General features: G+C 40.3%; 5 protein-coding genes across 11 annotated transcripts; 2 read left to right on the plus strand and 3 right to left on the minus strand.

The window, feature by feature from the left end:
* Positions 1 to 56,799: 56,799 nt before the first annotated feature.
* On the minus strand, positions 56,800 to 58,816 carry ADRA2A (adrenoceptor alpha 2A). Its single transcript, XM_081235144.1, has one exon. The coding sequence runs from the start codon at positions 58,695 to 58,697 to the stop codon at positions 57,303 to 57,305; it is 1,395 nt and encodes a 464-aa protein (XP_081091270.1). The 5' UTR covers positions 58,698 to 58,816; the 3' UTR covers positions 56,800 to 57,302.
* A 26,355-nt stretch (positions 58,817 to 85,171) lies between these two features.
* Positions 85,172 to 189,070, minus strand: SHOC2 (SHOC2 leucine rich repeat scaffold protein). Of its 7 annotated transcripts, none has more exons than XM_081234220.1 (10): positions 188,986 to 189,041; positions 154,490 to 154,561; positions 132,314 to 133,244; positions 117,100 to 117,237; positions 103,342 to 103,472; positions 98,432 to 98,620; positions 91,557 to 91,679; positions 89,465 to 89,602; positions 89,026 to 89,143; positions 85,172 to 87,266 (listed from the first exon to the last, which is right to left on the minus strand). In XM_081234220.1, exons 3-10 carry the CDS (start codon positions 133,014 to 133,016, stop codon positions 87,058 to 87,060), a joined length of 1,749 nt encoding a protein of 582 aa, XP_081090346.1. In that variant the 5' UTR covers positions 133,017 to 133,244; positions 154,490 to 154,561; positions 188,986 to 189,041; the 3' UTR covers positions 85,172 to 87,057. The 7 variants fall into 7 exon arrangements, with proteins under 7 accessions (XP_081090346.1, XP_081090344.1, XP_081090343.1 ...); XM_081234218.1 differs by lacking the exon at positions 154,490 to 154,561 and adding an exon at positions 165,837 to 165,969 and having other exon boundaries at positions 188,986 to 189,009; XM_081234217.1 differs by lacking the exon at positions 154,490 to 154,561 and having other exon boundaries at positions 188,986 to 189,070.
* A 1,403-nt stretch (positions 189,071 to 190,473) lies between these two features.
* Positions 190,474 to 209,128, plus strand: BBIP1 (BBSome interacting protein 1). Its single transcript, XM_081228399.1, has 3 exons — positions 190,474 to 190,571; positions 204,327 to 204,397; positions 208,796 to 209,128. The coding sequence occupies exons 1-3, from the start codon at positions 190,531 to 190,533 to the stop codon at positions 208,960 to 208,962; spliced, it is 279 nt and encodes a 92-aa protein (XP_081084525.1). The 5' UTR covers positions 190,474 to 190,530; the 3' UTR covers positions 208,963 to 209,128.
* Positions 190,484 to 197,872, plus strand: LOC308614175 (protein FAM50A-like). The gene is made up of 2 exons (XM_081228382.1): positions 190,484 to 190,571; positions 195,919 to 197,872. The coding sequence occupies exon 2, from the start codon at positions 196,055 to 196,057 to the stop codon at positions 197,072 to 197,074; it is 1,020 nt and encodes a 339-aa protein (XP_081084508.1). The 5' UTR covers positions 190,484 to 190,571; positions 195,919 to 196,054; the 3' UTR covers positions 197,075 to 197,872.
* A 1,339-nt stretch (positions 209,129 to 210,467) lies between the features above and the next one.
* On the minus strand, positions 210,468 to 239,291 carry PDCD4 (programmed cell death 4). Its single transcript, XM_081228367.1, has 12 exons — positions 239,205 to 239,291; positions 233,885 to 233,991; positions 228,993 to 229,295; positions 227,312 to 227,406; positions 226,122 to 226,235; positions 223,764 to 223,985; positions 222,119 to 222,216; positions 221,068 to 221,182; positions 218,398 to 218,505; positions 216,887 to 216,997; positions 216,051 to 216,190; positions 210,468 to 211,207 (listed from the first exon to the last, which is right to left on the minus strand). The coding sequence occupies exons 2-12, from the start codon at positions 233,925 to 233,927 to the stop codon at positions 211,147 to 211,149; spliced, it is 1,410 nt and encodes a 469-aa protein (XP_081084493.1). The 5' UTR covers positions 233,928 to 233,991; positions 239,205 to 239,291; the 3' UTR covers positions 210,468 to 211,146.
* Between the last annotated feature and the right edge of the window lie 22,914 nt (positions 239,292 to 262,205).

A 262,205-nucleotide genomic window follows, 5' to 3' on the forward strand; every position in this document is an offset into this window, starting at 1 on the left:
GACAAAGTCTTGGGGAGATGCTGATCAGAAAGACTGATAGAGAACAGGGGATGGAATACACTTCTCACCATGTGCTCTCTGGAATTTAATGCTCCAGCTGTGTATATCCCATCTGAATCCTCTCCTGTGCAACCAGAAGTTCCCATCCAACACTTGCAGAATCAACACTGCAGATTGTGGAAGGGTGGTCTGGGAGCCCACAGATCTCCTTCCTGGTAATCGCTCAGTGTCCGGAGCAAGTGGTCCTGGTTCAACTGCAGGGAGTTGCCAACCCCAACCGCGAGGACAGCAGAATCAGCCCACCTGCCTCATGTTTCCTATGCACCCGAGAACAGAGCCCAGCAGAAGGCTCCCTAGTGACATATTAGGGTGGCAATTTCATGCACCTTCCCTGCTTCCCAAGGAACTCGCTCTGTGCCTGTCCGCTCTGCCAAGGTTCTTTGCGGGCAGATTCATCATGTACAGTAATCAGATTCACAGCACACAGCAGAGCTTTTTTCTAATCTTCTACCTGTGTAACTGGATTACTTCTTGTTTGACAACTGGCTCTAATTGCTCACCACTAACCTGAAGGAAGCCAGGCCCGCAGAAAGACGCAAGAGGTGCTCCTGAGTCAAGGACTGTAGTATATTTGGTCAGGCCCAAAATAGGCCAAATAATGGAAGGAAGATGGACTGAGGGTTCAAATTCCAGTTCCAGCACTTCCCAGTGGGGAGATCTTAAATTGCACAAATTCTCTGACCCTCAGTCTCTTCATCTATGAAATGGACCCAATAATAGAACTGTGGTGGATGCCTGATATTTTGTCTTCTTTGGATTAAAGGGCCCCAGTTTGGGAATACCATCCCTTCCCAGTCTCACTCCATATGCTATGGATGGGGTGGACCTTACTCCTCCCCTCAAAGGACCCGGTATAAGCACGTGACCCAGCTCTGGCCACTCAATCTAGTCTACCTCTCTGGTTCAGGTTTGAAGACTACCTTTGGAGCGTGCAACCAAATATAGTACACTCAGAGTGACTGCTGGAGCCACTGAGCAAAAGCACTTTCTTTCTACTTGGGTCTCTACACTGGGAGGATATAAGTCAGAGCCACTGGTGGCCATCTACCTCACAGAGAGTTTCTGCTGAGAACAAAGTCAATATAAAGGAAGGCAAAGCAGTATGAGGAAAGAGAGCTCTGATCATATCATTTGAGCACCTGGATACAGCCAGGCCTAAAGCTATCCAGATTTATCCCAAAGACTTTTTTTGTTTTCAGTTTCATCGTCCAATAAAACTAGCTTGGAAATTGAAGAGAGCTGAGTCAAGTTACTCTCACTTGCATCCTCACTAGGTAATTACACTTCCTAGGAAGATATGAAGGTCAAATGAGATGCTATAAAATCACTGAGCACAACTTGATGCACAGTAAGCACTCGATAAATACTAGCTGTGGTTTTGGAGGGTCTCAGTGGAAATAAGGCACCTAAAGTACTTCTCCAGTTGCTCACACAGGGTGAGCTTATTCAATAATGGCGGTAGTAACTTCTCCATAGTAACCCCCTTAAGCACCGTTTCATTCATCCAGCAGCCCAACCAGCCAGTAGGCTCACATGAGCATATTGCTGAAGCTCCATATTTCAGGCTCCAGACATAAAAAGTTAATAAACCAAAAAACTATTTTTTGTAAGTGGCAAAGCTCACTGTAGTCACCACCCAGCTCTGTGTGGTTTGGTGGACCTCGGCAGAGCTGTTCAAAATGGGTAAGTCATTTTGCTACCGATTAAATCAAGACAAGCTCTGAAAAGTAACCATGAGGTTCCTGCAGAAGCTGAACTTTTTTAAAAGGAAAAAAAGGGCGAAGGAAAAAATTCATCTTGTTTCTAAAATCCAGATTTAGACACTGCCAAGAGGTATGCATGACACACCACCCCACTACATCTTGATGACAAGACAGATTTAATAATTACTTTTTTTTTGAAGGTTGATATACTTAACCATTCTTCCAAAAATACCAACGAAGGGGGGGAGAGGAAGGAGCAGATGGAAAGTGACAAAATGTGTCAATTGCCCACATCATTTCACAACACCAGCAGTCAGAAGAAGTCAGTTTCCAAGTGATGGAACTGCCATCTTTGGATCCAGCTACCATTGGCAGATTTCACCTGTACCTGCTTCAGACGAGCCCCCTGCTTTAAAAGACAAAAAAAAAAAAAAAAAAAATCTGTTAAGGGAAAACATTACGGAATGAGTGTTGCTAGATAAACTCTTTTAAAAATAATCTTTTGAAGGCTTCTGAATTCTTCCAAGGTCTATGTCATGGGCAGGCAACTTATGACCTTGGCTTTATCTTGTTAGGGTAAGGACAGGAGGGAGGTAAGAAATGAATATCTATTGAGTAGCTACCATATAAGTTCTCTCCTTTAATCCTCACCCCCACCCCATAAGATAGGTAGATAGTAACCCCCTTGTTAAGATCTTGAGTTCTAAATAGCTAAGCAATTAAGGTCACACTAGAGATGACAAGGACAGTCTTTGTCAGACTCCAAAACTTGTATGCCCAACACCACTGCCCACCCTATGAATCTCTTTTCTCTCCCATTCTCCCAATTATGTTCTTTCCTTTTATTCCTTTTCTATAAGAACTGGAGCTCAGTGAGAACATGAAACAAGTCTGTTCTGTCCAGAAAATATTTAAGGAAGGACACAGGAAAGGAAGAAGGAAAGTTGGTCTAGCCAAGCCATTGGTCCTCAAAAGTAGCCCCAAACCTGGGTAGATGTGATGATCAGCACTATTTGAATGGCTTTCCTGTGTTTTCGTCTTTCAACCCTTTGAAGTCCATGAGGAGCCTATGTCGATTAGAACTTTCCAATCAAGCAAAATCTAAAACACAGGAGAATGAGCCTGAAGTTAAAATAACAGTTGTTGTCTTTTGACCTAGGTGCTTACCATCTACCTAGCACTTTTTTTTAACCATTTCATTTATATTAACTCAGAGAATCTCCATAGCAATATTGTGATGTAGGTACTACTATCTCCACTTTACAGATGAGTAACAAGGCCCAAAGAGGTGAAGCCATGTGACTGGGATCACCCAGCTAATAAATGGTACAAACCAAAGCAGCTGGCTTTGGAGCCCATTTGGAAATCCATCATGTGAGTCCTCAGTGGGTAAGCGTGTCCGATAAACTATGTTCATCCTAGACTTCAGGCACATCAGGGCAAGAAGACTTGGCCTGAAGAAACAAGGAGTCCAGGAAAGGAGAAGAGCTGCAGAGTTGCCCACATCCTCTCCAAACGGAATAAACCAGTGTCAGGATGGGAAGGGGCTTCCCGTACAGCTGCCCATCAAATCATCCCCCTGCCCAATCCCCAAAGATTCACGTGAATCTTGGCCACGGAAGGTAAAATTACAGAGCCATTAAAATGGAAACTGCTGGAACCCTGGGCAGACTCAGGTGCTACCGAAGGCAGCCCCTGGATGCAGACATCATCCTCTGCCTCCTGGTGTTGGTCAGCTGGGCACAGACGGCTCAGGAGGACAGGAGGCAGAGCCGCCACTCTTGGCACCCCTGAGATGGGTAAACCAGAATGGCAGAGACGGCAGGTGCCTTGGGTTACCAGGAGGCGAGCAGACGTGTTCTTGAGTCCTTTAAGGGATGCTGGCGTCTCCACAGAACACATGAGGTAGAGACAGAAATTCTTATTTGTCACTATCATCAAGACCCTACTTTTACCCTGGGCTGGTATAATCTAGAATGTACAGTACCTTTATTGAGAAAAAATATAACAATAAATCAAGCATCAGACAGGTACATATGCACATGTACACACACACGGGTTTTGTATGCAGGTGTGTGTATAGACATTATGTGTACTCATGTTTCACTTATCATTTTAAAAAGTATGTACATTTTCTTCTCCCCCAAGTCACTGAGTTGTTTGAAAAAGTAGAAAAGAAATTCTTACCTCTTGTGATTTCTTCAGTTTTCGGAACAGAGAGCTTCTTAGAAGAGTCATTCAGGAGAGAACCACTTGGAGCAAACCTCTGGACACAAATCATAAAATGCATCTTGGCTGTTTTCAAGACCCTGCAGCAGCATCCCCCCCACCCCTTCTTTCCTACAGCCCTCTTCCTTGATGGTGCACGTGCTTTTCCTTCAGTCCTCACGGGTACCTGCTTCACCCGCCCAATCTGCTTGTAAATCCCTTTGCCTAAGGACTGGCTCGCCTACTTATTTCACTCCCATCTTAGTGACCAACAAACAGAGATGAACCTTCAAATCTTTACTCAACATGTGGAGGTTGAAATTTGAAAAGGAAACCCCCTGGAATTAGCTCTCTCCGTGTCATCCCATCCTCTTGTCTGCTTCACACCTGAGAGGCACAATCTCCAATTCTGGAAGGATCTGTGGAGATGGTGTGAGCTAGAAACCAAACCAAGTCAGAGAAGCAGCGTTGAAAGGCGCCACGAAGCTCTCTCGTACCTTCGTTCTTTCAGCAAATGTTAATTGAGCACTTAGAGAATGCCAGGCAATTCTTAAAACCCGGTAGAAGGTCAAGCTATGACATTAGCTTATTTCTGCAGTTGTCAATCTCTTCTCTTTTTGTCCGCTTTTAAATCATTAGAAATTTCACTCACATAGTGAATCAAAATCTTCCTCCTGATAATTTAAATCCTTTGATTTGGATATTAGCTTAAACTGCATTGTAATTAAATTATGAGGATTTAAGTGTAAAAACAAAACCTAAAAGGTATTGGGAAAAATATATAGGTGAACATATAATCTTAGGATAGGAGAGATTTTTCTAGATATGACACAAAAGAAAAATTGAATAAAATTTTTGATGGATTAAAAAATAAAAATTTTATGGATTTGACAATATAAAAATTTGAAATATGCATACACTAACTCAAAGGCAAGAAGCAAACTGAAAAGAAATATTTGCAACCTGGATGGCAGATAGAGAGCTAATAGCCTTAACGTTAAAAATGTTTAAAGTCAGTAAACAAAAGATAATACCAACAGAAAAAAAATGGGCAAAAGACACAAATAGGCATTTGTGAACATAGATTAAATATGCCAAATATGAAAGAAAAAATAGTTAACCTCACTAATAATCCAAAACAAACAAATTAAAATAAGATACCACATTTCACTTATCAATCTGGCAAGTTATTTTAAACTCATAATACCCAGTACTAGGGAGAATGTGGGGAAACACAGGTACATTCGTGGCACAGCTAGGGAACAGTTTGGTCATACGCATCAAAAACAACAAAATAAAACCCTTTAAAATGTTCATAATCCTTTAAATCCTAGAACTTCCACTTCTAGGACTTTATTTTAAAGAAATACTCAAGAGTGTGCACAAAAATTTATGTCCAAGGCTGTTCATTCCAGCATTCAATGTATTAGAGAAAAATTGAGAGGAAAAATGTACAAAATAAAATTTTGTAAATAAATTTTGGTAAATCCTTAGAATGCTTGCAATACCTGAAAATGGTGTTGCAACTATTATAGATAGGATGGATAAACAACAAGGTCCTACTGTATAGCACAGGGGACTATATTCAATATCCTCTGATAAACCATAATGGAAAAGAATATGAAAAAGAACGTATACATATGTATAACTGAATCACTTTGCTGTACAGCAGAAATTAACACAACATTGTAAATCAACTACACTTTAAAATAAATTTTTTTAAATGAAAATGGTGTTGCAGAAAAATATATAACTGTGAAAGTTGTTTATAATAGTGAGCTATTAAGCCAGTTTTCTAAGCTATATTCTTTCAAAAACTATATATTTATATATACACGTGTGTTTGTGTGTATTTGTCTAGGGGAAAAAAAATAGGTTATAACCCAATGGGTTAACAAATAATTGTGAGAGCTAGAATTAAGGGTAATTATGCACCACTACCATCTCTCTCTCTGTCCTCTGTAATTTTCTAATTTTGGGGGGGAACGAATACAAGTTTCTTTTTTAATCGTAAAATTTTGTATTTAACCTAAGTGTTTTAAGAAGCTCTACCACACAATTAGTCCATGTTAAGTCTTTCACAAAAAATAAAGCCCAGGGAATTTTCCCCTGATCTTATATAGTTGACTTTTGGGAACTAAATGCCATCTTTTGCATTTATCCCGGCAGAATTTCATTCATTTCTGACTTCCAGCCTGTTAGGGTCCTTTCGACCCCATGCTGCCATGGACACCTTAGCTTTCTGTCTCTGTACCTTTGGGAAATTTGATAAGCACGCTTTCTCTTCCCTCCTCCCCTCCCCACGGACACAGAATTGAGGACAGCCCACTGTGGGGTCATTTCCCCTCTCTAATCCTGCCTGGGCAGTGGGTCTGGAAGGATGAGAGACACAGCAATTTACCATGTCAACCCTCAAGACTGACAGGGAGCAGAATGGCAGAGGAGGGGAGATGGAATCAAAACAGAGGGATTATATGGAGGAGCCACAGAAAAACATTCTGCCTCAAATCTGATTACAAAGCCAAAGAAATAAAACCTCTGAGGCCAGCTCTCCTGGCTGCCTGCTTCCTCCACAGACCCAGGCACTGTGGGCGACCCATTCTGCATCAGTCACTTAAATGACAACGACATCTGACAGACAGAACACCGAGCCGTGGCCGCGTGTGTCCCTAACGTGGTTAGAGTTGGAGAAATTATTCATCAGAGAATATACTAAAGCACTTAGGATCCCCTGGATGCATTAGGGGCAGGTTCTGTCAGCCTCCGTGAAGCACCTCTGTGTGTTTATCCTGAAAACCCCTGAGCTGGCTCCACACTGATGCCCTCATTACTCATCTCCATGACTCAGCCATGTGGCCTCATCACAGCCCCTTGTCTCTCTTCATTGCCCTCCAGGACTCTTCGGGGCCACCTGCTTCCCTCTCCCGAGGTGCCACAGTCTCCAGTGAAGATACAAAGGGCACCCACTTGCTGTCCTCCCCCAATCCTCCCACGCCCCCTGCCTGCCCAACCAGTCTCTGCTCCCCAGCATCTCCACCTGTCCTTCCTGTCCTTCCGGGTCTGGCTAAAGCCCCTCCTCTTGATGTCTCCCCAGCTTTCATTAGTGGAAAATATGCCCACTCTCAAGTGCTTACCCAGCATTTTCTTTTTCTTTTATTGAATTATAGTTGATGTACAATATTACACAAGTTACAGTTGTACAATAGAGTGATTCACCATTTTTAAAGGTTATAGTTTTTATAAAATATTGACTATATTTCCTGTGTTGTACAATATATCCTTGTAGCTTATTTTATACCTAATAGTTTGTACCTCTCACTCCCCCACCTCTGTGTTGTCCCTCCCCCATCCCTCCCTCCCCACCAGAGCACCGATAACCACTGATCTGTTCTCTATATCTGTTAGTCTGCATCTTTTTTATTATATTTACTAGTTTGTTGTATTTTTTAGATCCCACATATAAGTGATAACATACAGTATTTGTCTTTCTCTGTGTGACTTATTTCACCTAGCATAAGACCCTCCAAGTCCATCCATGTTGCTGCAAATGGCAAGATATTATTCTTTGTTATGGCTGATAGTAATCCATTGTATACATATATCACATCTTCTTTAGCCATTCATCTGTTGATGGACACTTAGGCTGCTCCCATATCTTGGCAATTGTAAATAATGCTGCTATGAATTTTGGGGTGCATGTGTATTTTCAAATAGTGTTTTGGTGTTTTTCAGTTATATGCCCAGGACTGGAATTGCTGGGTCACATGGTAGTTCTATTTTTAGTTTTCTGAGAAATCTCCATACTGTTTTGCACTGTGGCTGAACCAGTCTACATTCCCACCACAGAGCACTTTCTTTTCTTTCTCTCCCACACTTCTGAAACAAACATGTAAGGGTAGTAGAGGGGTGGGTGGGGGGACAACTGTTGTGAGGGAGATTATCAGCTCATACAGAGAGGAAAGACCACCACCTCCTGCTCCTTTATGCTTTGCATACAGCATAAAACCAAGTACATGGCCTTGGTGTGCCTTGGCTTGGGTTTCCTGTGCTCTGATTCCCTGTGAAATAGAATGGTTTAACCAACATTTCCAACAACCATTATTAAACACTTACCTACCTAATATTCTGAAGTCTGAGGTTAGGAAAAGATCTCTATGAAAGAAACTCATTATAACTCATTATAATTGCATTATTGTCATCATTAGTAGTAGTAATCGCCTTCATGTACTATGCATCTTCTAAGAACCAGGTCCATTCTGTGTATTCTATGTATACTGTCTCTAATAATTACAATAATACCTCAAGGTAAGTCCTAACTTCATGTTAGAAATGGAAAAATTAAGGCAAAGAGAAGTATAGTGACTTGCCAAAGGTCTAATTACTCAAAATTTGTGACGTCAGGATTTAAACCTGTGATCTAACTCCATATTCCTTTTCTCTCCACTATTCAGTGTTTTCTGGTAAACTTTAAGACTCTTCCTGCAGATTGTGAATTACTGAGCTGTACTTAGGGATTTTTACTGGGGGAAGAATGGTGTCATGGTTAAGAACAGGATCCTGCAGTCTGGCATACTGGGTTTAAATCCTGGCTCCAGATGACAAGCTGTGAGACCTTGTTCAGGGCATTCATCATCCTCATGGCTGAGTTTCCTCATCTGTGAAATTGCAAGTTAGCTCAATGAAATCCCAGCTATCGCAGTCCTGTGTGCCAAGCACATTATGGCAATGAGCTCATTAATCCCTAAAAACAGCCTGACGAGAAAGGCATAATCCACTTGGCAGGGAGACTTTTGAGGTGAAGGGCTGGAAAGAGTTTTGAAACGACCAAACTTGAAAGATCCCTCAGAAATTTTTTTTAAAAATCCAAAAGTAGCTTGTAGGTAATTTGGAAATCATTTTGTGGTTTATAGAATGCTTACGATGCACACATGTTCAGAGACATTGGGTTTACCAGTTGTCCTGGCAAACTGGGAAAGATTTGTTAGAGCATGAGAGGCGGAAGGGAGCCCTGTGCTTTTAGTAGCTCATTTAAAATCCTTCCTTCAATAAGTCCTTAATGCCAATAGGTAAAAGTCCAATGCCTGAGCGTGCCCTACATGAATCCTATCAAGTTGCCTCAGGCCAAATTACCAGTCTTATCACCTCACACACTAACCTTCCATTCCTGCATATCGCAAGCCTCTACTCATACCCAACTCTAATGTCCCCTGCTTAGTAGAGCCTTCAATGATTTCTGTGGAGAGAGGTCATTGTTACTGCAGCCCTGTAACCACGGTCCTTTTGAATACCTCTCTACTGCAGCACTTCTTACATCGTGTGTTAATTAAAGGTTTATTTGTCTGTCTCCACTGTTAGTCATGGATAGTGAACTGCTCAAGGTTGGGGTCATGTCCTGGTCATCTTCCATCTTTGTATCCCTAGTACCTGCCCATGTCAAGTACCGAGTAAATAAATCAGTAAATAACTTTCAATGTTAGTGAAAAATATCACTCCATCAAACCAGAATTTTATTTGGTCTTAATAAATAGTAGCTCCCTCATCCTTGTCGTCATCATCCTCAAGCTCATTAAGATCCCAGCAACACAGCCTGTGTAACTGAGAAAACTTAGGACCCTCGATGGAGGATTTTCTTGCATTGTTCTCATAAATAACCAGTGTCAATCAAAAGGCTTTCTTAGAGGTCTCAGATATAACTACCTTCCTCATACAGCCAATCTACTATGAGATGGCAAAAGCACAAGGACCATTCAAAGGTTGATTTATTGCTCTTGCAGGCACATGGAAGCCTGTGTTCACAGGGGCAGCATATGCAGTAGGCACCCTGGTAAATACTTGCATTATGATGAGTATTTATGGAGTAAAGCAGCTCTCCCATAGTGCCAGCTTGGAAGTCAACTGTCCACACACCTCTGGTTCAACCACCTCAGTTATGAAGGAAGAGGTGGTGTTGCAAGGAAGAAAAGCATTCAGTCAGAAGACCCAGGTTTAAGTTTTAGCTCTGCCACTTAGCAGTTGGGTGACTTTGGACAAATCACTTGCCTCTCTGGGAAACAGTGTTCTCATCTGTAAAATAGGGATGATTTCCCTTGCCTTGTGTGGGGATGCCACAAAATCAATACATCAGAAGGTATCTAGCATAGGCCTGATGGGGTGGTCCATGGACATCTGTAGGGTATGAACTTGGCTCTGTGGCTTTGCTCAACTTCTTTCATGACCCTCAACTTCAGGACCCAGAATTGTATCCCTATCCATCTACCAGCGTCCAATACAAGAGGATGAAGGAAGAGTAGAAAACAGAACGGAAAGACTGAGTCCTTGGAAGAAAAGGTACTTTATCCAATTGGACTAGAGGTGGGACTAAGAGAAAGCATCAGGGAAAACCATCACATACACACACACTCCAGACACTGAGTGTGATACTGGGGACAAATTCAGAGAAACACCCAGTTTATTCTGGCTCTATAAAATCTGACAAAGTACTCCCCTTATGGAAAGCACTTATCATTTGTGCCCAGTTTTATGTCGTGCACATTATTAAATTATATGTTGGCTTCACTTGGCTATATGTCAGTATGCATGCTGCATCTCATAGTGTGTTGCTTATTTGTTGGAGTCAAACAGTTACTATTTTTAAAAATCAAAGGGTATGTTGGCTCTTCTTCAGATTTGTGACCAAAGCAAGAACAACTTAAAAAATATTTGGATGCACCCATTCATATGGCAATTAATCAACAAAAAATTGTAAAATAACAAGTGTTGGTGAGTATATGGAAAAATTGGAATCCTTGTACACTGCTAGTGGGACTTTAGAATGGTACGGCCACTGTGGAAAACACCATGACAGTTCCTCAAAAAGTTAAAACATAGAAGTACCGTATAATCCAGCAACTCCACTTCTGGATGCAATACACCCAAAAGGATTAAAACCAGGAACTTAGATACTTATACACCAATGTTCATAGCAGCATCATTCACAGTAGCCAAAAGGTGGATACAACCCAAATGTCCAACAAAAGATGAATGGTTGGGCTTCCCTGGTGGCGCAGTGGTTGAGAATCTGCCTGCTAATGCAGGGGACACAGGTTGGAGCCCTGGTCTGGGAGGGTCCCACATGCCGTGGAGCAACTAGGCCCATGAGCCACAACTACTGAGCCTGCGCATCTGGAGCCTGTGCTACTCAACAAGAGAGGCTGCGATAGTGAGAGGCCCGCACACCGCGATGAAGAGTGGCCCCCACTTGCCACAACTGGAGAAAGCCCTCGCACAGAAACGAAGACCCAACACAGCAAAAATAAATTAATTAATTAATAAACTCCTACCCCCAACATCTTAAAAAAAAAAAAGATGAATGGTTAAACAATATGTGGTATATGCATACAATGGAATATTACTCAGCCTTAAAAAGGAAGGAAATTCTGATACAGTGCTACAACATGGATGAACCTTGAAGACGTTATGCTAAGTGAAATAAGCCAGACATAAAAGGACAAATTCTGTATGGTTCTACTTATATGAGGCAACTAGAATAGCCAAATTCATACAGACAGAAAGTAGAATGGTGGCTACGAGGGGTAAGGAGGAAGAGGCAATGGGGGACTTTTGTTTAATGGGTACAGAATTTCTGATTGGGATGATGAAAAGTTCTGGAGCTAGACAGTGATGATGGCTGTACAACCTTGTGAATGTACTTGGTACCACTGAATTCTACACTTAAATGTGGTTAAAACAGTAAATTTTATGCTGTGTCTATTTTATCACACTTTTTAAAAACTTTAAAATATATATGGAATACATTTCTGTGACGCAGTGATTGGGATGGTTCTCAATTTCTCCTTAATTGTTTCAGTACAATAGCTGGCAAACTGGCAACGGGGGAAACGTCCCAACGTCAGTGCCTTTCTGGAGACCTGCATTTGGAAGGATCCTGAAGGGACAGTCTTTTCAATTCCTCCTCATGAATGTCCAAAACCCTGCCAACGGGGTTGGCAAAATGTTGAAGGAGCCCATTCCTTCTGGAGCCTGACACTCCCTGGGAGGTCCTTAACCGAAAACAAACCCACCCTATCATCCTATTCTGAGCTTCTATATCCGGTCACCAAATGGCCAGCTGGGGCCCCTCAGAATCCAGTTAGGTAGCCAGAACTAATTCAACAAACTGGTGATATAGACTTAATAGCTTAACAGGCTACCTTTCCCAGAAATCCTATTTACATTTTCATTGGGTTTTCTGGAGACAATAGTTTAAATTGAAAGAGCAAATAAAAATCTGCTCTCTCAACAAATATTTGTTGCTATGGGACACACAGTAACACAGCAACAGAACACTTTTCCTTTCAAGGCTGCGCAGGTCACATGCTACAGGTAGCTGCAGTTAAGGCATGATGAGTTCACTGGCCCCAAAGGAAAGAACAGAACGCTGGACACTGCAGAGAACCAAGGGCACCTTTCTGTTTTGTGCCACTCTCAGCCTATGATAGTGATGCTAGAGATGCCAGGAGGCACTCTCCTGGGCCCAGGTTCCCCTTTCAGAACCCATGTTGTGGCTGGACCACCACTGTGGTGCTTATTATGACTGCAAGACGCTCTCAGCAATAACCATCAGGAAACTTTGAAAGAGATGGTTCATTACTCACAAGTCCTAGAAGGTACGCAGCACACCAGGGGCCACACAGCCAGGTCTCGTGGATGGTGAGGTCAGGGAGCCTGGGGTTCTGCTTTTACTGGGGTTGAGGGTGGGGTTCACTCTTTATTGGTGAATTTAAAACATAAGAGTTGGGGGCTTCCCTGGTGGCGCAGTGGTTGAGAGTCTGCCTGCTGATGCAGGGGACACGGGTTCGTGCCCCGGTTTGGGAAGATCCCACATGCCACGGAGCGGCTGGGCCCATGAGCCATGGCCGCTGAGCCTGCGCGTCCGGAGCCTGTGCTCCGCAACGGGAGAGGCCACAACAGTGAGAGGCCCGCGAACCGCAATAAACAAACAAACAAAAAAACACATATAAGAGTGGGAATTAAAGCTCAGAAAGAAAAGAAAAAAAGAAGTGGGCAACTGGTCAGTTATCTAAACCAACCAAAGATCTCTGAAACAAAGGAACTTGTCAGAGGTGGGGGAATGTGGCCTGGGTCTAGTCCTGTGGCTGGCAGTGTGTTTATTCAACATGTTTATTCAAGAAGTGAATCTTTGCCATCTTTGGAGTGGATGCCTGAACAATCCAAGCTTAAATCAGGCACTCAACTTACAGAAAGAAAAGCCAACTGGGAAGGCTTAACACTACCCTCTCTAAGCCTCTAAGCATGGGTCCCCTCACTTGTAAAGGAGACTCTTGGACTGCTTTCTCTCTGGGGCCTTTTCAGACCTAAATTGCACTGATTATGCTCTGCTATGATATTCGACAGCTAAGCTCCAGCCATACAAGCCTCTCAAGTTTCTCACCTGAGCTACATGCCAAACAGAGGGCTTGGTGAGTAAATAACACCGTCTTCCCACCCAGTTAATTCCATAGGTTTCCTGAACAAGCACAAGGCCAGTGCAGCTTTCATCCTCCGTGTTTGTGGTTATTGGATTACCCCCCCCCAGGTTCCAGCTAAATTCCATTAACTGAAAGCTGGACTTTTGAAACAGACTGAAATTTATTCCCAAATGAGCTGGGGCAGAGCCTTAGAGGCACCTTGTTTTTGCTGGCCAAAAGCAGGCAGGATGAGCATCCCAGAATGGCTTTGGTCCAGGAGGGTAAGGGGTTGATCCTTGAAGGAGGCAGGAAAGAAGTCGGGGTGGGGGGGGGCGGAGATGGGGGTGCATGGATTCCACAAGGAGGAGGAGCCATGGTGAGCTGTCCCCCCTCTCCCAGCCCTCCTGGGCAGCTCAGGCCACGCCCTCCCAGACAAGCAATTCTAGTACAAACGGGTAAAGATTCTCAGGCAGAAGAACAGAAGAAAGGACTGAAGGGAAATCTTGGGCTCAGGGCAAGTTGCCCACCACCCACTCAGCTGACTGAATAACCCCGTCTAAGAGCATCAGAGCAGCTGCCTGCCCTCAAGCACTTGCAGCAGGTCCAGCATGTGCTCTACACTGGGCAGACATTATCTCATTTAATTTTCAAGCGAAATAGGAACTATTATCTCTTCTTTGTAAGTGATGGGACTGAGACACAAAGATGTAGGCTGACCATGCAAGAAGGCAAATTTGTAGCTCCTCTCAGCTACCCTCATAAACGACATTTTTTAAAGGCTCAATTCATGGCGTGCCTTTCACCCACCATCCACGAAGCCTTCCTCGTTTTCCTAATTAGAGGTGGGTGCCTCTCTAAAGTCCCCCGACCTAGGACAGAACTTTCCCCTGCCTCCATCCTTAGAAGAGATGGGCGTACATTTGAGGCCCCTCTGGACTGCACTTGGGTGCCAGGCTCGTGTGCCTTGTCCATCTTGGATCCCAAGTGAGCTGGGCCCAGGGATGGAGCCCACAAGGCCACGTGGGTAACACAGGAGGAAACCATCAGAATACAGGATGTTTTGCCAGGGGTTCTTTCCCAGGGCTGCAGACACTGAAAGGACCACCAGACACCCTGGGGGAGAGCAGGGCTGACTCTTGCCTACTGCCTGTAACAAACACCAAGGCCAGACCTTGTAGTGTATGAGCCCTGGGTATTTTCTCGGTCTTATGGAGTCAGTTGCCTTGAAAATATCCAACAGCTGTGCATTCCACAGTCAACTGTACATTAATCATGCATCACAGGATCTGCTTGATTCTCTCATCACACTTTCTTTTCTTTCCCACAATCCTATCAGGTCCTCCTGCTATTGCTATTACCTGGTCAGGATCCCAAAGTCCGGAAATAAAAATGACTCACCAGAGAGGCCAGGCCAGCTCAGGACAGAGCGGGGCGGGGGGGGGGGGGGGGCAGGACGGGGCGGAGGGGCTAGGGCTGTCAGAGTGGGAGGAGCCTGTGAGGAAGCTTATGCAGAAGGAAACCATTGTGAAACGTTTAATTGTCGCACTTGGGGGTAATTTATTATCAGGAAAATTAAGTGATTCCATTAGCCTCCTGTCGCTTTCCAAAATAAATCTGTCAGAGTGGGATGAGGGGGGGAAAAGGAGATGAGAGCTGCTCTGTTTTAATTTGGTTTTCTGCTGATTGCCATACGGAGGTCCAGGCTCCATTTATCTATGGGAAGGGAGTTGGCGATGGTCCTGCGTGCGCCTCCCTGCTACATTCAGCCCCCTGCAGCCACATTTCCATAACAGAACAAAAACGAGCCCAGCTTGGGAAAATGGGACAAGTGCCCAGTCAATGCGGAAAGAGACCAGAGGCCTGGGAGGTGGAGGCAACTCTGCCACCAACTGGCTCTGGGGCCCTGGGCGACTCATTCCCAGCTCATACATGAGATCCTCAAATGGTCAGTGCCCTCCCCACCAACATCCCCTAAGCACCGACTGATTCAAACTTCCAATAATCCTTGTGCCTAAGTCCAGCACTTGGCTTATAAGAAGAGCTCAATCAATGGCAATGGTCTCCTTCCCTCCCCACCGCCAGGTATATTGCTCTCTGCGTCTAACAGATGTGGTCCTGAGGGAGCCCATGGTGGAGCCAGAACAGGAACCCACATCTAAGTCCTCAGCCAGCACTCTAAGCCCCTGCCCTGCACTGTCGTCTCCTACCATGTGGGCCCAGGGAATGCTCTGCAGGCTCCTCAGTCCTCTACATCACAGCAAAGTGAAGTCCTGTCTCCGCCCTTTTGCTTTCTTCTTTATATCTGAACTAGTCCAGAGCCTAACCAAATGCAAAAGTGCTTTTTTGTATTCCCAGTGCTGGACACTCAACAGGTAACCCAATGTATATTTGTGGAATTAATTGATCTCTCTGTAATATGTATATGTATATGTAATTCTCACTTAGCTGAATGGATAACCAGATCATAACCAAGGGACAGGGAACTGTGCCTTTTTCACGGAAAATCTAAATATCTGGAGGAGAACTGATGACGATCTCATAATTCCAGTAAAGAGACGCCAAAGTATGCTCCTCTACCCAAGAGCTCCGATTTCCTCAGCAACTCCATCGTGGCTCCAAAGAGATGAATGCCACCAACCGATAAGGGTGCCAGAGGCCATGGGCCACAGAAATCTGCCTTTCCCAGATGCCCAGCCCTGGCCACGGACCCAGGGAGCAGCAATCTTTCTCCTGGCACAGTTCCCTGGTCGCTTCCTCATCTATAATGTGATAACAGAGCAGCAAGGCTCAGCCCCTGTAGGCAGAGCCCGGACCCAGGCACTGTGTGAGATCTTCTGGAGGGTTCAGTGCCAGGGAGTCAGGGCACTTCATGGTCCAGACAGGCACCAAGCTCAAAGCCAAGGAGGCCCAACTCGGCCACATGCAGAGGCCCAAGACACGTGGCTGCCTTTATCGAGGAATTATCCTGGGTCTCCAGTCACATTCCATGTGCTGGGAGTGAGACTTCCCCACCATGGACAATGTGTCTGACCCCACTCCCAGCCCACCATCCGCATTCACTCAGTAATCCACATCTGGAAGGAACATACGCCCTAGACACAGTCTGGGTGGTTTTGTAAATCAGTAAATAGCTCTGTTTAGCATAAACCGCTCAAACTATTTGAAGATGTGCCTGCCAGGGAGCTAATGAACACCATCTGGGAGCGAGATCCAGGTGCCCGACCCAAGTTTTGCACATCCTGGTCCCCACTCTCCTAACGTGGGTGTGGAGGGTAGAGCCATCCCCATCTCTTGAACGATGGCTGCCTGGATCCCTTATCTATATCTGCCATGAGCTAGCTAGACAATGTCAAGCAAGTCCCCCAAATCAGTGTGTCTCAAATTTTAATGTGCACACAAATCACCTAGTGAGCTATTGTTAAAACATAGATTTTGATATTTTGATATAGGACTGGGGAGGGACCTGAAATTCTGCATTTCTAACAAGCTCTACTACTGGTTAGAAATGTAGATGCTACTGGTCTGCAGACCATTTGAGTAGCAATGCCCTAAACTCTCTGAGCCTCAGTTTCATCTATAAAATGGGGCTCACACTAGCTACCTCACAAGGTTGTTGGAGATTAAACACCATGACACATGAGAAGCACTCAGCAAAGTGTCTGGCACATAATGGGGCATGTAATAAACATGAGCTTTCCTGCCCTTCCACACCTTTCTAGCTGACCCCCGAGCCAGTGATTCTTGACCTTGTTTGGCTAAGAGACCCCTCAGAGAACCTAATGAAAACTAAAGGCTCTTTAGCAGTCAGGATGGGCAAGGCTGTGCTGTGGTAACAACCAAGTCCAGAATCTTCGTGGCTTAACACAACCAAAGTTTACTTCCTGTTCCTGCTACACGTCCAGCATGGGTCAGCAGGGCTTTTCTTATTATGGTCATTCAGAGACTCAGTCTGATGGAGGATCCATCTCAACATACAAGTAAAAGACCATGACCGTCCTGGTGGAGGAAAGGCACACAGTGGCTCACATGTTGTCACTTACAGCGTCTGCTCAGAAGTGACCTATGTCACTTCCATTCACATTTCAAAGGACAAAACAAGTCCCAGGGCAATGCCTCATTTCAAAGAAGCCAAAGAAGTGCAGTCCTACCCTGTACCCAGAAGAGAGAGAGTCAGAAGTATTTGGTAAAGAACACTAAGGATCACCACAAACCTACTTCCCAGGAAAAAGAATGCAATATAGAAGCTTGCCCATAATTCCAGGAGGTCCATAGCTCCCCACCCCCCTCCAAAGCCTGGTCCACCCTTTACACTTTCTTACCATGGTCAAAGCAGATTGGGGAGAAGTAGTGCTCATTCATCAATTCGATAAATGTCAATTGAGTATCTACTATGTCAGGCATATTCTGGGTGGGAGGTCTATGCCCTCACAGATCTTATAGAGGGGATAAACAGACAATAACTGAGGAAGTTACAGCAGGTAGTAAGTCCTGTCAAGGTAGCAAACAACAGTGTGATGTCACAGAGTAACTGGGAGGTGGAGAGAGACCTACTTTAGACGGAGTGCTCAGGGAAGGCCACTCTGAGAGGAGACACCTGAAATAAGAAGTGAAGGGTCACCAGACCTGCGCCAAACTAAAAGAAGAACATTCCAGGCAGAGGGAACAGCATGTGCAAAGGCCATGTGGCAGGAAGAGATCCGTGTGCTGGACGGATGGACAGAAGGCCAGTGTGGTGAAGGCTTACTGAGTCAAGTGGGCAGTGGCAGGAGGTGTGATGGGAAGTGGATTCAGAGACGTCAGCATGGGCCTGATTGTGCAGGCTCTGGGTGTGTGTTCATGCTACCTGACCCAGATCCTGGGTGTCCTTCCCCACCGCAAGGGGAGCCAGAGATATCCTGAAGACCGTGGTAAGGAATCAACTGTAATCTTAGGACAACACAGCCCGTAGCAGAAGCCAAGACTGTGAGGGCAGATGACACTAGTGCTGAGCCCAGTAGCCTTGGGAAGAAGATCCTCCATTAACATCTGCTTTCCCGATCTCCTCTCTCCCCTCTACAGGACCCACTTGAGGACTTCCTTCTATAACTCAACACATCTCTCTTTTCTCTTGTATGAAGACCCATAGTGCCTTCTTCTTCTCCCCTTGGCTGCACCAGACTGGCCTCTGTGTCTCCAGAACAAGTTTTCTGCTTTCTTACCACCAAGGTTATGATGTTCCTCCTTAAAATTCTGTTCCATGTCCTTCCTAACTGAACATGGACTATTCTTCCTGCAGAAAACAGCTTAAATCCCACCTCCTTTCTGACAACTCTAGGGATCCGCCCTCTCCCAACCGCAGCTGGAGCCAGCTGACCTCTTCTTGAAATTTTCCATCTTCCCCAGCAGCACTGACTTGGCCTAATGGCATTGGTTACTGTTTCACACACACTTCTTATCTCTGTGAGGAGGCGGTAAGCTCCTGGAGGGCAGGAGTGATGAAGATGAGCAGGTGCCCCTTGGGTACCCACCAGAGTGCCTAGCACAGAGTTGGTACTCAGAAAATGGTTTGACTTGTTAAGACAGAGGCAGCAAACTGGGAAATGTATCAACATTGCCATCTGTGCCCAGGCCCCCTGGACAACAGGGTTGGGCTCATCTCTGTAATCCCAGTCCCCTAACACAGGGCCTGGAGCTGGCCAGGACTCCATGAATGTTTGTGAAATAAACCTCCAGACTCATCTTAGGTTGGTGATGTGGGATAAGTGACTTGACATCTCTGAGCCTCAGTTTCCTTATCTCTAAACCAGAGATGATGAGTTCCTCTCACATAAGGTTATTCTGAAGACCATATAAAACATGAAAGGATTTTGGTAACTGTGGAGTTCTCACATACTATGAATGGCTGAATGGATATCTTGTCATTTCACAGTGGACACCACACCCAGCTGAGTAGGATGTGAACCAGAGAGTCGACTGGAGTACATTCTGCTTCCTACCAGAACAGGTCAGACCAAAAGCAAAGAATAACAGTGTTGTGCTTCAGAGAAGAGTGTCTGTGCTTTGACGGATGAGTGCCTTCTCACCCACCATGTCTGCTATCAACACTGCTTGCCCTCTGATTCTTTTTCTTGCCCTAGTGGGGAGAGAGGAGGGAAGCTTGGGCAGTCAGGTCTCATGCTGTTCTCAGTCCCCACCCTCCTTCCATCTTGTTTACATTTCAGGGGGCTTATTTGAGTTGGGTTGCTCTGCAGAGATCTGCTCTGGATTCCCGCACATTCTGTACATCAGAGGAGAGCCTGAGTGGCAGTGATAAAGGTCAACGAGTCCATCATATGTGCAGACAAGAGGTTTAGATCCTACAGGGCAGTGAATGATGCAGAACTGGAAGCCAGCACCTTTCAGCACCTACACGCCCAGGTGACATTCCCCCGGCAGACAGGGCTGAGGGACATTCTGGCTGTGCCGCGTAGGAACTGTGTGATCTTGGGCAAGTCCCTTAGTCCTGTAAAGCTTCAGTTTCCTCCTGGACCTACTTCCTAAGGTTGAATAAGGTACAAATGCATCCAGAGAATGCCTGGAGAGCACTTAGCATAGTGCCTGGCACGTGGAAGAGCTCAATCAATTTTAGCTATTTTCATTATTATACCATCAAGGCACAGGTTTAAGGTTTGAAAAGTATCCATTTGGAGGGCTGGAAGCTAGGACCCCGATGTCCACTCACACCTCCCCAAAGGAAAAGAGCCACAACCCCACAATGCATGTCCCTAAGACACTCCCCCATGCCCACTCCACACACTCTCAGAGACAAAGGTGTCCGAGCCCTGTGAGCTTCTGCTGTACAACATATACGGAACAAACTGGAAAGTCTCTACACTGGCAGGTTCCCAGTCCCTGGTTGCTCACGTAATGAATGGCCACATGGCAGAACACCCCTTTTGAATAGGAAGCGAGGGAGGTGGCACGGACAAAAGGCAGAGCTCTCAAACGTTCCTATCCCAAAGCCAAGCTAGCCCAGGCACAATTCAGGACCACCATGGAAGTCTCACCTCATCAGCTGATGAACCAAGACATGTCTGCCTTCCCCCCTACCCCGTGCAGCACCCATGTGCTGGTCACCCATCCGCCTCACTCATCAGACTCAGAAACCCTCAAAGGCAGAGACAAGTCTGCTCATCTTTAGGGACCCAACACCTGATGGACAATAGGCACACAACAAATGTTTGCTTAATTCAACTGAGTTGAGAGAATCCTATTTCTCTCCCCAAAGTGCAGAGAACAACAAGCTCTACCTAGTGGGGCAGCTCCCAGAGAACTCCACCAGCTTTCCTGGGGCAGATGCACACCCAGACCAGTGACCAATCTTCTCTGCCCCATACTGGCATTTCGGTCTTGAGCTGTTAGTTACCTGTTCACATCTGCCCCCTATCTGGATGGATGAACTTCTGAAGAGTAGAGACACTCCATCTTCTGGAGCGGAGGGGGCAGGATGAGGCTCACCCATCTTATTGAGGCCAATCTGCTTTACTCAGAGTCTGTTGATTTAAGTGGTAATCTCATCTAAAAAAAAAAAAAACATAGAAACATCTAGAATAATGTTAGATCAAATATCTGGGTCCCAAGGCCTAGCAAATTTGTCACATAAAATTAACTGTCATATCTTCTTTCTAACAAATCGTGCTTCCTGAGGGAAGGGCCTAAGCAGGACAAAGGTGAGCCTGAGGGCAAGGTCAACTAGGGTAGAGGGGCTGTGACGACCGACTCCAATGTGGTCTCAGGCAGCATCAGTAGAAGTCAAGGGACCTGTTTGCTTTCAGGGAGGCTAGACCAGAGCTGTCCTGATTCGAATGTGCATGTGAATTACCGGGGATCCCGGGTGGGGGCCTGAGATTCAGCATTTCTCACAAGGCCCCAGGGACTGCCTGCTGCCAGTCTGAAGGCCACACTTTGAGGAACAGGGTGGAGTGGTTAAGAGCACAGGCCCTGGGATTAGGTTCCCAGGTCCAGGCCCAGCTCTACCCCCTTACTTGCTATATAACTCTGAGTAAGAGTGGTACTTACCCTGCATGAATCTCAGTATCCTCCTCTATAAAGTGGAGGCTAATGATAGTATCGACTTTAAAAGGTCATTGTGAAATTAAAGAGGAAATGAACAGTGGCACAGAGTTCAAGCCCAGTAAAAGCTGTTGGCTACGACCATTAATATACTATGTGTACCAGATTTTTAAAGAGTCCATGTCAAGTAAGATATAAATAAATCCCATATCCATTGATGAGCATGGTAAAGGGACCTAGACATAAAACCACAGGAAGAACAATTAATAAAACTGAGAACATTCTCCCTGGAGAAAAATAGATGTAAGAAGGAGGCAGAGGGGGAGTGAAGGCAGAAAAGGAAATGATCGAGGGCTCCCTGAACACACTTGAAATAGAGTGTTCGTGGAAATGAAGTGAGAATTATCCGGCAAGGCTCCAGAAGGTTAAACAAAGACCAAGAGATGGAGCTTCCTGGGAAGTCAAGATGGGATCAATAAGAGGACTTGAGAGTAATCGAAGCTGCCCAAAAGTAAAGCATGCTGCGTGGACTGAGAAATCCATCCGCCTCCAGAGCCGGGCCAGCAAACTGCACCACCACCCCTTAGTCCCAGGCCACGAGGCTGGTGTCACAAGTCCACGGGACAATTCGTCAAACCCTCCAAGCACTTCTCGAACTTGGAGCAGCTGACATCAGTGGCTGTCCCTGAGAATGGTCTCCAATGCGCAATCCTGGCACTCCAGCCCTGCTATCCAAGGGCCTCTCCCGGGGGACACTTGGCACACTGCAAGCTTAGTCATGACGCCTCAGACAATTCATTCAGATTTCTTCAATTCCATTACCAGGCCCTTTAGGAGGAAAATAGGAAAAAGAATCAGTACATGTGCCGGCCAGAGAAGCCGTGTGTCCAAATAGCCCATCCCCCGCCCCCCATGAAACCACGGGCCTGTTCTCCCGCAGCCTCCCAGACCAGGGCTGCCATGTTGCCAGGATGCTCCGGCAGCCACACTGCTTAGTCAGATGTTGGAACGCCTTGTCTATACCAGTCAAGACAGTTCCCTCAGTACCCTCTGCCCCAGCCCTTACCCTAGGACCCCCGGACGCCCACAGTCTAGCAACCAAAGGGTTAATGTCTGGCACACTGGGGGTCTGGTCTGCCCAATAGCCAGTGACCAGCTGTGGAATATTTTGCTCGTCATTCTGTACTTTCTGGATGTGCCCCCAGGACTCACCGGCCACGTGCTGCTCGCCTCATGCACGTGGCTGATAATTCCCTCCATGCTGAGCAAAGCCTCCTGAGAGAGAAACCACTGCTTCCCCAAACACATGTGGCTCCATGCAGCCTTATATCCTCATCTCCTGCCCCCCCAACCCTCCCGGTACAAGAGAAGAAAGCCTGGGAGAGAAATAGGATGAAAAGGGCAGAACCACAGCAGGGAGGGGTGGATACCTGGGCCCAGCTGCAGGGTTGGGTGTTGGACCATCTGGGGAGACTCTTTGCCCCAACATGGGAAGGAACAGCCTTCCCTGTCCTCCTACCCCTCGGGGATGGGGGCTCATTTATTCTTCCTGCGGGAACAGTGAGTCACTCAAGGCCAAGGACAGATCTGGTGGTCAGGCAGATAGTCCTAACTTCAAATCCTGGCCCTACTGCTTACTACCTGTGTACTTGTGAGGTAACTAAACCTCTCAGAACCTCAGTTTCTTCATCTGTAAAATGGGAATGAGAATAAGAATAATACCTGCCTCCCAGGGATGTCATGAGATTAAAAAAAGATTAAAGCACATAAAACACTTAGCCCAACCCTTGGCATTCCATACTGAATCAATGTGGGAGTCACACCTCATTGGAGATACCCTGGCCCCCAAGCCTGGCACAGAGCGGCCTCTGACTAAATGCCCATCAAACTGAATCAAGCTAGGTTCTGTCAGGAATACTCACCAGCTCCCAGGTCTGTCCTAAAGTGGATTCCAGGGGTGGAGGCAGCTGTGTCCTGGCACCCCCTCTCCTGTGTCAGCAGGAGCCAAGGCCAGGGAGATGGGGACCTCCCCATCTGAGCTCTCACAGGGAAGACAAGAGCTCTGCCGAGTTCAGGGAGCCCACGGCTCATGCAGCTGAAGCCGCTTCAAAGTCACAGTTCCTTCATCCCAGGGGCCGGGGAGGGAGACCTCCCAGTAGGCCTCGCTCCTATGTCCATCAGGCCCAAGCAGCTTTAGCCTGAATATTCCAACGTCTCTCTGCCTGATGCCCTCCCTGTCCTCAATTAAAGGGCCTCCTCTGCAGGGGCTTCTTGCAGTGAGTCCAGAAGGGAGTTGGACCCACACCTGTCACAACTGGCCCCATCAGTCTCCACTGACTACTTGACCAACCCATTGAGAAAGGCCTACAGGCGACTGTGGTCCTGGGCACTAACCCCCAGCTGGCCTGGGCTCCTGGCACTGGGCCTATTCAGACAACTCTGTTAACCGTCAGGCACCTGTTGTATGCCAGGCTCTGTGCCCCTTACCGGGGAGAACAGGGCACTCAGTCTGCAGAGGGAGGGCGGGAGTAGGATGACTGCACCAATGCCCATCATCTGAGGCTGCGGTGGAAAGGGCCACAGGGACCTCTCACAGATGCAACAACGATCTGCAGGGTTCCCGGGGATGCTCCAGAGGGGACACAGAACTAGCACCCCATCCGTCAGAGAGGTGCTTACAGACCCGTGGAGAAGTGCTCCCAGGGGATAGGATAGAGACGACAAGAGAATATGGGTCATTCCTGGTGAGGTGGGGTCACAGGAAAGGCAGGGATGAGCATCTGAAGCACAGGGACACTAAGTCCATGCACCTGGGATCCAGGGGTGCTCAGAGAAACACTGACTTGGAGAGAAAGACACCCACATGCAGGGATCAGGGGAAGCGGCCAGAGGAGGGAGCCCTGGAAGCTGCTCTCACACATGCTGTCCCCCTCCCATGGAGCAGGGTGTGACCTCAGACCCTGGAGAACCCCAAGTACTAGTGCAGGTACCCACCCTCTCCTCTGTGAGAGGCTCCTGAAGAGACCACGCCCTAAGAGGTGAGTCTGATTGCTTTCAGCCAGTCATGGTGGTCCTTTGGGCTTGGACATGTGATTCTGGCCAATGAGATGTAAGCCTGCTGGAGGGCCACTGGGCAAGGTCTCCTCCTTGCAGGTGGGTGATGGCCACCAGATGGCAACAACATGGATATGTCACCTGGAGATACTGCATCCATCCAGTGACCCTGAGGGGCACCATCCTGGAGGCAGAGCCGAGAGAAGCTCAGAGCAGGTGCAGCTGGAGCTCAGGGGGCAGGGGGGATACCTCCCTGCCTCTGGACTCCTTATTATGAGCAGGAATAAATGTCTGTATGCCCAAGTCCATCCACTTAGAGTTTTGTTACCGGCAGCTGCAGGCCTTCTAAGAGATTTAGGGATCCCATCTCCCCTCCTGTCCCCACATCCAGCTTGAGAAACATCCAGAGCCTATCCAAACTAGGGTTAGCAAATAAAAATACATGATGCCCAGTTAAATTTAGACTTTGGGTAAACAAGGAATAATTTTTCTAGGATAAGTATGTCCTGTACTATATTGGGGACATATTTATCCTAAAAAATTATCCATTTGTTTATCTGAAATTCAAATGTAACGGGGCGTCTTATATTTTCCCTGCAACTCTAGTCCAAATCCTTCATCTTCTCTTACCTAGTAGTGGACTGTGCTCCTGGGGGGCTTCCGGGGGTGCACCAATACACCCCCTGGGGCAGCCTAGGATGTGCTCACAGAGCCCCACAGACCACCTTATGCCCCCCCCAGTGCTATGGGGTTAGGGCTGGAGGGGGCCCAATACATGGTCCCTCTTCCCTACCCGAGCCTAACAAAAGACCAAGAGACAGGAGTGGGCAGGAGAGGAGACCAAAATATCACCTTGATGGCTGAGAAAGCCAATTTGGGGGAAACATGGCTGAGAGCTGCAAGCACCTGGGCCTCCTAATACTGAACCCCAGAATTAGACAAATCACCTACCCAGCCCCAGGCAGCCCTGGACCCTCCAGCCCTACTGTGGGCGGAGTGGGGGAGGGGAACTGCCATCTCCCTAACCCTTAGCAGGACCAAGAACAATGGAGACTTTCTCCCTCTGACTTGCTTCACTTAGTATGATAATCACTAGTTGCTGCAAATGGCATAGAATGGATAAACAACAAGGTCCTACTGTATAGCCCAGAGAGCTATATTCAATATCCTATGATAAGCCATAATGGAAAAGAATTTTTAAAAAAGAATGCATATATATGTATAACTGAATCACTTTACTGTACAGCAGTAATTGACACAACCTTGTAAATCAACTATTCTTGAATTTTAAAAAATCCTTCTTTAAAACAAAAACAACAACAACAACGATGACAACAATGGAGACTGAGGCAAGAGGAAATGATGAAGGTTCTCATGACCTGTTTCTTCTCCCAAGCTCACTCATCAGCTAAATCCTGTCTGCTTTCCTCCCACCCACTCCCTTGGGAGAAGAGAGGTCTGGAGTATTGTTCTAACAGGTGGGCGTCCACATGGAAGGATCACCCGTGGGGCTTGATCCCGCCCCTTCAGCAGCTCCAGGGAGCCCCGCTGCCCCCACCAGCAGCAGGCCACTCACACGAGTGCCCTTGGATGCCGAGGCCTGGCCCATGGAGTTCCTAGTCAAAATGAGCCCTGGTCAACAAACAGAGCTCACGGCCAACCTGTCTTGACTCAATTTTCTCATCTGTGAAATGGGGAGAAGAGCCCTTACCTCAGAGGGCTTGTTCACAGATAAGCCCACAGCCCATCAACCAACACAGAGAGCATTCGGCATGGGCTGTGGCTGCTTCCATCCCTGGCCCCATCCCACCAGGTGGGGAAGTGGGGGTGACTAGGCAAGAATGAGGCTCTTGAGGGAGGAGAGAAAAGAGGAAGAAAGGGGGGGCTAAGCTGACTTAGTGTGAGATCTGAACCTGGAAACCAGCACGGGGTTGGGCGGTTTTGAGGAGGAGGAGGGATGAACTGATGAATGGGGGCTGGTCTGGCCTCCAGGGTGAGCTCAGGGAGGAAACAATGCCCTGCAGGCAGCATGAGATGGAGGTCCCTCTGTCCCCCATCACACCCTCAGAACCACATGGTCTCAGAGTTCTGACAACCTTGGCGTCTCAGAATTCTGACAAGCATAGTGCAGGCTATGACTCAGGGCGTGGCTCCAGGCCCAGCCTGGGAGGTTCATGGGACCCGAACAGAAGCCACAGGAAACCAACAGCAGAGACAATGAAAGAAGTAAAGGGCAGCTGGATAGACCCGTGGATACCTGAGTTCATGCCAGATTCCAGATCAGGCATTCATTCCCTTGCTTCTTTACATATATGTTCATTCATTCATTCCACAAAATTAATTATCTCATCTGCCCTGGGCCCTGTGCTAAGCACTGGGGATATAAGGGTGAACATGACAACTATGGCCCCTGCCTCCATGGAAGAGCTTTCTTATACTGGGAGAGTTGGACCCAAACAAATGCATGAAATAACTGCACATCATGGACAGTTCTGTGAGGGAAACATGAGAGCTGAGATAAAGAATTATAGAGTCCAGCTTTAAAAAGGTGATCAAGGAAGTCCTCATCAAAGTGGTAACATATTCACACGGATCTAACGGATGTGAAAGAGCCAGCTCTGGGAAGAGATTTTCAGGTAGATGGTGCAGCAAGTGCAAAGGCCCTGAGGTGGAAAAAGGCAAGAGGATTTAGGGCTGCAAGATCAATGTCCAGCCCTGTTCTCCATGTGGAGGCCACAGTGCTACCCTCCACACACCACCCTGGTTAGGAATGACTCAGCCCATGACTGGGATGACACCTGCCGAGTGAAGGACCAGGAGTGCAGTCAGGGGACACGCTCAGGGTGAGGGCTCCTGCACACCCTCTCGTTTAGTGGGGAGTCAGTCACCACAAGGCAGTTAGAAAGCACGCATATTCCTGGATGCCCATTTGTGAGGCCACAGTGTAGGGAGGCTCCCATCTGTGATGGCTGGAAGCCTCTGGAAGGCTTCCTGGAGAAACCCACAGAGGGCCCATTTGGACAGGCTGGGGGTGTCCAAAATGAGAACAACACAGGACAGGAGTGAGTCCTGGCCATCTGTGGGGCAGAGAAGAAATTCTGGTGCCCAGGTCCACCACAGGGCAGCAATGATGTCATGGGGGGTGGGCAGTTTTCTTCATACTTGCTGGGGTGGAGGAAAAGGGAAAAAAGAAAACCATTAAGAGTGCTTGTTGGCTGCCCACTCATCTCCCAGCCCTCTTTTCCTCTTCCCAACCAAACCCAGATTGACACTGGGATAGCCACCCTTTACACACACACACCACGTGCTTTGCAGGAATTGAAACCTACAGCTCAAGGGGTAGGCCCCAAATGGGCTAAGCCAATCAGTACATTCTATCTCCTGGTCAGAGTCATTGGTCTGAGGGAGCATGTGTGACCAAAGCCCATCCAGTCAGAAGGATCCCTGAGACTCTGTCCTGGCCTATAAGCCCAGCTATGAAGCCTGAGGCAGCCGGCAGTCACTGAGCATCAGACAGAGAGATGGAAAGAAGCTGAGTCCCTGGTGACATCATGGAAGCCCTGGATCAACCAATCCTGCAACTTACCCACCTCCAGGCTTTCTGGTTACATGAACCAAACATCACCTTTCACAATTAAACCAGTTCAAGCTGGGAGTTCTATTCCTTACAATGACTGCAAAAGTTGTTCCACATCTAGTAAGTACTGGTCCCTGAATTAAGCTCTTCATACACACGGTGTGATGTTGGAATTATCACTCAAACTGCACAGAAGGGAAACCTGAGGCTCAGGGAAATGCAGTAATCTGCCCAAGGTCACGCAGCTGGAAGTGGCAGAGCTGATTCCAGGGCCTGGGCCCTGGCCCCTTCCCACCAGTTCCTTTAGGCCCTGGAACCGAGGGTCTAAAGCCACCCTAAGCCAGAGCCCTCACCCAGACTTTATGGAGGCCATTCCAGATGGAGGATCCCAAGGGCTCTGAGTCTTGTTCAGGAAACCTGGATAGGGCAGAGGACTAGACTTTGGGCTGGTGGAGCCCTGGGTTCTAATCCTGGCACCCCAGTCAGTGGCTATGTGACCTTGGGCAAGTTGCTTCTACTTCCTGAGGCTTAGTTTCCCCCATGCGTGAAGTCAGGGTTAAAATAAGTCCCTATTATGTCATCTATTACTTACTTTAAAATACTTATGTATAAACAATGTGAAGTAAATGTATATGCGTATATAAGTTTACTTTCATCTTCACTCTGAGGCAATTAGTCAATAATTGCTGTTCCCTGTCAGGAATCCACACTCTAAGAAGGTGCTACCGGGCTTCCCTGGTGGCGCAGTGATTGAGAGTCCGCCTGCCAATGCAGGGGACACGGGTTCGTGCCCCGGTCCGGGAAGATCCCACATGCCGTGCAGCGGCTGGGCCCGTGAGCCATGGCCACTGGGCCTGCACATCTGGAGCCTGTGCTCCGCAACGGGAGAGGCCACAACAGTGAGAGGCCCATGTACCGCAAAAAAAAAAAAAAGGTGCTACTGAGGGCTTCAAATATCCTTTTCTAAATTTGAACCATAGGGTCTGTAGCCTGACCTAAAGGAGATCAGATATACTTGCCATGGGTGAAATGATAGGGGTTCAAGGAACGGCGCTGCTGGATAGACTGTCTTTGCATAAACAGGATTCAAGAATTCAGAAACCCAGCCACCTAGCAGAGGACTAGTGTTCCCTCTGGTCTTGTATGCCCCACTCCCTACCTAATGGAGGGGTCTGTTACCTAATTTGCCTAGAAGGGTGGCAGGTCCTGCCATCCAAACACTGTTTCGTCCACCTGGAGTGGTTTAATGCATGGCGCTGTCCCAGCACCAAGGACAGAGCAAGGAGCTCTCCGAGCTCAGAGGAACAGGAGTGATGCTTTCATACACTTGCCTGCAGCAATTCACGTGGCAGAATCTGGTCATCTCCAAGTAGCAAGAAAAAGATGCAGAACTTTGGCCCACCAGTAATTGTTGGAAGATGCTTTTTTTTTTTTTTTTTTTTGCAGTACGTGGGCCTCTCACTGTTGCGGCCTCTCCCCTTGCGGAGCACAGGTTCCGGACGCGCAGGCCCAGCGGCCATGGCTCACGGGCCCTGCCACTCCACGGCATGTGGGATCTTCCCGGACCGGGGCACGAACCCGTGTCCCCTGCATTGGCAGGCGGACTCTCAACCACTGCGCCACCAGGGAAGCCCTGGAAGATGCATATTGATGGAAAAAAAAAAAACCCTGACAAATATGGAATGGCCAAGAGGATTTAGGTGCCTTCCCAGCTTCTGCTTCCAGGTTGTTGGGGGGATTCATGGTAAGAGACGTCTGGCAAACATTGTAATTATCATCGTTCTTGTTATTATTCAGGCTGCTCTCTCTGCACTGGAGGGAGGAGCTGAGAAAGGGGGGGAGGAGCAAAGAGTGGAGTTGTTTGCTAACTCTTAATGTCCAGCCAACAACACTCCCAGCCCCCAGAAACTGCAATACATTAAATATCAGGGCACAGGAGTTTTGAAGAACCCCTGGTAAGAGCCTACCCAAGGCCCTCCACCCTCATCACCCCAATCTCACAGCCACACAGGAGCTGCTAGAGCCCGCTTTCTCTGTCACCCACAAGCGGCACATGACATCGAGATATGGCTACTTTGATGTGGACACACTTTGTCATGGAGCTATTTTGATGATGATTATAAGAATAACATCAGAAATAATCATTATATCATCCCTGGTACACAGTAAATGAAGTGCATTAGCTGTGTTCTTTACGTGAGGGTTCTCATGATATGATACAGTTTCTTATGAAATATACAGTGGGGAAAGTGAGGCTTTAAAAAATTAAGAAATGTGCCCAAACTCACAGAGTAAGTGGCAACAGGGATTTGAACACGGGCAGTCTCACTCCAGAACCTGTACGCCTAACCACTGGTTTATAAAACACCAACAGAATTTGTGGAGGAAGCTGCAGAAGTAGACAATGAGACGCTAACGTTCAAGGAGAAAAATAAACAAACCAAAATATCCACAGAAAGTCGGAAAAAGAAGAGCTATGAGAAAAGAACATGCCATATATTCCCCATAATTAAATCAGTGTGTCACAGCATATACCCAGACAAATATCCCAATAGAACAGAATAAAAATGTGAGAAATAGACCCAGCTATGTATGGAATTGAGTATGTGATAAATGTGACAGATCAGTGAGAGAAATATGGATGAATCAATAAAACAGTATGGGGCCAACTGGGTGGCCATCTGGAGAAAAATCCATACCCCACACCATACGCTTGGAGAAACTCCAAATGGATCAAAGATTGAAAACTAAAAATATATGAAACCATAAAATGATTGGAAGAAAACAGCAGAATTTCTATACAGCCATGGGTAGACATTTCTAACCAAGACTCAAATTCCAGAAGTCATATAAGAAAAGACTAATCAATTAGACTAAAAAAAAAGTTAAAACTTCTGCAGGGGAAAATGATAAGCAATGAAAATTTGGGAGGAAATATCTATAACCCATATCACAGATGGAAGGCTAATCTCTCTAAAATGTATAAACTCTTACAGACTGCTAATAAAAGGACAATAAGACAATGGATGTGAGTAGACAGTTCACAGAAAAGGAAACACAAATGACCCTTAATTATAAGAAACGATGCTCGACTTCATTCATAATAAGGAAAATACAAATGGAAAGTACCCTGAGATAATATTGTTTATCTAGGAAGTTGGCCAAAAGCCAAAATTTAACTATCTGCTCTGTTGGAGAAAGAAGCTGTCTCATACACTACTACTTGCAGGAGAACCCCCATGGAGGGCAATTTGGCAACATCTATCAAAATTACAAATGCATGTACCCCTTAACCCAGTAACCCCACATCTAGGAACTCATCCTACACACAGACTTGCAAACATGTGAAGTGACATATTTATAAGATTATTCACTGCCACATAATTTATTATAGCAGAAGAAGATGGGGAACAGCCAAATGTTCATCACTAGGGACTCACTAAGTAAACTATGGCATTCTGTACGTCCACCCAATGAAGTATAGTGCAGCTGTTCGGAAAAAAAGAAGAATGAGGAAGCTTTTTATGTACTGACACAGAAAGAACTCCAAGTTATATAACGATAAGGAGAAAAATGAAGAAGAGTGTTTATAATATGCTACCTTGGGTGTAAAAAACTGGGGAGAGGGTTTTTTTTTTCAGTTTACTTGAATTTTCAACAGAAACTAAAACTTACAAGGGAAACATATAAAAGTGGTTGCCTATTAAGAGGGGGCATGAACTGCACAGAACAGGGACTGAGGTGGGAGGGAGAGTTTTCACTGTCAACCTTTACTTTTAACCACGTGACTACCTTACCTATGCAAAAAATCCAATTAAAAAATTATCCGAGTCTAGAAGGCATGGTCTGCCTTGAAAAGAACTGTGAGTGTGGCTTTTGACACATGGAGTTGATTGGAATCCAATACCCAGAAAACTCACAAAGTTTTTGAGAGAAATGTATTGGCAAAAGCCCTGCCAGCCTCTAATAAAACAGACTGAGGCTGCTGTGGATGCAGAATGACCTCTAGATCCCCAACTTTCTCCAGACAAGAAACAACAGAAAAATCTAGGGTCAACTTTGGAGTGCCCTCTTCACAAATGACAAGGAAAAGAATTGCGTGCTATAGTGGGAAAGCCCAGCAAATGGCGAAATGCCCCACGGAAGGCCCTGCGCCTCACTGTCGGCCTTTCTCCTTAGAGTGGCAAAGGGGTCAGGAGAACTGGCTTCCGAGCTGAGGCCAGCACTCACCACTGTGCCCTTGGACAGGCTGCCCAGACTCTCTGGGCCTCACTTTCCTCACCTGTCAATAAGGAATAATTCCTACAGCTCAGGCTTTTTGTGGCACAGCATGTAGCTGCTCAACAGAAGTCATCCGGAACTAGAGAACCAGATCCCAGGACCAAACCGGCTGACAGAGTGGTGCCGGGACGTGGGAGGTTCGGGCTCTCCTTCAGGAAGCATCCCGGTGCCCCTGGCATCTTTGCTCCAGTGGCTTGTTGCCCATGGAGGTGTTGGGAGTTCTATAGAGCCAGAGGGCAGGGACCAGGAGACAAGGGTTAGCAGGAGCCACTACCAAGGTAGACACAGGAGCCAAGTTTAAGGGAAGCTGCTTCCAAAGCCAAACCCAAAGGGCGTGAGGCAGTGGTCCACACAGACACATGGAAGAGCAGTGGAACCAGAGGTGAGGTGCTCAGAGTACAGGGCCCACAGGGAACAGGGGACACCTGGAGTGGACCCCACGGCTGGTGCCTACCATGTCACCCCCTCTTTCCTGTCCAGGGTCTGAGTCTCTTTCAGGCTCAGCACCCCGAGCACACCTTAGATAGACCAATAATAATCCAATGAGTGACTTTCAGGCTCAGCACCCCGAGCACACCTTAGATAGACCAATAATAATCCAATGAATGACTTTCAGGCTCAGCACCCCAAGCACACCTTAGATAGACCAATAATAATCCAATGAATGAACAGGTACTGAAAGCTTTCTGAGCCCAGGGCTGTTCTAAGGCCTTTGTGTGTATTACCTCCAGGTACTGTGATCATCTTCATTTGTCAGATGAGGAAACTGAGACACAGAGGCTAAATGACTTGCTTAAGCCTTTGAGACTCTGCCATCCAATACGAAAGCCGCTAATGACACACAGCTACTGAGCACCGGAATGCGACCAGTTTGAACCAGGATGCGCTGTGAGTGCAAAATACACTGCGAAGTATGAGAAAAAGGATGTAAAATATCTCATTAACAATTTTTGTATTGATTACATATTAAAATGATAATATTTTGGATATGTTGAATTAAAAGAAACATATTATTAAAATTAATTTCACCTGTTTCTGTTTACTTTTTAGCGTGGCTACTAGAAAAATTTAAATTACATACGTGGCTCACATTGTATTTCTATTGGACAGCGCCGCTTTGAGGCATAAGTTGGGGGAACAGGGCATGGCAAACATTTGACTCAGGCCAAGCACAATTTATGACTGAAACTCATTTTGTATAACTTCCTGAGGGTGTATCTGCTTCCCAGACCGTCGGATCGTTTCCAAACTGTGCATTAGTTGACTCTCCCTGTTGGTGCCATCTCTTACTGGGGCCCTGAGCACTCGGAGGGCAGGCCCTCGGGGTAAAAGCCAGAGCGTGGTGCCAGGTGCCCAGCATGGCTTCCGTCGGGGTCAGTGGAGGATGATGACAATGACATAAATGCAATAGTCACTGTGCCTCCTCGGGGGAGGGGCCATGAGGGCCAGACCAGGACCTGTGAGGCGTCAGCCAGCCCTGTCATATGCGGGCAGATGAAGGAAAGGTCCCAGAATCACTCACAGTGCCTGAGCTGTTTCTCTTCTCTACTCGGGCTCAGCTCCAAGATGCCGGTGGACCTCCTACCCTCCCTGGCTGCAGCCCTCCAAGTCTGCCTGCCGTGTTCTAAGGTGGGATAGGAGATGGGCTAGGACTGCGGCTTTGGGACGAGTCACCCTCCCTCCCTGCCCTTCTAGTAAGTCAGAGAAGCCAGGTGTGAGGATGACACGGGGCCACAGCCCACTCACCTCCAAAAGATGCCACATGCTGCACAGACACACACACATTAAGTCAAAAGGCCCCCCAAGAAAGGAAAAACAGTGCATCAATGAACATTCCACGCTGCTTCCTCCACAGTGGCCAAGACCTGTGCTGAGCACAGGATGGGGCTCTGCCTTGCAGAGCTGGGGTCTGGCTGAGGAGGGATGCAGCGGAGCGCGGAGCCCGCGGTACGGCGGCCTTTGGCGCATTCGGCCCCAGCCCCTGCACACGCAGTTCCTCACCTGGAAGGGCATCCCCACCTGACAAACCTCCCCGCTCTTCCGCAGGCCTCAGTCGGGCCGCCCCTCCCCTGTGCTGCCAGCCCTGCCACCCCCCGCCCCCCAGCGGCATCGGCCCCTCCCACCTCTGTCCCACGGCCGCACCTGCTACTGCCCTCCATCACAGCACCCGGCTCGGTGCCACCTTCCCAGCCCCGGGCTCCCCAGGAGAGGACTAGAGGCACAGCCCTGCCTGGCAGGCCAGCTCAGCTGAGACGTGAGCACCGGAAACAAGCACTTTTATCTCAGCCTTCCCTCTTAATTCCAAACACGAAATAGAGAAGTCTTATCAAGCACATTTAATCACCGCTCTTGCCCTCTTCTCTCATGACGTCGAAGGTGATTTAAGCCACGTCCTTGGCAGGCTGGAACAAATGGCACTAGAAATTCAAGTCACTTTACAGCACAGCCTGGAGTGCCTTCATCTTCACGTCAGAATTCACTCCGTAAACCTTCACCCAGACCTTTCCGTGAGCCAGGGACAGGGCCACATGGCAACGTCTCAGAACAGTCCCCGCCCTGTGGAGCCTGATGGGCTAATAAGGTAACAGCTTGTGTGTCCTGAGTGGTCTGCTTATATGTGTGCTTCTGCAATAGGGAACTGAACACAAGGCTGTGGGCAAACAGATGATGGAGGGGCTGAATCTGTCTGGAGGAATCAGAGGAAGTGACACGTTAGCTGGCTCTCAAAGGCTGAGAAGAAAGGGGGACATGTTCCAGGCAGAGGGAACAGCATGTGCAACGCAAGGACGTATGACAGGGCGCGTGCTGAGGAGACTAGGGAGCCAGGTTGGGTCCAGAATTGGAAGGGCCACTGGTCAGCTTTCCTGTGGCCTTTGACAAGCAAATGGGATGAGCTTGATCCTCCCTTCTCTGCCCTTGGTCCTTGCCCAGGGTCTGCCTCTCCTTCTCATGTCTCCTCAGCCCCACCCCAAGAAGCAGAAGGAAAGTGATACTGGCCCCTGGAGTCCCAAACCCCTGAATCCGCAGCTTTAGAACAGCCTGCAAAGTGCTGTAAGAAGGCGTCTCGCCCCACCCCGCTGGGCATGCACTCTCTTGCCTTGCTGGGCACCCAAATAACCAGCTATTGGCTTCCCCATCACCTCGATGTACAAAGCCTGGGCTGGTCCCTATCAGGCTGAGAACCCGTCACCTGGCTGGGCTTAGGAACCTAGCCCTCCACACCTAAAAGCAGCCAGCATCTCTGAGTCCTGCATTCCCTGGCCCACGGAGGAATGGACCACTGCAAAGCCCACCAGGACCCACAGGCGGGGCTGGGCTGCAGAATAGAAACCTCATTTGTTGTAGCCATTAGAGCTGCAGGATGCCTATGGGCAGCTCCTTCCAGACCAGGGCAGAGTCCCTGGCCAACTCGGGGCTGCATCCTTAACCTGGGCCTCAGTTTCCTCCTCTGTAAAATGGGGGCTCTAACACTGACTTTGCAGGCTGGTGGGGAGGATTAAAGAATATAGACAATAGGAGCCACCTAATAGGGTACATGGCACACAGCAGGGTCTCAGCACACACTAGCTGTTGCCCGGGCCTCAGCTCACCATCTCCAGGGAGTGCCAGGTGAGAGGAGTTGACATCCAGCTGGATCGCTCTCCTAGCCCGTGGGGAGAGCAAGACGCTTGGAGCCATCACTTGCTCTTACCGGGTGGCAGGGAGCTTTCACCATGAAGTAAAGTATGATGCTTTGTCACGTGGAGGAGCAGTGCTGGGCCAACACTTCAGCCCATGGTCACCCCACAGGCCCATGAAATGATGAGCAGATCCTGTAGCACTGGGACTGGGCAGAACTGGGTCAGTCTCCCTCCAGCCTTGGCCCCTGGGTCAATGACCTTCATGACACACGCTCACTGCCGAGCACCCCACCTCCTGGGCCACCTGAATTCCTAATGGGGTCTCTCTCCTCTCAGTGGGACTGGATCAGACCCAGCAGTTGGGCACCCGGTTGGAAAGTTCCCGCAACATCTGCCTAATACTGACATCTGCCTGATACAGGCTGGGGTTGGACACGCTCCTGAAAGCAGGAGAATTGCATGCCTGATACCTCCCACTTTCTTCTCTTTCCAGCTTTCCTGCTTCTTCCCAGACCCATGACAGAGAGACCCCTGTACTCCATGGAAAGGGGGTTCCTAGGTTTCCATGGAGGGCCCTCCATGGTGCCCACAACAGCTGTTGCGTCCCTTGAAGCCCAAGGCCTGTGCTGCCCTGTCAGTTGCCAAGCAGAGCTGACCAAAGGATGTTGCTGCCCCAGGCTGGCAAATTATGAGGTACCCCTTAAAAACTAATTCCTCCTGAATTCGGAGGCGATCAGAGAAAACCTGAGATGGTGGTCCTCAGCCTCTCCTCCAATGCCCCAAACCATTCAGTTCTGGCCCCAGACATACTCAGCAAACTGAAAGCTCATCAGAGAGGTGTCTCCACCCTGTGCAGGGACCATCTTGTGTTCTCAGCACACAGCAGTGAGAGGCCATCCGCTATCCCAAACAACTTATCCAAAAATCTTCCAACATCATAGGACTTGCCCTGAAAGCAACTCCATTCAATGTTCTTCAACACATTAAATTTCCAGTGGGATTTTTATGTCCCCTACAGATGGGGCTCCAGGCAGCTTCCTGGCTGGTCACAGATTAATACTGCTCAGGTCCCAAGAGGATTCCCTTAGAAACCACATATCCACAAATGACAAAAATTATCTAGATGACACCAGGTCAGACCCTGGACCATTGCAGCTGCCTTTCCTCACTCCGCTTCACTGTTGAAAGGATCAAAGATGTCTCTTGGCCCATCTAGAACAAACCAGAGACATCTAAAGCAGGTCTATGTCTGTCTGTGCCATGACTAAAGGATTAGCAGTTCCCACCCAGCTTCCTTGGCAGCCTGTTGAAAGATAGAAAAGATAGGGACCCTGTGGTGAGAGGAGGGGGAGAAGATTGGGCAAGACATATAGAGATGGTATATTAGCCGTGAGAAATAATAGTATTATTCGTATTACTAATAGTTACCATTTACTGAGCACTTAATACCTACCTGGCTCTGAACTCACACATAACATTTCTGAATCTCTTTCCAGCCAACCTGTGAAGGGATATAACAATCCCCATATTACAGCTGAGGAAACTGAGGCTCAGGGAAGATAAGTGACAGAGCAGACATTCAAAGGATAAATGGAAAAACCTGGACACATACCTATGTTTGTCTGAACCTCAAGCTCGCCACATCTGTCACTACTCCCTCTGGTTGTAGACCCTAGTCCTGTTGCTTCTTAACTTGTCAGGGTCCTGGGCCCACATTTCCATCCCTATCTGTTTCCTCAATTGTAGGATGAGGATGATGCTGTGGTTGATTAGCAATGCCTGCCATGGACAGGGACATGGAAGAGACGAGAGGTGGCCCTTGTGCGATCCCCTATTTGGGGGATTAAGTTAAATCTCCCCACCCTGGTCTGTCCAGTCTGTAGCCATATGACCTTTAAAATAAAAGGTCAGTCGTCTCACACTGGGTTCCAACATGCTGTGCCCAGCACAGCCCCCTACACACTCCAGAATGGTCTAGTCTCTACTCAGCTTCCAGAGTGAACGTCCTACAAAATAGACACTGACAGCTCCCCGCTGCCTCCAGCAAAACCTGTGGCCCTTCCAATTCTGGACCCAACCTGGCTCCGTAGTCTCCTCGGCACGCACCCTTTCATACCTCCTTGCGTTGCACATGCTGTTTCCTCTGCCTGGAACATGTCCCCTTTCTTCTCAGCCTTTGAGAGCCAGCTAACATGTCACTTCCTCTGTGAAGTCTTCCCTGAACCCTCCAGACAGACTCAGCCTCTCCATCATCTGTTTGCCCACAGCCTTGTGTTCAGTTCCCTATTGCAGAAGCACACATATAAGCAGGCAACTCAAGAAAAGCATTTTGTGAACTGCAGAGGACTGACGGCTGAGCGTCCCCTGGTTCCTGATGAATTAAAGTGAACCCCTCCAGTGGAGAAAATCACCCCTCTTTGTCCCTCACAGCCTAGAAGGCACTGGTTCCTCCTCTTCGCCTTGGAAATGCTTTCTGAAATAAACAAGCTCTGTGTCAAGCCCTAGTTGTACCAACTGCAGGCACCTTGAACCCTAAATCCTGATGTTCCTTCATTCATGTCTGCCCCCCTATGTGATTCAAAACAATCACATGCCTACTTGAGAAAGCAGGTTACATGGGGCCCCGGTGTGGGGAAATGGTTGGATTTTTCCCATGTGAACGAGTGACACAAGATATGAAAATAGAAATGGACAGAGGAACTCCACCCCACGGCTGATTTTTCTCCCTGAGCTAAAAAGGAGAACGAGGTTTTAAGACCCAGGCACGATCAACAATGAATTGGCTTGTGGGGAGGAAAAGAGATGGCATATTCTTGAGCTAAAAGGATTAAAAATAGTGTGAGGTTTTCCAAGAGGCTGTAGTGGTACTTCAGGATGTGGCTATGAAGCCTTTATTTCAACAGCTAGTGGCGAGCTCAAAGCCAAGGCCACTCACCGTGATGGCTGTGGCGACGGAGACAGACTGGTCACCCAGCTCCCGTGGGCCAGCAGAGCTGCACCTTGCTCCCATCTCCACGTCTTTCTCATGCTGAGCTCTCCCAAGAATGGCCTCCCCTCTCCCCCACACTGAGTCACGCCGCCCCAAGCCCTGAGTTCCAGCCATTCCTCTGAGTAGCGCTTCTCAAATTTTTTCCACCAAAGCACCCCGAAGGGCAGAGGAGAAATTGCAGTGGAAGGTTGGAGCAGGGAGGAGAGCGATATCTGAGAATTGCCTGTCAAGGGCTCTGCAAGTATGAAGTCCCCTCCAAATCTCAGCTTTATCCTAAGAATTCACAACAATATCTCACTCTATTTCAAAAACATAGTCCAAGTTTGTCTTAGTGTTTAAAAATCAGTTTGTTCTCTAATCTCACAGTTATAGTGTCACCCCAGACAGGACAGCTGTGTTTATCCTGTGACATCAAGAGCCCAGTGGCTCAACGTTGTGTGAGGTGCTCCACGGGGACAAAACAAAAGCTTTCACTGAGGACCTCAGCCTCAGAGCTCCTTCAGCCATTGAAGTAAATCATCTATCCATCCATCCATCCATCCATCCATCCATCCATCCATCCATCCAACAGGTATTTACTAAGCTCTTTTTAAATGCCTAGAACTAGTGATGAAGCAAGGAGGATGCCAGCCCTCCAGGAACTGTCTCATGGAAGAAACAGATGAGACTAGGCGTTTCATGGCTCTGTGACCAGTGTCCCAACGGGGAAGAACCAGAGGGCTTTGGGAGCAGGGAAGTGGGGATTGGGAAAGCCTTCCTTCTAGGAAAAGCACAAGCCAGGCTGCACCCCAACCTAACAGTTAAGATCCATGTGTCCTTGGGCAAGCCAGTTAACCAGTCAGTTTCCTCACCTGTGAACTGGGTATAATAGCTTCATACCATATTCACTGAGTAAGTTATTCAGTGCAAAGTGCTTCATACTAAGTGTTCAATAAATATGATATATTAAGCTGAGGCCAGAAGAATGGATGGAATTGGGCTGCAGGGATGGGGCAGAGATAAAGGAGGAGGGAGAGGAAGAGCGTGTTCCAGACAGAGGGAACAACAGGTTTGAGAACAAATACTCAATAAATATTTGTTGAACTAGTAAGTTCTTTAAGGGAAGTGAGAGTGATACAATCTCCATAAGTCGCATCTTTTATCTATTGACGCCTGGTATGTGCGTGCATGCACGTGTGTGTGTGTGTGTGTGTGGTAGGGTGGGAGGCACAGAGTGGCACCTCAGCCAGGCAGCCACAGGCCATCCTGCTGCCTTCTTCTGACCAGAGTGTCAGATTCTTAAGAGCAGAGATTAAGTTCTTCCCGTCTTTAAGTCTCATAGCCCTGAGCCTTTAATCCCCCGAGGGTGACCAATTCCCCACTCTATGCCCTCTTTCTGCTCTATCACCACCACTTCCATCCCTTTACTTGCAAGCAGAGGGCCTGGATTCAACTCCTTGCTCTCCCGGTTGGCAGCCCTGTGACCCTGGGTGGGTCGCCTGGGACTCCAGTGAGCATGCTGGACCCCCACAATGAGCTGGTTTAGGGGTGCGGGGGGTAATGCAGTAGGGTGACCAACGATCCTGGCTTTCACGGGACTGAGAGATTTCCTGGGATTCAGGACTTTCAGTGCCAAGACCAGGAAAGTCTCAGGCAAAGAGGAATGAGCTGATCACTCACAGTCTTGGTCCTCCCTCTCATGTTCTGCCAACTCCTCTTCCCAGACCTGAGTCACAAGTCAGCACAGAGAAGCATCTGAGCCCTTTGGCTTCGCGGCTGACCCATGGGACCGCATCTATGTAGAAGGAGGGAGACAGAGGATGAGCAAGGCTTTGGTGTTGCTGCCATGTTTCCACACTGAAGGTTGGCATCAACCCATTGTTTGAGATGGGAGGGTTGGGCCAGAGTCTCTCAGAGGTCGATGGAGGGCCAAGACCAGGCTAGCCAGAGGTCCACAGGGCTGGGGCAGGGCAGGCTGGTCCGCGCCGCTCTCCAAAGGGTTGGAGGGATGGAATTTATGACGGCCCTGTGGCACGGGCACACTGATCCTCCCCACAAGAGCTAATTGGGCCAGTCAACCTGATGCTGAGCCATCTGCCAAAGAGGGGGCAAGAGGCTGCAGGGTGGTTTCAGCCGGGTCCTCACCCCACCACACTGGGAAATCCAGGAGAGCCCCCGGGGGCCACTGCTCAGACCCCCACAGTGTGCCCTGTTGTGGAGATCACAGCAGGCTCCCTGCCACCCCATCGGAGAGACATCTTGTGCTTTCAATTACCAGTCCCCATTTCTGCCCTGGTTTGGGCTCGAATGCCAGGCTGTATTAGGTCATGCCGAGCCAGCCCTGCTGTGCTTTCTCATTAGCCATTATCACATCGTATTTTTAGGGGCAGCCAAGACTGAGACAATGCCAGAGGGCTGCTTTTCTTCCTGAGTCCCCAAACACAACCTCCATTAAAAGATTACACTTGAAGGTCCAAGGGCCCCTGTGGTTGCTGCTGCAGTCGGCAAAAGCATCAGCTCCGAGAACAGGGGCAAATGACCGGATAAATTGGAGGCAAGGAGGGAAGTGGTCCCTCTGCCTGTTTTTCCGTCCACTTCAGCCACCTACACTCACCACCCCAAAACCACACTGAGCTCCTGGTTTCTCGTGCCCCAGCACAAAATGACAAAGATCTGAGACGCTTGTGGGGACCAAACTGCCTTCCTCGGAGCAGGCTCTCCTGTCCCTCCTGTCCCTCTGCAGACCCACAGCACAGCAATGCGGGGCTCCTGTGCTCTGGCGTCTGCCCTGCCCATCATCACTACAGCAGGAACATTACAGTTTGCAAAGCACTGCCTCATCCATGGTCTCATTTGACTTACCTATGGAGGTGGTGGTAGGATACCTATTTTACAGATGGGGAAGTCAAGGCAGTGTAAAGGAAGATGATGTATCCAAGCCACAGAGACAGTAAGTGGGAGGATCGGCCTTCACATGGCCCCAGGGCCTTGGCTCAGAAGCCAGGCCCAGAAGCCCATTCTTGTCCACACACTGGGTAACCAAGGAGAGGCCGCTGTTCATGTGTTTCCTCTCCCTGAAGCACACTGCCCACTGCGGGAAGTGAGGGGTCCTGCAAGCGCCTGGGCCTCAAGCCATGAATCCAGGCTGACTCTACTGAGGCTCAGTGCAGCTATGAAGCACCTGAACACAGATTGGACAACAGAGCAGGCATTTAGCCTCCACCTTTCACTGGCCACTTCCTCCCTCTTCTGTCTACTCCACCTGTACCTCCCCTCCTCTACCCAACTTCTGCCCTCAGGCTCTTCCCTCACACTCACTGGCCACTACCCACACCCCTGACAGCAAAGGCCTGGGGGCAAAAGGCCATGCCAAACACCCTCTATATGCAGAGCCCTGCGATAGATGCTGGGGATTGAGGGAGAAGGAGAGGTGGATTTGTGGAGAAGTAAAGCACAGTCTTGACCTACCCAGCAGTTTCAGGCTAGCTTGAGAGAAAGGAAAGGCTCACATTGACCAACCCCCGCCACACTCCAAAAAAAAAAAAAGACATCAAATCATATGGCAAGACAAATATCCAGAATTCATCCCTATACATGGTGGAAGCAACAAAGAAAGATCCTAAGTGAGAAAAAAACCTGAAGGATTTGGAGAGTTGGTGACACCCCAGCTTATCTTGGAAAGATGAGAGAAATGTGGTCCCCAGACATTCCTCTTTTTCTGGATCACATAGCTTGTAAGGAACACAAGTCTGCAGACCCAGTGTACACATTCTTGACCACAGGGCTCCCTCATTTTTCACTGGACCCACATTCACACAGAGTTGATTTGCAGATATTATTGGCACTTATAAGATTCGTGCCCAATCACCATTGCACAGTTCTGAAGGCTGAACATCTATAAAAATGTGAAAAGAGGCAGAATGTAAATGCACAAAAAGCTGGAAGCCCAAATGGCGCATGCTCTCAGCTCATTTGGTTTCATTTTGCCAACTAGATCAAAGAAGAATATCCCCAAAACTCAACACAAAAAAACATACATGCATTCCAACAACCTCTAAATCCATTTCCTGGAAGGCTTAGCCATGAAATAAATCACCGGGTGGCAATAGCTCCTATTCAGGGACAGTCAGGATTTGGGTCATGAGCTCGGTTGCCTTTGGTGCTGACGGCCATGTTGCAGTATTTGCTCAGCCAGGAAACTGTTGTGAGAACAACTGCTCTGTCCTCTTTAGAAACACATGAAGGATAAGTTGGATCCTGGGAGTGGAAACCCAGATGACCAGGAATCTTTCACCTCCTATCCACAGCAGAAAAGAATTCCAGTTGCAAGTTCCTCTCCACTCATCCAAGGAGTTGCACCAACTAATCCTATACATTCAATATGTTGGCTCCCATAGTACAAGTGAGTTATGGGTTTCTAACTTTCAGACAAGTTCAGACAAGTTCAAAGAACAGTCTGAGGCTGTTGAAAACCAAAAGCAGTGTCATTAGATAGCTAATCATAACACAAGGACCAAGTGACACCTAACTAAAGAAGTGAAACAACTAAACTCACTTCAAAATCATGCAGCCTTTGAGAATATTGACGAGATGACTTTGACCCAAAGGTCACAGGGCTGTATCCATTAGGATTCTCTTGGTTGCAAATGACAGAAAACCCAATTGAGATTGGCTTAAATAAAAGCAAGGGAATTTATTTGCTCATGAAAAACTTTTTTTAGGTCTAGAGGCAGAGCTTACTTCACATACATCTGGACTGAGGGCTAAATTGATGTCACCAACACTCCATCCCTTCAGACTCTGCCATCTACCATGGTGAACCCAGGCAATAGATAAACTCAGCAGGTCCAGTGGGAAAGTACACCTGCCTCTCTCTCAACAAAGCCAACAAAAGTCTTCTGGCTCTGATGGATTCAGGGATGGGACCATGACTGCTGTGGTCTGAATGTTTACATTCACTCAAAATTTGTACGTTTAAATCCTAACCCCCAATATCATGGTATTAGGGGGTGGGGCATTTGGGAGGTGCTTAGGGCATGAGGGCTGAGCCTTCATGAATGAGATTAGTGTTCTTATAAAAAGGACCCTGAAGAGTTCTCTTGCCCCTTCTGCCACGTGAGGATACAACTCTTCAACCCAGAAGAGGGTCCTCACCCAACCATGCTGGCACCCTGATCTTGGACTTTCCAGCCTCCAGAACTGTGAGCAACAAATTTCTGTTGTTTATAAACCACTCCGTCTGTGATACATAGTCTGTGTTACAGCAGACTGAAGAGACTAGGACGACGACCCAATCACTGCGGTCAGGGAGGGAGTTACACTGGCGGGTTACTGGCCTGGGTTTAGCTCAGATGGTCACCTTGGGGCCCACCCCAGCTACATGGACTGAGAGGAAAGCATCCAAAGGCAGATTGGAGGGGTGGTTAGGCCTCTCCAACTGGAGAGGGAATGGAGGCTGGGGGAGGTGGGTGGGGGCAAAGCACAATGCTCACCACAGGACCTACAGCAACTGGATCACCTTTCACTCGTGGATTCCATCATACATGTGACCTTGATGAGCTACAGGCAGAAACCATCACCTCTGTTCCCTCTGCCTGGTGCAGGGGAGAGTCCTGGGGGTGCAGGGGAGAGTTCTAGGGGTGCTGCCGTAAAGCTGGTATATGCAGAAGGTCAAATAAAGTATCTGACCCCATGAAGATCTTGGAGGTGGAGCCTAGAAAAAGCACCCTACATCTACTGCCCCCCTCCACTTTGCCCCCATGGTCCACCCCCGCCCCCCACCAGAGGAACTGTCTAGCCTCATCTGCAAAGGTGAGCACAGCAGAGTATAAGTCATCCCTGTCACCCTCCTGGTAAGGCCCCAGGGATTGGGTCAGGGAGGCATGCCCAAGACATTCTCCTTGTGTTGCTGGGACAGAGAGCAGACATCACTATTACTGAGCGAGTATCATCATCACCATCATCATCATCATCATCATCATCATTATCACCTAGAGGAACCAAGACCCAGAAGACAAGAGCACGTGCCCAAACCAAAACCCAACAAACCACGAGAGTCAGTGACCACGTTGGCCACCAGGACAGCCAGGAGTCAGACACGATGGCGTAGGCAAGTGAGTTGCAATGAGTGGTTCAGGACCAATACTATGAACAGTGAGTACAGCCAGAGCTGCCTGAAGGTTGAGCAAGCATGAGGATAAGGAGGCCCAGATCCTGCCAGGTCCAGGCCACACGACACAGAACCCAGAGAGGCTACTAATGCAGTCCCAGCATGACCTTGACTTTGAGGCTCTCCTCTCGCAGTCTCCAAGGAGAGTGGCAGGGAGCAGTTGAGTCACCCAGGGAGCAAAATAAAGGCTGGTGTCTTTGCTGCACCCACAGAGGATAATTAGGACTGTGAAGCACTGAGTCACGTGAGGTGATTAGTTCTGAGCCCCTTCTGGTCCTTCCCTGCTGAGTCAGGGCCAGTCTTAATGAGCTGAGACTACCTTTTGTGTTTGGGTTAAAAGCTGGGACAGGAAAACCTGCCCCAGCCAACTCCAATGTCCTGGGTACAGACAAACTCCTAGATCAGGGCTCTGTTTTAAACCTATCTATGACAGTTAATTTTATACATTTGTATATACATATTTGTATTTGAAGAATGAAATGGCTAGGCCACAGTACCCAGATATTTGATTAAACGTTATTCAAGATGTTTCTGAGTAGGTGGTTTTTATTTAGATGAGATTAACTTTTAAATAGGTAGACTTTAAGAAGGCAGATTGACCTCCATAATGTGGGTGCACCTCATCCTTTCTGCTGGGGGCCTTACTGGAAAAAGACTGACACCGCCCCCCAAGCAAGAGGGGATTCTGCCAGCAGACCACCTTTGGACTCAAACTGCAGCTCTTCACTGGCCCTCCAGCCTGCCAGCCTACCCTATAGAGGTTGAACTTGCCAGCATCCACAAATGTGTGAGTCAATTCTCTAAAATTAATCTACATAGATAGGTAGGTAGGTAGATAATAGATAGATAGGTAGGTTGATAGATAGATAGATACACACACATACTCCTGTATACCCTCAAGGCCCTGCACAGAAGTATTCTCTCTGGGGATCCCTCCATGACCCTCCAGCCTGTGCTCATTTCAGGCCCCTTGGGACCTCTACAGCCTTTAAGTCTATCCACATACCCTGGAACACCTGCCTTCATTCTCTAGTCATTTCAGGCACCAAAGCACAGCAGAACCGCAGTTCTTGGAGGTCAGAAGACCTGCGAATTCAGTTGATTCAACCCGAGCCCAGAGAAGAAACATTTGACGAAATCAACCCCTACTTAAATACCTTTAGGACATGGAACTTCATCTACCTGGAGACAGGTTCTTCTCTGCTGGACAGCACACCCCCTGTTCTGTCCTACCCAGGGGGCAGGTACATGTGGGGAGCATCACATAGTATATGCACCCGCTTTAGGCTTTCCTTTTCCCAGTTGACACCATGCCTTCACTTTTGCACTCACCATTCTGTATTTTAACCTGGTTCTCAATGGTCATGTCTACGGCCCTGGGTGTACTCCATCACACTAAGCATCATTCACTCATTACCTAACAAACGCTTACTGGGTACCTACTATGGGTTGTAGATGCCTGAGATTCAGCAGGTAACAAAGTCCCTCCCCTTGTGGAACTTAAACTCTCATGGATAAAACATGATGAACATGTGGATATGACATGATAACCATGCAGCCATGACACCGTGGAAAAAGGTAATACTTTACCTATTTTTCAGAGAAGGACTTTGAGGTTCTGGAAAATGAAACAACTTGTCCAAGGTCATATAGACACAGCCAGAGACGGAGCCACGGTGTGACCCTACTTCTAACACCAAACTCCAAGCTCCTCTTACCCAGGTGCTGGAGAGCTTGGGAGAACTTGTAGGCTAAGGGTAGCTGAAAGTGGAGAGAACTTTTCAAAAGCAAAGTATCCACATTTCTCATGTTTTCCTCTTGGTTTATGTCTGAAACTCTTCTGACAAAAGTTCCCCCATGGGGCTTCCCTGGTGGCGCAGTGGTTGAGAATCTGCCTGCTAATGCAGGGGACGTGGGTTCAAGCCCTGGTCTGGGAAGATCTCACATGCCGCAGAGCAACTAGGCCCATGAGCCACAACTACTGAGCCTGCGCATCTGGAGCCTGTGCTCCGCAACAAGAGAGGCCACAATAGTGAGTGGCCCCCACTTGCCACAACTAGAGAAAGCCCTCACACAGAAACGAAGACCCAACACAGCAAAAATAAATAAGTAAATTAATAAACTCCTATCCCCAACATCTTCTAAAAAAAAAAAAGTTCCCCCATGAAGTGGGTACAGTAGAGTTGGTGAAGACAGCAGTCCTCAGCCTCAAGCCATTTGAGCAAGAAGAAGGAGTGGTGGGCTTCCCTGGTGGCGTAGTGGTTGAGAGTCCGCCTGCCGATGCAAGGGACATGGGTTCATGCCCCAGTCTGGGAAGATCCCACATGCCGCAGAGCAGCTGGGCCCGTGAGCCATGGCCGCTGAGCCTGTGCATCCGGAGCCTGTGCTCCACGACGGGAGAGGCCACAACAGTGAGAGGCCCGTGTACCGCAAAAAAAAAAAAGAAGGAGTGGTGAAAAGACGTTCCCTCAGAGCCTTGGAGGATGGGCTTGGGCAGGGGGCAAGCCCAGGAGCAGCCCCTCTGAGTAGAAGCGTCATACCCCTCCCCACGCACCCCCATTTGCCACCTTCAGGGACAGGGAGGGAAGGTGACAGGGAGTCAGACCCAAGGTTTAAGTCCTGGAATAATTGATGCCAGATCCCAGGTTCTTCCCACTATTAACATTCAAGAGTGTTGTGGCGCAGCTTGGCTTTAAAGTTCGGGTATGATTTTTCTAGGCAGCCGGGGAAGAGTGGTGTGGCATTCCCTGTGTAGGAGAAGCAGAATTATGGAAGAACAAGAGTGTGATCATCAGGACACAGTAAAAACAGCCTGGGGTGCAGCAAGGCAGGGAAGAGCACCAACCTGGCCACCAGGAGGCCTCTGATTCAAGGTTGCTTCAAGAGAAACCATCGTGGTCACCATGGGTCTGGTCTGGGTCTTGGAGTTCATCCAGTCCCACCCTCCGGCTCTAATAAAGAACACAAGGTCTTCCTTTCATCCGGTTGGAAAGAGAGAAAGCTAACAGCCTAACGGTTCAAATTGCCATCACAAATCTCCCGAAAACAGCGGTTCTAAGGGCATGATACTGGCACCACCCAAACTGGCCAGCCCAGCCTGACTCAGCCCAGAGCAGCTTCCTGAGCAAAAAGAAGCCCCCAGCTTCCAAACTGAAGCAGAAAAGATGAACAGTACTGGTCTTTGCCCTATACGAGCACCGCCCTGGGCAACTCACTGAAACGCTAGGAACCATTACCTCCAAGTTACCGGTGGGGAAAATGAGGCTTGGTCATCTGTTCAAGGTTAAAATCAAAGCGGTGTGATAGAACCAGGATTGCAATCAGGTCTTCTGACTCCCAAGTCTTAACTTTAAAATGTCCTTCTCAGAAGTGCAAGCCATTCCTTCCAAGACCGGGACACGTTCTCTGGGAACTCCTGGGAGAGAGCTCGCTGGCAAATAAGCACTTGTTGAAAGCCTAGGGATTGGGTTTTAAGCAAACAAGCAGGTGTAGAGAGTCAGAGGAAGAGGCGCGCAGGAGCCACGGGTCTGCAGCTGAGCGCGCTTGGCAGCAGGCAGAACAGACAGGTGTGCCACGTTACGGGTTTCCTGAACTCCTTGCAAACGGGGGCCTTTTCTCCTGGAGGGTCCTGGTTAAGCCGGGTGCAGGAGTAAGCGAGGCGAGTCCCCAATTTGTGGGTTATCAGATTTTCTGATCCCAAGCAGAATCCATGGGCTGCTGAGGGCCTCCAACTCTCATGCTCTTGCATTGCCAACGAGGCTTTGGGGGGCTCAGTAGAGCACACAGCCTGTTGTTCTCACGGTCTCCTCTAATCTTCCCTGACCGTCGTAAAGACAAGGCAGCTGAGGTTCAAAATGGGCAGTGAGTCAGACCAGGTCGCACGACAAGTTAGGTCCACAGACCACCAAGACGACGGAGTTAACGCTTCAAGATGTTTTCATGTCAACGGGAACAGGAAGCTCTGAGCCCGGAACCACCCTCTAGAGATGGAAATTCACAGAGGGTAGGGGCGGTGGTGTACAGTACTTTGCAAGCAAGGGCACCTCTGAAATCCCAATATCTCGGTCTGCACGGAGACTGGCCCTGCCTTTGAGCGACCTTGGGGAAGGCAGGGGCCCTAGACTTTCCAGGCCCCTGTCATCTCCAGGTTCTTGCTCCGACACAGCCCCGCCCATCAGTCTCCACCCAGCAGCCAGAATATTGTTCAAAACAAAAAAAATTGGATCATGTCCATCCTCTGCTTAAACTCCCTCCAGGGGCTCCCCATCGCCCTCAAGATAAACCTTTCCAGGTGGCTGCATGATCTGGCCCCAACCTCCTCCAGCCTCCCCACCCTCCTTTCGGCCTCTCACGACATATGCTCCAACCAAAGTGGACTTTGCTTAGTTGCTTGAACATCTGTTTCTCCCCCTCTCATCCGCAGTCCCTTCGCCAGACCTATTCCTGCCCAGCCTTCAGGTCTCATCCGGCGGTCACTTCTCCAGGCGCCTCCCCTGACACCTTAGCCCAGGCCAGTTACCCGCACAGTGAGTCCCTGTCATCCACTGTCTCATCCTCGTCAACATGCTTACCACTTCTCGGTGCCCACTTAATGTCTGACTGCCCCACAGAAGAAGAAGCTCCACAGGGTAAAGATCCTAATTACCGTGTTCACCACTCTACCTCCCTCACCAAACACGAATAGAGTGCTGTCAGTGATATGAGTTTGGGGACAGCTCTAAAAAATAGTTGTTGAGGGAATGAATGAATGAATGAATGAAGAAAGGAATCTATCCTGCATTAAAACTCTCAGTGCCTCCACTGGGGCCAACGCATGAAAAAGAATCCTAAAGGTGCGTATATGCTGGGAAGGAAGGCTAAGGGGTGTCCACGGGGGCCGAGTAAGGAGCAGCTGAATCCCTAGTGTACCCAGGGGACAGATGGGGTCACTGAGCTGGGCCAGTCCCACCACTCCTCACCCAGGCCCAGCATCCTGGGTCATCACTTCCGGGCAGCTCAGCATCTGCTTCTTGGCCCCCGAAGCTAGGCCTGAGCCACAGACGTGAAGACAGTCTAGAGAACTTTGGCCAAGAGCCAGCCACAGGGTGTCTGGGGCTCTCTCTCGCCTGACGCACCAGCTGGCAGGTGTGTGCATCTGTGCCTGTGTGTCTGTGCATGTCTGTATATCTGTGTGTGTGCACAGTCTGGCCATGTTCATAACGGCCCCAATACACGCCCTCCCATCCACGAAGTCCAGGAGGAAGGAGGGCCTGAGTTTTTCTTCGACACCTGCCCAGTGGCCCGCACAGCTGGCCATGGACAAACTGAAGGAACTAGGTAGGTACTGACCTCCCTCCAGCCCATCCTGAAAAGCAGCGACATCACTCAGCCTTTCTCAGGTGGTGGGTCCTGCGCTGGGTAGTGCCCCCCTGCCCCTGCTGTTGCCTACCTGCTCCAAGCCCTGGAAGGCGGCCCCCAGGAGCTGCTGCCTTCCTCTTTGTCTCTGCCATGCTCTCGGGTCCTGGCTGCGGGCACACACCAGCAGGTGCAGACGCAGGGGTGACGTGGCCGCGGAGGAGGTGTTGACCCCCGGGGCTCTCTCCCTGCCCGTGGGCTACAATGACCCTCGACCAACAGCACCTTCCAGCCATCCTCCCTCCAAACTGCAGTTCTAACGGTTTGAGTTACAGCTCCCTCCCTCCCCTCCCCTCACCCCTGACAGCTCCCACCAGGGCGCTTTACCTCCCCTTGTCAGATTTAACCCAGCTGCACCTTGTAAATAGTTCCTTTTTTTTTTTTTTAACATCTTTACTGGAGTATAATTGCTTTACAATGGTGTGTTGGTTTCTGCTTTATAACAAAGTGAATCAGTTATACATATACATCTGTTCCCATATCTCTTCCCTCTTGCGTCTCCCTCCCTCCCACCCTCCCTATCCCACCCCTCTAGGTGGTCACAAAGCACCTAGCTGATCTCCCTGTGCTATGCGGCTGCTTCCCACTAGCTATCTACCTTACGTTTGGTAGTGTATATATGTCCATGCCACTCTCTCACTTCGTCCCAGCTTACCCTTCCCCCTCCCCATATCCTCAAGTCCATTCTCTAGTAGGTCTGTGTCTTTATTCCCGTCTTACCCCTAGGTTCTTCATGACATTTTTTTTCTTAGATTCCATCTATATGTGTTAGCATACGGTATTTGTCTTTCTCTTTCTGACTTACTTCACTCTGTATGCCAGGCTCTAGGTCCATCCACCTCACTACAAATAACTCAATTTCATTCCTTTTTATGGCTGAGTAATATTCCATTGTATATATGTGCCACATCTCCTTTATCCACCCCTTCTCAGTGCACCATCTTATTCTTCTCAGATGCAGATTCCAAAGAGGCCCCAAGTTCCTGCCCTTGAGCAGACTGGAAAGAGCCTTAAAGGCCACCCCGACCTGGGCTCCCACACCCTCCTGAGCTCCCTGGGGTCAGACTCCCCCCTCCACGGAGAACAGGACAGCCCGGCTGCTAAGTAAACTGCTACAGAACCCATGTCGGCTTCTCCAAAATGGCCGACCCCGTCCTCCCAGCCTCCTCCTTCTGACTCAGCTCCACTGCCTGACAGGGGAGTGGGATTGCAGTGCGGGGGGTGGGGGGGGAGCACCTCACAAGCTGGAGGGGCTTTTATAAGTAGGATTGACGGCACAACCCTGCTCTGCCCTCCATACCCCTTGTGACCTCTTCATCCGGTACACACACATCTACCCTCAACCCCCCTGCTGCTTCCTCCCCAGATCCTGGTGAGCAAAATATCCATTTAACACAGGTTGTACCTGTTCACACACACACATCCATTCACAGACACAGACACATTCACATCCACTTTTCACACATGTACACACACACACACTTATTCACATGTTTACACACACACACACACGCAAAGGCACAGCCCACATTTGAAAAACACACCAAACTCGCTTTTACCCCGAGCATCAGTAAAGCCAATGACTCTTAGAGCTGGCTGTCCCCAAGAAGCACATTCCTTCCCGAGCCAGTGGGCCTCACCTAAAGCAGGGACAGGAGAGAGCAGAGCCGGCAGTTCATAGAAGCTCAAAACCCATCAACAGAAAAGCCTGGTGAGATCCCTTGGCCCAGCAAGATCCAGCAAGTGTTCCAGCAAACACAATTCACTGAGATGCTCTGTGAAAAATGAAATTCTGCAGTCCAGGCAGTTTGGGAACCATAGCACACCATATCATCCCCTTCTGAGAATCACAATCCACCCTGGCATAGCCAAGGTTCTGAGAGGTCCTAAAGAAAAGATACTTGTTAAAGGTCACTTAACACAGCATTTCATCAGCTAAATGAAGTAGATGGATAGACAGACAGACAGATAGAGAGGCAGATGATAGATGGGAGAGAGAAAGAGAGAGACTGAGATTGATTTTATAGTTACATAAATTCAACAGAACAGACTTTTAAATAACATGGATCCAGACCAACGATTTTCATTTTATAATGAAGATATGGGGGCTCAGAAAGGGCTTTGCCCAAGGTCACACCGCTGGTAAAAGGCAAAGCTGGCACTAGAGCCCAGGCCTCTTAATGCTCTTTCCAATAGGCCCTGTTTCCTTTTCTGTTTAACTCTAACCCCCAGGACTTCTGGTGATGAAAGAGATGGATGCTATTTCCAAAACAGACCCTGGTGCTTGTGACTGCACTCAGTGAATTCACAGGGCTTCCCCCTCAAGTGTGCTCTCTGCTGGGGAAGGCGCTCTTTCCTGCATCCCAGACTCTAGGCCCACCATGGCGGGGTGGCAGGGCCCAGGGCAGAGGCCTGCAGGTGAGGGTGATGTTGAGCCCTGCTACTCTGCTGGCGCTGGGGAGGCGGGCTTCCTGATGTGTGTCCCCAAATGGGAACAGACACTTGCCAGGCTGTCCCCAGGGATGGGGTTGGAGAAAGGAAATCTGGGGCCTGACCTAGGCCTTGGGGCACCGCCTAGGCCTGGCACTGCTTCATGGGGCTCAGCTGTTAAAACCAGATCTGCCTTCCTGCCCCCGCTCCCTGGGTATCTCTGAGCTCCTGCAGCCACAGCGACCTCTACCCCACCACATGCTCACGGTCCAGAAAGAGGCATGTTACCCTCAGTGGACACTCAATGTCCACTACTGCCCCCAACTATCGCTGTTACACGGCGGCTACTTAATGCCTCACACAGACACATCCTGTCTCTCTACAGCGCCTCAGGATTGCTGGGTGCAGGGCAGGCCCTAATCTCTGTTAGCTTCCCAGGGACGAGGGCTGGGCTCTGCAGGGCACACACATGGATGGAAGAGTTCCTGGCAGGGTGTTTGCGGTTTGTAGCAACTCACCATGTCCAACAGCAAGATGAATTCCCGTTGGATATCTGTGGCATCAGGCAGAGAGTCATGGGGAGGGACAGGCTCGAGGGACCCCAGGAAGCCATAGAACCAGCCTGCTTTTCAGGGTCTCAGTCCCCCCCACCACACAACATGGGAGTTGAGGATGTAGGTGTACACTTTTAGCTCTAAAACTCTGATGCAATTCTATTATATAATCATAGAGAGGGGAAAGCCTAAGCCACTTTGTTGTCATTCTCTTCTCCAGCCCTTTAGCACAGAAGAAATTGAACAAAGACTTGCAGGGAGGATGTAGCACTGGTGCCCAGCTGCCCCTCCCCCAACTCCAGGCACCCTGTGGGAGTGTATCTGACAAGACACACTTCAGTCCCCAAAGCCAGTGGTTTTTGATGCCCCAACCGAAGTCACATAAAATAGAAGACTCTACCGCAGTGACAGGCCCAGATAATCAGGATCAGGTACGGACAGGAAGCTGTAGGGTGACCGTCTCATCTCCTGGTTTTTAGGCTGAGAGCCCGAGTGAGCCATTTACCTTCCTCAAATCCCCTCCCCACCCGAGACCTTTTAGACTGTGGCTTGAGCTCTCTGCAGTGAACAAACAGGGATGCCCCCAGCATCCTAGCCTGGGCTCCAGCCCTCTCTCCCCCACTTTCCCCAGACCCCATCCATCTCTGAGGCTTCTCTGCAGCTGGAATGGAGGAAGGGGGGGGGGCGGTATATGACACCAGAGGCCTGCCCCCTGCGGCACCAATGCCCACACTTCCCCCTTTCCCAGGGAGCAGGGCCACTTTCCTGAAGACAGAGCAGAACACAGAGTTAGTAGCAAGCAGTGTTGGTATCTGCCCCGTGTCTGGGACACACAGCCCAGTTCCTGGGGGCCTGCCAGGGTGACCTACTATCTGGCACTGTTTGCCTTTGGGGAAATGGTTGCCTTGAGCGGGGAGGGACAAGGAGGCTGCAGTGGAGGTGGGGAGCAGGGCACAGCCCGAGACCAGGCAGCCTTGGTGCCAAAGGCCATGGCTTCTGAAGCTCCAGGCAAGGGTCGCTGGAGCCAAGGGCCTGCCCACCGTCCTCTCTTCAGGATCAGAGGACCCTGATGACGGTGGAAACTCCTTCCCACCTCTAACACAACCCCTCAGAACCATGGTCTTTCTTCTCCCAGGCCCCTCAGAGCCCAGATAACTTCTCAGGGTTCTGCACCCTCCCACCCCTGCACACCCACCCTCCTTAATAAGATAAGGAGATGCTGCAGGTGCTGCCCAGAGGGAACACCTGGAGGAGAGCTGAAGCCCTGCTTCCGGGGGCGTCCAGAGCTGGGCTGCACCTGTGTTGTAGGCGGCTGGCCTTACAAACCCATCTTCCCCCAAACCGTGACCTGTCACTTCTGACTGCCCCTCAAACCCAGCTCCTGGGGCAGCGTCTCTCCTTCACCAGCACAGTGTCTGATTATACACATCCAAGAACTATTCCACTCTTGGGCAGCTGCTTCTAACTGAATGACACCCAGAGCTGTGGGACCCTAAGCAGTCACTTCCTCTGGGAAGATGAGGGGCTGGATTCCTGGATCTCTAAGGACACTTCCAGCTTCAAAGTGCCATACCCATAACCACAGGGCAGGGGTCTTAAGCCCTCCTGGACATCAGGACAGAACTTGATATTACAGGAGTGCAATAGGAAGGACCCCAACCTTCTGCCAGAGACAATTCAAGCCACCAACTAATTCGTGGTTCCCTTTAGGTGTTTATACCACACTTGGTGCATATATCATACTATGGGCTATATACCACATGTTGTATATCATCACACTGTAAGGTGTGGTACACATTTTGGTGTATATGGCACACTTTGTTCATGTACCATACTTGGGGGATATATACACTTTGAGGTATAACACACTTTAGGGCATAAAGACACTTTATAGCACGTACACACTTTGTGTATATCTCCACACTTGGGATATATACCACGCTCTGTGGATACAGCACACCTTGTGTAGAGACCTCACTTCTGGGAGCATTCTGCAAAGTGTTAGTGATGTAACTCCGGCAAGGCCCCAGGGTGAGGAGTACAGACCCTAGAACCTGATCATGCTGCATGCAGTGCACTCCCACCACTGTGGTTAACCTTGAGCAAATCACTTGTCCTCTGAGACTCAGTTTCCTCACCTGTTAAATGGGGATCATAATAGTACCTACCTCATGGGGTTTGGGGGACGATTAAATGAAACGGAGCTTATAACAGACTTACCATCGTGTCTAGCACAGGAGAAACACATGGTAAATGGCAGCTTTGTTATTGCTTGTACTTTTAAAGGTGTTTTATAATGCATAAGTATCTTTGAATTTCAAATATACATAAATTCAGACATTCCCAGAGTCTTAATGCTTTTGAAAACTCAGATAACAGACAGACCATTTAATTCATATTTATTTCACATTTGATCTGTAAACTTTTTATTTAAAAAAAATTCCACTGTCATTAGCAACATGTGCTGACATTAGTTTTTCTTTAGTGAAATAAGAGCACAGGCCTTAAAGAGTCTCTGTCTAAAACATGGGGAAACTTGGATGTAAACAAGGTCTCCACCCTCCTCCCTTGACTTTGGGAGTTCATTAATGACTTGATCTCAACCAGAAAAAACAGGGAGGAAAAAATGGACAACACTTTGATACCTAGGAGCTCTTGGGGCAGGAACTGTACAGTTTGGCAGGCCCATTTGTCTCTTCAAACTGTTTACCTTGGGCAAATTGTATCAGGTTTGCTTCTTCCACATAATTTCCACTTCTCCGTGTCTAAAATCAGCAGATAAAAGATTCCCCACAGTCAGCACTTTGGGGGAGGGAGGGGTGCACATACATACAAGACGGAAACATACATATTTTTCAAGCAGTGGCCCCTGAGGAAAGGAGGGAGGGGACACTGGAAAGAGAAGGTTTTAAAGTGAGGTACTGGGGCGAAGAAGGATGCATCAAAGGATAATGGCTTTGTACACAGGGCTGCTGCAAGGCAGAAAGGTTCATTTACTTCTGTCTGGGTCCATCATTGTAATATTTACATACGAAAAGGCAATTATGCTGTTAGGCGCAGGGGAAAAAATGGACAGAAATCTTTTCCCCCCCAGGAAATCTCAAAGCAGGTCCAGTCCCAAGGGACGGTCACCAGTTGCTGGTGAAAAGGACACAGAGGGAGGTAATGACAACAGAAAAGGGCTCACATTGCAAAGAGGCTTGCCCTGAGCTAGCCACAATGTGTCTGCCTGGAGACAATCTCCAACAGCCAGGATGCCAACATCAAAAGCCAAGCGACATTGCGGACAATGAGTACTATCAAAAATAGTGTATATTTACAAGGGGGGGATGGGAGGGCCGGCAGGGCTGCCCTGAGCTTTTGTTTAAAAATAGAGTGGGGGAGGAGGAGAGCCAGGGCTGGGTACCCCCATCTATTAACCCTTTGTGAGCCATCCCCTCTGGGCTCTCGTGCTTGCTCTGAACCATGGTGAGAGCTGGATCCAGGGGAGGTGAAAATATTTTTAGGAAACAATACTCATTTGGGGGCCCGCCCAAGAACCCAGGAAGATGGCTCCGAGTGAGGACTGGCCCTAAGAACAATTGGGGGGGGGCGTGTGCCCTCACGGTCCCCCACCCACCCCCAGCCAGTACTTTTCTCTGGTAGGAGAGTGCAGATGCCGGCAGGGCGCCGCAGAGCAACCCTCAGGCCAAGAAACTCGGAATAGGCAGGACGCGGGGTTCGGAGTGCTGGGACTGCGTAGACGCGCCCCTGGGTCCCAGCGGCCGCTGTCGGCGCGAGTCTGTTCGCTGGGCGCGGACTCCGCGCTCACACGATCCGCTTCCTGTCCCCCCGGCAAAGGATCTTCTTGAAGGCGCGGCGGAAGTCGTGATTGAAGATGGTGTAGATGACCGGGTTCAGCGAGCTGTTGCAGTAGCCGAACCAGAAAAAGAACTTGAAGAGCGTGCGCGGCACCGAGCAGCCGACGGCCGTGAGCGTGTAGGTGAAGAAGAAGGGGAACCAGCACGCCACGAACACGCCGATGACCACCGCCAGCACGAAGGTGAAGCGCTTCTCGCGGTTTTGCCGCCCGCGCCAGCGCGACGCCTTGGCGCCTCCGCCGCGCTCTTCCCCGTGCCCGGCCGCGGGTGCCCCCGGCCCCGTCGCCCCTGGCCCGCGTCGCGGCAGGCTGTCCCCGGGCTTCACCTGGCTCGCCCGGGCCTTACCCTTGGCCCGGGGGCCGCTCTCGGACCTGCGGGTCCCCGGGGGCCGCTCGGCGTGCTCGGACGAGGAGCTCTCCTCGAGGTCCAGCGCGTCGGCGTCCCGCGGCCCTGCCGGCGTGGGCTCCCCCGGGGCACCGTTGAGCTGGGCCGGCAGCGACTCCGCCTCTGCGCCCACGGGGCCCACGCCGCGCTCTGGGCCCAAGCCGTTGGGTCTGCGCTTGGCGCCCCCCGGCAGCGTGGCGGCGGCATCAGGACCCCTGCGACTGGGCGGCACGCGGGTGCGGCGCTTGGCGATCTGGTAAATGCGCACGTAGACCAGGATCATGATGAGGCAGGGCGCGAAGAAGGAGCCGATGCACGACGAGATGACGTACCACTTCTGGTCGTTGATCTCGCAGCGCGGTTCGGCCGGCTGCTGGCCACCACTGCCTCCTTTCTTCTCGATGGAGATGAGCGGCGGGAAGGAGATGACGGCCGAGATGACCCACACGGTGACGATGATGGCCTTGATGCGGCGTGGCGTGCGCTTCAGGTTGTACTCTATGGCCTGGGTGATGGACCAGTAACGATCCAGGCTGATGGCGCACAGGTGCACGATGGACGACGTGCAGAAGAGCACGTCGAGCGCCAGGTAGGTCTCACACCACGCCTTGCCAAAGTACCAGTAGCCCATGACCTCGTTGGCCAGCGAGAATGGGATGACAAGCGTGGCCACCAGGATGTCGGCCGAGGCCAGAGACACCAGGAAGAGGTTCTGGGGCGCCTTGAGCGCGCGGCTTGTGAACACGGCAATGATGACAAGCACGTTACCGAACACCGTGAACAGCATGAGCAGGCCGGCCAGGCACACCAGCGTCAGCGTCACCTGCAGGGAGTAGGGGGCCCGGGCGCCACCCCCTGGGGCCTCGGTCCCGTTCCAGCTAGCGTTGTTCGCGTCCGGCTGCAGGGAGCCCATGGGCGCGAAGCTGCCTTCGGCCAGCGCCTGCTCCTGGCGGAACATGAACGCGGGTGCCCGCTCGCCTGGGCCTGCTGCCAGCTGCCTTCCGGTCGGCGCCCGTTGGTCCTCCTCTTCCTCCTGCGCCCCGCTCGCCCCGCCGCGCCTCACATGGAGAAGCGGCCTCTGGGAGGCCGAGCCCGAGCTGGGGGACCGCTAACGGCACATGGGCCCGGCTCCCGGGAACCGCGCCCGGCCCGCGCTTCGAGCGCTCGGGGTCGGCGCCTTCTCGCTCCCAGCTCCTAAGCACAGCCAAGTTTTATTTCTAAGCGGCGGGAGAGAGTAGGTCGAGCCGATGAGGAAAGAGAGATTTATTCTTCAAGAAGAGAGAACAAAAATCATCGGTGGCCTGATGACTTGGAAGGATAACAGGAAATTAAATATATCTCTATCTATATCTTTGACTCTGGAGCCTGAGCGAAAGCAAGAGGTCTTACCGTGTGCGGGGCCCGCCCCCACCCCGAGAGGCAGCCGAGGGGTGCTGATGCTGGCTTGGGGTCCTATGTCTGTCTCCTTACATCCCCGAAGCGATTACCGACTCTCTCGCTTCCCCCAGATGCTGCGGGGCCGGCGAGGCCCGGGCTGGGGCCAGGGCGCGGACTCTGCCGCCTCTCGGAGCGCCGCGGGACTTCCAAAGTTGCGTGCCCTGCAGGGGCTGGGGCGCAGCGCGCGGAGCTCGGAGGCGGCGGCGGGGTGAGGGGTGTGCGGGCCGCATGAAGGCGCCCCCGTCCTCAGGCGGGCCCGGGCGGGTGGGCGATCGGCCCTCCAGGAGCCGCGGCCGAGGCAGGGGGTCTCCTGGGCGTCGGCCCGGCGAGCTTCGGGCGCTGAGCGCGACGGGACAGCTGGGATCCGAGGCGTGAGTTGGGGCAGGAGCGCAGGGCTTGGGGGAGAAGGTGCTGGGGGTGGCCGGGCGGCGGCGTGCCGGCTGCTGGGCGTCTGCACGGAAGCTGGGGCCGGTGCTTCTCCGTGGCGCTCACGGTGGACTCGTTTTATAGCCCCAGGATCAAGCCGGCGTTGCCGAGCAGCCGGCGTCACCCCCACGTGGGAAGCCGACCCTCCCCCGCCCCTTGCGCCTCCCCTCCGCGGGTCTAGAGCCCGCGCCGGGCGCCGGACCCACTGGAGCCCTGGCTCCCTGGCAAAACTGGCCCTTTGGGGAGGCAGGTACCTTAAGCGAGGGATTTAAAGAGCGTGCCCGGGCAGTGGGGAGCGGTCCCTGCTGGGAGTTGGCCAAGCATCTCTGGGACCGCCGAGCAGAACGTGTCGGGCACCCGGGAGTGCCCACATCGAGCTGAGTGGGACTCGGGCGGAAAGGGTGGAGGGCCCCCGGCCGAATCGGGAGAAGCAACCACCGGTACGGGTCGCATCCGGAGCAGCCCCGCCCTGGGCCGGGCCACACTTTTCCGCAAGTGCTCCTGGCGGCGGGGCAGTGGGGCTGGTGAGAGAGGAAGATGCATGTCCGGATCCAACCCCTGGGGCGAAATGGGAAGCATCCCCCGGGGAGCGGGCCCCGCCAGAGTTCAGAGCTCCACTCTGGGGAGAAAAGGCCACTTGTAGTCCCAGCTGCAGAGCTGTCTGAGAGACACTAGCAGGCCGGATCTGAACCGCGCCCCCTAGACCGCGGTGAGGAGGGGTCCTGGAGCGGAGGCCGCGCGCGGCGGCAAAGCGAGGGCGCACTGACACCTGCCGGCCGCTTGCCGTCACCGCTGCGAAGCTACAGGCCAGCGCCTGTAGCCTACTCCCGCCCCTGCAGTCCTTTGCCTACAGAGCCTTCTCCCATCTCAGGACAAATTTGTGTCCAAGCTCAGGAAAAGAGAATCCAGATTTCTAATTGCATTGTGTCATGTTGCAGAAATCTTCCTAAGGATACACTCTTGTGTGTGTACCCTCTCCCCCAGCGAGAGTGAGGATTGGTCTGATAAAGTCACGTCAGGAAGGGCTCTGCAGACAACAGAGCCCAGGACTGGCATTCCGCCCCTGGACCGGCACAGGGCAGCCCACCCTTCCCGCAGATCCGAGAGGCCTGGATTCTGCCTGGCTGGTTGCTCTGCTCTGGCCTTCTCTGAACCATTGTGTCTTTGTTGAGGCCGGAAAGCTAGACTCCACCCCCCCACACACACCTCCATTTCAGATGCACACACGCTGCGTCTTTCAGTAAGGGGAGGATGCCGGCCAAGAGAAGAGAGAATATCTTCTATGTCCTCTCTGATAGGAATAGCATGGAGTGGGGGTGAGTGCAGTTTTCCTCTGCCTGCTAGATGTCCTGAGATAGATTTTAACGGTTGCTAGAGTACCAGCTTGCATGTGCTATCTGCACTTTTCAAATAAACAGCAGGCAGTTTAAGGGTGAGGCCCAGGAGGATAGAAACTGTCAGCAGGAGAGAGATTAGACCTAAAGAAAAATTGTCTTATTTAAGGACCTACTAAACCAAAATACCTTATGTAGTCAACTATGCTGGAAGTTCCAAGTATTGAGCAGATTGCCTCTCTGGCCAGCAGGGTTCAGGCTCAGGGGCCAAGGACTAGATTAAGGACCTTGAGCATCACCCTCAACACCAGCTGATGTCTACAGCCCCCACCAGTGATACAGTGATTAATGCTGTTGCTCTTGATGTAGATAGTCCTGAAGTCTGTACTTTTCAAAATACTTCACAGGTGTCTCATGTGACTTGAGTACGTTTATCTCCCGATTTTTGCTCCAGTGGGATGACCTCCTTTCCAGTCTTAATTCTGAAGAGCCCTTCTAATCCCCTTTTCTGGAGCATCTAAAGAAAGTTAAGGCAGAATTTCCTCCCTCTGTTGAGTCCATTCTTTTCCATCTTCTAACCAATTCTCAGCTCTGTATATTCTGTCAGGAGGCAGAGACATTGCACTAGGCTCAGTTGGAAATGTGGTTACACTCACCTTTGCACAGGAACTAGGAGCCCCAAACCTCAAGTGTGAATGCTAAGAGAGCCAAAAACCAAAGCCCATGGCAATCTGGACTTCACTGTGTTGTTCCCAGACCTTAGGGACTGAGTTTTGAGAGGCCATCAACTCCCATCTCCACACCAGCTGCTGACACACATCTCTCCTTCCTATCTCATTTCAGAAGCAAAAAGGGAAATGAAAACAGAGGCCACAGTGCTTTCCTTTCTTGGAATCTCTGCTGCTAGCCTGTGTATGACACCTCTTGTCACATTTTCTAAATGCTTCCCAAACAGCCAGTCATTTTCTTAATTCCTGGGTTTGGAAACTTTTTTCCTAAAATGGAAACAGGCTTTTCAAAGAGCTAGGGTCTCGGAGGCCAATACACCACAATTATTAATAATAACAATAGCTGCCTCCTTTTGTTAAGTTCCTAGTACGCAACACGTCCAGGGCTATATACAAAGCCCTCTTACATGCAGAGTTCTTCCTCTTGATACGCGTATCTTATCACCAAAGGCTCTGCCTCCCTAGTTTGACACTCATGGCCAGTATCTCTGAGCTTTAAAAAGCTGTGAGGATGCCATTATTTATTTATTTATTTATTGCTAGAAGATTTAGTGTTGTGCTTGCCGAGTGAGACAGCATTGAGCAGAGAGATATCCACAAAGACAATAATTCTTAACCAGGCCTGTATATCAGCATTGCCTGGGAAGGTGAAATACACTTACTGGTGCTCCACCAGGGTAATTATGATTCATCAGGTCTGCGATGGGATGCAGAGTGTGTATTTTAACAAAGCTCTGTGGGAGATGCTAATATGCATGCTCAGTTAAGACTCACTGCTCTAAGTAATAAATCTCAGTGGGGGCAGGAGTGATGAGCAATTGCCTTGGTGGGGGCAAGAAGGGGGTGTCCAAATGACCTGGGAACTTTTATCAAGCCAGCCTGAGCTACCAAGAATGGGCTCCAAATTGAGAATAACTGTCCTGATTCTTCTGGGACAGCCAGGAGGGCGTCACAACCATCCAGGCACATGAGGCATAACAAACAGTTGAGAGCCACTGTAAATATGGAGGTTGGCATTCCTGGCCTGAGGAGAAGTCACTCCTGGGCACACAAATGGGGGTCCACTATTATTTCTACTATTAGTAGATACTACAGAGGATCTGAATAGACATCTTCCCAAAGAAGACATACAAATGGCCAACAGGCACATGAAAAGATGCTCAACATCGCTAATCATCAGAGAAATGCAAATCAAAACCACAATGAGATATCACCTCACACCTGTCAGAATGGCTATCATCAAAAAAAGATCACAAATAACAAGTGTTAGTGAGGATGCAGAGAAACAGGAACCCTTGTGCACTGTTGGTGGGAATGTAAATTGGTGCAGCCATGGTGGAAAACAGTATGGAGATTCCTGAAAACTTAAAAACAGACTAACATATGATCCAGCAATTCCACTCCTGAGTATATAACTAAAGAAAATGAAAACATTAATTAGAAAAGATATATGCAAAAAAATATATGTTCATGACAAAAGACCCCGATTAGCCAATCCTGAGAAAGAAAAACAGAGCTGTAAGAATTCAGACTCCCTGTCTTCAGACTATACTACAAAGCTACAGTAATCAAAACAGTATGGTACTGGCACAAAAACAGACATAGATCAATGGAATAGGATAGAAAGCCCAGAAATAAACCCACATACCTGTGGCCAATTAATCTATGACAAAGGAGGCAAGAATATACAATGGAGAAAAGACAGTCTCTTAAATAAGTGGTGCTGAGAAAACTGGACAGCCATATGTAAAAGAATGAAATGAGAACATTCTCTAACACCATACACAAAAATAAATTCCAAATGGATCAAAGACTTAGATCTATATAAGGCCAGGCATTATAAAACTCTTAGAAGAAAACATAGGCAGAACACTCTTTGACATAAATCACAGCAATACCTTTTTTGATCCACCTCCTAGAGTAATGAAAATAAAGACAAAAATAAACAAATGGGACCTAACTAAACTTATGGGGTTTTTCACAGCAAAGGAAACCATAAACAAAACGAGAAGACAACCCTCAGAATGGGAGAAAATATTTGCACACGAAGTGACCAACAAGGGATTAATCTCCAAAATATACAAACAGCTCATGAAGCTCTATGTCAAAAAAAAAAACAACCCAATCAAAAAATGAGCAGAAGATCTAAATAGACATTTCTCCAAAGAAGACATACTGATGGCCAAAAGGCACAAGAAAAATGCTCAACATCACTAATTATCAGAGAAATGCAAATCAAAACTGTAGTGAGGTATCACCTCACACCAGTCAGAATGACCATCATCAAAAAGTCTATGGGCTTCCCCAGTGGTCCAATGGTTAAGACTCTGCGCTTCCACTGCAGAGGGCTCAGGTTTGATCCCTGGTTGGGGAATTAAGATCCCACATGCTGTGTGGTATGGCCAAAAAAAGAAAAAGGAAAAAGAAAACGTCTACAATCAACAAATGCTGGAGAGGGTGTGGAGAAAAGGGAACACTCCTACACTGTTGGTGTGAATGTAAATTGGTACAATTACATTACCACTATGGAGAACAATATGAAGTTTCCTTAAAAAACTAAAAATAGGACTACCATATGATCCAGCAATCCCACTCCTGGGCATATATCCAGAGAAAACCATAAATCGAAAAGATACATGCACCCCAATGTTCACTGCAGCACTATTTACAATAGCCAAGACATGGAAGCAACCTAAATGTCCATTGACAGAGGAATGGGTAAAGAAGATGTGATACATATATACAATGGAATGTTACTCAGCCAATAAAAAAACAAACAAAATAATGCCATTTGCAGCAACATGGATAGACCTAGAGATTATCATACCAAGTGAAGTAAGTCAGACAGAGGAAGACAAATATATGCCATCACTCATACGTGGAATCTAATTTTTAAAAAATTATATAAATGAACTTATTTACAAAACAGAAACAGACAAAGATTTCAAAAACAAACTTATGGTTACCAAAGGGGAAACTTGGTGGGGAAGGGATAAATTAGGAGCTTGGGATTAACATACACACACTACTATATATAAAATAGATAACCAACAAGGACCTACTGTATAGCACAGGGAACTCCACTCAATATTCTGTAATAACCTATATGGGAAAAGAATCTGAAAAAGGAATGAATATATGTATATTTATAACTGAATCACTATGCTGTACACCTGAAATTAATACCACATTGTAAATCAACTATACTCCAATAAAATTTAAATATATACATGTATGTATATATATATATATATATATATATATATATATATATATGTTCACGGCAGCATTATTTACAATAGTCAAGATATGGAAGCAACCTAAGTATCCATCAATAGATGAATGAATAAAGAAGATGTGGTATATATATACAATGGAATATTACTCAGCCATAAAAAAGAATGAAAGCTTACCATTTGTGACAACATGGATGGACCCTGAGGGTATTGTGCTAAGTGAAATAAGTCAGACAGAGAAAAACAAATACTGTATGATTTCGCTTATAAGTGGAATCTAAAAAACAAATGTATAAACAAAACAAAATAGAAACAGAGTTATAGATACAGAGAACAAACAGGTGTTTGTCAGAGGGGAGGGGGTGGGGGAGAAGAAAAATAGGTGAAGGAGATTAAGAGGCACAAACTTTCAGCTCTAAAATAAATGAGTCCCCTGTATGAAATGTACAGTGTGGGGAATTTAGTCAATAATAATGTAACATCAGGGCTTCCCTGGTGATGCAGTGGTTGAGAGTCTGCCTGCTGATGCAGGGGACACGGGTTCATGCCCCGGTCCGGGAAGATCCCATATGCCGCGGAGTGGCTGGGCCCGTGAGCCATGGCCGCTGAGCCTGCATGTCCGGAGCCTGTGCTCCACAACAGGAGAGGACACAACAGTGAGAGGCCTGTGTACTGAAAAAAAAAAAAAAAAAAAAAAAAAGTAATATCCTTGTATGGTGACATATGGTAACTAGATTTATCATGATGATCATTTTGAAATGTATAGAAATACCCAATCAGTATGTTGTGTAACAGGAACTAACATGGCGTTGTAGGTCAATTATACTTCAGAAACAAACAAACTCATAGAAAAAGAGATCAGAGCTGTGGTTACCAGAGGCGGGGGGGATAGAGGGAAGGGGAATTGGATGAAGGTGGTCAAAAGGTACAAACTTCCAGTTATAAGATAAATAAGTACTAGGGATGTAATGTGCAACATGATAAATATAATGAACACTGCTGTATGTTACATATGAAAAGTTGTTGAGAGTAAATCCTAAGAGTTCTCATCATAAGGAAAATCTTTTTTCTATTTCTTTAATTTTGTACCTGTATGAGGTGATGGATGTTCATCAAACTTATTGTGCTATTCTTTTCATGATATATGTAAGTCAAATTATTATGCTGTACATCTTAAACTTTTACAGTACTGTATGTCAATTATATCTCAATAAAACTGGATAAATAAGTAAATGCTATTCATTAGTACTGACCCCATATCAGGCACAATGCTGAGCAGTTTTTATACTCTATATTATTTTACATAATTCCCAAGACAACCCTCTACTGTAGATGTTATTATCTGCCTTTACAGATGGGACAAGGCTCGGAGAGGCTAAGACAGCCTAGCTAATAAGGTGCATGGTCAGAGCTGGACCTTCTGTTTCCTGATTATAAGCCTGACGAGCTTTCTACATCACTTTCTATGGACCTCACCCCCTACCACACTGACAAAGGAGAACCTGCAAGAGGTTCATCAGAAGTGAGAGCGCTGATGAGCTGACCCATCGTCCCTATTTCCCTGTCCTCCCGGTCCATCCATGGCTACTAGAGCAGGACAGAACAGGGCAAGACGTGTTCCTTTATCCCAACTCTGATGCCTGCTCTTTTGGAGGAAGTGTCAGGCACACTGCACAAAACTGAACATTTCCCAGTGACCCACCTGAGGGAGAGCCAGCCAGGAGAGCTACCTGGCTCTGCAGCCCTGGAATGACTAGCCTCCCCTTGGTAGAATCAACTACTCCTTCTCATGGGGCCATACATATTTCCTCCAGAGCTTGGGTGAACCTTTATTGCCCTAACTTACCTGTTCATTTGTACAGTGGTCTAGTAAGGGGAAAGGACTGTCCTATACACCTTTGCATTCCCACAGCATACCTAAAAGATGCTTTTTAATAATCAAATTTATGGAACCTACCCCTTGGAGATTCAACAGGACTTGGGAAGGACCTAGGCATTTACTTCTATTTTTAACAAATATCCGAGTAATCCAGTAAATACTAAATGTAAGACACATTGGCATAGATATTTGATAAGTGTTTGTGTGATGAATGAAGGAAAGAACTAGTGAATGAATGGATACCACTTACGATTGTTACCCAAAACGTAAGAGGCCGAGAAGAAGGTGGCTAAATTCCAAAATTAGGATTTAGTTAACTAGTTCTGGGATAGGTATAGATTCTCTCATTCTCTCTCTATCTCTAGTTCGACCTCTATCTATCTATCTATCTCTCTATCTATCTATATTTTTTTCCTAAAAGGAGCACGTAAGTAGTGGGAGATGTTCTATTTCTAACTATCAGCCAGGCAATTTACCAATAAATTTAAGCTGCTTATGCTAAATTATGTTTGTCCTGGAATTACATCTGTAAGTAAAGTGTCAGGTAACACTAAAATGCTCCTTGACTTCATTTAAAAAGAGTCAGAGAACTGGATTGGAGGTGATATTAATAGCTTATTACTATTTTTTGAAGACTTGACTGTCTAAGAAAAAACTACATGCCCCATTAGCTTGGACTCCTGGTCTGTGATTTAACTCTCACAAATAGAAGTTCAGACACACACACACACACACACAAACACAGGCCACACACCCATGCATATGGACCGTAGTTAAAAACACACGGTCATCTGTCTGAACGTGATGAGCAGGTGGGGAACACAATGTTCCCACTGCCGCCCATGCCCCACACACAGCTGGAACCAAATGCTGCAGCAAACTACAAACATCTGTCAAGTCACTGCATTGCTGACACAGGGGCAGGGGCAGGGAGGGGGTGGCAGTCACCAGAAAAATATCTATTGCTTCCTCTCAGCTATAATTTAATTCCTCCACTTTCTTGCTACCAGTGCTGGAGCTCTTTGCAAGCACATTGTTCCTGAACGTGAATGTAAGCCAAAAGAAAAGCATCACCTCCAAGAGTGTTGTTGGAAGGAGGTGCCTTACTTACCACCTTCCGTGATTCTCGGCACTGACTGGCAGATCCATCCTGCTTTTCCCATGAAAACAAGTGTGAAGTCCTACCACCACCTTCATCTTTTTTCCAAGGTGCTAGCCCATCCTGCCCCCACCTGGAAGATGAAGCCAAGTGGTTTCTGCCCCTGCAAGGGCCTCCGGCCAAGACCCAAAAGACAGCAGTCTGTGCAGGATCAACTCTACCTTAAGGATGCCAAGAAAGGTTGGGCTCCCATCTGGCTCTTTGCTGCTGCCGACCTTGCAGGACATATGTGTGTTTCCCCTAAAATGTGACTGCTGAGAGCTGTCCGCACACATGAAACTTACCATTACCTCCTGAGTTTTCCAGGTTAGTTCTCACAAATAAGGGCCCTTTCCCACCACATCCAGGTGAATTGCCTTGCCTGCTTTGTCCAGAGCATAAGAAAAAGCACACCTTGAATCAGTTATGGCGAGTGATGGCTATTTGTGGCACACAGGTGAGCTAGAGCCACTGGCCCTTGGGTGTAAAGGAGATATCTGTCACCAACATTAATAACTTTTAAACTAACATTCATTAACCAAATTAGGTAAGGTGAATCACCCTTCACATTTACATAAAGAAACCATGGAGACCCCATGCCTGAAACACACACACACACACACACACACACACACAGAGTATAAAAGGTGATCTGGTCATTCTGCTCCCTGGAAATGATTTCTTTTTTCCATTCTCCCTAGTTAATGACACCAGCAAAGCACAAGCTTCTCCCTTCTAAAGGGAGGGGTGCCTGCCAGCTCCTGGGAGGCATTAGAGTGGAGTCATTAGGAATTTGAGCTTTGGAATAAGATAAACCTGGGCTCTGGTCCTGCTTCTGTCACTTAGTAACAGTATTAACTTACTTAACCTTCTGGAACTTGGTTTTCTCATATGGAAATGGGGAAAATAGTAGTAAGCACCTCATGCAGGCTCTTAAGTGACTGTTAAATAAACAAATACATGGAAAATACATAACACAGTGTTCAGTATTTAATAAATGCTTGACATGCATTAAGTACATTTGTTTATTTGGCAAAACTTTCTTCTTTATTAATCTGATTCTTCCTCAGACAGATGTAAAGAGATCCTAAGATCTGCCCACTTAAAGTTTGATAGTTAGTTAATAAATTGGCATGAGAGGGACTTCCCTGGTGGCGCAGTGGTTAAGAATCCACCTGCCAATTCAGGGGGACACGGGTTCACTCCCTGGTCCGGGAAGATTCCCACATGCCGCAGAGCAACTAAGCCCATGTGCCACAACTACTAAGCCCATGTGCCACAACTACTGAAGCCTGTGCACCTAGAGCCCGTGCTCCACAACAAAAGAAGCCACTGCAGTGAGAAGCCCATGCACCGCAATGAAGAGCAGCCCCCGCTCACCGCAACTAGAGAAAGCCTGCGTGCAGCAGTGAGGACCCAATGCAGCCAAAACTAAATAAATAAATTTTTTTTAATTGGCATGAGAAATAAGAATTGAAAACAAAATAAAACTGGAGAAACATGACTTTAATGAGTTTTAACAAGTATTTATTCCTTTTTGTGTGTGCGAATGACAAGGCGGGGGTGGAAGTCCCTTGCCTCGAGACTACATAAAACTAAAAAGCTTCTGCACAGCAAAGTAAAACCATCAACAAAATGAAAAGGCAACCTACAGAATGGGAGAATATATTTGCAAATCATGTATCTGATAAGGGGTTAATATCCAAAATATATAAAGAATCCACACAACTCAATCACAAAAATACAAATAAATAATCTAATTTTTTTAATGGGCAGAGGATATGAATAGACATTTTTTCCAAAGAAGACATACAGATGGCCAGCAGGTACAAGAAAAGGTGCTCAAAATCACTAATGATCAGGGAAATGCAAATCAAAACCACAATGAGACACCACCTCACACCTGTTAGAATGGCTATTACCAGAAAGACAAGAAAGGGAACCCTTGTGCACTATTGATGGGAACATAAATTAGTGCAGCCACTATGGAAAACAGTATGGAGGTTCCTCAAAAAATGAAAAATAGAACTACCGTATGATTCAGCAATGCCACCTCTGGGTAAAACACTAACTCAAAAAGATACATGCACCCTCACGTTCATTACAGCTTTACTTACAATAGCCAAGATATGGAAGCATTATTTACAATAGCCAAGGTATGGAAACAACCTGTGTCCATTAGTAGATCAATGGATATTCCATCTATATATATATAGATGGAATACTACTCAGCCATAAAAAAGAAAGAAATCTTGCCATTTGTGACAGCAAAGATGGACCCTTAGAGCATTAGGCTAAGTGAAATATGTCAGACAGAGAAAGACAAATACCATATGATCTCACTTGTACATGTGGAATCTAAAGAAAATTCAACCAAACAAACAAAAAGAAAACCAAAAACCAAGTTCATAGATACAGAGAACAGATTGGTGGTTGCCAGAGGTGGGGAATAAGGGGTGAGCAAAATGGGTGAAGGGCAAAGGGTACAAACTTCCAGTTATAAAATAAATAAGTCATGGGGATGTAGTGTACAGCATGATGACTATAGTTAATAATACTGTATTGCATATTTGAAAGTCACTAAGAGACTAAATCTTAAAAGTTCTCACAAGAAAAAATAATTTGTAACTATATATGGTGATGGATGTTAACTAGATGTATTGTAGTGATCATTTTGCAATATATACAAATATTGAATCATTATGTTATATACCTGAGGCTAATAAAATGTTATATGTTAACTTATACCTCAATACTAAGTGAATGAATGAATGAAATAAATTAAACCCAAAACAAACAAGGAAGGAAAAATGAAGGGCAGAAATCAATTAAAAACAGGACAACTATGGAGAAAATATCTATAAAACCAAAAGCTGGTTATTTGAACAGATACATAAAATTGATCAACCTCTAACCAAAATGACCAATGATATGACACAAGAGAATGATACCTGTTGGCTGCGAAGAGACAGGGCACGTTCATTTTCTCTTAATGGTCACTCTTCACTTCTTGGTCTATTGATGTTGAAAGCCAGATTTTGAACTGAGGGTGAATAAAGTGTGAAGACAGAGTAATTATAGCACAATATTTCTAAGCTAATGGACATTCTTAAAACTCTCTGGCAAAAGAAACATCACCCCAACGTGATATTAGGTTAAAGGAAGCAGAGGTAAGGATTTCCTGGCTGTGCCTTAAAGAGATGTTTGTCAAGTATTAAAAGTCTTTTATCTTCCCAGACTTTGAATATTTTGGTTTCTAATAAGAAATAAATGAAAATTATTTATTTTTTGATCTAGCTAAACTAGTTTTTTATGTATATGTCAGGCAATCACCAATTTTTTTTACAAAAACTGTTTAAAATAATTTCAAACTTACAAAAAATATTATAAGAATAGTGTAAAGAAGATTCATATGCCCTTTACCCAGGTTCACCTATTTTATCCCAGTTGCTTTATCAAATAGTTTCTATGTGTGTATGTATGTGTCTCAAACACACACACACACACAATTACACAATATTACTTTTCAGAACTACCTGAGGGTAAGTTGCAAATATCATGGAACTTCACCTCTAGATACTTCAGTGTTTATTTCCTAAGAATAGAAATGTTCTTTTACATAATCACAGGACAGCTATCAACTTCCATTGGTACATTATTTTATCAATCTCCCTATGTATTTCGATTTTGTCAATTGACCCAACAGCATTTTTTCTCCAATACAGAAGTCAGTCTAGGATGCATTTACGGTAGGTCCCCTACATACGAACCTTCAAGTTGCGAATTTTTAAAGATGGGAACATGTGTTCCATCAACGTCAGGTGTGAGTGAAATTGCATCTTGCCCTCCATCTCCTGTTGCTGGTGATCCTTCAGCTCTACCATCTCCCACCTCTTCTCCTTCCTCCAGTCAGTAACTCTTCTTGCCTGTTCCCTTGATGGCAGCCCCTGTATGCCAGCCATTGTACTGTACTGTAAGATTAAAAATGTTTGTGTTTGTTATGTATTTGTGTGAAAAGTATTATAAACCTATTACAGTACAGTACTATATAGCCGATTGTGTTAATTGGGTGCCTAGGCTAACTTTGTTGGACTTACCAACAAATTGGACTTACGAACGGGCTCTCAGAATGGAACTCGTTAGTATGTAGGGGACTTATTGTACTTGTCATGTCTTTATAGTAGCCACCAACAGATTACTTCTACAGCCTTTGTCTCTTATAACATTGACATTTTTGAAGAACAGAGTTTTATTTTGTTTTTTAATAGAAGATTCCTCATTTTGGGTCTGTCTGTTGTCCTCCTGATTAGGTTCCAGTTATACATTCCCAGCAGGAATACAAATATGTGTGACATTGTATCCTTCTTAGTGTATCACATCCAGAGTAACTTCATATCCATCTGCCCCTCATTGGTGATGTTAATTTTAATCACCTAGCTGTTTACTGGATTTAAAAAAAAATAACTATGATTTTCTCCCTTGCAACTAATGAGCAATCTGTGGGGACCCACTTTTTGGTCATGCAAATGTCCTGCTCCTCATCAAAATTTCTCCCCTAGATTGAACATCCATTGATGGGACTTCCCTGGCAGTCCAGTGGTTAAGACTCCGTGCTTCCACTGCAGGGGGCGCAGGTTGATCCCTGGTCGGGGAACTAAGATCCCACATGCAGCGAGGCCAAAATATAAAATATAAAACAAAAAATTATCATCACTGATATTTGCTTGAATCATTTTTTACTGTGATGGTTGCAAAATTATTTTCTCAGCACTGCCTCTTCATTTACCACATTGCACAGAACCCTCACTTCTTCCCTGTTTATGTGTCTATCACTAATGTAGATTCATGGCTTCCTATTTGTTTCATGATTTATAATTAAATACTGCTCTTATTTTGGTGTCCAAATAATTCCAGATTTGGCCAGTCCTTCAAGCTGTCTTCTCTGTCATTGTGACATGCTCCCATAAATTTGGGGGGCACTTTCTTGCTCTTACTTAACAAGATGGTTCAAGGATTCTGCAGCCTTGGAATCAGCCATTTCTCTGAGGAGCCCTGGATTCTGTTAGTGGGGTCATAGAAAAAAAAGATCTGGATACGAGGAGTACTCCTTGCTCCTGGGGTGTCTGCTTCTAGGTCTTTCCAGTGAGCTAAGAAATATACAAATGTATATACACATACACACACCTAGATACACACACACCACATACATGTGCACATGTACATATTTTGGAAATCATGAGCTTACATTGTTATTTCCAGTGTCAGTCCATCCCCACAGGGTTCTTTCTTGCTTTCCCCATTCCAAATGTGTATGACCCTTCTTTCATAGTGAGAATCCTGGCTCCCATCCATTTGCTCAATTTTATAATACATATAATTTCAGGATCACCTCACCTACACCACTACAAAAAAAAATCAAGTTCCTCAAAAGATTTCAGAGATAACAGTAGGCTAAATGAAAGAAGCCAGACACAAAATTCACATATTATATGATTCCATTTATATGCAATATCCAGAATTGGTAAATTCACTGTGGCAGATAGAAGATTTCTGGTCGCCAGAGTCTGGGAGAAGGGAGAAATAGGGAATGACTGCTTTGGGGTATAAGGTTTTCTTTGGGGGTGATAAAAATTGTTGGAACCAGATGGAGGTAGTGGTTACACATAATGAATGTACTAAAGACCACTTTGAAATATTCACTTTAAAATGGTTAATTTTATGTTATGTGAATTTCACCTAATTTTTTTTTAAAGAATTCAGAAATTATAAACAGTTCTCCCCTATCCGGCAACCCCAAAGACTGAGGGAATACAGTCAAATACAATTGAGTTTGTACGTTTGCTTACAGTTTTCAGGTTTTTCAATTTCCCATTCCAATCCTTGCATATTTTATATTGTGAATGTGTTGACTATGCTTCCAAAAGTCAAATCTATACCAAAAAGTTATACTCAGAGAAGTGTCACTCCCACCTTTATCCCTTCCTGTCTGTAATATACCACCACTTGAACAAACTTAATCGTCTTCCTTCTATAAAGATAAACATATATTTATTTCCTCTTTCCCCTTATTTCTAAACAAAAGGTAGTATATATGCAATATCCACTTCCATTTTTTTAAAATTTATTTTATTTATTTTTGCTGTGTTGGGTCTTCGTTTCTGTGCGAGGGCTTTCTCTAGTTGTGGCAAGTGGGGGCCACTCTTCATTGTGGTGCACAGGCCTCTCACTATTGCTGCCTCTCTTGGAGCACAGGCTCCAGACGTGCAGGCTCAGTAGTTGTGGCTCACGGGCCTAGTTGCTCCACGGCATGTGGGATCTTCCCAGACCAGGGCTCGAACCCGTGTCCCCTGCATTAGCAGGCAGATTCTCAACCACTGCACCACCAGGGAAGCCCTCCACTTCCATTTTTTAACTGAACAAGCTACCTCCTGCAAGTGACTCCATATCTCTTCATATAGTGTTGCATAAAATAGTCTATAGATTTCAATTAGATCAGTTGATTGGTGGTGCTATTGAGTTTAACTATGTCCTTATTGATTTTCTAACTGCTGGATCTATCCCTCAGAGACAGAAGGGTATTGAGGTTTCCAACAGTAACAGTGGATTGATCTATTTCTCCTTACAGTCAGTTCTATCAGTGTTTGTCTCACATATTTTGATGCTCTGTTGTTAGGCATCCACACATTAAGAATTATGTCTTCTTAGAGAATTGATCTTTTAATCATTTTGTAATGCCTCTTCACCTCTGATCATTTTCTTTGCTCTTAAGTTTGTTTTGTCTGAAATTAATATAGCTACTCCAACTTTGATTAGTGTTAGCATGGTATAACTTTCTCCATTCTTTTGCTTTTAATATATATGTATCTTTATATTTAAAGTGTGTTTCTTGGAGGCAACATATATTTGGTCTTGTTTTTTTATCTACTGTGTCAATCTCTTTTCATTGGTGCTTGACGTGATCATTGATATAGTTGAATTAATATCTAACTTCATTACCCTTGTTCTCTTTTTCTGTCTTCCATAATTTTTCTGCCTTCTGTGCTTTGAATGGAGCATTTTATGATTCCATTTTCTCTCCTCTTAACATATTAAGTATATTTTAACTTTTTTTAGTGGTTGACCTAGAGTTTGCAATATACATTTATGACTAATCCAAGTTCACTTTCAAATAATACTTACATCACTTAATGGGCAGGGCAAGCACTTTATAGTAGAGTGTTTCCAATTCCTCTCTTTCACCCCTTATATATAACATTGCTGCCATTTCACTTATCCATAATCTATAGTCACCAAATATATTATTATTATTTTGAACAGTTATGTTAAATCAGTTAAGAAAAATGGAAGATTTTGTTTTACCTTCATTTATTCCTTAATGCTCTTCCTTTATGTAGATTAAGTTTCTCACCTATATCACTTTCCTTCTTTCTTAAGAATTTCTTTTAGCAATTCTTGCAAGCCAAGTCCATTGGTGATGAAATCCCTAAATTTTAGCTGTGTAAGGAAGTATTTCTGAAGGATAATTTCACAGGGTACAGAACTCTAGGTTGGTTTTATTTTCTTCCTCTCAACACGCAAAATATTTTACTCCACCCTCTTCTTGCATGGTTTTGAAAACAAGTCTGATGAAATTCTCCTTGCTCCTCCATGCGTAAGGTGTTTTTTCCCTCTGGCTTCTTTCAAATTTCTTTTCTTTACTTTTGATTTTTCTGTCATTTGAATGTGCTATGCCTAGGTATAGATTTGAGGGTATTTATCCTGTTTGGTATTCTCTCAGCTCCCTGGATCTGTACTTTGGCATCTAACATTAAATTTTGGAAATTCTCAGTCATTATTGCTCAAACATTGTTCCTCTCTTTCTTCTCCTTCTGGTATTCCCCTTACATGTACATCAAACTTTTTGTAGATGTCCCATAGTTCTTTTTTTTTTTTTTTTTTTTTTTTTTTGCTGTATGCGGGCCTCTCACTGTTGTGGCCTCTCCCGTTGCGGAGCACAGGCTCCGGACGCGCAGGCCCAACGGCCATGGCTCACGGGCCCAACCGCTCCGCGGCATGTGGGATCCCCCCAGACCGGGGCACGAACCCGTGTCCCCTGCATCGGCAGGCGGACTCTCAACCACTGCGCCACCAGGGAAGCCCTCATAGTTCTTTTTTAAAAGATTTATTTATTATTTATTTGATTTATTTTTGGTTGCGTCGGGCCTTAGTTATGGCACGGGATCTTCGTTGAGGCATGTGGGATCTTTCATTGAGGTGCATGGGCTCTTCATTGTGGCACAAGGGCTTCTCTCTAGTTGTGGCTTGCAGGCTTTCTCTCTCTAGCTGTGGTGCGCAGGCTCCAGGGCACATGGGCTCTGTAGTTGTGGCGCATGAGTTCCAGAGTGTGTGGGCTCTGTAGTTTGTGGCACACAAGTGCTAGTTGAGGTGCATAAGCTCAGTAGTTGTGGCTTGAGGGCCTAGTTGCCCCACGGCATGTGGGATCCTAGTTCCCCAACCAGGGATCGAACCTGCATCCCCTGCATTGTAAGGTGGATTCTTCACCACTGGACCACCAGGGATGTCCCTGTCCCATAGTTCTTGGTTTTTGTTTTTGTTTTTTTTGTCTGATCTTATTTCTCTTTTTCATTTGAAATATTTCTACTGACGTATCTTCAAGCTGATTGCTTCCTCAGCAGTGTCATCTACTGAACCCATCAAAGGCAGTCTTCATTTCTGTTATGGTTTTCCATTTCTAGCATTTTAAAATTCTTAAAATTTCCATCTATGCTTATATTACCCCTTCTTTCTGGCACATTGTGTACTTTTCCCATTAGAGTCTTTAGCATATTAGTCATTATTTTAAATTTCTGGTCTGATGATTCCAGCATCCCTGTGATATCTGAATCTGGTTCTGATGATTACTCTGTCTCTTCAAGTATCTCTTTTAGTATGCCTTGTAACATTTTGTTGAAAGCTAGACATGACATATTGGTTAAAAGGAACTGATGTAGACACAGCTTCAGTGATGTGGTACTAAGAGGTTGGGGGGAAGGGAAGTGCTCCATAGCCTTATGCATAGGCACATCTTTGTGCTTCTGCTCCTAGGCTGTGACCAAGAAATAAATACTTAGTTCTACTCCCCCCTGCCCCACCACCTTCAGTGGGACAGGAAGGCTAGAGTTAGATATTTCCATTCCCACACGTGGAGAGCTGTAGGGACCTATAGTTGGATATTTCTCTTCCCCAAGAACAGTCAGGCCCTGATAATACCCCAGAGGTTAGGCTCTGGTAAAATAGTTTCTCTTGAGGGCAGGGCTTTTTAAGAACAGAAATGCTGTCCGTATATTTCAAAATGGCTACTTTTTACCTCCCCATGCTAGAAGTATGAAGAGATTCTTCTCCAATCTTCACTGTGAGAACCTGTTAGAGCTTCTGGAGGTAGAAACTCAAAATAAGTGTGGGAACTCCTTTAGACTGGGCCACAGCAAGTTTTTAATTCTCAAGGCTTGTCCATGCTGAACCATCAGCAATTATTAATTACAGTTTAGGTTTCCTACCCCAGCACTGGTTTCCATGGAAACTTATGCTCATCGGTTTCTGTTCTGGTAATTGTGATTATCTGTATCCACTCACCTCTCCAATCTGGGGGGCAGCAATTTTCCCTGTGACCTCAATTCTCTGACAAATCTAATAAGAGTTGTTTTCAGTTTGTTTAGCTTTCCATTTGTTGTTAGGACATAGTGACAACTCCCAAGCTCCTTACATGCAGGACTAGAAACTAGAATTTTGTTCTTGTTGTTTTTTTATAGCATTTATCAGCCTCTAATAGACTGGAGGTTTTATTATGTTCATCACTTGCCTTACTCCACTAGAATGTAAGTTTCATTTACTGTGGTGTTTTGTTCACTAATATATCCTGCACCTAGCTCAGTGCCTGGTGTGTCAGAGAGTGCTCAAATATTTGCTGAATGAATGCCCACCATTTCTTCATATCCAAGTCTAGGGTATATAAAAACAAATGAACTTCAATGCAGAATCCTCTATCAGCCATACCACAAAAGATAACTGTGATAACTTTAATTTGGATTTATACCTTGCAGGCCACCTGGACTCAATGGTCTTGGAAGCAAATGAAATCTAGTTGCAACACCTGTCACTCCATTGTTCCCTTGGGTTCATTTAAACTGATCAGGATGGCTAGCCAGGAAGCCACCTTTCTTAATTACTACTCACAGAGCTCCAAACATCTCTCTTCCAAAGCTGAATCTTTAGTAAGGAGAATGTGTTCACAGCTAAGCATACAACATCACAAAGTCAACATGATAGTCAAAAGAACAATGCACTAGTAGAGGTAGTCCCCAGGTCCACTGCACTACTTATTAGTTGACTTAACCACCTCTTTGGTTTGGTTTATCTTTAAAATAGGTAATGTCTTATCTACCTGAAAGGGAATGGTCTACGTGATGTCTTTGAATCTCCAATTCTAAAATCATTGATCCTTTGTCCAAAACAAATATTTCATTAGTAATATTTCACCTATAATCAAGATGAAAGATTACCCACACAAAAACAGTAGCAGTTAAGTATATAAATTACACATTATAGACTTAAGTCAGACACTCTGTATCTTGCATTTGGTTTAAAAGGATGAGAAGGAAAGAAGTGGGAAACTCAATCTAAATTGTTCAAAATTATGGCTGTTACACTGTATGATTTTTCAAATTAGCAGATTCTTAACGGAGGAAAATTTGATTTGGCTTTCACCTGGTTAACCTGTTTAAATCAGGCCTCACTTTATCAGCTTTCACTTGAGTAACCTATTTCAATTGGGGCCGGGCAGATGACGTGGTTTATTGGGAGTGGAGCAGGAAGAATACCGACTAAGGAGTCAGAAAACGCAGGCTCTAATTTCAATGTTGACATGATACTCACCAATGTGTAGCTCATTTAATTACCCTGGATATTCTCTCATCTTGAAAATAAAGATAATGGAGTCAGATTTACATAAAGACCAAAAGAACAGCAAGGGAATAATGAAACTAGCTTAGTTACTTAGAGTAATACATAGTTGATCCTTAAAGCTAAACATAACCAAAACCAAGAAAGTAGGAAAAATGATTATCAATGTTGTTTTTTAAGATATAGAAGTAAACCGAATCCTTAATAAAATTGAATCCTCAATAAAATTCATAGCCCATGGAATTGTAGTAATTCAAATTATTTTAAAATTCACTGTTGGAGAAATAATAGTATAGAGTGGAAAAAAGTTATAAAATAACTGCCAAGGCAATTTGGTATAAGCAAACCCTTTTTGACCTTAGAACTTGTTTTAAAGACTTCCCTTTAAAGAATTATTTGTATATTTTAATTTTTTTTTTGCGGTACGCGGGCCTCTCACTGTTGTGGCCTCTCCCGTTGCGGAGCACAGGCTCCGGACGCGCAGGCCCAGCGGCCATGGTTCATGGGCCCAGCCACTCCACGGCATGTGGGATCCTCCCGGACCGGGGCATGAACCCGTGTCCCCTGCATTGGCAGGCGGGCTCCCAACCACTGCGCCACCAGGGAAGCCCTAGAATATTTTTAAAAGCTGGTATTTACTACATGGTATTCAAGCTGGAGAAGTGTAATCTCGACAAAGAGTGAGTGGTGTGTGCGTGTGTATGCATATAAAATGAAAAAAGTAAATCCTAATACTCAGATATGTCATCTGTGATAGCATCTAATGAATGTGGTAAGACTAATTGTCTTGGGAAAAGTAACAGAATGTTATTACTGTACAAAAGCATAAAACTAGAAAAATTTTGCTTCTGCAATCTGAATTAGGAGTTACTTAGAAGAATTCTTGACTGTACAGGGTTCTTTTGAAGGTGACATCAAAGGTCAAAATGTGTAGATCACTTGCATCTATGCTGATGTTCAAGGAAGGAAAAAGAAATCACCAAACATTTGGGGGGAAAATGGTTATCACTCCAAACCCAGGTTCCTTCATAACTCGTCATGTTAATATTTTATTCTCTCTAAACCAGTCTATCAGTACTTATTTAGTAACACAATTAGTGTTCTCAATTGCCTTGGGATGGCTTTTATTAAACAGTAACAGGAGTTGCTCTGGAGGTTAGAAAAATTGAACTCTCAATGAAATCAGCTATTCTTAATTTTTTTTAAAGCAGATTACTCAAATAGGTGTGAAATTCATTAGACTGTAATCTCCTCAAAGGCAAAATTTTGTGTCTGTAGTGTGTTTGACAAGATATATGATAAACATTGCTTTGCACCAATAGTGCTAGTTAAAAGGTATGGAACCTATAATAAAACTGAGCAACACATAACAACCCTCCAAATCAAGAAAACCCAGAGAACTTCTTTACAAATCAGTCACCCGCCTGAGTTAAAACACATAAAGTTCACTTCATTTATGTCTTCACCATTGTGCTCTTTTTCATATTCATATATATGTACCCACATACACGTGACTAATGTGACTGAGAAATTAAATTTTTAATTTTAATTAATCTAACTAGCCACAGGTGGCTAGTCAGTGGCAACTATTTCAGACAGTGCAGAGTCCTAGAAAAATGGGCATAGAAAGTAAAATGATATTGAAGCAGAATACGTTGATTAGAAAAACTAAACTCTGAATGAAATTGACTGTTCTATTTTCAAAATACCATATTCCTTGTTTCCTTCAGTTTTATTACAGCTACTTCTCAATTTCTGAGATTCTTCCTTTTCTCTGCAAAAGCTATATGTTGGATTTCATCGGTATTCCGCCCTCTTCCCATTCTACATATTCTCCCTAGGAAATTCTTGCTTCAATTACCATCTATTTGCTGGATCATCAGTTTCCAGGCCTAACTTCTAAGCACCAGATTTAAGTATCTAATTGCTTACTTGACATCTCCACTTAATGTCTCACAGGTACTAGAACACATCTTCCCCTCACACCCAAACAACTAAAAGAACCTTGGTCCTCCTGCAAAGTACCACAGTTTAGCAAATACATGCAGATGCTTAAGCCATAATCCTGGAAGTAACCTTTGATTCTCTAACTCACTTTTTCCAACCAGTCATCAAGTCTTACTAAACTTTCTTCCTAAGACTCCCTTAAATGTTTATAGCTTTCCATCCCCAGTGCTACAATCCCAATCAAAGCCACTGTCATTTCTCACCTGGATCACACCAACAGCCTCCCATGTGGCCACTTGGCTCCTAGTTTTGATTCCCTCCAATCCATTCTTCTCAAGATTGCCAGAGTGAAGTTTTAAAAATATTCAACACATATCATAGAATGTTAAGAGGAAAGATGACAGTTAATCACATTGTGAACAGGACTAGTATTTGTTACCTGCCCTGCTAAGTTTTCTTCAGCCAATTAAATAGTTCCCACTGGGTAAGGTCTCTTTTACCCTTATAGTTTTTGTTCTCATTAATATTTGAAAACACAACTTAATGGTCTTTATTAGCCAATATTAAAACTTTTTCTAGGAATCCTGCATTCAATTTCCACCTTCAGTTGCCAATACATCTTAAACAGCAGACTTTCTTGTGAAAGGTTACAAACAAAACAAAAAGCATTTTCTTCAATGAAGGCTCAGAGAATGGGGAATTACCTCTAATAATTCAATGTCTCCATTATAGGACTGTCTTCATTACAGGATATATTCATTATATACTCTAATTGCTTTTTAAAAATCCCCCCAAATCCTATAAGTTTGGAATTTTATAAACAGTAAATATGAACAATACAATTATGCTGAAGGTCACTATTCACCACACAAAATACTTTGTTGCATTTTTTTGTGCATGTTTTTGTATACATTATGCATGACATTTGCTTTTTTAAAGTTTTCCAGAAGATTAAACGGTAGTGAAGAGTCATTTCTCTTAGTTCCACATTCTTGTAGTTCAATGACATTGCAAAGACTGATTTCATGTCCAACTTCAGTTACACATAGGATTGGAGCTTTCTTAAAAGACTCAATGGCAAAACATTAAAAAATACATTATTAATACTGAATACCTTACTACTAATGAATGACTAAAAAAGGTAATTTTTATGTAGTCAAAATAATCAACAGTATAAATCAGGTTAAAAGTACATTTTTTGAAGGCTGTTTATACCTTTTAGCCTTGAATCATAACTCAGAATAGCACAAACCATGTTAAACATCAGTGGAAGGCTGATTTTTACTAGGAGAAAAGTCAAAACTGTTAAATATTTTTCTCAGGTATCCTTTTTGTAGTGTTCTGTCTATTCCTTGTAAACTGTGTACTATGCAAATTATCATGTATCTAATTAAAAACAAGTTCTGGTGTGCAGATTAAAATATAATCAAAAGACACCATCATCATATAAAATACTTTGTTTCATTGTTAATTACAAGATAACTTTCTTAATTACAAGATAATTAACAATGAGTTTTGAGGTGAGAAATGAGGAAAAATATACATCAGTATAATTTTCTATTAAAGACTAATATTAAAATAAATGTTTTGAGCCATATATGAAACAGTCTCTTTGGTAGTGGAATGAGGTTTTATGTGCTAGCTAGCTAGCTAGACTTATTGGAAAATAATTTCTACAAAATCATGAAACAAGTGGTATAGATGACTAATGCAAATGTTATTTGCATATTAAGCCTCATCAGACCAGTGGAAGGTTAAATTCACCATATAAATAATACCAGTAATGATAAAAGGTAAATTACATAACATGAAATCTAAATAATAATGGTCACTGATAAAGCACCTATAGGCTCTAATTAGACTTTTAGAGTAAGATCCTTTTTAGTAGTCAAATAAACTGATTTTAATGTCATTTAAATATTATTTGTTATTAGGATTGTTAGGATGGAGCTCTAATAATTTGCATGAAGATCAAATTCTCTCCACTATCCCACCTAGTGCCATTTGTGCAAATGAGGAGGGAAAATGCTCCTTCCTCAAGACTCTTTACTTCCATGTATCAGAAATTTGACATAATATCATGATTTTGTTAGAACAAGGTACTTTACTGCCATCTGCTGAAAAACTGTCATAATAAATATGCAAATCTATGATGTGACTAAATCCCCCCAACATGTAGTGTTGTTGTATGCTGCACAACCTGCAAAACCCGTATGTGATAGCCCTGCCCATACTACTTTCAATAGTGGACACTATTCCTCCTACCAACTTTAAAAAGTCCCCAGTCTGAAACACTATAAAACTACTATCCAGCTGAAGTCTTAATCACTAACAGGTATTTACATTCAAAACAGTTTACATTTAGAATGTATGCTATCAACAGGATAATAAGTGTGTAAAGAGAAAGTTTTTCAAAAGGTACTGAGGACCAACTTCAGTTTTAAAAGTTAAAAAAAAATATTCAAACCTTATTTATATTTTAACTTAAATTTCAAAGTTAAAAATTAAACCCACAAATGTTTCCTTAGAATTAGTGTTGTCAGGTTTAAGAAGGCATTCTATTCCATAATAAAGTACTGATATGTTTTATAAAACATTCTCATAATATTTTTGTAATATAACAGCATTCAAGATACTCCCTTAGATACCAAATCAGTATTACAACTCTTGCATATTTAAATTCTGAGATTTGATAATTAACCAAAGATTGTCATGTGTATTCCAGTTCCCCAAATTGGCTCTTAAAGGCTAAACCAACCAAAAGAATAAGGCAAGAGAAAAGGTCTAGCTAAAGATATGTGGTATACCATCTTCTTCTGGTATAGGCAGAAGGAAATCTTTCTTCACAAGTTATTTATTTTAGTTAAATTTGAAAATTTCAGGAATGTATTCTTTTGCTTATTTTGGGTTGTGTCATTTGCTTTCATCTAATTTTTAATCATGCAAGAATAACCATATATCCTGGTTTTCCAGACAGTTCTGATGTATGGCTACTGGCCCAACACAACAATTTATAGCCCCCTTTCCATTTCAAAGTGTACCACTTTATACACTTTAACCATGACCCTCTCTTACTGATGAACAATTACAAATTCTGCAAGCTGAAATTTGGACTATTTATACATGGCTTAGCAATAACTGAGATGAAAAGCAAAAGTTATAACAAAAGTTATCAGAGAAAGACTAGATAAATTGTGATGTATAACAGTTTATCTATTTTAAATGATTCAGGCTTTACAGTGAGATAAATTAGAAATACGCAATTACATTTATAGAGCTCATTTCAATTGCATTATCCACCTTTTACTAAAAGTACAAATAAATATTTTATGTGTATTTTCTCCTGCAAGAGTTTCTATCTTCTATTGTTTTCATTTGTATCCGTCAAATCCATAAATTACTTAGCATCTCCCGATTCTTTCTGTATGAAATAATCATTTGGGATTTTAAAAGTATTAAACTACCACAAAAGGATTGTTTGACATTGTCAGTTTGCTACTATATATATTAACAAAAAGCAAAGTTTAGAGCAATGTTTTTACAGTGTAACATTCTATGACATTTTCTATTTACTGAGCCTCACAGAGAAACCAAACCTAATTTCTTAAAAAAAAAAAAAGGACAATTGATGGACATGGCAATTAGTCCCACTGCAGTTTTAGGAAAATATTAGTTCATATGTAGTCATTCAACAATATCCCTTACTGTATTCAAACTACTTAAATATTAAATATCATGATCACACAGGATAATTGGGAAATTAGAGTCCATTTTAGTTTTGTGTTAGAAATAATGAAATTCATGAGTTCCTGCAAGGCGGCAGCCATACATGTGACACGTTTTATGCATCTTAAAAATATATATATAGGGCTTCCCTGGTGGCGCAGTGGTTGAGAGTCCGCCTGCTGATGCAGGGGACACGGGTTCATGCCCCGGTCCGGGAAGATCCCACATGCTGCGGAGCGGCTAGGCCCGTGAGCCATGGCCGCTGAGCCTGCGCGTCCGGAGCCTGTGCTCTGCAACGGGAGAGGCCACAACAGTGAGAGGCCCGCGTACCCAAAAAAAAAAAAAAAATATATATATATATATATATAATTCCTCAGATATAGATGGTTTGCCTGTTATATCACTTCTACATGTAGGACTGTGATCACTTTGCATTTCTGCTGCAAACTAACATAAATGAAGGTAGGGGGACCCAAATGTTTTAAAAACCATTTTTCATTTTTAAGAAACAATACCCATATTTTTTTCAAAAAAAAAAAAGACATTAGGTTACTGCCTTTAAAGTTCAAGTTCCATTATCTTAAGATATAAACACACCTGGATATGAGATTTTTAAAAACCACACATACACACAAGCTCTAGGTAGAGCTGTAATAAACAAATTCCTTTTATAAACACAACTTTAACTGAAAAGCCACAGTAGATGGAAAAAAAGAAGAAAGGATATTACTTGGTAAAATCCAGTGACATCTACAATAGTTTTACAGCACATTTAAGCATTCTACGGTTTTATATCTTTACCTGCCTTCCATTTCTTAGTTGCTCCTTAAAAAATTGCCAATTACAACTACAGGTTGAACCTCAAACTTAGTCCTGATTTTGAGTGCCAGGAAAAGCAAAACAACACTCCAAATTTCTCTTAATGTTATAACCTTACTTCAAAAATGGTTTTATTTAAAATACAATGCCCATCTAAATGGAAGAAAAAAAAGAAAAGAAAACCAAGCAGCAATATGTAATTATACATAATAGTTATTCATTATATGGGAAGTGTTTTTTAGGATGATATCTAGAATGCACTTGCTCTGTGAGTCTCTTCAATAATTAAATCAACTAGACTGACACTATCAAAAGTAAGCATACTGTAATAAGGGGCACACACTTACAATACTGCTAGCCTTAAAAGCAGTAAAGCAAAAGAAAATATACCAAATAGCACATGCATATCTTACAGAACTTCCACTGAACTATCAATGGCTTCTATGCAATGTGCTCTTTTCCATAACTGTATTAACTACCAACAAAGGAAAGATGAGATTGAAATCAATGGTACTGAACTGAATTGTCTGAAGCCAGTACTCCACATGTGGGGAAAAGTGCATTTAGTTCAGCAGCAATATAGCACAGTGTGAAGATATTGTGCTTAGACGCAGATATTCCAGAACTGAAAGATGTACAAGGCAAGTCAAGATATAAAACCATAGTACACTGTTAAATAACCTTGAAACATACATATATTGCAGTGTTCAAAGAAAAACATTCATTTCATTGTACAAGGCTAGGGAGAAATCCTTAAAGTTACCTATCGTAGTTTATGATATAATAAATACATATCTATATAGCATTGTATATACATATATAGAATGTGTGTTTATGTGTATCTTTGTCTTTTTTTTGCCAAATTATTCTGTTAGTTTTTGTGGATCTGCAACTTTCAGGAATGAAAACTCCTTTACACTACAAGTTTCTGTTCCCCCAAACTTAAGAAAAGATATTTATACTAGAAAAGGTCTCAATAACCTCCCCCCCAACCCAAAGACTCACTTCAGATATTTTGCTTCACAATTGATCAGAGAAACATAATTAAAGGAATTCTAGAATTTCTGACTGTATCTTTTCACTTTGCCAGTTGTTTCAACAAGCAAATATCTTTTAATATTTAAATCAGCTGATGCAAATTCTTTAGCAGAGGATATAACCTCTAGATTTCACTGATCAAAACAGAGCAAATCAAAACCAAAAAAAAAAATCCAGTGATTTACTCTGACTGTAAACAATATATAAAATTCAAATCTCAAATTTCAAAATAAGTTAAAGAAAAATTATACCTTCAGGGCCTATAATACTATAAAGATCTGACAATTGGTAAGGGGAAAATATATATGAAAAGTTGCAACAAAATTGTTTGCCCAGTATTTTTGCTAAGAGAAAGTATATCTAACTATACTACCTCTGGCCCTTAAATTTAATAACTTCATAATTTGTTGGCAAATGTTTTAAGCAAACTGGCATATCATATTACACAACAGAAAACATCCATCAAGTTCAGCAAAGAAAACTTATATAAGCCTTTTGTACAGACTTTAAAAAAATCTAAATGGCTATGATTCCTCTATTAGCAGAAACACATAACGCAGTCTTTATAAATCTGCCAAATATATCAATATCTACATAAATAGATACAGATATAGATATGAAACATTAATGGCAGTCTATCTTCGAACAGTGTGTGGGACCAGCAGATTTGTATCAGACCATGGCACGATATGGACCCTGCATCTTTAGGAACTGAATGATGAAAGAAGGACCCCCAGCAACAATCTGAGGTGGAAGATGGCTGAGTGGACAGTTCTCAATACTCATGATTGAAAGCTTGCTGCAAAGAGCCAGCTCAAAGGGAAGGCTATGCAGGTTGGGGTTGTCATTCAAATACAGCTCTTCTAGATTCTCCAGTGTACCTGTTTTAAAAAACAAAATTATTTTTTAAGAAAATTAATTACTATTTAAAAAGTTCAACTGGGCATGATCCTTATCCTGGGTATTATGCATACTGAACACACATTTCCTTCTACTCTCTTCTCTTAGTTTTAAAACTCTCTACAACTGTGGATCTCAAACGTTCCCACATATTCACATAAACTGGGAAGATTAAAAAAAACATGAGATCCAGGTCACGCTCTATACCAATTAAATCAGAATCTCTTCCTTTATGGTTGGTTTTCAAGCTTGGAGTTTTTTTTGAAAAAACATATACTACAACTCCAGAGACTCTGTTTGGGATAGCCTGGCATTCATGTGTATTATTTCAAAATTCCAGAGGTAAGTTTATTATACAGTCAGTGCCTATAATCACTTTCCTCTTGGAGAAAATGTGATAATCTCTCTTAGTAATAAATTTCTCATGTGAAAGGTTTTTGTTACTTTGTATAAATCTTTCACTAAGAGAGTTATTACATATTTGACAGTAAGCCAAAAATCAATTTATGTAATCTTTTAAAATTTTTTCTTAGACTGTCTTAGGATACTCATACTTTCTAGGCAAATGTTTCTAGCAATTGCATGAGGCCAGATGGATAAACATACTAGAAATAAAAGTGTATAGTTGCCTTATTGTTTCCAATTTTTAAACTTCAAAATTTATAATTATTTGGGAGCTTCCCTGGTGGCGCAGTGGTTGAGGGTCTGCCTGCCGATGCAGGGGACACGGACTTGTGCCCTGGTCCGGGAGGGCCCCACGTGCCGCGGAGTGGCTGGGCCCGTGAGCCATGGATGCTGAGCCTGTGCGTCCGGAGCCTGTGCTCCGCAACGGGAGAGGCCACGGCAGTGAGAGGCCCACATACCGCAAAAAAAAAAAAAAAAAAAAAAAATTATAATTATTTGATGGTATGTGGTATGTAGAAAACTAATAAAAAACAACAGTTACTAGGTAATGGATTTGTTCACACTTAAGATTTTATTTATTATTCAGAGCAACTCTATGAGAAGTTACTACTATCCTTATTTTACAGGTAGGAAACTTGAAGCTTAGGGAGCTTCTGTACCTTATCCAAGCCACAAAACCAATAAGCAGCAGGGTCAGATTTTGAATTGTCTATTTTACTCCAAAATCATTCTTAACCACTAATCTATAGTGCCTCTGAAACAGCATGGTATAGATGGGAGAATATAATACATGGGATTACTAATTTTAGAATTACTATGTGACCTTAATCAATTAACTCTCTTTGTAAAATGAGGCAATTTACACTGCCTAAAAGTTAAGGTGTTTACATTGATAGTATGAAATAATGGATATGAAAACACTTAGAAAATTCTAAAGTACTCTCAAATATTAATATTAATCAAATATTAATATCAATCCTAAAACCTCACAAGGGAAGGTTCTTTTGGCATAGACACTACTAATTTAATTCAAGCTTGTGTAATTTTTAAATTTGGAAGAAAAGTAACTCTTCTAAATTGAGGTTAAATCTACTGAAATATAAGTATGCTAAAACATTGTCAAATATAATATTAACCCTAAAACCCCATGAGGAAACCTAATCAAAACCAACCAACCAACCAACCACTACTGGTGCTCTATAAAAAAAATCTTGAGCCTGATGTAACCTGATTAAGATGAAAAAAATAGTAGATTTGTTATATTTATCTGAAATACTGCTTGAACACACAAAAGCAAATTATTACTACAAAGTCAAGTATCCAAAGGGTTCATACCAATTTCCTCAGGAAGATGAGTAAGTAGGTTCTCTCCAAGGCCTAGATGTGTAAGATTGGTAAGGTGACCAATGCCTCTTGGAAGAGTGGTTAATTGGTTGTTTGTCAAGACTAATTTCTAAAAGAATAACAAAATAAAAGACGGTTACATATATATTTCCTATAACTGATGTAAAATTTTAAAAACTACATCTAAACTACTAAACCAATAAAATAAACACGGAAATTAGATTGGATAATATAAGAATCACTACATAAGCTTTTCTTTCAAAAAATATCATTTGTTAGGAAGACAAAAGCAGATAGGTTACATGAACATAAAATTCAGCCCTAATGCTATAACAGGAAAATCTATCTGGTCCAAGAATAACATGCAATTTGGAATGCATTCCAAAAACTTTAATTATATACCTATAAAATCATCAGGATAATGTTTTACCTGTAAATCCTTAAGATAAGCAATTTCATTTGGCAAGGATTCTAATTTGTTCTCCTCTAAATCCAACTCTCTTAACTTCCTAAGGTTTCCAAGACCATGGGGAAGCTTCTTTAGAAGATTGTTTGATAATATCAGAACCTAAAGAGAAATTTTTGATAATGTTTGACAGCTCACAAAACAGAATTATATATTATTGCGTGGCTTAAAATTTATTAAGCAGTACTAATTTTCTAAACAGTGAACATTAAGGGTAATGTTTAATTATATAACAAGACATTAAACTTACTATTCTAAAAAAAACCCACCATAGTTATTGGAAACAAAACAGTTTAAGACAAAACTAATAAAAGCAAAAAGAAAGAATTTAATTTTAACTAAATTACAAACAATATAAAATTATTAACTACTTGCACTAAGATTCATACAGTTAATGGTATTTTGATACTGAATAGTTACAAATATGTATCTAATAGGAAACCAATTATTTATTCAAAACTCCTTACAAACCATCATTTAAGGGAGACAATTGACTTCTAAACTGCCCACATCAATCCACTACAGTTATTATTTGTGGGAAATTTATTACATTGCAAGGCATCCTGCAATATCCTGAAGAAGGAAAAAAAAAAGTTTGAAGAAGATAATAGTCCTTATTCTCAGAGAAGTTACAATGGGGGAGGGTTAGGTGGGGAAACAATACTGGGTACAGGGATAGTGAAAAAAGCACTAAATGGAAAGATCTATATAAAGTTCTAGCTAATTTTTTATGCCCACTTATTTCTCCCAAAGTTATACTACAAATAATGAAGTAAACATATTCAGTAAGACCAAGAAATGATATCATTTATTGAGCTATCATTTATTGAGTTTACTACTATTTGCATTGCACTATACTAAGTGAGAAATGTGCATTATTGCATTTAATCCTAACTAAAACTTTATGAGGAGAATACTATCATCCCCATTTCACAGCTGAGGAAAGGAGCTTGGGCATGTTAAATCCATAAATAGAGTTAAAGTGGAACTGTACCCAGATCTGTTTGGCTTCAAAGCTCCTGCTGTTAACCACTACACCATACTATTTCACCTTACTAAAATAGAATAATAAAAGAATAGAGAAATTAGATTTTTTAAAAACACGAATACAGAGGACATTTTTAGAAATACTTATTTACTATTAGTAAACTTTTTCATCCAAGGGTGAAAATGTTAGTAACTCAGAGGCAGGAGAAATCATCCTTGACTGAGGAGGTAACAGGAAGATGGATCTTTAATTATGAGAAATAATTTTAGAAGAAAAATTTAAGGGGATGAGAAGAGAGCATACTAGATACTGGGAACAATAAGACTAAAGGTACAGAGCTAGAAATATGCACACACTGCCAACCAAGAAAATAATCAATTTAGTTAGTAAATAAAAGAGGAGGTGGGTATTCAGGATGGAAAAGTAGGTCAGAATTACACGAAGGTTCTGAATTCCCAAATGAGGAACCCATAATTATTTTAGAGGACAATGGTGCAACATTCTTAAACAGAGCTAAGAAAAAAATATGTCCTAAAAGATGCTAAGTTTTAGAGACCCTTTCTTTCAAAGATACTTTACAGCATTCAAACCTACCAACTTTTAGTGGGCAAGAGTAATTCAAAAGCATTGAGCCCAGATTAAGTCAACACTTCATCATCCTAATAGGGCTGCATGTTTAAGAGAGCACTAACATTTCTTTTTTTTTTCTTTTCTTTTTCTTAACTGATTAAATCTGGACTTTATCTATTTATTTATGGCCATGCTGCATGGCACGTGGGATCTTAGTTCCCAGACCAGGGATGGAACCCATGCCCCCTGCATTGGAAGCATAAGGTTTTAACCACTGGACTGCCAGGGAAGTCCCGAGAGCACTAACATTTCTATTGGGTTGACCAAAAGGTTCGTTTGGGTTTTTCCGTACCATCTTACAGAAAAACCCGAACGAACTTTTTGGCCAAACCCAGTAATTATGATCTTCACCCACTTAGAAATTGTTTAATTGGAAACTTCACGAGTGAGAAAACTGTGGAAGAGTCTAAGGAGTTCTAGATGCTCTTTTATACTCACCTCAAGAGAAACAAGACCAGACACATCCTCAGGGATCTTTGTGAGCTGATTTGTAGCTAAATTCAGTTCTACCATACTGGTCCAAGTTCCAAAATCCAAGGGAAGTGATGTCAACTGATTGTCCTGACAAAGACAAAAAGAAGCATTCAGGGTAAAACCACAAAAACAAAGCTCCATATGTACCTCCCTATAGAAAGAGAATTCTTTTTTTTTTTCTTTTTTGGGCAGCTGTGCAGACAAAGAAGGCGCCCTCTGTCCTGGGCCTAAATGCTTGTGACACCCCCCTGGGCCTGCCGGGGCTCTGAGGGCCCTGCCCTGGGCCCCCTGCTCCCCTGCCCTTTGTTCAGTCACAGCAGAGATGGCCACACCCACTGCCTCAGTGAGGGCAGTGTTCCAACCTCCCTCAGCCCCGCCCCCTCTCCTCAGGTTACCATGGACTACAGATGCTGCATTCTGAGGCCAGGGCGTTCCGAGAATGCCAAGGGCAGACATGATGACCTTAAATGATTTCCTCTTGTGTCAGTTTTGGTAAATTTTAGGAGCTAGGAAATGGTCCACTTTACAGAAATGTTCAAATTTACTGGCATTTCATATATTCTCTGCTATAACATTGTCCTGATTCTTTCTGTATATTCTTTATTATGTTTTTGTTTTCCTTAATCAAAGTGTGTCTTTTAAATCCTTTCAAAGAATATTCTTTGGACTTACTAAATCACCTCAATTTTTTACGTTTTCTGTTGTATTAAGTTCTGCTCATATCTTTATTTATATTTTTTCTATGTTCTCAGGGTTTATTGTTTTGATCTTCTGATGTCAATTAAAACACTTGGTTATTCATTTTAATAAATCTTTTTACTTATAAAGATTTGAACTTTTGAAAATTCCTGCTTACTTGTAAGTTTCTAAGGGTCAGGTCCTCTACATTGTTACTGGCCTAAGGCTTAGTTCACCATATAGCAATGTATATATTGACATATTTTCCCCTCGACTTTCTGTGATTCCCTACATCTCACCTTTCTTTGCAGACAAGCCATTTGAAATACCCTTAACTTATTTCACAGCCAATAAGTCTTTGAAATAATGTGTATTTTTTAGATAAATCTTCTTATATAGTTAGGCAGAAAATCTGACCTGCCATATTTTTCAAAACAGCATAATTTCACTCTTCTCGATGATTAATCTGTTGTATTACACAACCTTTGAGTATTTAGCTTTATCAATGACATGTACTTTAAAAATGTTTTAAAGATCCTAGCAGTCTTTGAAAACATCCTTGTTCCTTGTTGCAGTTCCAGTTTTATGTATATTTTCTGCCTTGCACCTGATTATTCCAACATCTGATGGATGGCCTTGGGAATCTAATTCTCAGAAAGAGAATTCTTAAACAGAAAAAGTCATTCCCTTTTTTGATGTCGAAATATATTGGATGGGCCAAAAAGCGTCTTTGGTTTTCTAAGTAAAAATAAAAGACACATTTTTTCATTTTCACCAGGAACTTTATTGAACAACGTATTCACCCTTTTGTTCCACTACGTTCTGCCATTTTTCAGGCAACTTCATAATTCCATCTTCCCAAAACTTCTTATGTTTTTGAGCAAAGAACTGGTCCAGGTGCCTTTTACAGTCTTCCAGGGAATTGAAATTTTTCCCATTAAGAGAATTCTGTAAAGACCGAAATAAATGGAAACCCAAAGGTGCAATGTCTGCTGAATACAGGAGATTAATCAGAACTTCCCAGCCAAGCTGTTAACAGCTTTTGCCTGGTCATCAAAGAAACACGCAGTCCTGCGTTATCCTGATGGAAGATTATGCATTTTCTGTTGACTAATTCTAGAGGCTTTTCGTCAAGTGCCACTTTCAGTGGGTCTAACTGGGAGCAGTACTTGTTGGTATTTATCATTTGGTTTTCCAGAAGGAGCTCATAATAGAGGACTCCCTTCCAATCCCACATATGCACAACATCATCTTCTTTGGATGAAGACCAGCCTTTGGTGTGGTTGGTGGTGGTTCACATTTGTCCCATGTCTCTTCCATTCCACATTACTGTACACTATCCACTTTTCATCGCCCATCACAATTTGTTTTAAAAAGGGAACATTTTCATTACGTTTCAGTAGAGAATCGCATGTGGAAATATGGTCAAGAAGGTTTTATCGCCTAACTTATGTGGAACCCAAACATCAAAGCGATTAACATAACCAAGCTGGTGCAAATTATTTTCAATGCTTGATTTGGATATTCTGAGTATGTCGGCTATCTCCCGCATAATATAACGTTCATTGTTCTCAATTATTGTTTCGATTTGATCGTTATCAACTTCAACTGGTCTACCTGACCGTGGAGCATCGTCCACCGAGAAATTTCCAGCAAACCACTTTTGACACGTTCGATCAGTCACAGCACCTTCTCCATACACTGAACAAATCTTCTTTTTGTATTTCAGTTGCATTTTTAACTTTCTTGAAATAATAAGGCATAATATGCCAAAAATGTTGCTTTTTTCTTCCATCTTCAATATTAAAATGGCTACACAAAAATTCACCAATTTTTGGTAAGTATTTTTTTACATGCACACTGATATGACAGCTGTCACATATAATCTAACAAAATTGTTTTGAATGAAGTTAAAGACAACTAAGTGCTACTAGAGCCATCTTATGGAAAAAACCGAACGAACCTTTTGGCCCACCCAATAGAAAGAAAAGAAAAGGAACAAAAACTCTAAGCCTCCAAAGTTTTTCAAACAGTAATTAAGCTTTTATTTTTAAGTCTAAACTAGAAGTTTGTTCCCTATGCGATTATCTGTGTTGGATATGGAAAAATACACTATACAGATGAACACTTGAGATTTCAAAGGTCCCAGTGATAAATATAATGTTTTCCTCACTTCACAGTAATGTATAGAAATCACTGAATAAAATCTGAATGCTCGGGCTTCCCTGGTGGCGCAGTGGTTGAGAGTCCGCCTGCCGATGCAGGGGACGCGGGTTCGTGCCCCGGTCTGGGGGGATCCCACATGCCGCGGAGCGGCTGGGCCCGTGAGCCATGGCTGTTGACCCTGTGCGTCCGGAGCCTGTGCTCCGCAGCGGGAGAGGCCACAACAGTGAGAGGCCCATGTAACGCAAAAAAAAAAAAAATCTGAATGCTCATGAGCACAATGGAAGAAGAAATATCTAACTATAGCCCACAAGGAATCCAGATAAGCTCAGCAATTCTAGAGATGCTGAACAATAAAGTAGGAGAGGAAAAAAGTTGTAATAAGACAGCAAATTAAATCATTAAAACACTAAGTATCCATGATTTTACTTTAAAAATCCATAAGAAAAGATGGTAAAAACATACTTACCATTAAATAATAAAAACAAATGATGAAACACTGTGATTCTAATTTTATTTAAAAATTAGATATAGCTATACACAGCAAAAATAGTGAAATACATGCCAGTGATTCACTAGTTTTTTTCCCCGCTTCCTCATATTCACTTATAAAACAACTCTTACCACACTGTGCGTGCTCAGGGTATTTTGGTACTGAGATGGGACCATCAGTATTCCCTGTCCCAGTTGGGTATCAATGATATATGCCAATTTATTAACAGCAGTGGAATTTTTTTTTTTTTTTTTGCAGTACGCGGGCCTCTCACTGTTGTGGCCTCTCCCATTGCGGAGCACAGGCTCCGGACACGCAGGCTCAGCGGCCATGGCTCACGGGCCCAGCCGCTCCATGGCATGTGGGATCTTCCCAGACCGGGGCACAAACCCGCATCCCCTGCATCGGCAGGCGGACTCTCAACCACTGCACCACCAGGGAAGCCCAACAGCAAAGGAATTTTTAAATTTTATGTCCTTTTTTGTTCATCTGTATTTAAAATTTTTTCTGCAATGTACATTAATTACTGATCTCATTTTACACAAAATCATCCGTAAGAGAAATCCCAAGTAGCAAACATCTATTTGAAAGCCAAGTTTTTCTTTTATTATAATATTTAAACTTATTACCTATTTAAACTTCTTATCTACCTATGCCCAAACTACTGATAGTTATTAGCACGATAAAGCATTTTCATTAAAAAAATTTACTACTGATGCTTATGTGAGGAGGAGAATGTCAGGCATCATTTTGACTTCTTTCAAGAAAAAGTTTTGTTAACCATTTGTCTCGATTTTGAAGAAAAATTAATTTAAAAGCTCTATGCAAAGTTTTTATCATTTCACTGAAAACAGCAAGTTTTTCCAAGCTAACATATTACAATAACATAATATCCATAAAAATGTTTAACCAAATGGGACTTCCCTGGTGGCACAGTGGTTAAGAATCCGCCTGCCAATGCAGTGGACAAGGGTTCGAGCCCTGGTCCGGGAAGATCCCACATGCCGCGGAGCAACTAAGCCCATGTGCCACAACTACTAAGCCTGTGCTCTAGAGCCTGTGGACCACAACTACTGAGCTCACGTGCTGCAAATACTGAAGCCTGTGCACCTAGAGCCCGTGCTCCGCAATAAGAGAAGCCACTGCAATGAGAAGCCCGTGCACCACATCGAAGAGTAGCCCCCACTCGCCACAACTAGAGAAAGCCCGTGTGCAGCAACGAAGACCCAATGCAGCCAAAAATAAAAATGAGTAAATTTATTTTAAAGAAAATGTTTAACCAAATGAATACCTGGACTGCTGTCTAAGCCTCGTATTACAAATTGAACATTCAGAACTAATGCCATTACCACTGGTAAACCTCATATAACCAGACTAGTTAACAGTACATTTTACTTGTTTAAGATTATAAGACTATTTTGAACTTCCACTGGTTCACTTATTATATACTTCCAAACAATTATAAAAGATACATATACTTATGAAGATGTATACATAGAATTAAAAATTATACAATTAGACTGTAGTTTAAAGAACCACAATTATTTTGAAATGGTTCACCAAAGACAAAAGGATGTAGTATGATACAATATAAAGAACACTATACCTGAAAGCAGGAAATCTATGCTTCCTGGATTCCTACCTCAGCCATGAATTAGTTATGTAGCCAATTATTATTACCTGTGGGCTTAAAGTTTGTTCATTACAAATTAAATCACTGGACAAATCATTTTTCATTTCTTTCCTCCTTTTGCAATAAAATTCCTTTTTCTTATTACAAATGTGAAACTCATTCACTATAGAGAATACAGACAAGTAAAAAGAAACTAAAAATTACCCGTTAGGAAAAAATATTTGCAAATCATCTATCTGACAAGGGATTAACATCCAAAATATATAAAGAACTCATACAACTCAACAGCAAAAAAAAAAAACCCAAACAATCCAATTAAAAAATGAGCACAGGATCTGAATAGATATTTTTCCAAAGAAGACATACAGATGGCCAACAGGTACATGAAAATGTACTCAATATCACTAATTATCAGGGAAATGCAAATCAAAACCATAATGAGATATCACTCCACTGCTGTCAGAATGGCTATTATCAAAAAGACAAGAAATAACAAGTGTTGGTGAGAATGTGGAGAAAAAGGAATCCTTCTGCACTGTTGGTGGGAATGTAAATTGGTGCAGTCCCTATGGAAAACAGTATGGAGGTTCCTCAAAAAATTAAAAAGAGAATTACCATATGATCCGGCATTTCTACTCCAATGTATTTACCCAAAGAAAACAAAAACGCTAACTCAAAAAGAAATATGCACCTTTATGTTCATTGTAACATTATTTACAACCGCCAAGATATGGAAACAAACTAAGTGTCCACCAATGAATCAATGGGTAAAGAAGATGTGGTATATATATTCAATGGAATACTATCCAGTCATAAAAAAGTATAAAAATCTTGCCATTTGTGAGGACATGGATGGACTTTGAAGGCATTATGCTAAATGAAATAAGTCGGACAAAGAAAGAAAAATACCATATGATCTCACTTATATGTGGAATCCAAAAAAACAAACAAACAACAGCAGTAACAAAAACCAAGCTCAGAGAGAAAAAGAACATATTGGTGGTTGCCAGAGGCAGGGGATAGAGGGTAGATGAAATGGATGAAGAGAGTCAAAAGTACAGCATGGTGATTACAGTTAATAATATCGTATTGCATATTTGAAAGTTGATGAGAGTAAATCTTAAAAGTTCTCATCACAAGAAAAAAAAATTCTGTAACTATGTATGGTGATGGATTTTAACTAGACCTACTGGGGTGATCATTTAACAATATATACAAATACTAAATCATTATGTTGTATATCTGAAACTAACATAATGTTGGAGGTCAATTATACCTCAATAAAAAGAAAAAGATTAAAAAAAGAGATCACCCATAAATAATTCTGATATTCAAAGATAAACATTATATTTTAGTAAACACTGGCTATATGTATGCATATAAATCTATAGATATTTAATATATAATTGAACACATTAAAAACAGCTTTTAAAAACAATGTGTGCAAAGAGAATCTTTACACGCTTAACTTTTTCCTACTTAATAAATTGAGAATATTTCAACTGGTATTTAATATTCTTCTAAACTAGAGTATTATTTGTAATTGCTTCATATTATTTTACTGAAGATATAGTACTTTTAAGAAATGAAATCCCTATTAATTTCAATAAGTTGGTACAGGTTAAATGGAAAGCTCTGCAATAAATATCCCTACAACTATGCTTTTATGGATATTCATGATTATTCAAATTACTAAGGATATTGCATGGTTCTAAGCTATTTGTTGTCTAACACAAATTGTCCTGAAGTATCCTTATTATCAGTTTAGATTCCCATCATCAAGAAACAAGTACCCATTCTGATAGATAAACCATAAATATTAGAAGTACTAGTCATAGTAGTTATTTTCCCCTAATACAAATAGAGGCTTACCTTCATATTCAGCTTACTTAATACTTTTGCTCTGGAGAAAATTCCGAATGGGATTTTGTTGATTCGATTGTGTTCCATGTTGAGGGAATAGATGGTGGAAAACTGAGATGGACCACCTACTGGATATAACTGGAAGCAGTTTCTAGCTAAGGTCAAACTATTCAGTTTCACAAGACTTGATAAAAGACTCTGTAAAAAGAAATGAAATAAACGTAAGAATTAGAACTGTAACAAGACTTATTCTGTAGAGTACAGAGCAGCAGTCCCAAACAAATGCCTCAAAGGGCCTTGCAGGTAACAAATGACAGAGACCGGTTGGACCGGTTCTGTGATGCCTCATCTAGAGGAAAGTCACTCACTACTCAGCTCTAGCTAACTGTTGCCTTGCAGGAATGTGGAGCCAATGTAGTCAGATTTCCAGACTTTACAAAGAAACAGGAAATTCATTTACTCATATTAAATCTCCTGATTTTTATTCTTTGGCTTTAATTTATTTAAAACACTCTACAGGGTAAAGAAAAATGTCTGTGGGTAAGAGGTGTTTCATGAGTGGCTAGTTTTAGACCTCTATAAAAGCAGAAACGTTGGTATCAGACGGTCCTGGGTCTGAGTCCTGACTCTGCCACCTGCTATGTGATCAGTCCTATCCAGGTCTTAGTTAAGTACCTATCTCTAAATTATTAAGGTTAATATAATGCTTGGCACAGAGTAAGGTGTCATTCAGTAATTTAAATGTTCCTTTTAGGAATATTAAATTCAGAAGATAATATACTTCCTCATATTATATAATATATTGCTTTTCCATACAGTAAATTTCTGAGGGAATATACATCTACCAAACAAGTATTTACTTAGCATATAACCCCATATTCCCTCTTACTTCAGTCTCCCACCATGTAACCACAGTGCTAGGCGTTATAAAAGAATCTCTGCCATTAAGAAGACTAAATCCCACTTAGAGAAATAAAGCACACAGATAGGAAAAAGAAAAAAATACATAACTGTATATAATCAGTAATAAAGTATACAGAATAGGCTCTTGCTATTCAAAGTCTGGCTCAAGGAAGAGCAGCATCAGAATCCCCTGAGAGCATGCTAGAAATGAGGACTCTTAGGCCCCACTTCTACAGAATCATAATATGAGTCTTAAGATTCCCAGGTGATCTGTATGCTCATTAATGTTTGAGAAACACTGGTAAAGGCTATAAAGTAGTTTTATATCCTGGCCCTATCTTTTAGTAGCTTGTGACTTTGGGCAAGTTATTTCTCTGAACACTAGTTTTATTCATTTGTAAAATGATGATGTCTTATTTTATAGGCTATAATAGAGTTTTTTTAAAGAAATAAAAATATATAAATAGCTTTACAATACCTCACATTATAATAAGTGCTCAAATTTTAAGTCACTTCTTTACTTAAATTCAAAGAAAAGAAGAAATACTGGAATAACTAGAAAAGCAGGAAGAAGGCTGAGAGTGTGCCAGATCTTAAAGGATGAAAAAAAATTTTAAATACTCAGAGAAGCAGAAGAAAATATTCTGGATTGATGTAAAGGCCCAAGCAAGGAGAAAACAAACATTGTGAGGTGTGTGTTTTAAATAATGTTCTAGGGTTTCCCTGGTGGCGCAGTGGTTGAGAGTCCGTCTGCCGAAGCAGGGGACACGGGTTCATGCCCCAGTCCGGGAAGATCCCACATGCCCGCAAAGCGGCTAGGCCTGTGAGCCACAGCCACTGAACCTGCGCATCCGGAGCCTGTGCTCCGCAACGGGAGAGGCCACAACAGTGAGAGGCCCGTGTACTGCAAAAAAAACCAAAACAAAACAAAACAAAAAAAAATAATGTTCTAATTTTGGCTATCCACCATGAGGAAACTGAAGACTTAGTACCTGAAGTGTCAGCTGTGATTTTCAAGGCCCACTGAAGGAAAAAAATAACTATATAATTGAAGTTATAATTAGTGAAGTGAACTGAAACTTGTCCTTTATGATGAACATGAATAAGCTACTCAACATCTGTCAATTGCTATACACAGAAAAAAGAAAGAATATAGAAAGAGAAAACTTTCATGGCAGTCAATTCGGGGAAAATGTCTACATCCTACTTCACTGTAAATAAAGGAGTTCTATTGAGTCTCATGGCAAAAATGTTATTTTTATTATTCTTAGAGCTGACTTACATTATTGAATTGATATTCTTTTATGAAAAAATGGTAACACCTGAGGATATTTGAAAAGGGGCAACAAGAATGCAGCTCTCCAACCTTTCAATTCTTAGGTCATACTATGAAGCTTTGGGGTTGCTTATCATTGCTTTAGAGTCAGACACATCTGGGTTCCCATCTCACATCTTCTACTTACCAGCCTTGTGATCTTTGGTGAATTAATTAGATAATATATCTCTCACCATATTTCCAGAAAAAATATTTAAGTGTGACAAATTTGGCCAAAAACATGACTTCTCTTAAGTCTTATTTCCCTATTTGATGAGACTACCCCAGTAACTAGTAGGATTATAATGAAGATTTAAATGGAATAATACATGTAGAGCTCCTAGCCTTATGCCTTGAGTATATGTGCTTAAATTCATTAAGTTCTTTCTCCTTCTGTGTTTATGTCTACATTAAAACTAGTCCATTTTCAGACAGTCTTCAAATGGAAAAGTATATAGTCATTTTGCCAGCTCTGATTTCAGCAATATAATGTGCCCCCAGTGAAAACCACTTTCCTGATTTTTCTTGCCAGCTTGAACGTCTAAGTGCTGTTTAATGGATTTTATTATTTTTCTTATTGTGATTATAAATGCAGATAATTACACATTTGCATTAAGAATACACTACTTCCAAAGCACATAGACTACTTTTAAATAAAACTTAATGTTTTCCAATATTTGAACAAGGCCAATCAAGCATTTCCCCCATAGCTTCTCTATCTGAAAATGGGCCTGTTTAAATACACATACACCCTTTCTTCCACAGCCAGACTGAAGAGAGCTGTGTTCTTTATAATTCTCTTATCAAAAATAAATCCTTGGGTTTCCCTGGTGGCGCAGTGGTTGAGAGTCCGCCTGCCGATGCAGGGGACACAGGTTTGTGCCCCGGTCCGGGAGGATCCCACATGCCGAGGAGCAGCTAGGCCCGTGAGCCATGGCCACTGAGCCTGCGCGTCCGGAGCCTGTGCTCCGCGGCAGGAGAGGCCGCAGCAGTGAGAGGCCCGCGTAACGCAAAAAAATAAATAAATAAAATAAATAAATAAATCCTGACTTATTTCAGTAAAAAAATATTATATACTTAGCACATGTCTTTATCCTAAGAGGTTTCCAATAATTATGTTTCCCTTCAGTGACAATAAGACTGGATATATAAATAAATATTAAAATTTCTCACTTGGTGAAACTTGATATACAGCCAGTCTTTATATTTAGGCATATTGACATTGTAAAAGCAGTCAGTCTTACTTAAGCTCACAAATCACATCCTAAAAAAATCCCAACAAGGTCTAATTAATATGCTAGTTATTTCCCTTATTATGGATATGAATCACTGTTAGAAAGAGGATGACATTAAACAGTAGAACCTCACCCATTCTGATCACTGTAAATTACCACCATCACAGAAATTAAAAAATCCAAACAGTCTAGCTGTCAGGGCGATATCTACAATCTGTGGATTCTAATCCTTATCCCACCTAAACTACTACTAACAATAGTACTCTTTTGCCACAGGTGATATACTGTCATAGTAAAAACTACTATGTGAACTGGTCCAGACTTGAAACTACAATCCTGGGAAACTCATTTTTGTACTCTGACCAAGTTTTTTCTGAAAACGCAAGCATCTAGATTAATAGGAACCAAATTAATAGGTGCTACTTTATTTTTGTATGCCTAAGAAACAAATCAATTACATAAATTTATTTGATAAACTAATTACTACAAACCTAGAGCCTCACCTACTCAAATTGTTCATTATAAATCAAAGCATATATCTGAAAAACATTCATCTAAAGCACCTTTATTCTTAATTCAAATACACATACACACACACATACAGTTGGGAAAATTAGTAATAATCTAAACATAATAGGGCTACTTATATAGTTTTAATTATTAGAAAAAAATACTTTGCAAAGTTCAATCAATCCATAACTCCACAATTCCATTCTTTTGCTTGTTAGAATACTACAGTAAGATATTATGCTTGAGTAACTACAAGCAAACTTACTAGTTGTTGGGTATACTAAAACAGCAGGTAGCAAAAGAAGAAATGGTAAGAGTAAAAAATAATAAAGTTGAGAAAGACAATTTAAAAAATATTGCATCTTGCCCAATTAATCTCTATGCAAAAGTGAAAATATTTTTCTAACAGAACCAACAAAACCCAAATTAAAAATAATGTGTTAAAAAAATAGCAGATTCTGGTGACTGGTATATGCTAAACAGGCTTTAATGTTATTGTATAAGCAGGGTAATAATTTGGGTCACAGGCATGTTGCAGCTCATATTAATCTGGATAATAAGTAGTGTATTCTATATAGTCATTCTTTTATCATCTTTCTACAATATCTTTTTTATTTTATAACTGAACTGGGTGGGGTAGCTGAGTTTTAAAACCAGCCATACAACCTCTCCTTAATGGCTTTTATTGTCAAGTCCCAAATGACATGAGAAAGATTTACATGGTGCTAAAGCGGAAAGTAGCACACTGATTTTCCACCTTCTTTCTGTTCCTATAATCATATCTACTCTTTCTTTTTTGGAATTTTTATCTTAGTGGTGGGCTATATGTCCATAGCATAGCCATTATTTAAGCAATTTCAATCATCATATTATTTACCCAGCTGTAAAGATTGACTAGTTTTCCCTTCATTATCTTGCAGGCTTGTTTCAAGAGTTTACTGTAATGCACTTCTTACCTCTGGTAAAGTAGAAATGTTATTGTTCTCTAAATTTAATTCTTCAAGTGCACTGCATTTTGCCAATGATCTGGGTATTGCTGACAGTCTGTTATATCTCAGACCAAGACGACTTAAACTGGACAGGTTTCCTGTGAACACACAAAAAAAGGGAATTTTTTTTAATCCAATCAGCCTGTCACTGTCCCAGGCTATCAACCAGTATTTATGAATTACTTTGAAGCACTATTTCAACAAGATCCTTAACTTTTTGTACCAAGAAACTGCACACTACACTCTATCAATTAGGATGAAACTGAAACCACTTTTGTGCCCTCTTAGAGAAATAATGAAATACACAGCTATAAGTCAATTTTAAAAATCAATTATTGGAAAGTACTGTCACACTTTAATAAAAAATTAACCTTTAGATAAGGCCTAATTGAATAACATCAAAGTAGTAAATATTTTAAATTTATAATAGTTAATCCCATTTGTATCTGTGTGATGGTGATCCAATATAGAACAAGTGGCTATATATAAAAATGTACATGTAATTTTGAAGAAAAAAATTTCAAATTTCTAAAATGGTATTATTTAAAATATAAGATGCACAATTATTTTGTGAGATCAGAAAGGTTCAATAATTTCCGTGAATTTAAATATAAACATTCCAAAATTTCTCTAAGAAGTTGACCTGATGGTAAAAAAAACTTCTCAAAATAATTTTTTACAAACAAAAGTGAAAGTTATAGTCTCTCTTATTATCTAAACATATCCAGCTTGAGCATATTAGCCACTATTGAATACCTAAAATAAGCAAAGCAGAAAAATAGACATTTTCTACTTTTATTGCCAAGACACATGGCAAGAGCTACATGTAAGCTACATGGATGAATATGATGATATCTGCTATCATAGAAGGTTTAAATCAAATTTAATTTCCCAAACAATATACATCATAAAATAAGTTCATTTTGATAGCAAAAAAGATAAGAGTAATGAGAATTTAGTTCAATGTATTTCTTTGCCATGACTGGTTAATTTCTTTTCTGATTCCACATTGCAATTGTTGCTATAACATTTTTAGTTGGGCTAGGTTAAAATGTTAAATGTAGCCTCTAGTTTTAAATTAAACAGTATTACCAGTATTAGAAATTACAGGCATACTTCATTTTACTGTACTTTGCTTTATTGTGCTTCACAGATACTGCAACTTTACGTATTGAAGGTTTATGGCAACCATGCATTGAACAAGTCTATTGGTGCCATTTTCCAACATCATTTGCTCACTTAATGTCTCTGTGCCACATTTTAGTAATTCTTGCTATATTTCAAACTTTTCCATTATTATTATACTTGTTATGGTGATCTATGATCAGTGATCTTTGATGTCACTAGTATAATTGTTTGGGGGTGCCACGAACTGAACCCATTTAAGACGGTGAACTTAAACTGATAAATGCTGTGTGTATTGTCTGCTCCACTGACCAGCTGCTTCCCTGTCTCTCTCCCTCTCCCCTGAGATACAACAATATTGAAATTAGGCCAATAATAACCCTACAGTGACCTCTAACCAAGTGAAAGTTACAGTCGCATGTCTTTCACTTTAAATAAAAAGCTAGAAATGATTAAGCTTAGTGAGAAAGGCATGTGGACAGCTAGGTTGAAAGCTAGGCCTCTTGCGCCCGTCAGCTGAGTTGTGAATGCAAAGGAAAATTTCTTGAAGGAAATTAAAAGAGCTACTGTAGTGAACACATGAATGATAGAAAAGGAAAACAGCCTTATTGCTGAAGTAAAGAATGTTTTAGTGGTCCAGATAGAAGATTAAACCAGCCACTACATTCCCTTAAGCCAAAGCCTAATTCAGAGCAAGGCCCTAACTCTGTTCAATTCTATGAAGGCTGAGAAAGGTGAGAAAGCTGCAGAAGAAAAGTTAGAAGCTAACTGAGGTTGGTTCATGGGGTTTAAGAAAAGAGATGGCTCTCCATACATAAAAGTACAAGGTGAAGCAGCAAGTGCTAATGTAGAAGCTGTAGCAAGTCATCCAGAAGATGCAACTAAGATAATTAATGAAGGCGGCTACACTAAACAAAGTTTTCAGTGTAGACAAAACAGCCTTATACTGAAGATGCCATTTAGAACTTTCACAGCTATAGAGGAGAAGTCAGTGCTTGGCTTCAAAGCTTCAGACAGGCTGACTCTCTAGACTTCTAGAATTAGAAGTGGAGCCTGAAGATGTGACTGAATTGCTGCAATCTTATGATAAAACTTTTAACAGATGAGGCACTGCTTCTTACAGATGAACAAAGAAAGTGGTTTCTGGAGGTGAAACCTACTCTTGGTAAAGATGCTGTGAAGACTGTTGAAATGACAACAAAGGATTTAGAATATTACATAAGCTTTCATTGATAAAGCAGCAGCAGGGGTTTGAGAGAACTGACTCCAATTTTGAAAGAAGCTCTACTGTGGGTAAAATGGTATTACATACCATTACATGCTGCATGAAAGGAAAAGTCAGTCAATGCAGCAAACTTTATGTGGTTTGATTTAAGAAACTGCCACATCCACCCAACTTTCAGCAGCCACCACCCTGATCAGTCAGCAGCTATGAGGACCAAGGCAAGACCCTTAAGGCTCAGATGATGGTTAGTACTTTTTATCAATAAACTATTTTTAATTAAGGTTTGTACATTTTTAAGACAATGCTATTGCACACTTTAGACTACAGTACTGTATGAACATAACTTTTATATGCACTGGGAAACAAAATATTTGTGTGATGCTTTATTGTGATATTCACTTTGTTGTGCTGGTCTGGGATGAAATCTGTAATGTCTCCAAGGTATGCCTGTATAGAAGTGGATGCCTGTGTCACACTTAACTTTTTGGAGATAAATATTTTGATGCCTTTCAACTTCCAGCAACTTTCTGATGTTTGTCCATTTCTTTCTTTTTGCTTTGACCGTTTTTCAAAAAGCTGTTGTACGAATAATTTTCTTTCTTAGATATGTCTAACATTACTCCAATATTTACAGAAAATATATATTAGCCTATAGAATAACTTAAGCCTTAAAACCTAGGAGGGCAGTCACCATGCCTCATATTCCTTATCCTGTTATACTCATTTGCATCCTTCCCTTTTGCTGAAGAAAACAGTGATCAAGGTTCTAAGAAATGACTAAATGGAGCTAATTTTTACACTTTACATTTTCAAGAATTAGTATTGCTATCAAAAATACTCTGGGGGGCTTCCCTGGTGGCGCAGTAGTTGAGAGTCCGCCTGCCGATGCAGGGGACACGGGTTCATGCCCCGGTCTGGGAAGATCCCACGTGCCGCAGAGCGGTTGGACCCGTGAGCCATGCCCGCTGAGCCTGCGCGTCCGGAGCCTGTGCTCCACAACGGGAGAGGCCACAACAGTGAGAGGCCCGCGTACCGCAAAAAAAAAAAAAAAAAAAAACTCTGGGGACTTCCCTGGTGGTCCAGTGGTTAAGACTCTGTGCTCCCAGTGCAGGGGGTCCATGTTCAATCCCTGGTCAGGGAACTAGATCCTACATGCCACAACTGAAGATCCCACATGCCGCAACTAAAGATCCCACATGCCGCAACGAAGACCGAGTGCAGCCAAATAAATAAATATTTTTTTAAAATACTATGATAATTCTATACCATAAGTCTAACCAACTATAATGTGAAAAAAACCTTAGCAACCATTTCAATTCCTGCAATTAGAACTATTACAGAGGTATGCTATGCTCCTTTATATTACTTTCTTATAACAGTGCTTGGAAACTGGGCCGAGAGTTGGCTAGTTAGGATTAATTAAGATTCCAACAGGCAGAAAACTGAATTAAAAAGCAACAATAAAAACTACCACTTAGCAAAGACAAGTTAATTTTGCCTTTAAATTGTTTCCTAAATTAACTAAGGATGCTTCACTAGTATCTTTCTGATGACACTCCAGTGAGATGTGTCAATTTTGGAAGGGGAGAAAAAAACAAACAAGCAGAGGGCTGGGTCACTTTCCAAAGCTCCAGAGAATTTAGAGATCAGAAATAAGGGCAAGAATAATATTTACTATTGTTGTCACTGCACTGTGACATTGAATATGATACAAATGTTACTTAGAAGTTGGGATGGCAAAAAATAATCTGCTTTATGATGAAGTATGTTAATTATAGTCATATTTCTAATAGCAAAAAATGGGGACAACCTATATGTTCAAGAATAGATGAATAATTATTTAAATTGAAGGAACCACAGTGTAATAGAAAAAACAAAGGATATTGTATTATCTATGTGACCCTGGGCAAGTTATTTAACATAGTCTATCTCCTCACTCATAAAGTGGGGATAATGCCACCTGTCTGACAGGGTCACTCTAAGGATTAAATACAATGTGTGTAAGATACTTGGCACAATGACTGATACCTAACAGATCTTCAAAACATGATTTTATTCTATGGTATTTCTATATTCTGTTACATTCTGTACCTATGAAAATTATGTTACACAAATCTTTAAGATGTGAAAGACTAAGTTATGATATTAAATGAAAAAAGCCAGATAACAAAATCATGTGTTTTGTATTACCTCAACATTGTAAAAAACACATGCATGCAAAAAGAGTGGGGAAAAACACATCAAAACTAACAGTTAGGGCTTCCCTGGTGGCGCAGTGGTTGAGAGTCCGCCTGCCGATGCAGGGGACACGGGTTCGCGCCCCGGTCCGGGAAGATCCCACATGCCGCGGAGTGGCTGGGCCCGTGAGCCATGGCTGCTGAGCCAGCACGTCCGGAGCCTGTGCTCCACAACAGGAGAGGCCACAGCAGTGAGAGGCCCGCGTACCGGGAAAAAACAAAACAAACAAACAAACAAAAACCACTAACAGTTATCTCTGCATGATAGAATTATGGAAGATTAAATTTTTTTCTGTCAACTTGTCTATAATTTCCCTAATTTTCTATAATTTTGTAATTTTAAAACACCCTTTTGATAAAGAAAAAGTCTAATTCTAAAGTCATTTTACTTTTGAAAATTGTGGTATCTTTATACCAGCCTTTTATTGAATGAATATTTTACATTTTGGAGAAGTTTTATACTAATGTAGACCAAGATGTTTGGACACTTTACATTGTGAGGCTCGTTTTCTCCATACAGTGAGGATATGAGCTGAGCTAAGTTGTGGAAAAACAGAGCACGGTAGTTTGAAGTTTTAGACAGCCATTCTGATAAAAAAGACGACAGATAAGAAAGATACCCAAGAAGCAGCAATAAGAGCCATCTGAGAGTACTCAGGACGGACTTTAGCATAAGATATGCAAAGTGAATTAACGGCAGAGCTAGAATCAAACTCAGTTGGCTCCTTATCAAGTAATCATTTTTTGTGAATTTCATCGACTCTGCTCCAGTGAGCTTGTTTCCTCCTGACACAGAAGCATGATATGTTCATTCTTGCCTCCACGCTGTTTGACTGTCCTTGTTGTGCTCATGAAATGCATTTTTATTCCATACTGAGTCCAGCATATTTGTTCATGAAGCTTTCTCTGGCCATTCTATGAAGACCTTATTGATCTCCCTATAACTGGACTCTTGGCCACACATTGTTTTCATCATACGTTGGCATTTACTTATATTTGGTCTTATGTTGTTAGTTGTTTCATGGATTAGTTACCTCCCCCAAAAGACTGAAAATCCTTTAAGTAAAGGAGGTTGCTATGTACTTCTATCTCCACACAGAATTTGTTTCAGTGCTAAGCACACAGCAGGCATTCATTCATACTTTCTTAACAATTATAGAAGCTAAAATATTTCACTATTTGTCCTCCTTTCCATTAGGAACAAGATGCAAAAACTTAAAATTATATGAAAGGTTCATAAAAAGATTTTTTCTTTGACCCATTCTCATCTTATAAAATAGCCTGTCTATGAAACACAGATGTTAACTGGACATGGTTTTAAAATACATATCAGATTTGTCTGGTCTGAGTACAAATTAGTTCTTCTACAAATATCTGCAATAATTTTTTCTGAGACACCCAATGTCTACGCAGCCCATTTTTAGATATCAGAGAACGAACTAATCATTTCCAACTCTTTGCACTCCTCCCATCCTACCAAATAATTTTTAAATTACAAAATATATAAATGCAACTTACTCTCTTTCCCAGAGAACCATGGTTTGTAGTCTAATATGTACCTATTGAGATCTTTCTGTAAGCATTTACTTACACATATACAAATACAGGACTTTTTTTAATGTTCCCGTGTTTATTTTTACAGAAATCGGATAAGTTTACGTACTTTTCCCCCTATATAACAGGTCACAGAAATATTTTCTGGTGAGTAAATTCAGATATACTTCATTTTATTTAACCATTGTATTCTACGATGCGCACCATTATCTAAACATTCCCCAACTGACAGCATTTGTTTCTAATTTTTAAAAAAGAATTCTATAATGAACATTCTAATACATATCTGTGCATACATGTGAAAATATTTCTGATGTATCAAAAGATATAGATATTTTAAATCTTGATAGACAGTGCCACTAGGCTATATCGATTTCATTCCCACCAAAATTGAAGGACAGCGGCCATTTACTCATATCCTTTCAAAATGGGGAGGGAGGGAAGGTATCAATATTTTATCCCTGTCTATCCCGTGCCCACGGCCACTATAGCTACAAGGCTGGTAAAGGTGGAAATTTTCCTGCAAGCAGTGATAATGTCTGACTACAAAGAATGTCAAAATCTTCTGATAAAATTTTAATTTGCTATACAAAGTTGAAGATAAAAGAGGCTCAATCTTAAAAAAGAACTGGAAGTAAAGAAGCTCATCCCTTTCTCTCCTTCATACCACTGCTTTCCCTATGAAAGAAAGTTGTTCCATTGTAATAAAATGGCAGAAGCATTTACCAAAGGGTCTATGAAACCTGCCAGAAAAGGAAAGGGCTTATTAATAGCGGAAAGTCCCCATAATTTTGCTCCACCAACGGACATGCCTCAGTAATTGTTTACAGTAGAAAAGTAGGTGAATACAATATTTTAACCAATTTTTATTCTCAATGAAACCCAAAAACTTTCTCTGGTAACAAAGATTAGTATGGTAACCAAATTCTAAATGCTTATCAACTCACAAACCCAGTAAACAGAACCATTTCTGAAATTTCTCTTCCAAAAGCAAAATAAGCTTCTCAGTTTTAGAGTCAGAATAGGTTTCTAGAAGTTAAAAATTACAAAATGGGGAATTCCCTGGTGGTCCAGTGGTTAGGACTCGGTGCTTCCACTGCAGGGGGCACAGGTTTGATCCCTGGTCAGGGAACTAAGATCCCTCATGCCGTGCGGCACAGCCAAAAAAACTAAAAAAAAAAAAAAAAAAAAAAATTTAATTTAAAAATAAAAATTACAAAATGAAAACAAAGTAGTGAAAATGCCACATGAAATTATCTAGTACCAAAACTAGTGGTTATTTAAACAAAAATGATACCTCCAACTTTCCTAAACATTTTTTTTTCTTTTCTCCTTTCTTTTGGGGGGGTGGGGTGGGGTAGAAGAGGATGAACTTTAAAAATTGTAACCCATGAGAATGTGCTATTCTGGTGAAGAAACTAACATTTGCAAAGCACTTGTCACTTTCTTGAGAGCATGGCATGTTCAAAGAGTCATCCACATTTTGTCAAAGTCCACTACTCTCAGCAAAACAAAAGAGGTGAAAAAAAGTAAGGATAAAATATCAACGCTTTCTTATGCCAGAAGAAAACTTGACATCAGAAGTCTGGCATTTACTGTGATTCCCCCCCTGCAGTGGTTTCAACTCTAACCTCTTTCAATAAGTGGTGTTAACCGCAAACTAAACTGCAACCTAGAAATCAAGCCATAACTTGCTTTAATATTGAGCCATTGTGACTAAGAAATAAAATCAACGTTGCCGAGCTTCTGTGTATAAATGTAGGCTGATCACTGCCAATCACTGGCATTCAGTTTTCTAAGTGCTTAACTTTGACTGTAAGTTGCTCTGTGTTCTGCCCTGACAGCTTGCTTTCGTATGCTGTCAGGTTTTTAAAATATGGAAACATCAAATGGCTATGAGTTAAAATTAGATGCTTTTAATTTCAGCAAATATAATCAGCATTTTTAGGTTAATTTAGTCTAACTTTTGAGTAAGACTCTACCTCAAATAGTCTTTATCTTATTTTAACAAAGTAGCAAAAAATCAGTAGAAAAGGCACACAGTTCTAACGATGAAATAATGTCAAAGGTACAGTTTTTTCCAGAAACATTAAACTGAGAAACTGAAAATAAACTGAAAAGTTATACAAAAATTCTTAAAAGTCAAAAACTCAAAAGAATGCCACCATTTAAAAAAAAAAAAACTAGTAAAGTTGTTATATGTAAGCAGCACTGTAATTACCTAAAATTGAATCACTAAAACTCTGCTTGTTGATATAACTGTAATTACTGTAACATTTCTTCAGAGACCACTGCAACAAAAAGACCTCTGTGAATTGTTCTGTGCTCCAGCCTTGAAGGCAAGGACTTGTTGCTTATTTCTCTCATTCTGAAAAGAAATAGAAAATAAAATATTTTTTCCTACTTCAGACCCTCCTCTCCCTGATTTCATAAAACCACCTGAGACCTCAGAAGGCTTCAAGATATCAGGTTCATAGCTTGAAACAAAACGACTTCTATAATGAATCTTAACATTGTCTTTAGTTTATAGCTGATTCTTGAATTGGAAAATATTTACATGAAGAGAACATACTTTATACTCTTCAACAGGGCAGATTAATGGTTAAATCAGAGAAACTCTAAATATGTTTTCAAGCGCTCTTTCACTTAATGGCAACCAGCTGCCCCTCTCCCCATTTCCTTCTGCCTCTTCTTCACATCCTGAGTTGTCAGTGATCCTGGCACTGCTCAGCCTGGAAGTAAATGGCGGTGCGTGCTGCCAAAGAGTGATAACTACTCTAGGAGTATTCATGTTAAATAAAGAGAGGGTTTTAAATATCTGGGTCTACTTACAAGAAAAAGAAAAGGCAAAGAATTAAACTGATTTTTGGAAAAGTGATTGTCAGGCGATAGAAGATTTGATTTTTCAATTGTGAGTTTAGGGCTAGTTTCTTTAGACCAGGGAAAAGAGCAGGGCAACTTCTGTGGGACTAGCATCAACTCTCCAGGATAGGTGTTATTTTGTTGTTGTTGTTTTTCATTTTAAGTTATACTTTTCAAGAAGTAGACCAGAAAAGAGAAGAAAAGTATCAGGTGAACTATATTCTAAAAGTTTGCCACTGACGGTTTGGGGTGAATTGCTCTTCTCCAATAGATGAGAGGGAGAATCTCAAAGGTCAATTATGACTGCTGAGATTTGTAACAGGCCAAGACCCAAATGTTCTGATTTCTCACCAAATCTCAACCTTCTGCTATACAATCAAAATATGGGGGATGAGAGGGATGGAGAAAGGCAAAAGAATTATTTTAATAAACATGGTATATGATAAATGACTGCAATATTATAAAAACTTTCAATAAACAATACTTATCCACTTTGCTATTACTTGGAATAACAACTGTATTAGTTTGCTGACAACTATCAAAGCATATAAAAATAAATGAGATATTTAAATTTTTATTACTGTTAATGTTTCAGTTCTCATTGATTTCCAATACATATTTGTAATCTGACCATGTAGAATGTGCTAGAAGTGAGGCACCTATGTTATTCTGAGATAACATGTCAACCAGTAGAGATTAATAATGAAGTCAAATGTTTTCATATTAATAAACACACTTGAAATACAGAAGAATTACTTCTGATAGAAGAGAGAAAAGAAATGTAAAATTAAGAAAGCCAAGAGAAAGAAGGATACATGGAGAAGTTACCTTTTGTCAGAGGAAGTGAATCCACAGGACCCTAGTCTTACTAACTGGATGATTTTACCATCCTCCACTACCTATGCTATCTCTGTTTGCCAAGACTATTCATTTTAGTACTTTAATTGCATCCCTCTTTGATTGTTATTCAACAAGACAGGGAAACAGACACATGCATAAAATATTAAATAACAAAATATTGTTAGATTATTTGAGAGTAAGAACAGGGCTGATTGATGACCATGCCCTTTATAGAACTCTATATATCCATATGATCAGTTGAAAGAGTAGAGGAAATTATGTGTATATTTAGGAGAAAAGAGTTCTAAGCAGAGAAACTGAAAAGTACAAAGACCCTGAGGCTAGAACTTGGCTGATATGCTCAAGGAACAATAAAGTATATGCATCTATAATATCCTAAGAAATATACAATAATTATCCCTCAATGAGAGTGATAAGGACATAACTTTATACCATTTCAAGCATCTTTAATTTCAGTTCCCCTGTCTGATTTGCTAGAGTAAACAACCTTTACTTTTCTAAGACTGAGCAAGCCTTTAATTTTATAAAAGAAGTTTCTTTTCTAAAGTGCTTTCATGTTTCATTCCACCGAAAAGTGATCATGTTAAAATGCATTACTCTCTCTTTCCTCCTTTACTATTAAAATTAGTTGGTTGTTCAAAATAAGCAAATGTAGACATATTTCAATGTAAGAACATACAACACAAAGTAAATATGTCAATATGTAATTTAAGAAAACTATACTGAAATAAAGATTAAACCTATATGTTGAACTGGCTCAGAGTATCCCAGGGAAATGGGCCCTGGGATATAATACAGTTCTTAAACTTTAGAAATAAAGAACACTTTGGGTGGCCAGGCACAAAGATTAAGTCACTTATAATGGAAAAAAAATTAGACTGGCCTCATACTTTATATTCAATTCCAGAAGACAACAGAGCTACCTCCTAGTTCTCCTAAAATGCTCAAGGAAAAGTAGTTGAACCCAGTGATTTTTATATCCATCGAACTGTTCTTTAAGTATAAAGGTTACAAACATACAAGAACTAGGGAACTACTGTTCATGAACCATTTCTGAGAAAACTACTACAAGACTGACTTCAGCCAACCAAGAAATGATTTGGGCAGTTATGGCAACAGCATTGTTGATGAACATTATGACTAAAATAAAAATACAGACTGGCATAACAAGACATAACATAAATGTTGCATGCCCTAACAATAAAGCTAATAAAAATTGGGAGGAAAAGAGACCAAAAAGGGCAAGTAGTAGAATAAATTCACTGATTGCCTCATCTACATTACTCAACAAAAATAGAATACACATTCAATTGCACATGGAATACTTATCAAGATAGACCATACACTGAGCCATAAAATAAGTCTCAATACATTTAAATGATTCAAGTCACACAAAGTATGTTCTTGACCACAATGGAATTAAATTAGAAATCAGTAACAGAAAAACCCTTGGAAAACTGTCAGATGTTGGGAACTAAATAACATACTTTTAAATAACACACAGATCACAGAAAACAAAAGGGTAAATTAGAAAGTATTTTGAACAAAACAAAAAAGAAAACACAAGATGTCAGAATTTGTGGGATGTTGTTAAAGCAGTATGTAAGGCAAAATTTATAGCACTAAATGCCTGTATGAGAAGAAAGGTCTCAAATCAATAATCTCAATCTTCTGCCATAGAAACTAGAAAAAGAACAAATAAAACTCAAAGTAAGCAGATGAAAGGGAAGAAGAAAGGTCAAAGTGGAAATCAATGAAACAAAAACCAAGGAAAGAATAGAGAAAAATCAATATTTTGAGACAATCAGTAAAACTGATAAAATTGATAAACCTCTAACCAGACTGACTAGGGGAAAAAAAAAGAGAGAAGATATAAATTACCAATATCAGGAATGAGAGAAATGGCATTACCACAGATTCTATAGATATTGAAATAATAAGGGAATATTATGAACAATTTTATGCCCATTAAATGCGACAACTTAAACAAAATGGACACATTCTTTGAAAGACACAAATGTCCAAGTTTTCTCAAGAAGAAGAAAGTGATAACCTAAATAGCCCTATGTCTATCAAAGAAATTGTAATTGTTTTCAAAAACATTCCAACAAAGAAAAATCCTGACCCAGGTGGCTTTACCAATTAATTTTATCAAATGTTAAAGGAAGAAATATGTCAATTTTATACAAACTGTTGCAAAAATTGAAGAGAAGGGAGTACTTCCCAACTTATTATATATGGCCAGGATTACCCTGAAACTGAAACTAGACAAAGACAGGTTTTATAACATTATGTATGAATATACTGTTTGTTAAAAATAAGTAAATCTAATTTTTAAAACTTCTACCAGAATGTATGTTTTTTCATTATTTCTTCTTGGTAAGCAATTTCAATCTTATTATCTGGGTTTTTGTCAAGTTCAGGGAAATATTATTAAATTATATTTTATAGCTTCTTCACTGTCTTACTCTATTCTCTTTCTAGAACTTCTAGTCCTGACTCCCATGACTTTTTTTTTTTCATTTATTTTGTATTTATTTGGTATTTTTCTGTCTGTTCTAGACTCTAGGGGACAAGAATCAGAAAGATATAGGTTCTAATGGCTAGCTATTATATCCTGAAGAAGTCTCAGATTACTCTTCTGTGAACAGGTGTCATCTAACCAAAGACAGTCTATTGTAACTTATTAAAAAATTCCACAACAATTGCTTCTGTTTCAAGTAGTGGTAGACTAGATAATTCAAGCAACCCTCCCATTGAAGAAAACTAAAAACACTTCTAAAACAAAAATCAGAAAGCTAACAAGATAATGACTAGTAACCAGGCTGGAAAACAGCTGGGAACCCAGAAACAAGCAAAACACTGGAGAAGATTTTGTCCTGAGAGCGCTTTCCTAACTAGAAGATGCAGCTGAAAGGCTAAGGCATGTTTCCACCAAGAGTCAAAATCTAGAGCCTGCCAAGGGTGGGGAGTCTAGTAATAAATATCAACTGGGACCCTACAGGGCTGCACCCTAGTACAAGGGGTAAACCGGAATTAAAACAACCCTCCAATTAGTCTGCAGCTTGCCTCTGAATCACTTGGGGGGACCAGAAAAATCACAAACCTTAGAACACAGATGGAATAAAGTGGTCACCCTAGGTACCTGAGAGAAGCAAACAAAAATCCTTCTGGAGAAAGATAACATTATCATAGGCCTCAAATGATTTAGTAAGAGAACCTTGTAAATATTCATAACCAAAATTATATAAACTTAGTACAGAGTAATTTTTTTAATGTAAAAATTCCCTCTACTGTTTGTATAAATTTGGGGTCATTTAGAAAAAGAAACAAGAATATATAAATATGGAACACATCAGAGTAAGTGCAATCCAACTTTCTGTTCTTTGGCTATGCACTTTCAAAACACATTTTGCACTCTGAGACATCTTTTAGTCCCTCAATATTAAGATGAACAAACTTTAAAATATATTGGCCATGTTTTAAAAACTAAACAGCAATGATTTTATTTTTCAGTGTGGTCTATTTTAGCGAAGAAGGGACTGCACCCTATACAAGAGCATGCAACATTCTGAAATAAGCAAAAACAGAAAATGCACCCATTCTGCAATTTAAGCAGAGTTATAGAACATATACATATTACTCAATATTCTATCTTCTTTACAATTTAATTGAGATCATTTCCTAAAATTTAGTTATTTTATTTGCCTGAAAATGGAAATAAAAAATGATTTTAAAATGCTGTCTTTTAGAAGTTTTACCACTTTGACAATGTTGAATTTTAATTTTTTATTATCAAAATGGATTTTAATGTCCAAGTAGCTATAAATGATGAACAGTATCTTCTTTCTCCTCTCATACCTATAGTATCTGGGAGGTCTAGCAATTCATTGTGCTGCAAGTCAAGGTTGGTTATCTGTGTGCAGTTTCCAATCTCCTTTGGAAGGTGTTCAAGTTGATTGTGAGCTACATCCAGCGTAATGAGGTTACATAATTCACCTGTAAATTGACCAACATAAAAATTTAATAAGAATTTTTAAAGAATATATTAAATAATGAAAGAAAAACATTTTCTATATCATAACTATACTTTTTCTGAAAAAGTAAAAGTCAAACACAAAATCTGAAGCTGTTATTTGAAAATGACATTTTACAAATATTGAATTATGAAGCTAATAGAAGGTTATATGTCAATTATACCTAAAGAAAAAAGGAAAATGACACCTGATAATGTTAAAATGTTGGTTGTAAATCATTACCAACCAATATTATATATCTTTTTTAACTTAAGTAACCAATTTAACCACATTTACATTTGTATATTCCATACTTCAAAAAGAGCTTACTAATTTTTTAAACCAAATTCAACACAATAATATCAGATACATCTTGAGTTTAATGTGAGGGTCACCTTTACCTCAAAATATGTATGCTTTCAAATAAGCATATGTTCTGATGTTATATAAATATGTAAATTGAGATTTATAAATCAAAAACTGCTTCTCAATTTAACAGTACTCCAAAAGGATAGAAAATAAGGTATTTTTCTCCTCATTCTGGTTGAAAGGACTGTATTTGGCAATTCAGATTATTCTTAGTGTTTTTCTGTCTTCAAAAACTTATTTATCCAAGTTATATTGGCTCTCTCATGATTTTCCTTTTTTTTTTTTTTTGGCAGAGGTTGGAAATACTGAAAAAGTAAGATAAGCAAATGAAGTGCATAAAACTGAAAAATGGGTGTAGGGCATATTATTAAGCCACATATTACAAACATAAGCAACAAAAGAGAAAGTAAATTGGATTTCATCAAAATTTAAAACTTATGTGTATCAAAGGACACTATCAAGAGAATGAAAAGACAACCCACAGAATAGGAGGAAATATTTACAAATCACATATCTGCTAAGGGATTAATATCCAGAATGTATAAAGAACTCCCATAATTCAACAACAAAAAAACAAACCACCGAATTTAAAAGTGGACAAAGAACTGGAACAGACATTTCTCCAAAGATATGCAAATGGCCAATAAACACATGAAAAGATGCTCAACATCACTAATCATTAAAAAATGCAAATCAATACGATGAGATACCACTTCATACCCATGAAGATGGCTATAATCAAAACAAACAAACAAAAAAACAAACAAAACAAATGTTGGCAAGGATGTGGAGAAATTGGAATCCTTGTGCTTTACCTCCAGGAGGCCCACCCCAGGTTCTCAGGGTGAAGATAAAAGTCCCCTCCTATTTTCACTTAGGCATATCATATTCAAAATCATATACAGATAATCAAAGACAAAGAGAAATTTCTGAAAGAAGATAGAGGGGGGAAAAAAACCACCTTACCTATTTAGGAATAAGGATAAGAACACATTGGACTTCTCTTCAGTAACCATGCAAGCAAGAAGAAAACGGAATGAAATATTTAAAGTGTTAAGAGAAAAAAAAAAAATCACCAACCTAAAAGTCTATATCCAATGAAATTATCCTTCAAAGTAAAGGAGAAATAAAGACTTTCTCAGACAAACAGATATTGAGGGAATTTGTTGCCAGCAGACCTGTCTCGCAAGAAATAGTAAAATAAGTTCTTCAGAAAGAAGGAAAATGATATAGGTCAGAAACTTAGATCTACATAAAGAAAGGAAGAACTTTAGAGAAGTAATAAATAAAGACAAAATAATATCTTTTATTTTCTTATTCTTAATTGATCTAACAGATAACAGTTTGTTCAAAGTATTAACAGCAACAATATAGCAGGTGATTATAGATTAAGGATAAATGAAATGAATGACAGCAGTGTTACATGGGACAGGAGGGAGGAATTGGGAATATTCTGTTATAAGGTACCCACACTACCCCTGAACGGTACAGTGTTATTTGAAGGTGGACTTATGTTAGCTGTAACTCCATACTGCAAACTCCAGGGCAATCACACACATACATACATACATACAAACAAAAAAAAATTAAAACAAGTATAAATGATACATTAAGGAGAGAGAAAATGAAATAATACAAAATGCTCACTTAAACCCAGATAATGCAGAAAAATGGTGAAAGACAAAAAAAAAGAAGTTCAACTAATAGAAAACAGTTCCAAATACAGTTATTATAAAGCAACTATACTCCAATAAAAATTAATTTTAAAAAATCCAACTAAATCAATAAACACTTTAAATGTGAATGCACCAAATAAAAGACAGAGACTATCAGAGTGGATTAAAAAACGAGACCCAACTAAATAGTACTGTCTTCGAAAAACCTACTCTACAGACACAGGTGGATTAAAAATAAAGGGATGGAGAAAGAAATACAATGCTAATGTTAATCAATAGAAAGCTGAAGTAGCTACACAGATTTCAGACAAAGTCAACTTCAAAGCAAGGAAAGTTATCAGAGATATAGAAAGCATTACATAATGATAAACAGAACATATCTCCAAGACATAATAATCCTTAAAGTGTAAGCAGCTGCTCATCTCCTCCATATCTAGTATAGTGCTTAGTGGTTCTGAACACAGAACCATGTTCAACTGAAAGAATAAATGATGGTAACTGGGGAAAATAAAACTTGGATTCTAATACTCTTCAGGCCAGAAGTAATAAATGTTTTTTGTATTTGCCACAACTTTTCTAATAATACTTGAAGTTATTTCAGTTCCCATGAAAGTAAATCCCACTACTTTAAAAGAATATGCACAAATTCAAAAGTGTATAGAGCCCCAGCAAGTAAATAAAGCAAGTTGGGAGGAGACTGTGGCTAACTTTAGCCTATTCGGAACAGATATGATTCAACTCAGGTCAATTATTGCTACACTACAGGACTTCTCAACCTCAATACTGAAATATTTTGGACCAGATAATTCTTTGCTGTAGGAGGCTGTCCTGTGCATAAGCAGCATCCCTGGCCTTTACCCATAAGATGCCAATAGCACCTCCCCACCAAGTCATGACAATCAAAACTATCTCTAGACATTGACAAATGTCCTTTTTTGTAACACTGCTAAAATTGCCCCTGGTTGAAAATCACTGCAATGTTGGGACGAGAAAGCTCAATATTGTCCAATTCTCATGCTTGTCAAAAGAAGCTGGAAATTTATAATTTCATATAAAATCTTCTAATGTTCAAATACTAACAACCAATTTTTAGGTTGAAACAGAACAAAACACTGTGTTATCGAACACATCTGTGGACTTTTTTCATTGTTCAGGATGCCAGTTTGACACCTCTGAACACAGAAGCAGATGAATTACCAATATCTTAGGACAGGAACTTACATATGACTATCTAATATTAAACTAAAAAATAAATGTTTTAAAAAAGCAGAGATATAATTATCTAGACTCAAATTAAGTTAAATCCTAAATCCTTTTTTGATTTATATAAGTTACCATATAATAACTGAATTATTTTGAGTATATATTCTCTCCAGAAAATTATCCTCCAGCAATACAACACTCTACAAAGTCAGGAAATCATGTTAACACTGATTCATTAAGGAGAGTGTCATCTAATAACACTAATACTTCTTTCTCACAATCTAGTAATGACGAAAAGTTTTGAAAATGCTTAAAACTCAGGAAATGTGATTTAATTTTTTAACAGCATCAGCACACAAAAGTAACATGATTGTTAAATTTTATTTTAGTCCATGAAATACAATAAACTCACAGGTTAATTATATATATTATTGAGTTAAATTTGAAACTTTAGATTTTCCCCCAAATCCACGTATACATTTTAAAGGACTCATGCAAAACATTTTCTCTTAGGAACTTTGAATTTTCTTCCGTCCAAAGAAAAAGATCTAAAAAACTTCAGGGAAGTTTATAATTAATAAAAGATAGTTTCCAGGAAAATCTAAAATATTTTTGAAACTGATCCAAAATGTCTTATTAAATACAATTAACAAAACATTTTTAGTGTGGGGAGAAAAAAAAGGAGTTTAAGATCTCTCTTATTTAGAGCAACACTCCTAACTGCCCAAGCTTTTCTTTTTTTTTTTTTTTTTTTTTGCAGTACGTGGGCCTCTCACTGTTGTGGCCTCTCCCGTTGCGGAGCACAGGCTCCGGACGCGCAGGCTCAGCGGCCATGGTTCACGGGCCCAGCCGCTCCACGGCATGTGGGATCCTCCCAGACCGGGGCACGAACCCGTGTCCCCTGCATCGGCAGGCGGACTCTCAACCACTGCGCCACCAGGGAAGCCCCCAAGCTTTTCTTGTTCATATTCAAATAATCAGAAACATTTGAAAATTCTGAATATATGATAAATTCTGCACTAGACAATACTGGGCCAGGATAAGAGCTTGTGTTACAAATCACAAAAGACAGAATATTAAACATTTAAGGAGTTCATAAACTACTTTCACACTATTTACTATTTCTATACTCTGTCCAGTTAGTCAGTACTTTAAACATTTATTTTACTATATGATCCAAATATTATTAACAAAATATAAGTTCATCTCAGATGGTTCTAAAGGACAATAATCAAGGTCTTAACAGTGACTTGTCTCTGGCTGGGTTTAAGAGTGGTTTTTATTTTCTACTTTATATATTTGTATTTTGTGATTTTTCCTTGTTTTTGTACATTTTTTAATCCAAAGAGAAAAAAAAAGGGAGATTCATGAGGTAAATACTAGCAGTCTCTCCTACACTGTATACGGAAGAGCATTTTTTGACTCTTAAATAGAAGTTTCCTGTCTGTGGAGCAGATGTATCTTTTAGTGAAAATGAATGCATCATGTTATCATATTGATGACACGAGCCATTAATACAATGTATCTTACGACTCATATTCCATATTTAGTAAGCAATCTTTTAAGTTTGACTTCCTACATAGATTTGCCTACAGAGAGAACACAGACTTCATTCATTGATCCATTCTACAAATACTTATTAAGCACCTACCATGTACTAGGCACTATTCTAGGGACTGAAGATACAATAGGGAAAAAAGAGATAAAATTCCTGCCTTTGGGCTTCCCTGGTGGCGCCGTGGTTGAGAGTCCGCCTGCCGACGCAGGGGACACGGGTTCGTGCCCCGGTCCGGGAAGATCCCACATGCCACGGAGAGGCTGGGCCCGTGAGCCATGGCTGCTGAGCCTGCGCGTCCGGAGCCTGTGCTCCACAACGGGAGAGGCCACAACAGTGAGAGGCCCGTGTAAAGCAAAACAAAACAAAACAAAACAAAACAAAAAAACCTGCCTTCATGGAACTTATATTTTAATATGGAAAAAATAAATAATATATAACCAAGGTGAGGACGTATAGTAGCATTTGAGTATACACCTGAATAATGGGAGAAGAAAGAAACAATGGAAATATCTGGGGGAAGCTGAGTGAACAGCAAACACAAAGACTGTGAGGCAAGAGAGTAGTTCAAAACACAACAGAAAGCCAATGTGGCTGGAATAATGAGTAAGGAAGAAAGTGATAGGAGATGAAGTAGCCCAGAGTCAGGGTCTTGTGGGCTAAGGTAAGGACTTCAGCTTTGACTAAGGAGGTAGTGGTGAGGGTAGTAAGAGTAGTTTTGTTTGTTTGTTTTTAAAGCAGTTTCAGGTCTACAGAAAAACTGCACATAAAGTACAGAGTTCCCACATACCCCACCTCCCCACAGTTTCCACTATTATTAACATACTGCATTAGGTGGTGCATTTGTTACAGTTGATGAACCAACATTTATACATTATTATTATTAACTAGAAGTCCATATTTTACATCGCCATCCACTCTTTGTGTTGTCCAGTTCTACAGGTTTTGATAAGTGCATAATATCATGTATCCATCATCACAGTATCATACAGAAGTTTCACTGCTCTAAAATCCCCTGTGCTTCACTACTCATTGATCCATCTCTCTCCTGGGGCCCTTGGCAACCATCGATCTTTTACTTTTGCCTTTTCCAGAATGTTGTATAGTTGGAGTCATATAATATGTAGCTTTTCCAGACTGACTTCTTTCATTTAGAAATATGCATTTAAGGTTCCTCCATGTCTTTTTGTAGCTTGATAGTTCATTTCTTTTTTACCACTGAACAAATATTCCATTGTATGGGTGTACTAGTTTACTATTCACTCATTTATTGAAGGGCATCTTGGTTACTTCCAATTTTTAACAATTATGAATAGAACAGCTAAAAACATTTTGTGTACAGTTTCTTGCATGGACGTAAGTTCTCAACTCATTTGAGTAAATAGGAGCATGATTGATAGATTGTATGGTGAGACTATGTTTAGCTTTGTAAGAAACTGCCACTGTCTTCCAAAGTATCTGTACCACTTTGCATTCCCACAGTAATGAATGAGAGTTTGCACCAGCATTTGGTATTGTCCAACCAAAACCAACAGAATGAATAAATAAAATCATGGTATATTCATACTATGAAATATTATGCAGTAATGAGAAGGAACATTCTCAAACTACATACACCAATATGATGAATAATGTCAACTGGAAGGAGTCAAACACAAAAGCATACATATACAATAATTTCACTTATAAAAAACAAGAAAAACTAGTGTATGTTGGTGGAAGTCAAGATACTAAGTTACCCTTGATGGGAATAGTGATTGAAAGAAGAGTTTCTTGGGTGGTCTTAATGCTCTGTTTTTTAAATTTGATAAAAATAATACTGGATTGGAACCCACAGAATAAATTAGTCCAGACTGATGTAAGTGAGTAAATAAATAAATGGGAGAGAAAGGACAGCTCTTCCTTATAGAAGAATTTCAATTAATAAATGCAAAAGGAATAAGGGAAATTTTTAACAATCATCATTAGAATATAGTAATAATTGTTTTGGGGAAGAACCACCAAGGAACCCTCAGTATTTGTTTTACAACTTTTCTTTAACTCTAAAATTTGTCCAAAATGGAAAGCTTAAAAAAGATAAAGTTTAAAGTAAAAACAATGGCAATATATTATTATGGGATTTATAATAGATGAATAACATAATATATATAACGTATATTATCATATATTGTATGACAATAATGGCACAAAAAAGAGGAGAAACAGAAGTGTTCTATTGTAAGGTTCTTAGGATATATGTAAAGTGGTATAATATTATATAAATGTAGACTGTATTAAGTTATGATATGTACTGTAAATATTAGAGCAGACACTTAAAAGAGGTATCAGAGATGTATAACTAATATGCAGCAGTTGAGGTAAGTGGAATCTATAACAAAAATCCAAAAAAGGCATGAAATGAGGGGTAAAAGGAAAAGTAACAAATGGCACAAATAGAAAATAGCCAGCCAGCTGACAGATTTAAACCAATCATATTGATAACTATATTAAATGTAAATGGTCTAAACCCTCCAAACAAGGCAAAAACTGTCAGGATAAAACAAGAGACCTAACCATATGATGTCTACAAGAAACAATTTTAAATACATATAAAGACACAAAAAGTAAAAAGATGGAAAAAGATATGGCTATATCAGTATCAAATAAAATCAGAATTTAGAAAAAGAGATACTACCAGAAATATTACCATAAAGACAGATGCTTCATAATGATATAAATTGCCTCATCAGAAAAAAAAAATCCTAAGTATATATACAACTAATAACAAAGTTTGAAAATATAAGAAGCAAAAATAATAGCACTAGTGGGAGAAGGACAAATCTACTACTATAGTTGGGTATTTCAACACTCATTTCTTACTAATTGAAGAAAAAAGTAGACAGAAAATCGGTAAGAGTATACAAGAAATTAATAACATCATCAACCAATTTGACCTTGCTCCAAAAATAACAGCAAAATGCACCTTCTTTTCAACTGCATACACAACATTTACCAAGACAGACTGTATTTTATAAATCAGTAACAAAAAATAGGGAATTCCCTGGCAGTCCCAGTGGTTAGGACTCCACACTTTCATTGCTGAGAGTGCAGGTTCGATCCCTGGTCAGGGAACTAGGATCCCACAAGCCGCATGGTGCAGCCGAAAAGTAAAAAAAGGAAAAAAAAAAAGAAAACATCTCTGAAATACTTGGAAATGGAACAATGCACTGTTAAATAATCCATGGATTAGAGAATAACAAGAGATATTTGGAAAATACTTTGAACTAAATAATAATGAAAATACAACATATCAAAATTTATGTGCTGCTGCTAAAATAGTACTTGGAGGGAGGTTTATAGCTATCAATGCCCTTATATAATGCAAAGAAGAAAGATACAAAATCAATCTAACAACTTAAGACAGAAGACAAAGGACATATTAAACATAAAGTAATAAGGAACTAGATAATTAAGAGCAGAAAACAAAAAAAAGGAAGATAATTACAAAAATAATAAAACCAAAAGCAGTTTTTTGGAAAGGATCAATAAAGCTAATATCAGGAATGAATGAAAGAGGGATATGATAATATATATATTACAAACTTTAGAAGAAGAATAAAGAACCATTATGAACTTTATGCCAAAAAATTCAACAGATCAAATAAAATAGACAAATGCTTTGACAGATTCAAACTATCAAAGTTCAACTGAGAAGAAACCGAAAACCCAAATAACTTCCTATTAATTAAATTACTCATTTAAAACCTTCCTACCAAGAAAACCCCAGTCCCAGATTACAAGACTGATAAATTCTTCTAAACATTTGAAGACATAATACTAATTCTTCACAAACTCTTCCAGAACATAAGAGGAACACTTTCCAACTCATTCCACAATATGAAGCCAGCATTGCCCTGATAGCAAACCATTACACAAAAAGAGAGAAGAAAAAAAAAGAAATTACAGATCAACATCCATGATGAATATAAATGCAAAAAATCTTTAAACTTTAGTAAATTAAACCTCACAACATACAAAAAGGCCCTATTAAAACGTATCTATTAATAGGCACTCAAATAGTGGTAAATAAATAATTTAGGTTTATTTCATAAGTTGTGGCCTTCCCTATATTATCATTTGACTCACATTAAGGACGCTTACATTTTTAAAATAACTCTTGTTCCTGAACTTATAGGGTTACTTTTCAAACATTCAGAGCTTAGATCTATAAAAATCACATCAAATCTAACTAAAATACATTTGTAAAACTACATAATTAACAAGGGCTGGAAATACTTATTACACAAGCTTGAATAGATTTAGGGACTTAGGTCAGAATATACACTATTATATTTGCATAAATTTGTCTTGAAGGCTTAATTCTCCCTTTCATTGCAAAGAAAACTTTAGTAGTTCTTCTGAGCAAGTGCTTCTGTAACTAAGCAACATGGACAACAGTGTCTATATTCTTTGAATGGATAGCATGCTATCATTAGAGTACAATGATTGCCCTCCTCCCTACACCTTAGCAGTGTGGGAAGTCAAATGTATCCTCTGGTTCTATCAGATCCTTCTAAGAAGGCTGAAGTGTTGTTTTTTTCTCTGTTCTCTTACCTCCTCCTTTAGCAATAAGAGTAACTTTTCCAGGTTTCTGTTGTTTAGTGAAACACCTGACAATTTGATAACAATCAACTAAGTTAACAGTTCATTTCTAGGTCTCTAAGGTTCTTACTGATTTCCAGTGAAAAGAAGTTATTTATTAACAACTATGAACTCCCTTTCCTGATTTCTTCTTCCTGCCAAACTAAGTTACTCATTAGCACTTGTACAAAACACTCAAATGAGATCATTAAATAATGTTACCTGGACCATGAAAGCAACTGCAGCACCTCTGGCAGTCCTAGGAGAACTTCAAGAATTTTAGGAACTAAGGGTTACAATTTGGGTTAATATTAAAAATTGGGTAACAGTATTTGGCTTCACCAAATTTACTTCAAGCCACATTTACTGAAAACTCACCATTTATTACCTGCAAAAATTCATGGAAAATTACGTAATAGGGAATTAAATAAGATCTCTAAGGTCCTTCAACTTAAAAAAAATTGCTGATTCTGTTCTTAGTGTTTTTATATATATTGATTATACATACATACACATTATATATTATATATTACTTGACATAAAATGTAACTGCAGTACTATAGTATATATAGTAGAAAATTGATTGTTTTCAATAAATGTTAATGAGTCATATGGGTTTAAAAATTGCTGTTTCTAATTTCTCATATATCTGAATGCTGTGAGAGGTTTTTTTAAATGAGTAAAAATGATCTGGGTTCTCAAAAAGCATACATAATATAGCAGATCATTCTCCTAAGACAAATTTACACAAAACTGTATACAATATAGATGATGTAGCATTTTATTGAACATACAATATAGCACAAATAGATTTTTTTAAGATTCCCTCTAACTTAGCCCTTTTTATAAAGAATAATAAATAGGAGGAAACTTTAAAGAGAAGCAATCTTAAACCAGCCTTTAACTCAATGAAGGAAAAGTTGTAGGAATATTAGTAAGAGACAAAGATGGAGTTTATTTCTGGTTTCAAAGAGTAATCATTTTCTTTCTAGAAAAATAAAATCATTTAAAACTTCACTGATCAGAGTTTCCTGAAATAAAGTGATTAATTATTCAAACTGACAACCTGATGACCCTCACTCTAATCTGTTCAGGCCCACCCAAAAAAATTTACAAAAGCACATCTCTAACATGAAACTCAAAGGAACCGGGCCAGTTGCAGGGTGGGGGGGTGTGCAGGGAAGGATGGGGTAAGGGAGTGGTAATTTACTGTTTTCCCTCTGAAAACATGATTTCTTGAGTGCCTTGGTGTTCACTGAAGAGTCTCTTTCAAGATTAAAAATGGTGAAAGGAGGTATGGGCAGGAAGAATGAAACACTAATCTAAAAAAGCAATGACTAAGGTTTCCATCTGTCTATTTAACACAAAAAGATAGGACATTTACTTTATTTGTCCATTACTTATCATACAAAAGGAAAAAAGTAAATCAATATTACCAAGTGAAGAGTTTTCTTGGCTGCTCTCTAATGTATTATGTCTGGCTCTTCGTATGTCTTTCAGTATCCTTTTACTGCTTTCTGCCAGTATTCACCCACGTGAATATGCATCATTAGTATCAAATCACATGGCATTAATAAAGATGCTATTAATGCTTAAACAGGTATTCAGATTTTAATATAATTTCCCTATAAAGGCAACAGAACAGCTGCTAAATTCCAAATACGTTATTTAAACTAAATACTAGGCTATGTTTCACAAACTTCTAATTTCTCACATTCCTCAAATATACTGCTGAACACAAACTGGATGGCAAGATTGAAAGTGGTATACTCATAAAAACAACAGAGAAGAATAAGCACTTAATATGCATAATATAAATCTAATATATATATCTATAATAATGTGGATCTAATACGTATAAATGAAAGTTTAACAAAATGATAATTAGCATATATTTTGAATTGTAAATTCTCTTGTTATGAGTTTCAGCAGTAAGTCAAATTGCATTAAAGATGTATAACTTTTAAAAATGTCAAATTCCATTTTATTTGATCTGGGTGAATGAGTCTTATTTTGTAAGCATTCTCAAAGGAGCTCAGGATTTTGGGGGGTTTTTTGTAATTAAAAAAGCAGTAAAGCAAGATCTGCATCACAGAAAATAACTATTTCTGTCTTTCCTTTATAATAAAAGATAGCCTTCAAGAATTAAAAACAAATCAATAATAATCAGGAAATTGTAAATAAAAAACATAATGAGATACCACTTCACACTCATGGAATAGCTATAATAAAAAAAGACAGATAATCACAAGAATGTTGATGGTATAGAGGAATTGGAACCCTCATACACTGCTAATGGGAATGTAAAATGGTGTAGCCACTTAAGAAAATAGTTCAGTAGTTCCTCAAAAGATTAAACATAGAGTTACCATATGACTCAGTAAATCTACTTCTAGGTATACACCAAAAAGAAATGAAAACAAATGTCTACACAAAAACTTGTATACAAATGTTCATAGTAATTTTATTCATAATAGCCAGAAAGTGAAAACAACTCAAATGTTCAACAACTGATGAGTGGATAAATAAAATGTGGTATAATCATACAGTGGAATATCATTCAGCAACAAAAAGGAATGATCTACTGATAGATGCTATAACCTGGATGAATTTTGAAAACATTATGCTAAGTGAAAGAAGCTAGCCACCAAAAACTATATATTTTATGATTCCATTTATATGAAATGTCCAGAATAGGTAAATTTATAGAAAAAGAAAGTAGATTAGTGTTTGCCTAGGGTTAAGGAGTTGGGAGAAAACATGGGTGGGGTGGGGTGACTGCCAAACAGAGCAGAGTTTCTTTCTGGGGTCATGAAAATCTCCCATAATTGTTTGTGATAGTGAACAACTCTGTGAACATGCTAAAACCCACTGAATTGTATACTTCGAATGCATTAATCATATGGTATGTGAATTATCTCTCAATTAAGCTGTTAACATTGTCCCCTCTCAAAAAAAAAATCTACTGCAACAGCTTTCAACTGCAGCTACACTTGGAATAACCCAACTTACTCGTTAAAAGTACAGATCCCCTGGACCTGCCAGACCAGTAAATCATAATCTATGGGATAAGACCCACTCTTCTAGACTAGTGGGAGCAGTACAGTGAGACCTAGATTCAAACTCTGCCATCTTCTTAACTGTATGATCTTTAGTAAATTATCTAGTCTCACTAAATTTTCAGTTCTTTTTCAGTACAATGAGGTGAGAAGTACCTATTTCATTGGATTACTGTAAGAATTTAATGAGATACTAGATGTAAATTTACGTGTACAAAATAGTGTATGTTATATGACATATTGTGCTCAAACAACAGCTACTCTTATTATTACAATTATGTTATTTTTACTAGATCTATATTTTCTTTTTCCCTATAAGGAAACAGATAATGCAGACTTCTGCAATGTTTGTCCCAAATCCATGCATATAAGTTAAACCTTATAAATTTTAACTCCTTATAAGAAATATTGTTTTATTTTTTAAAGCAGTTTAGTTTCTATCTGATGCCCTGCTTGGAATAAAATAAATGACATTTATGAAGTTACTATTTTTATAGAAATATAGAAATTACAAGAACACAAAACTTCAGTGTCACTAATGGTGGGAGGGTGCTCATTAAAAAACAAATCAGTGGTTGTTTTATAAATTACAAATTTAGGAATAAAGTTGCAAAAATTAGGCAGCCACAAAAATCAACCATTTAATTAACTAAAATTTGCCAATTTTTAAAAATAAATTCACTTTTTAGTAAAAATGCTGTAACCATCTGCTCAAGAACAAAGTGAAGTAAATTTAAAGTCCTATGAAATAATTCCCTGCTTAAGAAATGCATGTTCTGGCCTTCCCTGGTGGCGCAGTGGTTGAGAGTCCGCCTGCTGATACAGGGGACACGGGTTCGTGCCCCGGTCCAGGAAGATCCCACATGCCGCGGAGCGGCTGGGACCGTGAGCCATGGCCGCTGAGCCTGCTCATCCAGAGCCTGTGCTCCGCAGCGGGAGAGGCCACAACAGTGAGAGGCCCGCGTACCGCAAAAAAAAAAAAAAAAGCATGTTTTTAATTCCCAGGTAATTTGACAACATCTTCTAAAGAAAAAAAAATCCTTAAAGAAAGACTTTCATATGAATGAAAGCCAACGTTTTAGAATGGAGTGTAACACATGCACAAAACAACAATAAGTACAAAGACCGGAAATAACATTTTATATTTCTACATAAAAATTCAGCATTTCTTTCCCCAACAGCTTATAATTCTATTCTACAATGAGTCATACAAACAGGTCAAATTTTGACTGAATCTGGTACAAAAATCAAATGTCATTCAACAACCACATTGTTATCTGAAGACATGTAAATGAACATATCCATTCGAATTCCTAGGGATATTTTAGTATCTCATAAGTGTGTCACACTTTATAAATACAAGTACATTGCTTGAGAAAATCGACTGTGGATTTTCTAAATACATTTAATTAAACCAAAATTATATTAAGTGTCTGGTTAGAGCTAAACATAATATAACCATACCTAAAATTTAAACTGCATCTTTCTCAAAGCTAAATAAAATTTTTAAAACACCCAGAGAATATTATATCTCTACATAGCTGCACAGCCTAAAAACAAAGTTTCCTTCATCACCCACTATAAGACCAATCCTCAAACAATATATTTAACCTGTTATATTCAGAATAAATTTCTTTCACACAAAAAAGGGAAACTTCCCTTTAAAAGCTGTATAATCAATTTTTATGTCAATTTTTTGAACTCTCATAAAAAGGGCCCACAAAGATAATACCTTTTTTCAATTTCTCAAAATTGGTAAGTCAACGGTTGACTACATTCCAAAAGTTGCTGAAATTTTTTTTAATTAAAAATATCAAAACAACTAACTTCTTTTTACTGACTTGTTTACACATGTGTATTTCCTATTTTTTATTCTACTATCTATTCTTTTAAAAACAGTCCCCTTTTTTCAGTACAATTTAGCTTTACATATAAAAACAAGAATGAAATCTACCAAAATACTAACAGTGTTGGCATTAACTATCACTGACTTTTCTACTTTTCTGTATCCTTAGATTGTTTTTAATGAACATGTAAGTACTTTCAAAATGAATTTTTTTTTCAACTTTCTTACAACCCTGCTTCTTCACAAGGCTCTGATATGCCAATCTTTTGTGGTAAATTAGGTAGAAAAGTAATATGAATTTAAACAAACATTTTTTTGGGTAAAAAAGAAAATGTCAGAGAATGGGAAAATGCAGCCTTAAAGCATCTTATATAATCATATCTTGTAAATACTTTAAAAACAGGTGGTAACAATTAAACAATTAGGCAAAAATTGTTTTTCTGCTTCAAATTTACTTTTTTCCAATGAAAATGAAAAGCAGATTAGATTTGTGTGAAAAAGGCCCAATTACATCTACATTCTAACTAATTATCTAGGTCTATAAAATAATCTCAAACCGTGTACTATTAATATCGCTAAAACTGATTAAAGTAAACCATAAAGAAGACAGAACTTAGAAACCAGCTGTTTTTAGGCAAGTATCAGATATTTTCTGATATGGAAAAGCACTGGACAAAATTATTGAGCATAACAAATACTACAAACAATAATAGTAACCCAAGGCCTCTTACCAATTTCAGCAGGTAGTTGTTTGATTTTGTTCTCTCGAATGCTAAGCATGCTGAGTTTTGACAGGTTTTTGATGTCTTTTTCCACAGTAGTTATTCGATTAAAGCGAAGGTAAAGAGTGGTAAGAGAATCCAGCCTATACACCACTGAAGGAATTTCTCTCAGTTTATTATGCCGTAAATCAAGCATCCGCAGCTTCTTCAAGTTATCAAGAGAGTCAGGCAAACTGGTAAGTGAATTTTCACTTAGAGCAAGTGTCATGAGATTTACTAGACAGCCCACTTCTGCTGGGAGGGACTGTAATTTGTTGCTATATAAATAAAGTTCTGTTAATTGAGTCAACTCTTTGATTGATGATGGCAATATGTGTATAGACTTCTTGGATAAGTCCAAACGCATTGAGTTCTCTTCCCGGCATTTGTTGAACTCTTTAATCACCTCTGCATTGCTAGATTTCTTTCTAGTCCCAGGTGCTGGATTTGGCCGTTTGATCGTATTATCAACTGAAAAAGCCACCCCTGGTTGGGCAGCACTGGAGTCCTTCTTTCCATCTTTGGCATCTTTCCCTTTGGTCTTAGGTTCTTTTTCTTTGCTCTCTTTCCCAAAACCTCCAGAGGCTTTTGCCTCCTTTTCTCTTTCCTTGGCTGATGGTGCTTTGGGATCTTTCTCTTTAGAGTCTTTTTCTTTTCCTAAACTACTACTCATGGTGACTCAAGCTTGGGCAAAAACTACATGAACTCCTTTTATTTGCCAACAACAGAAACTGGAATTCAAAGATGAAGAGACAAAAATCCTACACAATCAAAAAAGGTGTTGGCTTGAAGAAGTAATCGCCATCTGTTACATGTTGGATCTAAAAGCACTATGCCCATTTCTGATAACTCATTCCAACTGGTAAAATGGTGCTGGTCAACCAATGATTCATTAGAATTCCTGAAATATAATACAGAGAGAGTATTATATTACTTTAGGTTATAAATTTATATTAAGTAAATGGGCTCTGAAAAACAATCTTACTGAAAATTTTGCTATTTTCCTATGATTTGATATAGTAAATATTTATTGAACACCTTCTACTTTGCAAAATCCATTGAAAAATTATAAAAATTAACAAGGCGGGCTCTATCTTTAAGGAATTTACAGTCTAACAGGAAGAGGTAAGATAGGTATACAAGTCACCAAAGTGCAAATGTTTTTAAGAGCTGAAAAGTGGGAGAAATCACAACAGCAGCTAATGTCTGAACGCTTTCTATGTACAAGCACTATTGTATGGAACTTACAAACATTATAACCGCTCTATGAAATAAATTCTTATCCCTATTTTACACATAGGGACAACTGAGGCACAGAAATATTTTTAGTAACTAGCTTTGTGGTCCTAGAAAAGTAGCAGAGCTAAGGTTCCAATGTAGGTGGTACACTGTCTATATTCTTAACCACTACGGTAAAACTGCTCTATCTGCAGCTAATTACCAGATTCTAGGAACTGCAAAGGTAGCTTTTTTAGTTGATAGTGAGGAGGATTAAGGGTTCTTAGAAGTAGAAAAGGTTCACTGGTAACATGACTGACCAAAATGATCCACAAAGATTGAAAAGATGAGGGCAGATGGAAGTGAGACAGCACTAGCCTAATAAGATCTAGTCTTGGTTTAAGACTATAATGATGATTATCACATTTAATAATTATTTACTTAAAAAAACACATCAGTAGACCATATATACTAAATATATTCCTTAGTCTTACCTTAAATGCCGATGTGAAAGTTTACAATATTGAACCTTGAATTACAATAAACAAGACTTCTGATTCCATACAAGATGGAATAAGCCCACTCTACCTTGTTCCTCACATTAATCACAACTTAAAACCCTGACAAAATGCATGAAGCAACTAGCAGAATATTCTGAAAGGTAGAGAAAAGAAGGCAGACTGGATAGGAACCTTGGACTGCAGATGACCTGGTGGTTAGTACTCTAGGGGTTTTTTGTTTTGCTTTGTTTTTATTTCCTATATATCCTGGCCTGGGCAGTAGAGAAGCCCATAACCCAGAAACACCAATAAGCATGGACTAAAACAAGGTCCAAGAAAAGTCTGCTGTCTCTAGTCAAAGGACTATGAAGAGAATAGCACTGCAGGATGGAACCCTTTTGACTATACCCTCCTTATTCCACTTGAACACCACATAATAAGTCATGTCCCACCCCTCCCAACTGGCACTGAGGCCACAAAGACTGTAGAGTAAAACTCTGCCAACCACCCAGCTCTGCACTAACTTGAAGAGAAGCAGTACACATCCCCCTTGGCATCAGCACTGCAGCCATGGAAACTATGGAGGAGAGCCCTGTTGACCATCCCCACCCTGTTCTTAGTAAATGTCAGCCAAGAAGTGGTAGCTCTCTCCCTCCCCACTGGTGCAAAAGCTGTACTATGAGGAAGAATCCTGTGGATCATCCCCTGCTGTGCACTAAGCAAATGTTAGCAAAGACACAGCACACCACTCCTTCACAACTAGAGGGGGAAGGAGAAAATTATGGAGAGGAGGGAGCTGGAGAAAGGGATTCTTTCAACCTGTGTATTCCCAAGCACGCTCCTTAGAAGCTCAGCATGAAACCAACCAGAATCAAAACAACAAATGCTTTGAGAACTGAACTGTAGTGTGGAATATCACCTATTTTTCAGATTGGCCTTGGTGTGGCATACAAACAGGGCAGACCAGAATACCCCTAAAAAGACTTTGAAAACTATTGGAACCAAAACCCACAAAAATGGGTTAGGGCATGTATTCTGAAACAAAACAGGTTGACTGCTAAATAGGAGGCTTAAAAAGAAATAAAAATTTTATAAGTCTCAAAATGTCCAGGATATAATCCAAAATTACTCATCATACCAAGAACTAGGAAAATATCAACTTGAACGGGAAAAGACAATCAACAGACACCAACAATGAGATGACAGATGTTGGAATTATCTGACAAGAATTCTAAAGCAGCTCTCAAAAAAACAAAACCAAAAAAAAAAGCTCCAACAACTACATATACTCTGGAAACATACAAATAAAACTATATCAGAATTTATGAGATGTAGCTTAAGTGGTGCTTAAAGGGAAATACATATTACTGAATGATTATATTAGATTACATTAGAAAAGAAGAAAAACTGCAGATCAATAATCTAAGTTCCCACATCAAGAAACTTGAAAAGGAAGGACAAAAGGAACACGAAGCAAGAAGAAGGAAAATACAATATAGAACAGAAATCCACGGAATTGAAAACTGAAAAGCAATGAAGAAAAAATCAGTAAAACCAAAAGCTGGTTCTTTAAAAAGATCAACAGAATTGATAAACATCTGGCAACTCTGACAGAGAAAAAAAAAGAGAGAACACAAATTACCAATATCAGGAATGAAACAGAGAATATAGTTAAATACTCCACAGACATTAAAAGAATAATAAGAGAACACTAAAAATAACTCTTTGGATTTAAATTCAACAAGTTAGATAAAGTGGACCAAATTCTTGATAACTGCAAATTACCAAAACTCACCCAAGATTAAACAGATCATCAAAACAGTCCTATCTATAATTGCTAAAGAAATTGAATAGTTTAAAACTTTCCAAAAAGGAAACTGCTAGGCACAAATGATTTCACTGGAGAATTCTAACAAAGATTTAAAAAAGAAATAACACCAATTCTACACAGTCTCTTCCAGGAAGTACTCATTCTATGAAGTCAGCATTATCCTGATACCAAAACCAGATAAAGACAATACAACAACAATAAGGAAAAAAAAAAGCAAGCAAGCAAGCTACAGGCCAACAGCCCTCAGAAACAGAGATGCAAAAATCTTCAATGACATATAAACAAATCAATACAGCTTTTACTACTCCTACTGAACACAGTACTTAAAATCTTAACCAGTGCAATAAGGCAAGAAAAAGAAACAGCATACAGATTGCAAAGGAAGACATAAAACTGTCCCTGTTTCGAGATGAAATGATTATCTATGTAGAACACTGCAGGGATTCTCAAAAAACTCATAGAACTAGTAAGAGAGTTTAGCGTGGTCAAAGGAAATAAGGTCAACACACAAAAATCAATCATATTTCTCTTTGTTAGAAACAAACAAGTGGAAACCAAAATTAATACCATTTGCAATCACTCCAAAAAATTAAATACTTAGGTATATATATAATATGGAATATGTATGCTTAAAACTATAAAACACTGATGAAAGAAATAAAAAATGACCTTCGTTTAAGTTTCCTCCATTTCTTTTTGGGTCTGGATAGCTTTTTACTGCTACACAATATTCCATTGTCTGGATGTCCCATAATTTATTTATCTATTCACCTACTGAAGATCATCTTGGTTGCTTCCAAATTTTGGCAATTATTAATAAAGCTGTTATAAACATTCTTGTGCAGGTTTCTGTTCAGACAAACTTTCAACTCATTTGGGTAAATACCAAGGAGAGTGATTGCTGGGTTGTAATGAGAAGAGTACGTTTAGTCTTGTAAGAAACTACCAAACTGCCTTCCAAAGTAGCTATATCATTTTGCATTCCCACCAGCATTGTTGCTCCACATCTTCACCAGCATTTGGCAACATCCAGCTGATTTTTGACAAACATGCAAAAGCAACTCAATGGAGGAGAAAAGCCTCTCAACAAATGCTGTTGGAATAACTGGACCTCTATAAGCAAGAAAAACACCTTTGACCTAAATCTCATACCTTTTCAAAACGTTAACTCAAAACGGATCAAAGATCTATGTGAAAAAAAAAAACTATAAAACTTTTAGAGGAAAACATAGGAGAAACTCTTTATAACCTATGGTTAGGCAGGGAATTAATTAGATAAGACAGCAAAAGCAAAACATTAAAGGGAAAAAATTGCTAAACTGGACTTCAACAAAATTAAAAACTTTTGCACTGTGTATCACTCAGTTAAGAGGATGAAAAGACAGGCTACAGCCTGGGAGAAAATGTACCAAGAATACATAAAGGACACCTTTAATCAGTAAGAAAACAATCAATCCAATTAGAAAATGGGCAAAAGACTTGTAAAGACACTCCACCAAAGATAAAAATGACAAATAAGCACATGTAAAGATGTTGGACATCATTAGCCATTAGAAAAATGCAAATGTAACTACACACCTATTAGAGAGCTAAATTTAAAAATATAGATGTTACCTAGTGCTGATGAAAATGTGGAGAAACTGATGAGAATGTAAAACGGTAGAGTCACTATGCAAAACAATTTGGCACTTTCTCATAGTTAAACATACACTTGTAGCACACAACCCAACAATTGCACCCCTAGATATTTGTCCTAGGGAAATAAAAACTTATGTTCACACAAAAATCTGTATACAAATGTTCACAGCAGCTTTATTTGTAATACCTCCAAACTGAAAACAACCCAAACGCCTTTTACTGGGTGAACTGATAAACTGTGGTACATCCATACAATGGAATACTATTCAACAATAAAAAGGAACCAACTATCCCTGCGCACAAAATCTTGGGTGAATCTCGGGGGCAATAGGGGTTAGTGACAAAGTATCAAAAGGTTACATACTACATGATTCTGTTCACATAATATTCTTAAGTGACAAAACTACAGTGATGGGAACAAATTGTTATCATGGCTTAGGACTAGGGTGAGAGTGTGACTATAAAGGAGTAGCATGTGGGAGCTTCTTTGAAGTGATGAAATAGTTTTGTACTTTGTGGTGGTGGTTATTGGTGGTTATAAGAATCTACACATGTGATCAAATTTCATAGGACTATGAACCCCCACCCCCCAAAAAAAACTGCACGGAAAAACTGGTGAAATCTCAAACAAGAACTGTAGTTTCATTAACAGCATTGTGCCAACGTCAACTTCCTGGTTTTGATAATTGTACTACAGTTATGTAAGATGTTATCATTGGTGAAAAATAAGTAAAGGATACAGGAGAACTCTCTGTACTAATAATTTTATAAATTTTATGAGTCTAAAATTATTTCAAAAGAAAAATATAAAAAATAAAATACAATGGATGATATAAATCTACCATATGTAGATTACAAACAATTATACTGGTGTTTCTTAAATAACTGAAAGTTTAAAAAGCACATTTGAAAAAAGCATATTTTGAAAATCAAAATTTTTTAAAATAAGTGAATAAGCAATTCAAATTGGCTGGGAAAAGATTCTCTCAATCTTGTTCAGTATAAGATAAAAAAATATTCCCATTCATAGATATTACTTTATTTGGGAAAGTACATATTTCAACTGACTGGACTATAAGCAAAAAGAAAAAATTTAAGTGGGAGTGCAGTGAGGGAAACTTTAGGACAAGGAGCCCTTGATGAAACACAAAGATATAAAACTAGCAAAAGTACCACAGACCACAAGTTGCAAGCAGTTGTATCTGAAGAAGCAGGGTGTTTTTGTTTTTTTTTTAAGTCAATTCCATATTTAATTCGTATTTGTATTTAAGAAGACTACAGTGATGCCTGGCATACAACAAATATTTTTTGAGTGAACAAATCAAACAATTCATCTCTTTTATATAAACTGCACAAAATTATAAAGCTAACAATCTGATTATTGTTAGTGACTATATTTTGCAACACATTTTATACTAAGTGATTGTTCATATCAAGTTCTTGTCATCTTTTATTCAATCATGCTACATGTTGGAAAAGCAGGTCAGAAAATCTTCATATATAAATTTTTATGAATATCATTAATAGTAAAACCACAAAGAGTCAATAATAGAACAAAAATGAAAATAATCTGTCAGATCCCTCAAAATTTGGAGTATTGTGCCATTAGGAAAATTTTTGAAGATAATTCAGTAGTGGTAATGACTATCATGTTGGGGTGAGGTTAAAAAAGAAAAAAATGCAGAATATATTATGATAAGTAGTCAAGGAGAAATTACTGCAAAATGTTTTATGTATATGGAAAAGCATTAGAAAAGAAAATTGGAAAATAATGGACTGTTTTATTGTGGAGGTAATGGGACTATATGTAATTTAAAAAATTTTTTTATTGGAGTATAGTTGATTTACAATGTTGTATTGTTTTATTTTTATTAATCCTAGCTTAATAGTACTTATACCAAAAAAAATTTAAGCATATTCAAGGACATTGGCTAAAAAACAAACAAACAAACAAACAAAAAAAACTGTAGCATGATAGACAATTTCATAGTCTGAGTTCACAGAAAATAAGGCCCGATGGGCTTCCCTGGTGGCGCAGTGGTTGAGAGTCTGCCTGCCGATGCAGGGGACACGGGTTCGTGCCCTGGTCCGGGAGGATCCCACATGCCGCGGAGCGGCTAGGCCCTTGAGCCATGGCCGCTAAGCCTGCGCGTCCAGAGCCCGTGCTCCGCAACGGGAGAGGCCACAGCAATGAGAGGTCCCCATACCGCAAAAAAAAAAAAAGAAAGAAAGAAAAGAAGGCCCGAGGCAAAACTTAGGTGCTAGAACCTGTTTCTCCATGCCTTCAACCTGAGCTGGCCTTTTTAACTTTCATTAGCCTATAGAATGTAACAAAAACAATTTTGTACCAATTTTGACTGCAAGAGGCCTTGCATGCTTTTGCTCTCTCTCCAGACCCTTGCCTCTGTATGTGAACAGACCAGGGCTAGCCTGGTGTAGTAGGGTGGTCTTCAAAGTCATGGACTGTAAAAACCTGAGGAGCCCACAGAAGCCACTTCAGGCAATTAGGCACATATGGACAGTAGATGAAACTACACAGGTGACTCTACAAAGCCCTCCATTTAGTAATTTTTATCTAAGCTTCATGCTACCCACATACTTAATAAGCCTATTTCCACTATTTATAACTTGTGTCATATCCTACGATTATTATGACAATGACCTCTAAATTATATGAAAGTATTTTACTCGTTGTTTCTTATATGTCTTTATACTCTTCCCTCTCCCCAACTGGCATGTAAAGTTCAATGAGAGCAGAACTTTTTCAATGCTGAACGAATCTTCTCTTAAGTACTGATTGAAACAAAAAACTACAGAAGACAGGGCAATGAGATTACCTCAGATAATGTGTTTCTTGGTTAAAAAATTCTATTTTTCCCCGAGGTCCCCTGAAAGAAGTCTTACTCCATAAGACTTCCATAAGATAAAGAGTCCTTGTCTGTCTTCTTCACAGATATACTGTTAGCATCTGTATCAGTCTGGAATATAGTAGATGCTGAATAAATATGAGCTAAATGACTAAGTCAAATGGAGAGAGTATCCCTGATAGTATGGATAAATTCAAAACTTATTTATAGTTTACAAACTAACACTATATAACTTATATTAAAAGAATGAAATCAGATATTTAAACTTAATTTCAAAGAGAAAAGTGTTTTAAGAAATCATTGCACAGAAAATGACTTTACTATCCTTTTAATACCAACATAAACATTTTCTTGTCACCTAACTAGCTGCTGACAGATGATTCTAGATAGCCAAGTCTTTGATTCCTTATTCAACACAGAGTCAATCAGTGGCAGAGGCAGGAATGAACCAAAGCTTTACTTTCTAGGAATCTTTCTGCTACTGCATTCTACTATACCATACATACATATCTAATGGATAAGTTATTTCCACTTATAACATACCCAGCTACTTGAGTAAATTATTATAAATTCTTTCCTATATAAATACATAAGAATTTAACTTATTAAAATCATTCACAAGAATCACACTTATTTGTATCTTCCCACAAAGTTAGGTACCATGTTAAGTGTTATATTAACTGAATTGAGGAAACAGAGTTTTTGTTCCCTGGGAGCTCACAACTTAAGAAAAGTTATACTGATTTGGACACAATGTCAACGCTGTGTGTTATTAGCTAGATCATATTTTAGGTTATAGCAGCCTTTTTTTTCTCATGTAGGCTCAGAACCAGAAAGTCACAAATTTTATTTGTTTTGAACCAACTTACTACTAAGGACTCCTGCCCCAAATAATTCTAGTTCTAAACATGAGTATATTCCTTTTCCTCTTCACATAAAAGCAGACAATATTTTTCAGAGTTTATATTTTGACATATTAATAAAAAACTTTCAGCATTTCCACATTGATAAGTCTAACAGTCAGTTCCTCATCCTTGTCTTACTCAAAACTATCGACAGCATTTAACAAGACTGATCATCCTTCTCTCCTTGAAACACTCTACAATTGGCTTCCAGGATACCACTCTCCCTTGGTATCTCACTAGCACTCCTCAGTATCCTGTGCTGGTTCCTTCTCATCTTCGCAATCTCCAAACATTAGAAAATCCCAGGACTCACATCTCTTCTCTGTCTGTACTCACTTTCAAGTAGGGACTAGATGATTTCACCCAGTCCCATTATTTTAATGCTACCTACACGCTCTCAATGCTCAAATACCATCTCCAACCTGGATGTTTTTCCTTAACGCCAGAGATCTGTATATCCAGTTGCCTATTTGGCATCTCTACTTGGATATGTAACAAGCATCTCAAATTAAAATGACTTAAACTGAACTCCTGAATGTGTTCCAACTCCTCAATCTTCTTCTCCATCTCAGTAAATGGCAAGTGCATCCTTTCAAATGCTCAGGCCAAAAACCGTGGAGGCTTCCTTGACTTTTCTTTCACTCAATCTGACATCCAATCCATCAGAAAACACCATTGCTCTATCTATCAAGAATCCAACCACTTCTTACTACCTCCGCATTTAAAAGCCCCCATCACCTCTTGCCTGGATTGTAGCCTTCTGGCCTCCTAGGTTCCATCTTTACCCCCTTAACAGACTGTTCTCTTAGCAATCACTGTGATCCATTTAACTGTTAACCCTGATTATGTCACTCTCTTACTTTAAAAAATCTGATGGTTTCCCAGGCTCTTACTCTGACCTTCAAGAGCCTTTCATGCTCTAGTCCTTTCTCTCTATATATAGTCCTTTCTCCCAAATATCCACATTGCTTGCTCCCTACTTAAATATCTCATTCTTGGCTACAACATATAAAATAGAAATATCTCTTTCCTATTCTTCTTCCTCTGCTTTATTTTTCGTTGCAGCACTCACTACCTGGCAAAAAATATACTTAATGATTGATTTTGTTTATTGTCTCACTCTCTCCCAAGAATGTGAGCTCTCTGAAAGCAAGGACTTCTGAGTGTTTTGTTTACAGCTGTATATTCAGAGCCTAGAACCTGGCCAATACTAGATGCCCATTAAGTATTTACCACATAAATGAAAGAACAAATGAAAAAACCCAGATAATAATTTTTTAGAATTCTTTCCTCTTTAGTAAATATAAATGATCAGTTTCAAAATACCTTTTATACCTCAATAAAACAAAAACTAAAATGAAAAATATAGAAGGCACAATGTAGAATTGTGTCATTTCCCACACCTATCAAGACTTACCACTACAATAACCATATACAAAGGATTTCATTGAGTGATATTATGACATACTATTCAACTTAAGAGACTTTTGTTTATTTTAAGATTGCTTCTGTCACAGCTGTTTGTCAACTTGTTTGGGGAACACTGAAAAACAGAAACAGGAAACAGAAAGGCAGGAAATTTTAATAAATTTTTTTTCATATAATTGAAAACAATTATCCTAAAGTATCTTTTATACCCTGCAAGTACTGACTTGAAAAGATTACTTTTTGTCTCACATTTCTAATCCATTTATTACTATTCCCTAGAATTGAGAAAACATTCTAATTACGAATTCAAAAACTTCTGTCCAAACTTTGGACCTGAAAGAAAATACTACCAAGAAAACCCCAAGAGAGATGTGAGGAAAGAGAAAACAGTGAGTGTTTTTTACATAAAAGGGACACTATCATCATCTAAATAAACTTTTATCTAGTTCTCACTGAGCACCTGAATTAATGATGCCATGCATAAAAGATAAAATTAAACTAGCAACATGTACTAATAAGTAAGCAAAGCAGACTAATGCAAAAGGAGGAAAAGAACAATGCTGAATTACAATGAACTGATATGCTCAATTTTTTAAAAATGAAAACATTCCAATTCATATATTCCTTAATTTTCTTCATCCTATAACAGCAAGTAGAAATCTCTGGGAAACCTAACAAAATAGTGAGTAACCTTAGCTGAAACCTGCTTGACACACAAAGGGAGCAACATACTGAAATCCATAGCTTGCTGTTTCCTTTATGTAAGGGAAACGAAGTCTCATAAATGGAACACTCTTAGTCTTTTGGTGCTAACTAGCCCCTAATCATAACTCCCTGGCTTCATGTTGGTTTATACTCAGTTTTTAACCTTCCACTGATTATATCAAATCTCTACTGTCCATATTATACATGAGGCCTAAGGTCTAAATAAACTTAGCCTTTTCTCATGCCATTCTCAAGTCACTAAAGTTCCAAACACTTCTCCCCTCTACCCACTAGAGTTCTGTATTGCATTCTCCTTTGTGTTCACTGTCTTCAGGCTCAGTCATCTTCCCATGTGTCCTCACAATGTAAGACTCTTACACTCCAGAGCTGCCAATGAATCAATTCTTAACATCTTAACAACTTGGGTCACAAGTCCCACTTTTGGATCTGAGCTTGCTGATAATTACTCCTTTGACCATCCCAGCATTTCTTAAACCAATTACCTCTTCACAGTTTTAATTTTAAATCCCAAACAATAATCCAATCTCTACACCAAGTTTTAGCGTTTCCTATTTCTTTTCCCTCTGGCTTCCTCGAATGATCAATTCCCAAGCATCTCAAACTCCGTGTTAGTTCTTATGTGCCCAGTCCCCACAACTCTTACCATATTCTTAACTTTCACTAGGCTATTACATAAGATTCCAAATTCATCTCCCTGACTCTAAATTCTAAACAGCAACCCTTTCTCCATCCCAACCAGTGATGCCAGACTAAGCATCTTCAGGCTAAATCACTGATTTGAAGTCACTCCCCTACTCAACACACACACAAATAAGTACACATACATATACCTATACATATGTATAAACACACATTAGGTTTCTCCATAATCAGGCTCCAATCTATCTTTTCCATGTTTACCTTTTGTACCCTTAATACACTCTCCATTCCAGTCTTACCATACTATTGACACAGTAGGCTTAAAATGCTTTCATATAACCATATCTTTGCTCGGACTGCTCCTTCTGTGGGGATGATCTTTTCCTCCTCTCCACATTTACTCCCTAGTCTCCCTGGCCACACCCTGTATACACTATCCTCATCAGTATTCTGTTTCCTGAACAGAAGGTACTGCTTCCTGTGTCCATACCTATACTCTTGCTGTTTCCTCCTCTGCTTGTATGTCTTCCCTGTTCACACCTGTTCCTTTTCCAGGTACCACCTTTCCAGATGAACCCATAAACATCTCTTGAGACTTCTAGGAATCACTTTTGCCAGAAAGTCTTTCCTATATTCTTCTGATTAGGCTAGGTATCTAGCCTCCTCCTCCTGGGAGGAGCTCTTATGAATGTCTGTCACTGTATAACACGATTTTTAAAAAAATTACTGGTTTTATTTTAAGTTCCTAAGTAAATCTTTACACCTCAAATTCTTGTCAACTTTCACAACAGCAATATACTTGTCTTTTATATATTCTCTTTGTTCCTTTTAGGATCTGTGTTTTTCTTATTTCTTTAGTAAAACTGTAATAACATTGTTGAGTGTCAAAAACTTAAGCACATCTATTCTGCATCCTGAACAATTTAATACTAAAGCAACTGAATGTTGCAGAGCAAGTTAGGCATCCACCCGAGTGATCGTGGGAGGTGACAAATCAAAATGTCCCACAGCAGAAAGAGTCAGAGCCCAAGCAGATTAAAAAGGGTATAAGTATAGAAGACCCCCTGCATCTTGGATTGCAGAGAAAGACAATCCCACAAGGGGCAGCTCAGTATAGGGTATCAGAGCCTGAGCAGGACAGGGTGGATATCAACATGTACTGGTAACCCACAAGAGGCATCAGAGTTCAAGTGAGGTGGGGATGGGTATCCTCATAGGGAGATGGCTCAGCATGGAGAATCAGAGTCTTGTTGGGACAAGAAGAGCATCCACAGGTGGTGACAAACCAGTGTGTGATACTGGAATCTAAGAATGGTGAGGAACATGTCTACATGGAGGGGTGGGTGGTTAAGGGGTAGGTGGCATGGCATGGAAAGTTACGAGTCCAAGCAAGGTGAAGAGGTCATCCATGCAGAGTTGTCTGGCAGCGGGAGTCAAAGTCTGGGTGAGGTGGGGTGGAAGTTTGGGAGGACTTCCAAACACGGAGGCCTGTCAGCACAGGATGTCAAAGCCAAGTGGAGGTGACATCAGAGAAAACAGTACGGTAAGTAACTCGGAAAATTCTCTCCTCCATAAAAACAGCAAGAAAACTGGCAAAAACAGTTGGAATAAACTCTATCAGAACTCTCAAAATTAGCCAAGAGCTTGCACCCAGGATGCATTTACAGAAAGAAAGAGAAAAGAAAGAAAGCATCTCAGTAAGAACAACAAGCTTTGTGACATTTTAACTTGCCCTAGTCCCTTCCCCTGCTCTCCAAATCCATGACAGCCTTGAAAAATTACAGTCCACATTCCCAGCTCAGCTTAGCAGACACCAGACGGAACAGAACAAAGCTGGAGCTCATTCAAAGCTTCTTTCACCAATAACCCCTCCAAATTATCACTATTTGACCTGTCTGGTGGCTCCTGGTAAGACCCCATTTGTAACACTATCTGTATTTGACTTAACGCACAACTTACTCAGTGCAAAAGACCTTTTCCTCAAGAGGACATTTGTTGAAAACAATTACAGGCGAGTATTTTATCCTCACAGCTACTTAAGGCAGTGAACAACAGTTGGGGCAAACAGACTAATCAAAAAGATTGAAAGGAAAATCTGAGAATGAGATATCATAGGAACTTTGAAAAGCTCCCACGTTCCTGAGAATCTAGAAGCTTATGTACACACTTAATGCTATGTGCATGGGTAGAGCTGTGTGTACACTCAGCAAAGACCTGAGAAGGCCCCAAGGTATCACTTTTGACAAACTAACTTTGGGGCTGTGTACAAGCAGGAAGCAACAGCTAAGGCAGTTAACTGCCTGGATGAGTGCTGAAGGTATGCCCTAATACACACAGAGGTCTTTGGCAAAGGCTGGGAGATTTACTGGTTGCAGGCATTTAAAGAAATCTCTGCCCAATCATTAGCCAACCACTAAGCTAACCAAATAGTGACTTCAGTGGCCACACGAAACAGAATTAGTTCAAAAAGTTACTAAACCAACAGCAACCACAATAAGCAGGAACAATAAACACCCCCAGAAAGGGGGCAAAATCTAATACCATAATTGCCACATTTTGTTATTTAAAGTGTCTGTTATTTGGACATTTTTATGCTATCTAAGATGCTCACGTTATTTAAATGTACATTTAGTATTTTAAATGTCCAAACATAGTTTTTCAATAAAAAATTGCAAGATAGGCAAAGAAATAAGAAAGAATGGCCCAAACACAGGAAGAAAAGCAAACAACAGAAACTGTCCCTAAGGAAATTCAGATGTTGGACTTACTAGACAATGACTTTAAGCCAGCTATTTTAAATATGAGCTAAAAGAAAACATGTTTATAGAACTAAAGTAAGGCAAGAGAAAAATGTCTCACCAAACAAAGAATGTGAAGAGAAAAAAAGTTACTAAAAAAATAAAATTCTAGAGTTCCAAGTACAATAACTTTGAACTCTAGAAATGAAAAATTCTCTAGAAAGGTTCAACAGCTGATATAAGCAAGCAGAAGAAACAATGAACTCAAAATAGGTCAACTGATATTATCCATTGAGGAATAGAAAGAAAAAAGATAGAAGGAATAGAAAGAAAAAAGAATGAAGAAAAATACACAGAGCATCAGAGATCTGTGCACACCATCAAGTGAACATTTTAAATAACAATACACACAAATAGAGTCCTGGAAGGAGACAATGAGAGAAGGTGGCAGAAATACTGGAAGAAATAAGGGCCAAAAACTTCCTTCCAAGTTTTGAAGAAAAATATTAATCTACACCTCCAAGAAGCTAAACAAACTCCAAGCAGAATAAACTTAAAGAGATCTACACACAGGCACATCCTTACCAACTGCTAAATGACAAAGACAAAAAAAAAAAATCTTGAAAGCAGCAAGAGAAGCGACTCATCATGTATGAAACATAAGAAGATTAACAGTCACTTCCACAAGTCATTTCTTTTCAGAAAATATGGAGGCCAAAGGCAGTAGGAAGACATATTCAAAGTTCTGAAAGGAAAACCAACCAAACAAAAAAAAACTGTCAAGAATTCTATATGCAGCAAAACTACCCTTCAATAAAGGTAAAATTAAAGCATTCCCAGATAAGCAAAAACTTAAAGAATTTGTTGCAGACCTGCCCTACAAGAAGTGCTAATGTGAATCCTTCAGGCTGAAATGGAAGGGCACTAGACAATAACTCAAATACAAATAAAGAAAGAGCACTGGCAAAAGTAACTACAAAAATAAATATAAAAGACACTATAAATGTATTTCTTGCCCATAGCTTTTTTCTCCTATCCAATTTAAGAGAACTGCACAAAGCAAAAATTATAAATGTGTTGATGGGCACACAATGTACGAAGATGTAATTTTGTATGACAATAACAGCAAAAGGTGGCAGGGGGGAGTGGAGCTAGCTATATAGGCACAATGTTTAAATAGACTGTTGAAATTAACTTGGTTTAATCCAAACTAGATTCTTATGACTTAATATGTTAATTGTAGGATAGCCACTAAAAAATGACAAAAGAATTTTAAAAGTACTCTAAAAAATATCTAACACAGAAGAAGACAGTGATGGAGGAAAAGAGAAACAAAAAACATGTGACACACAGAAAACAAATAAAGTAGCAGGGTGCAAATTCTACCTTATCAATAACTAAATGTAAATAGATAAAATTAAACCCTCAAATTAAAAGCCATTAGTTCGTAGAATGGATTTTTAAAAAAAGTGATCCAACTGTATGCTGTCTACAAGAGATACAGTTTAGATTAAAACACATGAATAGATTGAAAGTAAAATGATGAAAAAGGTATACCACACCAATACTAATCAGATAAAACAACAGACTTTAAGACAAAAATTATTACTAAAGACAAGGGACATCTTATAACAACAGAAGGGTAAATCCATCAAGCAGATAAAACAATTACAAATACATATGCACCTAACAGAGCATCAAAATATATTAAGTGAAAACTCACAGAATTGAAGGGAAAAAACAGATGATTCAACAATAATAATGACTTCAATACCCTACTTTCAATACTGGGTAGAACAACTAGACAGAAGATCAACAAGGAAACAGAAGACCTGAACAACACTATAAGCCAACTAGGCCTAAGAGACATTTATCAATACTCCACCAAACAACAGCAGAATATTCACACTCTTCTCAAGTGAACAGAAAACATTCTCTAGGACAAAACATATTTTGGAACATAAAACTTTAAGTTTCTGTAAGTAAAATGGAAAATACATTCTCTAACCACAAAGTAATAAAATTAAAAATCAACAAAAGAAAGAAATCTGAAAAATTCACAAATATGTAGAAATTAAAAACCACATTCCTAAAAACATCTATGAAGAAACCACAAAGGGAATTAGAATCCCAAGCAGATAAGAGTGTCTACACAAGAGGGTGTCCAATTCCCTAGCAAAGGAAGTCAGAGCCCCAGTAAGCCAAGGAAGGTGTTACTAGAAGTGGCCTGATGTGGACTATCAAACCTGAGCCAGGTAAGGAGAATACATAGCTCTACAGACCCAGGTATTCGGCGGACGTTTTCTTAAAAATGAAGCAAGTGAGCCTATCACTTCACATAAAACAACTGAGAATATTTGTTGCCAATGACAAAATTAGAGTTAAAACAAAAATCAGAACTTTAGAAAACACGTATCCTCTATCATGAGCTTGAAAAGCTACTCAATATTTAAAGACTTTTCTGATGAGATCAGTGGCATTATTAACAAATGTGGATTTTTTAATTATTGTACTATAAAGTGTGACAACATTTAGGAAATCTACATAACTCAATAAACCAGTATTTTCCAGTTGACTGATTTATGATGATTCGAAAATCACAAATGGGTAAAAGCCACTCAAATTACAAGACAAATGAATGAGCCATATTTTAATGGAATGAAAAGTCCACAGGTTGGCACTGGAAAAGCTGAACATCCATAGGCCAAAAGGAAAAGAAAAGAGGAGAGGAGAGGAGAGGAGGGAGAGGACAGGAGAGGAGGAGGAGGAGGAGGGAGGGAGGGAGGGAGGGAGGGAGGAAGGAAGGAGAAAAATAAAAAAAGAACCTCAACCTAAATCTCACACTGTACAAAAATTAATTCAATTAATTTAAAATTAATTAAAAGCTAACTCAAAATTATGATATTTTTAGATATAAAATGTAAACCTATAAAACTTGGAGAAGTAAAGAAATGAGAAAATCTTTAGGACCTAGAGCCAGGTGAAGATCTCACAGGCATGACACCAAAAGTACAACCCATAAAAGAGAAAGATTGATAAACTGAACTTCATTAAAAATTTAAAATTTTGCACTGCAAAAGACCCTGTTAAGAGGATGGAAAGACAAGCTATGGGAGAAAATATTTGAAAACCTCATATTCAACAAAGGTCTTACATCTAAACACATAAAGAACTCTCAAAACTCAACATTAAAAAAAAAACCCAACTGGAAAATGGGCAAAAGAGAGATGTAAACATTTCACCAAAGAGCAGATACATATGGCAAATAGCACAAGTAAGATGTTCAACATCATTAGGTATTAGGGAAATGAAAATTAAAACCACAATGAAATATTACTACACTCTGTCCAGAGCACCTTAAACAAATAAAAAATAGTGATAACATCAAATGCGGACAAGAATGCAGAGAAGCCAAATATCTTATATACTGCTGGTGGGAAGGTAAAACAGAGGTGAATAAAAAATTCTGAAGAAATAGTTTAGTGATTACTTATAACTAACCATATACCTACCATATAATCCAGCATTTCACTCTGGCATTTACCTCAGAAAAATGAAAACTTGTGCTCACACAAAAAACCTGTACACTGGGACTTCCCTGGCAGTCCAGTGATTAAGACTCTGCACTCCCCAGTGGTTAAGAATCTGCCTGCCAATGCAGGGGACATGGGTTTGAGCCCTGGTCTGGAAAGATCCCACATGCTGCAGAAGCAACTAAGCCCATGCGCCACAACTACTGAGCCCGCGCGCCTAGAGCCCATGCTCAACAAGAAAAGCCACTGCAATGAGAAGCCCACGCAGCTCAATGAAGAGTAGCCCCAGCTCACTGCAACTAGAGAAAGCCCGTGTGCAGCAACAAAGACCAAATGCAACCAAAAATATAAATAAATAAGTGCTCCCAATGCAGGGGGCCTGGGTTCAATCCCTGGTCAGGAAACAAGATCCCACATGCCACAACTAAACATCTCACGTGCTGCAGCTAAAGATCCCACATGCCGCAACTAAAGATCTTGCATGCCGCAACTAAAGATCCTGCATGCCGCAACTAAAGATCCTGCACACAGCAGTGAAGATCCTGCACAGAGCAACAAAGAACCGGCGTGCCACAACTAAGGCCCTGCACAGCCAAATAAATAAATAATACTTAAAAAAAAAAAAAAACCTGTACACCAATGTTCATACCATTTATTTGTAATCCCCCCCCACACCCAAAAAAGGAATCAATCCAAATGTCCTTTGGTGAGTGAATGGTTAAACTCTGGTACATTCACACAAGGTAACACTACTCAGCAAAAAAAGGAATGAGCTACTGATATGTGCAACAACCTGGCTGGATCTCAAGGCTATTAAGCATAATGAAAAGGTCACTCTGAAAAGTTTACATACTTTATAATTCCATTTATGCAACATTTTTTGAACTGATGAAACTATACAGATGGAGAATGGAACAGGAATTTTCAGGGGATAAGGACAAGGTAGAGAGGGAGAGTTCCTCTGAGGTGATGAAACCATTCCATATCTTAACTGTGAACCTATACATGGGATAAAAACATGCAGAATCATAGACACACACAAAAACACCTAACAAAAGGCAAAAAAACGAATATGGTCTTATAGTCCAGTAGAGTATCAATGTCAATCTCCTGGTTTTGATATTGTACTCCAATTATATAAGATGTTAACATTAAGGGATGCTGAGTGAAGTGTTATTTTTGCAACTTCCTATGAGTCTATCATTATTTCTAAATAAAAAGTTAGGGGGAAAAAGTTCATTAATATAGGTTTAAATTCTACACTGCAGTTAATTTTCAAGAAATTATTTATCACTGCCATTTTAAACCAGTTATCATTGAATATCTTCAATTACCTGAAAAGGCTATTAAAATATTCCAACTACATATATGTTTGAGGACTGATTTTCTTCATATTCTTCAGCCAAAATAACATATTGCAACAGATTGAAACAATTATGAGAATTCAGCCATTATCTATTAAGGAAGACATTAAGGAAATTTGCAAAAAATGTGAAACAAATCCACTTGTTTTGAAAAGCAGTTATTTTTCATAAAAATTTTTATGTTACATGTAATATGTCTTTTAAAAAATTAATTTTTAAATTCCTTAGTTTTAATTTCTAATATAGTAAATATGAGTAAATATAACCCTTATATAAATAAGTTCTGAAGTTCCAAATAATTTTTTAAGACTGTAAAGTTGTTCTAAGGCCAAAAGGACAGAGAACTGCTGCTAAAATACTCAGGGATGATGGAGCATCAGATGAACAACTTACTCTCAATTAATTTGGGGAAAAACAGGTTATTTTACTGAACTCCAAACTTCTAAGTTTGTGATCATTTAACAACTTTATTTATTTATTTATTTATTTATTTATTTATTTATTTATTTATTTATTTATTTATTTATTTTGCGGTACGCGAGCCTCTCACTGTTGTGGCCTCTCCCATTGCAGAGCACAGGCTCCGGACGCACAGGCTCAGCGGCCATGGCTCACGGGCCCAGCCGCTCTACGGCATGTGGGATCTTCCCGGACCGGGGCACGAACCCGTGTCCCCTGCATCGGCAGGCGGACTCTCGACCACTGCGCCACCAGGGAAGCCCTCATTTAACAACTTTTAAAAGGTTAATTAGAATAGAAACAAAAGAACATGCTACAGACTAGGAACAGATCTTTGTAACTCATTTCTAAAAAAGGATTTGAGTCTAGAAAATATAAAAAACTTAGCAGATTTCTAAGAAAAGGCAAATACTGCACTAAGAAGTGGGCAGGCAATTCACAGAAGATATTTAAAAGGCCATTAAATACTCAATACCACTAGTAATTAGAGAAATAGGAAAAGCTATAACTGCCATCAGGTTAGCAGGTGAAAAAGTCTGCTAAAACCAACATGGGAGAAAGTGGACCTGTGAGAACTCACACTCTGCTGGTAAAAGTATCAACTGTCAAAACGACTCTGGAGAGTAACTTGGCAAAAATTTGATGAACTAGAAAATGTCCAGGTAAACCCATTTGATCCATCAATTCTACTTCTAGCTATTTACAGTATGAAAACTTCTATATTTGCACAAGGAGCCACTGCGGCAAGGTTATACTACCCAATGGAAAAATAAATCACTACACCTAAAGGAAGCAACAGAAACAGATCTCAGAAGAGATGGTAAACAATAAAAACAAAAAGACAAAAAACAGAAAATTCCTTCCAGAATTAGCTTAAGTTAGCAGAGTAGAAGGATGTGCACTCACCCCTTTTTATGACAACACCAGAATCACAACTAACTGTTGAACAACCATCCACAAAAAAATGCTAGAACCTACCAAAAAAGATACCCTACATCCGAAGACAAAGAATAAGCCACAACAAGACAGCAGGAGGGGTGCAATCACGATAAAATCAAATCCCATACCCATGGGTGGGCAACCCACAAACTGGAAAACAATTATACCACAGAAGTTCTCCCACTGGAGTGAAAGATCTGAGCCCCAGGTCAGGCTTCCCAGTTGCCTGGGGGTCTGGCAACGGGAGGAGTCCCCACCAGAGAATCTGGCTTTGAAGACCAGCAGGATTTGATCACAGGACTTCCACAGGACTGGGGAAAACAGAAACTCCACTCCTGGAGGGCACACACAAAGTCTCGTGTGAACCAGGACCCAGAGAAAAAAGCAGTGACCTCTTAAGAGACTGGGCCAGACCTCACTTGCTAGTATTGGAGGATCTCCTGCAGAGGCAGAGGGTGGTTGTGGTTCACTGTGGGGACAAAGACACTGGCAGCAGCAGTTCTGGGAAGTACTCATTGGCTTGAGACCCTCACCTCCCGGAGGCCACCATAAGCCCTACCAAACAGCCTGTAGGCACCAGTGCTGGGTCGCCTCAGGCCAAACAACCAACAGGGAGGGAACACAGCCACACCCATCAGCAGTCAAGTGGGTTAAAGTTTTATTGAGCACAGTCCTACCCACCAAAAGGATAAGACCAAGCTCCATCCACCACCCATTCTTCCCAGTCAGGAAGCTTGCACAAACCTCTTAGATAGCTTCATCCACCAGAGGGCACACAGCAGAAGCAAGAAGAACTACAATCCTGCAGCCTGGGGAACAAAATCCACAATCATAGAAAGTCAGACAAAATGAAACAGCAGAGGAATATCTCCCACATGAAGGAACAAGATAAAACCCCAGAAAAACAACTAAGTGAAGTGGAGATAGGCAACCTTCCAGAAAAAGAATTCAGAATAATGATAGTGAAGATGATCCAGGATCTTGGGAAAAAAATGGAGGCAAGGATCAAGAAGATGCAAGAAATGTTTAACAAAGACCTAAAAGAACAAAAGAACAGATGAACAATACAGTAACTGAAGTGAAAAATACACTAGAAGGTATCAATAGCAGAATAACTGAGGCAGAAAAAATGGATAAGTGACCTGGAAGACACAATGGTAGAAATCACTGCGGAACAGAACAAAGAAAAAAGAATGAAAAGAAATGAAGAAAATCTAAGAGACCTCTGGGACAACATTAAAACACACCAACATTCACATTATAGGGGTCCCAGAAGGAGAAGAGTGAGAGAAAGGACCTGAAAATATATTTGAAGAGGTAACAGCTGAAAACATCTCTAACATGGGAAAGGAAACAGTCACCTAAGTCCAGGAAGCACAGACAGTACCAGGCAGGATAAACCCAAGGAGGAACATGCCAAGACACATAGTAATCTAAGTGACAAAAATTAAAGACAAAAAATATTAAAAGCAACAGGGTAAAACAACAAAATAACACACAAGGGAACTCCCATAAGGTTATCAGCTGATTTCTCAGCATAAACTCTGCAGGGCCAAAGGGAGTGGCACAATATATTTAAAGTGATGAAAGGGAAGAACCTACAACCAAGAATACTCTATGTAGCAAGGCTCTCATTCAGATTTGACAGAGAAATCAAAAGCTTTACAGACAAGCAAAAACTAAGAAAATTCAGCATTACCAGACCAACTTTGCAATAAATGCTAGAGGAACTTCTCTAGGCAGGAAGAGACCAGCGACTTTAACAAACCTTGTACATCTACAGACTGCTATATCAAAACCTCATGGAAACAGCAAACCCCAAAATTACAACAGATACACACACAAAAGAAGAAAAAGCAACCCAAACACAACACTAAAGATGGTCATCAAACCACAAGAGAAGAAAACAAGAGGAAAGGAAGGGGCTTCCCTGGTGGCGCAGTGGTTGAAAGTCCGCCTGCCGATGCAGGGGACATGGGTTCACGCCCCGGTCCAGGAGGATCCCATGTGCCGCGGAGCAGCTGGGCCCGTGGGCCGTGGCCGCTGGGCCTGTGCCCTGCAGCAGGAGGGGCCACAACAGTGAGGGGCCCACGTACCGCAAAAAAAAAAGAGGAAAGGAAGAAAAAAGACCTACAAAAACAAACCCAACACAATTAAGAAAATGGCAATAGGAGCATACATATCAATAAGTACCTTAAATGTAAACGAATTAAATGCTCCAACCAAAAGACAAAGAATAGATACAAAAACAAGACCTGTATATATACTGTCTACAAGAGACCCACTTCAGACCTAGGGACACATACAGACTGAAAGTGAGGGGATGGAAGAAGGTACTATATGCAAATGGAAATCAAAAGAAAGTTGGAATAGCAATACTCACTTCAGACAAAACAGACATTAAAATAAAGACTGTTAAAGAGACAGAGAAGGATACTACGTAATGATCAAGAGATCTGCCCAACAACAAGATATAACAATTGTAAATATATATGCACCCAACATAGGAGCACCTCAATAAATAAGGCAAATACTAACAGCCAAAAAGGGAGAAACCAACAGTAACACAACAATAGTGGGGGACTTTAACACCCCACTTTCATCAATGGACAGATCATGCAAACAGAAAATCAATAAGGAAACACAGGCCTTAAATGACACATCAGACCAGATGGACTTAATTGATATTTATAGAAGAGCATTCTATCCAAATGCCACAGAATACACATTCTTCTCCTGTGCACATGGAACATTCTCCAGGACTGACCACATGCTGGACCACAAAAAACAAGCCTCAGTAAATTTAAGAAAATTAAAATCATATCAAGCACCTTTTCCAACCACAATGCTATGAGATTAGAAATAAACTATAAGGAAAAAATGTAAAAAGCACAAACATGTGGTGGCTAAACAACATGCAACTAAACAACCTATGGATCACTGAAGAAATCAAAAAGGAAATTAAAAAAATACCTAGAGACAAATGAAAACAAAAGCACAACGATCCAAAACCTATGGGATGCAGCAAAAGCAGTTCTACAAGGGAAGTCTATAGCAATACAATCTTACCTCAGGAAACATGAAAAATCTCAAATAAACAACGTAAACTTATACCTAAAGCAACTAGAGAAAGAACATCAAAACCTGAAGTTACTAGAAGAATCATAAAGATCGGAGCAGAAATAAATGAAATACAGACAAAGAGAACAATAGTAAAGATCAATGAAACTAAAAGCTGGTTCTTTGAAAAGAAAAACAAAATTGATAAACCTTTAGCCAGACTCATCAAGAATAAAAAAGGAAGAGGACTCAAATCAATAAAGTTGAAAATGAGTAAGAAGTTACAACTGACATCACAGAAATGCAAAGGATGAGAGACTACTACAAGCAACTGTATGCCAATAAAATGGACAACCTGGAAGAAATAGACAAATTCTTAGCAAGGTACAATCTCCCTAGACTGAACCAGGAAGAAATAAAAAATATGAACAGGGCCTCCCTGGTGGCGCAGTGGTTGAGAGTCCGCCTGCCGATGCAGGGGATACAGGTTCGTGCCCTGGTCTGGGAGGATCCCATATGCCGCGGAGCGGCTGGGCCCATGAGCCATGGCCGCTGAGCCTGCACATCCGGAGCCTGTGCTCCGCAATAGGAGAGGCCACAACAGTGAGAGGCCCGCATACCGCCAAAAAAAAAAAAAAAAAAAAATATGAACAGACCAATCACAAGCATTGAAATTGAAACTGTGATTTAAAAACTTCCAACAAGCACAAGTCCATGACCTGATAGCTTCACAGGTGAATTCTATCAAACATTTAGAGGGGAGCTAACATCTATCCTTCTGAAACTGTTCCAAAAAACTGCAGAGGAACAAAAACTCCCAAATTCATTCTATGACGCCACCATCACTCTGATACCAAAACCAGACAAAGATACCACATGAACAGAAAATTGTAGGCCAATAACACTGATGAACACAGATGCAAATATCCTCAACAAAATACTATCAATCCAAATCCAACAATATATTAAAAGGATCATACAACAAGATGAGATGGGATTTATTCCAGGGATGCAGGGATTTTTCAACATCTGCAAATCAATCAGTGTGATACACCACATGAACAAATTGAAGAATAAAAACCATATGATCATCTCAACAGATGCAGGAAAAAGCTTTTGACAAACTTTAGCACCCATTTATGATAAAAACTCTCCAGAAAGTGGGAAAAGAGAGAACATACCTCAACATAATAAAGGCCATATATGACAAACCTACAGCTAACATCATACTCAACAGTGAAAAGCTAAAAGCATTTCCTCTAAGATCAGGAGTAAGACAAGGATGTCCACTCTCACCACTTCTATTCAACACCATTTTGGAAATCTTAGCTACAGCAATCAGAGAAGAAAAAGGTATCCAAATTGGAAAAGCAGTTAAAACTCTCACTGTTTGCAGATGACATGATACTACTACACATCGAAAATCCTAAAGATGCTACCAGAAAGCTACTGGAGCTCATCAATGAATTTGGTAAAGTTGCAGGTTACAAAACTAATATACAGAAATCTGTTGCATTGCTATACACTAACAATGAAAGATCAGACAGAGTAATTCAAGAAACAATCCCATTTACCATCACATCAAAAAGAATAAAAAACCTAGGAATAAACTACCTAAGGAGACCAAAGACCTGTACTCCAAAAACTATAAGATGCTGGTGTAAGAAATCAAAATGACACAAACAGATGGAAAGATATACCATGTTCTTGGATTGGAAGAGTCAGTATTGTCAAAATGACTATACTACCCAAGGCAATCTTCAGATTCAATGAAATCCCTGTCAAATGCCATTGGCATTTTTCATAGGACTAGAACAAAAAAATCTTAAAATTTGTATGGAGACACAAAAGACCCAAAACAGCCAAAGCAATCTTGAGAACGAAAAATGGAGCTGGAGGAATCAGGCTCCCTGACTTCAGACTATACTACAAAGCTATAGTCATCAACACAGTATGGTACTGGCACAAAAATAGAAATAAAGATCACTGGAACAGGATAGAAAGCCCACAGATAAACCCACGCACCTATGGTCAATTAATCTATGACAAAGGAGACAAGACCATACAATGTGCAAAGACAATCTCTTCAATAAATGTGCTGGGAAAACTGGACAGCTATGTGTAAAAAAATGAAATTAGAAAAATTTTTAACACCATACACAAAAATAAGCTCAAAATGGATTAAAGACCTAAAGGTGAGACTGGACACCATAAAACTCTTAGAGGAAAACATAGGCAGAACGCTCTCTGCATAAATCGCAGCAATATCTTTTTCAATCCATTTGCCAGAGTAATGGAAATAAAAACAAAAATAAACGAATGGGACCTAATCAAACTCAAAAGCTTTTACACAGCAAAGGAAACCATAAATAAAATGAAAAGACAACCCACAGAATGTGAGAAAATATTTGCAAATGATGTGACAGACGATGGATTGGTCTCCAATATTTACAAACAGCTCATGTGGCTTTAATACATCAAAACAAGGAATCCAACCAAAAAGTGGGTTAGAAGACCTAAATAGACATTTCTCCAAAGAAGATATATAGATGGCCAAGGGGCACAAGAAAAGATGTTCAACATCGTTAATTATTAGAGAAATGCAAGTCAAAACTACGTTGAGATATCACCTCACACCAGTCAGAATGGCTATTATCAAAAAATCCACAAATAGTAAATGCTGGAGAGGGTGTGGAGAGAAGGAAACCCTCCTACACTGTTGGTGGGAATGTAAATTGGTACAGCCACTATGGAGAACAGTATGGAGGTTCCTTCAAAACTAAAAACAGAGCTACCATGTATGATCCTGCAATCCCACTCCTGGGCATATATCCAGAGAAAAACATGGTCCAAAAAGATACATGCACCCTGATGTTCATTACAGCATTGTTTACAACAGCCAAGATATGGAAGCAACCTAAATGTTCATTGACAGAGGAATGGATAAAGAAAATGTGGTACACATATACAATAGAATATTACTCAGCCATAAAAAAGAATGAAATAATGTCATTTGCAACAATCTGGATGGACCTAGAGATATCATACTGAGTGAAGTCAGACAGACAAAGTGAAATATTGTATGATATTGCTTATATGTGGAATCTAAAAAACAGATGCAAATGAACTTATTTACAGAAGAGAAACAGACTCACAGACTTAGAGAACTAATCGTTACTGGGGGGGAAGGGTGGGGAGAAGGGATAGTTAGGGAGTTTGGGACTGACATGTACACAGTGTTATATTTTAAATGGATAACCAACAAGGACCTACTATATACAGGGAACTCTGCTCAATATGTAACAACCTAAATGGGAAAAGAATTTGAAAAAGAATATATATGTTCATATGCATAACTGAATCACTTCACTGTACATGTGAAACTAACACAACATTGTTAATCAACTATACTCCAGTATAAAATAAAAAGTTTTTTTAAAAAAGTCAAAAAAACATAAGTTGCAGAATGGTAAAGAATGGTTACATGTGTATAAAGTTTCAAAACATACAAATTAATGTATATGGTCTGTGAATACATACATACATACATTTATACACAAAGGATTGAGAAACACCAAATTTGGGATGCTGGTTTCTAAGCTGTAGTTCAGGGTAAAGACAAGGTAAGATAGTATGCTAACCCAATGTTTGACAAGTGGATTTCATAGAGTCCAAAGTTATGTTTTCATTTTGAAGCAAATGCTCAAATGAACCTTGAGTTCCTCTCCTGGCTGTCTGAAAGATCTAGAAAGACATCTTCACTAGTTATTAGAAGAATATTTAACAAATACAATGAGAAATAATGTTATACCTATCAAATTGATTAAAAAATAAAAAAGAACCATGCTGGTGAGGACACAGAGAAACTTACACCCTCACATACTGATGGGCATACAATCCAGTAAAGACTTTCTGAAAATGTGGCTTCTTCGTAATAGACTGACTTGGCACTTTTTGTTTGTTTGAAGAAAAATATAAATATATGTGAGAGTTACACATCTGTGTAGGAACACAGAAAAAAATAAAAGAATATACTCTCAAACTGTTCATTTAAGTGCTTACCCTCTCTCTGGAAAAGACACTGGAGTTGGAGGTTATGAGAGAGAAATAAGAAGAGGAAATGCCAGGGAATGAGGTAAAGAAATGAAAGTTGAGAGCAAATCAAAGGGCCATGGATACTGAGCTAAAAGAGTTTGGACTCTGTCACAAATTCTTCATCTAGGATCTTACAAGCACCACATGGAGGACAGTGATGAAACAGATATGCATTCTAAGCCTGACTTATCTGGAAAGGAAGTTATGTGTCTGCATGTGCCGCAGTCAAGCAGTACTGAAGGAAGACAGATCTGTCATCAAGACTTCAGCTAAACCCCTTCCCAAAAAGCAAATCTCCACTCCCTCTGCTTTTACCTGCCCAGTCCTAATGGTGTTAAGACTTGTTACCTCAGCTTAGATAGGTTGAGAAGTTTATCAACTACTATCACATGATTACCTTTGATTTCCAAAGTAACCCTCTGTGAAGTAGGCACCCCAGGAGTGTTATTCTCATTAACAGAAGAGTTAACCAAGGTTTATGGAAGTTAAATCATTTGCCCAATAGCATGGTGGGAATCTGACAATAACACCACTAGAGGTAGCAGCAGTGCTAAATGCTTTTTAGCTCATATCTCATTAAGTCCTTGCAACAAATCTGAAGCAGATTAAAGTCCATTTATAGATAAGGAAACTAAGGCTCAAGAGCAATCAAACAACTTGTCAAAGACCACATAGACCATAATTGGCTAAGTCAAAGACTAACATAGTTCTGACTCCAAAACTCTTGTCTTAAGCAATATACTATTTCAGAATACAATAAGTGGTTATACATAATCATGTAAATAAGCAGGATTAGACACATGAACCAAGGAAAATTTCTGACAGAACAAGACTTGAAAAGGTAGGACTGCTTTCTATAGTCTGAAGAAATGCTGAACAAAAAAGGCCAAAACAGAAAATCTAAATATCTTTAAAAAATTATCACCTCCTCATATAGATCACACTAGTAGTTTACTTAACAATCTGGCATTTAAAAGGTAAACTTCTTCCAATAATATATTATTATATGTCTATATGCATAGTTCATATAACTTCAAGTTCAACGAGTTCAACTATTTTCTACTGGGCTTCCCTGATGGTGCAGTGGTTAAGAATCCACCTGCCAATGCAGGGGACACAGGTTCGAGCCCTGGTCGAGGAAGATCCCACATGCCGCAGAGCAACTAAGCCCATGTGCCACAACTACTGAGCCTGCGCTCTAGAGCCCGCAAGCCACAACTACTGAGCCCACGTGCTGCAACTACTGAAGCCCGTGCGCCTAGAGCCTGTGGTCTGCAACAAGAGAAGCCACCGCAACGAGAAGCCTGCGCACCGCAACAAAGAGTAGCCCCCGCTTGCCACAACCAGAGAAAGCCCGTGCGCAGCAACAAAGACCCAACGCAGCCAAAATAAATAAATAAATAAATAAATTTTTTTAAAAGTATTTTCTTTTTTTTTTTTTTTTTTTTTTTTTTTTTAAATTTTATTTATTTATTTATTTATTTATGGCTGTGTTGGGTCTTCGTTTCTGTGCGAGGGCTTTCTCTAGTTGCGGCAAGTGGGGGCCACTCTTCATCACGGTGCGCGGGCTTCTCACTCTCGCAGCCTCTCTTGTTGCGGAGCACAGGATCCAGACGCGCAGGCTCAGTAGTTGTGGCTCACGGGCCTAGTTGCTCCGTGGCACGTGGGATCTTCCCAGACCAGGGCTCGAACCCATGTCCTCTGCATTGGCAGGCAGATTCTCAACCACTGCGCCACCAGGGAAGCCCTAAAAGTATTTTCTACTGAGTGGTATCTTTCGGAAAAGTATGATAAAAACAATGTATTTTATAAATTAATTTGAATTCAGCACCTTAGAGTTTAACTCTACAACCATTTAGGCCCACTTTTCCATTAATAGAATATATAAATAAATGTTTCAATAACTGACCACTAGGAAGTGATGATGCATCTCAATTTAGAAAAGAACCTGACTCAGGCATCCTTGGCCCATGCACTAATTATTAAAAACTAGCACTGACTATTCCCTTACAGTAATATTGTCATATAATCTAGCAATCCCACTCCTGGGCATATATCCAGAGAAAACCATAGTTCAAAAAATACATGTACCCCAATGTTCACTGCAGCACTATTTACAATAGCCAGGACATGGAAGCAACCTAAATGTCCATCAACAGAGGAATGGATAAAGAAAATGTGATATATATATATATATATATATATATATACACATACATACATACACACACACACAATGGAATATTACTCAGCCATAAAAAAGAACAAAATAATGCCATTTCCAGTGACGTGGATGGACCCAGAGATTGTCATACTGAGTAAGTCAAAGACAAATACCATGATATTCCTTATATGTGGAATCTAAAAAAATGGTACAAATGAACCTATTTACAAAACAGAAATAGAGTCACAGACGCAGAAAACAAACTTATTGTTACTAAGGGGGAAGGGGGGAGGGATAAATTGGAAGATTGGGATTTGACATATACACACTACTATATACAAAATAGATACCTAATAAGAACCTACTGTACAGCACAGGGAACTCTACTCAACACTCTGTAATGATCTATATGGGAAAAGAATCTAAAAAAGAGTGGATGTATGTATATGTATAACTGATTCACTTTGCTGTACAGCAGAAACTAACACAACATTGTAAATCAACTATACTCCAATAAATTTTTTTAGCACAGTACATGCTTATTTTTTAACTACTTTTCTCTTGTCTAGGATAAAGAGAATTATTCAGATAAGTGAGGGGGAAACTGCATGTCCAGGGACTTTAGGAGTTCTAGCTATATTAAATTTGACCCACCTTATAATCTAACTCAGTCTCTACCCTGTAGTCTCATGTTAAATGTAGGTATCACCTAGCTAGCTTCTGTCTCTAAAGGATTTTGGTTAAAAGTACTACAGAAAAACAAATGCAATTAAAAAAAAATAAAAGCATAAGATCTGGAGCTATGAGTTTGGGCTCCAAATCCCTTGATTAATTATAATGTGATTTCTACTTCCCTTATATTTCTAGGCCTCAGTTTATCTGAAAAATGAGTTTGGGGAGTTACATGATCTCATAGGTACCTTAAAGCTCTAAAACTCCTACAGCTAAGTCTTCACAGAAAGTAGTTCCAAAGACCAATTTTGGGTGTTCAACACATAGTAGGATATTTAAGAATTACCTTCAGACTGGAAAATTCATTCTAACAAAATGTCCAGGTCAAAAACCAAACCCTTAGAATTACAGAAAAGATACTTCAAAAATTAAGTGTGTTCTGATTATATTTACATTCTGGGACAGTAGTTACCATCTATATATATTAAAAAGCTTACTTGGTCCACATGGCTATAGGTAATCATAGCTGCAAATGTTTGGAAATACCCTTACAATGTATTAATCACAATATGTCCTATAATACAGTCTCAGCATTTCCCAAAATGTATTTCTACAACATCTAGTTCCATGGTCAAATAGGTTTAGAATAAAATGTGTTTCTGCTGTCTGACAGCACAAATTATTAGTACTTTTAATATAATAATGTACTCTTTTTATTTTTTGGCTGAGTTGTGTCTTCGTTGCTGTGCGCGGGCTTTCTCTAGTTGCAGCAAGCAGGGGCTACTCTTCGTTGTGGTGCACAGGCTTCTCATCAGGGTGGCTTCTCTTTTTGTGAAGCTTGGACTCTAGGCACGTGGGCTTCAGCAGTTGCAGCACACGGGCTCAGGAGTTGTGGCATGCAGGCCCTAGAGTATGTGGGCTTCAGTAGTTGTGGCACATGTGCTCAGCAGTTGCAGCTCGTAGGCTCTAGAGCACAGGCTCAGTAGTTGTGACTCACAGGCTTAGCTGCTCCGCAGCATGTGGGATCTTCCCAGACCAGCAATCAAACCCATATCTCCTGCATTGGCAAGCGGATTCTTAACCTCTGCGCCACTAGGGAAGTACCTAGTATAATAATGTACTCTTGATGAAGAATATAATATACATGATTTCCCAATTTATTTGCATCAGAAAACCTTTTCTGAGGAATATCTGTATCTCATAGTTTCAAGTGAAAAGCACAAATATTTAACAGTAAATAAGGGTCACTGTTAGACAAATTAGAACACTGATAGAACTTTACAGAATTATTTTAAAATTTGATATTTAAAAAACACTGGATCAATAATTGGAGTAACAAACACTTAAAACTGAAATCTCCAATAATCTACCAGGCATTATAATTCTCTGTAAGGATATCAGAATGAGCTTTTATATCTGGGGCTAACAAAGTAATATATTCAGTCATATAGGAATGGGGTGGAAAAAATATCTACCTTCTCTGAGCTGTCACCCTGCTCCTGCTAGTAGACAAAGGGTAGGTAAAACAGAACTGGGTCAAATGAATATATGTTCAAATCAGAGAACAGAAGAAAGCTTGCCCACTAGTATCAAGATTTTTCAAACATATTTCTTTTAATAGAGTCATTAAGTGAGGAAAATAATTGACATTTCCCTTGAAAACCAAGATGCCATTCAGAATACCACATTATTCCAGAACTAACATGCATTATGCCAAGACTTAAAATAAAAAATTCTAGTGGTAGCAACTAAAGTACAAAAGTTCAATTTTCAGATTCAACTGAAAAAGGAATCAACATCTAAATAAACTAAAGAGCACTCTAATTCCTAACTAGAGGCATTAGTTTCTAGTCTCATTTTTAATGCTTTGTAATGTACAAGGCTTCAGAAATATAAATTAAGTAATACAATCAAACTCAAATGTTTGTGGTTTTTTAAACTAAAAAAAATTTGATCTAAAAGAAACTCTGTAAATGAATTGTTTTCAACTTTCAGAAAACTACATCGCACATATTTTATTCCTTGTACTTTTTCTTTTCAACTGACAAAATAACTTTAATGACCTCTAAGGTTAACATTTAACTCTAAAGTCTGTGATTTTTTTTTTTTTTTTTTTTTTTTGCGGTATGCGGGCCTCTCACTGTTGTGGCCTCTCCCGTTGTGGAGCACAGGCTCCAGACGCGCAGGCTCAGCGGCCATGGCTCACGGGCCCAGCCGCTCCACGGCATGTGGCATCTTCCCGGACTGGGGCACAAACCCGTGTCCCCTGCATCAGCAGGCGGACTCTCAACCACTGCGCCACCAGGGAAGCCCTAAAGTCTATGATTTAACCACATAATGAAGGCTACTAACACTATATATATATATCTCCCTTGACATTCAAAAGAAACCTGCCATGTTAACTTTGGAATTCCTATCTACAAATACCATGGTAAATATAATTCCCGAAGATCATAAAGTACCACAAAACCAAAACAAAAGAAAGTAGATGTATACTTGAATCTCAATGAGAATACTGTATTGGCAATGGAGTAACATATGAGCTAATGAATCAAAAGCTCATTCAGTGTGAGCGTGGGGTGGAGGTTTAAATTCAAACTCATACCTCTTGTAGTACCTAAGACTCAAACTCTTGCCCTAGCAAAACTTGACAAATTACTACATTACACTTTTTAAAGGACTGTATGAAAATCACCCATAATTTTTAAGATACTGACCATTAAATCCACAAATGCCAAGGATTTTCTATACAGACATGCAGATTTCTTCAAGTTTGCTTGAATAATTCCTGTATCCACACTTTTATTTTAAATCTGTGGTCCATTTGCCCCAGGTCTTCCCTGCCTCACCCTAAAAGTACAAAATACAGCTAAGTTACCATCCTGCTATTTCCTGAATTCCACCTTAATTTTCTCCAAATATTATTAAGCCTATTTTTTTTTTGGAGTATAGTTGCTTTACAATGTTGTGTTAGTTTCTGCTGTACAGCAAAGTGAATTAGCTATATATATATACATAAAACCCCTCTTTTTTGGATTTCCTTCCCATTTAGGTCACCAGCGAGCACTGAGTAGAGAGAGTTCCTTGTGCTATACAGTAGGTTCTCATTAGTTATCTATTTTATACATAGTAGGGTATATATGGAAATCCCAACCTCCCAATTCATCCCACCCACTCCCATTCCTTGTACTTTAAAAATTATCTTAATTCTGACAAAATTGGACCTACAGCCCTTATGATTTTTGGTTTAAAAATGGCAGGGTAAAAAATGATGTGACCTCTTGAAAAAATCTCAAAACTAAGAAAAACAATGAGAAACAGAAATACAAACTACACTTTCATCCTTAAGCACACTAGGAGACATCCCTAACCACACATGTGAGAATGCAATGGGTTAAAGAGGGATGCTGGACGACGGTCTCAAGCAAGGGAGAAGGCTTGCAGCTTCAAATCTCAACATTATCATACCTCAGTTCTCTAAAGTACTTGGCATGGCCAGAAGGGCAAGGCCAACAATCCCTTGTTTGGCATATCGGAAGCTTTCACAGATTTCATTTTGCATCACTGAGACACAGGAGAATCAGAACTGAACAAGAAATCATAGAGTTTAAAAGGGTACATGTTTTCCCGGGGGTGGGGAAAAGACTATTGTACTTCAAGGATTCAAAGAGAATTCTTTGAGAATCTACACAAACTCACTGATACCTAAAAATGAACAGGAGAAGGAAGTCAATGGCAAAAACAGAAGATCAATATGTATACAGTCTTCAAGGTCAAAAAATCTAACCAAGAATTAATACTGAGTCTAACAATATAGTTCAGTATAAAAACAACAGTTAAATATTATTAAATATGTAAGAACTCAAGGAATATTGTTCCTGTGAACTGCTCTTGAAGAAAACACTAGTTTATAAAGTTCAATCATCCAGAAGACAAATAGAAAAACTATGACCTCCTGGGCCTCAGCACCACCCACCAGTGGCGTAACACCAAGTTTGGTACCCCGAGGTCCCACAGCCAGAGACCCCAGGACACAGCTCCATGTACCAGTAGGCCAGCACTGGCACCAGGACTCAGCCCCACTCACCAGTGGGCCAACATCAGTCCCAGAACTATTGTGGCCCCACAGCCAGAGACCCCAGGACACAGCTCCATGTACCAGTAGGCCAGCACTGGCACCAGGACTCAGCCCCACTCACCAGTGGGCCAACATCAGTCCCAGAACTATTGTGGCCCCACAGCCAGCCATGTAAAGACCCAGCCCACCCACCAACAGGCCAGGACCACCCCAGGACTCCTCTGGCCATGTAGCCAAATGTGCCAGGACCCAACCCCACCCACCAGCAGCCAGCAGCCTCCACAAAAGGCGGGGCCTGGCAACCAACTAGACTGGGGCCAGCCATACCTGAGTGTGCCCATAGTAGGCAGCCCACCACAACATAAGCGCCGACAGAGCCCACAAAGAGGACACTCCTAGGACTTACAGCTCTGGTGACCAGAGGGGGGTGTGCTATTGGGATCCATAAGACATTTCCTATATAAGGCCACTATTCCAAGATCAGGAAATATAACCAATCTACTTAATACACAGAAATAAAAGTAGCAAATTAAGCAAAATGAGGGGGACAGAGGAATATATCCCAAATGAAGGAACAAGTTAAAACCCCAGAAGAACTAAGTGGAGGTATGGAATCTACCCAATAAAGAGTACAAGGTAATGATCTTAAAGATGTTCAGAGGGCTTCCCTGGTGGCGCAGTGGTTGAGAGTCTGCCTGCTGATGCAGGGGACACGGGTTCGTGCCCCGGTCCGGGAAGATCCCATATGCCGCAGAGTGGCTGGGCCCATGAGCCATGGCCGCTGAGCCTGTGCGTCCGGAGCCTGTGCTCCGCAATGGGAGAGGCCACAACAGTGAGAGGCCTGCATACAGAAAAAAAAAAAAAAAAAAAAGATGTTCAAAGAACTCCAGAGAAGAATCGATAAACACAGTGAGAAGTTTAACAAAGAGTTAGAAAATATAAAGAGCAACCACAGATGAATACGATAACTGAAATAACAAATATATTAGAAGGAATCAACAGTAGATTAGATGATTCAGAGGAATGGAGCAGTGAACTAAAGTCAGAGTAGCAGAAATCACTGAAGCTGAAAAGAAAAAAGAATAAAAAGAAATGAGGACAGTTTAAGAAACATCTAGGACAACATAAAGCATACTAACACTCACATTATAGGGATCTCAGAAGGGGGTGGGGGTTGGGGGTGGCGCAGAGAACATATTTGAGTACATAATAGTTGGAAACTTCCCTAACCTGGGAAAAGAAACAGACATCCAAGTCCAGAAAGCACAGACAGCCCCAAACAGGATCAACCAAAAGAGGACCACACCAAGACACATTGTAATTAAAATGGCAAAAATTAAAGATAAAGGGAGAATATTAAAAGCAGCAAGGGAAAAGCAACAATTTATGTACAAGGGAACTCTCATAAGACTACCAGCTGTTTTTCAGCAGAAATTCCACAAGCCAAAAGGGGATGGCATGATATATTTAAAGAGATGAAAGAGTAAAACCTACAACGAAGAATACTCTACCCAACAAGGCTTTCATTCAGATTTGGAAGAGAGATCAAAAGTTTTACAGACAAGCAAAAGCTAAAAGAGTTCAACACCACAAAACCAGCTTTACAAGAAAGGTTAAACCCACAACTAGAAATATGAAAATTACAAAAGGAAAAGTCTCATTGGTAAAGGGAAATATACAATAAAGGTAGTAGATCAATAAAGTTTGTAGGAAGGTTAATAGACAAAAGTAGTAAAATCATCTATATCCACAATAAGTTAAGGGATATGTAAAACACAAAGATACAAAATATCTTACACCAACCAAAACAGTAAATGAGAGAGGGGGAGTAAAAATGGAGGGTTGATAAAATGCATTCAAACTTGAGATCAGAAACTTAAAGTACTCACATACATAGGTATAGATTGCTGTAATATAAACCTCATAGTAACTGCGAACTAAAAATCTACAACAGATACACACACAAAAAAGAGGAAAGTATCCAAACATAACACTAAGGATAGTCACCAAACCACAAAGGAGCAAAAGGAGGAACAAAAAGCACTACAAAAATAACCCAAAAACAAACAAAATGGCAACAGATACATACCTATCAATAAATACTTTTAATGTAAATGGACTAAATGCTCCAAACAAAAGACACAGAGTAGCTGAATGGATACAAAAACAAGACCCATATATATGCTGCCTACAAGAGACTCGTTTCAGGTCTAAAGACACACACAGACTGAAAGCTAGGGGATGGAAAAAGGTATACCATACAAATGGAAAGTCAGGGTAGCAATATTTATATCAGACAAAATAGACTTTAAAACAAAGACTGTGAAGAGAGACAAAGGACATTACATGACGATAAAAGGGTGAATCCAAGAAGAAGCTATAGCAGCTATAAATACATATATGCACCCAACAAAAGAGCAGCTAAATACATAAGGCAAATATTAATAGATATAAAGGAAAAAACTGACAGTAACACAGTAATAGTAAGGGACTTGAACACCCCACTTACATCAATGGACAGATCATCCAGACAGAAAAATCAATAAGGAAACACTGGCCTTAAATGACACATTTGACCAAATGGATTTAATAGCTACATAGAGAACATTCCACACAAAAAGCAGCAGAATACACACTCTTTTCAAGTACCTATGGAACATTCTCTAGGATACATCACAAGCTAGGCCACAAAACAAGTCACAGTAAATTTAAGAAGAATAAAATCATATCAAGTTTTCCAATCACAAGGCTATGAGACTAGAAATCAACAACAAGGGAAAAAAACTGCAAAAAACACAAACACATGGAGGCTACACAATATGCTACTAAACAGTCAATGGATCATTGAAGAAATAAGGTGAAATAAATACCCAGAGACAAATGAAAATGAAAATACAAAATACAATGAACCAAAATCTATGGGACACAGCAAAAGCAGTTCTCAGAGGGAAGCTTACAATGATACAAGCATACCTCAGGAAACATTAAAAATCTCAAATAAACAAGCTAAACTTACACCTAAAGGAATTAGAAGAAGAAATAACAAAACCCAATGTTAGCAAAAAAAAGAAATCATAAAGATCAGAGCAAAAATAAATGAAATAGAGACTAAAAAACAATAGAAAAGATCAATGAAACTAAAAGCGAGTTCTTGAAAAGAAAAACAAAATTGATAAGCATTTAGCCAGACTCATCAAAGAGAGGGCCCAAATAAATAAAATCAGAAATGAAAAAGAAGTTACAACTGACACCACAAAAATACAAAGGATCACAAGAGATTACTATGAACAAACATACACCAATAAAATGAACAACACAGAAAAAAAGGACAAATTCCTAGATATGTACAATCTCCCAAGACTGAATCAGGGAGAAACAGAAAATATGAACAGACTAATTACCAGAAGTGAAATCAAATCATTAATCAAAAAATCCCCAACAAACAAAAGTCCAGGACCAGAGAGCTTCACGGGTGAATATTACCAAACATTTAGAGAAGAGATAATACATATCCTTCTAAAACTACCCCAAAAAATGGCAGAGGAAGGAATGTTTCCAAACTCATTCTATGAGGCCAGCCATCACTGATACCAAAACCAGACAAAAACACTGGGGAAAAAAAAAAAAGATTACACCCAATATCACTGATAAACAGAAGCAGAAATCCACAATGAATGAAATATTAGCAGACCAAATTCAACAACATATTAAAAAGATCATACACCATGATCAAGCGGGATTTCTCTCAGGGGTACAATGATGGTTCATTATCCACAAATCAATCAGTGTGATACACCACATTCAGAAATTAGGAACTAAAAATCATATGACCATCTCAATAAGGTGCAAAAAAGCTTCTGACAAAATCCAACATCCATTTATGATAAAAACTCTCAACAAAGTGGGTACAGAGGAAACATATCCTAACATAATAAAGGCCATTATGACAACCCTAACATTATACTCAATGGTGAAAGCTGAAATCAGTTTTTCTAAGACCAGGAACAAGACTTGCTGCTTTTACTCACATATTATAGCAAGTCCTAGCCACAACAATCAGAAAAGAAAAAGAAATAAAAGGAATCCAAATTGGAAAGGAAGTGGTGAAACTGTCACTGTTTGTAGATAACATGATATTATTCATAGAAAATCCTAAAGACACCATCAAAAAAACCACTAGAACCCATTAATGAATTCCATAAACCTGCAAGATACCCTATTTACAGACAGAAGTCTGTTGCGTTTCTATATACTAACTAAACTATCAGAAAGAGAAATTAAGAAAACAATCCCATTTACAACAGCATCAAAAAGAATAAAATACCTGGGAATAAATCTAATTAACGTGGTAAAAAAAAGACCTGTACCCAGAAAACTATACGACTCTGATGAAAGAAACTAAAGATGATACAAACAGATGGAAAGATACACCATGCTCATGGACTGGAAGAATTAATATTTTTCCATACTACCCAAGGCAGATTCAACACAATTCCTATCAAAATACCAATGGCACTGTTCACAGAATTAGAATAAATAATTCTAAAATGTGTATGAAAACATAAAAGACCCCAAAAAGCCAAAACAATCTTAAGAAGAACAAAGCTGAAGGTATCATGCTACCTGATTTCAAACTATACTACAAAGCTACAGTAATCAAAACTGTATGGTACTGGCACAAAAACAGACACATAGATCAACGGAAACAAAGGGAGAGCTCAGAAATTACGCCCATGGACTTATGGTCAATTAGTCTACAACAAAGGAGGCAAGAATACACAGAGGGGGAAAAGACATACTCTTCCATAAATGGTGTTGGGAAAACTGGACAGCTACAAGCAAAAGAATCAAACTGGACTTTCTCAGACCGTATACAAAAATAAATTTAAAATGGATTACAGACTTAAATATAAGACCTGAAAGCATAAAACTTTTACAAGAAAACAAGCAGTACACTCTTTGACACCGGTCTTAGAAGTATTTTTTTGTATATGTCTCCTCAGGCAAGGGAAACAAAAGCAAAAACAAACAAATGGGACTACATCAAACTAAAAGCTTTTGCATAGTGAAGGAGACTATCAATAGAATGAAAAGGCCACCTACTGAATGAGATTAGATATTTGCAAATGATATATCTGATAACGAGTTAATATCCAAAATATATAAAGAACTCATACAACTCAATGCCAATAAAACAAACAACCTAATTAAAACATGGGCAGAGAACGTGAATAGATATTTTTCCAAAGAAGACACAGATGGCCAACAGGTACATGAAGATATTCAATATCTTCAATCATCAGGAAAATGAAAATCAAAACCACAATGAGATATCACCTCACACCTGTCAGAATGGCTGTCATCAAAAAGACAACAAATAACAAGTGTAAGTGTTGGAGAGGATGTGGAGAAAAAGGAATCCTTGTGCACTGTCGGAGGAAATGTATATTGGTACAGCCACTATGGAAAACAGTATGCAGGTTCCTCAAAAAATTAAAAGTAGAACTACCATGTGATCCAACAATTCCACTCCTGGGTATTTACCCAAAGAAAACTAATTTGAAAAGATATATGCATCCCTATGTTCACTGCAACATTATTTATAATAGCCAAGATATGTAAAAAACCTAGGTGCCCATCAAATAGGTGAATGAATGTGGTATATACAATGGAATATCACTCAGTCTTAAAAAGAATGAAATCTTACCATTTATGACAACATGGATGGACCTAGAGAATATTATGCTAAGTGAAATAAGTCAGACAGAGAAAGACAAATACCATATGATTTCACTTATATATGAATCTAAGAAACAAAACAAATGAACAAACATAACACAACAGGAACAGAGTCATAGATACAGAGGACAGGTGGTTGCTTACAGGGGTGGAGGAGAAGAGAAATAGGTGAGGGAGATTAAGAGGTACAAACTTTCAGTTACGAATTAAATGAGTCACGGGTCTGAAATGTACAGTATGTACATTATAATGTACAGTACAATTACATAATATCTTTGTATGGTGACAGACGGTAGCTACACTTATCATGATGATTATTCTGAAATGTACAGAAATAGCAAATCACTATGTTGTGTACCAGAACTAACACAGTCCTGCAGGTCAATTATACTTCAAAAACAAACCAAAAAAACCTGAAAGAAAAATAGATCAGATTTGTGGTTACCGTAGGGGGAGGGGAGATTAGATGAAGGCAGTCAAAAGATACAAACTTCCAGTTATAAGATAAACAAGTACTAGAGATGTAATGCACAGCATGATAAACATAATTAACACTGCTATATGTTACATATGAAAGTTGTTAAGAGAGTAAATACTAAGAGTTCTCATCACAGGAAAAAAAAGTTTTTCTATTTCTTTAATTGGTACAAATCTTTAATTCATATCTGTATCAGATGATGGACGTTTTCACTATATCTATTATGGTAATCATTTTATGATGTACATAAGTCAAATCATTATGCTGTACACCTTAAACTTACACAGGGCTGTATGTCAACTATACCTTAATAAAACTGAAAGAAAAAAAAGAAAAACTACTGACAAAAGGACCAGTTTTTTTGTTTTTTTTTTTTGCGGTGCGTGGGCCTCTCACTGTTGTGGCCTCTCCCCTTGTGGAGCACAGGCTCCGGACGCGCAGGCTCAGCGGCCATGGCTCACGGGCCCAGCCGCTCTGTGGCATGTGGGATCTTCCCGGACCGGGGCACGAACCCGCGTCCCCTGCATCGGCAGGCAGACTCTCAACCACTGCACCACCAGGGAAGCCCCAAAAGGACCAGTTTTGAGCACAGATTCCATTTCATTATTGGCCTTAGACTTTAAAAAAAAGAGAGATGTTTATGGCTACAGAATATAATGTATATATTACAATCCCAACAATGTTGTTATATAACCAACAAAAACTGGAGAGGAAATGGACTGAGGTATGCTTACACCTTTATACTGTACTGCTTTATACCTTTAAGTATACTTCAATTGTTACAGCTCGATCTATGTCTTAATCTCTTAGCTATAAAAGATGAGGAAATACACATAAAGCTATAATAAATATAGATGAACTAAATATACTCATTAAAGGAAAAAGTCTGATAGTAGATCACAAAACAAAATATAACTATGCATACTAGATTCACCCCACCCCGCCCAAATTTGAAAGGATGAAAATGAAATACAGGCAGATTCTATATGTTCAAAATGACATAGGTGTTATATAGACACAAGGATATTCACTGTAACACTATATGTAACAATATATTCAAATAACCTAAATATCCATCACCAAAGGCCTGGTTACATAAATTACTTTTTATTCAGTGAAATATTATGTAATTATTTAAAAGAATGGGGCAACAACCATGTACTGGTATTAAACAACTGAGATAGTAAAGCATACTGGCTAACAGTAAGGACTCTGCAGACAGACTGCTGGAGTTCAACTTCCAGCTCCACAACTTATTACCATTTTACTTAAAGTTTCTATGCCTCAGTTTCTTCCTCTGTAAGAAGGGGATAAATAATATTATCACAACTCTCAAGGTTGTGATGAAGATTAACAATGAATACCAAAATGCTTTTTACAACAGGGCCTAGAACATACAAAGCACTGCATAAGTATTAGATTAGTTATCGTTAAGTGAGAAAAAACCCAGCTGTAGAACAGCATAGGATGCTATCATTTATGAAAAAAATTAATATATTAATATATGCTTATATATGTATAAATTATCTGCAGAGGTACACACAAAACTGATAGTGGTTTCCTAGGAAGGGAAACCAGGCAGAAGAGGTTTCAGAGTGGGAGAGAGTTTGGCTTCCTATGTCTGTATCTTTTGGACTTTGTATCATAAGCATATACTGATCAGATAAAAATCAGTACCCTTAAAAGTGTTAAGGAATCTAGGATGACTGAACACATGACATTTTTCTGATTAGTTCTCTGACTACCATGCCTAAGGTACATTTACTCAGATCAAAGGTCATAAATAGCAAACTCTCAGAGACAAATGTATTTCTTCAAAGTACCTATGAAAGTTCAGATATTTAATATGTTACTACATAATATACAAAGGGTATTTATCTTTGGAGACAACACTATAAATACAAATGTTAAAAAGTGTTCATAGCAATGTGCATATACATAGCAAAACATTAGAAATAACCTACATGTACATCAGTAGTCTCAATAAATTATGATGCCACACAATGGAGTATCATTTAGACATTTAAAATGACAGCATACACATGCAGTATAAATTTATGTATAAAATTATAACTCTGCTCATAAATGATAAACAGTAAATTATGGACTCTTTCTATACAAGAATACAGATATACTTCATTCCTTTTCATTGCTATAATTTGTGGTATGACTACACCATAATTTACTTAATCATTCTCGTATCAACTGACATTTAGGTTGCTTCTATTAGCCTTTTTTTTTTGGCCAGTACAAATAATGCTTCAACGAACATGAATCTTCATACACAGGAACCAGTATTTCCATAAAGCAGATTCCTGAAAGCAGACTGGTCAAATCTAATGTGCATTTTAAATATTTATGGGTAGTTCCAAACTGTTTTCTTCCAAAGAGACGGCATCAATTTATACTCTCCCAATATTGCCAATTATTATTTGTTCTCGTTTTTGTCAATCTGATGTATGAAAAATGATATATTACCTAATCTATATTTCCTTGATTAGTGAGGGTGAACAAGTCTTTCCATTCTTTCACTATTTGTGGTATTCAGACAAAAAACAGACCATAGCTACACTATGTTTAACACACATTGTGGTTTAAATTTTTCTTAAAGTGCCAATATTTAATAATTGGGAGCTTCACATACAAATTCAGACCTCTACTTTTCATTTTAAAAAATTCAAAAAAAGTGGGCACCACTGGGTTAACATTTCTTAATGACAAAAAGCAACTGGTGCTAAATAGAAGTTGTGCCCACCCAGTGCTCTCCAACTCAACAATCTCATATATTAACCTTACTGAGTTCACTTATGTTACCTGTCTGATCTCCTGTAGGAATTTAAGTTTAGCACCCCATTACTATTGAGTTATTTGTTTACATACTAGTTATCAGAATTCTTCCAATGAAGGAGATATATATGTGTGTGTGTGTGTGTGTATACACACACACACACACACATATATATAAATACATGTAATTATATATATTTTCTCTCGATTTTTTAACTTAATCATATTGTTCATAAATATATATATATAAATATATATAAAATCTTAAAGTCTAAAAAACACCCATCTAATGATAGCAATGTTTACCCTTGGTTATTAGGATGGCTTTCACTTTTATTTATCTCTGTATTATTTTTTTAATATATACAATAAGCATTCCCTCCTCTTATAATCAGGGAGGGGAAAAAAGCTATGTTCATTTTGAAACAGAAAATGATAGTTTGGTTATGTTCACTTTTAACCTGACAAAGGATAATAAAATGTATTTATAAAGAAAACCTGAATATATAATACAAGAGGAGCTCAACATAATCAAAGCCCATTTAAATTAGTCTACAACAGCTCATGAGGAACTAAATATATCCAATACTTCAGATTTGAATTGTAATGTACATTGTTTTTACAAGAGATATACAGAAGTACCTGGAGTGATCTGATTCACATTGAAGTTATAAACCAAGTTTTTGAATATTGGCAGTTCAGAAACCAGTCTTTCCCTCCAATTATGAATATTTCCATTTTTATAAATATAAAAACTATATTTTCGGGCTTCCCTGGTGGCGCAGTGGTTGAGAGTCCGCCTGCCGATGCAGGGGACAGGGGTTCGTGCCCCGGTCCGGGAAGATCCCACATGCCGCAGAGCGGCTAGGCCCGTGAGCCATGGCCGCTGAGCCTGCGCGTCCGGAGCCTGTGCTCCGCAATGGGAGAGGCCACAACAGTGAGAGGCCCGCGTACCGCAAAAAAAAAACAAAAAAAAAAAACCACTATGTTTTCATCCAGTCAACATTTTATTTAATATATACTAAATGCTATGCACTGTGCAAGATGCTAAGTATGCAACAATAACAAGGCAAAGTCCTTACCTGTAAGCTCACCAACAAGTGGAAAAGGCAAAAACATAGTGTGGTAAGAGCTGTTGAAGCACAAAGAGAAGGCACTTAAACCAGCCTTGGAGTTTGGGGGACTCAGGCTTCTTCTTAAGAGATAACATCTAAGGAGGAATCAACTAAAAAGAGTGGGAGGGAGTCAGGAATCCTGGAGTCATCCTGACTCCTCTCTCTCCTTCAACTTTCATATCCTAACAATCACTAAATCCTACCCATTCTTCCCATAAAACTTCTCCTGACTCTTCAACTTCTCTTCATTCTCATTGCCACTACCCTGTTCCAGGGTACACTGAATACTCTCCTCTAAAAGTTTTGTAACTGGTCTCACAACATGCACTCCCCATCCTGTTGCTAACCTAACCACTACACTGTAATTAGAGTGATCATTCAAATATTCAAATCTAATCAAGCAACTGTCCAATTTAGAACACTTGGAGGGGAGAGTGGGTGGCCCCACAAACATAGCCCTCAGGATAATATCCAAAATTCTTAGCAATAACTACCAAGCCTTTCAAGATCTGGCCCCTGACTTCTCCTGCCATAACTCCAACATTCCCCACCTTGTCCTCTGGTCACATGAACTTCTCTCAGATCCCATAGCAAGTCCTGCTATCTCTTGTCCTCAGGACTTTGCATGAGCTATTTCATTCGACCAGAAACAGGTTTACAGTTCTTCATTGAGCTAACTCCATGTATCCTTCAGATCTCAGTTCAGAAGTCAGGGAAGCCTTTCTTGACTACTCAAAAGCCTTTCTGAATACTGCCTCTCCCCCTCTCTGTGCTCCCATTTAAAACTTCCCCTATTAGAATATTTTTCACACTGTATCATACTTGTCAGGTTAGTTGTCTGTCTCTCTCATTTCAAGTAGTGGGAAAACAGGGAGCCTTCTTTTTCACAGTTGTATCCTAATAGTTATAAATAATATCTGGCAGTTATATTTACTGAAAGAATTATAAATATTTGTTAACTTGGCTTTATCTACCCCACTAAATAGCAGCCTCCTTACAATTTTTACTCTAAAGTACTTTACAACTTCAAAGATATTATGAACTTTTTATTAAGCACTCAATAAACATGTATTAAACACTTGCTGAAGACAGTTGAACAATAAGCAAAGACAAAAACCTTGTCTCATTGCATAGTTTCCCTATACTCTACTTAAAATTAACTCTAAATCACTCAGATTTTTTAATGAATACCTAAAAATGGCAAGATTTCAACTATTTTCCTTTGTTTTTAAAGATCTGAAATGCTCCTTACTCTTTTTTTTTTTTTTTTTTTTTTTTTTTTTTTGAGGTACGCGGGCCTCTCACTGTTGTGGCCTCTCCTGTTGCGGAGCACAGGCTCCGGACGCGCAGGCTCAGCGGCCATGGCTCACGGGCCCAGCTGCTCCGCGGCATGTGGGATCCTCCCGGACCAGGGCACAAACCCGTATCCCCTGCATCGGCAGGCGGACTCCCAACCACTGCGCCACCAGGGAAGCCCCCCTCCTTACTCTTTTACGTAGTTTAAAGGACAATAAACTGCTTTCCCCTCCAAATCACATTAAGCTATATATTTTTGTAGTTCAAAAGTCAAAAAAGGAATCTTCAAAACTGGAAGAAAGCACCAAGAAAGCACCCAAAATTAACATGTTCAAGGGAATGTTATTGTTCAGAGAGAAATGGAAAAACACATCCTTAAACAACATGAGTGAACATAAGGTGAGAGTACTTTTCATGGAGGCTAAAGAAATAGCTGTAAATAAAGAAATAAAATGCTCTGTATTAGTCCATGTTAATTAGAATCATGCCAAGAGTGTACAACTCATAGCACCTCTAAATTCATTCATTCAGCTTTTCCCCCCTGTGGTAAAGAGGCAAGATGAAATAGTTTGGACTGATGTGGAGAAGGACTAAATTTTATATAGTAGCAAATACGTGAGAGTTTTTCAAGAAATCTGGTGTTCTTTCTCATGGGAAAGAATAAGACTTATTATGTAATTTTGATTCTGAGCAAACAGAAGTTTAAAGCAAAGAATTGAAAATTTCTGTTTACTGAACCTAAAAGTCAATCCATAATTGAGACTACAGCTCTCTTGTATAACACTTCAACTCACTATATATATATAAATTGCAAGATTCTCCAGCAAAAGAAAAGGCAGGGAGGTGGGGTAGAAGGGATTTAAATGTCTCAATATGATTAAGATATAATAATAAACATCAAATATCTTGAGCAAACTTTATCTGAAAAACTCTTATGCCATACGATCTCAAAAAAAGATTTGCCTGGTATTCCCAACATACACTTTACTCTTCATTTAACATGGGCTAATTGGCAATAAATCAAAAAGTTGGTTACCTAATCATCAGTGTAAAGCACAAGAGATAAAATGTAATTGCTATCTTAGGTTATACGCACTAAGGTGACTACAGTATTCAAAAAGTATTTTCAACTTAAATGATTTTCAGTACTTTTAAGCTAAAAATTAATTACATTTAACTGTTTTGTTTTTGTATGTATAAACCCACACATTCTTTCACTAGGTCTTATCTGATTATACATCCTTTCCATTACTCATTCTATAAACTATTTTTCAGAAACTGTCAGAAAAAAATATAAACAAAAAAAATTTACTACACATAGCAAGATTAGAAGAAGTGTGGTCTCAGGTAGGTATCTTACATTTAAGAATCAGTATTTAGTAAGTTGCCATTATTATAAAACAAATGCCTTTCTCACATTCACATAGTCCATTTTTGAGATTATTTAGATGAAGACCATATGTTCAACTAATTATTTATCTAGTCGTCCTAATAGCTGTTAAAATAGGATTTACACCATGCATTTTGGGCCTTAAAAATATAATCTTGTTATCTCTGTATTACATTTTTTAAAATATCCCAAAGCAAAAAATCTTCCTCATACAAGATCAAAAGAAAAACGTTGAGCAGCCAGGCCCAATTTAACTTAGGGTTAATAAAGAATTTCTCCCACCAGAAGCTACTCTAAATATTGAAAGGCATCCCTTGCTTATAGCTTTGAATATACATTAAAAAAAAAACCCACACATTTATTTTTGTAATTTAACACATTAAATCTAACCAGTTCCCAACTGGTATGTACTATCTACTATTGTGTGACTATAATTGCAAAATATGATTCCCACCTACCTTACAGAAGCTGTGATATAAAAAAATTCTTACACCACAAAGATGTAAATCCCATTTAGTAATCTGCAGGTTGCAAGTGATATAGTACTTAAATTATGCCAGAAAGAAAAAACATTATTTGGCCTTACTTAATTTCAATTACTCTCAGAAGTAACTCAAATATTATCAAATTGTTAGTTATAAAAACTGGATAATGGTATGGTCAGAAAAAAGATGTGTCAATTAATAAATTATTTTTAGACATGAATCTACATTTGCAGATCATTCATCTTTAAAGAATTTGAATATAATAAAATATAGCAAAACTTCAATTATATGAAACAATTTCAACTTTCTTTGATAAAACAAAAATCTTCAAGATCTTGCCACAGGATCATTATTATTATATCAATTATCACAGTGTGTGTGTATGGAAATGTCAGGCATAAGTGAGCTCCTGTTGATAAAAGGTCAGATAAGTTTTTTACATTTCTGTATGCAGATAATTAGTTATGCATTAAAGCGCTATTGACAGAACTGACTCTATAAAAATTACATAGCTGACTTTTTAGGCAAATTTATTGTCATTCCTTTTTCATATCACAAAAATCTTTAAACTGAAACATTTCACTGTAATATCCATTTGCTTGATATTATAATTAGTGTACATCAACTCAGTCCCTTTTTTAATTAACAAAATAAGCTGGTAAAAGTATGTTTTATCAAATGCTTTCACAATATACTATCCTGAACAATGGATATAAACTAGTAGATTTCATTCTTTATATTTAGTTTCTAATCAGTTTCAGTATCTGGTTCTCACAGTCTGACACAATGCTGCAACGTTTGGGTTGCACAACATTCTAGGGGAAATGTTTAAAATTATTACCACTGAAATATTTAAGTCCTGTACACAAGCATCATGGAAATGTTTACATCAGTTGTCAAACTTTTTAAATAAAAATATTAAATTTTGATAGAATTTTTTTAATGTTTCTGCTTCAAAAATAGTGACTCCATTTTTAAAAAGTCATTTTTCTCAAGCCCAAAAACAATTCTTGCTTTTCATGCCTTATTTGCAACCTAAAACATTACTACCTGATTTACGTCACTCACTCACTCACTGACCATCATTATACTTGATCACCTTTAGGTCCTTACTGCCCAAAGCCCAACACAGTCTCACATGTTTTGGAGCTTCAATACACTTTGTCCTTGTCCTAAATACTCATGTTCTGTGCATACTACTATAAGCTATTATATAACAGGAGGTGGGAAAAATTAAAAAATATTGCAGCACTACAAGCCATTTAACATGCTGAGTTTCCACAGTTGCTTAGTGGGTGTTCTGAAACTAGGCCATATTTCTCGTATTAAGAATTTCAAATCCCTACTTCCAAAGTACAGAAATAACTATTTTCTAGATTAAATCATAAAACCTTACTATGTTAAGCTCCCTGGTATATAAGCATCCCATTTCTATGAGTTTAAAACTGTAATTAACACATGGTAGATAAACCAATATTTGTTTTAGCAACAAATAAGAAATAACTAGCTCTTTTACCTATCCTTATAATACTCAGAGAATTCAACAGGTTACAAAACTAAGACAAAATGCAATTTATATGAACCAGAATTAAAGCCCTTCAGTGAAATATCAAATTCTTCATCCCAGAACATATAAAAAACAAAGTTGAATTAAATATAATCTATTTCAGGTCACCCAAGCAAAGAAGTAATTATGACCTGCAATCTAATTTTTCCAGTCCAGGTTACCAAGAAATACCAAAAATAAATAAATAAATTAAACTTACTCTCTTTAACAGTTTAAAAGTTGTGGAAATATTTATGTCATTTTGTCGTATTGTTGCAACAGGTATGTTTTCATTCAAAACTGATGAAAACATGCTGTTACTCAATTTTACATATTTCATACCTCAGTACATAAAGAAACACATGGTAGGTATAAAACCTACAAACTTTAAGGCAGTAATATTATACTGCACTGATTCAGTACTTTCAGACAATTATTTGCTTCAACTTAGTTTTACTCAGTAAATACTTACAATATCTATTACATTTCATCTCATTAAGCGAATCTTCCCAATAACAAAAGGTTAACACATTAAAATTCTTAATTGTATCATTTTAGATGGAAATCTTTCTGAAATATAATACATGCTCCTGTGTCATCTTTAACAAAATTTACTAACAGCAATTAATCTCGTCATGATCTTACATCATTTTTGCTACACTGTTCTCGATATAAAACAAATGACATCTTAAAAAGATTTCAAATGTTTATCCCATAAATTTGCCTTAAACTGCTATATTCTTTTAAATGTGTTATATCTGCTTTTTAAGTATTTTACCCTTGCTCTTATTTTCAACTTTCATGTGGCCTCAAGGAGTACCCCAGTCCTTTTTACATTTGGTTAACAAACTTTTTTAAATTGTACATTATAAGAGTTTAGAGAGCCCTCAATTAAGACCTAGGGGATTCTGAGAGCAGGAAATGCGTTTAAGAGCAAAAGCACTATGACAACCCTTTGTCCTTTTCAGTGGCCTGTTTGTTTGGGGACCCTAGACTATTAATTTAAACTAATTTTCTATTAAGAGCCTACAAAGTCAAGACATTGTATACTGGAGAAATGGTAGTAAAGGCGGCAGACATACTTGATGCTCATCATGAAACTTACAGTCTAGCAAAAAAGACAAACACATCATTACAAAAATAATTTAGTGTTATAAAAAGGAAATACAGGTGTGGTAAGGGACCTTAAAACAGGAGAACCTAACTAGAGACCAAAGGCCTCCCAAAGGATATGATATGGAGGCCTGAAGGGCAATTAAAAGAAGTTAGCCAGGTGCAGAGAGCACGGGGTTGTATCCAAAGAGATGATACCAGAAATGTTTTAGTTTCCTAAAAAATAACCTTGAGATAAGTGAGATGTTATAATATTTATGAGGTAATTGCTAAAACGTGAACATTTAAAAAGGATTTCTCAGATTTCTATAATGAAACTAACAGGATCAAAACCAAAGGAAAAAAAACAAAGGCAATACGAGAATGTTTTAAAATGGGAGAACTATAGCATTTTGGAGGGAATGAAGTTTGGAATGACAAATAAGGTCCCTCATTGTGCCCTCAAATAAGTATTAAATCATACTATATGAAAAATTACTTAATATTCAAGTTCAGAGAAATTTTAAATCATATAAAGCCATATAAAGACTTCTACCAGGATATAACTGCTGATCATACAGTCTGACTTACCTAAAGCAAACAGTGACACTTTGAAATAAGTATGAGAAGAGGTTGTTTTTTTGTTGTTGTTGTTGTTTTGTGGGTTTTTTGTGTTTTGGGGTGTTTTTTTTTGCGGTACGCAGGCCTCTCACTGTTGTGGCCTCTCCCGTTGCAGAGCACAGGCTCCGGACGCGCAGGCTCAGCGGCCATGGCTCACGGGCCCAGCGACTCCACGGCATGTGGGATCTTCTCGGACCGGGGCACGAACCCACGTCCCCTGCACTGGCAGGCAGATTCCCAACCACTGTGCCACCAGGGAAGCCCGAAGAGGTTGTTTTCAATGTTCTCAGAAGACTGCATTTTAAATGTTTGTATAATAAAACCTTACTGGGAGTTCTAAGGAAGGAAATTCATAAATGTTACCTTAACATGATGCATACATGCTGAGAAAAATATATTTAAATATGATTTTGAAACATTTTATCATTATCCAAGTTCTAATTCTCAGAATTATTCCACATTAGGCTGATACGTTCTTGTATTTAATTAAAATATTAATGGAAAATATACACAGTTAAAAGTTTTAAATAATAATTTGAAGCAGCTCCCCAACATTAATGGAGATCCATAGTTCAAGGCCCAAATTAAATGAGGTACACAAGACAGAACAATCTCTAAAAATGATAACTTTAATGAAAGCCTACTGTATCACTTAAAAGATTAGGTCATACATGGACTCCAAACTGTTATTCCCTGCAGTTCTCCAAATGGACCTTAACATCTCTAACTTCTATGCTTTTTCTACCCTCTACCTATCTAACTTATTCCTCAAGAGTTAGTTCAGGTTGTATCCTTCAGTAAGCATTGCTGGTTATACATGCAGTCTGAATCTTAACTCATCTGAGTTCTTCAGTGTATACTGCTATCAAAGCGCTTGTCACATTGTAAAACAATTTACTGTTTGTCCCGTTCATGCAACAAACCATGAACTTACTGAAAGCAGGAAACATAGTATATTTATTCCTGTTCCCTCACAGTATTGGACACACATGGCACTCAGTAGAAGGTCTATGACATTAGTGAGTATGAAACTAGTTAATAAGAAATATTTATAGAACAAAATTTTAAAGTTTACTTAAAGACTATCTGCAAAATTGTGAAAGTCCTGAAAGCAGGAAGGACTGTTGTACAACACAAAAGTGGACACTGAGAAAGCCCAAATTTAACTGATGAAACTAACTCAAAATTCTAGACATTGTGTCAGAAAAAATCATTTCCACTTTACCTCAAAGACATCAGAAAAACTAAAAGAAAAAAGATTTATCTGTCAACTGTGAAATTACTTAATTAAATTTTCAGGATTTATAGTGTTTGAGGGCAAATAAAATGCTTAAATTGTGTGTTCAGAGTGCTATGAACATTAGAAGATAGACATGCCAAAATACTTCATAAAAGTCTTTCAGGTTCATTTCACATAGGGACCAATTATACCCTCTTTTAAGGTCACCTGTAATGTTTTAGCTTCAAGCAATATGTTCATTCTTTCCAATAAAAGAACCTTTACCTTTTACAGCATGAGCTACTTTTTGCAATCAGTTCTGATCTCTAGAAAAGTTGGAATGAGACATATAGTGTGAAATAATCTAATTAGTTCTTTAAATCTTGATAATGGGAATATCATACTTTCTCAAAAAGCACATGTTACCAACATCTCAAAAGCTGAAGAGCCCTCTGTAATTAGAATACTCTTTTCACATGTTAGAACTTTGATTTGCTGAGTTAAAGATGATGTGCTAAAAAACTGGGAATCAGGAGAAAATGCCAAAGACAGAAGGAACATTAGTTTACCTTAAAATAATGCAGTTACATATTTTAGAACATAACTCAGTTTCTTAGACTTATGCATGCTCTTTTTTACCTGTACTGGTTGACAATTAGATTTCAGAACACTCTATAATATATCAAGTTCAAGCACACCATAGGTCACCTTGTAACTCAGAAATTTTTCATATTTTAAAAGTCAGTGTAGATAGTTAGGAAAATACAAACTTTATTACATTAACAGAAAAAAATATTTCCAGAAAGACCTACGGCACACAACTCTGATACAATGTAAAATTCAGAAGACAGGAATAGCAAATTTTACATATATATTCTTTAGCAGGTTAAAGATTTAACCTTAAATTTTAATTATAATATGCCTAATGTATAACATGTAATGCATGAAATGTAAGTCCAACAATAAGCAAAAATAGCAACCAATTTAGTATCTGCAGTGCTCATTTCTCAAAACACATAAAAGTACTTTACCACTCTGCTGCTAAATTACAGCCAATTTCTAATTCATCTGTAACAAAGTATTTACTAATTCCCCACTAGTCTTATACAACTTTGACATTTCTGTATCTAAGTTTCCTCTCCTAATTGATATCTTATAAACTAGTTCAAGAACACTTCCACCCCCCCACCCCCAAAAAAAGAACACTTCCACCAAGCCCAAGCTATAGACCTCAGAACTCACTGAAGGACTTGGGGTCAACTTGTTTTTCTGGGTTTTTTAATTGTTTTGGGGGTGTTTTGGCCTTGTTTGGAGTTTTTATTACTATAAGCATAGATTCTATGCTTTTTCATTCATGAATGATAGATGAATGATATAGTGAACTGAATCCTATAAAGATACAGTCTTTCATTTAATCTTCAACCTCCAAAAAAGTTCATCCTTATATCTGTATGTCAGGGTTTGTATATTTTTTAGTAAAAAAACAACAGATTCTGATTTTTTTCTCATAAGATATATAAAATCTAAAAACTATTTACACTGTTTAAAGAACACGTCTTACAGAAATATTAAATTATACAACAAATACTGATAATCCAGCATATGTTTAAGACAAATATGAATGCAAGTTAACTGTCTGGATAACAAAGAATTTCAATATTATTCACGCTTCCCCTCAAAATCCATATAGGTAAACCAAGGCAAAAAAAATACCAGCAGCTATTCAGAAGCCATCTATGAGCATTCCACATAGAATTCCAGTTTATATCTCTCTTGAACATGGGACAAGTCCTGTCCCAAGTCACTGAAGAAACAATAATATTTAAAAAGTATAATTCCAGCAAGCATAACAAAAGAATTTATAATTTTAGTGTTCCTTTTGAAAAGTGGAATGTGTCAAATTTCTGACTGGTTTCTAGTTCAGAAGTTGTTGTATGAGTCTTACTTGCTACAATTATCAAAACACAGCTCTGATCAACTTTCTGAATACAGTAGTTTAAAAACTAAAAAAAAAAATCCATCTGCAAGTTATTAATGTATTTCTTAATATCACTCTTTAATCCACAATTCATAACAAATAAGAGAAAATCTTAAACACTTGAAAATTGTATTAACAATCAGAAACCAGAAAACAAGTGCCAACCTGAGATAAAAGTTTTCTTCAAAAACTGAACAAACACTTTGGGAAAAGGAGTAACCTTAGAGATAGGCCAAGTCCACATCTCCAAACTGGCATTTCAAGAATACAGTTTTATATGTCAGCTTTATGTTACATTTAAGCCATTTGAAAGTTACAAAACTTAAGACAAAGCCTTTATTTCTCTGCCGTCTATTCTTAAATGCATATTCATAATTAAATAAAACTTTTACAGTGCACCTGATTTCCAAATTAGTATTTAAAAGATTTATCACATTCAGTCTAAGATCCTTATGCTGGGAATGGTCAGTTACATACTTATTCCTAATAATTCTTGTCACTGTCGCATAGAAAACATCAACACTTGACAAATTCAAACTATGAACTAAGCTTACTGAATGTTACAAATTGTACCCAATAGCTACGTCTCTTCTAATACATATTAACAAACAGTTACAAGGGCTATGGCATGTAAAGCTGAGGGTAGAGGTTAGCAACTAATAGACTGAGGTTTTTAAAATTAAGACAATCTTTCAGTGTTGATGCTACATTTAGATAAAAAATTCTTAGTTACACAAGTGTACCCTAAGATTCTGAAAAACATAACAAAAAATAGTTTTAGATAAAATTATCCATTACTCTGAGCAGATACGAGAAATTGCTGACATTTATGAAGAAGTGTACAAAACTACACAGGTGTAAGCTTAGATGTAGACTGTTGGTACTTATCATGAGGGAGGCAAATACTATACAGTCAACATCTGCAACCCGATTTTGCTTCAGCATCCCCAAAGACTTAGAAAACATTTTTTTGGGTAGGTTGCAAAACACTGCTTCCTCTTTTATTCTCATCACCCCCATTATGATACAAAGCAACAGACAAGAAAATCAAATCACCAGCTGTAAGGGTTGAAGGCTTAAACACACACACACACACACACACACACACACTCAAAAGCATCTTCTTTTCAACTACCGAAACGGTATTCATTTCACCTGTTTGTACATCCATATTAACACAATTACACAAACCCTCTGTTGATTTTTTAAAAAAGGAGCAATTAATGGCTTGGCGTCATTATTCTTCTACCTAGGAAAGGGGGGGAGGGGGATGGTACAAAACAATGGATACTGAGGGGCTGGGGAAAAATCGTTTTGTCCTGAAGCCTCTACCATGGGGCGGGGTGGGGGGGGAAGAAGAGTACTTTTCCTCTGTCCCTAAAACCTACCGCGGAAAGAGGTTGCCATTAGGCATGTCCAACAGAGCAGTCTTGGATGCCTACAACTCGCTTCACCAAGCCACACACCCAAAGCCGACTCACCACTCTTCAAGGAACGGAGAGGAGACGGGGAGAGCGCGGTGGGCTTTGGGGAAGGGGCGAGGAAAGACTCCACCCCGTAGCACTACTGCCGCGCCAGGGCCCCCGCCAACGATTCACACGCCCACGGGGCGCCCGGCAGCTTGGGCGCGGTGACCCCGGGAGCCCAGTGGAGCAGCACCGTCCTTCGGGCGCCCCCGGCCCCGGTTCTCGAGCCGGTTCAGTCCTCGCCCGGGCGCTGTCCTGGTCGCCCGCCGCCACCGCAGGCCCGGCCCCGGACGCTGTCAGCCGGCCGGCTCGCTCTCGGCGCTCGGCTGTGGGCCCCGCACGAGAGCCGGCTACTAGGGCCCGGCCCTCCCGGCGACAGCACCCAGGAAAGCGGCGGCGGCGGCGCCTCCCAGGGCCCCGGCCCCTCGGGCCTCGCCCCGGTCCCGCCGGCTCGCGCCTGTCAGGACGCTCGGGGCCTCCCCCTATCGACAGCCCGCCCGACCGCCCGACGGGCAGGAAGGAAGGCAGGAAGAACCGGCCAACAGGCACCCTCCCGCCTCAGCGGCCCCTAGTTACCGTCAGGAGCCGCGACTCCGCCATCCTCTTCGCTCGCCCTCCTTCCTCCTCCTCCTTGGAGGCGACTCTGCCCAACCGCCGCCCCCCGCCCGCCCCTCCCCCACTCGCCCCGCCCCGCCCGCCCCTATACACACTCTCGCTCCTACCGCCCCGCCCCACCCCTCCGGTGCAGGCCCGTCAATCGCTGGGGAAGAAAAACAGGCGGAGCCAGGGCAACGGACGCTGCCCAATCAGAGTGAGGCACTGTCGCCAGCGACGCTACCCAATCAGAGTGAGGTATGGGCGCCAGCTTCCCTCTCTCCGCCCTTTTCCTTTCCTCCGCTCCTCAACGCGCTCACTCCCGCCCACAGGGCGCCGCTGGCTAGCTGGGCCACAGAGAGAGCCTCCAGCTGGGTAGAGAGACAACTCTCAATCCGAAGTTACTGTTGACGCTAAGGCAGCCATAACTGATAATGGCAACGGGAGTTTCCGGGCCTCCTGTCTCCTGTGTGACGTAGTTTTCCCTTCGCCCAATCTCATAGTTGCCCTGGGCAACAGTTGAGCCGTCTGGGAAGAGATGCATCTGTAAGTAGGCCCAAAAGAGAACCAAAGGTGACCAGACATCCCATGTTAAACAAGTTAATTCATATTCCGGACTAGCTGCCCGGGTTCGGGGATAGAGGGAGCAGGTTTCCTGGCCCTTATTCTGCTGGGACGTCTGGTCACTTAGGTGGACAAGAGTTTAGGGCTCCGGAATCCCCTGTCTTGCCCGGAAGTTGCCTTTGACACTTCTGAATGGGGTCATGGCAGAAGGATGGGAATAGCTTGCGCCCCCCCTTGTCCCAGGGAGTACCCATTCTGACAGGAGTGGCGAAGTGAGGTGAGTGTCCCTTGGTCCCGAACCGTGGGTCAGGCCCGAGCAGGCCGAACGGCCCCTGGGAGACAAAGCGCAGATGAGGCTAGCCGGACTCAGAGCCGCTTCCGCTGGAAGAAGGTTTTCTTTCCGGGCTGGCCAGGCGGCGGCTCGCCCCCCACCCCCCTCCGCCCCTTTGAGGCTCCCTGTGGGGTGAGGCGGCTCAACCGGCTCCCGTCGCCGCGCTGCTGCAAGCTGGGACGGGAGGGGCCTGGGTGTGGCCCCCTAACTCCCGCGAAGTGGAGCTCCTGACCACGCCCCCGCAAAGTCTGTTACGTACTTTCACCCCCTGACCTTTAAGGAAGGAGAATTCTGGAGCTTGAGGAAATCATTTTCCATTCCCAACCACCGCGGCAACACCTCTAAGTCTTATTTCCGCACTTCCTGCCTTCAGATTCTGAATTTTCTCCCTTTTCTTTGTTTCTCCTCTGGTGGGGGTTTGTAAGCATTGACTGCAGTTTTGGATGAAGGTATACTGTCCTAATCCTGCATGTCTACGGTTTATTAAACAACATAATGTTTGTGAATATTCGTAAAACTATCGTATTAGTTTTATGTGGCTCTTTACCAGAATTGTCATACATTTTCTCATGTAGTTCCTTCTGTAGGTTTTGAGTCAACAGCTGTGAGTCATCTTGGTAGTATCGGGTTGGATGCCTAAAGCTGCGGGAAGAAGGATCAGGAGAACTTTCAGGTAAACTGAAAATTGCTTATATCCAGGCCAGTCAACAACCAGGGTGCACACCTACCTTCTTTGCTCAGTTTCTTTTTGTATCCTTAGTACTCATGCTCCAGCCAAAATGAACTATGTATTCTTTTCTCTAACAAGGTTTATCACTGAAGCACCAACGTTTTGTGATTCTGTATCTGTATCCATGTCCTAGTTATAATTGGAGATGTGTTTGCAGATTCTCCCCAGCAGGAAGTAATTTTCTCTGAGCTTACCTAGCACTTTTTGTACCTCTTTTATGACAACCACTATTTTGTATAACAGCTGCTTGTGTTCTTAGCTTCACTACCATATTTACTCCTAAATAGAATGGTTTGTATCAGATTTATCTGCCTGCTACTTTACCCTGCACATGATATTACTTTGATAAATACTGAAAGATGGAATATATTGGGTGCCTCCTGGATGCCCAAGATGTTGCCAGCAAAGTTTAAGGGAACTTCAGTTTATCAGAAATTCAGCATAGTCCCTGTTACTCAACCTTTTCTTAAGCTTCCACTCTGAAGTCTCTTCAAAATGATTTCTTCCCCTCATATTTTATTAAAGAAATATTCATACATTAAAAAGTTTAAAGAATACAATAAACATTCATGTAGCTTTCACCTAGATCCAACAGTTGTTAACATCGTGCCATATTTATTTCACTCCTTCTCACACACTTTTTAATTGTCACTGAGACATTTGGAAATAGGTTGCAGACACCTATTGTTAAGCAGACATCTCTAAAATTCCCAACGTGTATTTCCTAAGAATTATAAAGTTCTCCTGCAAAACATCATTATCACAACTAAGGAAGTTAGTAATTCTGTAGTCTTTGAAATTCAGTCTGAATGTATGTACGTTTTCCCATTTGACCCAAGAATGTCTTTTATACCTTCTCCTCCTTGCAAAAAACAAACAAACAAACCAGGATCCAGTCATGGTTTATGTATTGTATTTGGGTATTGTAACTCTTTGGGCTTAATCTAGAACAGTTCCCCCATCTCTCTTTCCCTTGTGACATTGTCATTTTGAAGTGTTCAGGCCAGGGGTCTTTTTGAATATCTCCTTTTTTCTTATTTCTTGTAAATCAGAAGTTGGTCTGGAGGTGTGATTAGATTCAGTTTAACATTTTTTGCAAGAATACTTCACAGTATTCATACTTTTCCAATCATGATTAAGTCTTTTCAAATGAAGCTACTTTTACCATACCATGAGCTGCTTGTTAAATCCATCCCACTTCTCAACATACCACCCTTCTATGATATCCTACAAAGAAAAGTTTGGTATTTAATCCTCCTGTCTACGTAGAGTATGTTAGTGCCCTGCAGTGGCAACATAGACTGTCTACCTTTTAATAAAGTGTTGCTGCTACTTTGCCTACACTTGGAGCTGGTGCAATGTAATCTTCCGCAAAGTGTACTGATGTCAGCATAGTTTCATGAGTTTCAACTCCTGGCACCCCAGGGATGGTTGATGAAAGATGTGTGGGCCCTGCAATTCAAATACAGATGAATCTTGATGTTATCAAAGCAGAGACTGAGGCAACTGCTGGCCATCTGGCCACATCCAATTTCGGCAATGTTATTTTTCTCCCTGAAACTCTTGCAAGTCCTAATTAGTCCTGGTATTTCTGTGATAGGCTTTTGGTAGCATTCATCAGAGCTTATTAAAAATTGCAAAATCAAGATTATACTTAGCACTTAGTACATTAGGTACAGTCTGTGTCCAATGGATAGAGAAGTGTTTGCAGAATTTACGTCATAATCACAAGAGGAAAACTCCCCAGTTGGCCAAGCTTATGTATTCCTTCTATCCTAGACTTATATTTGATCATGAAAGATAAGCAGAAGGAAGAAAATGCACTTAAGGGGACATAAGAAAATGCTCTGGTAGGGCAAAAATTCTTAGATTGATATAGAATGTTTTTAGCCTTCATATTGAAAGTTAAGTAATGCACTCCTTCAGTCACTTCTTTTGTGTAGAAGAAAATTTGCTCATGGTGGGACTATGAAACAGTTTTAAGTTTACTCCAGATTCAAATAAGGCAAAATAATATACCAATTAAGACCACAGTTTCTAGAATCAGACCTGGGTTTCAGGAACAGGCACATTCATTAGCTGGTGACTTTGGACAGTTTACTCGTTCTGTTTATCATCTATTAAATGGAGCCGTAAAACCTCTTAGAATTGTTGAACAGAATGAGTCAAACACATAAAATGCTTTATTTTAGCATAGTGTATAGTACATGGTATATGGTCAGTGTATGGTAGTTATTATTAGTAGCTTCTAAAGCAGTCCAATCTGAGTACATTGTAGCCATTAAATATTTATTTATTGAATGAGTGAATGACTTTAAGTTGGTTCTCCAACTTTAATGCGGGGAACTTAATTAAAAATTAGAGATTCTGGGCTTCCCTGGTGGCGCAGTGGTTGAGAGTCCGCCTGCCGATGCAGGGAACACGGGTTCGTGCCCCGGTCCGGGAAGATCCCACATGCCGCGGAGCAGCTAGGCCCGTGAGCCATGGCCGCTGAGCCTGCGCGTCCGGAGCCTGTGCTCCGCAATGGGAGAGGCCACAACAGTGAGAGGCCCGTGTACCGCAAAAAAAAAAAAAAAAAAAAAAATTAGAGATTCTGATTCATGAGTCTGGGGAAGACTCCCGAAAAATCTGTATTTTTAATAATTGTCCAGGGGATTTTGATATATGTGATCTGAGGTTCAGGCTTTCAGAAATAGTAAAGTATCAAACAATTCTTTATTTCCCTTTCCTTGCATACTATTGAAGTAGGGTTTATATCTCTGATGCTGAGAATATAAAAAGTTCTTCAGATACTTTTTTTTTTAAAGGTTTAACCCTTTTTTAAAGGTTAGTAGCTAACAGTTTTAGAACTATTTTCTAGTACTGAATTTTGAAAAAACAAATTATTAGAAAAAGGTATTCTGCATGAGTAGGATATGTCATTTTCTACTAGCTTAACAGTAGTGTCTGCTACTGGTATGTAACAGAACCAATGGCATCATCCAGGTTCACCCAAGAAGAGCAGTTCCTGTTCTTAGGCCTAGGCATGTTTCAGAAGCTAGACACTGCACATATTATTCACATGAGTCTGGATTAATTAGCCAAATTGAACATGTTGCAACATTTTTCTACCAGCAGATGCCAGATAGCAAAACAAAATAGAATCTACTATAGTTTCCAACTACATGACATATGATGTTATTTGGCATCTCTGGTTGAACATGATCAATCCAAATTAAGCAGTCTGCTCGCATGTGGTCAGCCTCTTGAATGAGAGTGAGCATTACTAATTTGTATCTGCTGAAAAACACGTCTTTTGGGACTCCCTCTTTCACCTTTTTCTCATGTTAGTTTACGTTCAGAAATCTAATATGCGTTTGAAAGCTCATCTGTCAGTCAACCACACGTCTTGCATAAGACAAAATGTAATTTTTTTCATTTTTGTTCCTACCATTCCTGCCACCCCCATCGACAACCTGCAGCAGGGAGATTGAATTTACTTAAAAGGAATTAATAAATAGTCACAAAAGAAAAATATCCTTTACTGTATTCTACATAAAGAAGGTTGCTTCCAGTGCCTCCCTCGGTTCCTAGAGATTGTATTTTTGCTTCCTAATGCCCATTAATGATAAAAGAGGATCGTTTGGCATGTAATATATTGGCGTGGCTCTGTTTTACTGAAGTTGTGAAGTCAGGTGCCTGTAGTTGCTGGGCAGGTAATGTTAAGGGAAACAATAGGCAGTGGTGGGGATTGGAGAACTCCCCATGCTCATCTAAATGGGGCATCACTTCCCAGCCCCAGCCAAATTTTGCCATCTGGGGATATGGACCTGGTGTTACCAGATTTGTCAAGAGGAACTAAAATGTGGACTTCATGTGAAATCTCCTGATTTTTAAACATTGGTTCGAATACTTTTTAAACATTAATCAAGCCAGCAAAACATTTAACTGGGTAGCACCAAGGGCTACGAGTTTATGACCTCTGCGTTTCTTGCATAAAAACGCAATTGGTACTTTGGTTGAAAATCTCAGAATGCTTTATAAATGTTTTCTTTTTTGCCATATTTCAGGTGCATTTACTTCTCTAAGTAAGGTAACAAGTCACTTATCACCTCCATGAAAAATTAAAGATAGAGGGGCTTCCCTGGTAGCGCAGTGGTTGAGAGTCTGCCTGCCGATGCAGGGGACATGGGTTCATGCCCCGGTCCGGAAAGATCCCACATGCCGTGGAGTGGCTGGGCCCGTGAGCCATGGCCGCTGAGCCTGTGCGTCTGGAGCCTGTGCTCCACAACGTGAGAGGCCACAACGGTGAGAGGCCCGCGTACCGCAAAAAAAAAAAAAAAAAAAAATTAAAGATAGAATCTTATGTACACCAAGTGTCTATTTCCTTGATTGCAATTTAAAAGGTTTTTACTCTTTTCCACCAATTAAAAAACTTGTTCACATTTTCTCAACCTTGAATTATATTAGGAAATAAGTTATTTATTATCATATCTTTAATATATTTAAGAAAAATGGGATTTCCCTGGTGGTGCAGTACTTAAGAATCTGCCTGCCAATGCAGGGGACATGGGTTCAAGCCCTGGTCCAGGAAGATCCCACATGCCGTGGAGCAACTAAGCCCATGTGCCACAACCACTGAGCCCGCGTGCCACAGCTACTGAAGTCTGCGCGCATCTAGAGCCCATGCTCCACAACAAGAGAAGCCACTGCAATGAGAAGCCTGTGCACCGCAACGAAGAGTAGCCTCCGCTCGTCGCAACTAGAGAAAAGCCGGCGCACAGCAACGAAGACCCAACACAGCCCAAAATTAATTAATTAATTAAATTTTAAAAAAAGAAAGAACAATCCGGTAGCACATGTTCTTTAAAAGTAAATAAGTAAGATTTCTAAAGGAAAACATCTTTAAATAGATCATGCTGTTTTGTAGGTACCATGGTGTTGATGAGGATTCAGAGGGTTTTTAAGTGTGGGAAGGCACTTAACAGGAAGTCTACAACAAGTTTTTTATTATAGAGATATGAAAATTAGACATGGAATAATAAATGTCACACTGTATTTCTAAGCACTTTTACATTCACTTTTCATTTGAACCTTGCAACTCAAGACTGATGCTAAACATGTTTTTTATGAAAAAAATCAAACCTCCAATTGGTTAGGAAATGTTTTCAACGTCACAAAGCTAATTAGCCAGAGTACAACCCATTTAAGGTATAAACATGGAATATACTGACCCGAAAAAAATGAAAACAAACAAAAATGCCAGTACAAGCTTTTGTTTTAAATCATACATTGGATTATACCGTTGCAGCTTGTTTAAAATACTTGGGATCCGGCAGCGAGTCGCCTGGTAGCCGACGTCACGGCGCTGGAGTCAGTTCACTGCACGGCCGCCTCCACAGCCGCCACAGCCCCTGAGACTCGGCCGGACCGCTGTCGCCACCGCCATGGCTCAGTACAAGGGTGCCGCGAGCGAGGCGGGCCGCGCCATGCACCTGATGAAGAAGCGGGAGAAGCAGCGCGAGCAGATGGAGCAGATGAAGCAGAGGATCGCGGAGGAGAACATAATGAAATCCAACATCGACAAGAAGTTCTCTGCACACTACGATGCCGTGGAGGCGGAGCTCAAGTCCAGCACCGTGGGTCTTGTGACCCTGAACGACATGAAGGCTAAACAGGAGGCCCTGGTGAAGGAGCGGGAGAAGCAGCTGGCCAAGAAGGAGCAGTCGAAGGAGCTGCAGCTGAAGCTGGAGAAGCTGCGAGAGAAGGAGCGCAAGAAGGAGGCCAAGCGGAAGATCTCCAGCCTGTCCTTCATCCTGGAGGAAGAGGACGAGGCAGGCGACGAGGAGGAGGAGGCGACCGTGGACGACGACGAGCTGGAGAGGGAAGAGGTCACCACAAAGAAGAGGAAACTGGGGAAGAACCCAGATGTGGACACGAGCTTCTTGCCTGACCGAGACCGGGAGGAGGAGGAGAATCGCCTGCGGGAGGAGCTGCGGCAGGAGTGGGAAGCCAAGCAGGAGAAGATCAAGAGCGAGGAGATCGAGATCACCTTCAGTTACTGGGATGGCTCTGGGCACCGGCGTACAGTCAAGATGAAGAAGGGCAACACGATGCAGCAGTTCCTGCAGAAGGCCCTCGAGATCCTGCGCAAAGACTTCAGCGAGCTCAGGTCGGCAGGGGTGGAGCAGCTCATGTACATCAAGGAGGACCTAATCATACCCCACCACCACAGCTTCTATGACTTCATCGTCACCAAGGCGCGAGGGAAGAGCGGGCCCCTCTTCAATTTCGACGTTCACGATGATGTGCGGCTGCTCAGCGACGCCACCGTGGAGAAGGACGAGTCGCACGCGGGCAAGGTGGTGCTGCGGAGCTGGTACGAGAAGAACAAGCACATCTTCCCCGCCAGCCGCTGGGAGCCCTACGACCCTGAGAAGAAGTGGGACAAGTACACGATCCGGTGATGCGGCAGCAGCGCGGCCCCCGCCCCTTCGGCTCCCTGCGGCCCCAGGATTCCGGGCGCCCAGCTCCCCGCTCCCGAGACGTGACGGGGCCTGCTCAGCCCCTGCCCCTGGCGCTGTTGTTTACCGCCTTTTTCTTTTACGATAGAGATATATGCGTCAGAGCTGGAGCACCTGTTGTGTGTTTAATTTGTTGTTGTTGTTGTTGTTGGAGTGTGGTTGCTTGACAATGGTGTGTTGGTTTCTGCTTTATGACAAGGTGAATCAGTTACACATATACACATGTTCCCATAAAAAAAAATACTTGGGATCCTAGAATACTCTGAAGCATTCGATTTCAGAATTTAAAAATGGGGTTTTGTACAATTAGGATAAGCTGGTAAGTTAAGATAAATTAATGGAGGGAAAAAAATGATGATGAAAAGCTAATGGTGGACTAGAAGTGGTAGGCACACCACTTGACCCACAGAATGGCTCTTCTGGGGCTCCTATCAAAGATCAAATATTAGACTAAGGAGACTTTAGTATGACCTAGGAGGAGAGTTTTTAAAACATCCAAATCCTGGCCTGAGCGTTTTTAGAAGCTAAGACTTGGCTTTGGCATCCACAGTATGTTTCCATTTTGATATTTCTGATCCATATGTATATGTTTTGAGTTACCAGGAATGGAATTTGGATTTGAGTAATCTATTCCTCTTCTCTGTCTGCCCCCATCTGACTGTAGTCTACATTTTCCAGCTGGCTAGATGAAAATAGAGTACAATTGAAAGCTAACAGTCCTGTTTAGCTATTTAGCCCATGATCGTGGTCTCAACAGTATGTTCTCATATAAGCTAATCTATGAAAAATATACAAAACTTGTAAGCTTTTCAGGTGCTGCTTATTGCTGATGAAGCTTGAGATCTGACAGTTCCAGTGGCAGCATCTTTTAAAAATAAGACTAGGGCTTCCCTGGTGGCGCAGTGGTTGAGAGTCCGCCTGCCGATGCAGGGGACACGGGTTCGTGCCCCGGTCCGGGAAGATCCCACGTGCCGCGGAGCGACTGGGCCCGTGAGCCATGGCAGCTAAGCCTGCGTGTCCGGAGCCTGTGCTCCGCAATGGGAGAGGCCACAACAGTGAGAGGCCCGCATACAGCAAAAAAAATAAAAAATAAAAAATAAGACTAATGCTGTAAAACAAAACCCACAGACAAAACAGTATTTTTTCCTACTGAAAGAGATTTTTTTTAGGGTGGTATCAAACATAACAACTGGAATGCTGAATCCTCAAATTAAGGAGAGAGAGTGAGAGAAAGAAAAGCCACATGGAGGTTAGATAGATATATAGCCATTAACTTTATTCTTTATGCTCAGTAATTATATTATCGATGTGTAATTTATTTTTATTGATTTTCACTAATAATTGGAATAACTCAATCCAAAATATTTTAAGTTTTTCATTTAAATTTATAAACATTTTTGTGGCAGAGAAGTGTGGTAGGATAATTACTAAAATATGTTCAAGCATGAAAACATACATTAAAATAAAATTAAGTGCAGTGGAAATAGAGATGTAGGGAGAAAAAAAGATATAAAATTTCTGACTTAAAAAAGAGTTCTTGGGACTTCCCTCGTGGCACAGTGGATAAGAATCCGCCTGCCAATGCAGGGGACACAGGTTCGAGCCGTGGCCTGGGAAGATTCCACGTGCCGCAGAGCAGCTAAGCCCATGCGCCACAACTACTGAGCCTGCACTCTAGAGCCCACATGCTGCAACTACTGAAGCCTGCATACCTAGAGCCTGTGATCCACAACAAGAGAAGCCACTGCAATGAGAAGCCCACACACCACAATGAAGAGTAACCCCCGCTCACCTCAACTAGAGAAAGCTTGTGCGCAGCAACAAAGACGCCACACAGCCAAAAAAATAAATCTTAAAAAAAATTTTTTTAAGTTCTTCATTTTTTTTATTAATGGATGATGGTAGCTATCAGATTGCTATGATATTTTGATTATATATTTTTTAAAGGATTAATACGTTATTTTTAAATATGCTGGAAATTTTATCCTTTGTAACTATTTAAACTTATAACAAATTTATATGTCTATCTAGAAATGTGTAAAAGGGTACCTAATTTCTCTGCCTAGTTTTTTCAAAAGAGTTATGCAAGGATAAAATTTGAGGACTACTGAACACATTCTTAAGGTTCAGAAGGACACTCTAGTGCTCTTGTCCAGTCCCACACCCATAATTTAGTTTGGTTATCAAACTAAATCTCCCCAGAGATTTCTAACTTGTCCAAGTTGTATGACTAATTTGTTATCAACATGTATATGATTGACTTAAAGTACTAATCCTGCCTAGACATAAATGCCTTTTCGACTCTCACACCAACAACTTAGTAAAATTTTTCATGACAAAGATTTGGTTTCCCTCTAGGTTCTTTTGTGTTAATTTTAGACATTATCCGTCAAAACCATTATCTCTGGGAGAAATTACAAACTAAAGAAACGGGGGGGGAAGGGAAGCAGCAGATTATTTTCTAATTACCCAGACCAAAAGCTTCAAAAAGTGACTATTTGACACTAAGCATTAAAAGTTTGGGTTCTATTACTGTAGGAATTTTATTTTACTTTTTCTTTTTTTTTTTTTTTGCGGTACACGGGCCTCTCACTGTTGTGGCCTCTCCCGTTGCGCGCGCAGGCTCAGCGGCCATGGCTCACGGGCCCAGCCGCTCCGCGGCACATGGGATCCTCTCTGACCGGGGCACAAACCCGCATCCCCTGCATCGGCAGGCAGACCCTCAACCACTGCGCCACCAGGAAAGCCCTATTTTACTTTTGCAATTTAATGTTTTCTCTTAAAATATGGCCTTCTCATCTGTATCATTTTAAAATCTGACATAGTACTCCATGGTATGGTGGTTCCGTAATTTATTTGACCTGTGACATGTGTCTGAGTGCAGTGCCCTAATGAACATTCTTATATCTTTACACACTCGTGCTTTGTTTCTTTAGTGAGCATTACTAGTAGAAGGTTTGGGTCAAAGAAAATGTGCACACTTAGTTTTAGTAGATACTACAAAATATTAAAAGATACTATAAATTATCCCTCTAAAAAAGCTGTACCAACAAACCTGCCCACCAATAGAGAGTGCCCATTACCCTATACATTCCCTAACTATGAATACTAGGCTTCTGATTTTCTTGCAAACTCAAAAGATGCAACGCACACACCAAAATGAGACCACAATGATTTTTTTTTTCAGGATTTTTTTTTTAATAACAAATTTAATCAGTTATACATATACATATGTTTCCATATCCCCTCCCTTTTGCGTCTCCCTCCCACCCTCCCTATCCCACCCCTCCAGGCTGTCACAAAGCACCGAGCTGATCTCCCTGTGCTATGCGGCTGCTTCCCACTAGCTATCTACCTTACGTTTGGTAGTGTATATATGTCCATGCCGCTCTTTCACTTTGTCACAGCTTACCCTTCCCCCTCCCCATATCCTCAAGTCCATTCTCTAGTAGGTCTGTGTCTTTATTCCTGTCTTACCCCTATGTTCTTCATGACATTTTTTTTCTTAAATTCCATATATATGTGTTAGCATACAGTATTTGTCTTTCTCTTTCTGACTTACTTCACTCTGTATGACAGACTCTAGGTCTATCCACCTCATTACAAATAGCTCAATTTCATTTCTTTTTATGGCTGAGTAATATTCCATTGTATATATGTGCCACATCTTCTTTATCCATTCATCCGATGATGGACACTTAGGTTGTTTCCATCTCCGGGCTATTGTAAATAGGGCTGCTATGAACATTTTGGTACATGTCTCTTTTTGAATTATGGTTTTCTCAGGGTATATGCCCAGTAGTGGGATTGCTGGGTCATATGGTAGTTCTATTTGTAGTTTTTTAAGGAACCTCCATACCGTTCTCCATAGCGGCTGTACCAATTCACATTCCCACCAGCAGTGCAAGAGGGTTCCCTTTTTTCCACACCCTCTCCAGCATTTATTGTTTCTAGATTTTTTGATGATGGCCATTCTGACTGGTGTGAGATGATATCTCATTGTAGTTTTGATTTGCATTTCTCTAATGAGTAAAGATGTTGAGCATCCTTTCATGTGTTTGTTGGCAGTCTGTATATCTTCTGTGGAGAAATGTCTATTTAGGTCTTCTGCCCATTTTTGGATTGGGTTGTTTGTTTTTTTGTTATTGAGCTGCATGAGCTGCTTATAAATTTTGGAGATTAATCCTTTGTCAGTTGCTTCATTTGCAAATATTTTCTCCCATTCTGAGGGTTGTCTTTTGGTCTTGTTTATGGTTTCCTTTGCTGTGCAAAAGCTTTGAAGTTTCATTAGGTCCCATGTGTTTATTTTTGTCTTTATTTCCATTTCTCTAGGAGGTGGGTCCAAAAGGATCTTGCTGTGATTTATGTCATAGAGTGTTCTGCCTATGTTTTCCTCTAAGAGTTTGATAGTTTCTGGCCTTACATTTAGGTCTTTAATCCATTTTGAGCTTATTTTTGTGTATGGTGTTAGGGAGTGATCTAATCTCATACTTTTACATGTCCCTATCCAGTTTTCCCAGCACCACTTATTGAAGAGACTGTCCTTTCTCCACTGTACATTCCTGCCTCCTTTATCAAAGATAAGGTGACCATATGTCCGTGGGTTTAACTCTGGGCTTTCTATCCTGTTCCATTGATCTATCTTTCTGTTTTTGGAGACCACAATGATTTTCACTTTCTTAATGAAGCTATAATGATTTTCCTGTTCAAATTTTAACCACCACAACACCCAGCCCTCCTAAATCCCCTTAAAATATTTTATTTTCTATAACACTTACTACCATTATGTTGTTTCTCTCCCCATACTCTAGACTATAAGCTCTGAAAGAGCAAAGGTTTTTTTCTCTTTTGTTCACTAATGGAATGGTGCCTGGCACATGGTAGACACATATTTATTGAATTGAATGATGTGGCACTTGAATAATACACATGAATTTCATCCCTAGCTGATATATTTCTTCTTTGGCCTATCTGTCCCTGGTGGTACACACATCTTACCTTACCAATTAGAAAGTACCCTTAGGGGTAACCACAACTCCTTAGGGCGCATCACACCAGGCAAAACACCCATGCTTGGCTATTAGCAGATCCCCTGGAGAAGGATATACGTGCTCCTTCCTATGCTGGGCTCCCTGGGCAGTTGATTATCAAGACAGTGTAGCCTTGGCAGTGCTGGGCATCCAACCACCACCTTGCTTATTTTAGCCCTCCCTTCCTGTTCCTCTCCTGTCAATGCCTAGGGGGGCCTAGGAACAAGAATCAACCCTAGCAAAGTAGACACTCCACCCAGGCAAGTGACAGCACTGATCTTCCCCACACCAGGCCCAACCCACTCCCTACAGGGCCTTTGGCTCCACACCCTTTCCAGTAACAATGGAAGCTTAGAGAACTAAGGTTTGGTAGAGCAGCAAGCTTCATTGTTTTCCGCAAGCCAGATTTTGGATGTGAAAGATGTATAAAGAAGAGATAGCAAAAGATATTGATTAAATTCTGAGTAACTAGAGTTGCTACTCTAAAACAGGTAAGATTTAAGTATTCATCATTTTATCATTTTGGTGATTAAAAATTTGGTGATATAAAAACCTTTAGATGCTATGCATCTCTCTCACGTTCATCAACATTTATAATGTCTATCCTCCCTTTCAGTAGCATATCATGTCAGATTTGTACCAAATAAGGGCCTAATGAATATTTTCATTGTGCTATCTTTAATGGAGAGGCTAAGTGTTGTTTGTTATAGTTGTATTCAGGCTATTCAGAGATCTGCAATATTACTAACCTTCAACAACAACAAAAACAAACAAACAAAAAAAAGGAATGATCACTAGTTACCACTGGCAGGCCTAAGTAACAAGAAGAAAAGAATGTGTCAGAAGGAAAAGCTGTGCATTCTGAGTAAATTGTATATTGCATTTATCTCAGATTCTAGGTAGTGATGAGTTGCTTTATTCCTGGTCCATTCCCTACTTCATCTTCATTCCCAGAGAGAGCATTATAGGGGTAAATTTCAATGACAGTTGTGGAAAGCAGATAGAGCTTCCTCAGGAACTTTAGATCTTCCAGAATAGGAATTTGAACAAGAAGGGGAAGAGGCTTGGTGGATGGAGAGTATGAAGCTTTTTTTAGGAATGTCAAAGTAGAGGTAATGGGAATAACTAAGACCAGAAGCAGCTTCACTTGATTATAACTAATTTGCAGTGGGTGGTAAAGGCAGGCACCAAGCCAGCATTACCACATTATAAACTAATCTTTCTTCTGTGGTGGTGATGTTGTGAAAGATATACAGTGAGTTGCATCAGTATGGCGAAATATCACAAAATGGATGGGACTGTCTAGAGAAGCATCTGTGTTTGGAAAGGGGTCATGCTACAAGTTACAGTCCAGAACACCTTGAATATATATAACATGGCATAAACTGGGATGTAACACTGGGAACGGTTGTCGTCAGCCAGAGGTGACATACATGCTGGGATATTCATAACAAAATACTCACGTGAGGGTATTCACTGGTGCTTCAACATACAGTGTCTCTGTATTAGAGGAAAATAATAAACTGAGAACACACCTCACTTCTAGTATTCAAGAGCCAATTTCACCTGTTTGTGTTGCTTCCTTACAAATTGCAGCTGTGTAGCCAGTAACTGATCCTTAAGATGTTTTTTGTCATTATAGCAAAGGAATTAAAGTAAAAACTGGCTGTTAGTTACTGAAAGAAGTGGGGATGTTAGGCAGTATTTACATACTACCTCCTCCTTTCCCTAACAGTCTGCCTTACCCCACCTCCCAAATGGTCATGTCTTTTACATCACCCACCATTCAGGGGAGATGCTATCAGTTGCACATAAATCCCTTTGGTTTTCCTCAGCTGGATAGATACCTATTGGATAATTTACCTTTGCCTGAAAAACTTAAGCCCAATTTTCACTAGGAGGGGAAAAATTTAGAACATGCAGCCTTCCAATTACCACCACCACTTATGAATGAAAGTTGACAAGATCTGCATGCTTATATGAACTATCTCAACCTTGTTTCAATGAAAAGACTCACAGGTAATTAACAGGAAAATTATGCAAGGATAGGATAGTTCATTTTCTATAGGAATTGTGATTTTCTTAAACTACAATGGAAATATCTCAAGCAATATGCTTTGGGAATTCATTCTTGAATAATACTAATAATTGTTTTCTCGTTGAAGGAAGAAACTATCCAACAATTCAGATATGGCAGAAATGAAGTCAATGTTCCGGGAAGTTCTTCCGAAACAAGGTATCTAAGTCACAAATACTTAGGTCATAGAATATTGTAGGAACCTAAAAACTAATAGGCAGTGTCATGTAGCAGGCTCAATAGCTGAATATCTGAAACTATTTTGTGTTCTATACACCACACATACTCTCCACTTTTACTATGCTTTTGTCATGAGTAGGTTGTAAAGGAGTAATCCATTGCTTCCCCGCCCCAACCAGTAAAAGGATGTAAAATGACAGTTGGATTGTTTCTTAAATGTAGAAATTCTGTTACACTCAAGATTGCAGATTACAATAAGGAATTTCCAGTGGAAAAAAATAGCACCATAATTTACCGTAATACTAAATAAGGTCTGAAAGTGGGGGAAAAGAAACCTAAATCAAACAATGTAACAAAAGCCGAAGGTTTAAGTTAAACATTCAGTAATTTGAATATTCATGTTAATACCATACTTTACTATGTATTTGTTGTTGTTGTTGTATTTCCATTTTTTTAATTGAAGTATAGTTGATTTACAATGTTGTGTTACAGGTGTATAGCAAAGTGATTCGGTTATACATACATATATATCTACTTTTTTCAGATTCTTTTCCCTTATAGGTTATTACAAAATATTTAGTATAGTTCCCTGTGTTATACAGTAGGTCCTTGTTGCTTATTTTATATATAGTAGTGTGTATATGTTTATTCCAAACTCCTAAGTTATCCCTCCCACACCTTAACCCTTTGGTAACCATAAGTTTGTTTTCTGTGTCTGTGGGTCTATTTCCATTTTGTATGTAAGTTTATTTGTATCATGTTTTTTAGATTCCACATATAAGCAATATCATATGATATTTGTCTTTCTCTGTCTGACTTACTTCACTTAGTATGACAGTATCTAAGTCCATCCATATTGCTGCAAATGGCATTATTTCATTCTTTTTAATGGTTGAGTAATATTCCATTGTGTGTGCGTGTGTGTATATATATACATACATATATATATACACATACATATATACACACACATATATATACACATATATATGCCACATCTTCTTTATCCATTCATCTGTCAGTGTACATTTAGTTTGCTTCCATGTTCTTGGCTATTGTAAATAGTGTTGCAGTGAACACTGGGGTGCATGTATCTTTTCAAATTATGGTTTTCTTCAGATATATGTCCAGGAGTGGGATTGCAGGATCATATTGTAGCTCTATTTTTGGTTTTTTAAGGAAACTCCATGCTGCTCTCCATAGTGGCTGTACCAATTTACATTCCCACCAACAGTGGGAGGTTTCCTTTTTTTTGACACCCTCTCCAGCATTTATTATTTGTAGACTTTTTGATGATGGCCATTCTGAACAGTGTGAGGTGATACCTCATTATAGTTTTGATTTGCGTTTCTCTAATAATTAGTGAAGTTGATCATTTTTTCTTGTGTCTGTTGGCCATCCATATGTCTTTGGAGAAATGTCTACTTAGATCTTTTGCCCGTTTTTTGATTGGGTTGTTTGTTTTTTTGATATTGAGTTGTATTAGGTATTTGTATATTTTGACAATTAATCCCTTGTCAGTCTCATCATTTGCAAACATTTTCTCCCATTCTGTAGGTTGTCTTTCTGTTTAGTTTATGGTTCCCTTTGCTGTGCAAAAGCCTTTAATTAGGTCCCATTTGTTTATTTTTGTTTTTATTTACATTACTCTAGGAGACAGGTCCAAAAAGATATTGCTGCAATTTATGTCAAAGACTGTTCTGCCTATGTTTTCCTCTAGGAGTTTTATAGAATCAGGTCTTACATTTAGTTCTTTAATCCATTTTGAGTTTATTTTTGTGTGGCGTTAGAGAATGTTCTAATTTCGTTCTTTTACATGTAGCTGTCTAGTTTTCCCAGCACCACTTACTGAAGAAAGTGTCTCTTCTCCGTTGTATATTCTTGACTCCTTTGTCGTAGATTGACCATAGGTGAGTGGGTTTATTTCTGGGCTTTCTATCCTGTTCCATTGATCTGTATGTCTGGTTTTGTGCCATACCATACTGTTTTGATTACTGTAGCTTTGTCATATAGTCCGATGTCAGGGAACCTGATTCCTCCAGCTCCGTTTTTCTTTCTCAAGATTGCTTTGACTATTCGGGGTCTTTTGTGTTTACATACAAATTTAAAGATTTTTTGTTCTAGTTCTGTGAAAAATGCCATTGCTAATTTGATAGGGATTGCATTGACTCTGTAGATTGACTTGCATAGTATAGTGATTTTGACAATAATGACTCTCCTAATCCAAGAACATGGTATATCTTTCCATCTGTTTGTGTCATCTTTGATTTCTTTCATTCCTGTTTTATAGTTTTCAGAGTTAGGTCTTTTGCCTCCCTAGATGGGTTTATTTTCCTAGGTATTTTATTGATGTGATGGTAAATTAGATTATTTCCTTATTTCCTCTTTCTGATCTTCCATTGTTAGTGTATAGAATGCAACAAATTTCTGTGTATTAATTTTGTATCCTGTGACTTTACTGAATTCATTGATGAGCTCTAGTATTTTTCTGGTAGTGTCTTTAGGATTTCCTATGTATAGTATCATGTCATCTGCAAATCGTGACAGCTTTGCTTCTGCTTTTCCAATTTGGATTCCTTTTCTTTCTTTTTCTTCCCTGACGGCTGTGACTAGGACTTCCAAAACTATGTTGAATAAAAGTGGCAAGATTGGGCATCCTTGTCTTGTACCTGACCTTAGAGGAATGCTTTCAGCTTTTCACTGTTGAGTATGTTAGCCCAATTCCTGGAGAGTTTTTTTTTTTAATCATAAATGGATGTTGAATTTTATCAGAAGCTTTTTCTGCATCTATTGAGATGATTGTGTGCCTTTTATTCTTCAATTTGTTGATGGTATATGACACTGATTGATTTGCAGATTGAAAAATCCTTGCTTCCCTAGGATAAATCCCATTTGATCATGGTGTATGATCCTTTTAATATATTGTTGGATTCAGTTTGTTAGTATTTTGCTGAGGATTTTTGCATCTATGCTCATCAGTGATACTGGCTTGTAATTGTCCTTCTTTGTGGTATCTTTGTGATACCTGTGGTTTTGGTATCAGGGTGATGGTGGCCTCATAGAAGGAGTTTGGAATTGTTCCTTCCTCTGCAATTTTGTGGAATAGTTTCAAGAAGGATAGGTGCTAACTCTTCTCTGAACCTTTGGTAGAATTCACCTGTGAAGCCATCTGGTCCTGGACGTTTTTCAGGGGTATTTTAATCAGATTCAATTTCAGTGCTTGTAATTGGTCTGTCCATATTTTCTATTTCTTCCTGGTTCAGTCTTGGGAGATTGTACTTTTCTAAGAATGTCCATTTCCTCTAGGTTGTCCATTTAATTGGCATATAGCTGCTTGTAACTTCTCCTTTTTCTAGTTTTATTGATTTGGGCCCTCTCCTTTTTCTTGATGAGTCTGGCTAAAGGTTTATCAATTTCATGTATCTTTTAAGAGAACCAGCTTTTAGTCTCATTGATCTTTTCTATTGTTTTTGTTAATGTCCCAAGCAAGATGTTAGCCTTCAGATGAGTACTCTTGTATATGTTTGCCACCAGCCTTTATGTCCTGAGAACCACAGTCACCTCACACCTCCCCAGCAGACCCTCCAAGACCAGCAGGTACATCTTGCCCAGGCTCCTATCAAGTCACTGCACTTTTGCCCTGGGTCCCAGGGCACACAGTACCTTGTGTGTGTGCTCCAAGAGTGGAGTCTGTTTCCCCCAGTCCTGTGGAGCTCCTGCATTCAAGTGCCACTGACCTTCTAAGCCAAATGCTCTGAGGGCTCCCCTCCTGATGCCAGACCCCTGGGCTAGGGAGCCTGACATGGGGCTCAGAACTCTCAATCCTGTGGGAGAGCTTCTGCAATGTAACTGTTCTCTGGTTTGTGGGTTACCCACCCTGGGGGGTATGGGATATGATTATTTTGCATGTGTGCCCCTCCTGCCATCTCATTGGGTTTCTGCCTTATGTCTTTGGATGTATATCTTTTTTGATAGGCTTGTCTTTTTTATTGACGGTTGTTCAGCATTTAGTTGTGATTTTGGTGTGCTCATGAGAGGGGGTGAGCTCAAGGTCCTTTAACTGTGCCATCTTGTTCCTCCTCTTATTTTTATGTACATTGTATTTCCCCCCAATTTTTTTGAGATTAAACATTTGACACAAAAAGTTGTCTCATTGTAGCTTAGGATCTTAGACAATTCAATACCTTATGAACTTCCTAGTATTAAATGTTGCTTTTATATTTTTACACTGAAGATACACTCTGGGGGGAGCTATGAGAACAAGAGATTTTTCAATGTCAATGGATTAAGTTTTTAGACCTTAATTCTAGCTGCAAATCCAAATCACCAAACAGCTGTGTTATCTCACTCCAATTCTTCTTTCTTTTTAAATTTTAGGGCAGTTGTCTGTAGAAGATATAGCCACAATGGTGCTGTGTAAACCCAAACTTTTACCCCTAAAATCTCTGACTCTGGAAAAACTAGAGAAAATGCAGCAAGCAGCACAGGATACAATTCGCCAACTGGAAATGGCAGAAAAAGAACAACCGCAAATAAGTCACTGAATGATAACTTAGCACTTCTGCAGAACACCCTACACCTTCCTTATTAACAATAGCTAGAAAATAACCTGCACCTGTATGCTTAAAGCAGTATGTATTAATAAAACAGATTTTATTCCCATTATATAAAAATAACCAAGATTAATAAAACTTGGATTGTGAATTTAAACACTCCAGTTTGGGCCTTCCCTGGTGGCGCAGTGGTTAGGAATCCGCCTGCCAGTGCAGGGGACATGGGATCGTGCCCTGGTCTGAGAAGATCCCACATGCCGCGGAGCGGCTAGGCCCGTGAGCCACAACTACTGAGCCTGCGCGTCTGGAGCTTGTGCTCCACAACGGGAGAGGCCGTGACAGTGAGAGGCCCGTGCACCGCGATGAAGAGTGGCCCCTGCTCGCCGCAACTGGAGAAAGCCCTCGCACAGAAACGAAGACCCAACACAGCCAAAAATAAATATAATAAATTTTAAAAAAACAACAAAAACCACTCTGGTTTGTACTGAACAGAAGCAATTTGAAAACTCTGAACCCAAATTTTGGGGGTTTTTTAACCCAAGTTTTTAGAACTGCAAATTATTGTTCACCATTCCCGATACTATCAATTTTCTAGATAACATTCTTAGGCACAGGTGAGTAAATGCACCTTTTATAGTCAGAGAATCCTGTAAATGTTTATTAAAAACTGAATTTGAAGAATTTTGTGTCTTGACACATCTAAGGCTATCTTGCCTGACCAACTGATCCTACTAGTAATGACAGAACTGTACTTCTTAAACAAATTTAATTTTTAAGAAACCCTCACCTATCCAGTAGTTACCTAAGCTTTTAATTATACTGATTTTAAGGACTTACCTGGCCACCTTTGTCTTCCAGGTATCAAACACAATTTTAAAACCCTAAAAATGGAAATTAATATGGACTTGAAAGAGCCCATGAAGTAAATATGAACATAAAATTGGAAGTTTTAGTTCTAAAAGACTGTAGCTAAACCTGTAATGGGTATGTTCTAAGAATACCTTTGTGAATTCTCAATATAATTCTTGGTTGGTTTGCTGCAGTCAGTATCAGACAATTTAAATTAGTATGGACCTTGAGGCCTTGCTGAGCATTTATGCTCTGCAAAGGAGGTCAGAAATGTGATCACTCTTTAAATAACTTATTTATTGGTAACTATTTTCTCAGACACTGGGTACATGTAAAACTATGAGTCTTTGAAGAATAATTTTTTGTAACAAAAGCATTACTTGGTAATAGAACTTAAGAATTTTGAAAGGTATATATGTTTTAGAAATTTCATTAAGCTCTAGATAAGATCAAAAACAGGTAAGTGTGCAAGTATTTCCCACCAAGTATAATATTAAAATAATTTATTTACTACTGTACTCTTGTTTTAAAAGTTTGCTAGGAGCAAAGTTTAAAATTCACTAGGTTCAAATATGCTCTTTTATATGATTTAAAATTTTTTGTGTGAAATATGTTTTTTGAAAGCCCTAAAATAAATGTACTCCCAATAAAGAATCAACACTGCTTCACGTGTTTTATTTTGTCATACATTCTTCTAGAACTGGGTTCATTCGTCCAGTTTTGTAGAAAAATAGATGTTCCAGCCACCATTTACTTAACTGTCTAGTCCTTAAGACTGAGCAATATGTTCCCTGGAAAGATGAAGAAGTCTTCATAACTAAGTCATTTTTTAAAAATTCTTTAAGACAAAGAAATAACTTCTTTTTTTTTTTTTTTTTACTCCCAAAGCACAGTATTTCAACAGCAGCAGCCAACATGGGGTTTTAGCAGCTTAACTTTACCCCCTAAATAAAGCTTTGTATAAACCAGTGATTTTACTACAAAAACACTGTCCTTAAAAGAAAGGAGTGGCAGTCAGACATCAATGCAAAACTTGGAATGATTATGTCATAAACATGGCACTTAAAAAAGGTAGCTTATGAGAATATCCCACTTAAGAAGTGGTTACTTTTCTGTCCTTCCTTTACACGCTCAAAAAAAAAAAAAAAAGGAAAAGAAAAACACTTCATTTAAAAATTTCCCTTAAATGTAAGTTTACAAAATTTCAGAAATGCCTTGTACCCAAAACAAGTGCTAAAAAAACCCCCAAAAACCTGTGCTAACAACTCTTACAATTCAGATATATATATATTTTTATAACATCTAAGACTGCAAGAGTTCTTATATTCAGTAGCTCTCTGGTTTAAGACGACCTCCATCTCCTTCACTTACAAAACGTTTTCTGCCCCTGCAACGAAAAGAACACAAACATGAAAACAGATACAAATTCTGACTACAGTCAACTAAAAGAATTTAAAAGTTCATCTTTTTTGGTTATTCATTAATTTCCAAAGCAATCTACAGATTCAATGCAATCCCTATCAAATTACCAATGGCATTTTTCACAGAACTAGAACAAAAAATTTCACAATTTATATGGAAACACAAAAGACCCCGAATAGCCAAAGCAATCTTGAGAAAGAAAAACAGAGCTGGAGGAATCAGGCTCCCGGACTTCAAACTACACTACAAAGCTACAGTAATCAAGACAGTATGGTACTGGCACAAAAACAGAAATATAGATCAACGGAACAGGATAGAAAGCCCAGAGATAAACCCACACACATATGGTCACCTTATCTTTGATAAAGGAGACAAGAATATACAATGGAGAAAAGACAGCCTCTTCAGTAAGTGGTGCTGGGAAAACTGGACAGCTACATGTGAAAGAATGAAATTAGAACACTCCCTAACACCATACACAAAAATAAACTCAAAATGGATTAAAGACCTAAATGTAAGGCCAGAAACCACCGGAAAACATAGGCAGGACACTATGACATAAATCACAGCAAGATCCTTTTTGACCCACCTCCTAGACAAACGGAAATAAAAACAAAAACAAATGAAACCTAATAAATCTTAAAAGCTTTTGCACAGCAAAGGAAACCATAAACAAGACCAAAAGACAACCCTCGGAATGCAAGAAAATATTTGCAAATGAAGCAACTGACAAAGGATTAATCTCCAAAATTTACAAGCCGCTCATGCAGCTCAATATCAAAAAAACAAACAACCCAATCCAAAAATGGGCAGAAGACCTAAATAGACATTTCTCCAAAGATGATATACAGATTGCCAACAAACAGATGAAAGGATGCTCAACATCATTAACCATTAGAGAAATGCAAATCAAAACTACAATGAGATACCATCTCACACTGGTCAGAATGGCCGTCAAAAAAATCTAGAAACAATAAATGCTGGAGAGGGTGTGGAGAAAAGGGAACCCTCTGCACTATTGGCGGGAATGTAAATTGATACAGCCACTATGGAGAACAGTATGGAGGTTCCTTAAAAAACTACAAATAGAACTACCATAGGACCCAGCAATCCCACTACTGGGCATATACCCTGAGAAAACCATAATTCAAAAAGAGTCATGTACCACAATGTTCACTGCAGCTCTATTTACAATAGCCAAGACATGGAAGCAACCCAAGTGTCCATCAACAGATGAATGGATAAAGATGATGTGGCACATATATACAATGGAGTATTACTCAGCCATAAAAAGAAACGAAATTGAGTTATTTGTAGTGAGGTGGATGAACCTAGAGTCTGTCATACAGAGTGAAGTAAGTCAGAAAGAGAAAAACAAATACCGTATGCTAACACATATATATGGAATCTTTAAAAAAAAGGTCATGAAGAACCTAGGGGCAAGACGGAAATAAAGACGCAGACCTACTAGAGAATGGACTTGAGGACACGGGGAGGGGGAAGGGTAAGCTGGGACAAAGTGAGAGAGTGAGAGAGTGGCATGGACAGATATACACTACCAAATGTAAAACTAACAGCTAGTGGGAAGCAGCCAAATAGCACAGGGAGATCAGCTCAGTGCTTTGTGACCACCTAGAGGGGTGGGATAGGGACGGTGGGGGGGAGGAAGACGCAAGAGGGAAGAGATATGGGGATATAATAATATGTATCAGGGCTTCCCTGGTGGCGCAGTGGTTGAGAGTCCGCCTGCCGATGCAGGGGACACAGGTTCGTGCCCCGGTCCGGGAAGTTCCCACATGCCACGGAGAGGCTAGGCCTGTGAGCCATGGCCACTGAGCCTGCGCTCCGCAACGGGAGAGGCCACAACAGTGAGAGGCCCGCGTGCCGCAAAAAAAAACAAAATAACAAAAACAAACAAATAATATGTATCACTGATTCACTTTGTTATAAAGCAGAAACTAACACACCATTGTAAAGCAATTATACTCCAATAAAGATGTAAAAAAAAAAACACTAACATGAAAACAAATTCTGACTACAGTCAACTAAAACAATTTAAAACTTCATCTTTTTTGGTTATTCATTAATTTTTGAAGGGGTGTATTGTCATTTAAATTTTTAAAAGTCAGAATTCCTCTAAGTCTTTTGAAAAGACTTTCCCTGATACATATCCTAGAACATATCAAATGAACTGCTTAATCTGAGCAGTTTTTAAATAAAAGCTTGATGATTGAAATAAGTTCACTGTCCAAATGAAGTCATGTAAAAAAACAAGTTAAAATATAAATAAGGCAAACATTATTGTGCTGTTTGGAAATTTTGTGGGTTCAGTTCCAGATCACCACAATAAAGTGCTATCACATTAAAGCAATCACATGAGTTTTTTGGTTTCCTGAATATAAAATTATGTTTACACAATACTGTGGCCTATTAAGTGTGCAATAAGCATTCTGTCTAAAAACCCAATGTACATATCAAAATTAAAAACTACTTTATTGCTGAAAAATGCTAATTATCATCCGAGCCTTTAACAGGTCATTAATCTTTTTGCTGGTGGAGGGTTAGAAATACTGAGAACTACCAAAATGCAACACAGACACAAAGTGAGCAAATGCTGGTTGGGAAAACGGCACCAATAGACTTGTCAACGCTGGGTTGCCACGAACCTTCAATTTGTAAAAAACACAGCATCTGCAAAGCATAATGAAATGAGGTATGCCTGTATTTATTTCTACTATGTCATTAATATTATTTGAAAGCTAAACACTGAACCAAATAGGAAACACCAACATGATTGGGAATTATGCAAACTAGAGCTACAGAACCTATCAAAATATCTATGTTTAAAAATGTTTAATTTTTTCTCAGATATAGAAAAGCCATAACCTGAATGTGGAAAAATAGAGTCCAATTAATTCCAGTATATGCCCCTTTTTAAAAAATATTTATTTATTTATGTTCTCTATTTTTTTCTGGCTGTGTTGGGTCTTTGTTGCGGCATGTGGACTTCTCTCTCATTGCAGTACACAGGCTTCTCTCTAATCGTGGCATGTGGGTTTACTCTCTCTAGTTATGACTCGTGGGCTCCAGGGCGCATTGGCTCTGTAGCTGTTGTGCGCGGGCTCCAGGGTGCATGGGCTCTGTAGTCACGGCGCGCGGGCTCCACAGCACGTGGGCTCTGTAGCTTGCGGCACGTGGGCTCTTGTTGAGGCACGTGAGTTCAGTAGTTGTGGTGTGCGGGCTTAGCTGCCCCGCAGCACATGGGATCTTAGTTCCCCGACCAGGGACTGAACCCATGTCCCCCGCATTGTAAGGAGGATTCTTTACCACTGGACCTCCAGGGAAGTCCCATGTGCCCCATTTTGAGATTTCTGCTATTTCAAACTCAAGAGACCTTCCTCTGTAATGTGACCACACACTAGCTACATGTAGTGACAGCAGCCCAAGAGGAAGAGCGGAACAGCAGCCTAAAGCAGTAAGTGCTAAACAGAACTTGAGCAGGAGTAGCCCTGAGTATTCTCTGACCCTAGACCAATACACAGAGGCATTCAAGGTCACACACAAATGTGCACTCCGTCCAAATAAGCAAAAGGATAGAGATAAAAAGTGAAAGTTCTATGAAATACATAGAAAGTGTAGACATCTCTTCAAATGACCCTTGAAAGTAAAGCCACAATAGAAATAACTAGTTAGACTTTTGAATAGAGGCTGAAAAACTTTTTAAAAGAGCCAGTGCCAAAGTGTTAACCCCCTTTCATACTAAGTCTAAATGTAAACCAGCTATATTTTCCTGAACAGAAAGGCTTCACACTATAATATTAGGAGATCAAGGCTGGAAATGAAGCAGCAAGTAGCAGAAAGCCTTGCCAAAGCTGACAGTTGTTACTGATGTATACCACTTGGCACGTCAGTACATCAAAGATGCCATCACCAAAGTAGAGATCTACATCTTCAAACATTTTTATCAAAGCCATTAAAATGTATATTCCACCATTATCTTTTTCTTCTCTCTTAATGGCTTCTAAACTTTGTAGAGCAAAGGACACTATCGGGAAGTATTTTTTGAGATTTAATTCTCACAGTGCACTTACATAAAAATACATGAAGACTGAAACTTCTTCAGATAAAAATTACAAAAACTTAAAATATAAAACAGACCCAGACAAGAAGGTTAACTGTTGCTAAACTTTTATATCTATTACAATACAAACTTCATTATAAGCTTTAACAATGACAAAAAAAATTCATCAACGCCTAAAGAGTTTGAACCTAGCAGCACATATATAATACCTCCAAAAGAATCACACACACACTTTCTAGAGAGGTAAAATCCAATCTGTCCCAATTCTCCATTCTATGAGGGAGCAAAAGGAACCCACATGAAATACAGGAATGAACCTAGATCTTAAAAGCCATAAAAAGTCTGGATCCATCCTTGGCTTCTACCGTGACCTTAGAAAAGGTACATTACACTGCCGTAAGCCTCAATTTTTTCATCTTACTGGTGATATCTACTCTGAAATAATATTTAAACTACTTAGAACAGAGCCTGGTACACAGAACTGCTCCACAAAATTATTTTCCTTCCAATGAACTGTGGCTTCATGAGGTAGTCCTATACAGATTTACAAGAGAACAAAATAAGCTTCACCCTTGTATCTCCATAAATTCTGATGATTTTCACTGATGAGTGACTTCAGGGAAGATACTATTATTTTTCAGACACAGCTGGAATGACAGAAAATTAGCTTAGCCCTCCCAAGCACCTCAGCCACTATTTCATGTTGAGAAGGTAATAAACAAAGTACCTTGAGGGACAAAGATCTCTGAGTTGTCTGGAAATTATTCCAGCCTGAAAACATTCTTCTACAAATCGCTCAAGCACAGAGTATGAATGTGGGACATCCAGATTAATGTCTGGAATTTCACTGTAAATTCTCTCATAACCCTAAAACAATGGAATTACATACAGAGTTGTTAGCCCATATAAAATACATAATGCCACACAACCCATCACTATTATCAATCTATATTTAAGGCCAAATGTTCATATAATTAGACTGCAGTCAGATCCGAACCTTGAAAAGTACGAAGAGTAAGTCTATTTTTTACAGAATATTTTCTTTAAAACTGTTCTCTCAGAAGAGCTTCAGGCAGACATTAGACGTTGGACACATTTCTTCCCCATCTACTTCTCTATAATACATTTACTACATTTCTAAAAAATAAAAGGCAAGTAAGAACCTCACCAATATTTAATAACAATGCATACAATTTTAAATAGGAATAAATTAAGTACTTTATAAATTTGTTAGAAATTCATGTTTCTCTCTAGATATAAAAAAGAAATTATCACAATTTAGAACTCTTGAGGAAGAACACATACACATCACATTTTTCAAAATACAGGCTCAAAAGTACTGGAGTATTTATTACTTTCCAGGAAATGGCTATAAGAGGTTCAAACATAAACAGTACCATTAAAATATATACATATATATATACACACACACATATATATATATAGGCATAATATTACTACACAACCCTAAAAGAAAATTTCATTGACAATTCGTAATCTGTATTCAATCATATATATTTAAGATGTAAGCCTAAAAATTGTTCAAAATAATGTTATACTTACTCTTTTCATTTGGTCTAGAGTAATGGTAGAAGATTTCCAAAGAGATTTTAATAAGTCCAAAACCATCTTAAATGTACTTTCTCCAGTTGACTCTAAAACCATTACAATGGCCTAAAAATTGAATGAATGATTGAATTATTGCTCATTTTCATATAAGAAACTGCTCCTAAAATCTATCAGATCTCATCTCTAATATGTATATATATGTATATATATGTATAGATGAGGATGATTATAATTATAATTTTTGTGACTTTGTTTGAATTTAAAAAAAATCCCACAAGGACTCAGAGGCAAAAAATACACAAATCAATTATCACTGCAAAGTAAAGGAGCTGTTGCAGTGGAGGATTACTGGACTGAATGTCAATATTATGACATAGTATGAATGTGTTTTGTGTTCGGTAATTGCAATCATTGTTGCTTTTGTTGCGGTCATCCATTTACAATGCTTGGTGTCAGTTTATCTCTTGTAAAAATAAAATACAGTGTGTGTGGAGGGGGGAAATAAATAAATGAACAAATAATAAAAGATGAGGAAACTAATACTTTAAAAGTTAAAATGAATCACTCAAAAGCACACAGATGAGAAGTGCAAGGCTAAGATTTAAATCTAGAAATGCTAAACATTATCTAAGTACTTTTCATTTAACTCAAACCTCCTGGCATTATCATTATCTGAGATAAAATGACAGATGCTATATAGAAATTAAAGCCAATGCATTTTGTTAACATATTGCCAAATATCTAATACAATATGTTGAGGGGGCATATTCTGGAATGAAAACATTATTTTAATAAAGATATTATAAAATAAAGGAAAAATCTGGAAAGTATGTATCATGAATACAAATGTTTTTATAAAGTTAAAAATACTCTTACTGTATGATCCGGAAATTCAACACCTAGGTATTTACCCAAGAAAAATGAAAAGATATGTCCACACAAAACCTGTGAGTGAATATTTATGACTGCTTTTTTAAAATAATCACTCAAACTGGAAACAATATGGTAGGTCTATTCAAAGGAATATCACCCAGCACTAAAAAGCGAATTTACTGTTACATAAAATGACATGGACATATCTTAAAAGCATTATGCTACCTGAAGAAGGTCAGACACACAGTATGATTCCATTTATATGACTGATAGTCTGCGAAAGGCACAACTATAGGGACAAACATTACATCAGTGGTTACCAGGAGATGATAGTGGTAGGGGAGCAGGTTAGCCCCAAACTTTTGGAAGTGATGGAAGTGTTCTATATTCTGAGATAGTGGTTATGTGACTTGATACATTTGTCAAAAATTCATTGAACTGCACAGCTAAAGAGTATATTTTACTCTAAATTATACCTTGATAAAAAAAGAAAAAATTGTAAAACCCTCTCCCCCTTAATATTAAAATTTTTAAAAGAAAACAAAAATGTATGTTATTAAAGAAGCATTAAGTCACTGTAGTGCAAAGAGGAACACTTAATAATTCTTTTTGGAATGTCAAAGTAATCTTACTTCATATACAAGCTCATGGTGAAAATGAGGTACTTCCAGTTCCTTAAGGCAATGTTCAGCTTCAGATATGTCTCCAGAGAGTAAATACTCTTTCAGCAGCATATCAATCTATTAGATTTAAAGATTGAGATGTGTTAGAATTCTTGATTTTTAAAAAATTCTGTTTTGCTTAAGGATTTATTTACCCTCATCTCAATAAAGTACATGATAAATAGGTCACAGACAGTTGTCTAAGAATAGTCTTGACATGACACTATCATAACAGAATTTTTTAATAATTAAAAAGCAAATCCCCAAATTTTAAATGGTTCATAGTCATGAAAGGAATGCAGTGTTTCGGTGTGTTTTAATAATCCATTGCGATCGACGAGTAGACTTAAGATGTGTTTGGCCTGAGTTGTGACCATAATGCTTCAATGCTCCCTGTAAAACAAGGGACCTTAAATACCACTAGAGGGCACTAACTGAAAGTCTCAAAATGAATTTTTAAAGTGGCACAAACCCATTTCCATCAGCATGACATTAAGTGGGAGCCAAAAAATGAGAGACAATAGGGCTTTACTAGACAGGGCAAAGATTTCCAAAGCAGTTTTCTCTTTTCTCTACAACTGAAGATTTGAGGACCATTATTTAAAATGCTCGTCAGGAATTCAGCTTCCAGTTATAGCTAAGGAGGCAAGTCTTGACTCTCCTGTTTAAAGTTGCACAGGAACATCTATGGCTCCAGAGAAAAAAAGTTTTCCAGCACAAGAACTTCAACGAGGAATGTCCTCCCCTATACATCGCCTGTTAAAATCGTCTTTGCACCTAGTAGGCACTCAATGAATATTGGCTGATTGAAATCTCATTTAAGTATGTTCTACTTCCAACTTCTACAATGTATTTCCATTAAAAGTAGAGTAAAATTTGATCAACAGAATATATCTTGATGAATAATTCCTACTATCATGCTTTAGGAAAATAAATATTTGAAGCATGTTACTTGAATAAAGTATTTTCATTTTATAATTATAAGCTAACATATTTATTATTTAAATTACATCACTTAGTTTTTTAACTTTGTGATTAAGTTAAAGTATTTAAATGTTTCCCATTGGGTTCCATGCATTGTTGAGAACGATAAATTATAAATACATGTATATATTTCTAAAAGTCCTCTCTGTCGAACTCATCCTTCCATGTAAAATAAATGAATATCCAAATAATGTCAACCTCATATATATCTGTATTTTTATTTCAGTTTTCATCATGACCACTTTTTTTTGTTGTGATAATTCACATACCATAAAATAGTTCGGCAGTTTCTCAAATATTAATTTTGAGAAGCATTATCATCCTAACAATATTAAGTCTTTCGGTCCATAAACATGGGATATCTTTCTACTTATTTAGGCCTTATTTAATTTCTTTCAACAGTGTTTTGCAGTTTTTGGTGCACAAGACTTGCACTTCTTTTGTTAAATTTATTCCTTTGTATTTTAATCTTTTTTATGCTATTACAAATGCAATTGTTTCTTAACTTCATTTCAGACCATTCATTGCATTGCTAGTGTACAGAAGACCTAAAATTAAATTCTGTACACTGATCTTGTATCCTGCAACTATGCTGAATTCGTTTATGATAGTTTGGTGTTTTTGTTTTTTTGAAAATTCACTTGGATTTTCTGTATACAGATCATGTCATCTGGGAACAGAGACAGTTTTACTTCTTTTCCAACTTAGATGCCTTCTATTTCATTTTCTTGCTGAACTGCTATGGTATTTCCACTGTTTTTATACCTCAATTTTTGTAATAACTTTATAATTTTTTAAAAACAGATATTGCAATCATGACATTACAAACACCAACTCATCTACCTTAACATATATAAAAACAAAACTGGTCAAAGCTCTAACAATATTTTGAGCTCCTTAACACTCAAACTTGGTATACAGATCATTAAAATATTTATTAAATATCAAAACTATAGTCACATGAAAGATTATACTCAAAAATCAGAAGCACATGTACTATATAAACCTTCTAATTTTCTTAAAAATCTTCAAATAGGATTAACTACTTTTTCTGGTTTCTTATTATAGAATATCACTTTGCTGCCAGAAAAAAAATCCATAGAGAATAAATCTGGTATTAATGCAAAAACCAATTACTTTTTCTTTTAAACAATGCATACAGGTAGTGAACTTCCCTACAAAAATCTACCACTCTGATCTACTCTAGTGTTCATAATGCATAACATAATCTGAGACCATCCAGTTTCAAACTGCTCTTATAAAAATGGACATTTATTGAATAACTACAAAACAGAAACTCTTATTTCAACAGTCTGAAAATTTTTAAATTCCAAGAAAAAGACTTTAGGTATTCCTTTGAGGTTCCTACACAGCCTTCTTCGTGAAAACCCCTTTAACTTCATGAAAGCCGCTTTAACTTAACACAGTCTTATTTTTAAGTCAGAGAAACCATAAAAATTTAATAATGACTATATAATTATTGTATAATTTATAGCAAAAGGGCATAAAGCCAAATATATAAGGATTATTCCATTTTCCACTTGCAGCTATAAGACTGAAATTAATTTTTGTCCACAAAAATACCAGCTAGAGGGCAGAGTTTGTTTCCCTGAAGAATACATATTAATTAAGCTAAAGAAAATGCCCAGTAGTTACCTCTTTAACAAGGTGGTTAAGAGACTGCTGCCCACCTCCAGAGCCCCAAACACTGTCCTTGCGCTTTCCACCTTTAGACATACTCAGAAGCACAGTAGCCTTGTCCAGAGCAGCTCTACAAAAAAAAAAAAAAAAGTTAATTTTGACATATGGACATGCTTGAGATTGACCAAATTATGGATGAAGTTGGGGGGAAAAAACCCATATACACTAAAAGCTTTCATATAACATAAAAGCAACCTAAAGTTCAGAAGTCTCTTAAAAAACTATTTTTCAAGATAAAAAGTTGGGAACAAAAAAAGTTGCTTCTCATATTAATATTCTCTCACTCATTTCCATTTCTCGGTCAACAAAAGTCTAATAACGTTATTTCAAAATTACTGATCTAGCCTGAGAAGGAATGTTTCACCTAAAACTAACTTTTACATAGATCCATGCCTTTCCACCAGGGCAACCATTCCACTCTGACCTGAAGTAGTCCTAGAAAATTAATTACTATACCTGTGAAAACCTAAGACATGGCTAAGTCCAAGTCTAAGTTTCCATGAAGTTATGAAAAGTCATAGAGCATAACTCCCAAATATCACATTTAGCTTATAATTATACCAAAGAACAAAAGTGAAAAACATTATTTCCTAAGATTTCTATAGCAAATAAATATAAAATTGAAAATAGGGCTCCTTTGTTAATACTGTCCATCTTATTAGAATATTAAATAATTACAGAATATTAAAACCTAAAGGGACCTTAAAAAACATTCCAAGTCCCATCCTTTCATTTTATAAATAAGGAAACTGAGGCTGAGAGAAAAGTGGCTTGACATAAAGGTAGCTAACAGTTTAGCTAAAACCCAGAACTTCTGCATTATAGTACTGTCTTCTTTCTGTTATATCATGTCAATAATCTCTCAAATTTGTTTTAACGGTAAAGAGTACACAAAAAAGACAAATAGGTGTCCACAAAGTCTGATTAATTCAAGTGTCATTTCAACAGAATCCTGTAGAACTTTCCCCTATTTTGAAAGTCTAAGTAGGAAAATTAATTTACTTACCTAGCCTGTACACAATCTACAGTTCCTTTGTAACTATCAATATAGGTATTACATAAAATTCCATCTCCAACAGCTCTAGCAATAAACTGGCCCACCAACTATAATAAGAAAAAAAAAGAGCTATATAAAAAAATCTAAAATAAAGCTTTATAGAACACAATTTGTAAAAACATAAATGATAAAGACTGGCTGAACTTCACAGTCAATACCTCAGACATGTTGGAGTATTCCAAAAACCTATTTAGCACCTACTGTTTATGCCTGGCATACACTCCCACATCTTAACCTTCAAGTTAAAAGCCAAGGGGGCATAAAATATTTGTCTTGCTCACTACTGAATCCCCAACACGTTGCACACTGTTTGAAACAAAGCATATAATCAAAAATACTTGCTAATAAGTCAATGACTTAATAGTCAAGAGAAACATCTCTTCTGGAAAGAAAAAAAATTGGACTATTGTCTCTCAAAACTGTTTGATTAAAGGAATTTATCTGAGGGGGAAAAGTGCAGAAATATTTATCTGGAAGTATGTTCACAGCATTATTTCTTAAAAAAACTGGAAACAACTTAGTGTCTAACAGTAATTGTGTGGTTGAATGGTATATATGTAAGACGGTACACCGTGTGGCCAAATATGTTTACCACATTTTATGGTGTAAGAAAAATCAAGTTTACCAAGTAGCATATACAGTATGATTCCACTTTTTATTAGAACAAAAAACGTAAGGATATGTAAAAAACATACACTGATATATACCCACAAAAAGTAGAATGGAAGATTTAAACACCAAAATGTTAACAGTTAACAGTGGTTATTTTTGCTGGCCTTTCTTCCTTTTGGCTTTTATTTTTCAAAATTTCTATAATGACTATTAACTCATGTACAGTTTTTTTTTTAAAGTATGGGTATTGTATAAAAAGAAAAAAATTTCATGTTTGAATCACAGCTCAATACTGACACAGACTACTTACTGTCACAGGAAGTATAACAGAAACAGCATTTATGTTAACCTACCTATAGTCTATTCCTAAATTAATGTTTAAGTGCTCCTACCTTGCTTTAAAACTTTGCTCAGGTAAATAGCAAGGATTTCACACATTTTCAATTTCAAACCAGAAAGTCGTATTATAGTGTCAGCATGTATGAAATCTAACAAAAGTAAAAGGCTTTGAACAGAATCTAAACAAAAGCATACATAAGTCATGAATTTTCTAATTATTTCCCCACAAAGCTACAAAAGGGAACAATCTTATTTATCATTATTTTTGTAATAAACATTAGTGAAGCAAACTCAATCCTCAATTATAACAATCTACATTTTTAAAAAATCCTAGCTCATGAAACAGCTTAACTACATGTAATAGAGAATATACAGAGAGCAAAAAAACATGACCTAAAAACTATACAGAGCATGGAGGGGGGGAAGTAAGATATAAAATTACAGTGTGATGAAAACTATGTTGCGGGGGTGGAAACAGCTAGGGAAAAATACACTAAACATTAGAGGGCTATCTTTGTGTGACAGGGAATATGGGCCAGTTTTTCTTCTTTCATCTAATAAAATTTCCTAGGAGTGTGTATTAGTTCTATACTTGCAAGTGAAGTAGACGGAGAGAATGAACAAGAGGAAGAATCATACAAACCTGTGGTGCTCTAGGAGTATCCAATGCTAATTCAGGTAGATCTTTCAACAATTTATCAAATGATTTTTCTACATCATTTGTGCTCATTACTGTCCCACAAAGGTCAGAAAGAAGCTTAGATGTCATTTCTCTATGACTAGCTTTTCCCTCCAACGCCAAAGACACTGCCAACACTGGTACTCCACTTTTCATTTCACCAAGATTTAAATCTCTTAGCATTTCCTATTCAAAAAAAAAAAAAAAAAGTATGTCACTGCCTATAGTTCAATTTAATTTTATTTTTGAAAAAAATCAAGATATTACCCATATATCCTTCTCTCTCCTTGACTGGAAAAAATCAGAGAAGCACTCAAAATTTGGGGATAAGATAAATACATCTTTTTCTACATATAAATTAAATACTGATCCACTTTAAGCCTCAACTGTCTGAACATCACTAAAATCAAGAATGTGAATTACACCTAAAACAGTTTATTAAACTACACAGTATTGCTAAGTTTGGTGTTAGGAGTTAACTAACCCTCTGCCTTATACTCTATTACTTCTAGAAATAGTGTTTTATGAGCATTTGTAAGGAAATTCATTTTACATTATCATAAGCTGTTTATACTTTCTTCACCCAAATATTTATACTTTCATATAAAGTTTAAAATGAGATCTTAAACCACTGTTTTTAAGTGGGATTATTGTTTTATATGCCAGGATAAAGTAAAATTTTCTCTTAAAAAATATAATAGCAGCAGCTAATACTTACTGACCACTTACAGTGTATCAGGAATTATAACAGCCACCTTAGTTTATACTCTTTGAGGGAGGTATTATCATCATACTCACCACACCCAAAGCACAGAAAAATTAAGTATTTGCTGAGGGCACCCAGAGGAGTGCCCAGGTTGGAAGTGGAATATAGGCAATATGACCACAGAGACTAACCTGTAACTAAGTTACTTAGAGTAACGACTACTAACAAGGACACCAGTTAGGTAAGCTGAACAAATACTTGGTTTTATTCCTACAAAAACTCAAAACTATCAAACCTCATATTATCAGACAAACCAAGAAAACCCAGTCTAGAGGCTTCCCTGGTGGCGCAGTGGTTGAGAGTCCACCTGCCGATGCAGAGGACACGGGTTCATGCCCCGGTCCGGGAAGATCCCACATGCCGTGGAGCGGCTGGGCCCGTGAGCCATGGCCGCTGAGCCTGCACGTCCAGAGCCTACGTTCCGCAACGGGAGAGGCCACAACAGTGAGAGGCCCGCGTACCGCAAAAAAAAAAAAAAAAAAAAGAAAGAAAAGAAAACCCAGTCTCAATTAAAAGAATCTAAATTATAAAAATCTTCTATGGAGATGCAATTTTATTACTTTAAGTCAGTAATACTAAACTACTGAACTAGACGAATAATTAAATTTTACCCTTTTAGATTTACTTTACAAACAATTCGTAACACAGTAAATGTTCCCATACAAATTATGCTTCAAAAACACATTTGTAGGGCTTCCCCGGTGGTGCAGTGGTTAAGAATCCACCTGCCAATGCAGGGGACATGGGTTCGAGCCCTGGTCCGGGAAGATCCCACATGCCGCGGAGCAACTAAGCCCATGCGCCACAACTACTGAGCCTGTGCTCTAGAGCCCGCGAGCCACAACTACTGAAGCCTGCGTGCCACAACTACTGAAGCCCACATGCCACAACTACTGAAGCCCACGTGCCCTGAGCCTGTGCTCCACAAGAGAAGCCACCACAATGAGAAGCCCGCGCACCACAACGAAGAGTAGACCCCGCTTACCACAACTAGAGAAAGCCCGCACACAGCAACCAAGACCCAAAGCAGCCAAAAATTAAATAAATTAATTACTTAAAAAAAAACACATCTGTTCTCTTGATTTCTGTATGCATTCTTTTCCAAACTTTTGTATCTGTGTTCTTTTCTGGACAGAGTACAAAGATAAATTTTATTCTAGTCCTAAGCATTGAAATGAATGTCAAAAAAATGGAACTGAGGCCTTTTTAATGAGATCCCTAAGGACATTTTAGAAGGTCCATAAATGCCTTGAAATTGTTAATTATACTTTATAAACTATCAATTATAAAAATGCTATAATTATAAAAATTATTAAAATATTGTGTTGTGCCATTTTTCAGAGAAGAAAATGGCACAGAGCCCTCATCTGATCCCAAATAGGTAAGAAGTGGTCTAAATAAAATTTTAGGCCATTTCTTAGTTAGAAATTCATTTATGCATAAGAAAATGCTTCAACTTTTTCAGTGATCCAAGATCATTCTGAATACGATGTTTTACTTTTAACAGTGTCTGCTCTCCTATGTTAAATAAATTATACTTCCAACTTTAAACCTACAGCAACTTCATTAGTATCTCCGTGCTCAAAATATTCCTGTATGATTGGTGTTAAAGTCTTCTCAAATGCCGTTTCATCCAAAGGCAAAACTACAGTTTCATAAACACAGTTTTCCTGGAAAGGGAAGGGGCAGAAAGTTATAAATTAAAGAACAAAATATTCAGATAAACTGAAATTGTTTCACAATTTTATACTCCAACTGGTTAGTAATACCCATTCAGGGCAAGAAAAAGAGATGCTACATGCTTTGATCACTTATATAATATAAAAACAGAATCTATGTTACTGTTCTTTTATAAAATCTGAATATAATAAACCAATATACAGATTAAAACCACTAACTACAGCAAATATATGACTTGCTTCTGATCCCCCATATCTTCTGTTAATTTTTTTCTCTCTCCCACAAAACCAATACTTCAGTGACCAAAAAGCTTTAAGCTTCCTATCACACCTAGTATTTTCATTAAAACTTCACTTAAAAAAAAAAAACAGCAGGAGCCAAAGCCTTCATGATTAGTATTATGGTAATAAAAAAGCCCTTATAACAAAAATCAATGTTGTAGTGACCAAAAAATCTCTAAGGAAAAAGCACTATTCAACTGAAATTTCAAAAAGAATAATATGTCCAATAATCTTCTATCCCCCTTCTCTGCAAAAAAAAGCCCTGAAATGTTTATATGCAACTTGTGACTGGCTTTAGTCTAACAACATACTTTCAAGTCTTTCAAGACTATATATTAAAATTGGAACATTTAGCAAAGATTTTATAGTATTTGAATCCTACTGGTTTTAAAATATATTTTTCATGTTCCCTTAGAAATATTTCCATGTCTAATTATTAAATTCAGAAACCAAGTGAAAATTATGCATACATTACTATCAGTTAACTTGGTTTTCTAATCCAAAATTAACCTAACAGTCTGAAAGGACTGAATATATATATGATTTAGATATACATACTAATGTATGTAATATGTGTACACACATATATACACACTCTTATTATATACATATCAGATAATCACACAAATTATAATCACACATTATAAAATTATATATATATGATTTGAATGGTATAGAGTATACATATAGAATACATGATTTGACAAATATATGAGTATACTACAAACATGAGGTCAAAAAGTTTGTATTTTAAATATATATTACAGAAAGTAAAACACTTCTACCTGGTCATCATCATAGTTAGGATCTTTCACATCCACCTCCTCCACATCATATACCTGTCCAGGTGTACCCCAGACACCTTTGCCTCCAGCACCACCTGAAGAAGTTTAGAATTGAGAAAGGAGAGAGCATAATGTCCATAGTTCATAAATTTTAATTGAAATCTGAAATAATTCTAGATATTCAGGTGTTAATTCAATAGCGGTTAAAAAACTGTATTTTAATGTCTATGCTAGTGATTTTGCCAGTTGAGAATTATGTGTTGAACCTCTTTTTATTCAGATCACTGATTTTTCAGTAATGATTAGATATTAGATAGTTTATAACCTATTTCCAAAAAAACAAGTTGAAATAGCCTACAAAGTTAAAACTAAAAAGGCAGATGCTTTAAAATAAAAGCAAAAACAAACAACCAAACCAAAAAAATCAGAAAAATAGCTGTAGCGGTGACCTCAAGGCAAGTGATACTGCAGTGGAGCTCTAAATTCTATCTGACATATCTTGGGAACAGCAACAACAAAAAAGAAATACGCTGAGCCAGTAAGATGTGGCATAGAAAACTCCACAAGGGAGAAATTATTCAACAAAGAAGTACACTGACCACCATCAAATGTTTTAAAGTCAAATACTCTTTAGATATAAAAAGAAACAAATACTTCACAGCTAGAAATATGTTAAAATAACTAATTGCTATTGAAGCATTAACAGAACTAATCATCATTTCTACTTCTCTACATACAAATTCACCAGCAGAAGTTTAACAATTCCAACTTTCAAAGTTGCTTTACTAAATAAACTTATTGAAATGTTTTTATAAGCTCAGTATATTGCATTATTTTTAAAGAACTTGTGCAGTATCACCAGTTTTGGGGGGGGGGGGTTATTTTACACATAGAGTATAATTCTTGCCACCAGAGCAAAACAGAATCTGATAACTAGGTTTCATTTTGACCCAGCCAATGGTTGCAGAGCCATTCAACAAGAATAACAATTTCTGACAGGGCACAAAAACATTTTACAAGTATCCTCGGCCATAATCTGAAGCTCCCACCATTTAGAAGTTGGTGAAATCTCCAAATTGCATCAAAATTCTACTACAGAGAGAGGCTGACAGACCCCTCATTCAACAAATATTTAAGTACTCAAATTGCTAGTCACTAATCCAGGCACTGGAGATAGAGCAGTGAAACAAGACCATTCCACTCCAGTACCTAAAACAAACAGAGCTGAAAAGAACTCAGAACCAGATCTACAAAATTATTAAGATTCTGACCTGGATATTACCAGTCAAATTATATTTATCATATATTCTTAACAATGGACATAACTAATTAGATTCATTAGATAATAGACATGATGAATTTCTGACCCTACTTCTTTCAAGCAGAATTAGAGAATACATGCACAATTCTTAACTGTGAAGAACACTGGTGTGTATTTTGCTGGAAATATGAGATAAAGTACTGCTCAAGAAAACTAATCTACTCAAACAAGAAAAAAAGGTTCAACTTAGAAGAAAAAGTGGTATGGTCCTCAGGTTATTACTATGTAAAAACATATACAAGCCACAAAACCTTAACATTATCAGTTTACATTTCTCTCATTCCTAGAACAAGGAAACTGTAGTATAAGAATCAGATAATATTTTTTCCATTTGTGTCTTTGGACGTGGTATATACTAACCTTTCTTTGGTAGTCCCCTTCCTTTCCCAGATCTGGATCGCCTATCTAGCAACCTTCCCTTTGGACTGGTTGGTACAGTTACTCCACTTCTAAGGCCTTCACTTCCGTTATCACTGACAGAATCGCCTCTGCCCGAGTCCCGGGACGAGTTTTTCCGTAGCCGCCTTTTCACCTTGGCATTAATTCTAGCTTCATTAATGGAGGATGCTGAAATCCAATTTCCATTTATCTCATTCTTTATTTCCTCAGTCCCAGCATTTTCTTCATCACCAGAAAAGAGAGAGTCACTTAAATTATCAGGCTCTTAAAAAGAAAATGAAGGAAAAGAATTCTAAGTAAGTATTTTAACCATCTACTGCTATACCAGTTATAGTCATAAGTTATACTAAGGTGAACCACATGAAATTATCATTTTTGTAGGTGACAGTCACATATTGGCAATTTCATATGGCTCAGTCCAATACATGACAACAAACTAGTAGTAATTTTCACATTATCATGCCAAATGAACTAAGGCACTGAATGTTAATGAAAAATTTTACTGAAAGCATGTTATTTTTTCATGTGTTTACATCATAAAACCTACGTTAATATAAACACCGAATAGCGTACAAAACCTTTGAGACTTTTATGAGCTAAGACAGTCAAGCAATTGGAGACAGTAAGAAAAGACTAAGGATCTTTAGGGAAGGTAGATAAACTAATATTTACAGAATGCCTATTTACCAGGCACTAGGCTGGGCACTTTGTCATTTATCCACAAGTTTGAGAGCTATTTACTACATTATTTATACAGATATGGAAACTGAGGCTAAGACTGTTTAAATAACTTGCCAAATATCTCATAATTAATTGTGGACACTTAGAAAATAGTACTAATCCAAAGAGCATGAAAGGCATTTAGCAAATACGTTATCATATACGATTACTGGGCCAAACTGCTCACGCTTCACCGCTTTCAAAGAAAGCTATCATCTCAAAGTTCTAATTCATCTCTCCAAACCTGACTCACACTACTTACCATTCTCTGAAAATCTTCCAGACTGTGTAAGATTTGTACATTATCCCCTGAAAGACAGCAACATTTGGAGTTCCCAAAGGTCCTCCGTTTAGAATGTCATCCTCACTGCTCTTTTCAGTTACCAAAATCCTTTAGGATATACAGCTGGAGTCTTACTTCCTCCGTGAAAACTTTCCTAACAATTCTAGCCGCAATAACACTCATACACTGCTCATTTACCACATCATGGAAATCACTTTCTTTTTATATAAGTTATTGCTTTTCCAAATAAGTCATAAGCCTCAAAAGAGGAACCATGCCTATACTGTAGTTTTTGTGTCCTCAGCACCTAGCAGAGTATCCTTTATACCATCAACTCCAATGTCAATGGAGATCAAATGACATGGAGACACTCGGCGTTACTGCAAAAACTTTTTAAGTCAGAAAGCTACTGAATTAGTTATCCCTGGGTCCAAGTTTTGTTCATTATGGCTCACTCAACTCAGAGCTGAATCCCTCAAATGTTTTTAAATATTCCTAATAATTAGGATGTGTCAAGTCTATATGCATGGGCTTTAACATGTTTTTTTTTTAAGGTAGTATGTAGAAACTAAAAATTTTTTAAATCAACCTATAAAAAGAAACACAGAGGTGTTAAAATCTTGACAATTCTTGACAAAAAGTATGAAAGTTAGTAACAAACCCTGTGGTAATCAAAAAACAAACAAAACATTAAGTAGAGCCAAATTACTTCGGCAGTCTCATAAGTAGTCTGCTGCCTTCAGTCTTCAAACCATTCTCCAAACTGCATGGAGACTGATTTCTCTCACTGAAAACCCTCTGAAGGTATTCCTATTGGGTCGAAATGAAGTGTAAACTCATTACATTGCAATGTTAGGTCCTTCATGATCTTGCCCCAATCCGTAGAATAGCTGCTGACCACTCCCACATTCAAATGGTCAGAGCTGAGATTTGATATCATAGGTAGATGACGGGGGAATTAGTTTGTCAGAGGAATACAGGATATATTAGAAAAAAAGAGAAATTATAAAATGAGAGACCAGCTAAGAAAATGTTGCAGTATTCAGTCACAAACTAACTGGAAAGGGCAAGGTTAATAATTTTGGGGTAAATAAGTGACACTTTCAAAGAAAAAATAAAGGGCTTTCAAAGAGAATAAAGAATAAAACAGTGTTTTAAAAGTTTTTAGACTAGGAAAGGAAGCCAGTGTTAGGAGGGTCAGTTTGAGACATCATCATAACTAAACTGCTATGACTAGTAGTAACAGCAGTAGCAGTAGTCATAGTAGTCGTATTACTTCTTCTATCATTACCATCAGTACTGTTACCTACTGTATCAGGTTCCAAACACTTTACATACATGGTCTATAATCCTCACAAAGCTCTATAATGAAGCTGTTTATCCTCATTTTTCAGAGAGAAGATGTTTCATAGAAAAGTTATATATCTAAAAAGGACTGTGGCCAGGATTCAAACCCACATTTGAATCTTACATGACTATAACTACAGAAAATACAAAGCTAGAGTACAGCAGAGTGGTGACAGCTAAAGAAACAGGCAACAAGGGAATGAATACAAAGAGAGAAAAGAAGAGGAAAGGGAAAGACCAGAGATCAGACAAATCAGATGGCATTTCATGTAAAAGTGGATGATTGAAGAAAACATTAAACATCTACCTCTAACATATTGCTTTCACTATTCTACAATTAAGGTAAGCTGCCACAACTAATCCAGAAGATAAAGGCCTCTCTTAGAATGCTTTAAAATGTCCCTCAGAGTACTGAAGTATTGAAGTATTCAAGCAATCATATTTCCTACACTTTAGTTTCCTCTTCAACTATTTTAATATCCTTTCAAATACACATTTATGTATCTAAAACAGTAGACACATCTAGGTATATTTTATATATTAGGTCTTAAAATTTTTAACCCATGTTTGTATCAATTGCTCTTTTATATTTTGCTATTCATACTCACCTAAGTTTTGGGGTTCCATAACCACTACTGATCTGACTTTAAGAAGACCAAAATTAAAAAGATAAAAACCCTGAGTACAGAATCTGGTGACTTCAAAATTGTTTTCTACTGTGTACTAATTCCCTCTTTCTGAATTCTCTGACATCTCAATAACCAACCCAACTTATATTACACCACAGTACCAGACAATCACATTTTCAACTACTGGTCCACTGAGTTACATAATTATAATTAACAATATTAGCTCATTTTCATTTGTGACACACATAATATGTGCTATGGGCATGATACACATGCACGGTATCTCACTTAATCCTAACAATAAACCTATAAAGAGGGTATTTATAATCCCAGCTTTATACATGAAGAACTGAAGGTCAAAGCAAATAACCCACTTTCCCCAAGTAACAGAGATGGTAAAAGCAGAAGTTGGAATTAGTACACTGGTCTGTCTGACTTGGACTATTTGTTACAGGAAGCATTTATTGCAAAGAAGGTCTGTCTTAGGCTCATCCAAGTACTGAAGTATTTAAGGAAGTACTCAGCAGAGGCATCAAGAACAAGATTAGAACAAGGACTTGTTACAGTTAGAAAACAAAAAGTATAAAACTTAGAGCTGTGCGGTCTAATAGAAATATAATGCAAGCCAAATACGTAATTTTAAATTTCTCAGTATTCATATTAAAAACTAAAAAGAAACAAGTGAAATTTATTTTAATATATTTTATTTAATCTAATAGATCCATTATATCAATTCAACATGTAACCAATAGAAAAAATTACTGAGGATTTCATCGCTTTCTTTCATAAGAAGTCTCTTGAAATCTGGTATGTATTTTGTACCTACGATACATCCCAATTCAGGTAAGTCACATTTCAAGTGCTCAACAGCCATATGTGACTACTGGTTATACCAGACAGTGCAGAGAAGAAACAATTACCTATCCATGAAATATGTTCTTAAATTTTATTATTACCATTCTCACCTCAATGAAGCAGGGACATGATACCAATTTGTAATCCTAAAAAACAAGTACTCATACAGCTATTGTATATAAAGCAGCACCAAAATAATCATTAATTATTGTAGTAATCTTTTTCAACTATAATTTTCTAGTATACTTTAAATCAGGTTCGTAAATACAAAATAGCAAAGAAGTTTCAACTTCAAAGTGTGCGTTCAGATCAAAGAAAACTATGTAACTGGACACAACAGTGAATTAAAGTCACTGAAAAAAATGAAGCTGTAGTATTAATAAATGAAATAGGTTAAACGTATTTAAATTACAGAGATTTTTTCAATATTAATCATCAAGCAAAGAATTATCTAAAGTGTACCAACATGAAAAGTTCTCACTATTGAGACTATTTCAAAATCCTAATTAACTCTCTACAAAGATTATTCTGAAAACTATATATACATTTTCAGTGATCTGAAGTTATTTAGCTTTTGGACATATATTCCACAAAACTGTTTTTATAATAATAGTGTACTACTGAAGCATTACGGAAAATCAGGGAAAATACACAGTTAATTTGTAATATATAGATTATTAGTTAGAAAAGGTATCAATGATACCAATAGTTTATATTATAGAGACTACTAACTAGCTCATGTGAGAACAGTAATGAGCAGGTTCGCTATTCTTCTCCCCTTCTACACCATAGAGTTTATTATGACTAGTGGAGAATAAACGTATGAAATGTGAAAAGACAGGCAGAAAAATACATGTGATGAATTTCATAAAAATAAGAATCACAAACTTGATTTTTAAAATATGACCTGTTTTCTTATAGCATGAGTAAGATGGTTTTTAAAGTAAAGAAGTTTTCATAAAATTTGGTATGGCCTGAAACTTGCTCACAATACAGTCAAGGTTCAAGATATTATTTACCTGCAGGGTTTACATTCAGTATCCTCTCGTTTTCTACATCCATCGTTCCTTAATTTCACTTGCACTGATTAAATTACCAAATGGAACTCTTCCTCTGGGATGTATTTCTTTAAAAAGAAAAAAAAAGCTTCAACATCTTCCAAACCGATAATAATTAACGTAAATTCAACTTACTTACTCAGACTGTTAAAAAAAAATCACCACATAATTCCATTTTTTTTTAAAGCGTTCACTTTACTTTCTAAGAGCTTCCCCTAATTAACATTTGGTTTCAATCTTCTTGATAAAGTTTATGTGTCAAAAAAAAAAAGCCTATATTTCTGAATGTGCCAAAGCACCCCTTTAACTCGGAACTAGAGGATGTGTTTGCTACCATACGACCCAGCAATCCCACTACTGGGCATATACCCTGAGAAAACCATAATTCAAAAAGAGTCATATACCATAGTGTTCATTGCAGCACTATTTACACTAGCCAGGACATGGAAGCAACCTAAGTGTCCATCGACAGATGAATGGATAAAGAAGATGTGGCACATGTATACAATGAAATATTACTCAGCCATACAAAGAAACAAAATTGAGTTATCTGTAGTGAGGTGGATGGACCTAGAGTCTGTCATACAGAGAGAAGTACGTCAGAAAGATAAAAAAATACCGTATGCTAACACATATGAATGGACTCTAAAAAAAAAAAATGGTTCTGACGAACCTAGGGGCTGGACAGGAATAAAGACGCAGATGTAGAGAATGGACTTGAGGACACGGGGAGGGGGAAGGGTAAGCTGGAACGAAGTGAGAGAGTGGCATGGACACGTATACAGTACTAAATGTAAAACAGATACCTAGTGGGAAGCAGCCGCGTAACACAGGGAGAGCAGCTCGGTGCGGTGCTTTGTGATCACCTAGAGGGGTGGGATAAGGAGGGTGGGAGGGAGATGCAAGAGGGAGGACATATGAGGATATATGTATAGCTGATTCACTTTGTTATAAAGCAAAAACTAACACACCATCGTAAAGCAATTATACTCCAATAAAGATGTTTAAAAAAATGTTTGCTATACATGCTTATTTCAAGTTAAAGGAATATATACACATTCCAAATTTTTTAGGAATACCAGGCCTCATAATTAATCTGCTATACATAGATATTGATTAGTTCGTTACCGATGAACTATAAGAACTAGTACTCTAAAATGCAAACAACACAGTTTTGGTTAAAAAAAAGACATGATTGACTTATTTTTCACACTAAAACATATCTGGAGGCAGATAAATCTGCCATTTCATCACGTAGGCATCTGTAATTACTGTTGTAAGACTTTGAGATCAGGAGAAAATTTTTTTAACATCTTTATTGGAGTATAATTGCTTTACAATGGTTAGTTTCTGCTTCATAACAAAATGAATCAGCTATACATATACATATATCCCCATATGTCCTCCCTCTTGCATCTCCCTCCCACCCTCCTTATCCCACCCCTTTAGGTGGTCACAAAGCACCGAGCTGATCTCCCTGTGCTATGCGGCTGCTTCCCACTAGCTAGCTATTTTACATTTAGTACTGTATACATGTCCATGCCACTCTCTCACTTTGTCCCAGCTTACCCTTCCCCCCCTCCCCGTGTCCTCAAGTCCATTCTCTACGTCAGCGTCTTTATTCCTGTCCTGCCCCTAGGTTCTTCAGAACCTTTTTTTTTTTTTTTTTTAGATTCCATATATATGTGTTAGCATATGGTATTTTTCTCTTTCTGACTTACTTCACTCTGTATGACAGATTCTAGGTCCATCCACCTCACTACAAATAACTCAATTTTGTTTCTTTTTATGGCTGAGTATTATTCCACTGTATATATATGCCACATCTTCTTTATCCATTCATCTGTCGATGGACACTTAGGTTGCTTCCATGTCCTGGTTATTGTAAATAGACCTGCAATGAACATTGTGGTACACGACTCTTTTTGAATTATGGTTTTCTCAGGGTATATGCCCAGTAGTGGGATTGCTGGGTCATATGGTAGCTCTATTTTTAGTTTTTTAAGGAACCAACATACTGTTCTCCATAATGGCTGTATCAATTTACATTCCCACCAACAGTGCAAGAGAGTTACCTTTGGGAGAAATTTTTTAAATCAGCGTTTTCTATAATGAGAGACTTTTATAATCTGAAAAACCCATTCTTTTTTTTTTTAATCTTACCTATTTAAGAAAGGAGTAAGTACAATGACATTAGCATCTCTATATTTTAGACCTTGGTTTCAAAATGGCTTAAAAATTATTAATGCTGGAAGGTTCTGGTTGATGAAATCAGTTACCTTTTATTTAGACAATTAGTGATAAAAATCAACTGTTATTTGTAAAAAACAAACAAACAAACAAAAACTATCAAAATATATTTTCCTAAAAACTATCACCAGAAGATGTAACCAAATGCGATTTCAGAATCTCTCTGGAAATATTTTTTAAATAGTGGTTTAGAGTACTTAAGTATTTATCTGTTTAAGAATTTATCTGTTTAAGTAACATAGGTTAGATATGTCCTTCCAGCCATTTATAATCATTTCCCCAGCAGTGTGACCTTTTTTTAAGATATAAAGTTCACAACTTAATAAGAATGACTAGTTAATTACAAAAAAGCATTTAGTTTTTATATAACATAACCTACTGTTAGTTGTCATTTTAGAAAGACGATATGATGCCTCCTGGAACTCAAAGGGAAAACTGACTTTTAAATTCCTCAACATATACCATTCTAACATCTTACAAGTTTTATAGCCCTTTTCTCCAGAAAACTTCTCCTTTCTCCTACCAACTTCAGATTTAGGGGGAAAAAATGAACCTCAGAAATAAGTACATAGAGATAAATAAAGATATAAACAAAAATAGTTTGCAAACATAAACATTTAGCATCCTCCAGGGCTGAAAATGCCTTATCTGTTTCATTTCAGTATATGAATTACATGTTATAGGAAAGTGAAAATGTCACATGATATGTGTGTGAGATTTTTAAACTGGAGTTACATTTAAAAAATCATTTTCATTCTTGATACAAATATAATCAAGAGAATACTTTCTGCAGAACCTAGCTAATAAAGGAAATGATTATAACTGTTTTAGAAGCCCTTTATAATTCAAAAAGAATTTTACATGCATTATTTCATGTACCTCTCAGAACAATCTTGAGGTAGGAACTCCACTTTGCATACAACTAAACAGATTCAAAGAAGATAGGTGATCTCTCCAAAAAGAGAGAGCTGCTCACTGGAAGAACCAGGATTAGAACCCAGACCTTCTAAATCCACTACTGTTTGCACAAGTTCAACGCCAGACTTTAATATCCCACAGGAAGACTCTTTTCTAGGGTTAACAGAGAGAAGCTTACTAAAACACAGACCCCTACTGTTATAACCAATTTTTAAATACTGCTTTTCAAACACTAAAAACTAAACTATTACACAAACGACAGGCAAAGAAAATTATCAGTTAATTGACTACAAATAACTTACCAAGTTTGTTTTTATTAAATAATTATCAAACAAGAAAAACTCCTGTCTGGGTCTTTTGGCAATGGTAACACATTCAAGAACTCAGGCACACTTGATAGCAACACAGGTGTTTTAAAAGAGTTTACAGAAAGATAAAGCTTTGTTCCATGTTTTTACTCTCTTCAAAGTAATGAGGGTTTCCACTTACTTAACAATCCTTAAAATTTTTGCCCCAAACTTAAATGTAAAGCTAAAAATCTAAACTCCACATCCTTCATACTAAACCATAAAATTAATTTTCAGTAAGAAAACAAAACTGTAAGTTAGACAAAAGGCTGAAATTAAACATTGTTTTCATTTCTCCAATGTGTTTCACAGAAACATACAATCAGAAGTATTCAATTGCCAAGACATTTACTACAAGACAGAGTCTGGCTTTCCCACCCCACCTCCCCCCCAAAATCTATTTCCTGAAATACACCTCATAAACCACTTGGACATTTTTTTGGAGTCAAGTTTAGGCCATGCATTAACTAGTACTTGTATTCATTCCAGGGCTACCATCATAGCTAACTAGCCATTTAAAACAAAATCAGCTAAAAGCATTCGACCACAATGATGCAAAAATAAGCAGGAAAGAAAAACATCAAAATATCATTTATTTTTGCACTCCTAGCAACCATGTTTCCTTTCTCATTACTACAACAGAAAAACCAATCAAAATATAACTCAAAGACGCCTGCTGAGATATTAAGGAGTTTAATAAACCTGGACTAAAGGAAAGTTAAGGGCATAAATACCGATAATTTACAACACATCTGCAGTGGTCCTTTTTTAAAAAAAAAGTGAATGGTGGTTCCTAAAAAGCCTTACATTAGCAAGAATGCCAAAATTCTAAAATTTAACAGTGAAAAATGCAACAAAAACACAGGCGGTGACTTTTTTTTCCCCCAGAGGAAGGTGCATTTTTAATCATTTTAATCATCTGTAGATATCACACAGTTGCTAGCTACGCAGTCAGTTCTCACTAGGGCGCAGGGAGACAGGCGATTTTGACGTCTGCAGACAGTTTTGAAGCTCTTGGAAAAACAAACACCCTCCCCTTGAACACTGCAGCACCAAACAGACAAATGCAGCCTATACAGCAAGCGTTTCACAGAAGGGGGCTCCCTTCCTGCCTTTGTTTTCTCCCGGAGATTTCATTTAAACTAAACAAGCGACCCTTTACCCGACCCGGGGGGCCGCGAAGTACGTGCAGGGCCCGGGCAGTGGGCACGTGTCCGCCTCCCAGAAGCCACTCCCGCCGCGGCCCGGCCCGCTTCCCCGCCGCGCAGGCCGGGACTCTCGCAGCCCCCATTCCAACCCCCGGGGGATGCTGGACCGGGGCGGCCGGAGGGCCGGGTCTGGGAAGACGGGCCGGGGGCCGCATCTTCAGGGGAGCCCCCAAGGAGGCCAGGGGGCGGGAAGGGCGCAAACCTTCCTCACAGGATTTCAGTCAGGCCAGAAACTCGCCTCCAGACGCCCACCCCCAAAGGAAAATGAAAACTCGGCCTTCTGGGGGACGAGGAGCCCCTCGCCGGCGAGCGCCCCGCGCCGCCACGCTCTGGGCCCAGGCCTCCGCAGCCCGAGGCGTTGGGGCGGGCGCGGCTCGGCCTGCCGAGCTCCAAGGAGGCGGCGGACCCCCTCCCCGCCGGCCCGGACCTGACCCGGCCGCGGCCTCCACGCCCCCTCCCGCCCCCCCTCCCAAAGAGCGGCTGCCTCCGAGGAGAGGCAGGGGCTGCGAGAGAGGGCGCAGTCCTCCCAAGCGCGTCAGCCGCGCCGCCGCAACTGACCCCTCGGGCCGTCGCCGCCGCCGCTCGTCCAAGTCCCTGGTCCGCCGGCACCGATGCAGCACCTCAGCCCCTACAACCGCCTCGAAGCGTCTCGGACCAGTTTCGCTCTGTTTTTGTTTTGTTCTACCCAGTAACACGGAGGCGACAGGTCGGCGTTTATTGGCCGAGGCGAACAGGTCTTCTGGCCAATCGTGGCGGTAGAGCGGGAGTTGCGGAGGGAATGGGAGGGAAGTGAAACGTGGAAAGCTGGGCAAGGGCGTGGGAGGGCGCATGCGCGTCGGGCTCCAGGGCCTGGCTGGAGCGGGAGCAAGAGCGGGGAGGGAGGCTGGGAGGTGCGGCAGGATGGAAGTGTGGGAGGTTCGGGCTGCAGACTAGGCTGAGGCCGCTCACCCATCCTCCTCACAGGCCGGTCAGAAACTCCGCGGAAGCAAAGGCTTTGGGCTTCCTGAGGGGCCCTGCCTCAATTTCCCGACACTCCTCAAGGGGATACTCTTAACCTCTACATTTCCTTCTCCCGCTGGGCCCTGCTCACTCCTTAGCTCCTAACTGTGCGCAAACCCCATGCTAAGAAGATTTGTGAATGTGCTCAGTCCTTTGAGGTTGAAATCACTCCCATTTCATAGATGAGGAAACAGACTCAAAAACTCTTTGAAATCCCGTTTCTATGACTAGTCAGGTCCCTGGGGTTCAAACTCACACACGTATATGGAATCTTAAAAAAAAAAAAAAAAGGTTCTGAAGAACCTAAGGGCAGGACAGGAATAAAGACGCAGATGTAGAGAATGGACTTGAGGACACGGTGAGAGGGAAGGGTAAGCTGGGACAAAGTGAGAGAGTGGCATGGGCATATATACACTACCAAGTGTAAAATAGCTAGCTAGTGGGAAGCAGCCACATAGCACAGGGAGATCAGCTCGGTGCTTTGTGACCACCTACTGGGGTGGGATAGGGAGGGTGGGAGGGAGACGCAAGAGGGAGGAGATATGGGGATATATGTATGCATATGGCTGATTCGCTTTGTTGCGCAGGTGAAACTAGCACAACATTGTTAAGCAATTATACTCCAATAAAGGTGTTAAAAAAAAAAAAAAAAAACCTCACACATTCCCGGCTCCAAGGTTGAGGTTTTCAACCATGGCTATAATTTCTTCATTGAACCTTTGGCCTCCCCTGGCTGTTCTCTGCATCTTTTCCTCCTGGCTGCGTTCTCTTTGGCTAGTCTTTTCCTCACATTCTCCCTAGTTTCCCTATTCCCTGAGATAACAACCAGAACCTTCTGCTATCTCTGTCCTCTCAGGAGAGGACTTAGCCAGTATCTCTGGCCGGATTTTCTGATTGTCTGATGTGCAACACCTGAATGGTCAATTAGTCTATTTCTGGAACCAAAGTGAACTCCTTCCCCTGGCTTACCCCTTTCTGCCAGCCATCCTGCCTGGGAATCATCTCTAATGCTATTATTTCCCTACACACACGCACACACACACACACACACAACAAAAATCTGTTGCTAGCTTCCCACTGCCTGCTTGGAGCATCACCTCAGCCAGGCATTCAAAGCCCCATGGTGTGACTTGAAGACTTTCTAGCCATATCTCTCCACACCCCTCCCAGTCCACACACACCTCATGACTGCAACCCACTTGGACCACTCACTGTTCCATATGCTTCCCCACCACTTTGAAATGCCTCTCCTCTTAGCTCTGCTTGATGCAGTCCTATCCATGCCTCATGGGTCTCCCACACAGTCCCCCTTAAGCCTCTTACTTGATACGATCTGCCAGTCTCCTGATTCCTCACAGTATTGGCTTGTTGCACCTCTAGAGGCGCTGATCACATTCTACCTGACATTTTATCTGAGTCCCTGTCTCTTCTCCCCCATTCGACTGTCACCTTGTTGACAGCAAGACCTGTGTCTTACTCATCTGTTATTGTTGTAGTGCCTAAGAAAATGTCTTGCACATTTATTGTACCCGTGAAATAAATACAACTTGATCTAGGTTCACAAAGGTTCTCAGCAGTTGATGCTCATCCTCATCTCCTGGCCAGGTGCCTCCTGGCATGGCCAGGTTCTGAATTAGCTTCATGAGTCACTTTTTAAAAGCAAAGCTTCCTGGTCAAATTCAATTTTGTTTTGTTGTTTTTTTCCATCACCTACAACTGTCTCCTTTCCCTTCTCTGCCAGAGCGCCACTGTCCTCCACGGATCACTGACTTCTGGCTCCTTTTTTTCATCCATCCCATTCTTTCTCCCCATTTTCCCTTTCTGACTCCTGCTAGATTCTTTCATTTACTCATTTAACACATAAGCTATGGCACACACAGGCTGCAATGGGCAGGTACCCCAAGAACGATGAGATAACAAGAGTGGGATAAAATTACCCATTTTTAAAAGCATCTAAAACAACCGCTATCTTTAAGCAAATTACCCCCAAAAGGACCTATTATAAAGTAAAATGTTCACATTCTTTTTACCTATTATCTCAAAGAATACCCATGATGCCTGGCATCCCAGGACCCACCTTAGGGAATGCCCCTCTAGTTGGATGTGGTTGACCACTTTGGACCAGGCAGTCAGGAAACGAGGTTCTAGTCCTAGCTCGCCTCACTAGCTACCGGAAAGAACTTCAGCCCCTCTCAGGACCTCTGTTTTTTCACTAGTAAAATTCAGAAATTGGCCTCTGTTAGTAGTTCCCAGGATGTTTTCCAAAGAACCTGAATTTTGTGGAACTTTAATGGATATCATTTTTTTAAACAGGGGAGGGATTGTTCCATAGTTAAATTGACTTGAAAATAAATTGTTTAAACAAAGTTAAAACTGGTTTTCAATTTTTTGTTTTGTTTTGTTGCCCCAAATTTTCTCAGTATCTTTAATAAGCTGATGTGCCTTGAGGATCTTGAGGGACCAGAGTAGGAAGCTCAGTAGTGTTTCCCCAACTGACTTAAACACAGAACCTAAGTAACAGAATCAGTGTTACTCAGAAACCACTTTGGAAAATACAGATGACAGCCTCTATCACCAACATTCCTGCCAGCTGTTTTGAACACTGGCCACCTGTGCCTTTACTAAACATTTTAAAAGAATAAAAAAATCAAAAGAATAAGCTGAAAAATGGAAAAGTATCCAAGCGCCAAGAATTTTTGCCCACCAGATCAATCCACAAATATTTGTTGTGTGCCAATTCTGTGAAAAGCACGGAGCTGATCCACGTGTGTTCTCGGCAAAAGGCGTTGTGTTCTACCTTAGGGTAGGTGATGTCTGAAGCACAGAGCTGCCCAGGCTTCTGGGCCACAACGTACCTTTTCATTTCACATTATAATTGCTCACAAACTGACTTTTCCGTTTCCTAAAACCCTGTGCCTATGGGTTATGTTAATTTAGCTGTCTGTCGGATGAGAGAAAAGGAGAGAGCCCTTCCCCCTCTCCAGAATGATGGAATTACTACTTCCATTTCCCTTAAGAATGACCTATTCCAGGAGCTTAGGCCATGAAGGGCCACCGCTGTGGCCCAGGATGAGATAACTGTTCAGAGGTGGCAACAGAAGCTCTGTGCTGTGTGTTTAGATAGACATTATGTACCTTGTCTTCCCCAGACCCCTCAGGTTTAAGCACTGTTGATACCTAGAGGTGCACAGAGTGTTTAATTTGTTAGGGTGTATGGAGGCGGGGTGAGGGTAGAGGGTGGTTTCTAGTCTTTGCCTCTTGAGACAAGTTATTGACTATGTCCCTAGCTAGCTGTGTTGCTTTGGGTGTTTCACTTCCCCTCTGGGTTGATCAGATGTCTCGATTTCTTGCACTGTGAAGGAGTTGGCCCTGCAGGGCATCTTTAAAGAGCCATTTCACTTCTGACACCCCATGATGCTGGGCAAGGCACTGAGATGGCACCTCTGGGGTCCTGGTAGTGGGGGACAAGAGATGAGAGGGTTTGCTGCTGGTGGCAGGGGAGAATTCTACCAGGTGTGAACAGAGGGACTGTCACTCTCAACCCAGGGGCTTTCTCTGAATGCAAAACTCAGATAATATCACCTTCCTCCATCCCAAAGCCCGGTGTAGGGTTGGGAGTGCTAATGAGTTAATGTGGGTAAGTTACTTAGAAATGCACAGATGCTAGGCAAAAGATAAGCACCTCAAATTACTGCTATTGCCTGTGGAACTCTCTAAGCCCTTTTCATTTGTTGGGCAAAACCCCATTTGAGAGCATGAGTTTCTTAGTAACCACTGTTTATGCCCGTGAATGAGATCAAGAAGAGGCCACCTCTCTCTGGGGACTGAGGGATACCTTAGCCCGCTTCCTTCCGAAGAACTTTCAGATGCTACCGTCACTTACAACAACTTTATCTGCTTGAACTGATATCTTGCCTCCTATTCAGTCAAACCAAGGACTGAATTTTAGGAATTCCTTTAAGGCACTGAATTCTTCTTTAGCACAAATGGTAAAAGACATGAAGCATGCTCTGAAGAAAGAGAGAGCTGCATAAAGAATTCTAATAATGATCACAGTAGCTGACATTTGTGTTGTTTTAACACTTACTGAGCACTTTCACATACACTTTCACACCCTCCTTGTGAAGTGGACAAGCAGATATCACTCTCTCTGCTTTACAGGTGAGGAAAATGAGACTTGAGTAGATCACCGGTAACCATGGGACTTTTATACTAAAAGGAAATTTGGGGATCTCTAGTCCAAACACTTCATTTTACAAATGGAGGAACAGAGACCCGGAGAAGTTAAGTGAGTTGCCCAGAGCGATACAGCTAGTTAGTAGCAGAGCCAGAGTGCAAATGAGTTCCCAGTGTCTCAGCCTTGCACAGGCTAGGGAGCATGTGGTCAGGAAGAGTCCAGACCTTCTGGCACTCAGGCCTGGTCTGGACTATCTCTGCCACTCAACTTTGAGTCTCTTGGATAAAAGTTAAATATATGAACCCATTTCTGGTCCCCAGAGCCTCCTGCTATCAGGTGAGCCCATTTTAAGGAAGCGGGCTTACTGGAAGTGAGGAAGGAGGGACCATAGGGCCTGGGAGGCTTTGTATGATGTTCAGAAGCTGTTGATGGGGGCATTTTCAAGAATCTCTTTCCTAGAGTAAACAGCATAGAGTAATGTGAAGCACAGCACAAAGAAGTAGATGCAATGTTTAAAAATAGTGTGTACCAAGAAAGGCGAATAAGGTTTTACTTCCCCAATTCAAGTTTTGAGGGCTTTTCTTGGTGCATTCGTCTTCGTGTTCTTCCCCCCACCAAATCACTCCTGCTACCTGAGGGTTTAGAAACAAGCAAAATTAGGGTTGAGACACTCCAGCAGATCATCTTTTCCCAAAGAGTCCATAAATTATAACACATCTTCTGCACCTGGCCTGAGTTGTAAGCCTGTGAAAACTCCAGCTCCTCAGAACTGTGCAATCAGGGGACCATTCAGCCCAGTGCTTCCAGCACTCGCTAAAACTGCCACATCCTGCATTGAATTAATTGTGTTGGGTCTGAGTAGAGAACTCCTCCAGTTGTGTCTCTGGGGCTTTTTCTTTTTTCTTTTTCTTTCTTTTTTTTTTTTTTTTTTTTGCATTCTTCTGGAACCCTGGGCCCTCAGCTAGGCTTCACACTTCTCAGAGTTCATGCCCTCTTCTCCAGTGAGCCCTGAGGGCACATAAACTGCCATTACGCCCTCGTCCAGTCTGCCTCCGAACAGTGCCCGCTTGCCTCCCAAACAAGGCAGTAGAGCCCAAGGAGCCTGGTGTGAAATGATGTGGACTTTTTACCCTGGGAAACAAGAGTGAGTGGTCATGGGTGGTGATTAAGAGAGGCTGATCTACAAAGAAACACAACCAGGGAAGGCTGGAGGGGATGGAGAGTGGGCTTAAGACGTCAATGCTGGACAGAGGGAGACACACAAAGAAAAGGAAGTTAATGAAGGGAACAAATCAAACCTCTATTTATTTTGGGAAAAAAATAAATAAAGTAGTGGAAAGTAAGAAAAGAAAAGGGCTAAGCCAAGACATATATTTCTTTTGATTAAGAAATGTTTATAATGAAATGAAGTTAGCCCCATGTAAGGTCAGAGACAGAAGAAGATCCTGGGAGATGGCCTAGTGAGACCAACTTGCTCAGAATACAGATGAAAAAACTGAGGCCCAGAAAGCGGAAGAGGTCTGGCTCCAGGCAAGTTATAGACAGCCACAGCACCCCTCCTTGCTATGTGCAGCTTTCCTTTCTCAATATGGTTCTGTGCAGAGGCTTGGCCTTCAGCCCTCACTCTTCCTCCTTTCTTCCCTTCCTCCCTCCTTCTTTCCTTTCTCCATTCCTTCCTTCCTTCTTTTCTCTTCTCTCTCTTTCCTTCTTCCTTTCTTTTTTCTTCCTCCTCCCCTCTGTCTTTCTTCCCCCCTTTCTTCCTCCCTCCCTCCTTCTCTTTCTCTCTCTCTTTCTTTCTTTCTTTCTTTTTCTTTCTTTCTTCTTTCTTTCTTTCCTTCCTTTCCTTTCCTCTCCATAAAGGGCAGCTTCCACAAAGAAAAACCAGGACTGACATTTTAAAGCAGCCTCAGGAAATCCCCGAACTCTACATTTAACACAGTGTGATTGGCAGCCCTCCAGCACAACTGACAAAGCCAGCATCTCAATAGGAACTAGCAGGCGACAAGGCACCCTCCAAGAACCAAGAGTTCAAAAGAAAGAAAAAAAAATAACTCCTGAGAGGGCCACGTAAAATCTTACCACCATTTCTTGTGTTGTGTATGTGTATGTGCACCTGTGTGCGTTTTGTTTTTAGAAAGTTCTCTTTGAGGTCAGTGAATCTAGGTCAGTGATTTATTGATGAGCTTCAAAGGGTACAAGAACCTTCTAAAATTTTATGCAAATCTTATTAGGAATATGTATTTTCTGGCCCAAGGAGTATGTAACTTCTTTTAATAAGACCCCCAAAAGAGTCATATCCCAGAAAAGATCAAGAACTTCTGGAATACAGCATGCTATTATGTTGAGGCTCATCTTCACAGTGAATGTTCCACCAAGAAATGCCACTGGCTTCTCCTTGGTATGTCAAACCAGGTGCAGAATCAAAATACCTTCAAAGTAACCACAAGGAAACAAATCAAAATCAAATTGGTTGTTGAGATAGCAGTGGTCCTAAAAAGAGCTGGAAAGACATTTTGGGACATCCTAATACTCACTCCAGTCAGGTTTGACAGCTACCTTCTATTTTGTTGACTTCAGTGGGTCAGTTATATAAACTGAAACTACCATGTTTCTTAAACAAAGGATATAGCTCCCATATCCACAAATTTATCTTTTAAAAACTCTTGAACTTACTTGAGAGAAGACAGTATATGTTGTCTCTCAAAATATGCTCCACAGATGTTCCAGCACAAAAGCTAGGATGAAGTAACTTGGAGAAAACTCCTGAGTGTCTCCCCTGTTGTGGGATCACAATAAACAGTGGTGTTTTAAAGGTTCTGAGAAATCCTAGCATAAGTAAACTCATTCAATTTTCTTTAACCCAATGTTTGCTGACCTTGCTTGACCATGGCACTCTTTTTTACATAATGTCTATTCATATCTTATGAAATGCACACTGGAAAGCAGTGATACAGTAGAATGGGACCTGAGCTAGAAGGCAAGAGGCCTGGATTACAATCCTAGTTCTACTACTAATTGTATGTGTGACTTTAGGCCATTTGACTGCCCTAAAGGTGTAGAACTTAAAATGTCTCCCAGATTCTCTCTGGGGCTGTGATCTATACAATATGATGTCTTGGATTCTGCTTATAGCCATTTTCTACGATTATGCATATTTTCATCCAGGAGACTGTACAGTAGTACCTGCTATCCTGATAAGCCACGGTCTCTTAAGAATCCTTCAAAGAGAGAAAGTAAATATCTAAGCACTAGACAGGATGGAACCACACTGCAAAGTGGGGGAGGCTTTATCACTGTGATGAGTGCATGTGAGAAGCTCAAAGCCATAGACCTTAGTAAACAAAAAGGCTGCTGACAGGAGGCCATGTACATTTGATGGGGCTGTTTTTTTGGAAACTGCACAACCTCTTTGAAACCAGCAAGGTTTTACCAAGCATGACCTTAACAGCGAATGCCTCTTTTCAAAGAACTAAAGTTATTCCCACTGGCGTTATTATCCTCTGGGAGAATCCCCTATCTCAGAGAAAAGGAGTGCCGACTCTAGTTCACTTTCAAAGGTGTTTGAGTCTGTAACAGCCTGATGGCAAGCTTTCCCAGGGACTACTAGAGGCCTGGGAACACTAAGTACCACCTGTGAATGTCCTGGGCTCTTGCACAATCAGTGAATTAGCCCAGGGTGACACACTAAGACTACATATGCTTTCTGCATCTGAGGCAAAGGAAGCTCTATAAAAATTTTGCAGGCATAACATAGGGAAGATGCCATAAAAAGCAGGGGCCCTGGGCTGCAGGGAACAGGGCCAGAGATAAGTTGGAACTTGTTCCACAGAAGGGCTTTCCCCAGCCACCACTGTGGCAGTGTATGTGTCCTTGTATCCAGGAGGGGCCACATGTCCAGGCAGGCTATGCTGTGTGGCAGCTTCTTGCCACATATAGGGAATCTTTCAAAAATAAATCTTTCTCTAGAGCCCGCAAGTCACAACTACTGAGCCCACGCACCACAACTACTGAAGCCCGCGTGCCTAGAGCCCGTGCTCCGTGACAAGAGAAGCCACCGCAATGATAAGCCCGCGCACCACAATGAAGAGTAGCTCCCGCTCGCCACAACTAGAGAAAAGCCCACGCACAGCAACAATGACCCAACACAGCCAAAGAAATAAAATAAATTAAAAAAAAAAGAACAGGGAAGATCTCTATACACTTCAATGGAAGATTCTCTAAGACTGCATTAGGTACATATTAGTGTTAATATATGACAATTTATGTTACAAGAAAGAGGGATAAATATGAATATTTGACTTCTTTATATTTACATAAAGAAAGGATATACAAGAAAAGAATATAACTGTTTACATCTATAGGGCTAAGGGGAGATGAGGTATACAGGGTCCAGGATGGAGGCAAGATTTCTCAGCATATACCTGCTTATACTCCTATCACTTTTGGACGTATTAAAAAGTATAACAGGGCTTCCCTGGTGGCGCAGTGGTTGAGAGTCCGCCTGCCGATGCAGGGGACACGGGTTCGTGCCCCGGTCCAGGAGGAACCCACATGCCGTGGAGCGGCTGGGCCCGTGAGCCATGGCCGCTGAGCCTGCGCGTCCGGAGCCTGTGCTCCGCAGCGGGAGAGGCCACAACAGTGAGAGGCCCGCGTACCGCAAAAAAAAAAAAAAAAAAAAGTATAACAGCCTAGGTTCTGGAATCAGCAGAACTGGGTTTGAATACTGGCTCTTGTGTTTCCTAGTTTTGAGCAAGTTATCTCATCTTCTCTGATGCTCAGTTTTCCCCACCTGTAAAATCACCTGGATCATACACTACCTATTGCGTTAGGGCTGTTGTTCAAAAATAATGTTTGTAAAGTACTCAGCAGGATGCCTGACATATTGTAAGTACCTAATTAATAATAATACTTTGATTGATGTTGATATTATTTTTACTTATTGAATTCTGACTGATCCTTCAGACTCGGGTAAAATGTGAGAAGTTTTGCCAGGGCCAGGGCAGAGTGAAGCATTTCTTTCTCCATCCCTCCCACGATAGGCCTGTCTGGTCTTATGCTGTTCTCCCAGGCTCAGCTTTTTGTTTTCACACTGGCTCCCCAATAGACTATGGGCTCCTGAGGGGCTAAAACCCTGCTCCTCCATCAGGCACAGAGTAGGGGATCGTCAATAAATGTCTGGCGAAAGAATAAAGGAACTAATACAATTTTGATTTTCTGTACAAGAACCCCTCTGAGGCTGTCAGTGGGAGTTTCACTTCCTGGTTTGGCCCAGCAGATGCCTGCCTGTCACTCTCTGGGTCTGCAGGGAGTTGCCAGGAGAATAAACTGCAAGAAGCCGGATTCAATGCTTGTAGCTAAAGCCTGGCTTTGCTGAGAACATTCCAAGGAGGGGAACTGTGGCAATGTCTAGGGGCCTCCAGGAACGGCAGGAAGCCAGAGCTCTCCTGGGAGGCCAGGCATGCTGGATCTGGGCAGAACGTGCAGAAGAACACTCCAGCTGTCCCAGGAACACGCTGACCTGATGGGCTGGGGCAGGGTTGGTGTTTCTGTCTCAGCGCAGGGGCCGGGCCCAGCAGCCCCTGAGCTATTCCTGCTCTCACTGAGCCTGCTTCACTGAGGAGAGCACAATTCAGAGGAAGAGCTGACAAAACTAAAACCAGAGTGCTGAAGTGCTGCTCAGGAAGTTGCAGGTCTGGGAGCCAGAGCAGAGCACAGGTACTCAGGTGACACACCACAAGAAAGCTGCCTGAAGATCAGACCGTACAACACCTTCACTTGATTTGCATCTGGGTGTTTCTTCTTTTCAAGAGTCAAGTCAACAACACCTACTGTTGTCAGGCAGATCGGGGTCTAGGGCTGGCCTCTGCCACCTACCAGACGGCTGAGCTTAGACAAGTGGCCTCTCTGAGCCTCATTTTCCAGAGCCTTTGGGAGACTTAAGCCAAAAACATACTAAAGGATTAAGCATTACATAATAAATGTTTCCTTCCTTCACTATTGAGCACTATTGAAGGTGAAAGACAAGGTCTCCAGTAAGATGAAATCTTATTCTAGAGATAACACACACACTACGCACAACATACACATACACCACATACATACACACCACACACACACACATATACACCACACACCTATACACACCATGCACATATACTATACACATACACACCACACACACACACATACACCACACACACCGATAAACACCATGTACATATACTATACACATACACACCACACGCACACACACCTATACACACCATGTACATATACTATACACATACACCACACACACACATATACACCGCACACACCTATACACACCATGTACATATACTATACACATACACACCACACGCACACACACCTATACACACCATGTACATACACTATACACATACACCACACACACACATATACACCGCACACACCTATACACACCATGTACATATACTATACACATACACACCACATGCACACACACCTATACACACCATGTACATATACTATACACATACACCACACACACATATACATCACACACACCTATACACACCATGTACATATACTATACACATACACACCACATGCACACACATATACACCACACACACCGATACACACCATGTACATATACTATACACATACATACCACATGCACACACATATACACCACACACACCTATACACACCATGCACATATACTATACACATTCACACCACATGCACACACACCTATACACACCATGTACATACACTATACACATACACCACACACACACATATACACCACACACACCTATACACACCATGTACATACACTATACACATACACCACACACACACATATACACCACACACACCTATACACACCATGTACATATACTATACACATACACACCACACACACCTATACACACCATGTACATATACTATACACATACACACCACACACACACCTATACACGCCATGTACATATACTATACACATACACACCACACACACACCTATACACGCCATGTACATATACTATACACATACATACCACACACACACACACCACACACACCTATACAAACTTTGTACACATACCACAACATATACATCATACACCACACACATACCCCTGCTAAGTTTAAAACATTCATGAATCAACGACTCCAAATTTCACAGCTCTTCCATTGGCTGCTCCCTAAATGGAAACAGGTCGTCTTTCCCCCCAGCTGTTTCTGGAGCAGAGTTCCTCTAAATGTGGCTCTACTCATGGTGATGTTGCTTCCTTTTCTTGGTCAACAGTCATGCGACACCACTAACCCAGGTGTTCTCCATAGCTGTGTCTTTTTATTAGTTTATAAACCTGGGAACTGAGGGAATGCTTCCAAAAGTTCATAGACCCCACCATTTATTGAGTGACTACTGTGTGCGTGGGTATACTTCATGGCGTCTGATCCTCACCACAGCCAGCGAAATACTTCTGTTATCCCCTTACACAGCAGATAAGAAAATTGAGGCTCAGAAAGGTTTTTTAAATTGCCCAAGTGCTTCCAAGCAGTAAGGGGCAGGATTTGAACCTGAGGATCTATAAGCCTGAGCTGCTTCCACTGCCCACGGCAGCCTGGCAACACAAAACCCAATTGGAGCCCTTGAGGAGTTCCTACTCCATGGCCCTGATACCACCCAGGCTGTTTCCCGCCCAAGTTTCTACTTGGGTCCCTCTTGGCCCAAGCTCTCTCTTCTCCCCTCTGCCCTCCTCCCTCTCGGAGCAGCAGGCTTTGCCTTCTTGGTGCAGTGCCCTGAAGGCAGAAGGCTGGAGGCCTCTACTTCCCTTGTCCCCTTCATCATGGCCAAGGCAAACTTCTCACTGGAAAACACTGCGCCCTCCGGCCAAAGGCTCTGTGTGATGTTCTAATACCTGCCTGACGGGTTTTCTGTGAAAAGACCCACCTGGGGTGGCTGGGCTGCCAGGTCTGGGACAGGCAGAGTTCATAAACAGCTTCTCCAGCCACAAAGCTCAGACTAGACTGGAGCCAGGTGCTGCCTGCCTCAGTGCCTAAACCCTCCCTGGCCTTGGTCAGCCAGAGCCCCCTTCTGGGAAACCAGCAGGACAGCTGGGCGAACAGGGGCTGAGGCAGGGGGCCCCTTCACAACAGAAAATGGGTTTTGGACTCAGGCAGACCCAGGTGTCAATCCCAGCTCTACCAACTTCTACCTGTCTGACTTTGGGAAAGTGGCTTCTGCTGGCTGAACCTCAGCTCTCTCAGCTATAAATGAAACAAATAATATCCACTGCCCCTAGCCCTATGCTTGGGTCTCAGTCTCCCTGTCTCTAAAATGCAAGGGAAGGGTTGGGCCACATGACCTTGAGGTTTCTGTCTAAAATGCTCTCCATCAGGCTGGGTTGAAGGTGTCCTTTCTGCTCATGGGACAGTGGAGAATTTGATGTCTTGTTGTGTCTCTCAAGGTGAACTCAGCCCTGGGGGAGAGTTTTCAGTTTAATTCAACAGTTCTTACTGAGCACCCCACGGCAATCTGTACCGTTTTAAGGACTCAGGGTACAAAGATAAGCATAGGCCCTACCCTTCAGGAGCTCATAGACTACACCAGTAGGAGTGATAAGACCCATAAAAACAAGTATAATATGCAGTGCAAAGTGATAATGTACTAGGAGGGGTACAGATAAAAGACTATGAAGGCTGAGAGCAGAGAGAAGTTGATTCTAGGCTGGGAGGGAGATAAAGCTGTGGCTAGTCCACGAAGGGTCTTGAATGGTAGTTTGGACTTTAGGGGGCCAGACTGTTGGAAGCTGTTAGAGGCTGTTGACTAGGGCAGGGGGCAGATCAGAGCCATGGCGACCAGAGAGTTTTATTAGTCCTCTACCACCTGGAACAACCAGACTGTGGAATTTCTAAAAGAGAAAGGCTCAGGTTCCACCATTTTTACAAGGGCTTTATTTCCTGAATACAGTAGTTCAGGATTTGCATAAAATGTGCAGGGGTTAAAAGCTGCCCTTTGTTCCTGGTCTTGAATGTTCCACAGCCCAATGACCACTCTCTCCTCTGTGCCCTCTTACCCAGCCACCTCCCTGCATGAAAGACGTGAGAATGAGGCATATGGGGCAGGAGGCCGGCCCCCAGCTCAGGGAAACGGTCCTGGCTCAACAGACAAAGTGTCCTGGGACTTCTGCCGCCCTGCCAGCCTGCCTTGGCTCAGCTTACAGCCTTCTGGGAAGGAGTCAGCCTGTTGAAGAAAGGATGTATCACTGAGTTGCAATTGGCTTCGTTGCCTGAGAAGAGCGTGCGCGTGTGTTCAGAACTACGTGTTTTGCAGCTGATATCAATCTGGGTCAGGACTGTGCAGACCTCAGCATATTGCTATCTAGAGACGATAAGCTGGAACGATACCCTCCAGGACCGAGCAGTGATCAACTAGCCCTTAAGATGTAAACACAGCTGTTCGCCAGGCTCTCATTTCTAATGATGAAGGGGCCTGCTTCCTTAGCAAAAGGGATCCAGATGGATCATAGGCTTGGTGAAACCTCCCAGGGAGGCAAGGGTCTACAGCTGGCCCACTCTTCTGGTGGGAAACACAGAAGAGGCAATGCTGAATTCTGCAGTGATGAATCCTGCCACTTGCTTCGTCGAAGAACACGTCCAGGGCTGGGCCTGACACCCATGGGGCTGAGGAAGACCTGCAGGTTTTAGTGCTTGTTCTGCCTCTCAGCTACCATTGTGACCTTGACCAAGTCACCTTGTCTCAGTGGCATTTTGTTTCCTCATCTGTAAAGTGGGACTAATGCTTTCATCAATGTGAAAACCAGGAAGAAAATCCCAAAGGCTCCTGAGTAATCAAAAGAAATTAAGAAATTAATCCACCTGTCAGTCTATCTCGTTCTTTGCTCAGAGAAAACTTGCCTTTGCCCCTCTCTTGGAGCCTATGTTTTTTTAGTTCACATATGATGAGAATATGCTTGGTTTTCTGGCTTCCTGGCTGACCACAGATGAGAAAATTGATTAGCAGGGAACTGGTCTGCTAGAGATAGGCATACTGATAACTGACAGACACAAAAGGCAACCAAAAGAGCAAGGAAAGAGAAAAAACAAATTTTGGGGCAGAAACAACATCTTTGAAAGCAACACAAGCCATGTAGTACTCGAGTGAATACGGTTACACATGTCAATAGCTCCAAAGGCCATCACACCTAGGAGCCTAGTGTGATAATTGACCCTTTAAGGACTTTCCAAGGACATTTCAAATGACTGCACTCTTTCTACTGTTTAGCAAGGCAGGGCTTTACAGAATATTATTTTAGAAGAATTTCCTTGCAAGTGTTTCAAATAAATAATGTTTGGGTGCTTAAAGGGGAAATTCTCCAATATCCTGAACAATCAGACATTGGGAAAGACATACATATTCCACGAGTGCTCTGGAGGGCACAGTCACACATGTTCTCTGCATACTAGTGTTTGGCCCAAGGATCAAAAATAAAATAATAGGAATGGAGAAACTATTGAAAAGGTATCAAACACTATCCAAAGTAACCATTGGGATAGTGAGGGGTAATCCTTGGTTTTGAATTGTTCTTGAAGACTGCCTAGGAATGATCCTAACAAGCCTGCTTGTTGAAGAGTTGGCCTGGAATGTTAATTTGTTTTGCCTTGGCTATTGTTTAGAGTGTGGACTCTTCCCAGGGTATGTGGCAAGCCCACTGTGGGAGGAGGGAGGGAGGAACCAGGAAATATGGTTTCTGTCCAGAAGAAACATCTTTTTCAACGAGCCAAGCCACTGTCTTCACATCTGCGTGGACACTGTGGGCTTGTACAGGAATTTAACCGACTGAGCTGCACCTTCTGCTGCTGGTCAGGCCCCGTGCTAGGTGCATGGGAGGGGCACCCAAGTAACATGGGGCTGCCCTCAAGAAGCTTATAGACTTGTCGCTTTTCAAGGATGGGGCCTAGGTCAATGGGAGATATTAGGTTAACTGCACTCTTCCTGATACTTCTTTCTTTAAATACACTTCAGTGCACAGATAATAGTTATTTATGTAGCAAAACAAGAAGATACAGATGAGAAGAGAGAAAAATTAAAAGCATCTTCAATCCCATCCCACAGAAATAACCAATCTTAACATTTGTATTAATAACCAGCATTAACAAGCTGTAGAATTGTTCATATGAATGAGTGCATGAATAGGATCACACTGCACACGGGGCTTTTTTACTTAAAAAATTATGGGTCCCAGGCTTCCCTGGCGGCACATTGGTTGAGAGTCTGCCTGCCGATGTAGGGGACACGGGTTCGTGCCCCGGTCCGGGAAGATCCCACATGTCGTGGAGCGGCTAGGCCCGTGAGCCATGGCCGCTGAGCCTGCGCATCTGGAGCCTGTGCTCCGCAACGGGAGAGACCACAACAGTGAGAGGCCCGTGTACCGCAAAAAAAAAAAAAAAAAAAAAAAAAAAAAATTATGGGTCCCTTAATGCATTCAGAGAGTTGAGAGAAGAAAATCTCAGAAACATAGCATCTATGCTGGGAACATAAATTCCTCATCTACTCCAGAGAGAAATTCCTGTAATATTAAAGATATGAATGTAGGGGCTTCCCTGGTGGCACAGTGGTTGAGAGTCTGCCTGCTGATGCAGGGGACACGGGTTCGTGCCCCGGTCCGGGAAGATCCCACATGTCGCAGAGAGGCTGGGCCCGTGAGCCATGGCCGCTGAGCCTGCGCGTCTGGAGCCTGTGCTCTGCAACGGGAGAGGCCACAACAGTGAGAGGCCCGCGTACCACAAAAAACAAAAAACAAACAAACAAAAAAAGAACGTAAATAAGTGAAACCATAAAAGCATTACAAGAAAAGAGAGTAGACCAGTTATGTAATATGAGGATGGAGACGACTTCTTAAGCAAGACAGGAAACCCAGAAGCCAGAAAGAAAAAAAAGACAGGTTTGAATACTGAAACATTTAAACATTTGAAACTCCTACATAGAAGGCAGCATAGATAAGGTTTAAAAGCAAATAGCAGACTTGGGTAAAATATTTGCAGCGTTTAACAGACAGAGGATTAATATCCCTAATGTCAAACAAAGACTTCTGGCACCTCAGTACCTGCTCCATGTGGCCCACCGCCACCCATAGGTGCTTCAAAATATAGTGTTTTAGATGTAGAGAACGAACGTATGGACACCAAGGGGGGAAAGCGTGGTGGTGGTGGGGTGGTGTGATGGATTGGGAGATTGTGACTGACATGTATACACTAATATGTATAAAATGGATAACTAGTAAGAACCTGCTGTATAAAAAATAAAATTAAAAAAAAATTTTAAAACACAAAATATAATGTTTTTTTTCCTACCAACAGATGTCCATGCTTAATGTACAAAGAGTGCCTACAAGTAAGAACAACTCAAACATCCAAACAGAAAAATGGGCAAGGAATATAAACAAAGAATTCACAGAAGAAAGGCACGTGGCCAATAAACACTAAAAGAGGTTCAACCTCACTGCTGTGGAAAAAATGCGAAATTTTTCCAATTATTAGAACCCAGTGCTTGCAAGGGTATGTAGAAGTGAGTACTCTCGTCCACTGCGAGTGCAAGTGTAAATTGGCGCAACTTTGGGAAGAAGGTGATTCGGCAGCATTTAAGGCAAGCACTTTCAATGTGCGTACTTGTGGCCCCAGCAAGGACCCCGCAGCCAGAAGAAAAGAGAAATTCTGGACCTAAAGGAAGGAGTGAGTCTGTGAATTGCTCAGTCTCCCAAGAGGACAAGCCCTGTGTCCTTGCTGTGCTCAGGAGCCCTGAGCCCACGGAGTCTAAGGCCACCCTCCTAGCCACGCTCTGTGGAGAACATAAAAGAGCCCTCAGCACAGGCAGCTTTGCTCCAGACGCTGCTCACCTCCTTGTTTTTCATCCGCTGGTGCTGCTTTTGGCTAATCTTTCTGGCCTCTTGCCTGAACCAATAGGACAGAGCAACCCTATCCTGGTTGACTTTCCTGGACTTGGCTTCTCTCCTGCTGGCCTCATGGTGCTCACCTGATCCTGCCTTCCTCACACACCCTTCTGGAACTTCTCAGAGCGCTTCTGGGCAGCCATGTCCTGGCCAAGGTGACCCACTGACAAGCTGACACATTTAAAACTCCAGAGTTGTTTGTTGTCATTTTGACTTATCCTATAGACCGGCACACACAGGCTGGTGAATTTCCAATGACCTGACTCTGGATTGTCAGTTCCCTGATGGCAGGAACCAAGACGACTTTGAACACCAATTCTATACACTCAGGACCTAGTAGCTACAAGGTCCCCATGAGAACTTGTTGATTGAATGAAAACTGGATGAATCAACTTAAACTCCCTTCTCCCCGCCACGTGTGACAGTTTAAGTCAGCCCAACACAACAGATAATCCGCTTAAGCAGGGGTCAGAAAACTTTTTCTTTGGAGAGTAGATAGTTTAGGCTCTGTAGGCAAGTGGCAAAATCAGGACTATTATGTATCTCTTAAAAAGCAAAAGAGAAAACAAATTTCTATGATATTTTTAATGATGGAGTTCAAAATATAATAATGATAATAGAGTACAGTTTTTAAAAAATAATACAGGTCTCCCGATGAGAAGAATAACATTCTTTTTTGAGGAATAACATTTCACTTAACTGGAGTTCAAAGTCAGTGCCTCTGTCTTCAAAAGCTATTGCAAATATTCATCTGTTAATGCTGATGTGTAATGAGATTTTATGTATTTCATCTTTGAAAAGGAAAGTTGAATTTCATATAATTTTCACGTGTCATAAAATATTACTCTTTTCACTTTGTTTTCAAGGAAGCTCAGCTCACAGGCAGTACAAAAAGAGGCAGTGGCGTGGGTTTGGCTTCAGGCTGTAGTTTATTAACTCTTGCACTTGAGGGTAAAACCGAGGAGAATATTTTCATTCTCGCTCTTACCTCAGCCCCCAAATCCTACGTTTCCTAGACCTCGGGGTTTCTGAGACACTCTCACTCCTTTCCTTCTCAAGGAACACCCAGGCTGAGCCTGGCAACTCCCCAGAAGGGGTTCTGGGAGTTTCGTTATTGCCCAAGGGCCCCAGAATCACAGAGTGAAGTCAGAGAGGCTGCACGCCCTTCCTTTTCCAAGGCTGGCGTTAGCTTGTTGCCAACCACACAAAAAACCACTGGGAAGGGCCTGCTTGTGCTTCTTCTCCAGCCCAAACCACAGAGAGAAGGGAGGCCTCAGAGTGGCTGGGTTAATGGGAAACAGTTGTGCTTGCCCAGCCCCGTGCACAGCGGGAACAAATCTAAATGCCTAAAATCTCACTGCATCCTGAAAAACGTATCATTTGGAAAAGACAGCTGACCACAGCACAGAATTCAATGCTAGCAAAACAACATAAATAATGCACTAAAAGGACCTCACTTTTTGTGCATATAGATAGTACCAAGGAGATCAGGGACTTGTGAAAGCATCAATCATTCATTGACTCATTGATTTATTCAACAAATAATTTTATAGGGTCTACTATGTGCCCGGCACTGTATTAGGCCCTGGCATACTGCAGAAAATAAGACTTCCCATAGTTTCTGCTCTCATGGAGTTTACAGTATTGTTCAATGGCATTTGCTAAAGTCCACTATTGCATGGCATATTACTAAGTATCCTTTGAATTACAATGATTGCATGGTAAAATAGTTGGGGAAGGAAGGGATCAAGTCAAGTCAACCAGGTGACCTTATTGTAAGACCTCAGAACCTTTAGTATGCAGATTTCCACTGAGAATCTCCAAGAGAGGGATATATAAAATGCAGCCTTCCCAATCTTATTTAACTATGGCATCCTTTTTTGTGAGTTGCATATTGTGGCATCAGAGTCAAACGGAACATAGTTTGAAAAGCTATGGCTCTTAGGACCACTGGGTATGACCATGTAGGGTGTGCACTGAACAGCTTCAGTGGGACCACTCACATAGACTACCAGTCCATGGCGCCCTGGAGTTTTATGACAGTGGACCTGATCTCTGTAACCATAGGGCAAAGCATGGGTAACACAGGGTTCATATGGCTATCACTCAGCTACCTGCCACTTGGCTCTTTCTCACAAAACAGGCCAAGCACAGTTCTCAGGAGCTGGGAAAACTGACCTAGCTGCAGAGATAGCCTTAGGGAAGGTCGAAGCACAACATTCATGTGAGTCTCTGGGTAGAAAGCAACCAGCAGAATGAACTTTTTTTAAAAAGGACCACACCAAGGTACAATACAGTGATGTGTAAAACTCTGAGGATATAAAGAAGATCCCAAAAACTTCCAGAGGGGAAAGAAAAATCAGGTCACAAAGAAACAATTATAAGAATGATATGGGAGTTCTCAAAAGCAACACTGGAAACTAGAAGACAATGCAGCAATGTTTTTAGTATTCCAAATGAAAATGATTTTCCACCCAGAAATCTCTACCTGGCCAGGCTCCAAATCAATTTTGAGAGTAGAATAAAGACATTTCAAGAGCTGAAAAGTCTCAAAACTATTACTTCCCATGCTTTTCAGGAATTTTTTCAGGAATTATTTGAATATATGCTCTAATTCTTTTCAGGAATTATTTGAATATATGCTCTAATTCAAATAATTGAATTTTTTCAGGAATTATTTGAATATATGCTCTAATTCTTTTCAGGAATTATTTGAATATATGCTCTAATTCAAATATGCTCTACTGAAAACAAAAGTAAATAAAGAAAGAGAAAGGTATGGGCTCCAGGAAGTAAGAGATACAACACAGGAGAGATGGAAAGGGCATCTAGGATGATGACAGTGACAGTCTAAGGACAACAGCTTCATGGTAAGTCTGGAGGGTAACTGGTTCCTACTGGAACTGGGTGACAGACAGAAGGGGGAAAGAGTCCTACAGAGAAGATCCAGGCAAAAAAAAAAAAGAAGAAGAAGAAAAGAAAAGAAAGGAACCAAAAGATTACTGACCCTGTGGATAATTCTATTTACAGAACTGGGTTCAAAGGGCACTAACGACAACAACAACAAAAAGAGGTAATTATTAACCAAAAAAAAAAAAAAGCGTAAGAAAGACAGTGTGATCACAGCTTTCTACTTGGCTCGGGAGTGATTCATATCTATTTAGCTATAATAATAAAAACACAAATATCAATTTAGAATGGGAGGGAGGGAAGTTGGGAAGGGGTAGTGTAAGCAAGCTAAAAGTCTCCTCTACCATACCAAGAAGTCAGTGGAGAGTGTCTAAAACTCATTCATCAAGAGCGAATGCATTGTATGCATATTATTTAGAAACATGGAGGACTTCCCTAGTGGTGCAGTGGTTAAGTATCTGACAGCCAATGCAGGGGACACAGGTTCAAGTCCTGGTCCGGGAAGATCCCACATGCTGTGGAGCAACTAAGCCTGTGCACCACAACTACTGAGCCTGTGCTCTAGAGCCACAACTACTGAGCCCCCATGCTGTAACTACTGAAGCCCACGCACCTAGAGCCCATGCTCCGCAACAAGAGAAGCCACCACAAGGATATGCCCATGCACCGTAACGAAGAGTAACCCCCACTCGCCACAACTAGAGAAAGCCTGTGTGCAGCAACAGAGACCCAACGCAGCAAGAAAGAAGGAAGGAAGGAAGGAAAGAAAGAAAGAAAGAAAGAGAAAGAGAGAAAGATGGAGGAAAATAGAAGAAAGAGCTGAAACAGTGGGGAGTGGTTAGAAGCTGGTTGTAGGCTGTGGATGGCTAAGCAGGCAACACAGGGAACTGCCATTTCTTTAATAAGCCTTTTAGTGCAATTTGATATTTTTGTGTTAAGTGTATACATTACTTTGGTTTTTTAAAATGCGGTTGGTAGGCTGTTAACCAGGTTGTCACTGGCTAAGCAGCTTATACCATTTGTCAGTTTCAAAGCTTGCCTAATTAAAGTTCATGGATTAATAACATGACAAATCACTGCACATTCTGGACCTTTGGGACTTCCAGGGAAGAGTACAAACTCTGAATGTCAAACCTGAGAATAATAAGCGTTTATTGCCTCAGTACTTCAAGTGCTACCCACGGACCAGAAGTATGGGTGTCACCTAGGAACTTGTTAAAAATGGACAATCTCAGGTACCATCCCAGACCTATCGCATTTTAAAAGATCCCTAAGTGATTCATATGCACATTAAAGTTTGTACTGGGATGAGGATGGTGTCAGGGCAAATGGAGTGGGGGGCAAGGATACAGGCCCATGAGAAAGTCAATGGTGATAGATCAAGAGGATCATTTGGTGGATGTTTTAAGGGTTCCCTGGCTTTAGAGGTCCTAATCCACATTCTAACACTTCCACATTGAAACAAAATGTATATATCTACATACAAGATGGGTTGAATTATAGGAGACTGGTTGACATATGTCACATTTTGTAGGCATTTAAAAATTAAACATTTATCAATTAAAATCAACAAAAAGTACGATGTCCAGAGGGCATCCAGTTTAGGCATGAGCCAAGGACAGAGAACCCTGGGCCAGCTCATCAGGCAGATGGGGCTATTGTCAGAACCCTTGTTTGCAAGTGACAGATCCCCAACTCAACTGGGCCAAAGAATAGAAGAAAATTTAAGTCAATGGAAGTCCTATCATGTCAGACATCGCAGTTCTAAAATGGCATTTGCTCAAATGCAATTCTACCTGTCTAGGCTCTTTCACATTTACCATTTCATACTCTGCCTCTTCTACTTGTTTATGCTCAGAGGCACTCATCTAATAGAATCTATCAGGGTTATAGATTATCAATTCAACCATTCAGCTCTGGTGACCAGTACTTCCCTTTTGAAAGACTTTCTTACTTGGGTCTCCCTGATGTCATATTCTCCCAGGTTTCCTCCTAATTCTACGGCTGCTTTTTCTCAGACTCCTTTGCACATCCCTTCAATGATGGTAGTCTTTTGGGGCTCTGCCATAAAACCTCCTTTCTTCTCTGTAGGCAACGTGATCTGTCCCTGCGCTCTCAATTACCGCCACATTTCTTTCTTAAAACCACCCCCTCGTCCCTTCAGCAGGCACAAACACATTCTTTGTGTGCTAAGCCCCCATCTATACTTTCCTCAAGGGCCTGGGATAATCAGAGCAATTGGTACGCTGCTGGTACCAAGGCCATCATAAACCCACACATACAAAGGAGGACTGAAATTAGGTCACCTGATCATCCAGATGTTCAGACTGTGGTGTGTGTGTGTATGTGTCTGTCTATCCATCTCTCAGACTGTCACTTAAGTGAAAAAAATGTATAGGAGAGGAACTACAGCCCCCTGGGAATATATGATTGCTCCATAAAATTTAATTGAGTAAATGGGTTCCTACGATGTGCCAGGCTCACGTAGTAAATGTTGTGAAGGTTATAGGGTGAAAGAGTCAGTGT

The sequence above is a fragment of the Mesoplodon bidens genome (assembly GCF_964165515.1).
Source record: "Mesoplodon bidens genome assembly, chromosome: 1".
NCBI lineage: Eukaryota > Metazoa > Chordata > Mammalia > Artiodactyla > Ziphiidae > Mesoplodon > Mesoplodon bidens.

Coding starts and splice junctions, on each gene's coding strand:
- ADRA2A (XM_081235144.1), bottom strand. CDS start 58,697: ATGTTCCGCCAGGAGCAGGCGCTGGCCGAAGGCAGCTTCGCGCCCATG.
- SHOC2 (XM_081234217.1), bottom strand. CDS start 133,016: ATGAGTAGTAGTTTAGGAAAAGAAAAAGACTCTAAAGAGAAAGATCCC. Junction 103,473..117,099: donor AGACCTCCCAGATACTATAG/GTATGAGAGGAG, acceptor GTGTGTTCACAG/GAAACCTGTCCAGTTTAAGT. Junction 89,603..91,556: donor CTGGTCTTGTTTCTCTTGAG/GTGAGTATAAAA, acceptor ATTTCTCTTTAG/GTTCTGATATTATCAAACAA.
- BBIP1 (XM_081228399.1), top strand. CDS start 190,531: ATGCCTAAAGCTGCGGGAAGAAGGATCAGGAGAACTTTCAG. Junction 190,572..204,326: donor AGGATCAGGAGAACTTTCAG/GTAAACTGAAAA, acceptor TTCTCGTTGAAG/GAAGAAACTATCCAACAATT. Junction 204,398..208,795: donor GGAAGTTCTTCCGAAACAAG/GTATCTAAGTCA, acceptor TTTAAATTTTAG/GGCAGTTGTCTGTAGAAGAT.
- LOC308614175 (XM_081228382.1), top strand. CDS start 196,055: ATGGCTCAGTACAAGGGTGCCGCGAGCGAGGCGGGCCGCGCCATGCAC.
- PDCD4 (XM_081228367.1), bottom strand. CDS start 233,927: ATGGATGTAGAAAACGAGAGGATACTGAATGTAAACCCTGCAG. Junction 223,986..226,121: donor GAGATACTAATGAAGTTGCT/GTAGGTTTAAAG, acceptor TTTTTTGAATAG/GAAATGCTAAGAGATTTAAA. Junction 221,183..222,118: donor GTAGATTGTGTACAGGCTAG/GTAAGTAAATTA, acceptor TTTTTTTTGTAG/AGCTGCTCTGGACAAGGCTA.